This window comes from Rhinatrema bivittatum, chromosome 9 (assembly GCF_901001135.1).
Source record: "Rhinatrema bivittatum chromosome 9, aRhiBiv1.1, whole genome shotgun sequence".
NCBI classification, from domain to species: Eukaryota; Metazoa; Chordata; class Amphibia; order Gymnophiona; family Rhinatrematidae; genus Rhinatrema; species Rhinatrema bivittatum.
Window position 1 is genome coordinate 53,121,361 of NC_042623.1, and position 244,298 is coordinate 53,365,658.

Here is a 244,298-nt window from a genome sequence, read left to right on the forward strand (position 1 = left end):
GTTTCAGCACCGAATGAATCAGCCTCTAGCTCGCTAATCACCCATATGTGAGGACTAGCATCCTGCTTGTCCTGGGATAAAGCAAAATTGCTTACCTTGTAATAGGTGTTATCCCAGGACAGCAGGATGTAGTCCTCACGAAACCCACCCGCCACCCCGCGGAGTTGGGTCCGATACGTTTTATTGTTTTATTTTTGGCTAACGCTATTTGCTACAAACAAAGACTAAAGGGAGACCCCTGTGGCAGGGAATATCATGACATGCTGGGCATGCTCAGTAGGCACTCTGGTGCCAGTCAAAAGTTTCATAGAAACTTTTACAGAAGTTTTCCGTACATAGGGCTCCATTACCGATGTCACCCATATGTGAGGACTACATCCTGCTGTCCTGGGATAACACCTATTACAAGGTAAGCAATTTTGCTTTATCTGAACAAAAGGTCTGCAGAATTTTAATATATTGTGTGCAGAATTTGTAATATTTTTTGTACAGAATTCCCCCAGGAATATTAGCCAAAGGCTTTAGAAGTCTATGGTAGGGGGTCCATGATTTGCGCCCCCCCCCCCTCCCCCTAATTCTATTTAAGGATCTTTTGGTCTCCTAGCAGCCTCCTCTACGTAGGCCTCTCCAACTGCACCATGTCTCTTTATGATTTCATGCCTTGCTGAGGAAGGTAGTCTACTCAGGCTGTAGTCTATCCAGAACCTTTCTCCAATGTTATGTCCCAGGCAGGGTCTCTCTTGAGCTGTCTGTCTGTCCTGCCTTCACCCATCATATTTCCATAGGGGAAGGATATCTTTGGTTCTATTGCTTGATAGTACTGCGATATGGCAATAACGCGATAAAACCCATTTAACGCGCGGTACATACTGTTTAACTCACGATATACTTCACTGTATTGTTGCTTAGTAAATCCACCTATCAGATTTGGGTTGTAGGAGGGGGGGTTGGATTCTGTCTCTTTTGGCCTGAATGTTTAGTGGGGGAGAGGCAGAAGAAATGCTTAGATCACCATCTAACCCTTTTTGGGGAATTTTGCACCTGCTTTTTTGTGCAAGTAGAATTCTTATGGAAAATAATGCGCTTGCCTTTGAAAATACAATCTCTGCACTTTATTGTCTGAGCCTGCCCAAAACCTGCTCCTGGGAACACCTCTCCCAAATGCAGCTGAAAGCATGCATAGTGTGGTACCGTGTGTACTTTTAGCCAGTCCAAGGGAGGCAGCTTTCAGAGAGACATTTTTACCCAGATAAATTTGCTTGCATAAATGACTTTGAAAATTGCCCCCATCCCCATATCTCTAGGGCCCACTTCTTATGCAGAACATTTTGCTAACCCTCTGGATATCTCCTCTCAGAATGTTTATCTGTCTTATATGTCCTTACTTCTGTCTCCTTCCATTGTTTTTCTTCCATTATGTTAATGTGCTGAGAGGTTGTTAATACAATCCCTGGCACAGGGCTTTTTATTTCATATTGTTTCATTAAATCAATCTGTGCTAAGGACACTTCACTTAAGGTTTAACCATAGCAGCAGTGAATATATGATAAGAAAAGCGGTTTGCCAGAGTGGGAGAGAGAAAAGCAGTGCTGTGCTTTGTAGGATCTTGTCTATTATTTCAAGGGGACATTAAAAGGCACTCTGAAAATACAGCTGATGCCAGGCTGTGTCAGCCTATGTCCTGCCAAATATTCAGTTTGAAGTAATAAGACATGAATAGAAAATGTGTGCTGAGCTTCAGGGCACATCTTCCTTTCTTGTGTGCTGAAAAAAAAAAGGATTTTATTCCTGATGCAGTCAACTAATGGCATGAAAAATTACTATGGTGTTAAAAAAAAAAAAAAAAGTGTTACTATGGTGTTAAAACCTGCACAGTTTTTTGCATAGAGCTAGCATGCAGAAATTTTTTTTTTTAATTCTTTATTTTCAATCTCAATGTATACCTTCGAGATACTTCTTAAGAAAAATACAGTAATCTATAACATTGGGGATAGATTTTTAAAAAATGCGCGTTCGCGTACTTTTGTTGGCGCACCAGTCGCAAACAAAAGTACGCTGGATTTTAGTAGATATGCGCGTAGCTGCGCGTATCTGCTAAAATCCAGGATCGGCGCGCGCAAGGCTGCCGATTTTGGGCAGCCAGCGCGCGCCAAGCCGCGCAGCCTGCCTCCGTTCCCTCCGAGGCCGCTCCGAAATCGGAGCGGCCTCGGAGGGAACTCTCTTTCACCCTCCCCTCACCTTCCCCTCCCTTCCTCTACCTAACCCACCCCCCCTACCTTTGTCCACGGATTTACGCCTCCCGGAGGGAGACGTAAATCCACGCGCGCCAGCTGGCCGCTGGCGCGCCGAGACACAACCCGGGGGCGGTTCCAGAGGGCGTGGCCACGCCCCCGGACTGCCCCAGGCCAAAACCACGCCCCCAGGCCCGCCCCCAAAACGCTGCGTCCCGCCCCCAAAACGCCGCGTCAATCGGCCACGCCCCCTGACACGCCCCCGACAAAAAACCCCGGGACTTACGCGAGTCCCGGGGCTCTGCGCGCGCCGGCAGGCCTATGGAAAATAGGCGCGCTGGCGCGCAAGGCCCTGCTCGCATAAATCCGGGCGGATTTACGCGAGCAGGGCTTTTAAAATCCGCCCCTAATTGAATTAGGTAAAGTTAAGAAAGAAAGAGAAAAAACATTTGATTCTGATTTCTAGACCACATAGGGGGAAGACTTTAAGAAGAAAAATAAAAGGAAGAAGAAAAACAAGCCAATAATAATTAAGTCCAGTTTAGACTGCATTAACAAGATACAACAGATCTAGTCTGCAAAAAGCCTGCAAGTTGTATGGGATCATATATCCAGCCCTTGGAACTTAACAACATATTTACAGGGAAACTTCAACTGAAGTGGCCCCCCAAAACCCCCTCTTCTAAGTTATGATGGTAATTTTAATGAGTGCGCAAGTGAGCGAACAGACACTGGAATTTTAAATCATGCGCGCATTTGCGTGTATATTTTAGAATACACCAACAGCGCGTAAGAATTATAATTTTAAGAAGTTACTAGAGCACATCTAGGGCACGTGTGTCTTCCCTAAGACTTTGTAGGCTTTTATGTGTGTGTGTATATATAGGTGGATTTTAAAACCTGCTCACGCGAGGCACATTCCCAGTTTTCCAATTAGTCCATCAGTTTGTCCAATTAAGTCAAAATCTTTCAGACCGCTCTGGTTCTTCATCTGCACGGAACACAGTTGAAGCGGACTTCTCACCCTGTTCTATAAGCTTTAAAACTCGATCTACAGGCTTTCTCCTCATCAGGAGCAGCAGTAAAGTTACACAGATATCTAGCCTACATGTGCTGCAGTTTCAGTTTTAAAATATGGAGTTACGCACATAATTATTGGCCCTGCCCTGGAATGCCCATGCTATGCCCTTTTTCTGTCCCCTTATTTCTCACAACCGCACAGGTACATATGCGCGTAATTTACAGCTTTTAAAAATCTGTGTTGCTTGCACGTGGCTCACATATGCGCAAGCAACACTTTTTTAAAATTGATCTCTTTCAGGTTGATTTTAAAAGCGATGCTCATGCAAAAATGCCCAAATATACCGATATTCAGAGTTAGACGCATAAGTTTACATCTAAGTTTAGGCGCCTCATAGAACAAGTCTAAACTTAGCTGGGTAGACTTATCCAGCTAAATGCCCTCATATACGTGTATATTCAGCAGCTTTGCCTTGCTGCTAAATATATATCAAAACTTTGCTGGATTAGTCATATCTGGCAGTAACGAGGGGTGGGGGGTGAAGCGGGGGGGCAGGCCTGCGAAAGCCGGCAGCCAACGCACCACTACGGTGCGCTGGCTGCCGGCTTTTGCACTGAATAACTACATCATAAAAGGTGTAGTTATTCAGCGAGAAACTGGCAGCGATAAGGGTCCTTACTTTTCACCGCCAGCAATGTCTCCACAGAGTCGGCCCCGATGCCGTCCCGACTCCTCTTCTTCCGGGGCGACTCTGCCCCCATTTAGTGATTGCACGCGAAAAGGGACTTTTCGTGTACGATCGCTTTTGAAAATGACCCCCTAAGTTACTTAATTGGCCAGCACTGAATAGTGGACCCAATGTTTGCAGAACATTCAAACAAGCATTTCCGGACACAACCCAATGACACATTCCAATGACTCCTAAAACACCATTCCTCTTGTATATAACATTTATTTTGTATACTATATTTAAATTGTATATTGTTTAACCATCTCTTTTCTCTCCTCTCTTCTTCCTTCTCCTAGTTCGGCTACCCTTGTTAAATGTAACTGTACCTTCGGACCCCACAGTTCTAGTTTTTGTATATAATGCACTCCTGTTCGATGTAAACCAGCAAGATATGTTTTCATGATTGCCGGTATATAAAAACTCTAAATAAATAAATAAATAAATAAATAAATAAATAAATAAATATGTTTTACATGCACAAAATATGCTTTATACCCGAGTGCTGTGAAAAATGCAGTAAACATGAGAACTATATAAAAGGCAGCCTCAACAGAAGGGGTCATATTGGCTGTAGTGTGGGGAGCTAAGCACATAGGCCTTGTTACAGAGAGATGTTTGGTTTATTGTGCTTTTTTGTGATTGCGGATTGCTGCGTCGTTCTGTCTTGTATGTTTAACCTTGCTGTTTGTCATCTCTAGATTTTTTGTAGGTATTCTTGAGTGTATCAGTCGGGTGGCAGTGTTTGTTGGTGTTGCGCCCGTCGGTCGCAGGCGGCTGTGACCTCTATGCTCACCTCTTTTTCCCCTGCACCGTCAATCATTGGGAGAATTGCGGCCTCCGCTAACCAATGCTGACCTCGGCGTCCCCAAGACGGCGTGGCACTGCCGACCGCCATCTTACTTCCGGCATCACCTAGGCGCGCGTGTGCGCAGGGCCTCCTTTTGTATACATCACGGCGGGAACCTCAGGGGCACCCCTCCCGATGACATCAACCCGCTGGTGTAGTTAAGCTGAACGGCCCATTGCTAAGAAGAGTTAGCAAGGAGTTGTTAAATTCTGCTCCACTTGTGATCTTCTGTTCCAGAATCTCCTTGTGGCATTCGGACGCTCTGGGTACCCGCTCCACGGGGGCCCTTCCGTGTCTTGGCTATCCGCTCCTCGGAGGGCCTTCCTGACTTGGACTTCTCCTGACCCGATCCTTGGGTCTCTCTTATGAGACTTCCTTATGTGAGTACCTTCTTCAGTCTTCTACGATACCAACATTGCTGAACTCTCCACGGTGTACCCTGTGCCTCGGGCCACTACCGTTTTTCAGCATTATCGCTTTCACCTATCCTGAGCTAAAGGGTATTGCTGCAGCTACTCAAAGATCCTCTGCTTGGTTCCTATACCTCAAGACCTATCTGCCTCGTCTCCTACAGTACAGTCATCCTCGGCATACCCCGCACTGCAGGCCACTACCGGACCTTCTCTTCTACAGTATCACCCTGACTATATCCATTACTCAAGAACAGTGTTATTACATTTCCCGCTCCTCGGGTTATGTCTTCTCTCTCTAATAAAGTCGCTCTCACAGATGTGTCCTACGTCGCTGAGACCACGCCTACCGACTGTGAGGCTCATGGGGCTTCTCCCTGTGGGCGGAGACATCTCTTATCTCGGCCTGGGGTTCACAATTGCCTACAAAACTATAACAGTTGGTCTGTGTTTCAGTCTATGAATAAAAATTACACAAGGCAGGTGCCACCTTATAGACTAACTAATTTAATGAGGCATGAGCTGTCTGTGTATAGTTTAGGTTTCTCCAAGAGAGGAGTAGATGTGTGTAACTGGTGTCAATATGGAATGTGCCAGATGGGTTACGAGTCTGTGAGTGACCGACTCTCTAGGCCAGATGAATGATAAGGGACTAGGAGGTGAATGATGGTTGTCAATTGAAAGTAATCAGGGAAGACAGATGGTGCAGGAGGAGAAGGTATAGAGGAGAGAAGGAGGTAGATAGTGAAGAGAGTGTGTGGGCAAAGAGAAGCTGGAGCATGGGGGAGAAGTGGGTGGAGGAAGAATAGCAGAGGGAAGGGGGCAGGGAGTTGGGAGTGGGAGTAATCAATCCCCACTCCCACAGAGATGTCAAACATCTGGGATTCAGAAACCCAGGAATAATTGGATAACAGATGAAGACACACCCACTCTCCCCACTATTACCTCTATATAATGCCTTTCTGCATTGGAAAATGCAGAAACCATAGCACTATAATTTGAAGTGATGTCTGAAAGAAAAGACACCCAATGCATCCAGAAACCCTTCAATGGGATCAAATGTAATAAAAGAAAGCTTCTGCTGGGAAACTTGGATCAGAGGAACCAATATGAGAGCTCATTTTGATGGTGATAAAACAGTTAAATGCCTTCCAGAATCCTCAGCTAATAGAAATGCAAACTAGGTAGTCAAAGCCATTATAAAAGAAAGTAGGAACTTTGAAATGAATGTTATCATCCATCTGGGAACCAACAACTTCAATAGAAATGGTGTCCATTAAGTACAGAAAGATTTCCAAAATCTAGGGAAAAAGATAAGACACATGGCAAAGACTATTGCCTTTTTGGAAAGGGAAAGGAAAGTCTATGCTATATAAATAATTCCAGTTTAGACAAATGGACTCAGGACTAGTGAGTTGTGCTCCCCTGCCAGCAGATGGAGATGGAGCAAGCTGACGTCACATTATATATGCTCCTGCAGTGTCCCCAGCCTGCTGGTATACTCCGTCTCCAGGGATGTGCATCTCCTTATAGGATTGCTGTGAATTTTGAAAGAGTTTTATATTGAGAAATGAAAGCCCCGCTCTCCTGCAGTGATATCTAAAGGTCCCTCCCCTTTGAGAATTCCTGAGGTGATTTCCGTGGTCCCTCAGAAGTGTGCCTTGGTCTGGTAGCCGGTTCACAGTATGAACTTAGCTGCTTATACAACTGAAAGGCAGCAGGTGCAGAAGACCGAGCACAGCAGCGCCAGCAGATGCCCTCTCCTGCCGTGCTGGACACCATCTCTGTACTCAGCCGGTAAGCGCTTAGCTCCAGTAAGTTTAAACATTTTTTAAAAAACCTAGTACTTTTAGCTACAGAGAAGGGGTTTTAGGCCTTCCTTTCGTCTCCGTGCTTGGCACGCCATCCCAACATCATTCCCGCTCCCGTTGGGATTAGGGGAACTGGCGGGTTGAGCGGCCCAGGTGGGCTTTTCTCGGCGCACTGTGTGGTAGGCCGCAGCAGCTTTTTCATGCACACTTGTGCGTACTTTACTGCCCTCTATAGGATATCAGTGTATGCAGTGTGTCGGCTCTGCACATGTGTTGTGCGCTGTGCTAGGCGCGACCTTTGCGTGCATAACTTTTTGTGCATGGTGATATGCTTCAGTGGGGCGCACTAGTAGTGTGTGTGCCTTGCCATGCTTATTGCTGGGGTGCCTATAATTTGTGCGTGCAACTTTAAGTACAAGCTGTTTGAATGCACAGTTACCGCCACTCATGGCGCCAGTAAACAAGAAGTCTATGCACCTTTCTCTTTGTGTGGCCTATCATATTAGGGCTTCTTAGCCTGATCTGTCTTTCACTAGATTTTGCTAAGCTTGGATCCTCTCATTCCTAAGATGGTCTGATTACAGCTTTGGGTGGAAGTACACCAGATCTTGGTACTCCCTTGACTGGCTCCTCTGCAGGAGATGGCAGTTCAGTTGGGCCCGCTCCAGTACTAGCTGCTTTTTCTTGGGTGGAGTTTTTTCAAGGTTTATAAGCCTTTCTTCAGGCGCAATCCTCCATTTTGTCCACTCCGGTCAGGTCAGATCCTCAGCTGGTGGCCCCTTCCTCTTCCACTCCTACGGTTAAGTGCTGTGGCACACCTCGGTTCACCACTGGTTTCCCCGGGGGGGACACCCGGATGGCACGGGTTAGTGAATTTCAAGCGCTCATCCACTACCCTCCATATTTACAATTCTGTCACAACTAGTTGGTTCTCTGAACTTACCCAAAGTTTCTATCAAAAGTAGTCGCAGCTTTCCATATAAATCAATCAGTTGTACTTCCTACCTTTTTCCTAAGACCCTATTCACATGCAGATGAAAACGCTCTCCATACACCAGACTGCAATTGTGCCTTGGTGTACTCAGCCTCATCATCAATTAAACCAGCTCTTTGCCTCCTATGACCCTAACCACCTGAGACTTGCAGTTACAAAAATAAATTTATCCAATTGGATAACAGATTGCATTCATCACTGCTATACCTTGGCTGGACTTCAACTTACAGACTCTGTCACGGCTCATCAAATATGAGCCATGGCTTCCTCTATTGACTATTTCTGAGAGGTGTCCATTGAGGATATCTGCAAAGTTGCAACATGGTCCTCGATCCACACTTTCGTGTTCCATTACTGTCTAGTTAATACAACAAGAGCTGACAGTAGATTTGAACAAGCAGTTTTACGAAATCTTTTCTTGTTGCAGTCCACACTCAATCCAGGTTGCTTACTAAGTAATCATTCTGCTACAACCCTCAGCTTGAGCCTTCCCACATGTAATGGCTAATTCAGCCTGCTTATTGACAGAAAAAGCATATTTTCCATAGATAGCGGGATGGAATACCTGCTCATCTCCCTGGAGAGTTGACTACACAGATAGATTAGCTAAGTTACTAAGGAGTCTCACAAGGCAACGTCCATGCGGGAACTCCCACACATGTTCAGTAGAGCTCAGAGCTCTACAGCTTGGAGAAACAGGTCCGTTCGGTGCTGCCAAATGGCATCATCCACATGTAATGGCTAATTCATCCTGAATTACAAGTATAGACAAAAATGAGCACAGGAATGTTCAGTTCTTCAAGCAACCATTCCTTTCCAACTGCTGCACTCTTAGGGGGCGGGGGTGGAAGCAGTCACTGATAGTTGTCACACTGGAGAAAATCCCCCAAGTTGCTTGGAGACTATCCATAGCATAGTCCCATTCAAAGACACTGGGTATAATTTGTTATTAAAATAGCTGCATAACTTACATGAGAAGTAGTCCACTATGACCTTCTGACAGACCTCGTTCCCCCTCATAATATCATAGTCATCAGCTGCAGAAGGGCAAATGAGGGATCAGGCAGCAGGTTGGCATCAACTTCATCCAGCACGTGCAGTCTCAGAACAATGTTGTGAAGCATACAGCTACATCACATAATAATATCCAGCACTTTCTTTAATGCATATTTTATTTTTAAATCTTTTTTTATTGCTTTTTTTAATACAGATACAGACTCTTAATGATGGTGAGCTCTTATCCATCGCCAAGTTACTATAGAATAAAATAACAATGAATTAGATCTCCAACTTCCCAGCTCTCCCACCCTTCCTCCTTCCTTCCTTTACTCTCCTGTTATGAGACTCATTCTTCAAGGACTCTTAGATGGTAACTTTCATTCTGGTGCATGGACTCACATACACAAGTTTGCCGGCACACGCACATAGACTCGTCCATTTTATAACATTTGCACATAAATGCATGCATGTTATAAAATCGACAGAATGTGCATACATGTGTGTACATTTTTATATGGGTATACGCAAATGCCTCATCTATGTAAGTGGGGGGATTTTGTAAGATATGTGAGCCAACGGCAATGCCCATTTCCCCAGTCTATTCCCACCAGTTAAACGATAAGACTTCCTCCCCCCCCCCCCCCCCCCAGCTAACTAGCCTTTCTTTTATCCTACCTGCCTTGACCCTTGAAACCCTGCTGAGTAGCCTAGTTTTTTTGTTTTTCTACTTACACTTCCTCCATAACAGAAGTAAAGTTATACAGTAAGGAACCTCGGCAGACTGTCCATTTTTTGGTCTTTTGCATTTGTGTGCGTTCTGGGGGGTATGCGTGTACATGGCCACTTTTTTAAAATCCGCATGGCGTGCACTGGCCGGAGACACGTGTATCTCCTGGCTTTGGCGTGCATAGACCTTTTAAAATCTAATGGTATTTTTCTACCATTATTATAATATCAACATTAATGCATATTTTAATGCTCTGCCATTACAGTCTGAACAATGGAAACATTTTTTCACTACCCCCCCAAAAAAGAGATGACAATAAACAGCTGTACTATTTTAGGCTTGCTCTACAGGCAGCCCTTGCCATACGCCTATGAAATTACACCCAAGCTGCGACTGGGAGATGATATAAACATCATGGCATCACCCAGGAAACTTTGAAACAATGTCATCAAGCCAGCCCCATCATTCATCAAAATGCGTTATGGCGTTTCTGCCATAATGCATGTGAAAAGTATGGTAATGCATGGTGTGAATGCAAATTTTTGGGGTTGGGTGGGAATGGGGAGGAGTTTGGGCAGGATTTAGTTAAATTAGGGACAATATCACATCGTACGATAGTATAACACATGCTATCACATGGTTTTAATGCTGGAAATAACCACTTTTTTCCTGGTGCTAGGCTGTGCTATATGCTCTAAATGGCCATAATTCTATTCACGATACATTTTTGAAATTGCATTTTGGACATTTCTGGGGGGAGAGGGGGGGAGAGAGAGAGCCTCAGGGGAGGGCCTCACTGTGTGCACCTATTAATATCTCTATAGGAGGGCCACCTAATAGATCGAGGTGAGGTGTTGGTGGTGGTTTAGGGTTTAGGGGCCAGTTTCGCATGTAGATTTAGACTTAAGAACAGCACAGTACACCTTGGTGAAGATTTGACGTCATTTGGAGTGAGGAAAGTCTAATTAATTTTGAGACTTTCTTCACTCCAAATGACGTCAAATCTTCACCAAGGTGTACTGTGCTGTTCGTATGTCTCACTCTACATGCAAATCTGGCCCCTAAACCCTAAACTACAACCAACACCTCACCTTGCCCTATTAGATGGCCCTCCTATAGAGATATAAATACTTCCCTACCGTGAGGGCCTTGTAGATAGTCTCAGTCTCTGTCTCTCTAATGAACAGAATAGCACCCAATGATGAAAATTAATGCAGAATTTTAAAAAATCCCCCTTTCCATACCTGGGAATTTTTTAATTTACAGATGCCCTGAGATTATCATGGATTAGAAGGCAGAGAGGAAAGGGGGAGCGCATTGCCAAGCAGTCAGGACTAGCCAGAGTACAGACTCCAGGCTGGATTCTGGCAAAATCTTTATAAGCTATATTGGTGAGCAATAATAAAACAATTTAGCAGGTTTGTGTATTATATGGTGTGCTTGGCCGAGCACACCATATAATACAGTTTGGATGTGTGTTTTCGATGCGCTACTAGTATTACCCCTTATACTGTAAAAGGTAATAGTGCCTCGAAAACTAATAGCATTCGTCACATGCAAATGCATGTTGATGAGCCTATTAGTCAGTTACCTGGGATACTGAAAGTAAAATGTGCGGCCAAGCCACACATTTTACTCTCAGAAATGAACACCTGCCTCAAGTTTGAAACAACCGAGAAGTGTGCAGAAAAAATTGCCTCCATCTTGCCTCGTATAATGATATAAAATTATATCTTTGAAAAGAAATTTGAATTGATTAATCATTTTTTCTTATATTGATCACCTGAACCAAGGAGTTTTGGTGGGGATCCTTGATGTTATAAAAGCTATCCCAGGTGGGACAGGCACTTCTTTTCTTGGTGACATCATCAAAACAGTAATATTTCTTTAGTATTCCAGTCAGTGACAGTTTTGTCAGGTAATAATTCTGAGCTGGACAAATGAGAGGGAGAATCTGCGCTGCTAAACTCTATCATTTAAGACCTTATACAGTGAAAAACACCACAGAAATACTTAGCTAACATTAGCTAAGAGTGAATGGGAGTGAGTGTGAGATGTTAATATTTTTAGCACTGGCAAAGGTAAGACATTTTTTCTAGTCAGTTTAAAAGTAAGGAATAGCTGAATTGCAGTCATTTTTCAGCTTTTGTAGTTAGTTGAATGAAAGAAAATTTCTGAATGTGATAATCTTAATGTGACACTATAAAATATACACCCAAAATAAATTTTAGGTATACTTTAGCTGAAATTTCCAAAAACAAAAGTCATTTTAAAGCTGGAAATGTTACGCTTGGGCTCCGGACAGGAGTCGTGCACACCACCCAGCAGGGTGGCTCCAGGTGGAGAGAGACAGGAAGCTCGAACAGAGTCAGGTACCAGGCTGGGTCAGGGCAGGCAGCAAGAATCAGAGTCTGGGTTCAGGCTGGGTCAGGGCAGGCGGCAAGTGGCAGTGTCTAAGTACAGGCTGGGTCAGGGCAGGCGGCAAGTGGCAGTGTCAAGTACAGGCTGGGTCAGGGCAGGCGGCAGTCAGCAGTGTCTGGGTCCAGGCTGGGTCAGGGCACAGAAGCAGGGCAGGGCAGGTCAGAAGGCCCGTAGGCCACACACACACACACACGGAAGGCCCGTAGGCCACACACCAATAGCGGGGCAAGGCAGGACAGAAGGCCCGTAGGCCACACACACACACACGGAAGGCCCGTAGGCCACACACCAATAGCGGGGCAAGGCAGGTCAGAGGGCCCGTAGGCCACACACACACACATGGAAGGCCCGTAGGCCACACACCAATAGCAGGGCAAGGCAGGTCAGAAGGCCCGTAGGCCACACACACACACACGGAAGGCCCGTAGGCCAGGTATGGAAATCAAGGAAGAAGGCCCAAAGGCCACGCAAGGCAAGGATAGGCCCGAAGGCCGCACAAGGCAAGGATAGGATAGGCCCGAAGGCCGCGCAAGGCAAGGCAAGGCAAGGATAGGCCCGAAGGCCGCGCAAGGCAAGGCAAGGCAAGGCAAGGATAGGCCCGAAGGCCGCGCAAGGCAAGGTAAGGCAAGGATAGGCCCGAAGGCCACGCAAGGCAAGGCAAGGCAAGGATAGGCCCGAAGGCCACGCAAGGCAAGGCAAGGATAGGCCCGAAGGCCACGCAAGGCAAGGCAAGGCAAGGATGGGCCCGAAGGCCGCGCAAGGCAAGGCAAGGCAAGGCAAGGCAAGGATAGGCCCGAAGGCCACGCAAGGCAGGCTAGAGCAGGGAGCCCAGGTGAGCTCGATGCCGAAGCACCGAGGCAACTGTCAGGCAGGGTTAAGAGGGCACACCCAGAGCATAGAGTGGACATAGGAGATGGACTGGGCCTGTCAGGAAAGCCAGCCCTAGAGGGACCCCTGGTGGTGAGGCGGTAGCACAGCAGCCACCGCCGTAACAGTACCCCTCCCTCAAGGCTTCCCCCTCCTCCTGGATCCCATCTGTGCAGGAGGTAATCAAGAATACCGGGAGACCACTCCGGGGGTGATGCGGCAGGGTCAACTCCTTCCCGAGGAAATAAGGCAGTCCATAACCCCACCTGGGGTGATAAGGCAGACACAACCCCAACCTGGGGCAGAAAAATAGTCCATAACCCCTCCTGGGACAAGGCGGCAGGGTTAGACCCCTCCTGGGGTAGCAGAGGCGGTGCAGATTTCCATAACCCCTCCTGGGGTGACAAGGGGAACACAAACCCCACCTGGGGCAGAGAAATAGTCCGTAACCCTTCTTGAGGCGATAGTAGGACCGGTCCGGACCCTTCCAAGGTCGGCATTAAGACCGGTACAGGCCCCTCCAGGGGCGGCAGCTGGGCCAGTACAGCAGGCTCGGATCCTACTCGGGCAATTGTAGCAGGCTCGGACCCCTCTCGGGGCGTTGTAGCAGGCTCGGACCCCTCTCGGGGCGATGAAGCAGGCTCGGACCCCTCTCGGGGCATTGTAGCAGGCTCGGACCCCTCTCGGGGCGTTGTAGCAGGCTCGGACCCCTCTCGGGGCGATGAAGCAGGCTCGGACCCCTCTCGGGGCATTGTAGCAGGCTCGGACCCCTCTCGGGGCGATGGAGCAGGCTCGGACCCCTCTCGGGGCATTGTAGCAGGCTCGGACCCCTCTCGGGGCGTTGTAGCAGGCTCGGACCCCTCTCGGGGCGATGAAGCAGGCTCGGACCCCTCTCGGGGCGATGAAGCAGGCTCGGACCCCTCTCGGGGCATTGTAGCAGGCTCGGGCCCCTCTCGGGGCGTTGTAGCAGGCTCGGACCCCTCTCGGGGCGATGAAGCAGGCTCGGACCCCTCTCGGGGCATTGTAGCAGGCTCGGACCCCTCTCGGGGCGTTGTAGCAGGCTCGGACCCCTCTCGGGGCGTTGTAGCAGGCTCGGACCCCTCTCGAGGCATTGTAGCAGGCTCGGACCCCTCTCGGAGCGATGAAGCAGGCTCGGACCCCTCTCGGGGCATTGTAGCAGGCTCGGACCCCTCTCGGGGCATTGTAGCAGGCTCGGACCCCTCTCGGAGCGATGAAGCAGGCTCGAACCCCTCTCGGGGCGTTGTAGCAGGCTCGGACCCCTCTCGGGGCGATGAAGCAGGCTCGGACCCCTCTCGGGGCGATGAAGCAGGCTCGGACCCCTCTCGGGGCATTGTAGCAGGCTCGGACCCCTCTCGGGGCGTTGTAGCAGGCTCGGACCCCTCTCGGGGCGATGAAGCAGGCTCGGACCCCTCTCGGGGCGATGAAGCGGGCTCGGACCCCTCTCGGGGCGTCAGCAGGACCGGTATGGACCCCTCCAGGGGTGGCAGCAGGACCGGTATGGACCCCTCCCGGGGTGGCAGCAGGACCAGGTCAGCAGACTCCGATGGCTGACTCAGGAAGTCTGTCAGTAGGACTGGTTCGGACCCCTCTGAAGACGGCAGCAGGGCCGGTTCGGCAGGCTCAGATGGCAGAGTTAGAAAGTCTGTCAGCAGGGCTGGTGCGGACCCCTCCGAGGACGGCAGCAGGGCCGGTTCAGCAGACTCAGGCTCTTCTCGGGGTAGTGCAGCAGGTTCAGATGGCAGAGTAGCATGGTTAAAGGTAGTGTGCATGGAAGACACAGATTGTACTGCCGTGGGCTTGATACCTCGAGCCAAAGTCTGATGCTCCTGATTTTGTTTCTGGAGGAGCAGTTTAGAGAAGGCACAGGCAGTTCTAGGACGTCTAGGGAAGGTGCTCGTTAGTGTCCACTTGGCAGCTGTGGGAAGCTGAGCCCTGCTAGAGTTAATCAGCTCTCTCCGTTGTAGAGAAACCTGTTCCCGAGGCTCTAGCACTGGTCTCACAGAAGCCTTCTTGGCCAGGTAAGTCCTGGGTTTTTCTACCCACAAACTGCCAGCAAAAATGTCTGTTTTAATTGAGCCAGAAACAGAATACTGGTTAGGAGAGCTGATAGCTTTTTCTAATTGCACAGCTGGTCCTAGAGCAGAACAACAGGGGCAGGGTTTGCCTGGAGGTAACAAACACGGGAGACAGGAGCATTTCCACCACCCTGGTTTAGGAGCCAGACAGTTCAAACACTCCTGATAGACAGAGACATTTTTCTTGTTGCAGTTATTGCATGACCAGTGTTCCTGACCAACAAGTTCACAGGCTAGACAGTTCTGATAGCTTGGATAATTCAAAGTCTGACAGGAATGGCAGGTATAAAACTTTAAAGAAGGAGGCATCTTGAATTAGTGAAAAGTTGACTCACCGGCAGGACACAGACCTATCTCTTCCCCTGGAAAATGTGATGGCTTCGGCATACTGTTACGCTTGGGCTCCGGACAGGAGTCGTGCACACCACCCAGCAGGGTGGCTCCAGGTGGAGAGAGACAGGAAGCTCGAACAGAGTCAGGTACCAGGCTGGGTCAGGGCAGGCAGCAAGAATCAGAGTCTGGGTTCAGGCTGGGTCAGGGCAGGCGGCAAGTGGCAGTGTCTAAGTACAGGCTGGGTCAGGGCAGGCGGCAAGTGGCAGTGTCAAGTACAGGCTGGGTCAGGGCAGGCGGCAGTCAGCAGTGTCTGGGTCCAGGCTGGGTCAGGGCACAGTAAGCAGGGCAGGGCAGGTCAGAAGGCCCGTAGGCCACACACACACACACACGGAAGGCCCGTAGGCCACACACCAATAGCGGGGCAAGGCAGGACAGAAGGCCCGTAGGCCACACACACACACACGGAAGGCCCGTAGGCCACACACCAATAGCGGGGCAAGGCAGGTCAGAGGGCCCGTAGGCCACACACACACACATGGAAGGCCCGTAGGCCACACACCAATAGCGGGGCAAGGCAGGTCAGAAGGCCCGTAGGCCACACACACACACACGGAAGGCCCGTAGGCCAGGTATGGAAATCAAGGAAGAAGGCCCAAAGGCCACGCAAGGCAAGGATAGGCCCGAAGGCCGCACAAGGCAAGGATAGGATAGGCCCGAAGGCCGCGCAAGGCAAGGCAAGGCAAGGATAGGCCCGAAGGCCGCGCAAGGCAAGGCAAGGCAAGGCAAGGATAGGCCCGAAGGCCGCGCAAGGCAAGGTAAGGCAAGGATAGGCCCGAAGGCCACGCAAGGCAAGGCAAGGCAAGGATAGGCCCGAAGGCCACGCAAGGCAAGGCAAGGATAGGCCCGAAGGCCACGCAAGGCAAGGCAAGGCAAGGATGGGCCCGAAGGCCGCGCAAGGCAAGGCAAGGCAAGGCAAGGCAAGGATAGGCCCGAAGGCCACGCAAGGCAGGCTAGAGCAGGGAGCCCAGGTGAGCTCGATGCCGAAGCACCGAGGCAACTGTCAGGCAGGGTTAAGAGGGCACACCCAGAGCATAGAGTGGACATAGGAGATGGACTGGGCCTGTCAGGAAAGCCAGCCCTAGAGGGACCCCTGGTGGTGAGGCGGTAGCACAGCAGCCACCGCCGTAACAGGAAAAGGTTATTGCACGCCTGTAGATAAAGTTTGCTGCAAGATTGCTGTTTCATCCTTAGAATAAAGGTTAAAATAATTTCTGAAGGAATTAATTTATTTATTTATGTATTTAAAAACTTTTTTATACCGTCGTTTAGTAATGTACCATCACAACGGTTTACATTTAGGCACGAAATAGGTTTGGTTTATAAGTTATCCATAGTGTGCCAATATTTTACGGTTACATAGTTCAGTAATATACTCTAATTGAGAAGTGGGTTGGGGTTGCCATTTATATGATTGTTGGGATAATCATATATGTGTATACTGTTTTTAATTTAATATTTAATTATGAGTAAAATAATAAAATAATCAATTTTTATTTTTATATATATATGTGACTTTCAGCTGTGTTCATTTGTTGTTATTCAGTGCCTTCACTGTGAAATGCTTTTTTGAAAAGCCAAGTTTTTAGGCTTTTTTTGAAGAGTTTTAATTCTTTCATTAGTCTTAGTTCAAGTGGTAATGTGTTCAATAATAATGGTCCTGCCAAAGATAGTGCTCTCTCTCTAACTTGGGTCAACTTTGCTGTTTTGACTGAGAGTATGGTTAGCAGTGCTTTATTGGCCGACCTGAGATTCCTTTGAGGGACATGTAATCATAGTGCAGTGTTTAGCCAGTCAGCATTTTCATCATTTATTAGTTTATGAATTGTGCATAGTGTTTTGAATTGCACTCTTTGTTCTATTGGGAGCCAGTGTAAATCCGCAAGTGTTTGGGTGATATGATCTTTCCTGCCTTTTCCAGTAAGTATTCTGGCAGCTGAGTTCTGTAGTGTTTGCAGTGGCCTGATTGTGGCATATGGTAATCCTAATAAAAGTGTGTTACAGTAGTCTGTGCTAGCAAATATTAGTGCTTGTAGTACTGTACTAAAGTGTTCTTGAGTTAACAAGGGTTTTATTCTTCTAAGTACCATTAGTTTGGCATAACCTTCTCTTTTATTGATATGTGTTGCTTAAGGCTGAGTTCTGTGTCTATTATTACTCCTAGGTTTCTAGCTTTATCAGTTAACTCCACTGATTTATCATTTTCAAGTTTGATGGGATTTTGAATTTTTACTATGTTTTTCCGTTCAAGGTGTATGAATTCTGTTTTTTCTATGTTAACTGCTAGTTCCGTTTGGTTTAATAGTTGTTTTATTATGTCTAGATACAACATTGCAAAGTTCAGTGTTTTCTCAATAGATTCCTCGACTGGTAGAATTAGTTGAATGTCGTCAGCATATATGTAGTGTATGATACCTAGCCCTGCCAGTAGGTGGCAGAGGGGGAGCATGTAAATGTTAAATAGAGTCGCTGAGAGTGCTGAGCCCTGGGGGACTCCTATTTTTAGGTAGATCTTGTCTGATATTGTGTTTTTTATCTGTACCAGGTACGATCTATTTGAAAGATAGGATGTGAACCATTCAGTTGTTTTCTTTTGTAATCCAATTTCATCCAGTCTTTTTAATAGTATGTTATGGTTTACTGTGTCAAATGCTGCGGATAGATCTAGTAGTATCAAGATGTAGTGTTTTCCGTTATCAAATCCGCGTAGTACATTATCTGTTAAAGAGATTTAGCATATTTAAACTTGGTCTTCAAGACAATTTCATTAAATTAAATTTTATCTTAATCCATTATATATAATTTCCCTAAAACATGTCAAATGCTGTTAAAGTCCAATACAAATTTCTGAACTGTGCCAGTAAGAGTGAGAAAGTGAAGGAGTATATAAAATGTGTATGTTATCTGAGTTGCTATGCAGTAGATAAGGGAACTTAATTATCCTTTTATTTTGGAGTTAGAGAAAATATATAAGTATATTAAGGTAACAAAGACTCATATTTAGCAACATTTAGCAGAGCAGAAGCTTGGCATTCTCAGGGAGACAGTTTCCTTTGTTGAGTTAAAGATTAAAATAGTAAGGAATGCTACTATTTCAGAGACAACGTGGTCAAGAATAGGAAGGTCCAGAGTTCTATCCATGCTAACAAACAATGCTCATCAGTCTCGATAGCCAGCCACTAAAGCCTCTTGCCATCGTAGGGTACCAGTGCTACACCAGCTATCGTCATTCCCAAGCCCTGTCTGCAAGCAACTTCATTGCTGGAACCATAGTTAAGTGAACCAACATTTGAGAAATATTTGAAAACTGTTAAAGTACATTAAGACATAGGTAACTGCAAACACCGTTTGATTCATTAATACTGAATTAACACATTTAGTAAGAGTTAGTTATTACTGGACATATTATAAGCACATACACTCAATATACTTTCCTGAAAGCATTGATATCATTGAAACTTCTTGAATATTTACTATATCTATTTTTATTTATTTATTTATTTATTTATTTTGTATACCGACATTCGATCGAGATATCACATCGGTTTCCAGATAACAGGTTGAATAGGGCGAGAACTGCCCTATTTTTACATTGTAACAAGATAACAATTAAATTAATTTAAACAATAAAATAAAATACCATAAGAAACTTTGCAACAGTTGTATATATAAATGTGAGTATAGAGTTGTGGCATATAGCCTATTTACAAAATGTACAATATGTACAATATGTACAAAATGTACAATCTATGCTGTTTATGTTCAGATGCTTATGCCAGTAAAGGATAGGGATGTGAATCGTTTTCCATATCGTCTTAACGATAGAAATCGTGTGGCAGGGCAAGAAAATCGTCTTAGTCACGATTTTTTAGTTAAAAAATCGTTAAAAATCGTTTTTTCCGATTAGTGCGCACTAACTCGAGTTAGTGCGCACTAACTGAAAATGATACAATTTGACACTTTTCAGGTCAGTTAAGGTCAGTTTAGGAATGAATATGTATTCCTATTGGCTGCCCTCTTATTTATTCATGTTACCAAGTTTCCTACTGACAGTATATGGGGGATGGGAAATGGAAACAGTTGGTAGCTTGACAAAACAAGTAATGTGATCAGTCAATGTGACTAGAACTTGTGCCCTAACCCTGATACCAGGGGTATTGTGATCTTCCTGCACACAGTGCCCTATCCCTATTAATACCAGGAGTGTTGTGATCTTCCTGCACACAGTGCCCTATCCCTAATACCAGGGGTGTTGTGATCTTCCTGCACACAGTGCCCTATTCCTGATACTGGGGGTGTTGTGATCTTCCTGCACACAGTGCCCTATTCCTGATACCGGGGGTGTTGTGATCTTCTTGCACACATCCCGGTATCAGGGATAGGACACTGCATGCAGGAAGATCACAACACTCCTGGTATTAATAGGGATAGGGCACTGCATGCAGGAAGATCACAACACTCCTGGTATTAATAGGGATAGGGCACTGCATGCAGGAAGATCACAACACCCCTGGTATCAGGGATAGGGCACTGTGTGCAGGAAGATCACAATACCCCGGAGGAGTGAGGGTCAGGCAGCTCCCCCCTGTCTGTGAAGCCAGCCTCTCACTAGTAATGCAGGGAGGGAGCTGTCTCAGACTTCACCATCCTCCCCCCCCCCCCCTTACCCACACACCATTCACTAGCTGGGACATGGGGGAAGTCAGGAGTGAGGGTCAGGCAGCTCCCCCCTGTCTGTGAAGCCAGCGTCTCACTAGTAATGCAGGGAGGGAGCTGTCTCAGACTTCACCATTCACCCCCCACCCTCACCCACACACCATTCACTAGCTGGGACATGGGGGAAGTCAGGAGTGAGGGACAGGCAGCTCCCCCCTGTCTGTGAAGCCAGCCTCTCACTAGTAATGCAGGGAGGGAGCTGTCTCAGACTTCACCATCCTCCCCCCCCTCACCCACACACCATTCACTAGCTGGGACATGGGGGAAGTCAGGAGTGAGGGTCAGGCAGCTCCCCCCTGTCTGTGAAGCCAGCCTCTCACTAGTAATGCAGGGAGGGAGCTGTCTCAGACTTCACCATCCTCCCCCCCCCCCTCACCCACACACCATTCACTAGCTGGGACATGGGGGAAGTCAGGAGTGAGGGTCAGGCAGCTCCCCCCTGTCTGCGAAGCCAGCCTCTCACTAGTAATGCAGGGAGGGAGCTGTCTCAGACTTCACCATCCTCCCCCCCCCCCCTCACCCACACACCATTCACTAGCTGGGACATGGGGGAAGTCAGGAGTGAGGGTCAGGCAGCTCCCCCCTGTCTGTGAAGCCAGCCTCTCACTAGTAATGCAGGGAGGGAGCTGTCTCAGACTTCACCATCCTCCCCCCCCCCTCACCCACACACCATTCACTAGCTGGGACATGGGGGAAGTCAGGAGTGAGGGTCAGGCAGATCCCCCCTGTCTGTGAAGCCAGCCTCTCACTAGTAATGCAGGGAGGGAGCTGTCTCAGACTTCACCATCCTCCCCCCCCCCCCCCCACCTCACCCACACACCATTCACTAGCTGGGACATGGGGGAAGTCAGGAGTGAGGGTCAGGCAGCTCCCCCCTGTCTGTGAAGCCAGCCTCTCACTAGTAATGCAGGGAGGGAGCTGTCTCAGACTTCCCCAGCCCCCCCCCCCCCCCCCTCACCCACACACCATTCTCTAGCTGGGACATGGGGGAAGTCAGGAGTGAGGGTCAGGCAGCTCCCCCCTGTCTGTGAAGCCAGCCTCTCACTAGTAATGCAGGGAGGGAGCTGTCTCAGACTTCACCATCCTCCTCCCCCACCCCCCTCACCCACACACCATTCACTAGCTGGGACATGGGGGAAGTCAGGAGTGAGGGTCAGGCAGCTCCCCCCTGTCTGTGAAGCCAGCCTCTCACTAGTAATGCAGGGAGGGAGCTGTCTCAGACTTCACCATCCTCCCCCCCCCCCCTCACCCACACACCATTCACTAGCTGGGACATGGGGGAAGTCAGGAGTGAGGGTCAGGCAGCTCCCCCCTGTCTGTGAAGCCAGCCTCTCACTAGTAATGCAGGGAGGGAGCTGTCTCAGACTTCACCATCCTCCCCCCCCCCCTCACCCACACACCATTCACTAGCTGGGACATGGGGGAAGTCAGGAGTGAGGGTCAGGCAGCTCCCCCCTGTCTGTGAAGCCAGCCTCTCACTAGTAATGCAAGGAGGGAGCTGTCTCAGACTGGTATCAGGGTTAGGGCACTGTGTGCAGGAAGATCACAACACTCCTGGTATTAGGGATAGGGCACTGTAAGAGATGACTGTAGTAGATTGAATAAAGATCTGATGTTTCTGCTCTCCTCACACCATACAAAAACAACACACAAGCAGAGAAGCCCTTCTTACAAAGCTGAGCTAGTGAGTTAAGTAGGAGGAAAAGTAAACATACTTGTGCCAGTGTGGCTACTTAAAAAATACACTTACCAACAATCAATTACATATATTTGAACTGTGTACAGTTCCAGCCAGGACCACCTTTCTAAAATGCACAGTGATTGGCAAATTCAACATGCACTAGCATTTCAGGTGCCTGCTAACAAAAATAATAAACAAACAAGTTCTAGTCACGTGAGTGCTGATCATTACATTACTTTTTTTGTCAAGCTTCCAACTGTTTCCATTTCACATCCCCCCAACCATATTGGTAACATCAATAGATAAGAGCACAGCCAGCCAATAGGAATACATACATACATATTCATTCCTAAGTGACCTTTACTGACCTGGGAAGTGTGAACACTTTGTTTCATTTTCTGTTGGTGTTCGTTAGTTTCCAGTTCCATTTCCCATCCCCCCCAACCATCACCTCAGTGGTAACCTTGGTAACATCAATAGATAAGAGGGCAGCCAGCCAATAGGAACACATATTCATTCCTAACTGACCTTCAGTGACCTGGAAAGTGTTTATTTGTATCATTTTCAGTTAGTGCGCACTAAATCGAGTTAGTGCGCACTAACGGGGAGTTAGTGCGCACTAACTCGAGTTAGTGCGCACTAACACGATTTAACGATTTTTAACGATAAATCGTTAGAATTTCTATTGTATCGTGTTCTATAACGATTTAAGACGATATAAACATTATCGGACGATAATTTTAATCGTTGAAAAACGATTCACATCCCTAGTAAAGGATTCAATTGAACATTCTTTGAAATTATTAGAGATATATTTGTCTTCCATTCAATGCACATATGAAATTAGCACTTAGATATCAAAATGTTTTTTTCCCGTTGATAGCAGGGCTGAATTAGCCACGCTGTCATGGAATCTGTCAATCAGGTCCGGGAGGCGGAGCTTTACCAAAGCAAAGATTTAGATTTTAGCTCTCTGCGGCTGCGCGTGTGTTCCCGCGCAAGAAAGTAACAGATTCTCCTCAGTCTGTTTTTTCCGCGAGCGGGATCGCACGCAGTGCTGACTTCTCCTCAGCATTTCTTATTTTATTGAAATGTCAAAAAAGCAGGGGTTTAAACCTGTGCCTGTGGCAAGGTAATGTCGGTCACGGATGGCCATGACTGATGTTACCGATGCCTGGGACCAGAGCACAATTTACAAAATTGTGATTTTTGTGCTCGAATGTCCCCAAGAGCCCAAAAACAACGGGCCTACAAAATGTTTGAACTTTTTATGTTTTCCGAGCCATCGGAGGCTCATTCTTCACCGGGTCCCTCATTGACAGCTGCTCCATAACAGAAAAGAGCGTCATCGTGGGATCCTCAATCCTCCAGGCTTGGAGGTAAGGACTTACCGAGCCGACATAGGCCTTCGGATCCGAGAGGACCGAAAGAGCCTCAGCGATTGGCGCAGGAAACAACGGCGCCTAAATCTGCAGCGCTGACTTATGCGCCTAAAGTACCTTCTGTGCCCAAATCACCATTGGCGCATAATACTTCTGTGCCTGATTCATCATCGGCGCACAAGACACCGGCACGCACAACGCAGGAAGCGTATGCACATAACGCGCCAAAGATGACTGCGTGCACGGTGTCGAAGTAGTCTGCGCGCACGGCGCTGGAGCCATCAGAAGCAAGTTCAGCGCCGAACCCATCTGAGCGCATGGGTCGATGACTTCCGTGCACAACTTACAAAAAACATCGACGCACATGGCGCCGAAGGCATTAGCACATTCGACAACACACAGATCGACGCACAGTGGACTACAAAAGTCCAAACAAATACATCATTCAATACCACATGGGGTAAAACGAAGACATCAGTCCCCACATGTACCTCATTCCACCTCTTCAGACTCTAATTCTACAGAGGTGAAGTCAAAACGAATCAGACGATCACTGTCGGGAGATGGAACCCATAAGGATCATCGTCACACCATCAACATAGGCGATCACATCACTCACATCAAAAAGCTGCGAACACGAGAGATACATAGACAGTGAGCCCTTCCACTTCTAGGTCATCTTACCCATGAAGTGTAGATTCCCTATCTCATAGACAATTAATACACATCACTTCCTCTGCTGCATCTTCATCTTCAGATATTTCTGTTAAGACCACAGAGGGCAAGATGAGGAACAAGTATGACATAGCAGCTACATCCACTAAAATTCCTACAGTATCACCTAAAACAGGTCAACTACCAAAACAATCTGGTCGTACAGCAGTGCCTCCTCAGACAAAAGAGGCATTTCTTCAATTATCCCAATCATTGACCGGGTTTGATGAAACTCTTCAATCATCTTTTAAGATGTCTAATGAGCTATCTGTGAGTTCTCTGGAACACAATATACATACCTCTAGAGAACCGTCGGTGGAGCCTCCGGCATCCCCAATGATGAAACGACCAATTTCACCAATTCAACAGCAAGATACCCCTATAGATTCTCTATCTCCACAAACATCTCCATTGTCATCTACTGGATTCCCATCGGATCCACAGGAACAACCACAGGATCCATATTCTCCTCCAGAGGACCTGACATACTCAAAATTGTTAGAAAAATTGGGCACGATATTACATCTGGAGGTCCAAAAGGAGATAGACCCTATGTCAGAAACCTTTGGTCTCCTAAAGATTTTCGATGCTCTGAGAGAACCAACATCTCTCCCACCACACAAATTATTAAATTCTGTCTTGCAGAAGTCATGGGAAACGCCTTATTCTCTATCAGCGGTTTCCAAGAAAACGGATATAAAATTTCGTATGAGAAAAACATCGCCTTACTCTATACCACAATTACCACATGCTTCAATTGTGATAGAGTCAGCAATGCAAAGATTCAAAAAAGCAAAATCGCATGCCTCTTATCCACCGGGTAAAGACAACCAGTGCTTAGATGACTTTGGCAGGAAGATGTATCATAACTCAATGTTGAATGCCCGCATTATGCACCATCAATTCTATATGGTACAATACCTATATGAGTGCATACAAGCCACAAAAGGTATGCTTTCCTCGATGGCTGATCAGGTACCACCGCCTCTTGATGATATGGAGGAGTATTCTCGACACCACCTACGATCAATATATGAGGCATTTGAAACATCTTCTAGGGCGTCTGCGACAGCCATAGCAGCCCATAGGATGGCATGGTTACGTTCTAGTATGATAAGAGAAGATTTACAAGAGAAACTGACGAACCTCCCGTGTACAGGAGACAACCTGTTCGGAGAACGGTTTCAAGAAACAGTTAGGAAATTAAAGGAGGAAGCTCTAGCAAGTCCAATCCTTAACGTCTCAATCTCACTACTCAACCATGTGTCGTTATGTGGGATCTACACATAGGGGTAGATTTTCAGAGCCCTGCTCGCCTAAATCCGCCCAAAACCGGGCAGATTTAGGCGAGCAGGGCCCTGCGCGCCGGGAAGCCTATTTTACATAGGCCTCCCGGCGCGCGCAGAGCCCCGGGACTCGCGTAAGTCCCGGGGTTCTCGGCGGGGGGCGTGTCGGGGGCGTGTCGGGGGGGCGGGGCCCGGTCGTCGCGGCGTTCCGGGGGCGTGTCGGCAGCGTTTTGGGGGCGGGTACGGGGCGTGGCTACGGCCCGGGGGCGTGGCCGCGCCCTCCGTACCCGCCCCCAGGTCGCGGCCCGGCGCGCAGCAGGCCCGCTGGCGCGCGGGGATTTACGTCTCCCTCCGGGAGGCGTAAATCCCCCGACAAAGGTAAGGGGGGGGTGTAGACAGGGCCGGGCGGGTGGGTTAGGTAGGGGAAGGGAGGGGAAGGTGAGGGGAGGGCAAAGGAAAGTTCCCTCCAAGGCCGCTCCGATTTCGGAGCGGCCTTGGAGGGAACGGGGGGAGGCAGCGCGGCTCGGCGCGCGCAGGCTATACAAAATCAATAGCCTTGCGCGCGCCGATCCAGGGATTTTAGTGGATACGCGCGGCTCCGCGCGTATCTACTAAAATCCAGCGTACTTTTGCTTGAGTCTGATGCGCAAGCAAAGTAGGCTGATCGCGCTTCTTTTAAAATCTACCCCATAGACAATCCTATAATCGTAGGCCTTACAGATCTCATCAATCTTTTCGTACACAGACGTATCCATCTTACCAGCGTCCGCCGCCGCAACAAAACAACACGTCTCAACGTAGGGGTAAACCACGTACCAGAGACAGCAAACACAACAACAGGCTGCTGCAGTAAAATCAACACCGTCTTTTTAATAAATCAGCCACCACCACTACATCAAGCACCTTCTGGCAGAATTTATTCTTGCCTGGCAGCCTGGGAGAAAATAACAACCGATCAATGGATTTTAGAAATAGTACGACATGGCTATCAACTCCAATTTACCACAAAACCCATACTACCTCACTTTTCCACTCTGAAGAGCCAAAGCTTCCAACAACAACTGGGGGAGGAGATTGCTTTGCTTCGCAAACAGCAGGCCATTCGACGAATTTTCCCAAAAACCCAAAAAACAGGGTTCTATTCCCCATACTTCCTCATACCCAAATAGTTGGGTGGACTTCGCCCCATATTAGATCTATGGGAATTGAACAAATTCCTGACCAAAGAGAAATTCAAGATGGTATCGTTGAAATCGATCTTACCTCTGATTCAACCCATCGACTGGATGTGTTCCATTGATCTGAAGGATGCGTACACACATATTCCAATCCATCCATCCTCTTGGCGTTACCTATGCTTTCGCTACAGCCATCAACACTACCAGTACAAGGTTCTTCCCTTTGGACTATTGGCTGCACCCAGGGTTTTCACCAAATGCATGGTTGTGGTAGTGGCTCATCTCAGACAACAGGGTATGACCATCTTTCCCTATCTGGACAATTGGCTAATAATAGCCTCGACCCCGGAGATCTTACTCGATCACCTCCAACAGGTGATACAGTACTTACAGGAATTGGGGCTAGTGATCAATTTTCAGAAATCACATCTCCAACCAACACAATGACTACAGTTCATAGGAGCAGGCCTGGACACTTCGCAATCGGGCATATCTCCCAACAGAAAGAATAACACAACTACGTCAACTTCTCTACTCGTTGAACAATACTCAAAGGCTGTCGGCAAGACAAATTTTGGTAGTCCTTGGCCACATAGCGGCGGCTATCTTCACAGTACCCAACACTAGGCTACACATGAGACGCCTGCAATGGGGACTAAAACGTCAATGGAAACAGCACTCGCTATCGTTGACTTCCGAGATGAAACAGGACATAACTTGGTGGCTCCTACACTCCACCCTGTCAAAAGGAGCAGTATTCAGTCCTCCTCCTCACAACGCAGTCTTAACCACAGATGTGTCTCGCAAGGGATGGGGAGCACATCTCGAGATTTACAAAACCCAAGGGTTATGGACAATCTCTGAGCAGTCCCTACAGATAAATCTATTAGAGCTCCGAGCAATTCAGAATGCACTACAAGTGTTTCAAGATCACTTAAAGGGCCGCAGAGTCATGATCTACACAGACAATCAAGTGGCAATGTTTTATATCAACAAGCAAGGAGGGTCAGGTTCATGGCCCCTTTGCAAGGTGACCCTGACAATCTTCAAACATGCTCATCAACATTGCATACATCTGCAAGCAACTTATCTACCAGGAGTAGCAAATACAAGAGCGGACAGGCTAAGCCGCATCTTTCATCCTCACGAATGGACACTCAATTTGGAGGTAGCCCAAGACATTTTCATGCAATGGGGGATACCTGCGATAGATCTCTTTGCAACCAAGATCAACGCTCAGGTTTACAAATACTGCTTGATAAGATCAAGTCAGTTCAGGATCGCCCAAGATGCCTTCCTCATTCTGTGGACGACAGGCCTCCTGTATGCCTTTCCTCCCATACCACTCATAACAAGGACACTTCAGAAGTGCATAGCAGACAAGGCTCAACTGATACTCATAGCTCCAGCCTGGCCAAGGCAACCGTGGTACAGTTTCCTTCTCCGACTGTCCATCACGGACCCCATTCGATTACCGAATCACCCAGATCTTGTCTTCCAAGATCAAGGAACGCTTCTACACCCACTACACTTATCTCTTCATTTGACAGCATGGAGATTGAGAGGCTCCTTTCAACTGAACAGGGACTTTCCACTTCGGCACAATCCATTTTGTTAGAATCCAGGAAACTCTCAATGAGGAAAAACTGTAGCTATAAATGGAAACGCTATTCTACCTGGTGCACTTCTAACGGTGTACCACTTTTAGACTGTTCACCTGAGTTACTCATGGATTATCTACATACACTGTACACAGCTGGTCTGGCAACCTCATCCAACAGGATCCATCTCAGTGCCATAGCGGCATATCACAGACCACTTAACAATATTCCTATTTCCAATCACCCCTTACTATCTCGTTTCATCAAAGGGTTAACTCACCTTTGCCCTCCGATCTCTAAACCTCCAGTTCCATGGAACTTCAACATAGCTCTTGAACACCTCATGCTTTTCCCGTTTGAACCCATGGACTCGGCACACATTAAATACCTCACATGGAAGGTGGTATTCCTCGTGGCAGTAACATCAGCACAACGAGTCAGTGAATTACAGGCCTTGGTCCATTATTCTCCGTATTTACAATTTCATCACCAAAAAGTGATTCTCTGAACTCACCCATCCTTCCTACCAAAAGTGGTGTCTCAATTCCATCTCAATCAGACCATAGAACTACCCATCTTTTTCCCTAAACCTCATGTAAATGACAGGGAAAAATTACTGCATATGCTAGACTGCAAAAGAGCGTTAGCATATTACAAAGAAAGAACATACTCGGACTCCCATGTTTCTCAACTCTTTGTCTCTTTCGACCCAAAAGCACCTGGACTACCGGTGGCTAAACGCACCATCTCCAGCTGGATAGCACAGTGCATCAAGTTCTGCTACGACAAACAAAAACTAAAGCTACATTCTGTTCCCAAAGCTCACCAAGTTAGAGCAGTGGCAGCCTCCTTGGCATACCTTAAACATGAACAACCCATTGACATTTGTAAGGCAGCTACATGGTCATCACTCCAAACCTTCACATCGCATTACTGCCTTGATCAACAAGCAGCCACTGATGCAATCCTGCAATCTCTATCCTCTTGTACATGGTGAATGCCACACTTTCATGATCACGTACAAACATATATACCATAACCAACGTAATCGGGAGCTTGGGACTCCCATGATAGCATGGCTAATTCAGCCCTGCTATCGATGGGAAAAAGCAAGTTTGCTTACCGTAAACGGTGTTTCTGTAGAAATCAGGATGATTCAGCCATGCTGACCCACCCTCCTCCCTGTCAGTCACCGTCTTTCCAAACTACAGCTTAATCACAGACTGAGGAGAATCTGTTACTTTCCTGCGCGGGAACACACGCGCAGCCGCAGAGAGCTAAAATCTAAATCTCTGCTTTGGTAAAGTTCCGCCTCCGGACCTGATTGACAGATCCCATGACAGCATAGCTAATTCATCCTGCTATCTACGGAAACACCGTTTACGGTAAGCAAACTTGCTTTTATGTAATAAACTAGATCATAATATGATTAAGAATTATAGAATTAAGCAACATGATTTTGATATAGTCAACTATGTGAGGGATCTAGGGGTAGTTTTAGACAGTGAATTAAATATGAAGAAAGCCATTACTAATATGATCAGAGACGGTTTTAATAAATTACATATTTTAAAGAAATTAAAGCCCTTATTGCATTTTAATTATTTTAGGACAGTTTTACAAACTCCGATCTTTTCTAACGGCCGATACAGTAAGGACGCGTAAGAAACAGTGCGGCAGTGCTGGGTGCCCGCTCGTTTGCCGCGCGCATATTTTGGTTCACATACCGCTCGATTCAGTATTCAAATTAGACGCAAATCCAAGCGGCTTCCAAAGCGCGTCAATGAAGCGGTAGGCGCTCGCAATCCATCTTACTGTATAGAACGGTATGCAGCGCCTATACAGTATCCAGTGTGCGCTGGTACCTGTCCTTTGAAATGTCATTACAAATGTCATTTGAAATGTCATTCCACCAGGTAAGTGGATGGTTCTTTTCTACAGATCCCGCTGCCTTGAGCGCCCGGCCAGACATCCAAGCCACGACCTTGGACATCCGGCCGAGCGCTCAAGGCAGTGGTGCCTCCGATCATGGACGCCTGGATACAGGTGGGAAGGTCCATGAACGGATGCCGTGACCTTGGACGTCCGAGGTCGTGGCTTCCGTTCATGGACCTTCCCACCTGTAGACACAGCTGCCTTGAGCGCCCGGCCGGATGTCCAAGCAGTGACCTTGGACGTCCGGCCGGGCATTCAAGGCAGCGGTGCCTCCGATCATGGACGCCGCAACCTTGGACGTCTGAGGTCATGGCTTGGACGTCCGGCCGGGCGCTCAAGGCAGTGGTGCCTCCGATCATGGATGCCCGGATACAGGCAGGAAGGTCTATGAACGGACACTGCGACCTTGGACGTCCGAGGTCGCGGCTTCCATTCATGGACCTTCCCGCCTGTAGGCACTGCTGCCTTGAGCGCCCGGCCGGATGTCCAAGCCGTGACTTTGGACATCTGGCCGGGCGCTCAAGGCAGCGGTGCCTCTGATCATGGATGCCGTGACCTTGGATGTTCGAGGTCCAGCTTGGACGTCCGGCCAGGCGCTCAAGGCAGCGGTGCCTCCGATCATGGATGCCGCGACCTTGGACGTCCGAGGTCACAGCTTGGACATCCGGCCGGGCGCTCAAGGCAGCGGTGCCTCCGATCATGGATGCCACGACCTTGGATGTCCGAGGTCACAGCTTGGACATCTGGCCGGGCGCTCAAGGCAGTGGACGTCTGCTGTAGGCACCGCTGTAGGCAGCAGTAGGCACCGCTGCCTTGAGCGCCCAATCTCAGACGTCCAAGCCGAGGGCTGGCGAGCGAATCCGCTAGTCTCTCTATATTATAAAAGTATTAGGGATTCTGGGCAATCACATCAGCATGCTCACGCACCACTACACACAAAGGCGGGCCTCGCATTTCGAGCATTTCTCAACCGCAGTCCGGTACGAAGCTGACTGAACACCACACTAACCCCAGGGACAGGGTAGGCGGTAACTATTCAGGTTAAAGACGCGGTAAATGAGCTGATTAATAGGGAGATAATTTGGGCGCACGTTACTGTATAGGAGGGAATAGCTAATCCGATCATTAACGTCATATACATGTGGCGGGCGGAAAGGGATACGTGTCCTTTTCGGCAAGCGGTAAAGACGCATAAAAGCCGATACTGAATCGCGGGTACGCCTTACGCGTCCAAAACATGCGTCCAAAGCGGTTAAAAACCGGGTAACCATGGCCGCCCTTTACTGTATCGGCCTGTAAGTTAGGTTATTGCAATGCCCTCCTGCTGGGCCTTCCATCCAGTACCCTCAGACCCCTGCAAGTATTGCAGAATGCGATGACTAGAATTTTAACTGGAATAAAAAAGTATGATCCTATTAGTCCAGTGTTGATGAATCTGCATTGGCTGTCGATTTCCCACAAAATACAGAATAAATGACTATGTCTAATACATAAATCACTATATAATGATAAAATAGAATGGTTAAATGCTTCGCTACATATCCATACTCCACAGTGTAAACTACAGTCAGCAAATAAAGGCTTACTAACTATTCCATCCCGCAGATCAGCCGATTTGAATAGAGTGAGAGAGTGTTATCACTGGCCGGACCAAAATTGTGGAATTTGCTACCAATGCAACTAAGATTAGAATCTAATTTTCAAACTTTTAAGAAGGATTTTAAAACCTGGTTATTCAGAGTTTTGGAGAGTGAGCGTAATTAAAATTTATAAAATTTTAGGATAAGTTGAAAGCTGTAAATGTGAAAGTGAAGCCCTAATTTTTAGTTTGTGAATTTTATGTAACTTGATTTTATATAATTTTATTCTTAGTTTTATCTGTATCTGATGTTAGTTTTTAATTAAGTTATTCATATATGTTTTAAATTTCATATTTTATGATTTATTTATATATTGTTGTAAGCCGGTATGATTGTAATCAGAATATCGGTATGCAAAACAAAATAAATAAATAAATACTTACCTGAAACAAGAAGGATTCACAAAGTTCTTATAATTAAACTAAGACTTGCTTAGTATAATAATATACATTATAGAGAAAGAAAGAGGAACTAGAATTGTGCTATAAGTTAATTTGTTCCAAAGGTCATTTTGAGAATTGAATTCTAAAATAATACATTGTAAGCGAAAAAAGAACATAGTAGTATGAAAGCTGCTTAGGATTTAAGATCTGGTCCCAGAGTTTTAATATATTTGTAGTCTGAAAAACTGTGTATTAATTTTGAGATTGTTTCCTAGGAATGAGATTCTTGACTGCCAGTTTAATAAATTTAAACTTTTGATACAGAAGTGTTTAAAATTGTTTACAGTGAAATTTCTTCAAGGGAAAGTGTAAACGGTTTTAACTTGAAAGAAAGAAAATCCCTGAAGCCTGAACCACTTGGCTACCTATGTGACTGTGCATAGAGATAATTTACACCCCCAAGTCCTTTACATCATAATGTCTCTGTATGACTCAAGGGTTAGATCATACCTTGAATACTGTGTGCAGTTCTGGTTGTGGCATCTCAAAAAAGATATAATTGCACTGGAGAAAGTACAGAGAAGGTCAACCTAAATTATAAAGGGCATGGATTGGCTTCCCTATGAGGAAAGGCTAAAGTGGTTCGGGTTGTTCTGCTTGGAGAAGAGATGGCTGAGGTGGGGATATGATAGAGGTCTACAAAATCATGAAAGGACTTGAAAGGGTAAATGTGAAATGGTTATTTACTTTTTCGAATAATACAAGGAGTAGGGGGCATTTCATGAAGTTAACAAGTAGCACATTTAAAACAAACTGGATAAAATTCTAGTTCAGTCCCATATGGAATCTCTCTAATATGACTGCAGAAAAGCACACACTGCTACCCTGAGCACAATTAAGCTCTGGAATTTGTTGCCAGAGGATGTGATTAAGGCAGCTAGTGTAGCTGGGTTTAAAAAAGGTTTGAATAAGTTCCTGGAGGAGAAGTCCTTAAACTGCTATTAATCAATAGGGAATAGCCACTGCTTGTTGCCAGCATTAGTAGCATGGGCTCTATTTAATGTTTGGGTATTTGCAAGGTACTTATGATTTGGATTTGCCACTGTTGAAAACAGGATACTGTGCTTGATGGACCCTTGGTCTGACCCAGTATGACATATATTATGTTCTTATGTTATGTTCTAGGGATGTGAATCGTTTTTCAACGATTAAAATTATCGTCCGATAATGTTTATATCGTCTTAAATCGTTATAGAACACGATACAATAGAAATTCTAACGATTTATCGTTAAAAATCGTTAAATCGTGTTAGTGCGCACTAACTCGATTTAGTGCGCACTAACTGAAATGATACAAATAAACACTTTCCAGGTCACTGAAGGTCAGTTAGGAATGAATATGTGTTCCTATTGGCTGGCTGCCCTCTTATCTATTGATGTTACCAAGGTTACCACTGAGGTGATGGTTGGGGGGATGGGAAATGGAACTGGAAACTAACGAACACCAACAGAAAATGAAACAAAGTGTTCACACTTCCCAGGTCAGTAAAGGTCACTTAGGAATGAATATGTATGTATGTATTCCTATTGGCTGGCTGTGCTCTTATCTATTGATGTTACCAATATGGTTGGGGGGATGTGAAATGGAAACAGTTGGAAGCTTGACAAAAAAAGTAATGTAATGATCAGCACTCACCTGACTAGAACTTGTTTGTTTATTATTTTTGTTAGCAGGCACCTGAAATGCTAGTGCATGTTGAATTTGCCAATCACTGTGCATTTTAGAAAGGTGGTCCTGGCTGGAACTGTACACAGTTCAAATATATGTAATTGATTGTTGGTAAGTGTATTTTTTAAGTAGCCACACTGGCACCAGTATGTTTACTTTTCCTCCTACTTAACTCACTAGCTCAGCTTTGTAAGAAGGGCTTCTCTGCTTGTGTGTTGTTTTTGTTTGGTGTGAGGAGAGCAGAAACATCAGATCTTTATTCAATCTACTACAGTCATCTCTTACAGTGCCCTATCCCTATTAATACCAGGAGTGTTGTGATCTTCCTGCACACAGTGCCCTAACCCTGATACCAGTCTGAGACAGCTCCCTCCCTGCATTACTAGTGAGAGGCTGGCTTCACAGACAGGGGGGAGCTGCCTGACCCTCACTCCTGACTTCCCCCATGTCCCAGCTAGTGAATGGTGTGTGGGTGAGGGGGGGGGGGGAGGATGGTGAAGTCTGAGACAGCTCCCTCCCTGCATTACTAGTGAGAGGCTGGCTTCACAGACAGGGGGGGAGCTGCCTGACCCTCACTCCTGACTTCCCCCATGTCCCAGCTAGTGAATGGTGTGTGAGTGAGGGGGGGGGGGGGGAGGATGGGGAAGTCTGAGACAGCTCCCTCCCTGCATTACTAGTGAGAGGCTGGCTTCACAGACAGGGGGGAGCTGCCTGACCCTCACTCCTGACTTCCCCCATGTCCCAGCTAGTGAATGGTGTGTGGGTGAGGGGGGGGGGGGAGGATGGTGAAGTCTGAGACAGCTCCCTCCCTGCATTACTAGTGAGAGGCTGGCTTCACAGACAGGGGGGAGCTGCCTGACCCTCACTCCTGACTTCCCCCATGTCCCAGCTAGTGAATGGTGTGTGGGTGAGGGGGGGGGGGAGGATGGTGAAGTCTGAGACAGCTCCCTCCCTGCATTACTAGTGAGAGGCTGGCATCACAGACAGGGGGGAGCTGCCTGACCCTCACTCCTCCGGGGTATTGTGATCTTCCTGCACACAGTGCCCTATCCCTGATACCAGGGGTGTTGTGATCTTCCTGCATGCAGTGCCCTATCCCTATTAATACCAGGAGTGTTGTGATCTTCCTGCATGCAGTGCCCTATCCCTATTAATACCTGGAGTGTTGTGATCTTCCTGCATGCAGTGCCCTATCCCTGATACCGGGATGTGTGCAAGAAGATCACAACACCCCCGGTATCAGGAATAGGGCACTGCGTGCAGGAAGATCACAACACCCCCAGTATCAGGAATAGGGCACTGTGTGCAGGAAGATCACAACACCCCTGGTATTAGGGATAGGGCACTGTGTGCAGGAAGATCACAACACTCCTGGTATTAATAGGGATAGGGCACTGTGTGCAGGAAGATCACAATACCCCTGGTATCAGGGTTAGGGCACAAGTTCTAGTCACATTGACTGATCACATTACTTGTTTTGTCAAGCTACTAACTGTTTCCATTTCCCATCCCCCATATACTGTCAGTAGGAAACTTGGTAACATGAATAAATAAGAGGGCAGCCAATAGGAATACATATTCATTCCTAAACTGACCTTAACTGACCTGAAAAGTGTCAAATTGTATCATTTTCAGTTAGTGCGCACTAACTCCCAGTTAGTGCGCACTAACTCCCGTTAGTGCGCACTAACTCGAGTTAGTGCGCACTAATCGGAAAAAAAACGATTTTTTAACGATTTTTTAACTAAAAAATCGTGCCTAAGACGATTTTCTTGCCCTGCCACACGATTTCTATCGTTAAGACGATATGGAAAACGATTCACATCCCTATTATGTTCCTGTGACTCACTGCTTCACCATAGACTGCACAAGGGTGGTTAGCCCCCTTGGCCTGTTGTAGCTTCAGTTGAGTGAGTGCAACTGGGAGGCCCCAGGAGAAAAGAAAAAAAAACTCTGTAGGGTGTTTTTTTTTCTTCTCTGCTGCAGCTGTGGGCTTATGCTTGTGCTCCCTATATAGGCAAGAAACCCTACTTCTGCCACCAGATGTGAAGCTGAGCAATGAGGACTAGCCAGAGAACAGACTCCAGGCTGGACTCTGACAAAATCTTTATAAGCCTCTTTATTGGTGAACAATAATTATTAATAAAACAATTTAGTTGGATTATGCAGCTCAACAAAATAATGGTAACTTACAGTTTGTTTTCTCGAGGCTTCTAGCTCTCTTTGGGGCCTCTTATCCCCGCTTACAGGATTCCACCCTTGCCCAGAATCCCTTGCTAGGTTGGGAGTTAAAGAGGACCAGTACAGATAGCTGTAGCTGGTCCTTTAAAGTGTTCTGAGGGAGTTTCTTAAATGCTCCCTCACAGGGAGGTTGTTGCGCATAAAAGTTCTCTAATTCAAACATATGCATTGTCTCTCATACACACACACATGTTCTCTCTCCCACTCACACCTGCTCTCTCACACGCACACGCACATATGCTGTCTCTCACTTTTCTACCCTTTTGAAACAAAAGCAGCAGTTTCCTTCAGCCCATGTGGCTAAAGGAAGGACTTCTTGCTGCCATGGAGGCCAACCCAGCTCTGGCCTAGTGCTCCTTCCTGCAAAGCAGAGCATACCATTCTTTCTCATAAGGCCCTGCTGGAAATTCTAGCAAGGCTGCAGTGCTTCACTCAAACCCTGCTGGCCATGCTGCCATTTCTGATGGGGCTGCAGTGCTCCTCCATCTGCTTAGACCCCCACCGGCCACACTGCAGCTCTGATGAAGCTGCTGTGCTCTTCCTCTTGATCAAACCCCCACCAGTCGTGCCACGATTCTGGCTAGGTCGCAGCACTCTTGATGGCAATGTAGGCAACATCACTGGTTGGCATTATGGTGCCCTTGAGATAGGGGTGCCTATGGTCAAGGCCATATTAGCCATAGGTACGCTACAGCTCTGCAAATATATTTCATGCATATTCATTGCGGATATCTTGAAAATCTAACTGTCTAGGTGTGTCTCGAGGACAGGGTTGACAACCCATCTCATACCAGCTCTCATCCATTTAGTCCAGCTCTCATCCAGATCCTGATTTCATCCATCTTCCAGCACTCATCCAGCTCTCATCCAGATCCTGATTTCATCCATCTACTTCCAGCACTCATCCAGCTCTCACCCAGATCCTGATTTCATCCATCTACTTCCAGCACTCATCCAGCTCTCACCCACATCCTGATTTCATCCATCTACTTCCAGCATTCATCCAGCTCTCATCCATTTAGTCCAGCTCTCATCCAGATCCTGATTTCATCCATCTTCCAGCACTCATCCAGCTCTCATCCAGATTCTGATTTCATCCATCTACTTCCAGCACTCATCCAGCTCTCATCCAGATCCTGATTTCATCCATCTACTTCCAGCACTCATCCAGCTCTCACCCAGATCCTGATTTCATCCATCTACTTCCAGCTCTCATCCATTTAAGTCCAGCTCTCATCCAGATCCTGATTTCATCCATCTACTTCCAGCACTCATCCAGCTCTCACCCAGATCCTGATTTCATCCATCTACTTCCAGCACTCATCCAGCTCTCATCCATTTAAGTCAGCTCTCATCCAGATCCTGATTTCATCCATCTACTTCCAGCACTCATCCAGCTCTCACCCAGATCCTGATTTCATCCATCTACTTCCAGCACTCATCCAGCTCTCATCCATTTAGTCCAGCTCTCATCCAGATCCTGATTTCATCCATCTTCCAGCACTCATCCAGCTCTCACCCAGATCCTGATTTCATCCATCTACTTCCAGCACTCATCCAGCTCTCATCCATTTAGTCCAGCTCTCATCCAGATCCTGATTTCATCCATCTTCGAGCACTCATCCAGCTCTCACCCAGATCCTGATTTCATCCATCTTCCAGCACTCATACAGCTCTCACCCAGATCCTGATTTCATCCATCTACTTCCAGCACTCATCCAGCTCTCATCCATTTAGTCCAGCTCTCATCCAGATCCTGATTTCATCCATCTTCCAGCACTCATCCAGCTCTCATCCATTTAAGTCCAGCTCTCATCCAGATCCTGATTTCATCCATCTACTTCCAGCACTCATCCAGCTCTCACCCAGATCCTGATTTCATCCATCTACTTCCAGCTCTCATCCATCTACGTCCAGCACTCATCCATCCACATCCAGCCATCTAGCACTCAGCCAGCCTCTTCCATTCACGTCTAGCACTCATCCAGCATTCTTCCGACTGGCGGACCGCAGACCCCACGCCCACGCAACGACCTTTGTGTGCCCCTCATTACAACCCCTAAGGACTCCTTCACACTCAATCAATCACTTTTCCCGCTCAGTTAATTCTCAATTAAGTGCTCCATCCCTCTCAGTTAACACTTCCCACAGAGACTAGCCTCATCTAGCCATCAACGAGTCTCCTTCGTCTTCTTTATTCTTTGGGGCCTCAACTATGATCATGTTCCCTATCCCCATCATCAAAAATCTCTACAATAACCGAAAAAAACGTTCTGACTCTACACTCCCCCAACTTAAGCGTCTGATACCAATTATGACATCCCCTTTAACTCAATTCCTCAGGCTCTCCTTATTCTCACTAACACTCTTTAACGCCCAATCAATGTCGAAAAAAACACACTTAATCAACAACTATCTCCTGGATTCACAACCGGATATATGTACTATCACAGAAACCTGGTTGAAACCCACAGATCTAGCTCTTATAAATCAACTACCACTCCACCTCTATGATATCTATTCAATACCTAGACCTAAAACAAGAGGAGGGGGACTCTGCTTAGCTGCAAAAAAAGAGCTGAGACTATCCCTACAGATCACGATACATACCTCCCGTCTGGAGGTTGCCCTCTTTAGCTCAAAACAGCTCCAAATTTGTCTAATCTACGCTCCGCCCAGCATCCTAGATTTGGATCCATCTCCACTCATTAAGCTCATTGCCAAACACATCAAAAATGACACCCCAGCAGTCATCTTGGGAGACTTTAACCTTCACACTGATGCGATCCCCCTGTCCTCCAACTGCGAAATGCTACTATCCTCCTTCAAGGCTATGGGATTCTCACAAATCGTTAAAAGTCCCACACACAAAGCGGGGCACACACTGGACCTTATATTCATAAATTCCGGCCTTACACTATCTTCCCCGCCTCTTTGCTCCCCTATCCCATGGTCAGACCATCTAATGATCACAGCAGATTTCTGTATCAATGACAACCCTGTGTCACCAATCACCAAAACCACAATTCATTACAGGAACTCTTGCTCCATGATAGACCTTACCTCCCATCTTTCATCGGAACTCACTAATCTCGACTTTTCCGATGCAGAAACAGCCATCTCTACATGGCACAGCATAACAAACAAGGTGGCAGAAAAACTATGCCCCTTAAAAACTAAAGAGCTCGACCCATCCTATAAAAACAAAAAACCATGGTTCACTCAAGAACTAAAAAAACATCAAACTAGAACTGAGAAAAAAAGAACATGCATGGCGAAAGAGACCATCTAACATTACTCTTAATGAGTACAAAGCCCTCATGCACAGCTACAGAAACAACATCCTTCACACAAAGAGAGATTATTTTGCACACAAAATTCACAATTTTGCCTTCGATGCCAAAGCACTGTTCTCATATGTATCAGAGCTCACAAAACCCACTTCACCAGTTGTCCCTGACGACCAAGCTCAATCCAGATGCTCTGAACTTGCACAATTCTTCGAAAACAAAATCCTCAAGCTAATAGCACCTCTGGCTACGTGTAATATAGAACCGTCCCCTCTCTACTCTCCCCCCTTCAGCCAGAAAGCAAACCTAGAATCCTTCGAACTCACTTCCTCACTCGAAATTGAATCGATTCTCAAAAAGATGAAACCTTCCAGTCATCCGATAGATGCCATTCCATCTAAATTACTACTCACCATCCCAAACATCATTGCGAAGCCCTTAGCAGAGATCATCAACCGCTTGCTAACACAAGGACTTGTACCAGACTCGCTGAAACTAGCCACTCTCAAACCTCTCCTCAAGAAACCCAACCTGAACCCTGCAGACCTGACCAATTTCCGCCCCATCGCTAACCTACCGTTTGTCACCAAACTTATGGAGAGAATAGTTAACAAACAGTTGTCAGAATTCCTAGAAGACCACAAGATTCTCACAACAGCCCAATTCGTATTCCGCAAACCCCTCAGCACGGAATCCCTCTTAATCTCATTGACGGACAGAGTCCTCTCCGGCTTGGAGAAAAAGACCCCCTACCTTCTGGCACTTCTCAATATATCTGCAGCTTTCGACACTATAAAGCATTATATCCTCAACAACCGGCTCTCAGACATAGGCATCTCAGGATCAGCCCTTGAATGGTTCAGATCATTCCTTAACAATAGGACATACAAGGTCAGAATAAGCAACAAGGAATCACACCCGGTCAAGTCCACTCTTGGAGTCTCACAAGGATCCTCCCTCTCCCCAACCCTGTTTAACATTTATCTTCTCCCACTATGTCATCTGCTCTCAAGTCTAAAGATCACACATTTCATATACGCCGACGACGTCCAGATCCTGTTGCCTATCACTGAATCTATCTCCAACACCATCAATTTCTGGAACAATTGTTTACAGTCCATAAATTCCCTCCTCACTAGCCTTAACTTAGTTCTCAATACTGCAAAAACGGAACTTATGCTGATCACCCTGGATGACAACTGTCAGGCTGCCAACTATCTAATCACACCGCTAATGATCTCCCCCACTCATGTAAGAGACCTTGGCGTTACTATCGACAATAGGCTGAATCTCAAAAAATTTGTCACAAACACTACGAAAGAATGTTTTCATAAGCTACACATATTGAAAAAGCTAAAACCTCTCCTCCACTTTCAGGACTTTAGAACAGTCCTCCAAACTATTCTATTTTCAAAAATTGACTATTGCAACTCTCTGCTAATTGGCCTCCCAGCTATCACCATCAAACCATTACAAATGCTGCAGAACTCGGCTGCCAGGATCCTAACCAACTCTAGTAGAGGAGAACACATCACACCTATTCTAAAGAACCTACACTGGCTCCCTATTAAATTTAGAATCATATTCAAAGTACTAACCATAACCCACAAGACCATTCATTCCCAAACTTCGCTAAATCTAAGTGACCCACTTCGTCCCCACGCATCATCGAGACCAATCAGAACCAGCTACTTAGGCACCTTATATGCACCTCCAGCCAAGTCATCACTCAAGAAACGTGGTTTCTCGACCGTCAGCCCCTCTCACTGGAATGCCCTCCCCACAGATCTTCGGCTAGAAACTTGTAGTCGGACGTTCAAAAAGAAGCTCAAAACTTGGCTTTTCACAAAAGCCTTCACTTAAAGGTCTCTCCATCAGGGTCAGATTCACGCATTTCATAACCCAATATGCGAGATGTCCAATGCCGTAACCATTTAATCTTATAAATTAATCTCATTATTTCCCCGCTAGCTGTATGTTATTATTCATTCAAGCTTTTCAAGTCTGCTGTAAATCCAAGTTTGTTGATTGTTTATGTTTATTTATATTTTGTATATTTATACTTATATTTATAATAATTTTATTTTATTTTAAGTCGTTCGCTGCTTTATCTATAAGTTCATACGAAGTTAGCCCTGTTATCTGTACCCTCTTGTTTGATGTAATTTCCAACTTTGGTTCTATGTTAACCGACGTGATATGTACTAGTACAGGAACATCGGTATATAAAAGCCTTAAATAAATAAATAAATAGATAGATAGATAGATAGATAGATTAGCTGGCAGGAGGAAGCAGTGTAATTGGGCAAGAGTGTGCAAAGTTTTTCTCTCTCTTCTCACCTTCACAGGCCTCATTATATTTATTTACTTTTCATACCCAACCCCTACACTCTCCATGCCTTGCCCCATCACTCTCCACCCTCTCTATATATCTCCCCATCCACCTAGCCACTCATCCCCATTCCATAACTCCCCCAAACTTACCCATCCATGCTGTAACCCCCTAATGCCTTCACTCACCACTCAGCTAAGCACTCAACCCCTCTCCTTGCATCCTTCCATCCACCTACCCACTCCAGCAATCTCCACTCTCCATGCCTCCCTACACCCACCCAAGCACTTTCCCCATGCCTTCTCCACTCATCCAAGCATTCTCTTCTCTCCATGCCTCTACATCCCTTCACCCACCCACCCCAGCATTCTCCCCCCTCTCCATACCTCCTTCCATCCACCCTCCCCCCAGCACTGTCCCCCCCTTCACGTGCCTCTCCACTCACCCCAGCACACACTATCCCTTCATCTCCCACCCCAGCAGATTACTTCTGACCCACATTTCCACAGCTGCCTCCTTCTGTAGCCGCTGGGGCCTGAAGCTGACCACCTCCTCCTTCGGGTTCCAGAGTGAGGCAGACCACCTCTTTTGGTCCCCAGAGGAAAGGCATACCTCCTCCTTATTTTGGCCCTGGAGCCAAGGCAGACACCTTCTTCCTTTGGGCTGCAGGGCCTGAGGCAAATTGCCTTTTCCTTCCTTCCCCATGGCAGATTTATTCCAGACCGCGGGGCCTAAAGTAGACCATCTTCATGCTGTCTCACCATTAACATGGGACTGCCTCCTCCTTCATGCCCCCCCCCCCCCCCCCCCCCCGCAGCAGATTTCCTCCAGACCTAAGGCAGACTGCCTCCTCAATATCCCACTCTTAATGTGGGACCACCTCCTTCTTCCTGTCTTGCCTAACAGTGTCAACTTCCTGTGTGGTCTAGTCTCACCCTATGAGACATGCAGATCCCCCCAGATCTTTTGGCTCATACCGCAAGATTGGCCTTGTGCATAAGAAAATGACACTGTTATGCACCACTTGCTGCTCCTGCCAGTCAGGAAGAGGAAGTGAAGAGGAGAAGCCCATCCTGCCAGGTGAGGGAAGCAAAAGGAATACAGAATCCACCACCACCATAGTGATGACTTCTCCAGGGCTTAGCTATGCAATTTATTTATTTATTTAAAGTTTTTTATATACCGACATTTGTTAAGAAAACATCACATCGGTTTCCATAGAACAATAACTGGCCAACAGGGCTTTACAATGCAACTGATAAGAGAACTAGGGGGGAGGGGGGCGAGAGGGGGACAGGGTAGAGGGAAGAGGCTTTACAACGAAACTGAAAAGAAATTGAGGGAGGGGATGTGGAGGGGGGTAGAGGGGTAAGGGAGACTAATGTTAAACTGTACAAATATTTACACACAAAATACCATACTTAAATGGAAGAATATAATATGTACAATAGTATACTGGGAGGAGAGATGTCACCACCTGCCACCAAACACTGCCCTGTGCAAGAAAATGGCTTGCACAGTGGATCGCTTTGGCCTTGCTTCCATGGTGGCATGGCCTTGTTGGGCTAGGTAAACCAGCGAACCCACCAGGAATCATTGCTGACTCCCATCTGGAATCTCTCTAATATGACTGCAGAAAAGCACACACTCCCACCCTGCGCACAAGCTTATATTGAAACAGGACACATTCCCCTTAGAGGTCCACTCTCACACCTTTACTTAAAGAGGCAGCTAAAACCCAGGCCACACTGCTCTTGTGATAGGAAAATCACAGCCCAACCAAAAGTATAGATTAAGTGACAAACTGTGGATCAAATTAGATGGCACAGAATTGGTGGCATAGGGCCTGAGCCACACTTGCACAATGTTTATGTGCAAAACATCTTGTTAAATTGAGAGTAAAGTTGTGAGCTAAAAAATGTGCATGCAACCACACAGTAATAGGCGCACACAGTTTATCATACCTTTTTACTTCAGCCTGATAAAGATGGTGAGCTTGATAGATACTTTGGAAGCAAAATGCAGGAACGCTGCAGCTGTTTTAGTCTGGTTTGTGAGGAAATCTCAGTAGTGATGGGGGGCAGCATGGTTTTACTACACTCATTTTTTTTTTTTTTTTATTGAGAGGTGATCCTGGAGGGAGAAAAATAAATTTTTATTTTGTGCACCCATGTCCAGCAGATGTCACCACAAGACAGAGTCAGATACTGAATAGGGAAACAGAAACTGAAATGCAAAATGGACTGGGCATTAGCAGAAACCTAGAAAAACATCTTAATTCATTCTGGTTCTTTATAGCAAAGGTTCCCAACCCTGTCCTGGGGGCCCACCAGCCAGTCAGGTTTTCAGGATATCCACAATGAATATGCATGAGAGAAAATTAGCATGTACTGCCTCCATAACATGCAAATTTTCTCTCATGCATCTTCATTGTGGATATCCTGAAAACCCGACTGGTTGGTGGGCCCTCAGGACAGGGTTGGAGACCACTGCTTTATAGCATATGCGCAATGCACACGATGTCACAGAGTAACCAATCTATTATTTCTTAATAATCACACAGAAAAATACATGCCCATATACAAGATGCATGGTAACAGACCCAAAAATGAATTGAACCTAGAAAAATTTAAAACTCTTGAGCAACAGTCATCGAGCCTTCCACTTTTTGTGCATCTTTCATAACTGTTCATAATTCAATTAATTTAAAACATACAAAAACTATAGAAATACTTTACCACCGATTCCTGCCACGATCCTCATCCTCTTCCTCTTCCTATATACATGGCCAGATTTAGGATTTGGGTAGCCATAGGCAGGATTTGAGAGTGGCGGTTGGGAGATCCTGGAAATCAAATGAAGCTCCTCTACCGCCACATCCCTCCAGAGTCCTAAAATGCCATAGCAGTGCCCCTTTGAAGTGGATTGCTAAAATGGGTAATTGCCTATATTGATTATGCCTAAATCTGGGCCTGCCTAGATATACATTTAAACGCTTGCCTCAGTGGTGTACCTAAAGTATTTGGCACCCCCTGATAGTTCACTTCTCCATCCTGTTCTCAGTGATCTCCAGTTCCCCTTTCCCTCACACAGGCTTCCTCTCTCTTTTGCACACTCTCTCACACACCCCTGCACATAGGCGCCCTCCATTTGTCTCTCCCTCACATATATACACCCCTTCACACAGGCTCCCTCTCTCACACACAAACATGCCGCCTCACTCCCATACACACACACACACACACATGCTCCCAGTCTCTTACGTACATACACACACACACCCCTTCCACTCTCAGTCACATAGACTTACATACAGTCGTTCTGGCCCTCTCACACCTCAGCTGCCTGCAGCTTACCTGGCTGCTCTCTTCACTGTCTTCCTCCGCTCATGGCCCAACGGCCTCCCTCTTCTTCTGCCGCAAACGGTATGGGCTCTGCTCATGGCTCAACGGCCTTTCTCTTCTCCTGCCAAGAGCAGGATGGGCTCCAGTTGTGGCTGCTGACCTTTCTCTCAATGGCACCCCATCCTGGCTTGTACCCCCCTGTTGGTTGTCAGCCAGAGCAGGCCACACCCCCGCACCCCCTCTTAATATGCCATTGGCTTGTCAAATTCTATTTAGGCTCTCAGATGTCCAATTTAATTAAAAGCACATATTTGGCACTCTCATAGCCAAGTGACAATTTCAGCCGTTATAAAATGATGGTTGAGAAACAGTATTAAATGCATGCATTTTGTTCCAGGACAGCTTCAGCACAAGTACATGTGAGTCTAAAGACATTCAGGGTACAAACAGGGAAATAAGCAAGTCTAACTTTGCTTCTTCAGTTTTTACAGAGGGCCTGATCTATCAAAGTCTTTTCCCATAGGTACAGAAAGAAGAGCCTTAGGGACTGAGTCACGAAGAGGACTGCAAACACTTTTTAAGGTGCACACTAAAATCCCCATTAGTGTCCAATGTACTACCCTAATGAAATGCACACCATGTTCACCTTAAAGGAACCATGCTAAAAGGTGTATGGGCCTTTAAATGGATGCACATTCTGCATTCACCAATGGACCCAGCTAACTTCCGTCCAATAGCTAACCTGCCTCTGATTGCTAAACTTATGGAAAAGATAGTCAACAAACAACTATCTGATTACCTGGAAGAAAATACCATTCTCGCACCTTCTCAGTTTGGCTTTCGCAAGTCGCTAAGCACAGAATCCCTCCTTATATCTCTTACGGACACCATACTAACAAACCTGGAAAAAAAACCAACCCTATCTCCTGGTTCTTCTAGATCTCTCCGCGGCATTCGACACGGTAAACCATTCAACACTATTAGAGCATCTGGCAGACATTGGCATCAAGGGAACAGTCCTTAGCTGGTTCAAGTCCTTCCTGTCTAACAGACATTTCAAGGTAAAGATAAACAACAAAGAATCACATCCGGTCCTCTCCAACCAGGGAGTCCCCCAAGGTTCCTCCCTCTCACCGTCCCTTTTCAACATTTACCTTCTCCCGCTCTGCCACCTACTCACCAATCTAAAGCTAACTCATTACCTGAACACGGACGACGTACAAATTCTCATCCCGATCACAAAATCCATGTACAAAACTATGACACACTGGAACAATTGCCTGCATTCGATCAATCATCTGCTCTCCGGCCTCAACCTAGTCCTTAATAACAACAAGACAGAGATCCTAATCATCTCACAAGACAACAATAACGGGCTTCTCAACCCAACTGGCACCCTCCTATCAACCATACCAAAATTAAATCAATCTCCGTATGTGAGAGATCTAGGAGTCATTCTTGACAACCAGCTAAACTTAAAAAATTTTGTAAACACCACCACTAAGGATTACAAACTGCAAGTCCTTAAAAAGCTGAAACCACTACTTCACGTCAACGACTTCCATATGGTACTACAATCCATCATCCTAACCAAAATCGACTATTGCAACTCTCTCCTGCTTGGGCTCCCGGCCTGCACCATCAAACCTCTCCAGATGGTTCAGAACTCCGCAGCCAGAATTCTTACCAACACCAACAAAAGAGAACACATCACCCCCATCCTTAAGAACCTCCACTGGCTGCCCACTAAATACAGGATCCTCTTTAAAGTTCTCACAGCCATCCATAAAGCCACGCACGACATCTCTCTGCTCTACCTAACTTCCCAACTTTGTCTTCGTACATCAACCAGACCTGTCAGAGGAGCTTACAAAGGCACACTCTATGCCCCCCCAGCAAAATCTTCCCTTAGGAAACGCGCTTTATCTACAGCAGGCCCCACACAGTGGAACACGCTCCCTCCAGACATCTGACAAGAACCTTGCCACTCGATTTTCTGAAAGAATCTCAAAACTTGGCTTTTCTGTCAAGCTTTTCCAGGAACTTAAGCCCCTTGTTCACATCCAGCTTCTCGTTCCTCTGCTTAGTCTTACTTTCTGAACTAATTAAGCTCGTTCTAGGCACGATGTACCCTACTGATATTCTTTGCTGCATGTTTCTGATTGTTACTCACACAAGCTGTATTTTGCATCTACTCCCTATAATTCATAAGAACATAAGACCATAAGCCCTTGCCATGCTGGGTCAGACCAAAGGTCCATCAAGCCCAGCATCCTGTTTCCAACAGAGGCCAAACCAGGCCACAAGAACCTGGCAATTACCTAAACACTAAGAAGATCCCATGCTACTGATGCAATTAATAGCAGTGGCTATTCCCTAAGTAAACTTGATTAATAGCCGTTAATGGACTTCTCCTCCAAGAACTTATCCAAACCTTTTTTGAACCCAGCTACACTAACTGCACTAACCACATCCTCTGGCAACAAATTCCAGAGCTTTATTGTGCATTGCGGACAGCCCATAATGCTTCTTCTCTACCCCACATTCCTTGCAGTTCAGTTGCTTGGATATTGTTTTTGACAAAGCTACTCCTCCCCCTTTTTCTGTTCTCTGTCCTTCCTTAACAAGTTATAGTCTGGTATGGCCGCATCCCAATCATGAAAATCCGTGAACCATTTCTCTGTAATAGCAATGTCCTAGTCTGCCTTCACCATTAGGGCCTGCAGGTCTGGGATTTTATTGCCCAAACTACAAGCATTTGTAGTCATAGCTTTCCAATTTTTCTCCCTTGATTTGTTAGACCTCCTAGACAACGTTTCTGCTTTTTTGAGCTGATTTTGTTATTTTCTCCTCCCACTTCCTTTATGCGATTAAGCATTGCAAAAGGAGGAGAAAAGTTCTAAGAACCAGATCCCACTGGGGCACCGGAGCCTCAAGGGGAGGGCAAATACACTAGCATTGAACTCCCTGAATCATTGTACAGACTACTTTATACTGTTAACTGTTTGATTGTTGTTATGATCCATTCCATAACTTAGCTAAAATAGTTTCCCCTAACCAAGTTTTCTTTACCCCTTGTTCCATGTACCCGCCTCCGGGCGAATTTCTTTCAGAGATTCTCCATGTTAACAGGTCCAAACTGCAAGGGATCCCTCTTTCCCACCCCTGGTCATCCCAAACAGGCCATTTGCATGGGACTGTCAGGAAGTATTTCTTCACGGAGAGGGTGGTGGATGCCTGGAATGCCTTCCGGAGGATGTGGTGAAGACCAGAACTGTGAAGGACTTCAAAGGGGCGTGGGATAAACACTGTGGATCCATAAAGTCAAGAGGCTGCCAATGAAGAGTGGGGTGACTCGCCAGAATGATGGCTACTGCCTGGAGTCAATACCCTTATTAAATAAACATACACAGGCTTACGGTGACTCCAACATCGCTCTAAGCTTCAACAGCAAGAGGAAATGTGAAAAAAGGATTCACACTCACAAAGAGGGGAGTAGCTGGCTTGTTACGGCGGTTACTACCCCAAATCAAATAAGCCTGATACTTCACTTTCAATGCATATACAGCAAGTTCTCTGATTCAACGGCAGGGGAGAAGAAAAACTGATACTTCACACATCCAGCAGAGCTCTCTGCTTCAACGGCAGGGGAGAAGAAAAGAGGGTTCGCACTCACAAAGCAGGGAGTAGCTGGCTTGTTACGGCGGTTTCTACCCCAAACCAAATGTGCCTGATACTTCACTTTCGATGCACATCCAGCATGGCTCTCTGCTTCAACGGCATGGGAGAAGACTTATACGTCACACATATCCAGCATAGCTCCCTGCTTCAACGGCAGGGGAGAAGAAAAACAGCCAATAAGGGCTAATAACATAGTCTGGGTAAAACAAATAAGCATGGGTGCAGCTTGCTTATTGCGGCGGCTACTACCCCTAACGAATCAAGCTAGATATTTCACTTGGATGCAGCTCCATCACTGCTCTCTACATTAAAGGTGGGGGTGGAAGGGAAATAGAACCAAGAGCTAAGAGAAACAGATAAGTATGAGAGAAAATATGTGTGAAGCTTGCTGGGCAGACTAGATGGGCCATTTGGTCTTCTTCTGCCGTCATTTCTATGTTTCTATGTTTCTATGACTGTAAATGTTGCCACATCTTTTGTTAAAGCAAAAAAGAAAAGTCCTTGAGAATATCCACTGATGGAGCACTGTGTTATTGAAAAAGAGCCAGACTTAAAATCACAATGTTCTCCACCAATAGGTCCTTGAATTATTACTTTCCTCCCCCACCTAAGAGTAAGAATCTCCTCTGCCTATCTAAGGTCCAAAAGCAAGCTGAGGTACACATAGAAACAAAGCAAATCTTTCTCACTTTGAATACAGAAGGTACAGGTATCTAGAAATGATAAAAGTGATGTTAATTGAGGTTTATGTTCTGTGGCTGCCTTGGAGACCCTCTCCTTCTTCATCCTTTGTAACAGCATTAGTGCCACACAGTCATTTTTTTAAATGTTTTAAAAATATTCTCCTGGCAGGCTCCTCCTACTTCTTTGGGCCTTCAAAACTGACCTCTACAGGGGGGCTACTGCGTCATGAGCAGCCTTCTTTCACAAGTCTCTGGAGGGGGATGGCGGGTTTCCACCTATTTTTTTTTTTTAACTGTCCCTGTGCTATCATGCTCATTAAACCCAGTGACTTGGTCTATGGAGTCTGGTATGTATTTGCTGAGTTAAATGTTGCTGTTAAATGATAACTGAAGGCTGTGAATGCAGAGCTGCCAAGGAGAAGCCATTTTTAAGGAGATTTTTCAATGCATGCACAGCTCAGCACCCCCACCCTCCCCTGTCGTTCCAGAAAAATACATGATTTACACTGGTGAAAACAAGGATCCCCTTTCCTTAGACTAGCTACCCGGCACAGGGGGAGAGAGAGAAAGAGACAGCCTTTGAGGGAGAAATAACTCTAATTTAGATCTGAGAGACACAGTGTGAATATCTGCAGAATTTTAATGGAATGACTCTATGTAACATTTGCCAGAGAAAAGCACTTCTTTAAAATGACAGTATCTTATGAAGCAACATCTGAACACCAGATACAGCTACTGAACACTGTTTCTTTCTAACACCAGTTATCAGCAGTAATCATTCCTTTCCAAAGGAGGCTTCTTGTCCTGTGGTATAAGAAATAACAATTTAAAAAATGAAACATCTACAGCAGAAAGCAGAGCCAATGGCATACAATAATTGCAATTAACCACTTAATCAGTACATACATTGTGTCATACCTGGAGTACTTACTGTTGCATATGATGAAGAGGAGCTAGTGCAGAGTCATGCTTAGAGAACCCATCGATAAGCAGGCTGAATTAGCCATGCTGCATGGGACATCCCCTGGAGGTCCGAGGCAGAAATTCTCTCCATAGATACAGACTGTGCTCTGTGCACCTGCACTGCCGTTCCCACGTGATTACCCGACTCTTAGTTTTTATTCTTTCCATGCAGCTCACGGACGCCTTTTCATCTTTTTTTCTTCAATCATACACCTCAGTGTATCCCAAAAAAAGCACTTTTAAAGTGCTGCTCATGGTTCCCAAAGCCCTAGGTTTTAAATACTACCAATATTGCAAAGTTATGTCCTTCACAGGCATAACTATTGCTACCTGTGCCTGGGGCCGGATTATGAACAGACATCCTGTTGCAATTGCGGCAGGATGTCCCCGAGGGCCCAGCATCAATGGGCCAAAGAAAATCGCCAGGCTGAGGGAAAATGGGTCATCAGGCTCGTACGCCCCAATGCACTGCTCCACTTAGTCATCCCCAGCGCCAAAGCCGAAGAGGGCTACCCTGGCTAAACGAGTGGCGTCACTGAAGCCAGTTTTCAAAGGCCAAGGCCAGGTGGGAAAAGCCCCCACAGGGCCCAAAGATATGGGTTCAGGTGATAAACCCCCAAAAGAACCTATGGCGTTGTTAAAACCAAGAGCCATCCCGAAGGAATCGGTAGCTCTGAAAAAAACCAAAGCACGATGTGACTCGGTACATGGCACATGAAGCGGAGGGACACACCACGCACGACACACTACAGCACAAAGCACAAAAGCATTCAGCACATGATGATCAATGACATATTATGCAACATGATGTGACGCTGAAGCAAAGTTTATTGACGTATGCGTCAAAAGGGAAATATTAAAGATAGCCATTCAGCACAGGATCACCATTCATTGACGCTTTCAATGCACAAACATAAAGTGAAAGAACATCCAAAGGGAGCTTTTCAGACTCAATGGCATCTAGACCCACAGGTGGTTTTCACAGCAGAGGAGCTCTGGGGTCCCGACGACTCTGATATAGATATCATGAGGGTCTCGGATGAATCTTCGGCTTCCTCACCCCGGGGTAGTATATTTTCAGGCCTTTCCGAGGTATCCAAGCAAAAACAAGAACAGCTTCAACTCCAGGAACCCCTGGTTAAGAGACAGAGACCTCACCCGGAGGACCAGTTCCAGTCAAGCAGTAAGAGGCGACTGGATTCTTCAATTCTTTTGGCAGTGCTACCATCTTCCAAGTCCAGAAGTTCCACCCATTCTGACAGGAGGGAACCAGCAGTTTCCACTCAGCAGAGGAAAAACTTCCACTTATCCACTCCCAAATTGGGTGGTGCGGTCTCATAAACCATGTCTCAAATTTTGAACATTTTACAAACCTTTGCCACTATGCCAGTTGTCCAGCATACTAGGCTATCCTCTACTAACTCAGAAGGAAACTAAACTTGTCATCATGATTGCCTCCTTCTTCCCCTCCTAAGGAAGCAGGAGTAGAAGAGGACAACCACCAAGGCCTGAGTACAGCAGTCTCAGAACCAGTCAGGAGGATCCCAGACTCCCTGCCAACATCTCCTGGCACGTCCACAAGAATCTCGTCAGATCCCCCGAAGGAACCACCGGAATCCTCCTCACTTCCAGAGGACCTAACAATATCAAAGTTCATTGAAAAAGTGGGTTCCCTATTGAAAATTGAGACAATAAAGCTGCCTGATTCATGGACAGAAGGGCATGGGATTCTCAAGATCTTTGAAGCCCCATCAGATCCGACAACACTGCCATCTCATGCTGGCTCAGATGGCCTATTGGACAAATCTTGGGAATCTCCTATCTCAGGGCTCCCATTTCGCGGAAGACATATCTGAAGTTCAGAATGTGCAAATCTTCCCACTATGGGTCAGTACAGCTCCCTCACACATCAGAAGTGGTTGAGTCAGCCATGAAAAAAGCAAAGAAGACACGTCTATACTCCAATATGCCACCAGGGAGAGATAATAAATACCTGGAATACTTTGGTAAAAAGATTTTCCAAGCAGCAATGCTGAACTCCTGGAATCAGCAGCATCAGTTTTATATCACCCAATACCTGTGGGGCGGATTTTCAGAGCCCTGCTCGCGTAAATCCGCCCAAAACCGGGCGGATTTACGCGAGCAGGGCCCTGCGCGCCGGGAAGCCTATTTTACATAGGCCTCCCGGCGCGCGCAGAGCCCCGGGACTCGCGTACGTCCCGGGGTTCTCGGAGGGGGGCGTGTCGGGGGGCGGGGCCGGAGCGCGCGGCGTTGCGGGGGCGTGTCGGCAGCGTTTTGGGGGCGGGTACGGGGCGTGGCCACGGCCCGGGGGCGTGGCCGCGCCCTCCGTACCCGCCCCCAGGTCGCGGCCCGGCGCGCAGCAGGCCCGCTGGCGCGCGGGGATTTACGTCTCCCTCCGGGAGGCGTAAATCCCCCGACAAAGGTAAGGGGGGGGTGTAGACAGGGCCGGGTGGGTGGGTTAGGTAGGGGAAGGGAGGGTAAGGTGAGGGGAGGGCAAAGGAAAGTTCCCTCCGAGGCCGCTCCGATTTCGGAGCGGCCTTGGAGGGAACGGGGGGAGGCAGCGCGGCTCGGCGCGCGCAGGCTATACAAAATCGATAGCCTTGCGCGCGCCGATCCAGGATTTTAGTGGATACGCGCGCCTCCGCGCGTATCTACTAAAATCCAGCGTACTTTTGCTTGAGTCTGATGCGCAAGCAAAAGTAGGCTGTTCGCGCGCCTCTTAAAATCTACCCCTGTATGAATGTTTGCAGTTCCTAAAACCCAAGGAGAGCTCAAATACCAACACTCAGTTGCAGTTACAAACCATAGCAGACATGGAAGAAGGCTTACTCCACCTCCTTCACTGCTAGTGTTTGAGGTAGCTGTGGGTGGATCCTTGGGCTGGTGGCAGATGACCATGCCTCCGGGGGAAGATCCCAAGAGGGACCACCAGTCAGGCTCAGAGTATGGAGACAGATATGGAGACAGACACACACTAGTTCTTTTATTAAACAGTATATTCAACCACCAGAGGTGGCAGTAATGAGCTGGAAGCACCTGGCTGGGCTGTAGTCCCTCAGATACTGGAACAGTGATCCGAGGATGGTAGAGCTGAAGAGAAACTAAGTATAGTGAGTAGGCAAGATATGCAGAGTTCAGGAATAGAACCTTGATGGTAACACTCACACAATAGTCTCTTGAAGTAGCCCAGGAGCTGGAATGGATTAGGCCCTCGAGGAGCGAGTACCTGGTTCCAGGGAAAGCTCTGAGAGAAAGATGGTAACTCACTGGTGTTGTAGGCAGCGATGACTTCCTGGCAGAAGTGGCATTCAGAAGCAGGTCCGAGAACGTGGGCCCTTGAGGAGCAAGTACTGGTTCCAGACTGCGACCTGAAAGACAAAAGAGAAACGAGGCCCCCGAGGAGCAGGTACCCCTGGTAAGCCTGAGAAGGCAGAGTAGCTAGGAGCGTAACCTTTGCTAACTCTATTAGTTAGCGAATTCAGAGACCTTAAATATCCGGTGCGGATGACGTCACCTCAGGGGGACGCCCCTGAAGTTCGCGCCATTGTTGGTACTTGAGTTGGGGCCGCACCGCGCGCGCACCCTTAGGCTGCTGGGAAACATGGCGGAGTGCAGCGTCTAGCCGGTCCGGGGACGCCGGAGGGGAGTGGCAAGAAGACGCTGCGGCAGCCAAACTTCCAACAGGCAAAGAGGGAGTCGCGAAAGAGGTAAGGTGGGCATTGTGGAGATGTCGAGCAGCGATGGTCGCAACATTCACATAGTCTATGAGGGTTTTGATACATCGGCCAGGACATCTGCAGCTTCTATAGCAGCCTGCAGAATTGCTTGGTTTTGGGTAGCACCATCCACGAGGATGTACACGAAAAACTGGTTGATCTCCCTTGCAAGGGAGATCATTTAGTTGGAGATAGATTATGGGAGACTGTCACAGCTAAAAGAGGAAAGTATGACAGTCTCTTCTCTTACATCCCTGATGGAATAATATCCCTCAAAGCGCTTCTACCCATCTTATAAGAAGTCTTACTACCAGAGATGTCAGTATAGGCCCTTCACTCCCTACAGGGTACCCCCTACCAGGCTCCAAGGCAGCAGTCACAACAAACACAGCCCAGGAGACATGCAAGAACTCAACACCCCACCCCCCCCCAAAAAAAAAAACCAATAGCAGGGCAATAACCAAAAACCTCAGCAGAATTTTTGAGGAGACCTCAGCCACAGCCTTTGTCAGTAGTAGGGGGAAAGGTATCCTCCTTTTACAAGACCTGGTCCTCCATCACATTGGACTGTTAGGTTCTCAGTGTTGTTCATAATGATTACTGACCAAATTTCTGAGTGACCCCACAATTGCTCCATCTCACTCCATCTCCTTGAGACTTAAAGGGGCATGTTCTTCTACAACAGGAGGTTCAATCGCTTCTCAAACATTGTGCAATCTGACCATTACCTCAGCATCAACACAATCGAGGATTTTATTCCCAATACTTTCTCATCCTGAATGGAGGGGGGGCCTCTGACCCATCTTGGATCTTCGGGCCCTCAACAAGTTTATTCGGAAGGAGAAATTCAGGATAACATCTCTCAAAACCATTCTGCCATTCCTACAACATAATGACTGGATGTGCTCTTTGGACCTCAAGAATGCATATACCCATATTCCCATGCATCTGACTTCATGGCGTTATCTTTGCTTTCAAGTGAAGAAGAAACACTACCAATATAAAGTGCTTCTATTTGGTCTATCATCAGCACCCCAAGTGTTCACAAAATGCCTAGCTGTGGCTGTGGCCCGCCTACACAGGAAGGGGATCAAGATATTTCCCTTTCTGGACGGTTGGCTCCTAGTCTTCTCAAATTCTGAAACACTCCGCTCACACCTAACGCAGATCATAACATGCTTAGAGAAATTGGGATTTATAATCAACTACAACAAATCCAACCAAGTCTCAAACCAAGTACTTCAGTTCATAGAGGCGATGATAAACACCAAGCTCTGCAAAGCTTTCCTCCCAACTGAGAGAATCCAGACTTTTCACGAGCTGGCTCGCACCTTGAGAAGTCAGTCGCAAACCTCAGCACATCAAATTCTTGCCATTCTGGGTCATATGGCAGCAGCTATATATGTGCTGCACACTTGTCTTCTATGCGGCGCCTACAGTGGGGACTCAAGGAGCAATGATCTCAGCACAACCACCCGATGTTGCTGCGAGTTGTCATGACTCAGCCAATGTTCTCAGACAGACTGGTAGCTATCCCCTGGGGTTCTGCAGACAGAAGCATCATTTCAAACCTTACCGCACCAAATTGCTATGACAACAGATGCAGCCACAAAGGGGTGGGGAGCGCACGTACTGCACCTGAAGACACAAGGGATCTGGTCTCCATGAAAGAAAACCCTCTAGATCAACCTGTTGGAGCTAAGAGCTATAAAACATGCAGTCTGCACCTTCACTCGTCACCTCACAGGAAATTATTTACATGGGCAACCAAGTAGTCATATTTTATTTAAACAAGGAAGGAGGGTCCGGTTCCAAGATACTTTGCAAGGAAGCAGTGCCAATCCTGGAATGGACAATAAGCCACTCCATACAGTTGCAAGCAACATACCTTCTGGGAATCAAGAGCACTGAAGCCAACAGACTCAGCAGATATTTTACCCTCACAAGTGGGCATTGAACCAGGAGGTGGCGGACATGCTATTCCACAAGTGGGGAACACCCTGCATGACCTCTTTGTGACAAAAAAACACACAAAACTGCCAAACCTTTGCTCTCTCTACTCAAGCGCGCACAAGGTCGCCCAAGATGTGTTTCTGGTTCCCTGGATGGAAAGCCACCATGAAATATCTGACATGGAAGGTCTTGTTCCTTGTGGCCATCACTTCAGTGAGATAGATGAGCGAACTTCAGGCTTAAGTTCACTACCCTTCTTATTTGCGGTTCTACTATGACAAGGTCACCTTACAAACCCATCCGTCCTTTCTCCCCAAGGTGATCTCAGCCTTTCACTTAAATCAAACAATCACCTTGCCAACTTTCTTCCTGAAACCACATGCGATGGACAGAGAAAGAATCCTTCACACTTTAGACTGCAAAAAGCCCTGGCTTATTACATACAGAGGACTCAATCACCTAAACAACATTTTCAACTCTTCATCTCTTTCAACCCAAATGTGCCAGGCTTACCAGTCGCCAAAAGAACATTAGTGAACTGGTTATCCCAATGCATTCATTTCTGCTACTCAACTCTTCAGGATCAACTTCCTGATGGAGTAAAAGCACATCAGCTCAGAGCCACAGCAACCTCTATTTCTCACCTTCCAGAGGTACCAATTCTGGACATATGCAAAGCAGCCACTTGGTCTTCTCTTCATATCTTCACAGCCCATTACTGCCTCCGGCAACAGGCTAGATCAGATGCAGCGATGGGAAGGCAGTACTATACCATGCTACTCACATGTAGAGCTGTCCACCAATGCAGGGAGTTCCCGCACATCACATGAAGTCTCCTAATCCCTGACACTGACAGATGTCACCTCAAAGCTTAAAATAAAAGGTGTGCTTAAGAAACCATTAGCTGGGAACTCCCAGACAGCATGGCTAATTCAGCCTGCTTATCGATGGGATAAAAGCAAATTTGTTTACCGTAAATGGTGTTTTCCATAGATAGCAAGATGAATTAGCTACGCATCCTTGCCCTCCTCCCTGGACAGCCCTTTACTCATTTGTGCATTGAGTGAAAAAGAACTTTCTCCGATTAGTTTTAAATGTGCCATATGCTAACTTCATGGAGTGCCCCCTAGTCTTTCTAGTATCTGAAAGAGTAAAAAACCGATTCACATCTACCCATTCTAGACCTCTCATGATTTTAAACACCTCTATCATATTGCCCCTCAGCCATCTCTTCTCCAAGCTGAAAAGTCCTAACCTTTTTAGTCTTTCCTCATAGGGGAGCTATTCCATTCCACTAGGTTTCACCCTTGAATGATGACCATAATGCCCTCTTCCGCCGGGGGCTGTGAATGCTGCCTTCGCAGCATTGCTAGCCCCAGCCAACCCAAGAAGCTGAAGATCCAACTGAGGGACGAATTGGCAATCTGTACTACTGCCACTAAGCAACCCAAACCAGTTATCTGGCTAAGTAGCACCACCCCAATCTGCCTATTGCCTGCTCACAAATTGACCTGCTAAAAGATAACCAGATAAGTCACTTATCTGGCTATCTAGTGGCCGCTGAATATAACCAGATATTCAGCGGCTTGCTAGATAGCCGGATAAGGCCGACTTATCTGGCTCTCTGCTGGCTGAATATCAGAACATCGATGACAGTAAATCTCAAAATACACTTTTACAAATCAATTCAACTTTATAGGCAGCCTTACGCGGTAGGATCAAAATAGCATTCCACACTCATTTGATTTCATTTGAATAGCCAAGTTTTTTGTTCTTTTTTAAAACACCTTGAAGTATTCCATAATTTAGGGCCTGCAACTGAGATGGTCTGCTCACAAACTTTGCTGAAATGTGCATTACGATGGAAAATTCCAAAATACATTGTCATGTTGGTATTAAAAAGATCAAGAATACTGACTGCACATGGATCACCCAAGAATGTAACCTTCGCTACTTTTGCAAAAGTTACAATGTTTTCAAAGGTTATTTAATCTGTCTGCAAAATCATTTTTTCTTTCACTGTAGTGCCTTTGATAAGGTGCAAAAGTGACCAAAGTCTAAAAGCACTTGAAAAGACAGTTCCTATTTAAAAGCTGTCATGCAGGGTTAAGTCTTGCGCTATGTCAGGGTCTGTTGCACAATCTGCCATCCTGCTGTCTAATATTAGGATTGTTCTTTATCACGAGGAAGTCTGGTTTAGAGATTTTCGAGCAGAGAAAAAGAAGTTTGGAGGATGCTTCAGGCTTCCAAATTTAAATCCTGGACTACATGCTAATACAAGTGCTTCTTCAGAGCTAGGTAACCAAAACAATAATCTGCACTTTCACCTGCCAGAAAGCAGGTTTGGATTGTATGTTTCTGAAATGTATTTATTTTTTATTTATTTAAAAGCTTTTCTATACCGCCTATACAAATTTTTGTAGGTCTAAAAGGTATACAAATATAACATACATAAGCGAGTTTTAACAAATAAAAACCTTCATTAAATAAAAGTAAAGCAAGCAGATATTAAAATAACATTTAAAACAAACAAGTAAAGATACAGCGAAAAGAAAGTAAATCACAAGTTGGAAAAAAAGCCTTCATGTCTGTTGCTCAGTAAACACTAATGAACATAAAAAAGTTTTTACAGCCTTTTTGAATTCTCTTATGTTAGTAAGGAGCCAAATTGAATTTGGTAAAGAGTTCCACAATATGGGGCCTGCTACGGAGAAGGCACAATTTCTGGTTAGATCTAGCTTGGCTGTTTTGATATTTGGAACCTACAGATAATTTCTGTCGATCGATCACAAATGGCATGGAGGTTGATATAAACGTTAGGAGGAACGTAACCATACAGTCAATGTAATAATATGTATTAAATTATGAATGGTGGATAGTATCTTGTAATGAATATGTTGACGTATTGGTAACCAGTGAAGTTGTAAAACTGGGGTAATACATTCTCTTCAATTTGTATTGGTGAGTAGATGGGCTGCAGTGTTCTAGATTAATTGTAGCTTATGGTCAGGGATGCCTAAGTAGAGTGAGTTACAATAATCTAAACCAGTCAATATTAAAGCTTGAAGTACAAAGCAGAAATCTTTTGGATATAGATGGGATTTTAGTTTTTTTAACAGATGTATTTTATAGAAATAATTTTTTGTTACTGATGAAATATTGGTAGTCATGGATAAATTTGAGTCTAAAATTACACCTAGATTATGTGCCTATCTAGAAATGGGATAGTGATATTTTCAAAAGTAAATTCCGAAGGGGGGGGGGCACAAGTTGAATTGGGAATAGTCGATAAGTATATTATTTCTGTTTTTGCGGCATTAAGAGTAAGTCGATTGTGAGACAGCCATGTATTTATTGTTTTTAGGTATAGGTTTACTAATGATAATGTGTTACTCCAGGAAGTGTTATATAGCAAGAAGAATTGGATGTCATTTGCATATATTTTGAATTGTATATTGAGACCAGAGAGTAAATGGCAGAGAGATAACAGATAAATGTTAAATAAAATAGCAGTCAGGGCTGACCCTTGAGGACACCTGAGTAGGTATAATACCAGTTGGAATGGCAGTGTCCAAGGTTAACCTGTTGTGGTCTGTGAGATAAGAATGATTTAAACCATTGGAGAACCGTACCGTTGATACAAATATGTTGAAGATTGGCACAGAGGATGTTGTGGTTTAAAGTATCGAAAGATGTGAAATATCGAGAAATATTAGGATGTAATCTACATTGGAATCAAAACCTTGGATTATGGAGCCAAAAGATGAGAGTAGAAGTGATTCTGTGCTGTCCTTTACGGAATCCATGTTGATCTGGGTGTGTATATTATTTTCATCTATGTATTCATTTAGTTGATAGAGTACTACTGATTCAATTGTTTTAGCCAATGTGGTTAAAGTGTTACGAGCGCGACCTCCGGCAGCTGTAGGGACCGAGGGCTTGGGGTCTATGGATCCCGTTACGACCCGAGGGCTCGGTGGCCTTCGGGTCCTGTTACGAGTACGACCTCCGGCAGCTGTTACCCTCCAAAGCACGGAGGCGCGGTCATCTCTGAAGCTGGTGATGTGAGCCCTTGGGCCACGGCATGGCCCAGGGAGGAGCCCCAAGCCACACCGCAGGAGGTGAGCTGGTGCGAGCATGGGTACAAAAGCAGGACAAGACTGAAGCAAGGACTAAGATAAAAGGTCTGACCCTCAACTGGACTTGCACGCCCCAGGATTACCAACAACGCAGTGTTGATGGATTAACAGTCCTCCGACCGTTCCAAGCCCTTTCAGACCTGCCACTGGGTACAGCAATGGGCGGCAGGCCAGACAGAGGACGAGGGCAGACAGAGTCCTTAGGACACAGAAGACTTTGGATGAAGACTGAAGCGAGAACGTTGAAGACGAGGATGCTGTAGACAAGGACTGAGATGAGGATGCTGTAGACGAAGGCTGGAGTAAGACATCATGGATGAGGACTGAAGCAAGACATCGTAAATGAGGGCTGAAGCGAGACACTGTAGATGGGGGCTGAAGTGAGACATTGTAGATGAGGGCTGAAGCAGGATCAAGAGCTGGTGCGAGTCTGCGATGCAGCGCGCCCTACACAGTCCACCCGCAGGACTGGTTGTGGACCACGCTGGTCTGAGGCAGTACTCCAGGAGGAATAATGGAAGCTGATACCAGAACATGACAAAGCAACTGCAGAGACCTGCACTGGGGCACGTCCTACACAGCCCCCCGCGGGACTGGAGGCGGACCACGCTGGACTCAGGGCAAGTTCAGACAGACTTGACATGGACCTCACGCAGATTGCAATAGGCTCTGAAGACCGGGACAACTCTGAAGCAGGATTCGATTCTCAAGGATTAAAAACAACGGACTGAAGCAGGTGGTCTTCCAGAGGGTTGCACTGCGGAGATGAGGATGGCCTTGTACCGTTAGGCGCCCTACACAGTCCACCTGTGGACTGGTCACGGACCACGACAGCGGTACGCCAGGAAGGTAGACATCTGGGAACCAAGGCATGGAGGCAGAGACAAAGGCAAGGACATCAGGAACATCAAGACAACAGAAGACCTGGGCGAACAACATCTGGAACATGGAGACGACTGAAGACCTGGGCGAACAACATCTGGAACATGGAGACGACTGACGACCTGGACGAAGGACATCTGAAACATGGAGACGAAGCCATTAAAGTAGAAGGAGACTACAGGGGACCTGGACCGGTCAGAAGACACAGACAACTGTGAAACCCAATCCGAAGGCAACGAGAGACTGAAGAGGAATCCCTTTTATAGGGCTGAAGCAGGAAGTCATCATCAGAAGGAGCCAGCAGCACTTCCTGTGGCTGGCCCTTTAAATGGTGTGAAGAGGCACGCGCTGGCGCCTAAGGAAAGGCTGAAGAGAGAGGCAGCACCATGGACAGCGGTGCTCTCCTGCACCTCAGCGCGGAGACAGGCAGGCAGGCTTCGGGATGGCCTCCAGGCCGCACGATGACGTCGGAGCGGCAGCTGGCTATCCCCTGCCACTCGAAGAGGCTCCAGGGCGGCTCCCTGCCGCAAGAGCGCTGGTAGGTGGGGCCTCCAGGCCGCAGATCCTGGTGGCTGCAGTAGGCCACGAAGAAGGCAGGGAGAGGCAGGCATTAGCAGATGCAGCCTCCCTGCCCAGCAAGGACCCCGGGAGCGGCTCCCTGCTGCGAAGGAGGAGCGGCAGTGGCGGCATTAGCCCTGCCGCGCAGAGACGGAGACAGCCACGGCCTCTGGGCCGCGGTGAACGGAGTCGGCGGCATCCAGCCACGTCGGGGAAACCAGGTGGGTGGAGAGGCCTGCTCGCGGAGAGTAGCTCCGCGGCAGGAATCATAACATAAAGAGGCAATTGGACAACAGTTTGAAAGGTCCATGGGATCTATTAGTTTCTTTTTGGGAATTGGAAGAATAGAGGTTTGTTTCAAGGTATTTGGGAATGTGCCAGAGGTTAGGGATAAGTTGATTAATTGTGCCACTGATGAAGAGACTGATTTCTTTTAGTAATTGTCCAGAGCAGGGGTTGTAAGGGCTATTTAATATTTTCATTTTTTGTGAGAATGTGAGTTATTGTGGAGTCATCGATAGGAGAAAAATCAGACCAGGAACTGATAGCCAGGGGAAGATTACTTTTAGGAATGGGAAGATGGTTGAATTTCGAAGAAATATTGAAAATCTTATCTTTGACGTGGTCAGCAATGTTAATGCTGTAGGAGTCTGAAATACGGTCAAAGGATTCTTTTTTTACAATGATTAATGATTTCACATTATTGAATAGGGTGTTGCAATTACCATTTGCTGCTTGTATTTTAGCTGCATAAAATAATTTTTTGGCATGATCAATTTGTTTTTTATATTTATGTCAATACAAAAAATAAGCATTTTTTTCTTTCAGAGAGTCGTTTTTTTTCACCAGCGTCATTCCAAATTACATAATTTAAGTTTCATATTGTGTAAGAGTGGAGAATACATGGGGCACTTAGTCTGGAGGAAACAGTACAAAGTTTTCTCAGGGCAAGTTTGTCTAGGGAACTAGAGATTGAGTAATTCCATTTCTCATTTAAGGACTCAATATCTGCAGTAATGTCGGTGCTGAAAATTGTGGAGATTTGAGGAAGAAGAAAGTTACTAAACATTACTAGACCTGTAGGATTGAATATTTAATAGAACTTTTAACTTCAAAGTTATTTGCAAACTTTTAAGCTTGCACAAAATAAGGTGATTTTCAAACAGGCGGTTCCCATCTAAATTAAGAACATCAGTTTATGTGCCTGCGTATGTGTGTGCATATTATTTTAGGTGATGCAAAACAGAGGCACAAAGTTAGATGCCTTCGTGGCATGCCATCCATGCATTTTAGAAATGGGCAGTATGTGTGTGCATCATAAGCTGCATGCCATCCATCTGCATGCATTGTGGAAACGAGCAGTACACCTGTGCATCCTTAGTTGCATGCTATCCACCTGCATACATTTTGGAAATAGGAAGTATGCCTGTGCATCATTAGTATACAGTAGAAACCCGTAGTTGCAGCTGAAAAATCGAATCCAGTCACAATATAATTATTCAGCTGAGAAAGAAACTCTTATGAGATGTGTTATGCAACCTTCATAAATAGCCACAGTAATTTTTGGCTTATTGGATGAAGCCAGTATGATTCTGGGCTGTTATAATCATGGGTTGCTTAAACATTTAAATATGCGCTGACCAGCGCTATAGGTATGGCACAATCACTGGGTAATTGATATCGCTAGTGCGTGCACTTATCTTTCGCTCGGTTGAATGCAGGAAAAGGTGGTAGATAGTCCTGAAGCGTAGTCTCCTCGTGTAGGAGACTACGCTTCAGGACTATCTACCACCTTTTCCTGCATTCAACCGAGCGAAAGATAAGTGCACGCACTAGCGATATCAATTACCCAGTGATTGTGCCATACCTATAGCGCTGGTCAGCGCATATTTAAATGTTTAAGCAACCCATGATTATAACAGCCCAGAATCATACAGGCTTCATCCAATAAGCCAAAAATTACTGTGGCTATTTATGAAGGTTGCATAACACATCTCATAAGAGTTTCTTTCTCAGCTGAATAATTATATTGTGTGTGCATCATTAGTGGCATGCCATCCACCTGCATGTATTTTGGAAATGGGTAGTATGCATGTGCATCATTAATGGCTTGCTATCTACCTGCATGCATTTTGGAAATGGACAGTACTCCTGTGCATCATATGCACAGCCCTCAAGAAGGCCTTTTTTATGAGGCCATTACAAAAGTATGCACAGACAGGCAAATTTTAAAACGAGCACATGTGGGGATTACAGGATGAGGTGATCTCATGCAGATATGTCTGAGCGAGCTCTGGGTGCCATCCCCCACTCATATCTGCTAACCGCTGCCATACGTGCTTAAAATGCTGCAAATTTGAATTATCTGGACCAATATATATATATCCATAGACCAATACATGCATACATTTCCTGGTGGAATGCCAGAGAAGCCTGTCAGAAAAAACGAAACCTGCTGAGCAGAAAATGGCCGCCGGGAAGGAAAAAACTACACAAGGCTTCTTGGAGGAAGCAACCATGCAGGAGATCACAGCAACTGTTGTACTTTCGACATTGAAGCGTGGGCCCTTGGTCGCTGTAAGAGATGACACCTCCCACAGGGCGGACTTGCAGCAATAGGCTAGCTCAAGGCAGAGATGAACACAGAGATATTGCTTTATTGTATTGCAATGTAGATGGTAACCCGAAGAACGGGTGATGATTCCAGCTAGGAGAGGAGACACCAGATAGGTTGCAGGGTAGAAAAGGCAGTTCCACAGTCTCACCAGGCCCGCGGTGCGGGGTAGGCTGAAGATCTATGGAGAAAGAGATGAGACAAAGCAAGACAGAACTGAAGCAGCAGTACTCACTCTGATGCTGGTAGTTGTAGTAGGAGAGCCCCAAGGAGCGGAGGTCTCAGACGAACACGGCCCTCGAGGAGCGGGTACCATAGTCATCCTGGTAATAGATAGGCAACCCTGAAGGGAAGATAGGAGCAAGGCAAGGCCCCCGAGGAGCAGGTACCTTAGGCGTCCTTGTTGGTAGCAGATAACCCCCAGAGGGTAAAGAGGAGCGAGGCAAGGCCCCGAGGAGCGGATACCTTAGGCGTCCTTGCTGGTAGCAGATAACCCCAGAGGGTAAAGAGGAGCGAGGCAAGGCCCCCGTGGAGCGGGTACCTAAGACATCCTGGAGCGAGAGTACACAGAGCGGGAGCATCTGGTAACGTGGAGAGATCAGCATGGCGGATTCCTTGCTAACTCTTATTAGGAATCGTGGATGGAGTTCAAATACCCATGCTAGTGACGTCATGCGTTGGGAACGCCACCGAGTTTCCCGCCATGACGCACGTAAAGGACTGGGCTGTGCACGCACACATGCCCTAGGTGACTCCTGGAGAAAGATGGCGAACTCAAACACCCATGCTGGTCCGGGGATGCCGGAGTGTTTGGTGTGGAGAAGCGGATGCGGCCGTCTTACCAAAATCGACTGAGTCAGGCAGAAAAAAGGTGAGCAATAGAGGGCGCAGCTGTCTGCGACGATGGGCACAACAGTCTCCACAGGATTTGCAGATAAGCTCAATGCGATTTCAGCCCAAATTACTGATTTGAAATCCTATCTAGCTGAGTTTGGCCCCCGTTTAGGTGCCATTGAGGGAAGGGTGTCTGTGGTAGACGACAACCGTTAGCGGCCATGGGGAAACTACAGAAGCTAGAAAAGATTCTGCTGGAGCAAGAAGACAAACTAGATGATTTGGAAAATCATTCTCCTTACAATAACTTGCGTTTCATGGGTTTTGAGGAGGCAATCGAGGACTCTAAATTGGGGAATTTAATCACAATGTGGCTGCCCTAGGCACTTGACTTAAACAATTTGAAAGGCCCCATAGTAGCTGAAAGAGCGCACAGAATTGGGGCAAAAAAAGATGGCGACCAGCAGCCATGAGTTGTCACTTGTCCTAGCTCAGCTACTAAATTTTGCACAAAAACAAAAGATTCTGCAGGATTACTAGAAGAAGCCAAAATTGCACTACTAAAATCAGCTGATAAGGATCTTTCAAGCCTATTCTTTAAAGTACCAGCCAGGAGGAAGTCTTTTGTACTGGTCTATTCCATGCTAATTGAAAGACAAATTTGCTGTATACTATAGCTTCTTGCCCATTGGCGGCTGTGACATGGTGGTGAAATGCAAGTCTTTGACTCTGTGTTGTTGCAATACCATGTTGAGAATTGGCAGGGTACAAGATTTCTTTTGATAGCAGCTGGAGCTAGAGGAAGACTTCTGACAGTGGATACAGATAACAGGTTTGCGGTCTGCTATCTGAGCGATAAGGAACTATGCAAAAAACCAAGAGGAAGGAGTCGGCACTGTGACCAGAGGGAGGGGCGGAGTGTCAGCACAACCAGGGGGGCACGGCCAGGGGTGGGGGAGGGTGCTGGGACTGGCTGGACTTAGGCATGGGCTTCTGCGAAGGTGAAGATCCGAGGCATCCGAAGAGGTGCAGGTCAGGGATGGTGTCCAGGTGGCAGGCAGAGTTCAAACAGTGTTGGTATCCAGGCAGTGGTCAATGGCAGGTGGACTCAAGCAGTGTCAGAGTCCAAGCCAAAGTCAAAACCGAGAAGCTGTCTAGGGAAGGTGAAGGGTGGAGAGAGGCAGGGAGGCGAAAAACTGTACAAGGAAGACAAGAGAACTGACCACAAACAACAGGAACAGAGGGCTAACCATGAAGAAGACGAGACAGGAACTTCAGGAAAGGGAACCAGAACACAGGAACCACACTGAGGAAAAGCACTACTCCAAGGAGCCTATCTATTGCCAAGGCGCCAGCGTTTGCTCGCTGGCCTTTTGTAGACAGGGGGCCCTGATGTCATCTGGAGGTGCCGCAGGGATTTCCCACCATGAGCCCTTTAAATTAGGGCAGTTCGAATGTGCTTGCACCTAAGGGACTCCCCCTGCAGACATTGGCAGTGATTCCAGCGATGGCAACAGCCTAGTTCAGGTGTGGTGGGTGGCCACATTTTCGATGGGGAACACAGCCGCGGCATCGGGAGGCAACTGGAATGAACCCAGGCTGGAAGTAAGAGCAGTGATACACGGGCCTGACCTGTGGACCACCAAGCGCAACAGTGAGGAAATATATTTGGAGAGAAAAGAAGCCCCGTATCCCAACATCCCAAGGGGAAGTGAACCTGCCAAATTTGATGGCAGCTAATCTGCATGTAATAGGAGACTGACTTCAGGGGACCAATTTTTATACATCACCTGACTTTGATGTGGGGTTGACAGCTGCTTTTTCTTTATCATACATACTTAATGTTACCAGTGGACATTGGACTACACACTTGAAAAATCACTGTCTGCTTGTCCCCTTTGAAAAGACCTGGCTTAGGCTGACTCGTAAATTACATTTAAATTTGAAGTTCTCACCACTTTTACCTCTGGCAGGCAAAGCACATTTTCTGCTGGATGTGCAATCATGGATAATTTCTGATTTGAAATGCAGGGGATTGATCCTAGTGGGATCTCCATGATTCCTGTTGGGGAATCATGGAGAAATACGTCCATTTGCAGAGTTGCAGGAGTCTTTTGCTTTAACTGGATACTATTTTATCTACCTCCAATCTCATCATTATGTGGGGTCCCTAGAACGCTCTGAACTAATCAATGATAAATGGGAAACTTTTCAAGAATGGTTTGATATTGAAGATCTGGGAAGGTTTACATTGTCTTCCTTTTATAAAGCCTTGAATCACATAGAGGACACATGGGACCCCTCTGCATTATGGAACAAATGGTCAGAGAAGTTCCACACACAATTTCCCATAAACGTTTTTCTTACATGTTTTGCTTCTATTTCTAAGATTCGGATTAATGTATACTTACGAGAAATTCAGTTTAAGTTTTTAAATAGAGAATTTTTCATAAAAACAAGCTTTTTGGTGCAAATAACAGATTCAGATACATGAATTAAATGTGCTGTTGAAGTGGGTCATCTTGGACATTCTTTCTGGCTTTGTTGTATAATACAAGGTTTTTTTTTAATTTTTTATCATTTTAAATATAATACACAAGATTTAACTTGCAACAGTAATAGCAATTACATGGTAATTTTCACAAGAAGAAACGAAAAAAAAATCTAAACCCATATTTTTAGTCAATTGCTAACAGAACACCATAAAGAAAGAGAGACACAGAAAGGGAGTAAAAAAGCAAGAAACGAGTAGCTCCAGAGCTACTCGTTTCCTTGATACTTTTTTCCTATACATCATGGTTAAGAGACATAGACGGCTTCGAGGGGATCCCCCTACTCCTCTGCAAAGCTCTTTACCATGTCAATCAATGATCCTTGAGCTGCTCCTTGCTTCATCACCCTTGGGGACAGTCTTTGATGCCGCTGTCTCCGGGGGAGCGGAGCAAAAGCCTGAAGCATCTCTGGACATCTCATTGAGGCCCAATGATAGGACTCTGCCTTCCCTGATGTGGTTGCAGGAGATGTCGCAGTCTGTTGATGTGATTTCAGATCGGGAAAGCCCAGATATTGATCAGGGGGTGCTGGAGACTATCCAAGGCCTGGTTGAGCAGGGATCTAGCGTTGGATCTTTGGAGACTCAAACAGGCTCAGGGAAATCTCAGCCTCTCGTTGGAACCCCAGCTGCAGCCCTGGGGCTTGTTGATGGAGGAACTCTGGCTATACTACATCAAGGTGAACCTACTGCAATCTCCGTTTTGAGATTTTCCCCTTCCACCTCTTCTCCCATAACACTGGACAATGCTTGCTTCTGTGCAGCAATCCCTAACTTCTCTGGATGCCACCGTGAATACTTTTGTATCTCGAATACAAATTCAGGAGACTCTCGTCTCTGTTCATACTGAAAAAATATATGTACTGGAAATATCTCTTTATTAATACGTCTACCATTCATCGTAATAATCCTTCATATCCCCTCCCCCCCAATGTTGCCCATTGAGTATATTCTATCCATTGAATCTAACTATAAAATTTGTAAATACTACCCTAAATCAATCTGCATACTGTTAACATTTTTGTTACTCTTGTATGAATCTAAACCATGTTGTTGCTACTATTGCTTCGTACTATCCCTTGTTACCAGTTACTCATTTTTTCTTGCCTGTCGTTGCCATGCCGTTGCTACTACTTATAACCTAAATTAAATTGTTACAGATGATACAAAGTTTCAATGTAAAATAAGAACCCTAACTCTTATTGAATACTGTTATAATGTAAAACGTTGTGAAATGCCAGATCGAACAGCGGTATATAAAAACAAACAAATAAATAAATAAAGAGATTTGGTGAAAGTTTTGTCTGTTCATAATACTTTGACTCAATATAACTCTGTAATGCATAGAAGGTTGGAATCATTAGAGAATTTTGCAAGATCATCTAACCTCAAGATACTAAATTTTCCAGTGGTCTCAATGATATCCCCTTCAGAACTTTTTAAAACTTATAAGAATGATGTTCTTGGGCTTTATCTGTTCTTCCATTGATTTGTAAGGCCTACTATCTTTTTCCAGCTAAAAGGCCTGATGGAGCAGGTGTCGCTCAAGCTGCATTGAACTCTGGAGATGAATCTTTATGTATTTTTACTGTTATGCTCAGGTTTGTGAACCCTTGGGCCGACGGGAGGATGGTATACCTAGGAGGAGGATCCGTAGGTTCTCCCGTCGGGTGGCGAGGCAGAACAGAAGATGTGGCCAGCTGACCCTCGGCACTGAAGACTGAGGCGACTGTGAAGGCAGACGAAGAGTTGTGACATCGAGGAGAGGAACTGTGTCTTCGCCACTGGAAGCCCACGGTCCCCCCAGGAGGAGCCCGTAGGGATCCAGACTGCTGGGACTTAGGTGAACCTTTGAGAGATCAAGGAGACGAGTGTTCGGTGCAAGGGCTAACTGGAGCTTCACCCCTGGAAGCCCGCAGTCCCCCCGGGAGGAGCCCATAGGGACCCGGGCCGCTGGGACATAGGTGGGCCCTTGGAGGCGATGGTCAAGAAAGAAGTCCAAGGTCAAGAGTCAGAGGATCGTTGCATACCAGTCCGAGGTCAAGAATCAGGAATCACAGTAGCCAATCCAAAGTCAGGAACAAGGATTCAAAGCGCAAGAAGACTCACTGAAGCAAGCAGACTCAAACAACGCAGGAAGGACGTTGCCAAGTCAAGGATTGAGTGTGGGGAGCCTCCTTATATACTTCCCTGTGCCTGAGCTGTCAGGCACAGGTAAAGTCAATTTAGAGGATGAGGCCCCTTTAAATTCGTGAGGAGGCACGGCCTCACGCCTATGGTGGCCATCTTGGATCCTGGCCGCAGATGAAGGGCAGCCCAATGCCACGAGGAGAAAGCAGGGTGCATTCTCTGCCGGTCAGCCACCATGAAGACCCGCACCAGTGTAAGGGCGAGAGGGCCTGACTTCCCCAGCTTCCTCGATGCTGCCATGGTGGGCCTGCCACCACGGGCGAGGTAGGAGGTTGTGGCCACGGCCGTTTGTGGCCACGGGAAATAACAGTACCCCCCTCTTTAGGGCGCCCCCCAGTAGGCCTGGGTTTAGCCGCATGGTTTCTATGGACCTGGAATTCGTCCAAAGCTTCTGTAGGCTCGACCCTCTGTTCAAAAGAAACACCTGAGCAAGTAGCACAAGGGGCAGACAACCCTTGGAGACCAAGGAGAGCGGTGGAGCATTGAATAGGGACCATCGCTTGGAGACACTTGTCGTGGCAATTCGGCCCCCACTGGACCAACTGCAAAGTTTTCCAGTCGAATTGGGGGCAGTGTTCTTGGAGCCAGGGAAGCCCCAAGATGACGGGGTGTATAGCGTGTTCCAGGATGTGAAAAGACATCAGCTCGTGGTGAAGGGGCCCAACTCTCAGATGGACAAACTCAGTGAGGTGTGTCACTCGTTCCGGGAGGGGTTTACCTTGGATCGATGAGATGACCAATGGAGCTGGAACACGGACCTGTGGAATCTTCAAGTGCTCCACCAGGCTCTTTACAATGAAATTGCCGCCGGCACTAGAGTCTACCAGAGTTAACGTGTGGAACTCCCCATCCACAGACGTTAGCACCACTGGTAGGGTTAGTGGGGGCACGGGTGAGGTTAAGCCCAGGAAGAGACCTCCCTCAGGTCCTAGGCTCAAGAGTTTCCCCGGCCTCACTGGGCATGCGGCTATTTGATGGCCCGCCGCGCCGCAGAAGAAGCACAGTCCTTCGGTACTTCGCCATTGGTGTTCTTGCGTGGAGAGTCTCCCACGGCCCAATTGCATGGGTTCTTCTTCCAGTTTTCGGGGTTCTCCAGATTCCCTTTTGGGAGACAACAGGCGTTAAGGGCGGCTCGAAGGAATCAAGTTTTTTGTAGTCATCTGGACCTCTTGGCGGCGTTCTTGATGGTGCCTATCTATACGCCCTGCCAGGTCGATAAAAGCGTCCAAGGACCGAGGTAGTTCCCGGCCCGTGAGCTTGTCCTTGATTAAGGGACTAAGCCCTTGAAGGAAAATGGTCCGTAGGCAGTCGGGACCCCAACTCAGCTCCGAAGAAAGGGTCCGGAAATCAATGGCGAATTCAGCCAATGTCCTTGAACCTTGGAGTAACTGAAGCAACTTCGGCCCAGCGGAAACTTCTTGAGTAGGATCACCGAAGTTCATCCAAAAGAGTTCCCAAAAGTCTCTTAGATTACTGAGAACGGGATCGTCCTGTTCCCACAGGGGGGAGGCCCACTCTAAGGCCTTCCCTTCGAGAAGAGCGAGAATGAAGGTGGTTTTGGTCACATTGTTGGGAAAAAGAGCCGACTGCAGGCGGAAGTGCATGTTGCACTGGTTAATGAAACCCCTGCAGGCCCGGGGTTCCCCAGAGAAATGTGGCGGTGTGGGCAGGCGGATTACTGAGCGGCCTCTAGAGATCACAGATGGGGATGGTAAAGGGAAATTCCTGGACGCTAACGCCTCAACGTGCTGGTTCAGGCCCTCTATTGCAGAGACGATGTCATCTAGGGTCTTTTGCTGGTCCATCAGACGCTGGGCCATTCCCGGAATGGCCTGTCAGGCAGATACCTCCATGGACTTGGCAATCTGTTATGCTCAGGTTTGTGAACCCTTGGGCCGATGGGAGGATGGTATACCTAGGAGGAGGATCCGTAAGTTCTCCCGTCGGGTGGCGAGGCATAACAGAAGATGTGGACAGCTGACCCTCGGCACTGAAGACTGAGCGACTGTGAAGGCAGACGAAGAGTTGTGACGTCGAGGAGAGGAACTGTGTCTTCACCACTGGAAGCCCACGGTCCCCCCAGGAGGAGCCCATAGGGACCCAGACCGCTGGGACTTAGGTGGACCTTTGAGAGGTCAAGGAGACAAGCGTTCGGTGAAGGGCTGACTGGAGCTTCACCCCTGGAAGCCTGCGGTCCCCCCAGGAGGAGCCCGTAGAGACCCGGGCCGCTGGGACTTAGGTGGGCCCTTGGAGGTAATGATCAAGAAGAAATCCAAGGTTAAGAGCCAGAGGATCGTCACATACCAGTCCGAGGTCAAGAACCAGGAATCACCGTAGCCAATCCGAAGTCAGGAACCAGGAATCACCGTAGCCAAGCCGAAGTCAGGAACCAGGAATCACCGTAGCCAAGCTGAAGCCAGGAACAAGGATTCAAAGCGCAAGAAGACTCACCGAAGCAAGCAGACTCAAACAACGCAGGAAGGACGTTGCCAAGTCAAGGAATGAGTGTGGGGAGCCTCCTTATATACTTCCCTGTGCCTGAGCCATCAGGCACAGATGAAGTCAATTTAGAGGATGAGGCCCCTTTAAATTTCGTGAGGAGGCATGGCCTCACGCCTATGGTGGCCATCTTGGATCCTGGCCACAGAGGAAGGGCAGCCCGATGCTGCGAGGGGAAAGCAGGGTGCCTCCCCTGCCGGTCAGCCACCATGAAGACCCACGCCGGTGTAAGGGCGAGAGGGCCCGACTTCCCTGGCTTCCTTGACGCTGCCACGGCGGGCCCGCTGCCGCAGTTGAGGTAGGGGGTTGTGGCCGCGGCCGTCTGCGGCCGCGGGACATAACATTTACTATTCTTGAGACTGCAACTGTCACATAGATCTACCTTAATTGTGACATTTTCTTCAAATTTTGATCAGGATTTGATTCTTCAATTATATTTTCAAGCTATGAATATTTCTTTCAAGGGTGGCAGGCTTCAAATTTTCCCTGATTTTTCCAGGGCCACTCAGGCTTGCAGCCTTTCTAGATATGTGACAAGAGGTTATTGATTTAAGGACTCGTTTCTTTTTGCAATTTCCATGTAACTGTATCGTTAATTTTTCCTCAGAGAAATTTGTTTTTCTGGATCCTATTCAGCTTAGATCTTTCATTAGTTCTCAAGCTCCTGATTAAGATTATTATGGGATTTTCTATTCTGTAGGAGGGCATTAAGGTTGGGGTTGGCTCCTTCCTATCTTGTATTATGTTGGAAGAATACTTCGTTCTCACTGGAAGATACTTAAAATACAAGTTTTCTTTGATCGAGGGTCACCTCAAAATGTCTGGTTTTTGATGCCTCGTTGCACTGTTTTGTGCTGTCCATTCATCGTTATTGTCCTTTGCCACAAAGATTTTGGATACAAAAAGTCCTCTTGTTACCTAAACTTAATATATTATATTGCTGAAAACAACCAGATGTTCCTTCACTGAGTTTTTTTGAAGGAATAAAATGCACCATTTATTAATTAGGAAACAGATGTTTTGTCCATCAGAACATCCCAGGAAAAAGAAAATGACTATGGATATTTATTTATTTATTTATTTAAGGTTTTTCTATACCGGCATTCATGATAAGATCATATCATGCCGGTTTACATATAACAGGGGGTGCAAAAACTGTTCTTTTAACAAGTGCGACGGAAGCAAAAGTTACAATAAAACAAGGTTGTTGAACTGGGAGAGGAAGGAGATAAGGATAGTAGCGTAAAAATTTACAGAGGTAACTTATTTACATTGTGCAGTGATGTCTCTTTATGGATATTAACATTGTGCAGTGAGGTCTCTCAATGGATATTTGACTCCCATATATCGTAACGCTCCCACACAGAGCTCGGAGCCAGATTCTGAATGATTAAAAGATTAATAAGTACCTTGCCTTTAAGAGGTTGCATTCAACTAGCAGTCTCTCCTTACCCTACTGTATGTTTCTGGTATGGATAATTTACCAAGGAAAGGGAACGGGGGAAGGATTGGGGTGGAGAGGGATGGGACTAGGATACTAGGATGGATTCAGCTTTCTTAAATTGTTGTTACTGTTTATTATCAGGGGTACATTTGTAATACTGATATATGGCATATGTACTATTGGAAAGTTGTGAAAATTAATATAACATTTAAACTTAAAACGAGCATAAATGTGCCAATACTCATGCGTATCGGCGCATGAGCAATGATACGCTGGAATTTTAAATCATGCACAGAAGTGCACACACAAGTTTTAAAATACACCAACAGTGTGTAAGTATGCTCCTAATCTTTTTTTAACTATTTAATTAAATTTTAATATACATGTCAGAGAAACCATGGCAAACAAGAATCACTTCCACAAGAAAAAATAAAAAAAATAGAGCAAAACAATACAAGTAAAATCAATGGAAACTTTAGACCACAAATAAAGAAATTATACAGTTTATATACCTAAAGATAAATTCTATCAATTTATGCTGGCAGATCAAACTATCTTGGGTCCTAACTTACAGCTTGTGGAACCTCTCTATTGGATAGGAAACCTTCCAGCTGACAAGAATCATAGAAAACATATTTGTTACCATTCCATCTAATATAGCACTTACAAGGGAAACGTAAATCAAAAGTTGTGCCCAGAGATAGCAAAAAACAATTTATTTCTTTGCTGAGTGGATCTGGCAACATCAGGCAAAACTAATATTTTACCACCTAGAAAAGAACAGAATAGTATGAAAAAAACATTTTCAATGTCCACTCTTTATCAGACTCTAACACAAAAACCACTAACAAAGTTTGCACGAGATTTCATTTCTAGCTGGGAGTTTTGAAGGAAAGCAGTGTCAAGTCTGTTTAATAAGAGATAAAGAATAGTCTTGGCGTCAATTTGAAAACTTAGAAAACCATTCTCAAAGATTTAACTTAAGATTTCTCAATTTTTCTAAAAATTGGAAATACTTAAAATTCCTCTTGAAGCTTTTCCACCTATTTCAAAGGACTTTACCTTACGGATAAGGCTGAATCTGAAGAAGCAGCAGTTGGAGATTTGGGTTCTGTTTCTGGAGATAATGTAGATCTGTTATTTTTATTGCACTTAAATCACATGAACAATTTATAATAATTAACTTCTTTTCTTTGGTTTTTTTTTTTTTTTTTAGAACTGTTTATCAACTACTGCTGAGAAAACATCAGATAAGTACAATATTTTCTATTTATCTTTTTTTCAATAAGCCTTCTATTCTTTAAATACTACTAATATCTTATACTACAAAAGAAATTGAGTCTTTGTGCTTTCTTTATATTTTTTCAGGTAAACAGGACCTTTGGAGTTTATCTTGGTAAGTAGAGCACATGCGTTTCTTTCTTTACTTTATTTTCTTTCAGTCTTTTCCTATTATGTCCCTTTACTGTCTCTTTAATATCTATTTGTCTTTATTCTATTCTTTATAATTTTTTTTTCTTTCTGTAAAGTGATGGTGTGTGCACATACTTATCTGGTTGCTGTTTCTTCTTCTTTCCTATCTTCTTTTTCCTTTCAGTTGATGTCTCTTTTGTTGTCTTCTTCTTTAGCTACTACGCTACACTATAGATAACATGAAAAGAGAGACATAAAAAGAGTGACCATCTTCTGCAAGCTATGAATCAGTGGGTTCCCTAGGTGAATGTGTCCACGACATCTTATTGTTGACTGAGACTAGCTAAAGAAAGAAAGAAATGATAATTACAATTGCCCTATGGACAAAGGCAGGTCCCTAATTGTAGTTTCTTGCACTCACTCCACAAGCTTACCATATTCTACTGTCTCTGGTAAGTGTTTCTTTATTCAATTTGAAGTATTCTCTATTATAACATCTCAGTTCCACAATACTGAGTTTCTCTTGGGTTAACTTATAAATAAGCTTAACACCTTAGCAAGCTGTCATATGTTTGCAGTACATTTTTTTTCTTTAGGGCTACTAGGAAACAATGTGTCTTCTCCTTCTTAGAATATTCTTTTGCAAAGTCTCTACCTATCTCAGCTGACAAAAATTTCACGGGTCAGCCACTTATTATCTGTCTCAAATTTAATTTCTTACCTTGACTGGAACTTACATTAAAAATTATATTTCAAACATACATTCACTCATTCTCTTGTTTCCCCGCTGCCCTTGTCCATATAATTGTGTTTTTGCAACTTTTTAAGCCTTAGTGAAGAGACACAGAGATGTGCTCCTGCTCTCATGCAATCTCACAGGCTTCTTTCTTTCTAAATTCTAAACTGGCACAGCTTTGAAGAAAAATGACTGTGTCCCCTCTCTGATGATGTCACTGGGCTCATAGCGCCCAAGCCATCCTGGTTCCTTAGGCAACTGTTTCATCCTTTCATGTTCCATGCTGTTCGGCACACTGAGCAGTGCTGCTGAACTCTTACTGAAAATCACAGTTTAACTTGCAGTTGCTGCCAAAGGGTCCCACCACTGTCTGCCTCTCTCCTCCAGGTGCAGGAGGCCAGCGCAGCTCCCACTCCAAGCAACTGACAAGCTCAGGACTCAAGTAATTTTAAAATTTAATTATTATTATTTCTTTTTTTTTTTTTTTTAACACCCCTTTACACATATTGAGGGACATGTCGGCAGGGTTCCCAACCTCTGCTGGCAATTAAGGAAGAAGATGCCTTTTGCACCACTGGCAGAGCCCAACCCACCAGCAGCAGCAGAACAGAAGAGGGCTGACAGAAGAGCCCAACTTGCCAGCAGCTCAAGAAGAATGAGGTTAGAGGCTGCCAGCAGGCAAAAAAAAAAGGGAGAGGGAGCCTGATTAACAGCACATGTGAGTGAGGTAGAGTGAGTGTGTGTGTGTGTGTATGCTTGTGAGAGAACATATACATGGGTGTGTATGAGAGAAAGCATATGCATATGTGTGAGAGAGTATGTGTGGGTGAGAGCAATGGTTGTGTGTGTGAGAAAAAGCATGTATTAGAGCATCTGTGTATGTGAGAGAAAGAACATGCTGCATGTGTGAGGGAGAGCATGTATGAAATCAAAATTGTAGAGCATATAGAAAGACATGATTTAATGGAACACAGTCAACATGGATTTACCCAAGGGAAGTCTTGCCTAACAAATCTGCTTCATTTTTTTGAAGGGGGTTAATAAACATGTGGATAAAGGTGAACCGGTAGATGGAGTGTATTTGCATTTTCAGAAGGCGTTTGACAAAGCCCCTCATGAGAGGCTTCTACGAAAATTAAAAAGTCATGGGATAGGAGGCGATGTCCTTTTGTGGATTACAAACTGGTTAAAAGACAGGAAACAGAGAGTAGGATAAAATGGTCAATTTTCTCAGTGGAAAAGGGTAAACAGTGGAGTGCCTCAGGGATCTGTACTTGGACCGGTGCTTTTCAATATATATATAAATGATCTGGAAAGGAATATGACGAGTGAGGTTATCAAATTTGCGGATGATACAAAATTATTCAAAGTAGTTAAATCACAAGCAGACTGTGATACAGTACAGGAGGAACTTGCAAGACTGGAAGATTGGGCATCCAAATGGCAGATGAAATTTAATGTGGACAAGTGCAAGGTGTTGCATATAGGGAAAAATAACCCTTGCTGTAGTTACATGATGTTAGGTTCTATATTAGGAGCTACCACCCAGGAAAAAGATCTAGGCATCATAGGGGATAATACTTTAAAATCATCGGCTCAGTGTGCTGCAGCAGTCAAAAAAGCAAACAGAATGTTAGGAATTATTAGGAAGGGAATGGTTAATAAAATGGAAAAGGTCATAATGCCTCTATATTGCTCCATGGTGAGACCACACCTTGAATACTGTGTACAATTCTGGTCGCCGCATCTCAAAAAAGATATAGTTGCGATTGAGAAGGTACAGAGAAAGGCAACCAAAATGATAAAGGGATGGAACAGCTCCCCTATGAGGAAAGGCTGAAGAGGTTAGGGCTGTTCAGCTTGGAGAAGAGACGGCTGAGGGGGGATATGATAAAGGTCTTTAAGATCATGAGAGGACTTGAACGAGTAGATGTGATTCGGTTATTTACACTTTCGAATAATAGAAGGACTAGGGGGCATTGCATGAAGTTAGCAAGTAGCACATTTAAGACTAATCGGAGAAAATTCTTTTTCACTCAACACACAATAAAGCTCTGGAATTTGTTGCCAGAGGATGTGGTTAGTGCAGTTAGTGTAGCTGGGTTCAAAAAAGGTTTGGATAAGTTTTTGGAGGAGAAGTCCATTAATGGCTATTAATCAAGTTGACTGAGGGAATAGCCACTGCTATTATTTGCATCAGTAGCATGGGATCTTCTTAGTGTTTGGATAATTGCAGGTTCTTGTGGCCTGGTTTGGCCTCTGTTGGAAACAGGATGCTGGGCTTGATGGTCCCTTGGTCTGACCCAGCATAGCAATTTCTTATGTTCTTATGCATGTGTGTGCACATGTGTGAGAGCATCTGTGTGCATGTGTGTGAAAGAGCATCTGTTTGCGTGTAAGAGTATTTGTGAGTGTGTGTGCATATATGAGGAGAAAATTCACCATCCTGGCCCCCCTGCACTAATCCATGGCAATCACAGGATGACTGGAAATCAAATATCCCCAGGCATGGAAAGCAGGGATTTTTTTGTCCTTATTAGTTTTAATTATTGGGCGTTATTTGATATCTGCCATTTTGAAATATTATTGATGTTTGGAAATTGTATAATTTTTATATCAGTTTTTATTTATTGACTTATTCTATTCACAGCTGTTTTGAAATATTCTTTTTATTAGTATGTATTTATTATTATGATTGATGTTTTATATTCCTTGATTTTATTGTTTTGAGAAATAAAATATCTATTTTTTTCATTGTTGTTCCGCATATAGTATGGCTTGTTGAAGTTTCCGGTTCATTTTTTATCTACATACACGCACATACTCCCTCTACCTCACTCACATTTATGGTCTTTTTATTTTGTATTTGGGGGCCTTCTGCCTATGTTCTGCATGTGTGACTGAGGTGAGGTATTCTGTTAGTGTGTAGTTTCTGTGTAGAGATCTTTAGCAAACTGGTTTGTTCTCTTTTCCAAATAGGAGATGTTTAGGGCTTGATGTACTATTTGTAGAGTTGCCTTTTCATAGTTAGGGGTTTTTACTGTTTGAGAACTGGCAGTTGGTGCTCTTTTAGTATGGGAGGTTTACTATATTGTAATTATAATTCAGTTTTCTTTGGGCTTTCTGCATTACTATAGGCCTAATACTATATGTACTCCAAGTGTGTTTTTGCTTTTTTTTTTTTTTTTTGCAGGGTTGTGATATTTTGATCTTTGAAGACTATATTCTCATTGTCCTTTTTTATATAAAATTGATTATTATAAATGCAGAATTTTTAATTGTGTGTGGTGAGGGCAGAGAGGCGCAGGCACAAGGCTGTAAAGTTTGCCTAGGGTGCCATAAATGGATAAAATCCTTTCGGGGGATTCTAAGATGACCCCAGGAAGATTGCATGATTTTACCAGGGTTTCCTTGATGAAGTTACCCCTGGCTCTGGAGTCCAGGAAGGCTTCTGTGTGGATTTTCATATTATTGGCAAGGAGGCTAACAAGAACCAGTAACTGAGGAGAGGCTGGAACATGACCTTATGTTGCCTCTCCAATTAACCTTAGGCTCAGTAGTTTCCTGCCTTTTCAAGACAATGGTTAGCATAGTGCCCTTGTCTGGCGCAGTAGAGACATAAGTTGAGGCTTCGTCTCCTCTATTTCTCTTTGTTTGTTAGCCTGAATCTCCCAAGCTGCATGGGTTGTTCAGGGATTGTGCACTGGACCGTACCCTTAGATGGGACAATCAGAGGTTGCTGAAACCTGGGCGCCAGCCTCGGGTGCTACTGTTAGGCGTCTTTTTTCATAAGCGCATTCCTGAAAACAAACGTTTATCTTGGTAGACAAGGCGATAAGGTCTTCGAGACCAGTAGGTATGTTGTGTCCTGCAAGTTCGTTCTTGATGCACTCAGCTTGGCCTTGCCAAAAGATAGCTGTGAGGCTCTCCTCGTTCCACTGCAATTTGAATGCCAAAGTCCAAAATCGGATGGCGTAGTCACCAGTGGACATGGTCCCTTGCTGAAGACGCAGAAGTTTGGTAGCTGTGTATGAAGAGCAACCAGGTTTGTCAAAGACACATCTGAACTGGGTGAGGAATTCTTCTAAGTTCCTCATGAGCTGTACGTGATGTGGGATGAAAGACTGAGGTATCTTGGGGTGATAGTGCTGTGGATCTGAAGATGGCAAATCAATGTGACAAGGCAACATCTAAAGCCAGAAGAATGCTGGGCTGCATAGAGAGAGGAATAACCAGTAAGAAAAAGGAGGTGATAATGCCATTATACAGGTCCTTGGTGAGGCCTCGCCTGGAGTATTGTATTTAATTCTGGAACCCGTATCTCAAAAAGGATAGAGACAGGATGGAGGCGGTCCACAGAAAGATGATGAAAATGATGTGGGGTCTGTATCAGAAGACTTATGAAGAGAGGCTGAAGGATCTGAATATGAATAACCTGGAAGAGATGAGGTGTGGAGAGATATGATACAGACTTTCAGATACCTAAAAGGATTCAATGATGTATGGACTTCGAACCTTTTCGACTGGAAAGAAAACAATAGAATTAGGGGTCAAGAAATGAAACCCCAGGGGAGATGACTCAGAACCAACATCAGGAAATATTTCTTCTTAGAGAAGGTGGTGGAGGTCTGACATGCCCTTCCAGAGGAGATATTGGAGAAGAAAGCAGTCAAAGAATTCAAAGGGGCATGGGATAATGACTATGGATCTCTAAAGGCTAGAGGATGGAAATGAGATAAACAAACAGGGGGGGTAATTGCAGTTACTACCCTTAGCCAAAGGCAAGGAGATTACTACATTTAACCAATATGCTTTGATGTTTTTAATACAATTGCAACATTGCTCTCTGCTTCAAAAGAAAGGGGGTGGAGAGAAAGAGGAATTTGGATTCAGAGACAACCAACAATGAGCTATGACTTTTTTACAGTTTGGAGTACTGATGTACAGACATTAAGGAAAAAACACAGTACTGCTTCTATGGCCAAGTCCATAAGCAAAGCCTGTTAAGCAGCACTTAAACATAGAAATGACGGCAGAAAAGGACCGATGGACCATCCAGTCTGCCCAGCAAGCTTCCCATGCTAGTATCTGCTGTGTTGTGCAGGTTACCCCCATGGGTAGAAGCAGTCCTGCATTTTTTTCTTAATGTCTGAGCATCAGTACCCCAGATTGTAAAAAGGTCATGGTTCGGGTTGGTTTTCTCTGAATCCAAATTTCTCTTTCCTTTCAAACTCCTTGATGGGTGCTGTCTAAATCCAATTCCACTTTTCCCCTGCCTTTGAAGCAGAGAGCAATGTTGGAGTTTCATCAAAAGTATCAAGGTTTATTTGGTTAAGGGTAGTAACCGCCACACCAGCAAGTTACCCCCATGCACGCTTTCTTTGTTTCCTTTAGGAATTTGGCCATAGAAGCAGTCCTGTGTTTTTCCCTTATGTCCGTGTAAAAGTATCACAGACCATGGAAGTCGGGCCCTCTGTTGTCATCTGAATCAAATTCCTCTTATCCCCCGCCATTTAAGCAGAGAACAGTGTTGCAGTTTCATAAAAACATCCAGGCTTATTGATTAAGGGGCGGATTTTCAGAGCCCTGCTCGCCTAAATCCGCCCAAAACCGGGCGGATTTAGGCGAGCAGGGCCCTGCGCGCCGGTGAGCCTATTTTACATAGGCCTACCGGCGCGCGCAGAGCCCCGGGACTCGCGTAAGTCCCGGGGTTCTCCGAGGGGGGCGTGTCGGGGGCGTGTTGGGGGCGGGCCCGGTCGTCGCGGCGTTTCGGGGGCGTGTCGGCAGCGTTTGGGGGGCGGGTACGGGGGCGTGGCTACGGCCCGGGGCGGTCCGGGGGCGTGGCCGCGCCCTCCATACCCGCCCCCAGGTCGCGGCCCGGTGCACAGGAGGCCCGCTCGCGCGCAGGGATTTACTTCTCCCTCCAGGAGGCGTAAATCCCCGGAGAAAGGTAAGGGGGGGGGTGTAGACAGGGCCGGGCGGGTGGTTTAGGTAGAGGAAGGGAGGGGAAGGTGAGGGGAGGGCGTTAGAGGATTCCCTCCAAGGCTGCTCCGATTTCGGAGCGGCCTTGGAGGGAACGGGGGTAGGCTGCGCGGCTCGGCGCGCGCCGGCTATACAAAATCGATAGCCTTGCGCGCGCCGATCCAGGTTTTTAGCAGATACGTGCGGCTCCGCGCGTATCTACTAAAATCCAGCGTACTTTTGTTTGCGCCTGGAGCGCAAACAAAAGTAGGCCTATTCGTGGAGTCTGAAAATCCGCCCCTAAGGGTAGTAATCCCCATGCCTTCTGTTAAGGGTAGTAACCGTCATACCAGCAAGTAACCCCCATACATGCTTTTCTTCATTTCCATCTTCTAGCCTTTAGAGACCCACAGTGTTTATCCCATTGCACTTTGAATTTTTTGACTATTTTCTTCTTCACCACTTTCTCCGGAAGGGCATTCCAGGCCTCTACCACCCTCTCCGTGAAGAAATATTTCCTGACGTTGATTCTGAGTCATCCCCCTGGAGTTTCATTTTGTGATCCCCAGTTCTATTGTTTTCTTTCCAACAGAAAAGGTTCAAAGTCCATACATCATTTAAACCATTTAGATATCTATAGGTCTGTATCATATCTCGCCTGCATCTCCTCTCTTCCAGGGTATACATATTCAGATTCTCCAGCCTTTCCTCATAGGTCTTCTGATACAGATCCCACACCATTTTTTTACCCTTCTCTGGACTGCCTCCATCCTGTCTCTATTCTTATTGAGATACAGGCTCCAGAACTGAACATAATACTCCTGATGAGGCCTCACCAAGGGTCTGTGCAAGGGTATCACCTCCTCCTTTTTCTTAGTGGGCATTCCTCTCTCTATGCAGCCCAGCATTTTTCTGGCTTTAGCTATCGCCTTGTCATATTGCTTCGCTATCTTCAGATCTCCAGTCATTATCACCCCAAGATCACTCTCTTGGTGCATGCACACCAGTCTTTCACCTCCTATCATATACAGCTCTTTTGGATTACTGCATCCCAGATGCATTACTCTGCATTTCTTGGCATTAAATCCCATTTGCCAAGTCTTCAACCACTCGTCCAGCTTTCTTAAACCTCTTTTCATTCTCTCTACTCTTTTAGGCATGTCTGTTGCAAATCTTAGTATCATCCACAAATAGACATACGTTACCTTCTATCCCTTCCACAATGTTGCTCACAATGATATTAAACAAATCGGTCCCAACATGGAACCCTGTGGCACTCCACTTAACACGACTCTCTCTTCAGAGTAGGTTGCATTTACCATTACACACTGTCTCCTATCAGTCAACCAGTTTGTAATCCACACCACCACCTTGGCACTCACTCCCAAACTTCTCATTTTATTCACAAGCCTCCTAAGTGGAACTGTATCAAAAGCTTTGCTAAAATCCAAGTAGATCATATTGAGTGCTCTTCCTCGATCCAATTCTCTAGTCACTCAATAAAAAAAATCAATCAGATTTGTCTGATAGGACCTTTCCGTGGTGAATCCATGCTGCCTCAGGACCAGCAAGCCACCAGATTGTATATAGTTAATTATCCTTTCCTTCAGCAGTGTCTCCATTCATTTTCCCACCGGCCTGTAGTTTCCAGCCTCCTCTCTGCTACCACTCTTGTGAAGCAGGAGCACCATAGCTCTTCTCCAATCCCATGGTACCACTCCCATTTCCAGGGATCTATTGAAAAGGTCCTTCAGCGTACCCACCAGCACATCTCTGAGCTCCCTCAATATCCTGGGATATATCTCATCCAGCCCATGGCCTTGTTCACTTTCAGTCTGCCTAGCTCTTCTCATGCATTCTATTCCATAAACAAAATTTCATCTATCCCATTCCCATCTATGATCTGTCTATCGTAACGACTCACCGCCAGCGCTGCCATGGGTTGCCGCTCCTCTGCATCTCTATCAGGCCTTCCGCGAGTCCCTCCTCTCCCTGGCGTCAGTCAGCCACTCGTAACTCTCTGGGTCCTGGTCTCAGCAGACCCTGGCTCTGCTGGGCTTCAGGGTTCCCCTTATATGGAGTTGGGGGTGAAACCGCCCCCAATCCAAAGATAATCCAGAGAGACAGCTTTCTTCAAAACAGTTTATAAGACAATAAACAGGTTCTTTACATTTACTCCTTCACCTCCCCCACCTCCACCAGTTCTTGGGGGCTCAGTGCCTGAACAAATGGCCCTACACCCGAGCACTCCAGCTCCCCTACCACTGGTGCTTGACTAGAGTTACCTTTTAAGTCAAAAACCCTCTATCTAAACCCTAAACACAACATGCTCTTTAGTGCCCTTTCTCCCAGCTTCCTTTAATGTATAAGTTGTACCTCTCCCCTTCCTGGCTACTCTGTATCCATGGGAGAGCTGGAGGATTCCTCTTCCCCCAGAACCTACCTCCATCCCTTCCTCCTCTTGCTCTGAGGAGCTGGCCTTTTCTGGCCATTGCCACCTTGTCGGCACGCCCTCTTCCTCCAACTCCATCGATTCAGCTGTGTCTGACTCGTTATCCTCTAAGTCTGCCACCTGTTCCCCCTCATGCTCTGCCCACGGGTCAGGTGGTTGTTCTAAGAACCTGGGAGTTGTAGTTTTTCTTGTCCTCAGCGACGCCTTCTGCTGTCTGCCTCTGGTATTACCTGACGTCGTCCTATGGTGCCGTGGCTGTTCCCGACCCCAGCAGTGCTGCACTGCATCACACAATGAACAACACTCCTTCTCCAGGGTCTTCTTTAGTGAACACCAAATTGAAGAATTTTTGTTTAATATTTCTGCCACTTCTTCGCCTCTCTCCACACATTGTTCCTTGTCATCTTTCAATTTCACTATACCACTACGGACCTTCCTTCTTTCTCTGATGTATCTGAAAATTGTTTTGTCACCTTGCTTTACCTCTTTGGCAATCCTTTCTTCCGCTTGACCTTTTGCTTTCCTGATTTCTTTCTTTGTGTCCCTCAGTTTCACCAGGTATTCTTCCCTGTGTTTCTCTTTTTGGGATCCTTTATACTTCTTGAACGCTGTTCTTTTTGCCTTTATTTTTTCAGCCATTTTCTTTGAGAACCAGATCAGTTTCTTTTTCCTCTTACTTTTGTTTACTTTTCTAACATATAGATTTGTTGCTCTTGTAACAGCTCCTGTTGTTCCACCTCACCTATTTTCTCCCAGGTTTCCAGTTCTTCCTAAAGGAACATTCCCATTTTGACAAAGTCTATATTTGTGAAATTCAAAACTTGGGTCTTTGTGTGTCTTTCTGTATCCTGTATGTGATATCAAAACATACTATTGATGTTCACTGTTGCTTAGGTGGGCACCTACTCAGACATTTGAGACAATATCCCCATTTGAGAGCACCAGATCAAGTATCCCACCCTCCCTTGTGGGTTCCATTACCATTTGTTTGAACAGAGCCCCTTGAAAAGCATCCACTATCGCTCTACTTCTTGTAGATTCCACAGATGGGATGCTCCAATCCACATATAACAGATTAAAATCTCCAACTAGCAACATGTCTACCTTCTTTCCCACCTTTTGGATGTCTTTAACCAGATCTCTGCCAATTCTTCTGTTTGAGTTGGAGATCTGTAGACCACACTGATGTAAATGGAAGCACCATCTTCTTTTTTTAGGACAGCCCATAATGCTTTTTCCCTACCCCACATTTCAATTGTTTGGATATTGTTTCTGACATAAAAAGCTACTCCCCCACCTTTTCTGTACTCTCTGTCCTTCCTAAACAAGTTTTAGCTAGGGATAGCTGTATTCCAATCAGACTCAATGAACCATGGCTCTGTAACAGTAACAATATCCAAATCCACTTCCACCATTAGAGCCTGCAGGTCAGGGATTTTATTGTCCAGACTTTTTATTTATTTATTATGTTTTCTATGCCATCACTAGGACATACCATCGTAATGGTTTACAATACATAAAAGTGAGTAACAACAAATATAATCCAGACATTTTTTAATAAATAGCATTTTAAAATAGCTAAAATTTAAAACAAACACTAGGTCCTAAAATATCTCATTATAACCAAGTAAAATAGCTAAAAAAATATCAGTAACTTAAATACTAAAATAGACACTAATACTGCACATTAAAAGGCCTTAAAAAACATAAAATAGGCAATAAAAAGTCATAAAATAGGTAATGAAAAGGCGTCTTTTTCACTCCGTATATGCCATGCCACGGGCATTTGTGCTCAGTTTTCCAGCTTCTCTCCTTGGACATCTTTTTTGCCCTATTCAGCTGATTTTTGTTAATTTCTTCACCCACTTCTTCAAGATGTTGGGGGTGACATTTCAATTTCCTTTTGCCAACCCCATCCTCTAGTTTAAATGCTTTATGGTATATGATTTGAATTTTTCACTTAGGATCTTTTTTCCTGCTACAGTCAGATGTAAGCCTTCTTTGACATAGAGCTTCTTACTGTTCCATACACTGCCCCAGCCCCCAGTATATCCAAAACTTTGATCCTTACACCAGGTTTTGAGCCATCTGTTGAAATTATTTATTTATTTATTTATTTATTTAAAATATTTCTATACCGGCCTTCATGAATGGGATTCATATCAGGCCGGTTTACATGAAACAAGGGAAAAACCAAGTAACTATAAATAAGAAAGGTCGAAACAATCAAATCAATTTATATGGCTTAGCCTATCCTTCCCTTTTCCATGAATAGGTAACACTTCTGAAAAGGCACCATGTGCCTAATCTGCTTGCCCAGAATCTGGAAATCTCTCTGTACAGCTTGGATTTTGTTTCTAGCAAGGTCATTGGTTCTAAGATGGATGATAAGGTCAACTTCAGAGTCCTTCCTTTCTTCATTGATTGCATTGAGTATCTGTTTAGCATTTCTACCAGCTGAGGATCCTGGAAGGCATTTAACTGTAGTGTTCCCCTTGAGAAGCACTGACTGATACATGGGGGTAACCTGCATGGTGCAGCAGATACTACCATGGGAAGCTTGCAGGGCAGACTGGATGGACCATTGCTTCTTTTCTGCCATCATTTCTATCTTTGTATATTATGCTCCCATAACAGTGATGCCCAGGCTTAGGGCTGAACCCGACAGTAGGGTTAGAATGAATGTGATCTTTGTGTGATCCAAAGGAAATCTGACGAACTGCAGCTTGAAGTGCATGAGGCACCGATTTAGAAAACCCATGCAGGCTTTAGGATCACCATCATGTCGCAGTGGAGGAGCCAGGTGTGGCATAGGTCGTGGAGCGTGAGGAGGAGTTGATGTAGGTGTTGTGGGAGGGAACGGCACCGGAAGGCGGTCCTGTATCGGATCCACCCGACCAGCCATTTCTGAAGTAAGCCAGCAATTTGCCGAAGCTGTTCCTGCTGCTGCTGGACCCTGAGGCTGCAGTAGGCCTGTATGGCCTGGGCTGAGATAGGTCTGCTGAATTCACAGCAGACCAATCTGTAAGGGGAGTGGGCCCTTAGACTATGGCATGATTGATGCAACCTAGCAGACAAACCAACCAGGCCCACACTGTCAGCAGACAGACATACTCTGGGATTAGGACTGGTTTCACCTATACCCCTTCCCTCGCAGGTTGAGCCCTTGGGTTATGGGGCCTGCAGGACTTAGGTCCCTGAGAGCGAATGGACAGAATCAAGGAGCAGACCAGGGCTCAGGGCAAGCAGGTGTCAGACGATATGTGGGCAAAGTTGGGGCAAATGGAGAATAGGCAGCATCAATATGCAGGTAATATCAAGCACAACAGATCAATCCAGAGGAAGAAGTGGAGAGATAAGGTAGGGGAAGGCAGGATCAGAGGAAGACAAGGCAAGAGTCAGGAATCAGGGCAAGACGGAGACAAGAACAGGAGTGACAAACCAGGCAAAGTCAGGAGCTGGGGCTGGAAACGGAATAGGCAGAGATCGCAACCCAGGTAAATTACATTAAAAATTGTCCCTCATTACTTCCAGCCTGGCATTCTATAATAATAACTATTCCAGAGCATGAGTCTATACAAATGAAAAGCTGCTGTCAGATTTTTATGTCATCTTATAGATGCAAAAAAGGACTGTTACGAGCGTGCGCGGGCACGGTCGTCGTAAGCGGGTGGTGAGCCCTTGGGCCACGGCGAAAGCCAGGGAGGAGCCCCAGCCACACCGTGGGAGGTGAGCTGAGCAGCCATGGTGAGCCAGGCAGGCAGGAACAGAAGCAGGGAGTCCGACCCTCAGCCGGACCTGCATGCCCATGGTAGCCAACACGGGGAAGTTGACTAATGAACGGTCCTCCGACTGTTCCCGGCCCTTTCGGACCTGCCGCTGGGAACGGCAATGGGCAGCAGGCCGGACAGAGGCGAGGGCAGACAGAGTCCTTATACAGAAGACGTCAGACGGGGGCTGAAGCAGACATCCAAGACAGGCTGAAGCAAGACACTGAAGACATCAGGGCAAGGGCTGAAGCAAGAAGGAAAGGTCCAGGCGAGCAGGAACTCCGATGCTGGGATACTGACATCTGAAGCCCCTTCGGCTGGCAGAAGCTCAAGAGCCCGTGGGACGAATCCCTCCTGTTGGCCACTCCAGGGCCCAACAGGACAGAAGGCTCAGGAACCAGACGAGGAAGTAGGTCAAGGCAGAGACACGAAGACATCCGGGCAAGGGCTGAAGCAAGACACTGTAGACAAGGCTGGACGGAAACATGGCACTGTCCATCAGGGCGCCCTACTCAGCCAGCACAGCTAGACTGGTCACGGACCACCCCGTCCCAGACGCGCCCTACACAGCCCAGGAAGGCTGGTCGCGGACCACGCTGAGGAAAGGAGGGTGCGGGGAAGACCCAGGCGAACAGGAACTCCGATGCTGGGATACTGACATCCGAAGCCCTTACGGCTGGCAGGAACAGGAACAGACATCTAGGCAAGGTCAGAAACAGACATCGAGACAAGGTACCATCTAGGCAAGACAGACCACGGTAGACCTGGATCAGGCAAGGTTACAGACAACTGTAGAGCTTGATCCGCAGGCCAGTTGCAAGTGAACAGAAAGTCCTTAAATACTGGAGGTAGAAGGCAACTCCCTGGGAGGAGCTTGCCAGGACCGCCCACCGCTGGTCCTATAACTGGGGTAGAGAGCTGCGGGCCAGCCCCTAGGGAAATGGGCGTGGCTGGAAACCAGGAAGTCCAAACGCAGAGGCATGCAAGCCACAGGCACCGCTAGGCCTCTCAGGCCCTGGAGCAAGTCCCGGATGGAACACAGGCCCTGGAGCTGTGTCTGCTAGGCCTCCCAGGCCCTGGAGCTGTGTCTACTGGGCCTCCAGTCCTGTAGTGCTATCTCTCTAGGGCCTCCAGCCCTGTGGTGCTGTCTCTCTAGGACCTCCAGCCCTGTGGTGCTGTCTCTCTTGAGCCTCCAGCCCTGTGGCTTTGAGTCTCCTGGGCCTCCAGCCCTGCTGCTCCTCCTGTGCCCTGCTGCTGATGCTGCCTGCTGGTTCCAGCTACTGCTGCTTCCTGCTTCCAGCCTCCTGCTTGCTTTTTCGGCCACGTGTGTCCTAGTGGCCTCTAGTTTTTGTCGCCCCTCCTTCCTCCCCTCCCACAATTGCTGTCCCATGCTTGTACTCTCCAGCACCCTCGCAAGGGGGCGCTGGAGTTCTGTGTTTTTGTCCTTCCCTTCATTTGTTGTCCTTTTCTCCTTTTCCTTTAAGGGGGCGGAGCGGCCTTCGGCCGCCTCCGCCTCCCTCCCTCCCACAATAGAGCAGAGGCATGCAAGCCACAGGCACCGCTAGGCCTCTCAGGCCCTGGAGCAAGTCCCGGATGGAACACAGGCCCTGGAGCTGTGCCTGCTAGGCCTCCTAGGCCCCTGAAGCCCTTCCAGCCTGCTGCTGCTGCTGCCTGCTGGTTCCAGCTACTGCTGCTTCCTGCTTCCAGCCTCCTGCTTGCTTTTTCGGCCACGTGTGTCCTAGTGGCCTCTGGTTTTTGTCGCCCCTCCTTCCCTCCCTTTGTCCCATGCTTGTACTCTCCAGCACCCTCGCAAGGGGGCGCTGGAGTTCTGTGTTTTTGTCCTTCCCTTCTTTTGTTGTCCTTTTTCTCCTTTTCCTTTAAGGGGGCGAAGCGGCCTTCGGCCGCCTCCGCCTCCCTCCCTCCCACAATAGAGCAGAGGCATGCAAGCCACAGGCACCGCTAGGCCTCTCAGGCCCTGGAGCAAGTCCCGGATGGAACGTAGGCGAGGCCCTGGCTTCAGAGCGGCCTCTGGAGGAAGGTAAGAGACCTCCTGTAGCGCAGCAGCAGGGGGGATCGCAACAAGGACAGTGACAGGCTTCTCGTTCTGATGGGTGAATCTGTTTTATTCAATGGTGGAATTTGTGTCACTTTGTTTTGTTTCTTTTAAAATTTAAACAAACTTTATTACATCTCTAAAGGAATAACAGTAACAAAAATTCCAAATTTATATGAGTGTTTTCCACAGGCAGAATTCTAGCAGCTCTATTGACCCTGGAGAACACTGGATTCTTTACATTTTACACCTTATATTGAACCAAAATTAGAATTATACAACATGGCTGTTGCCAATGAGTTTCTAAAGACTGCATAGACATCTAAAGAAGGGAAGTTTGTGATCTGGAAACCTCATATGTTCAACCTTTTTGTGTGCAGTTCCACTGTTATTTCAGTAAAAAGTGTTATGGTCAGCAAAGAATCCTTTTTAGGTGATGGCATTATTTTTTTTAACAGAAAATCAACCAAGAAAGTATCAGCTACTTTGAGGTTCTTCATTTGCTACCACTCTCTCCCAGATACGGCCAATTGCTTAGTAGTTCATTGATCAGAATTTTTTGATTGGCCTGCAAGTGGATAAGAAAGCTCCTCGCCTATTCCTTTGAAGCAATGAGAACCAATCCTGTTTGCTTTCAATTTCCTATCTTGCTGGCCTACATATTGCTATTCTTTGTATATAGGCTTGGTGCCAGGGATAAGTGCCTTAGATGAATCTTCAGCCTTACACCTCCCCCCAAACTAACATTTCAAAGTTAATATTATGCATTAGTATGAATACAAATTCTGCATATATAATTACAGAATCTATTTTATATGAAAAAGGAAAACATGATACTGATTGTAACATAGTAGATGATGTCAGAAAAAGACTGACGCATCTAATCGACCTAGTTATCCTGGTCCACATTGCTAATATTAGGATTTCACCTGTTATACAGCTTTATCCTACCTTCATAATGCCTCCCTACCAGCAGAGGCCCTCAGTATGCCTCATCATTAGTCTTGTCCAGTTCCTTCTCTCTGCCCTTGCCATGCCCAAGTTCCAGTCCTATGTAAACCTGTCTTGCCAGAAGCTCCTTGTCTTCTCATGGTGTTACTCCGGACTCCGTGACCTGACCTTTGTTCTTGCCTTGCGGCCTATGGCTTTCTGCCTTGCCGTGGCCTACAGGCCTTCTAGCTTTGTTCTTGCCTTGTTTTTGAGGCCCTTGGGCCTATCCTGCCTTGAGGCCTCTAGCCTATTCTCTCTTGTATCCTGCCTTGGAGCCTTTGGGCTTATTCTGTCTGTTCCAAGTCTTGCTGCCTTCGGGCTTCTGTGTTCTTTGTCTGCCCTGTCTAAGTCCTGCCCTAGTCTGCCTTGTTGCTCTTGTCCTGTCTGTTCCAGTCTCCAGTCCTGCTTGTACCATAGTCCTGTCCTTGCCTTGTCTCACCCTTGTCTTGTCTAGTTCCAGGTCCTGCTTAGTATTCAGTCTTTCTTTGGCCTGTCAGCCAAGCCTGCCATTGTCCAAGCCTTGTCTCCAGCCTGCCTTGTCCAAGCCTTGTCTCCAGCCTGCCATTGTCCAAGCCTTGCCTGTGTGGACACACCACTATCAGGTACTGCCGCCACAGAGACCTACTGGCCCCAGAATCCAAGGGCTCAACCTGCAGGGGAAGGGCCTGGCTAGGTGGAAGACTGGCCCTTGTCTTACTCCGAGTCCTGACTTACAGTCCCGTGCCACTCCTCAGGTGGGTTTCCCGGATCCTGGGGCCTGTAACAGCTAAGTAGAAAATGTATAGAGAAAGGCGACAAAAATGATAAAGGGGATGGAAAAGCTCCCTTATGGAAAAAAGCTAAACAGATTAGGGCTCTTTAGTTTGGAAAAGTGACGACTGAGGGGGGATATGATTGAGATTTATAAAATCATGAGTGGGGGTGGATTGGGTAAATAGGGAACTAGGGAACACTAGGACTAAAAAGACACTCCATGAAACTAACAACCATCAGATTTAAAACAAATTGGAGGAAGTATTTTTTCATTCATCACATTATAAAGCTATGGAATCTGTTGCCAGAGGGTGTGGTCAAGGCAACTAACATATTGGGGTTCAAAAGAGGATTAGACAAGTTCTTGAAGGAAAAGTCTATAAACAGTTATTAGCTAGGTAGACAGGAAAACCAGCACTTATCCCTGGGACTGAGATTCAGGAAACAAGATCAACTATTGGGGATCTGCCGGGTACTTATGACCTGGATTGGTCACTCTCTGAGACAGGATGCTCGGCTCGATGGACCTTGGTCTGATCCAACATGGCACGCCTTATGTTCTTATGATATATCCCAAATTCCAGCCATATAAGCAGAGGTATTGCTAGATATTTAAAAGAGTTGGGATGGGCCTATAGGGTCCCCTTCCTGAGATTTTGATAATAAAGTTCAACCATTATGATAAGCCCCTCTTTCCTTCCCCTCCTCCAACCAACAGATGAATACCAAGTCTTAGGAATACATTCAGCTACAGGCCTGCTACTGTCAGGGGCGCTGGAATCTAGGTAACACACACCAGGAGGGGTGCAGAACTGCAAGCAAAGACTCTGGGTTGAACAAGGGTCAGTCTTCCGCAGGTTCAGTCCTTGGGTTCTGGGGGCCAATAGATGTTTGCAGTTGCAGAACATAATGATGAGTCCAGATAGTCTGGAGCAAGGCTGGACAAGCTGGAGCAAGGCTAGACAAGGCAAGGCTGGAACTGTGGACAGAGAAAGCCTGGAGCAGGGTTAGACTGAATAGTGGAGATGGACACAGAACAAGGGCTGGGGCTTAATACAGACAGAGACAGGTCAGGTGTAACCCTTAGCAGGGTTTTTTTAAGTCCCAGGGAACACAAATTATTAATCTTTGGGGCTGCTCCAGCTAGCATTCCTCCTAGATCCTGAGCTCTCTATCCCAGAGGGGGATTCTTTTTATGAGGGGAGACTCTCGTCTGTGGCCCTGACTGGTTGTGATTTATTTCTTGTGTGTGTTGGTAGCTGTGGCAACCCAAGTTGCTGTAACAAAACTGTCAGAACAAGGCACTGAGTGTTAAATAATAATTTACTGATTGGTTAAAGTCAAATTAAAGTCCGTCTTTAAATAAATGTGCAGTTAGTTGAATTTATCACAGTTAGGGTGTCTCATCTTGGGTAGGTGCCCTTTACTTCAGCAACCTGATAGAGCTTCCCATGGTGGTGGGAAATGTGCACTAAAATCTCTCCCAGCGGCTTACCTGGGTTTCCTATGTTAGGGGTTCCCTTCTAGCATAGCAAGAACCATCCTACCTCAGTCTCCAGTTCAAATCCAAACACCCAGCCCTGGGTCCTGGTCCCATGCATGTGGAGATCTGGATGGGGTCTCCATGTCCTTCCTTGATTCCTTTAGTTGTTCTGAAAAGGTGACCCCTCGGGTTGTTCAGGAACCTGCTAAACCTGCCTGGCTCCCAGTGAGAAAGAGTGGCTGAAAAAACCTCACAACAAAAGAGAAAAATACTTTCTTAATCAAAAATCTTTCCTGACTGGTGTTCTGCTGTCGCAGGTGCTTGCCGCATTCATGTGGTGAATGGGCTCACTGGTCTTCAGCCCCTAACCTCTGAGTCCAGCCAGTGAGGTTGACCTTCTTCAAAGGAGCAGAGTTAAATACAATCCCTTCCAAAAACAGGATTCTTCTAGCCTTCAATCGTCTCACTCAGCCATGCCTGTCACAGGTGCTTGCCACATCCAGGGAGTGAATGGGCTCACTGGTCTTCAGTCCTGGAGTGGGAGTCCCGCAGGGGTTCCTTACTGTAACTAAACTCCAAGAGACCCTTTGGCTGGATGTGCACAGAGGAGACTCCCCTCAAAAACAAAAACTTGATGAGGCAGGGAGGCCTCACCAGGGAGGGAAAAGCATACATCTTTACTGCTGAGTGTCTGACCTGATCTGATTCTAGCCAAATGGCCGGGTTATAAAACAAGGAGCAACCAATCCCAGCTCTCCTAGGTGGGAGGAGGGCGAGGGGGATGGAAAGCCCAAAAATGGTAACTAACTGGAATGGAATTAGAGGCAGTAAGTAGTGGAAGGTCCTGCCACATAGGTATACTGGGCATGAACTGGGACGGGGGTAAGATACGGCAGAAGCAAGGCAGGGATAGGATACTGGGCTGGGCTGGGCAAGGCAAGACAAGACCAAACAAAGAAAGGGCCAGTCACGGCAGACAGAACAAGACCAGTCAAGGACTAGGCAAGGCAACACAGAACAAAGAACCTAAAAGCTCAGGCAGCAAGGCTGGAGGCCTGAAAGCCCCTAGGTACAGAAAGTCCTGGAAGGCCACAAGACAAGATACAAGAATAGAGCAGGCCTGGAGGCCACAAGATAAAGCAAGACCTAAAGTAGGCCTTAGAACAAGAAGCAGGAAGTCCCAGAGGCCTCAAGGCAAGGTACAAGGAAACAGCAGCCAGGTCAGAGAGCCAAGAGTGACTCCATGAAGAGGCAACGTGATTCTGGCAATATCCACCACATACGGCTGAGACTTGGGTGTGGCATGAACAACAAGGCAGAGCTTAGCAAGGCTGGTGGTGAGGCTCTCTGAAGGCCTCTGCAGGTGAGGAAGAATCATAACAGGCAAGAACGGGGCATGGAGAGGCTGCAAGGCAGGCGAATCCATGATAATTACTATGTCCACACCAACCCCTCCTTTTCTGTTCCCAGGCAAAAGGCAGCACCTGTGATGGAGGGAAATTACATGAGGTGAGGGATTGGATTTGGGAGCAGAGTAGCTTTTCTTTGCTCTGTCTACTCCAGCCTTACTGCCTCTTCTCCTGTTCCTTGTAGCTGCCTGGAAGGGGTGGAGGGAAATAACAGGAAGACAGGCACTGGAATAGGGAGCAAAGTAGCTCTTCTCTGCTCCAGTCTCACCTCCTCCCTTCTTGTACTCTGCATGACTCTGGATTTGGGAGAAGAGTAGCTCTTCTCTGCTCTGTCTGCTCCAGCTTCAACCCCTACTCCTCTTGTTCCCTGCACCAAAGGCTAAGCCCTGGGAACAAAGCTGAAAGGTTTTCCCCCATAGATACAGAATGGAAAAAAAGCCTTAGTAACACAAGCCCTTAATCTCCAACTGTCCTCCAAAGTAACTGTTAAAAGAATGTGGCATAGTACTCCCCATTCTGCAGGTTGTTGTTATAACAACTTGACAGGGCTCCTTTCCATCACTAGGAAAACCCCTGGAGAGGATTCTGGATGGAGGAGACTATTTAGCCTCCCCTTGGGGGCAAATCTAAAATTATGGAATACAGGGGTGTGCATATACTTTAGGAAAGCAGAAGATGTCAGTTACTACTAAGTTACTATTGTGGGACAGTGTGGTATCCTGAATAGCCACCAGATGAATCAGGTCTAGTAAAATTGCACTTTTCATGTGTATGGAGTTAAATGTGGAAGAGTGGCTAAGGGACCGCTCATGGGCAATGTCTCCTGTAAGAAGGAAGGGGGGAGAGAGATCTTGTAGCCGGAGCTCTCCACCAGTATAAATTGCTGGGCTTAAGTTTTGGCAGGAGGAGTTGGAGGGAGCCCACCCATGGAGTGGGTTTGCTCGGGGTGGTTTCTCTTCTGACAGGACCTTACAGGAGCTTTGCCCTTCAAGGGGAAATGCCTGAGACAAAGAGGTGTTTCTCATCAAGGGGAAATAACCAGGGGACCCAACCTGAGCCCCAAAAGTAGAGGAGAGCTTGGAGGTCTCATAGTCAGCGGGGAGGAAATGAAGTGAAGGAGCCTCGGAAGGGTGAGAGCCAGGGACACTGGGGAAAATCCTTTGCTTTCATTTGGATGGGAGTTGGGAAGAAACTGTTGAATGCTTACCGAGTTTCCTGTTGGTACTGAAGAGAATTACTAAGTGGCCAGCGAGTGAGCACTGATGCATCTTAAGTGGCATAATTTATGCTAAGACTGTAAGAAGAGAGGAATTTTGTCTGAAGAGACAAGAAATTGCATTTACTGTGTGTGCTTTATTTAGCGGACTGGAGACTGGGAAAGTAATTGCAAATAGTTCTCCTAATCAAGGGGAAGGTGTATATAATTATTAAGGCTCTAGTACATTTAATCTCTATTGCATTCTTGAAAGTGCTGCAGCCTAGCAATGGGAAGCCTGTATACCCTTATCTAATCGGTGACTTTCAGCTCTATGTTATATACTCTGCTGGTTTTCACCAGAAAATAAAAGTTTGGTTTGTTGGAATATATCTACGGAGTGAGTCCCTATCTCATTGTTTGTGATAGTTGTTGGGGACGAGGTGGAGATAGCAGTCATAGGGGATCATAGAAGACATTCTCCTAAAGTGAGATCTCTCCCCAGTTCAGGGCATTACACCTCTTTTCTGCCCCTGGGCCAGGGTCCGCTACACCATCTACATAAACAACTTTTATGGGAGCTTTTAGGACAGCCCCTAAATGCCACATTATCAGTCTCGTGTCACTATTCATGAGCTTCATTATCCCTTATGCAATCTGCATGCTCACCTTCATGCCCTCATGTCCACATTTCAATCCTCAGAAATAACCTTTTTGAAAAACTTTTCAACCACTTACAGGCCCTCAGGCTTTAAGAATCAATGAATAAAAGGAAAATAAAAGCAAAAAGAGAAATTATGGCAAAAAGCTAGTTTTATATTTCTGCTGAAATCACAGAAGATAGCAGACATACATTTGAGACTGCTGATATAGCTACAGTAGTCCAAAATAAAAGAGAGAACAATTTTCAAAAGGTTTTACTTGGGCACTTAAACATTTGCCCAGGTAAAATTGAGAGCTGAAAAATTGCCCTGTCCCTTGGTGCGAAAAAGCACCCATGCTGTGCTTTTACCCAAACCAAAAAAGGGTGAGAGCAGGGGGCGGGCAGATCTAGCCGAGGAAACACTGGGATTTCATTTTGAAATCCCCGCATATCATTCATCCGCGCATATTTATTTAATTTATTTATTTAAGAGGTTTTTTTATACCGAAGTGTAGCTAGCTGCCTTCACTCCGGTTTACATATACAACAACATCGTACAATTAACAGTGACTTAACCAAAACTGATTAGTACATTGACATCAACTTTTTTAAACAGGGTATATCTGTGTTTAAACTACGTATATGGGGTGGTCAATCCTGGGTAAATGATCAAATAGTTATTCGAAAACAAACTAACATAAAACGATCTATGTAACAGTCTTAGGAGTGAGAATGCATATCCGACACAGGTTATGTATTAGATATGTTATGTGATATTAATCAATACCATCCTTGAAAGTTTGGCTAAATATCCATGTTTTGAGCTCTTTTTTGAATGATTTAATGTTACTTTGTGAGCTCAAATGTTCAGGTAGTGAGTTCCATAATTTCGGACCAGCGATGGAAATGGCTCTGTTTCTTGTGGTGGATAGCTTGGCTAATGGAAGTGATGGTATGACTAGATGTAATTCCATTCATTATTTGCATCCGAACATAAGAAATTGCCTTACTGGGTCAGACCAAGGGTCCATCAAGCCCAGCATCCTGCTTCCAACAGTGGCCAATCCAGGCTACAAGTACTGGCAAGTATTCAAACACTAAGTAGATCCCATGCTACTAATGATAGTAATAGCAGTGGCTATTCCCTAAGTCAACTTGATTATTAGCAATTAATGGACTTCTCCTCCAAGAACTTATCCAAACCTTTATTAAACCCAGCTACACTAACCACATCCTCTGGCAGCAAATTCCAGACCTTAATTATACACTTGGTGAAAAATAATTTTCTCTGATTAGTTTTAAATGTGTTACTTGCTAACTTCATGGAGTGGCCCCTAGCCTTTCTATTATCTGAAAGAGTAAATAACCGATTCACATTTACCCATTCTAGACGTCTCATGATTTTAAAGACCTCTATCATATCCCCCCCTCGGACGTCTCTTCTCCAAGCTGAAGAGCCCTAACCTCTTTAGACTTTCCTCATAGGGAACATAAGAACATGCCATACTGGGTCAGACCAAGGGCCCATCAAGCATCCTGTTTCCAACAGTGGCCAATCCAGGCCATAAGAACCTGTTCCATCCCCTTTATCATTTTGGTTGGGGACCCATAGGTCCTTACCTATCTTCTCTCTACCTTGTCCATCTATATCTTTGTTGAGATGCGGTGACCAGAATTGTACACAGTACTCAAGGTGCGGTCTCATCATCATTTTATTCACCATTCCCTTACTAATAATTTCTAACATTCTGTTTGGTTTTTTTGACTGCAGCAGCACACTGACCTGACGATTTCAATGTATTATCAATATGACGCCTGGATCTTTTTCCTGGATGCTAGCTTCTAATATGGACCTTAACATCATATAACTACAGCATGGGTTATTTTTCCCTATATGCATCACCTTGCACTTGTCCACATTAAATTTCATCTGCCATTTGGATGCCCAGTCTTCCAGTCTCACAAGGTCCTCCTGCAATTTATGACAATCTACTTGTGATTTAACTATTCTGAATAATTTTGCATCATCTGCAAATTTGATTACCTCACTTGTACTCCTTTCTAAATCATTTATAAATATATTGAAAAGCACTGGTCCAAGTACAGATCCCTGAGGCACTCCACTGTTTACCGTTTCCACTGAGAAAATTGACCATTTAATCCTGCTGTTTCCTGTCTTTTAACCAGTTTGCAATCCACGAAAAGACATCACCTCCTATCCTATGACTTTTTAGTTTTCTTAGAAGCCTCTCATGAAGGACTTAATCAAATACCTTCTGAAAATCCAAATACACTATATCAATTGGTTCACCTTTATCCACATGTTTATTAATCCCTTCAAATAAATGAAGCAGATTTGTGAGGCAAGACTCCCTTGGGTAAAACCATGCTGACTGTGTTCCATTAAACCATGTATTTCTATATGCTCTGTGATTTTGATCTTTAGAATAGTTTCCACTATTTTTCCCGGCACTGAAGTCAAGCTCACTGGTCTATAATTTCCTGGATCATCTCTGGAGCCCTTTTTAAATATTGGGGTTGTTGCATCGGAGGTGGACCCTTGGGCAGAGGTGGGGTTGACGCAACCTGTAGGTAAGGACCTATGGGTCCCCACCATCAGCAGGCAGAGTGGGCTGATAGGCAGAGGCTGCTGGAGCTTCACCTATACCAGCCCTCGTTCCCTGCGGGCTGAGCCTTTGGGCTCCAGGGTCGGCAGGACTTAGGTGGGCCTCTGTATGTAGTTGCAGTAGGAGTTGGTTCAGCTCAGAGACAGCAGGTGAGAGATGGTACATTCTTACTGTGGACTAGGTAATGTCCTGGAAACTCGGTACCAAGGGAACGAAGGCTCGAGCAAAAGCAGGCCGAACCCTGAAGAAACCACGTCCAGGGAGTAAGCTGAAGAGGCATCCAATAGTAGGCTTGAATCAGGGCTGATGGCAATCTGAAGGCAGTGGCAAACAAGGCTGAGGTCTGATCACGGAAATAGTCCAGAGCGTAGTCAAGCAAGACAGAGGTCTGATCACGGAGATGGTCTAAAGGGTAGTCAGGCAAAGCGGAGTTCTGGATCTGGAGATAGGCAATGTGTAGTCAGAACAAGGTCTGGGTCTGGAGATAAGCAATAGTGAAGTCAGGCGAAGCAGAGGTCAGGGTCTGGAGATAGACAGTAGCATAGTCGGACGAAGCAGAGGTCTGGATCTGGAGATAGGCAGTAGCGTAGTTAGGCGAAGCAGAGTCTGGGTCTGGAGATAAGTAGTAGCGTAGTCAGGTGAAGCAGAGTCAAAGTCTGTGTAGTCAATCCGAAGCATAAAGCAGGGTAGGAACAAAGAGCAGGAACCAGGAACAATGAGGAACAGGAACGCAGGGATGAAGCGAATCTCTAGGAAGCAACGAGTACTCAACCAGCGAGGAGACCTGTTGCAAAGGCAATGCTAGGGGCCATGGTTAGGTTCCTGCCGTGGTCCCTACTTAAGAATCAAGGATGCTCGCGCACCTAGTGAAGGGTGCGGTGCGAGTAGCAACGTCTCTCCGCGGGCCACGCGGAGAGGCCCAACGAGAATTGGAAGCAGGACCGGGAATGCCGGGGACTGTGGCAGAGCTGGAGGCACCGGGAGAGACCCAAGGACGAAGCTGACAGCCCACCGCCACCAGCGAGAAGGAACCAGAGGCTGTAGTCACTGTAGAAAGGTGAGGGGGCCGTGCTGTGGGTCTGCCGTGGATGGCACGCGTAACAGGGGTTACATTGGCCACCCTTTAGTCTTCAGATACAATGGATGATATTAATGGTAGGTTACAAATGTAATTAATAGATCTGAAATTTCATTTTTTAGTTCCTTCAGAACCCTGAGGTGCATACCATCCAGTCCAGTAGATCTGCTATTCTTTAGTTTGTCTATCTGGCCTACTACATCTTCCAGGTTCGCAATGATTTGGCTCAGTTCATCTGACTCATCACCCGTGAAAACCATCTCCGGAACTGGTATCTCCCCAACATCCTTATTAGTAAACACAGAAGCAAATAATTCATTTAGTCTTTCTGCAATGGCCTTATCTTCCCTAAGAGCCCCTTTAACCCCTCTGTCATCTAACGATCCAGCCGACTCCCTCACAGGTTTCTTACTTTGAATATATTTAGAAAAGATTTTATTATGAGTTTTTGCCTCTAGGGCCAACTTCATTTCAAATTCTCTCTTAGCCTGCCTTATCAATGTTTCACACTTAACTTGACAATGCTTATGCTTTTTCCTCTTTTCTTCAGATGGATCCTTCTTCCAATTTATGAAGGATGTTTTTTTGTCTAAAATAGCTTCTTTCACCTCATCTTTTAACCATGCCGGTAATTGTTTTGCCTTCCTTTTACCTTTTTTAATGTATGGAATACATCTGGACTGCGCTTCTAAGATTGTATTTTTAAACAATGTCCATGCCTGTTGTACAATTTTAACCTACCGCTGATGCAAAGTTCATAATGTACTCATGGTGCTGGTGCCAGCCAACCCCTAATTTTAAAAGAAAATAATTGCAGTAAATTTTCCCTTGAAAAACACTCCATGTGGTTTAAAAATGACTTTGGTAGTGCTTTATCCCCATTGGCATAATTATATCTGAGGAATATGGTTTCTGAGTGTGCAAGGTTTTTGTGTTCATTTTGTTTCATTATGGCAGGAGTTTTCATTTTCTTTTCTTGTTTTGTTTCACTTATTATTTTAGTGGAGGATATTTTCCAAAACCGTGCACTCAAAATTGACCGCCAGCCCCATCCCCCCCCACACACCAAAAAAATGTGCACCAACTTTTAAACCTCTTCTTGGTCCTGTTCTTACTTTATTCATAGGTCCAAATGGGGTAGAAATGATCCCCGGTTAATGCCATTTTGAAATACAGGGCAAGAGTGACTGGGGATCACTTCTGACCCATGGATGAGGTAAAAAAAATGGGTGGGGGGCTAGAATGGGGGCAGGCCTAGGAGGGTCATTTTTTTAAGTTATTGGTGTGGGGTGTGAGGTTTGGGTTTTTTTGGTAATTGAATCAGGCTGCTTTAATTGTAAAACAAGATGAAAAATAAACTAAATTACATTAATTCTTCTTGCATTTTGTTTTAAAAATGAAATTAAATAGGAAATTTCATTGAGATTTCCTATTTCATTTTAAATGAAAGCATATCCTGGCTGAGAACAGCATATCACTAGCTATAGGAATGCTACAGACAGTATCTGCATTCCACTTATCTGAAGCTTCCTTCTCCACTACACCCCTCCTAAGATAGGATGCCTTAATTTTAATATTTCAAAACTGTACAATACAAAGCTGTATAGTCCTGGAAGTGGAGGGGAATAGGAAAAGAAATGCTTATCTTTTTTGCAAAGCAGATGAAACCTTAGCATCAAATAGCATATGCACAGCACTACATCTGATTTTCAAACGCTTTAAATTAATGAGAACAAACTAAGTAGAAGGCGGTTTCAGAGAGCTTTTTAGAAATGAAATAAAAAGCAGAAGGGAGGGATCTTCATGATTTTTTGTTTGTTTTAACGGTGACTGGAACTATACAGCAGTTTATAGCGCTGCTTTAAGCAGATATCGGCACTTCTCCCTCCTTTTTGCCACCTAGGAGTGGGCTGTTCGATACTTTCCATGCAAAGGAGAGTCCGCTGCCTGCGCGTGAGCACTGTGGCTGGCAAAGGGGGGATTGCAGGTAGGAGCTGGCTCTGAAGGAGAAGCAGCAGCAGCAGGGGTCGGAAGTCGGCGGAGGCCAGACCTCCGTCGCGCCAGCTGCGTGCAGCGCTCGGCGCGTGCTGCTCCCAGCGTTGCACCGGCGGCTTTCGCGCCTCCTCCTGCGTAGGAAAGGAGCGTCCCGCCCTGCCTTCCCCACAACTTCTGGCGCCGGACCGGTGGGTCATTTTGTTGGTTCCTTTTATCTTTAATCTCGGTAATTGCAGTAGGCCACCACTCTGAAGCAAAAAAAAAAAAGTCAACGTTTGAAAGAGTACATGCTAGAAAGAGACACCAGCAACTTTGAGTAGCACAGTTCATGAAATGTTATTTTTCCGATTTTGTAATTTCATATCCCTTTCTTTATATAATGCTTCAGCCGCGGGAGGTGGTGTTTCCTGGAGAGAAATCGGTTAATAATTATTTGCGTTATTAGCAATGCCCCAGTTCTTTGTTTCTTTGCTGTTCGAGAACTAAGAAACTAGCTTGTTTGGGTATCGTGAAGTAGTTCTGAACCGTGCAGTGCTTTATGGTAAAATAAAACCCCAGTGTAAGAAGTTTAAGAGACGTGCTTTTCTATGACGGGGAAGAGAATCCTAACCCAAGGTTGATACCTGCAGGCTGATTAGGGGCCCACGTGTGTGGGCTACCTCATGCCTCTGAACCCGAGGACTGGCACTGACTTTGGCCGGATGAGAAGCAGTTAAAATGGAGGGGTGGGGTCACAGGTCGCTATGAGCCAAGACTCTTGGCATCACATAGCCGCAGTATTGACTGGTAGGCCAAAAAGGAGCAGGAGGAAAGTACCAGACCACTCTTCTGTACCCCTCCCCGAAAAACAGGTTATGGGTCAAGTACTTTATGCTTTAAGACAATGCATGTATAACACCGTGTCAGGGGTGACCAACTCCAGGCCTCAAGAGTCACAATCAGGCCAGGTTTTCTGAATATCCACAATGAATATGCATGAGATAGTTACATGCACTGCCTCTATTGTATGCAAATCTGTCTCATGCATATTCATTGTGGGTATCCTGAAAACAGGCCTATTTGTGGCTCATGAGGACACCCCTGCATTAAACCAACATTTTTTTAGTCTAGGTGTGCGGAAAGTTTACAGGACCAAGGTATTTAATGTGCTTAATAGAAAATAGAATAGCTGGGGTTTAGTGCTTTTTCATGGACATGATTGTAATCCTTCTAAAGAAATTGCAAAGCTCAGCAATGTGCATTAAGCACTAGCACCTTTTCCTGCTGTGAGTCAGCCACCAGAGCCGGATTAAGGCGACATGCACCCATAGGCAGGGGTGTTAGCCTCTTCCTTTCCTTGCGGTGATGAGGATGATCCCTCCTGCCAAAATCCCCTGCCCCCCCCATGCTTCACTTCCAAGTCGGTCCCTAAAGAAGAAGAAAAAGCAGTATGGGGCCTTCAGCAGCCCTTGCACACTGAAGGATCCTGTGATGCTCCGCCCATTGCATGGCCTTTCATGGTAACTAGAAGCTCATGTAGGACTGGTGAGGCACAGCAGGATCCATCAGCGCTTGAGGGCTATGGAAGGCCCTGCATTGCATTTTCATCATCTTTTGGTGCCACTGGAGGAGAAAAGCGGCTACAGGCTCCATTTAGGCATGGCAGCAGCAGCATCAGCAACACTTGGTGCCGGAGGCAGTTGCCTATCCCTAAATCCAGGCCTGAGCCAGACCATACCTGAGATTTCAATATTTCCCTCCACTCCCTGGCTAAATTTTGTCCAGAGAGCTCACTGCACACAAAATTTACCAGGGTGAAAAAAAAATAAGGCAGTGCTAGGGTTGTTCTCAGGGCATTATTTCACTTTGGGCAGCGCAGAATATCAGTGCTGCCCAGGCAAAGTTAGTTGGCTAGTTGGGTAAACCTGGATGGATAAATACCTATCCTAAAGTTATCTGAATATCTTTACACAGATAACTTTATCTATATAACTTTGTGGGCATATTCAGTGAAATACTTAATCTGGTTAAAGATATCTGGGAAACTTTACCCGGATAACTTTCCTGTTTGTTGGCTTGCTCAGTGCTTATGGACTGCTTTACAGTTAGTGGACATCAGTAAGAATGGATTGCTAATGCCAGTTGGTGATGCATTGTTATTTGTTTATCTTTTAAAGGAACTCCATTAATTATGAGATGCATTAGGGTCCTTAAGGTGCTGCCATTGACTGAGAAAATATTGACCAAAAAACCTAGTTGTCCATATTCAGTGCATTAGTCCAGCTAAGTTTGTATTACGCTCTCCTCCTCCAGAGGGGAGGAGTTAGCAATCTGTTATCGCTCACCCCGCCAGGAGGGCAGAGTTGGCAATCTATTCTGCTTTTCTCCTGAAAGGGGGAGGAGTTAGCAATCTGCCATAATCTGCTCCTCCAGAGGGGAGGAGTTAGCTATCTGTAGTACTTACCCCGCCAGGAGGGCAGAATTAGTAATCTGGTAGCGAACTGCTGTTAGATGCTCCTGTAAGGAAGGAGATAGTAATCTGTTATGGATCAACTCCCCAGAAAAAGGAGTTGGCAATCTTTTCAATGATACTCTTCCGAGGCGAGAAGCTAACAATAGGTATATTGTACTTCGCTACTGAGATAGCAATCTATCATGCCTCTGCTACGGAGTAGTAATCTGTTATATATAGGCTGCTGGCAAGTCCCATAGAAAGAGAAGGTAGCTATCTATATAATACTTCCGTTAGCGGTGTTAGTGGTCGGTAGTGGTTGGCTCCCACAGAGTGATAATAATGTAAGGAATGACCACTTGGAGGAAATGGTGAATCCCTGGGCCAATGGCAGATGACAGCGCTCCCAGGAGGAGATCCTGAGAGGAACCACCAGCTAGGCTAGAATATGAAATAAACACAAATAGTTCTTTATTAGACTGGAAGCAGGACCACCAGAGGTGGCAGTAGTGAGTCGATGTGTTCGGCAGGGCTGAAGTCCCTCTTTTACTGGAATATAATCTCTGGGTCGCTGAGCTGTAGAGAGAGACTAGAAGTAGTGAGTAGACAGGGTATACTGGATACAAGATGGTACACTCATAATAGTAGATATCTGCAATGGTCTCTGTGCAACAGAGAGTCTTCAATATATTTAGGAACAGGAGCCGTAGGCGAGCACTGGTTCCCACAAACAGTCTGTAATAAGAACTCACAATAGCTGTTTCCCTGTATGTACCAGGATCATTCCAGACTGTGGGTTATGTTCCCTGTCCAGCAGATGGAGTTAGAACCAAAAATTCCCAGGGGAGGACCTATATAGCCATGCCTCCCTCGCCTCAATCCTCAGTATAGTTCTAACTCCAGCAGATTGAGCAGGGGACACGGTGGTCCCCAGCACTTTTCTAGTTTTATTTTCTCTTTGAGGAATCAATTAAATAATATTAGATAAAGGTTTTCTTCTAAGGGATAGGTTCTGTAGTGTTCTGACAGGACCACTCCGTTCAAAGAGAGACACTGTTTTCCAGTCAGGAACTTGCTGACAGGCTGTGTTTTTTTGCCTGTCACTTTATTTCTCTCTTCCTATCTCTTTGTTTTTTCCTCTTCCTTGCCTGGCTAGAGTGTGGTAAGTGTTATTTTTATTTCATTTACAGTCGTTGGTAGGAACAGGAATTTGTGAGGGGTGAAAGTCTGTAGTGCAGACCGCTCCCCCTAGCCCCGGAGTTTTCCTTTTCCCCTCCTCCCTTTCAGGGAGTGATTGGAGTTCCCGCCCTGCAGCTCTGCGACGACCCATTCCCCAGAGCTGCTCACAGTCGGGACGGCGTTTTTCCCCGACGGTCTCTTGGGGACGGTGAGGGATCCGGAGGCCGAAGAGTTTTATTAATTCGCCGCTTCAGTTGTTGCCGCGCGCCGCAGCCGCCCCTCCCTCCCGCCGCGATGCAGAAATCGCCGAACGGCTCCGGAGCTCGGCACGGGCTTCAGCAGACCTCAGAGGGATTTTCTTCAGCTTTTCCTGAGGGGGAGTATGGCTTACCTGATAGGCAGCTTGGAGGAGAGTCGGACCGCGCTGGCAGGAAGCGGCATGCCCCGTTTCCCCTCAGCGCGGGAACGGCGGCCATTTTCTCAGCTGACTCGGAGGCAGCTCTCTCTGAGGAGGACGTCGACGCTCCTCTCCAGGTTTCCTCTAACAGTATGGAGTTTCGGAGCGCAACGGACCAGGGCAGGCAAGGGGACGACGTCTCGGGGGGCCCCCTCATCAGCACTTCCCGCTTTTTCGCCAGAATTCATTGTTTTAATGCACAAGGCATTTTTACAGAGCAGGGATCCGAATCTTGGAATTTGGGGTCCCCCTCCCCCCAAACTGGCCTGCTTGACACAGCTTTCGACGGCAGACCCTCCCTTAGGGAGGGTTTCTTTGCCCACAGGGGGTGCGGGGTCCACTCAGCCCCCCCCCCCCCCGTGGTTCCTATACTGCTGCAACAACCGTCGGGGGATCCATGGCAAGATCCAGATGCGGATGATCCCTCCCTGGCGGCCCAGGTAGAAGGTGACGACCTGAGGGTCCTCCGTATTTTTCAAGCAGCGGAATTGGATGATCTCATCCCCCACATCCTCCAGGAAATGGACATTGACCCTCCTCCGGATCCTGTGGCTCAGGATCCGAAGATTAAGAAAGGGGATCCTCTCCTAGCGGACTTACGACCTCTAGCGAAAGCTTTTCCCATGCATCACAACATCTTGCAATTGATTTCAAGGGAGTGGGATACTCCTGAGGCCAATCTTCGAGTCGGTCGAGCCATGGAAAAGTTATACCCTCTCCCCACTGATTTCTTGGAGATTCTTAAGGTCCCTGCTGTTGATTCAGCGGTATCCGCGGTCACGAAACATACTACCATCCCGGTCACGGGCGGGACGGCGTTGAAGGATGTCCAGGATCGCAAACTCGAGGTTTACCTCAAGCGTATCTTCGAAGTCTCAGCGTTGGGGATGAGGGCTGCTATCTGCAGTTCCCTAGCACAGCGAGCAGCTCTGCATTGGGTACAACAGCTTCTCACTTCCCAATCTTTGCCACAGGCAGAGACTATTCAGGCTGATAGACTTGAAGCGGTGGTTGCCTATGGAGCTGATGCTTTTTATGATCTGTTGAGGGTCCTCGCTTGTTCCATGGTGGCGGCGGTGTCCGCTCGTCGTCTTTTGTGGCTACGCAGCTGGGCGGCAGATGCTTCGTCTAAGACGCGCCTGAGTTCCCTTCCTTTCAAGGGTAGGTGCCTCTTTGGGGAAGATTTGGATCAGATCATCAAATCTCTTAATGAGAATGCGGTGCACAAGCTACCAGAAGATCGTACACGTTCTTCTAGATCTTTTTATTCCTCCAGAAATAGGTACCGGAATCAACGGAGGTCGCATCCTACTAGACAGCAGACACCTCGGGCTCCTTCTACACGATCACACACCTGGAACTGGTCCTTTCGAGGGCGCCGCCACGGTAAGGATACTCAAGGGGCAGGTCCTTCCTCGAAGGCTTCACAATGATGCCAGAAGGACCCAAGAGGGGATCCCCCACCTGGGGGGTCGCCTTACTCTCTTTTACAAGGAGTGGGCCCAAATTACGTCGGATCAATGGGTGCTGGACATCTTAAGACAAGGCTACGTATTAGACTTTGTACACGAACCCCGAGATCGTTTTCTGTTTTCTCCTTGTGGTTCCCGTCTCAAACAATTAGCAGTCCGACAGACTCTCGATCGTCTGCTACAGCTGGGGGCGATAGTACCGGTAGCGGCCTCCGAACTGGGAAAAAGTCATTATTCAATCTACTTCGTGGTTCCCAAGAAAGAGGGCACTTTTCGACCTATCCTGGATCTCAAGACGGTCAACAAGTGTCTCAGAGTTCCTCGTTTCCGTATGGAAACGCTCCGTTCAGTGTTAGCAGCCGTGCATCCGGGAGAATTCTTGGCCTCTTTGGACCTTACAGAGGCATCCCTTCACATCCCGATCCATCACCATCATCAGTGCTTCTTATGCTTCAAGATCTTGGGACAGCATTTTCAGTTTCGTGCTCTCCCTTTTGGTCTGGCGACGGCTCCGCGTGTCTTCACCAAGATCATGGTAGTGGTGGCGGCGGCACTCCGCAAGGAGGGTATCCTTGTACATCCCTATCTAGACGACTGGCTCATTCGGGCGAAGTCGAGGACGCAGGGTTACCGTGCTGTAGACAGGGTAGTACAGCTTCTTCAGTCTCTGGGATGGATCGTCAATTTCTCAAAGAGCAAACTGATACCGTCCCAATCGCTGGATTTTCTGGGAGCACACTTCGACACCAGCCAAGCCAAGGTATTTCTGCACCCGGACAGAGCTCGGGCTCTGCGTGCTCAGGTAACACGGTTCATGGCACTAGTTGCTCCCACGGCGTGGGATTATCTCCAGGTACTGGGAACCATGGCCTCAACAATCGATTTGGTTCCGAGGGCCTACGCTTATCTCAGGCCTCTCCAGAGGTCTCTGCTTTCACGATGGAACCCAGTGTCGAGAGATTTTCAAGCAGTACTGCCCATCCCGGATGTTGTCTTGCTCAGCTTACAGTGGTGGCTGGACCCTCAACAATTAGCTCAGGGAGTGTCTCTACAGAACCCGGATTGGGTGGTCGTCACCACGGATGCCAGTCTCACCGGCTGGGGGGCGGTCGGTCAGGACAGGTCTCTCCAAGGCCGATGGACGATGGAACAGTCCACTTGGCCCATCAGTCGGCTGGAGACCAGAGCAGTCTGTCTAGCGCTGCAGGGGTTCTACCCACTGGTACGCAGTCGAGCGGTTCGGATTCTTTCGGACAATGCAACCACAGTGGCGTACATCAATCGCCAGGGGGGCACCAGAAGCCATCTAGTCTCGTTGGAGACCGACGAGTTGATGACATGGGCGGAGCTACACTTACAGCGGCTAGCGGCTTCGCACATAGCGGGCGTGGACAACGTACAGGCAGATTTTCTCAGTCGACAACACCTGGATCCCGGAGAGTGGGAACTCTCGGAGGACGCAATGCAAAGGATAGTACAGCGTTGGGGGAGACCCCATGTGGATCTAATGGCAACCGCGACAAATGCAAAGGCCGCCCGGTTCTTCAGCCGCAGGCGAGAGCGCGGCGCGGAAGGAGTCGACGCGCTGGTTCTTCCCTGGCCTCGACAGTGTCTCCTGTATGTCTTTCCTCCTTGGCCTCTAGTGGGCAAGGTTATCCGACGGATAGAGACGCATCAAGGTCCGGTGATCCTAGTTGCACCAGAGTGGCCTCGTTGACCATGGTTTGCAGATCTTCTCAATCTGGCAGTAGACGGCCCTCTTCGGCTCAGTCATCTGCCACGTCTTCTTCGCCAAGGACCAATATTTTTCAAGGAGGCAGATCGCTTCTGTCTTGCGGCTTGGCTTTTGAGAGGCGTCAATTGAGACGGCGCGGATATCCAGAATCTGTCATCTCCACGCTCCTGAAAGCTAGGAAGACATCCACGTCGGTTACTTATGTCAGAGTATGGAAGGTTTTTGAGGAATGGTGCGAGTCAAAATCGATTCTACCAACGCAGGCCTTGGTGACACATGTGCTTTCCTTCCTACAGGCTGGTCTGGATTTGGGCCTTGCCTATAATTCTCTTCGTGTGCAGGTGGCGGCGTTGGGAGCCTTCCTACGTACTAATGACAGGGAGCTCCTGGCCTCACATCCAGATATCCTACGTTTTCTAAAGGGGGTAAAACACTTGAAGCCTCCAATTAGACCACCTTGTCCTTCTTGAAATCTCAATTTGGTACTCCGGGCTCCATGTGCACCGCCTTTTGAGCCTCTGACTTCGGCCACACTCAAGGATGTCACCCTTAAGACCATCTTTCCTGGTGGCGATCAGCTCAGCACGTCGGATCTCTAAACTACAAGCTCTATCATGTAGGGAGCCATACCTTCGTTTCATGCCAGGGGGAGTATCCCTGCGGACAGTTCCATCTTTTCTGCCGAAGGTGGTCTCGACTTTCCATCTCAACCAATCGATAGAGCTTCCGTCATTTTTATCCTCTGATTCTTCTGACCTGCGTCGGTTGGATGTCCGACGTTCTTTGATACATTATTTGGAGGTCACTAATGAATTTCGACTCTCTGATCATTTGTTTGTCCTTTGGTCGGGACCCAGGAAGGGTTGCATGGCATCCAAACAATCAATCGCTCGCTGGCTGAAAGGAGCGATTATAGCCGCATACATCGGAGTGGGTAAGTCTCCACCTTTAGCTGTTAAGGCGCATTCTCTCCGCGCTCAAGCGACGTCGTGGGCGGAAAGTTCTGCAGTTTCTTCTCAGGAAATCTGTAGGGCGGCCACATGGAAGTCTCTCCACACTTTCGCAAGACATTATCGTCTAGACATTCGCGCGCCGTCTCACGGTCAGCTTGGAGACAGGGTCATACGGGCAGGGCTGTCCGCGACACACCCATGATGGGGAAGCTTTGGTACATCCCACAGTCTGGAATGATCCTGGTACGTACAGGGAAAAGAAAATTATTCCTTACCTGCTAATTTTCGTTCCTGTAGTACCATGGATCATTCCAGACCCCTCCCTGGTTTTGGGGGTTCTTTGTGGGCCATCCCTGCTTTCCTGTCTTCACAATATTTTCACTCTGTATCTCTAGTTATTGCGAGCTGTGTCTTTGAACACAGTGCTGTTTGCAAGTTCTCAGTTACAGTTTTTTGAGTACAAGTTAGTTGCTGTCACTTACAGCTGTTATTTTTTCTCTATATTTTTGAGATTAATTGATTCCTCTGGTTCTGACTCTTCTCGTCTTGGCTTTGCTAGTCCAGTTACTGAGGATTGAGGCGAGGGAGGCGTGGCTATATAGGTCCTCCCCTGGGAATTTTTGGTTCTAACTCCATTTGCTGGACAGGGAACATAACCCACAGTCTGGAATGATCCATGGTAATACAGGAACGAAAATTAGCAGGTAAGGAATAATTTTCTTATATGGAATGGCTTCTAGAGTAGAAGAGAGTCTGTAAAGGATTCTAGGAACATGGGCCCTCATGGAGCGAGTACTGGTTCCTATCTGCAATCTTGCCAATAGAACTCTCGATCTCCGTACCTGCGATAACGTCTTGGACGGAAGGGAGTCTTCAGAGCTATAGGAATGTAGGCCCTCGTGGAGCGAGTACAGATTCCTATCTACAATAGAATTCACTGTGTTCACGTCTGCGATCGCTTCCAGGCAATGAGGAGTCTTCTGAGTATTCAGGGACATAGGCCCTCGAGGAGCGAGTACCGGATCCCGTCTTGGCAATCTGAAATCAAGAAGAGAGAGCAGAGCCCCCATGGAGCGGGTACTCCTGGTAAGTTTGAAAAGGCCGAGCAGTAGAGAAGGATTCCCCTAGCTGACGCGGATCGTTATTGCAAGTATCGTGGACTGCCGAAGCAAGTCCTGTTGGAGTTCCTTGCTAACTCGTTAGAGGTTAGCAAACAAAGACCTTTTAAAGTGGAAATGGATCACGTCACTACGCCCCCGAGGTACGCACCCTTGCTGGTACAAAGTCTGGAGCACACGCCCTTACGTCATCAGGAACATGGCGGAACCGTAGCGTCTAGTCAGCCCGGGGACACCGGGACCAAGAGGCAGGGAGAAGCCGCGGCTGCATCTGTCAGAGCCGAAGAGTCACTCCCAAGGTAGAGAGGGTGGAGCGAGGGGCAAGAAAAGGCACGAACGCAACAGTTTGGCACTTAGCTGAACAAATGCCAGAATTTAAAAATCGTGCCAGTCTGTCTGCCCCTGACATAGCCAGATAAATCACTGAGGTTTTGGAATAATGCAATTACCCCATCCATTATTTGTGGGAAAATCAGCTCTTTTAAAGAACAAAAAAACAATGATATATTTGAATACTCTGCCAGGGAAGGACCCTCGGTTACTGGATAATTTCAGTAAAGAAATGTTTCAAAGCTCCATGCTTAATGCATGGATCTCTGCACACTAATTCTACATGGTTCAATAGTAACATGATTATATACTGAAACTCATACCATTTCTTCCACCCAGTGACAGTGGAATTGCATACCCTCAGCTATTCTTAGATGCGGAAGAGCATATATGCCATCTTCTTCGATCCATCTATGAGGCGTTTGGTACCAAGGCAAGCACCTTGACAGCATCCATTGGGGCATGCGGAATGATTTGGTTTAGAGCCGGTAGCTTATGCGATGATGTCCACAACAAGTTAGCAGAGGTGATCATCTTTTCAGAGAAAAGCTCAGGAAAACAGTTGCTCAAATTAAGGAACAGCATGTGGTAGTCCAGTCTCTACTTATGGGACAGCAGTCTTCTGTAAAGCGCACTTACTACTCTTTTAGAAGACTGTATTTCCAGAGATGCCCCTTCTAGGAATTCCAACGATACCATATGTCTTCTCTACTTATGCCACAGTAACAACATCTGACTCGCGCTCAACATCGTGAGCACCGTCAACCAAAAACAATGCAACAAATCCAGCAAAAGTCTGGATCAAATTCTTGACCATCTTTCAAACCCAGCAATGCTCCTCTCTGGTAGGGGGTAGAATCCAGCAATACCTGGAAGAGTGCTGCTAAAGATCATTGAGCTGTCAAAATTGTGGCGTTTGGATACCACTTGCATGTCTCTTGGTTTCCCATGTATCTTGCTCAGTCTTCAGTCCAGATCCGTCTCACTGATTGCAACTCTGCCTGAAACTGGAGCCTCTCCTCGAACAGTAGGCAATAGAACCTGTTCCTCCTGATCACCATGGCCAGGGGTTCTACTCCTGCTACTTCCTTATCCCCAAGAAATCTGGGAGATTAAGATCCATCCAAGATTTAAGACATCTGAGCAAGCATATACTCTGGAAGAAATTAAAAATGAATTCCCTCCTTAAATTCAACTCTTCATCCAGAAGGGGGAGTAGATCTTGGATCTAAGGGATGTTTACGCTCCTATATCCATCCATCACTAGCATTACCTGTGTTTTAAGGTGGATTCTCACTGTCCATATAGAGTACTCTCTTTTGGCTTCTCAGTAACAGCAAGAGTCTTCACCAAGTGCCTGGTTGTAATAGCAGTGCATCTGTGGCATCAGGACATTAGATTTTTCCCTTACATGGACGACCTGCTTGTGATGGCAAACTCTGAGGAAGGTGTGCTAACCTCCCTGCAAAAGTCAGAACAACTGGTACAAATACTAGGATTCCTAGTGAATGTCAAGAAATCAACTCTGATTCCCTTCCAGAAAATCAAATTCATTGGAGTGTAGATAGATTCTCCACAGGAGAGAGCTTTTCTCCTGTCAGATCAGGCTCGTACCCTCAGAAAACTTGTGTACAAACTGCTGACTATGAATCTGTCAACAGCAGAGACGTTCTAGTTGATCTGGGCCAGATGGTGGCAGTGATTCATGTGGTTTCATTAATCACCTTCACATATGGCTCCTGCAGTGGGGTCTCCACCCTCAATGGGACTAGCTCTGTCAATCCTTGCAACCAAAGTGAGAATTTCATAGCAAATTAAATTATCTGCGCTGGTGGCTAGATCCCTACATCCTTCGAGAGCACTTCCCCACCAATTAACGTTGTTGATGATGCCTACACAATAGGTTGGGGTGCCCACACGGGATTCTCTTAAATGTGGTGATTCATAGAAAGGCATTTTAAATCAACCTTCTAGAATTGAGATATGCTCCAACAACATTCACTCGCTTTCTTCAGGGGAAGAGCATTCTCGTTCAAATTGACAACCAAGTAGCCATGGTGTGTGTGAACAAGGAAGGTGGCACAGGGTCATGGACTCTTTGCTGCTAAGTGATAAAGATATTTGAATGGGCATACAAATCTTAAGCTGTCTTGCAAGTAGGGATGTGAATCGTTTATCTGACGATTGAAAATATCGGACGATATTTTCAATCTCGTCAGATATCGGGGGGGGTCCCCAATAGCGATAGAAACCCCACGATTAATTTCATGGGTTCTCTTATCGTTATGGGGGCAGGAAGAAAGGGCACTTACAAAAACACAGCCTGACCCTTTAAAATTAGTTCTTTAGTATCCCCCCCAAAAATATTTGAAGTACCTGGTGGTCCAGTGCGGGTCCCGGGAGCATTCTCCTGCTCTCGGGCCGTCGGCTGCCAGTAAACAAAATGGCGCCGATGGCCCTTTGCCCTTAGCATGACAGGTATCCGTGCCATTGGCCGGCCCCTGTCACATGGTGGGAGCACTGGATGGCCCGGGACCCCCAATAGACCACCAGGTACTTAAAAATTGGGGGGGGGGGGGTTGGAGGGGTCCGGAGGGTGGGGGGATACTTACTAATTTTAAAGGGTCGGGCTGTGTTTTTGGGTTATCGGCTCAGCACAGCCGATTTAAAAAAAAAAAAAAAAAAAAAAAGATTGGACTGCGGGAAAAATAATTTCCCGATAGTCCATGAATCCGAAACCGGAAACGATTACGGTTCCGATTCACATCTCTACTTGCAAGTGATCTACCTTTCAGGGATCTCCAATACATTAGTGGATCGCTCAGCACAATATTTTGACCACACAAATGGTCTCTACAGCAGCCAACTGCTGACAAACTATTCAGTCTATTCCAGCAATCAATGTATTTGCATACGAACTTAACATAAGATAATCCATACTGGGTCAGACCAAGAGTCCATCAAGCCCAGTATCTTGTTTCCAACAGTGGCCAATCTAAGTTACAAGTACCTGGCAAGTACCCAAATATTAAATAGATCCCATGCTACTAATGCCAGCAACAAATAGTGGCTAATCCCTATTGATTAATAACAGTTTATGGAGTTCTCCTCTAGGAACTTATCCAAACCTTTTTTAAACCTAGCTACACTAGCTGCCTTAACCACATCCTCTGGCAACAAATTCAAGAGCTTAATTGTGCGTTGACTGAAAGATTTTTCTCCAATTTGTTTTAAATATGTTACTTGCAAATGTCATGGTGTGCCCCATAGTCCTTGTATTATCTGAAAGAGTAAATAACCATTTCATATATACCCATTCAGGTCCTTTCATGATTTTGTAGACCTCTATCATATCCCCCCTCAGCCATCTCTTCCCCAAGCTAAACAGCCCTAACCTCTTTAGTCTTTCCTCATAGGGGAGCCATTCCATGCCCTTTATTATTTTGGTCACCCTTCTCTGTACTTTCTCCAGTGCAACTTTATCTTTTTTGTGATGCGACGACCAGAGTTGTATATTTATTTATTTATTTATTTGCAGTTTTTATATACCGACATTTGTTTAGTAACCTCACATCGGTTTACAGTTAACAGAAATATTGCAACTGTGCTAAATAAAACGAACATTTGCAACAGTGCTTTACAATAAACTTATTAACCGGGGGTGGGGGGGGGGGGGGGGAGGGAACAGTGGAATAACAAAAGAGAAAACGTAAAATAAATAATGGTACATTGATATATTGCTGAACTTACAGGTCTATAAATAAATGGGATGAAGTTTTAATATAAAGTTGGGAGAAGGAAAAATTAGGTAGGTGAGAAAGGAGTAGGGTAAAGATTTTAATTACAAACGATAGGATTGGATGTCAAAACGAACTAGGAGTAGAGAAATAGAACTCAGGTTATATTCTTCAATAAATTAGCGTGCAAGGTTGTATATAGTATTCAAGATGTGGTTTAACTATTGAGCAATAGAGGCATTATGACATCCTCTGTTTTATTTGCTACTCCCTTCCTTATAATTCCTAACATTCTGTTTGCTTTTTTGACCACCACAACATATTGAGCTGATGATTTCAATGTTATACCAACTATGACTCCCAGATCTTTTTCCTGTGTGGTAACTTCTAAAATGGAACCTAATATCGTATAGCTACAGCATGGGTTATTTTTCCCTATGTGCATCACCTTGCACTTGTCCATATTATTTTTCATCTGCCATATGGATGTCCAATCTTCCAGTGTCACAATCCGCTTGTGATTTAACCACTCTGAATAATTTTGTGTCATCTACAAATTTGATCACATCACTTGTCGGACTTCTTCCCAGATCATATATAAATATATTAAAAAGCACCAGTCTACTGTTTTTCCACTGTGAATATAGACCATTTAATCCTACTCTCTGTTTCCTGTCTTTTAGCCAGTTTGCAATCCACAAAAGGATATCTTCTTCTATCCCATGACTTTTTAGTTTTCTTGGAAGCCTCTCATGAGGACTTTGTAAAACGCTTTTGAAAATCCAAATACACCTTATCTACCGGTTCATCTTTATCCACATGCTTATTCACACCTCCAAAAAAATGTAGTAGATCTGTGAGGCCAGACTTCCCCCATTTATTACAAAATATTAACATTAATATTTAAAATTATTCACTCAAGTGACACTGGGATGATTGGTATGACTTTACATCAACATACACCTCAGCGTATATTAAGATCACAAAATAAAGGTCTACTATCTGTTCCTACAATAAGTAATGCACACGTGACCTACAATAAGGAATGCACACTTGACCCAAATAAGAGATTGTGTCTTTTCCATAGAAGGACCTAAACTCTGGAAGTCTGTGCCTGAGAGACTACATCTGACACTAGATAGAAAAAGATTCAAATGTGAACTAAAAACATGGCTGTTGAGAAATGCTTATAATCTTACTTAAAACCATGGGAGTAATGAACCACAGTCTTAAGAATGATGAGAAATTTTAACTTGAATCATGAGAAATTAACTGTAACGAATGAGTGAGAGAATACAAGACTAAGAATGACAAGAGTTCTTTGGAGTGGAAACATGAAGAAAAATATAATGAAACACGATTATTTAGAATACACTAATTATCATGTATTAGTCTAAAATGTACTGATTTTGTACTAGATGTTAGATATCATTTCTGTAACACGTACATAATATATTAATAAGTGGTCTTGATCTTTAATAGAATAATGCATCTGATATGTGCCAAATTTTGTTTTCTAATATTATGAATCTTATTTTGAAAACCGTTGTGATCTTGATTTAGGATGACGGTATATAACATTTTTTAAATAAATAAATAAAATTGATGCTGGCTGTGTCCCATTAAATCATGTCTGTCTATATATTCTGTGTTTTTATTCTTTATAATAATTTCCATGATTTTTCCTGGCACTGAAGTCAGGCTCACTGGTCTATAGTTTCCCAGATCACCACTGGAGCCTTTTTTATATATTGGAGTTACGTTGGCCACCTTCCAGTCTTCAGGTACAACAGATGATTTTAATGATAGTTTACTTGTAATAGGTCTGAAATGTCATTTTTTAGTTCTTTCAGAACCCTGGGATGTATACCATCTGGGCCAGGTGATTTACTACTATTCAGTTTGTCAGTCTGGCCTACTGCATCTTTCAGGTTTACATTTGGGTCAGTTCACCTGAATCGTCACCCTTGAAAACTATCTCCAGAATGGGTATCTCCCCATAGCAAAACAGAAAACTGGAAAATTTTTTCTCCATTCTTCCCAGTGAGCTCAGATAAGCTCAGGATGCTTTTCTGCTTGATTGTAATGCAGATTTTGTGTATGCTTTTCCACCAATTCCACTAATAGCCAAAACGGTGCCTGTCTGATCCTCATAGCTCCAGCATAGCCCAGATAAGTTATGTTCTTGTATCTAGTACAGCTGTCCAGTAGATCTCCCATCCCTTTTGGGTCAGATCTATCTTTGTTAACCTGAGAAGAGAGATGTCTGTTTTATATGGACCCGTCCTTCCTCAACTTGATGACTTCGATATTGAGCGCTCAATGATTGCTGCATTATCCTTTCCTAAACAAGCTGAAGATATAATAGTGTCTATAAGAAAACCATCAATTAGAGGAGTCTACAGGTTTAAGTGGAAAAGATTCTGCACATGATATCAACGCAGTACCTTGGATCCAGTCACATGATCCCAAAAAATTACTGAATTATTTGCTCTCTTTCTCTGCTTAAGGAATTAGCACCTCGTTCCAGAGAACATCTCGGTACCATAGCAGCTTACCATACTCAAACTGATGGTAAACCTATCTCCACTCATCTGTTAGATTCCAAGTTCATGAAAGCCTTATGGCATACTAAACCTTCAGTTGTGAAGCCACCTTTTCCATGGGACCTAAACGGGGTCCTGGCACAACTGATGAAGACACTATTTGAACCACTGGAGTTGGCTTCTCTCAAGTTTCTAACAATGGAAAGTAATATTCCTTGTGGCAGTAACATTAGCCAGAACAGTCACTGAACTTCAAGCTTTAGTTAATTATCTTCCTTATATGTATTTGATGTATTTCCTTGTTTTATATCTTTGATGTAACTTGTCATTGTAAACTGTTGTGTGGTAAATACGAACGACGGTATATAAAGTTTTTAAATAAATAAAATCTTACACAACAGGATGGTGCTCTGCACCCACCCAAAGTTTCTACCAAAAGTAGTTTCAGCATCCCATATTAATCAAGCCATTGTGTTGCCTATTTATTTATTTATTTATTTATTTATTTATTTTGTATACCGACATTCGATCGAGATATCACATCGGTTTCCAGAAAACAGGTTGAATAGAGCCGGAACTGCCCTATTTTACATTGTAACAAGAGAACAGTTGATTAAACAATAAATATAAGGAACATTGTAACATATGAATAAAATTAATATTAAATATTAGATGTGTGTATATAGAAATGGCAAATATGGCATATAGCCTATATACAATATGTACAATATGACTTGGTTATGAGTAGGGTGGGGGACAGGGAAAAGGGAGGTTACGAGTAGGGTGGGGGACAGGGAAAAGGGAGGGTAGAGAAGGGGAGGAGGGGTTATGCGTTCATGCAGAGTAGAAGTTATGCGGTAAGGCTTTCAAGAGCGTTTATTATAGGATGTTGGGGTTCAGGAGGGAATGCTTTCAAGAACAGCCATGTTTTGAGCTGTTTTTTAAAGACTTGCGGTGAGGGTTCGTTTCTGAGCTGTGGGGGGAGGGAGTTCCAGAGGGTAGGGCCAGCTATTGTAATGGCTCGTTTGCGTGTTGTATTGAGGTGAGCATTTTTAAGAGTTGGGATGGAGAGGAGACCTGAGTTGGTGGATCTGAGATTTCTTTGTGTGAAATATGGTTGGATGTTGTTGTTTAGCCAGACCATTCTGTAGTTGTTTATTTTTTTGTGAAGAAGGGTGAGGGTTTTATACTGGATTCTTTGTGTGATGGGCAGCCAGTGGAGGTCTTTGAGAGTGGGTGTGATGTGGGAGGATTTTCTGTGATTGGTGATAATTCTGGCGGCGGCGTTTTGTAGAACTTGGAGGGGCTTGATGTGGATTTCCGGAAGTCCAAGGAGGAGGGTGTTGCAGTAGTCGAGTTTTGAGAAAATAATTGATTGCAGTACTGTTCGGAAATCATGCGGTTGGAGGAGAGGTTTGAGTTTTTTAAGTGTTTGAAGTTTGAAAAATCCATCTTTGATTATATTGGAGATGTGTCGTTTAAAGTTGAGTTGGCTGTCGATGGTTACTCCTAGGTTTTTTGTGGATGGTGTGAGTGAGGTTCTTGATAAGTTTGGCATCCCAGTGTTGTTTGCGCTTCCTGTGTTGTTTGAGGGGGTGCTCTCGAGGGGGGAAGCGGGACGGTCGTCCTGGATGTGAATGATTTCTGTTTTGGCTTGGTTGAGGCAGAGAGATAGTTGTGATAGCAGTTGAGATAAATTTGAACTGAGTTTGTTCCATCTTTCCATGGTGAGTTCAATGGATTTGGTGATGGGGAGGAGAATTTGAATGTCGTCTGCATAAACTAAGTAGGTGAGGTTGGCATCAGAGAGGTATTTGCATAGTGGGAGGAGGTAGATGTTGAAGAGGGTCGAGGATAGTGAAGAACCTTGAGGGACGCCATGGGTGAGGGGCACTTGGGAGGATTCAGAAGAGTTTGTCTTGACAATGAAGGATCTGTTAGAGAGGTATGATTTGAACCAGTTGAGTGTAGTGTCTTGCAGACCGATCTCTTTAAGTCTGGTGAGGAGAGTTCTGTGGTTGATGGTGTCAAATGCGGCTGATATATCGAGGAGGATCAGTAGAAATGTCTTGCCACTGTCTCGGCCTCTGAGGATGGTGTCGGTGAGGGAGAGGAGGAGAGTTTCTGTGCTGTAGAGTTTTCTGAAGCCGTGCTGTGTTGGATGGAGAAGATTGTGGGCGTCGAGGTGGTCTGTGAGTTGATTGTTGACAGTTTTCTCGATGATTTTTGCTAGGAATGGGAGGTTGGAGACTGGTCTGTAGTTTGCAGGATCAGATTTGTCGAGTTGCGGTTTTTTTATGATTGGTTTGATTATGGCGTTTTTGAGTTTGTCTGGGAAGATTCCTTGTTCGAGGGATAGGTTGATGATTTGGGTTATAGGTTTGGCAATAATCTCTCTGATGAGTTTTAGGGTTTTGATGGGGATGGAGTCTACGGGGTGGGATGCTGGTTTGGTTTTTTTGATGAAGGGTTCAATTTCTGTAGATGCAACAGGAGTGAATTGGGTCCAAATGTGGATGGGTGGAGGGATATTTGTTGAGTCGTTGTGGGAAAGGGGAATCTTGGCAATGATGTTGTCGACTTTGTCCTTGAAGAATTGAGCTAGTTTGTCACTGGAGATGTTGTTGGAGTTTGGCGTTGTGTCATTCTGGATTGGGTTGGTGAGTTCTTTGACGTATGAGAAGAGGGTCCTCGGGTTGAATTGGTATTCATGAATTCTGGATGTGTAGAAATTGCGTTTTGCTGTGTTGAGGTCAGCTGTATATTTGTGTAGAAGTGTTCTATATTTGTCTTTCAGGTTTGGTGTAGGTGTTCGTCTCCATTGTTTTTCGGTTTGTCTGAGCGTTCGTTTGGATGTTTTCAGTTCGGGGGTGTACCAAGGAGCATTTTGTTTAGTAGATGATCTGATTTCCTTTTTTATTGTGGGGCATAATGTGTTGGCTATGTCAGCGTTGATGGAGATCCAGGAGTCTGTAGCTGAGTTGGCATCATGTAGGTTGATTGTTTTTAGTGCTTCCGGGAGTAGCTCTGCTAGGTCTTCACTGGAGCAGGGTTTGGTGTATTCAATGAAGCAGGAGTCTGTTTTTGCTGTGTTCGATTGATGTTGGAGCTTGGCTTGAATGAGGTAGTGGTCGGACCATGGAGTTGGAGTAGTAGTGGGTGATTCAGTTGCAGATATTTTATTGTTAATGAAAATTAAATCAAGGGTGTGCCCAGATTTCTGAGTGGGGGTGGTAATGATTTGGGAGAATCCGAGAGCTGTCATGGAAGATAGGAGGAGTTCGCAGGTGGGAGTTGTTGGTTGGGTGTCAATATGGAGATTGAAGTCTCCTAGTATGATGGCTGGTTCTTGTAGGTTGATGTGTGATGTGATGGCTTCGATCAGGGGGGAGAGGTTGTGTTGTAGGCAGCCGGGAGGAGCATAGAGGAGGAGTATTTGTAGATGTTTTGATTTAAATAGGTTAGTCTCGAAAGGAGGGGGTAGGTTTAGGGGGAAAGAGGAGAATTTAAGTTTTTTGTGGGCTAGGAATAGTAGTCCACCTCCCTTTCTTTTGCTCCTAGGTATGGAGAATATGTTGTATGTGTTTCTGGGCAGTTGATTGAGTAGGACTGTGTCAGTGTGTTTGAGCCATGATTCAGTTATGCAGAATATGTCTGGGTGGTAGTCTGAGAGCAGGTCATGAATGATTGGGATTTTTTTGGTGATAGACTGTGCATTGATGAGTAGTAGAGTGATGAGTGTGAGGGTATTAAAGTATATTTTAGGGTTAGTTTGGATTTTGGTGAGACGTCTAGTGGATGGAGTGAATTTGGGAGGGTGGTATTGGTTGTAGTGGTGAGGAAGTTTGGGAATGCATTGTGTTAGATCCATAGCGTGTGTTTTTGTTGTGCGAGAGAGCCTGTTTGGTTGCTGCGTGACTGTATAATGTTGTGTGGAGAGTTTTGTTAGTATAGCGATGCATAGAAGATTTCAATAGATAGGGTGAAGGGTGGGTGGAGGAGGGTGGGTCGGGAGTTTAGGGTGGTGGGGGGTTTCAGGGGAGGTCAAAGAGGATTGAGTCACTTAATGAGGTTGTAGTCACTTAATGAGGTTGTAGAACATAAAGGGAGTGCACAACGGGAGTGCACGAAGGAGCGCACAAAGGAGCAGGCTCCTTTGTCGTGCTCCTTCGGCGCGCGACGCTAGGCGCGCAGCGCTTGGGTGTCTCACAATTTAAATTTAATGTCTAATCAGGGCGTTCCCCTGATTGGCTGTGCGTGCTCAGCGTTCCCCTCGGAGGCGGAGGAAGGGCCGGAGGATGTCGGCGTCTGCGGCTCAGGGAAGACGGCAGGGGCTGCCTCGTGGTCGGGGTCGGAGGCGGCCGTGGGTAGGTGAAATAAGTTGGGCCTTACCCCCGGCGGGTCTCCGGCGCCGATCGCGCAGGCCCAGCACCGATTTTCCCCCTCTGCTCGGCAGGGTTGCGTCCGGATGAAGAGGGCTCGGTCGGCGGGAATTTCAGATTTAAAGGCCAATCAGGGCGGTCCCCTGATTGGCTGTGCGTGCTCAGCGTTCCCCTCGGAGGCGGAGGAAGGGCCGGAGGATGTCGTCGGCGTCTGCGGCTCAGGGAAGACGGCAGGGGCTGCCTCGTGGTCGGGGTCGGAGGCGGCCGTGGGTAGGTGAAATAAGTTGGGCCTTACCCCGGCGGGTCTCCGGCGCCGATTGCGCAGGCCCAGCACCGATTTTCCCCCTCTGCTCGGCCACATTCTCATTGTGTATGAAACTTTCACTCCTTGGCTTACTACAAAAGAAGGACTTAGCCACATCGTCAGGCTTCACAACTATTCATCTCTTATGATCTTAAGAGACTGGACATAGCAGTAGCCAAATGTACATTATCCAACTGGCTAGCAGACTGCATTGCACATTGTTATACGCTAGCAGACCTACAAATTACAGATACCATTAAGGCTTATCAGGTTAGAGCGATGGCTAAATCAGTGGCTCATCTGCAAGCTGTTCCGCTCAAAGGTATGTGCAAACCTGCAACATGGTCATCAATGCACACCTTTTTATCCCATTACTGCCTGGACAATCTATCAAAGAGTGACAGTAAATTCGGACAAGCAGTTGTGTGTAGCCTGTTCACCAAGTAGTCTACTTTCCATGGTAGGGGTCCAGGTTGCTTATTTAGTAAAAACTCTACTGCAACTCTCACCTTGGGTCTCCGGAGAAAGAAAGTTTGCTTACCATAAACGTTGTTCTCCATAGGCAGCAGGATGAAATAGCCATGCTGAATAGCAAACCTGGAGAGTCGACTACCTAGCTAGATTTAGCTCTGAAATCAACTGAAGGGGCTCATGAGGTAACACCTGTGTGGGAACTCCCACACATGCTCAGTAGAGCAAAAGCTCTACTAGCTAAGACAGGTCCATTTGGTGCTGCCAGATGATGTGACTCACATGTCATAGCTAATTTATCCTGCTGTCTATGGAGAATACCATTTACAGTAAGCAGACTTGTTTTTCCCTTAACTCCTGAAAAGCTTCTGCCCTTTTTTTTTTTTTTACTTAGAAAATGTAGTTTCCTGTTCAGCCTTCCATCTTTTTCTGTCTGTCCAATGTACCTGCAATGTCCCTAATGCCCCTGCCTCCTTGCTGTTTATGCAGGAGAAGGAGATATAGTTACAAACTGGGAGAATCTAAGATGTGCATTAACAATCTCTCTTATAATCTATCCCCAAGTATTTAAAAAAGAAAAAAAAGTCTACAAATTCTGAGAAAGATGAAAGTGAAAGAACTGACTGTATTTCAGTAGTCAGTTGGTTAGTAGTTAGACGAATACTACATACTTCAACCCAGATTTGACCAAAAGTAATCAAGTATATTGTTCTGTTGCTTTATTTGTTCAGCAGCATGCTTGAACAGTTCATGTGAGTGCTTTCTAATGTCTGACTGATATCAAAGAAACTGATATTCAGTAGAGATTAGGCCAATGGAGCATTGTTCATGAAATGCAAATTACTGTGTGTGATCTAGAGGGCGTAACTTTCCAGCCTCCTCATAAATAAATAAGTTGTGCTTTCTGTTCTAACCCTGTAAATTTTTTTTTTTTTTAATTTTTTTTTTTGCTGTAGCAACAGGATGTGCATTCTGAATTTCTAAATGAGCTACCGAATGTATAATCAACTTGGTTAAAACTTCCTTCCTGGTAAAAGCAGCACTTCCTCTGCATCTGGATAGTGAAGGAGAGCAAGAAAGCAGAACGGCGTGGATGCGGGGACTGATCACCCCAGGACTCCTGAGTTTTTAAAGCAAGAGGCTTCAGATACCAAACAAATGAGTCTTCAGCACCATAGCGTCTCCTGTTTAAACAACAGGTAGCAGTATCGTTGCATTCCTAAAAAGGAACTGCTGCTTTTCACATGCTGCTTCTGAACACTTTAGTTGAGCAATGAGCCAAAATCATAAGCACTAAAAGCAGTACTTTTTCAGCGAGTTCATTTTCTTTTTTTTTATGGTTTGGTACCTCCTTGTTTTTTAATGTTTATGGCAAAGGGACTGAGTGAGCTAGCTCTTTTGGCACTGGGTTAAGGTAGGTCATTCAAAAGTTGAAAACGTCCTGTAAAGGAAAGCTGAAAACAGAGGATGCCATCATTAACTGAGGGAAGATTGGTGAAGAGGGAATGAATGCTCTGTGCAAGCAATTTTTATTTTTACTATTTCTATTTCGTCATTTATACAGGTTCCAAAGCCCCAGGGCACCTTAAAAGAAATTTCATACAGGTACAACTTCTGCTTAGACATAATACAGATTAACAGATTGCATGGGGGTAACCTGCACAGAGCAACAGTTACTACCCTTAACGGAATGCATGGGGGTAACCTGCACAGAGCAACAAGTTACTACCCTTAACGGAATGCATGGGGGTAACCTGCATGGGGCAGCATTTACTACCATAAGCATATTGCTCTGTGTTACTATATTACTATGTATGTTACTATGCTACTATATATGTTGTTATGTTTGCAACTATGTTACTATGTAAACTCAGCCAAATTAATTCTGTTTAGTGTTCTGCTTTTTTTTTTTTATCTGATAAAGTAGAAATTATTTGGAAAAATATAGTAAATGTCATGGGGGTAAATTAATCTTCAGTAGTTCTGACTTGTAGGAGGCAAACAGCAACCAAATATCGGGTTTTCCTGAATAACTATTGCTGTAAAAGGGGATATTAGATTGCTGTTTGGTATGTTTTCAAATTTTCAAAAAGTTATTCGGAGTACACAAGAGATGGATCTCACCTGTACTCTTCTATTATGGAGCTCCGCCTCTGACCCTGCCCATAAATGATTCTTAACTCTCTTAGATATAGGTCATTTGTTCATCTTCTCAGGGCCTCTACTCCAAATAGATGTGATCCAGCTCAGAGCAGGCGTAAGTTGCGTCGGTCTCCCTTTTACCTGTGTAGCTCTACTTGTTTCCTCTGTATTTTATATTTTCTCTTTCTCCCATGGAAAATGGTGGGAGGCAGCCCACATCACACTGTTGTGTTTTATTCTATCCTTTGGAATGAGATTGGATAAAAGGCCCAGGATAAAGTTGCAAAAAAAAAATAAATTGTACAGTTTCGAGTTGTTTCCTGTTGCTTTTAAAGACACAGCACCACAATCGCTGCAGTATCTATGCTTACAGCTGAAACATATCATTTGCTTATTTGTCAAAGTTATCAGCAACTTGTATAAAAGGGGTTGTAATGGCTGGTGCAGTCCTTTTGGTCATACTTAGATGGACATTTGCCAGGCCTCAGTGACTTTAAGCGTGCATTTACTCTCTTTTATTCATATTGCAGGTGATGTCCAGGCTCCTGCAGCAGAATATTTCACCCTAGTGCAGATTTAGTGGAGCTCTCAAAGAGAAGAGTGTTCAAGTAGATACAGGCTGACCAGAGCTCATCTCCAAGCTTTCTTGAGAACGTGCATTGAATGCATGAGCTTCTCTACATGCCAACCTTCTGGCTTGTCTGTTGAAGTGAAAATGGTGATCCTGTTGCACTTTTTGACTACTGGCTCCTGCCAGGGAGTGCCAGAAGATATTATTTATTTATTATTTATTTAGCATTCGTTTATATACCGAGGTATAGCAGACATTGCCTTCACTCCGGTTTACATTATAACAAACCAGATACATATATGACTTGGATCAGTCATTTCTCTTGTCTCCAGATGTATTAACTCTCTGTTCTGGAGGCCATGTTGTCCTAAATGCCTGACTATATCCAGTATGTTTGTACAAAATGGAAGAGGAAGACAGAAGGGGGGGGGGGGCTCAGTTCCCTAATGTTACTGGAGCTATCAGTTGCACTTGTGGGTTTGGTTGATCCAAGGAGCAAAGAAGTAATCTACTAGAACTGTAAGCATTTCCACAGGTCTGCAGTGCCCATCGCTTATTGGTGATGTATGTTGTGGCCGAGTTGCTAGGTCTGCACAGAGACCATATATTAAGGCAGAGCCCCTTCTATGACTATGTGTATGCTCTTCTTCCAGGAGGTGGAGTTCTACCAGGCAAGTGCTGGAACCGTTCTAGTCTTCTGTGGTGCTAGTGATGTCCTTATAGCTTGTAGCATTTTATGGTTTGGTACTTAAATTCTGTGCTTGTAAGTGTTAATGTTGAGCTCTTCCCCTTCCCCCGCCCCTTGGTAAAGCTAGCAAGGTGTTCATTTTTGCTACCAAACTTTGATGTCTGCCGCTGTCTTCCCTCGCTGGAGGAGGTAGCTGTTTAGTCAGAAAAGAGGGATGCAGAAGAGGAAGCTGAAGGTGGAGAAATGGCTGCTGCATGTGCAGCACCTTGAAGAGCTTGTATGGTGTCCCATTACTTCAGCTAAGTGCTCCCTGGAAGGCCTGTGATGTGCAATTGCCGTTATGACACACACAATGAGATATTTAGATAGTTTGTATTGTTTGCTTGCTGGGACAGTGCCTCTTTTGTTTCAGGAAGCTTCTTTTCTATGATATTTTATATGCTATGTAGGGGCAAATAGGTCGCTCTTTTATCTTGCGTCAATATTATGGTAAACTTATGTAGGTATGTCCTATATGCACATAAGTTTACCCAGTCTGAGTGGAGGTGTTCCTGATGGCAGAGTTGGGGAGAGGTTTGGACTTATTGGCATAATTTCGGTGGGATAATTTTCAAAACGAACATATATGCATGTAAGTTCACTTTGATAATCGGTGTAACTTTCATGTATGTATTTACCAATTCTCTTATGTCGGCTGTTACAAATGGGCGGGATGGATCCTTTAACTTGAACCCAGGAGTACATAGAAGAAAAAAAGGAATAAGAGACAGACCCTTTCTGCATTAAACCCGCCTTCACTCTCTCCATCTCGCCTTCACCCCACCAGATAGCTTTGCTTTCTGAGTCCCAGGATTCCAGAGCAGCCCTTTCTCTGTCCTCTGCACACAGCACTGATAGCCAACACTGTCTCTGCACCCAGTAAACACACATGAGAAGAATGGTGGTTTCCAACTTCTTTACTGATAGTTGATTAGGTGACTAAATGGTCTTTACGGCTTCAGTTCGTTTCTTGGTTAAAGTCAAATAATAGGTCAGCAGAAAGATTTAATAAACTTGTGACTCCACTTCTTTTGCAAAATCTCTACTTTTACTGGAAGCACTTTATTTACACTGAATTCTTTCTTCTTCCCAATTTACTCCAAATTCTCCTTAGTTTTTCAGATTGAAATTTGTTCAATCCTCCTTCAGTCCCAAACTGTATCTTTAACTCTTCCCACTGAAGGTGGTTAGAATACCATCCCAGTATTTTATCAGAATTTAGTCCCAGATTTTTTTCTCGTCCTCTTTAAACCTTTAACTCAGGAATGGCCAACCGTTCATGCACCAAGAGCCAAAAAATCAGGATGCATAGTACCAGAGAGACTAACAAAAAAAAAAAAGAGGAATTCTGGGAGAGGGGGAAAGCCCCAATTCCAAAGGTATCTTTCCCTCGCTCAATCCACGCACCCTGTCCCCAAGGTCTCTCTCCTTCAATTACATCCTTTTCCTAGTGGTCTCTCTTTCTCAATCCCCAACCCTGTCCCACCAGTCAATCTCATTCTGTTCTGATCAGCTTATCTCTTAAACCCTCCCACAAGTCTCTCACAATCCTTCCAGTTTCGCCCTGTCCCCTGAGTCTTTCAATCCTCTCATCCTGTTTCCACCAGTCTCTCTCTCAGTTCCTCATCCTGTCCTCACTAGTCTCTCAATTCTCCCACAGTCTCTCAGTTACCCCACCCATCACAGTCCCATCCTGACCCCAACCTCTGTCCTCCCATCAGTCTCTCTCTCTCAATCTCTGCACTCTCTCTTCACCAGTCTCTCTTAATCCTCTCTCCTTGCCCCCCACCAGTAGCTCTCTCAATACTCCCACCTTGTCCCCATCTGTCTTTTACCAGTGTTTTTCTTTCTCTCCCTCTTTGCTCTGCCTAATGTCTGTTTTTCTCCCTTGTCCCCATCACTCTCTCAATTACCACAGATTAATATTCCCCAAACCTCACAAGAACAATAATGGGCTCAGCAGCTCCAGCATTAACACCTTTTCCCCATCCCATATACTGCTCTGTCCACCTCTTCTCACCCTATGTCTACCACCAATTACTTCCCTGCTCCCACCACCTCTTACCCTCTCGCTCCTTCTGATCCCTCCTCTCCAGTACCCTCTCTCATTCATCCCCCACCATTACCCCCAAATGGTTCTCACACCCACCACTTCTCCCCAAAATGCACCTCTTTCCAAGTTACTCTCTCCAGAAGCATTCACCACCTCTTGCACGTGTCTCTCTCAAATCTTTTCTCCAATCACCATCCATGGCTCTCTCATTCCTCCACCCAATTGCACCTCTAGCTTCCATGTCCCCCTTCACCCTCCCTAGCTCGCTCTCTTTCTCACTCTCCCTTCTTTTCACTACCTATGATTGTCACCAATCCTCACCCTATCTTCCCTTTCAACCCCTCTGGACCTCACACATACACACGTCCTCTGCCTCACCCTGATGCTATTTCTGGTTTTCACCCTCCGACCAATCACCACCACTGACTTTCTTGCATATATACCCACCCCTGGTTTTCTCACATCCTTCCACTGCATTTCCCCTTTCTTTTGAACCCCTTTTATCCCCATCCCTGGCTCTCTCATGCCACATCCACTCTCCCCACATGGCTCTCATACCACACCTTAACCCAGCTCTTTCTCTCTCTCTCTCCCTCTCTTTCCTCCACTCAAGTTCTGGTCCCCTCACACCTTTTACAGAATATGTGGCAGCATGGATCTTAGAGAGGAATAAGGTGTCAGTCAGTACAATTTCATTGCTGACGTCAGGGAAATAGGGAGGGGAAACAATATTCACCTCTCATTTTCTCCACAGCATAAGCTCCTCCTTGTACTATTCTCACCAACTTTTGCAACATTCACCTCTTTTCATGTCACTGCCCTTAGAAGCATTTTCCCTTCTTGTACCAATTCTCCTTCAAGTATTCACTTTATTCACTACTCCCCTAAGTATTCATAGACTATGTTCATTTCCTTCTCTCATCCCCTTTCAGCATTCACCCCATTTCTCTTGCCACAAATTTATTCTGGCCTGACTGGAGCTTTAGATGACCCCCCTCCTCCTCCTCTCTACGGTCAGCTGAATCCTAAGTCGTATGGGCATATTGAGTTGCTGGGCCTGGGACTATGTACACTCCAGTCCTTCCCCCTCCAGATAAAAGACCAGAGAAGAGCCCTGTATTCCAGGTAGCAGATGAGGTGGGGATTTTGGACAGGATGGTAAGGATTGAAACAGGGAGTTGACTGGTTCTTTTTTGCTGTCCTGTCAGCTTCAACTTCACCCGCTCGTGTCCTCTACTATTGTTGACTGCAGTTAGGGGTGGGGGTGGAGAAGTAGGGTGAGTAGTAAAGCAGGGATAAGCAGATAAAATTGTTCTGATCCTTTCTCCGGCCCCTCCCTCATGTCTCTGTAGCAACCAGCAGTACTATCAGAGAGGGGGAGGAGGAGGGTAGACAAGACTGGAGCAGAATGGCTCTTTCCTGCTCTTTTCTATTGTGGCACTTCCTGCTCCAGTCCTTCCCCTCTGTCCTCTGCAGTACTGTTTAGTTGTCATGTGGCCAGGAAGGCAAGAGCCACATCTCAAGCCACAAGTTGGCCACCCCAGCTTTAACTCCTTAGGCAGCGCCTGATGGGCACTTTACTATTTCCTTTTGTAATATGTTATACAGCAGCATCAAAGTTCTTGTTACCTTTACTTTGTATCTTCTAGTTTTCTTCCCTCTTATGCCATTGGCAGGGATTCTCTCCTCCAAATGAATACCTTCAAGCTCCTTAGGTCCTTTCTTAATGAAAGACACTTCTCTCTCAATTGTTTGGTTACTGCGGCCCGGGTACCAAGGGCTATTTGCTTCCAGTGGAGCAAAAATAGTCTTTGAACCCAAGAGAAAAATCAAGTAAGAAGCAGGAAAGGTAGAATGACTTCCTAGCCACAAACAAAGGAGATAGTCCAAAAAAGACAGTTAATTTAAAGTTCAAACTCTCCTGTATCTGGTCACTTTAGGTCTATCCTCTGAAGGAGAGATAGCACACTGCAGGTCTTCCTTACCTCAAATCCAGCCTTGAACACAGGGACGGCCCCAGTCCACTGCAACAAGGGGGACTGGCCCTCACAGGGAATTCTCCAAAAATTGGCTTAAAAGAGTAAAAGCAAGCAGAATTTGGTCAATGGGAGGCCAACCACCAACAGGGAAAAATTTCAGTCCTTTCTGTAAACTTAAGGAAAAATTACACGGCAGGAAACTTCAGGCTCCTGTCTACTTGAAAATGCAACTAAAAATCCACAAGGATAGATGGTGCTTTGGGTTAATAAACTGCTAGGACACACCATCTGCTGTTTCCACATGGGGGAGCAAAACCCAAACCTCTCTCACTAATTTCTACACAGAGCCTCACCAATAAATTGGTAAACTCCTGTTAGGGAAACCAAAGGTTCCCTATACAAAGTTACCTTTAGTTTGCGTTAACACAATTTAACACACACTAAATCACTTTAGCGCATTAAAAAAATTGTTCCTTAAATGAAACATATGCCAGTGTGTTCCTAATTTCCCCAATCAACTAACAGCTTTGATGTGCAAACATTTATTCACCAGTCTACCTGAAGCAACTATTCGCCACTGCCTCCTTTATGGCATAAAAATGGCTGAATTGACCTTGTGGTGTTGCTAGTATAAGACCAATATTTGCATGAGTGGATGCTGGATAGCAGGTGGTTTCACCTGCGAGAGGGGTTGTTTTTTTTAACATGGGCTTTTTTTTTTTTTTTTTTTTTTTTAAAGGAATCTTCAAAATTACAATGCAAAATGGCTATCTCATAATAATACTTGAACATTTGCTTCTCAGTTTTCTCTCACCTTATGACAAAGAATAGTCTCATTCCAGAGTGATAAAATATTATCACAAGTTGCATGGTGACATTCCCCTCTCTTACTCTAGCTCTAACATATTTATTCTGCATAAGAGAATTACTTGTGCAACAGTATTCTATTTTGACATTGGAAATAGTGGTTCCCCTGATGTCTTAAGTAGATAGCAGTATCTTTCTTTAGTGATTTTTAAGCTTAATGAAAAAAGTTAATAGATAAATGAATTATCAGTTAACATCATTATAAGTCTTCATTATTCATTTGACCTTTTGTTTTTTGTTGAGAAATGTATGTTTTTAAAGTTTGTGAAAGCTTCTCTTAGCCAGTCCTATTGGTATGAATCTTCTCATCTTCAGAGTATCTACTGCCATCAACACAATGATAATGTGGAGTATAAATACAGATGGCAAGAGCAACTGATGAGTGGACTGTGAAGGAAAGTGTAAATACAGAAAAAATAACCCATGAGTTAGTCCATGGAACTACAGCACAGGAGATGTTGTACCAACTTTCTTGTTCAGTAAGGCTGGCAGGGGCTGAGTGTACTGCAGAGATGATGTCCTTTATTCTGGGGAAGGTGTGAAGCTAAGAGCATGTAATGAAATCATATTCATTTTTGCGTTTTTTGCTTCAGAATTTTTTCCATTTTTCATTTCATTTTGTCTATTCAAAACGAAATGGAAGGATGTTGGAGTCTTTGTGGACAATACATTAAAATCATTGACTCAGTGAATGGCAGTGAACAAAAAGCAAATAGAATGTTAGGATAGAAATGGAGAATATTATAATGTCTCTGTATTGATCCATGGTGCAACCGCATCTTAGGTATTGTGTGCAGTTTTGGCCATTCCATCTCAATAAAGATAGAGTGGAACTAGAAAAAGTTCAGAGAAGGACAATAAAAATGATAAAGGGGATGGAACAGCTTGGCTCCCTTATGAAGAGAGGTTAAACAGGTTAGGGTTCTTCAGCTTGGCGAAGAGGCAACTGAAAAGGGGATGTGATAGAATTTAATAAAATCATTGTTGGAATGGAATGGGTAAATAAGGGATGTTTATTTACCCTTTCACATTGTACTAAGACTAGGGGACATTCCATGAAACGGACAGGTAGCAGATTTAAAACAAATCAGGGAAAGTATTTTTTCACTCAACACACAATCAAGTTGTGGAATTTGTTGCTGGAGAACATGGTTAAGGCATCTAGCATAGCTGGGTTTAAAAGGAGTTTGGACAGCTTCCTGGAGGAAAAATCCATAAACAATTATTAGCCAGGTAGATTGGAAAAGCCACCATTTATTCTTGGGAGTCGGCAATAAGGAATGAATCTACTGTTTGAGTTCTGCTAGGTGCTTGTGGTCTGACTGGCCACTGTTAGAAACAGGATACTGGGCTCGATGGACCTTTAGTTTGACTCGGCATGTCATCTTATCCTATTTTTAATCTGAGAAAAAGATTTTGATATCAACATGTATGGGTAAAATCATTTTTGTGCCTGAAATTGTTTATCTTTCCTATATAAAACAATAATTGCATACATTGTTGATCATTTGCTTGGCATAAATATAATTCATTTCAATTTGAGTATCCTCAATATTCAGTTGACTTTGTTGACAACATTGGAAATGTACATTTGTGAATCTTTAGTGTATTCATTTTTAATGACCCTTTTTGTCCATTTGCTAGCTTTCGTCTGGGATGGAGCTGGAGAATTATGAACAGCCTGTTGTTTTGAGAGAGGAAAACAAACGCAGAAGAAGAAGAATGAAGCCCCATTCTGCAGCTAGCAATCTCTCTTCTATGGAACTCATTTCCATAGAGTTTTTCCTACCTACTGCTAACAAGCTTACTAAAATACAGGACACTTTGGTTCTAGAAATAGCTGGAAACTGTACTGTTGAACAAATGAAAGCCCAGGTTTGGATGCATGCAATAGAGACAAACTTGAATTCTGATTTTTACCATAAACTTACTCCTGACCACTTTCTCCTTCATTATCAGAAGAAAGGACAATGGTACGAAATTTACGACAAGCATCAGGTAATACAAACTTTAGACTGCATACTCTACTGGAAAGTGTTACAAAAGAGCGTGGGCAAAATCCACATTGTTGAGAAGCAAAAAATAACAGAGGAGGTCCTAGAATTTCAGAAGCAGCTTAATTACTTGATTGGCTATGATGTTACAGATGTAAGTAATGTGCATGATGATGAGCTGGAATTTACCCGTCGACGATTAGCAACGCCTCGTGTGATTGAACTAGCCAGTAGAGACCCAAAATTGTATTCAATGGATCCATGGATAACATCCATACCACTTCCGGAATACTTATTTAAAAGGATAACTAGTAATAATATTTTTATAGTTATACACCGAGGTACAACTAGTCAGACAATCAAAGTATCAATTGACGATACGCCAGACCTTATCCTTCAAAGCTTTTTTATGAAAATGGCAAAGAAAAAATCATTGTTGGATATTCCTGAAGATCATAGTGAACTCAATTTTGTGCTCAGAGTTTGTGGCAGGGATGAATACATCATAGGAGACACGCCAATTAGAGACTTCCACTGGATAAGGGAATGTCATAAAAATGGGGAAGAAATCCATCTTGTACTAGATACTCCACCTGATCCAGCTCTAGATGAAGTTCAGAAAGAAGAGTGGCCCCTGGTGGATGACTGCACAGGAGTTACCGGGTATCATGAACAGCTAACAATAGAAGGAAAAAATCATGAGAAAGTATTCACGATCTCTTTGTGGGATTGTAACAGAAAATTTAGAGTAAAAGTCATTGGCATCGATATCCCAGTGCTACCAAGAAACACTGAACTCATGGTTTTTGTTGAGGCCAATATTCAGCATGGACAACAGCTTCTTGCTCAGAAGAGGACTACTTGCAAGCCTTTTACTGAAGAGGTTCTGTGGAATATGTGGCTTGAATTTGATATTAAAATTAAAGACTTGCCAAAAGGAGCTTTGTTAAATCTTCAAATATATTGTGGAAAATCGCCATCATTAACCACAAAGACAAATGTGCAGCCACATGAAGCCTTGTCCTCAGATTCTAAATGCAAAAACCAGCTTCTTTATTATGTAAATCTTTTATTAATAGATCATCGTTCCCTGCTGAGGCAAGGGGACTTTGTGCTTCATATGTGGAAAATTCCAGGTAAAGGAGAAGAGCAAGGAAGTATCAATGCTGACAAGCTCACATCTGCAACTAATCCTGACAAGGAAATGTCAATGGCTATCTCCATTGTTCTAGACAGATACTGCCATCCAATAGCTTTGCCTAAGCATAGGACAGTGTCTGACCTGGAAGGGGACAGGATAAGAACTGAAATGCCCAACCAGCTTCGCAAGCAGCTTGAGGAGATCATACGCACAGATCCACTTAATCCACTTACACCAGAGGACAAAGAATTATTGTGGCATTTCAGATATGAGAGCATAAAGCATCCAAAAGCATATCCTAAGCTACTTGGCTCGGTGAAATGGGGACATCAGGAAACTGTGGCCAAAACATACCAGTTATTGGCTAAAAAAGAAGCATGGGATCGTAGCTCACTGGATGTTGGACTAACCATGCAACTACTAGACTGTAACTTTTCTGATGAAAATGTACGTGCCATGGCAGTTCAAAAACTGGAGAGCTTACAAGATGACGATGTTCTGCATTATCTCTTACAGCTTGTACAGGTAGGACAAATTTGCATTCACTAACCTGCAATCCCTCTTGCTACGTGTATTTGCATGAACACAAAAAGCTCATTCTCATGGTAAAACTAACCCTTGTTTGAGCTCCAGTGTCAAACAAAATAATGCTATTAAAACAAGCAAATGTCCTTGTAGTTCTCTTGTCTTTTTACTTTGAGAACTCTGAAATTATCTGTTGCTATATATCTAGTTTACTTTTTATGTGCTTATAGTAGGGTACATGCACGTATGCATTTCGCTTCTAGCTAAATGTTGTTACTTTTCTCAGATTTTTTTAAGATTGTTATTTGAATTATGCTGGTACTGTGCTTCTTTCATTTTAAGAGAATGTCTCTAATGTATCTCCCTGCTTCTCAGAACACACACATTCAACATTTATATTAAAGGTACACCAAGATACTGAAGTTTGCAGTAGCAAAACCCACCCCTGTCTGGGAATTTGTCCATTGGCTGGGTTTCTTGGATTTCCTATCTGAATTTAATCTGTAAAAGAGAATAAATGCCATGCTTAATTTTTAACATATGGGAATGGAATAAAAAGAAAATGTATTATGTCCCCTTTATGCATTTTTCAGTATTTTTTTTTAGTATTAAATAATATATCGGTTTGTGTACCTTATTGATGCAAAATGGAGAATTATATGTTTTTTGACTTTCCAGAAGTAACACATTAGTTAACTATAATCATCAAATATGCCTGGAATGGTTATTTGCAAAGCCTTGTCTGTGTGAAAGCCTTTCTGGAAAATTCTAGAAGTACGTTAACTTTTTCCAGAGCATGAATTGTGTCAGTCTGTCAAACACTACAGGTTTTTAAAGGTATAAGGCTAAGGTATGTGGAAAACCAATAATATACTCATTGCTGTTTACTACTCAGATACCACCACACATTTAATAACTGTTTACAAATATGTCTAACGGAATGTTCTGTTTTTTTGTATTTGCTCTCTAGGCTGTAAAATTTGAACCATATCATGACAGTGCATTAGCCAGGTTTCTACTGAAACGAGCTCTGAGAGTGAGTAGACTTTTCTTTTTTTTCTTTTTTTTTTAACATGGAAGTTTCTTCCTGCCTGTTTTGGGCTTCTAGCTCGACCAGGATCAGGCACTGTGTGTCTTCATTTGCCATTGCCTGGAAAGTTTTTCTCCCTCCCTGTTGTATAATCCCTCACAAATTGCTGCAGTGACTGGACTAAAGTGACAATCTTACAGCTGCAGCCATTCACCTGGGCTCCTTCCAGAATGATGGAATCGTAGATCTTAAATTTGACCATTAGATGTCATCATTGCACAATGACTATTGTTGTCTCCACAGCATTCCCAGCCCCAATCCTTATACCACTGACCTAGGGAGCAAAGGCCCCGAGCCAGGAATCAAACCCTGGTCCCTTTTGCACACTGTCACTGAGCCATTGGGTAGCCAAAAGAGGTCTTAGTTTTTATCATTCAAACAGTTTGGGGGGGGGGGTTCTCAGAAAAAATGAAGGCTAATTAGGCTCTTCTTTCATTTATAAGGGGCAATCTAACTCCTTGTACTTTATGCTCTCTTAGGCGCTGTCTTATTAAAAATGTTCCAAAATGATTTGTACACTTTTTGCCCTCCCATCAAACAGTAGTACACAAGCATTTCACTCTCATCTCCATTTTAACCATGGTGGTCTGTCTCCTGAACATTCCACCCAAATTCTCATCTTTTGGCTGTTCAGATCAGGCTTTGGATGCTATGCTTCCTTTAAGTTCCTTCATGTTTACATGTATAATCTGTAATTATCCACTTAAGAATGTAGGAAATGCCACGCCATCAAGCATAGCATCTATTCTAGATCTCCTGGAAGTACCCAGCAAATCCCAATACAAAAATCATCTGTTTCATATTGTTGTCCCCAAGAATTAAGAGTTTGAGAGAATTTGGTTTATCTGCCTAATTATTTATGACCTGTCCTCCAGAAACTTGTCAAACATTTTTAAAACTTTGCTCTGCTGCAAGCCTTAACCACATTTTCTGGCAATAAATTCCATAGCTTAATTGTGCATTAATTTAAAAAAGTATTTTTCCATTCTGTTTTAACTCTGCTACCTGTTAGTTTCAGGGACTGTCCCCTAGTCCCAGTACGATTTTTGATACGGTAAATAACTCTTCCCTATTAACCTGTTCCATACCACACATAATTTTATAAATCTGTGTCAGATCCCCTCAAAGTCATATCTTCTCCAATATGAAGAACCTTAATCTGACTAGCCTTTCTTCATAAGGGAACCTATCCATCCCCATAATCATTTTTTCTTGTCTTAAAAAAAGAGTTTGAGGCACATATTAGAATGTAATCGAAGGGTTGGGGGAGGAGTGGAGCTGGGCACAGATTATCTGTAGAAGGATAAAGCAACTAAAATGGGTTGCTGAGGTTACATGTGATGCTGGCTGAACCTGTGTGGCATGACGAAGCATCTAATAGAAACATAGAAATGATGGCAGAAAAGGACCAAATGATCCACTCAGTCTGCCCAGCAAGCTTATTCCAGTATCTGCTGCATTGCGCAGGTTACCCCCATGCTTATCAGTTTCCCAGACTGTAAAAATCAGGGCCTTCGAATCCAATTTCCCTTAACCATTGCCGTGGAAGCAGAGAACAATGTTGGAGTTGCCTCAAAACTATCAGGCTTAGGGCTGGACTCACTAATGCCGCAGGGCATGGTGAATCCCGCGGTAAAGGGGGGCAAAATGGGGGGGGGGGGGCAGTCCTGCGATCGCTTTCGGCGCAAAAATGACAGCGAAAAGCATGCATACCTTTCGCTGTCTGAGAAATCTTCACAGAGTCGACCCCGGTACCGCCCCAACTCCTCTTCCGGGGCCGACTCCACTCCGAGCTAACTATCGCACACGTGCGATAGCTTTAGAAAATGACCCTCTTAGTGATTAAGGGTAGTAAGCTTTGCATCTGCAAATTACCCCCATGTTTATTTGTTCCCCAAACTGTAAAAGTCGGGGCTTTTGTTAGTTGCTGTCTGAATCCAATTCCCCTTTTCCTTCTGCCATTGAAACAGAGTAATCATGGAGTTGCATTAACAGTATCATTTGTTGAGGGTAGCAACTGCCACATCAGCAAGTTACCCCCATGCACTTTTCTTCAATTCCATCCTCTAGCCTTTAGGATCCCAGTGTTTATCCCATGCCCCTTTGAATTCCTTCACTGTTTTTGTCTTCACCACTTCTTCCAGAAGGGCATTCCAGGCATTCACTACCCTCTCCATGAAGAAATATTTCCTGACATTGGTTCTGAGTCATCCTCCTTGGAGTTTCATTTCATGACCCCTAGTTCTATTGATTTCTTTCCAAAGGAAAAGGTTTGGCGATTGTGCATCATTATAACCTTTCAGGTATCTGAAGGTCTGTATCATATCTCCCCTGCACCTCCTCTCTTCCAGGATGTACATATTCAGATCCTTCAGCCTCTCCTCATAAGTTTTCCAATGCTGACCCCTCATCATTTTGATCGCTCATCTTTGGACTGCCTCTATCCTGTCTTTATCCTTTTTGAGATATGGGCACCACTATTGAATGCAGTACTCCAGGTGAGGCCTCACCAAGGACCTGAACAAGGGCATTATCACCTCTTTTTTTTCTTACTGGTTGTTCCTCTCTCTGTGCAGCCCATCATTCTTCTGGCTTTAGCTATTGTTTTGTCACATTGCTTCACTGCCTTCATATCATCAGACACTATCACTCCAAGGTCCCTCTCGCAGTCTGTCCACATCAGTCTTTCACCGCTCATCACATAAAGCTCTTTTAGATTGCCACATCCCGCATGCATGACTCTGCACTTCTCGGCATTGAATCCCAGCTACCAAATCTTCAACCACTCTTCAAGCTTGCTTAAATCACTTTTCATTCTCTCTCCTCCTTCAGACATGTCTACTCTGTTGCAGACCTTAGTATCATCTGCAAATAGACAAATTTTACCTTCTATCCCTTCCAGATCGCTCACAAAGATATTGATCAGAACCAATCTCAAAATCAATCCCTATGGCACTCCACTTAACACCATTCTTTCTTCAGAGTAGGTTCCATTTACTATTACACACTGTCTCCTGTCAGTCAACTTTTTTGCAATCCACACTACTACCTTGGTGTTGCGACCGTCACTGCCCGACGTCTCCACTCCACCCACCTTACCTCTTTGGCGACTCCCTCTTTGGTTGATGAAAGTTTGGCTGCCGCGGCGTCATCTTGCCAACCTCCTCCGGCGTTCCCGGACCGGCTAGACACTGCCTTCCACCATGTTCTCGTGAGGCCTAAGGGCGCGTGCACAGCGCGGCCCCGACTCAAGTACCAGCTGTGGCGCGAACCTCAGGGGTGTCCCCCTGAGATGACGTCATCATCTCCAGATATTTAAGGTCTTTTGTTTTGCTAGCTAATCGAGTTAGCAAAAGGTTTCCTACCTAGCTGCCGCCAGGTATTGCTGCGGATGGGATTCGCTCTCCGCTTACCTTGCTACTCTGCCTCATCGGACTTTACCAGGGGTACCCGCTCCTCAGGGGCCTCGCTCTCTCTCTTGCTTTTCAGGTCACAGTCTGGAACCGGTACTCGCTCCTCGAGGGCCCACGTTCCCGGACCTGCTACCGAATATAACTTCTGCCAGGAAGTCACCGCTGCCCACAACACCAATGAGTTCCCATCTCTCTCTCAAAGCTTTCCCTGGAACCAGGTACTCGCTCCTCGAGGGCCTACTTCATTCCAGCTCCTGGGCTGTTCCAAGAGACTATTTTGTGAGTGTTACCATCAAGGTTCTGTTCCTGAACTCTGCATTCTCTGCCTACTCACTGTCTCAGTTTCTCTACAGCTCAGCCATCCTGGGATCGCTGTTCCAGTGCCTGAGGAACTACAGCCCAGCCGGACTCTTCCAGCTCACTACTGCCACCTCTGGTGGTTCTCTAAAACAGTTTAATAAAAGAACTAGTGTGTGTCTGTCTCCCAACTCTGAACCTGACCAGTGGTCCATCTCAGGATCTTCCCCCTGGGCGTGGTCATCTGCCACCGGCCCAAGGATCCACCCACAATTATCACAAATAATAACACTTGGCACCCACTCCCAACCTTCTCATTTTGTTCATGAGTCTGCTATGTGGGGCCATATCAAAAGCTTTACTAAAATCCAAATAAATTACATCAAGCACTCTTCCCTGATCGAATTCTCTAGTCACCCAATCAAAAAAAATCAATCAGATTTGTCTGACAGGACCTTTCCCTGGTGAATCCATGCTGCCTCAGGTCGAGCAATCCACCAGATTGTAGATAGTTCACTGTCTTTACCTTCAGCAGAGTCTCTATTAATTTTCCTCCCATCAAGGTGAGGCTAACCAGCCTGTAGTTTCCAGCTTCCTGTCTGCTCCCACTCTTGTGACGTGAGACCACCACCGCTCTTCAATCTTGCAGCACCACTCCCGTTTCCAGGGATCTATTGAACAGGACTTTCAGCTCCCTTAGTATCCTGGGATGTACCTCATCCGGCCCCATGGTTTGTCCACTTTCAGTTTTCCTAGCTCTTCCCATACATTCTCTTCTGTAAATGGAGTTTCGTCTACTCCACCCCCATCCACAGTCTTGTCAACTAGTGATGGTCCTTCTCCAGGATCTTCTTTAGTGAACACTGCCAGGGTAATAATCTATGGTAGTAAATTTGATCATATTACTTCAACTTTGATGGCTTTACATTGGCTACCTGTAAAATTTTGGATTCATTTTGAAATTTTATGTTTATTACATAAAGCCATCAATAATGATAAAACTGAATGGCTAAATGCCTCTCTCCATCTTTACATCCTGCAACAAAATCCAAGATCAGCAAACAAAGGTCTGTTAAACATTCATTCAGTAAGATCTGCGCACTTGAGCGAGGTTTGGGAAAGAGCTATAACCATTGCAGGACCAAAACTATGGAACTCCTTGCCGTCTGTATTAAGATTGTAGAGTCTTTGTGGCTTTTAAAAAAGATTTGAAAACTTGGTTATTTAAACAGGCATATGAGAGTTCGATTGTAACATAATTGGTTCGTCACATTTCCCGAAGGAAATTTTAATACATCTTGAGACATGCAACTCTTAGAAGCCTGTTTGCTTTCTTCCTATTCTGTTTATTGTTTATTATTTTATTATGTATTTCTATTCCTTTTATATTGTAAACTGTTTTTATTATATTAATTGTTTTATTTTAATTTAATGTTTTATTACTAATTTTATTTTAAACCGTTGCGATTGATTAACAGAATAACGGTATATAAACCTAATAAATAAATATTTGTTTAATATTTTTGCCATTTCTTCATCTCTCATCACACATTGATCTTTGTCACCTTTCAATTTCACTATACCACTTTGGACCTTTCTCCGATATATCTGAAAAATATTTTGTCACCTCACTTTACCTCTTTCGCAATCCTTTCTTCCACTTGACTTTTTGCTTTCTTGATTTCTTTCTTTATCTCCCTCAATTTCACCAGATATTCTTCCCTGTGTTCCTCTTTTTGAGATCTTTTATATTTCTTGAATGCTGCTGTTTTTGCTTTTATTTTATCAGCCACTTCCTTGAGAACCAGATTGATTTCTTATTTCTCTTACTTTTGTTTACTTTTCTAACATAGATTTGTTGCCTTTATAATTGCTCCTTTTAATTTGGCCCACTGTTGTTCCACCTCTCTCATTTTCTCCCAGTCTTCTAGTTCTACATCCAGGTATGTCCCCATTTTGACAGAGTCCGTATCTTTGAAATTAAAAACTCGGGTCTTCATGCAACCTTTCTGTATGCTATTTGCGATATCAAACCATACCGTTTGATGATCACTGGTGCTGAGGTGGGCACCCACCCGGACATTAGAGACATTATCCCTGTTAGTGAGCACTAGGTCGAGTATAACATCCTCCCTCGTGGGTTCCATTACCATTTGTTTGAGCAGAGCCCCTTCCAGGGCATCCACTATCTCTACTTCTGATAGATTCCGCAGAAGGGATTCTCCAGTTTATGTCCGCGGCAGATTAAAATCTCCAGCAATCAACACTTCTCACTTCTTTCCCACCTTTTGAATGTCTTTGACTAGATCTCTATCTAGTTCTTCTGTTTGAGTCGGAGGCCTCCAGTAAAAATGGATACACCATCATTTTTTTATTTTAGGATGGTCCATAATGCTTCTTTTCTACTCCACATTCCTTGCAGTTCAGTTGCTTGGATGTTGTTTTTGGCATAAAGAGCTACTCCTCCCTTTATTCTGTCCTCCTCTGTCCTTCCTTAATAAGTTATAGTCTGGTATGGCCGTATCCCAATCATGAGAATCCATGAACCATGTCTCTGTAACAGCAACAATGTCCAAGTCTGCCTCTACCATTAGGACCTTCAGGTCTGGGGTTTTATTGCCCAAACTACAAGCATTTGAGGTCATAGCTTTCCACAGGCAACAAAGCAATAAATGGACTCTGATACTAAAGGTTGCAGTGCACATTTTTTTTCACCTTTTTTAAATTTCTATTTTCAGAGCAAAAGAATTGGTCACTTCTTATTTTGGTTCCTGAGGAGTGAGATTGCTCAGTCCATGCACTATCAGCAGAGGTTTGCAGTACTTCTGGAAGCCTATTTGAGAGGCTGTGGGAAAGCCATGCTGCAAGATTTTATGAAGCAGGTGCGAGTTACTGAGATGCTGCATAAAGTTACTATGGAGATAAAATCTGTTTCTGCAGAAAAGTACGATGTCACATCTCAAGGTATGTTTACCCTATCGCGCACACTTTAAAATTATGAAGCATTCTGTGCACTCGTTTTTCATTTTGTTTCCTTCATTGGATATTTTCGTTACCACTCTTGACATTTTAATGTGCATCTTCATGATCAGGGATAATGATGTTTGTGACATGATAGTAACAGAGGAACCAAAATCTCTATATTGAATTTTTTATTGATGATTGTCTTCATCAATATTCATATTTAGGCATATGCAACCTAGACAACTGCCTCTGGCATCAAAATTTCATAGATGCCAATGTGTTGCCACTGTCATGCCTCTGTGTGTGCTTGCTTCCACCATGTTGATGGTGTGCAGAAAACATTCAGAGATCCAAGATGGTGCTGGGAAGCAGCTAGTGGGTGCCACGGAGTTTTTATTTTCCTGATTCGGATTACCTCAACTTATCAATGCCGCATATGGCCCGAAAGCGTCAGGCGAAGGAGAGGACTGACCCCGCAGTCCCTTCGGGAACCCCATCTTGGGCCCTATGGATGCCCACATACAGAGGGTGAGATCGGAGGCAAAGTCAATGGAGGAGGAGACAGGAGAGAAAATGTCCTGCTCCCCTCCAAACTTTTCAACATCGTTATCCCTGATCTTTAGGGTTCCACTAGCCAACCCGGCAGCCTCCAGAGTCCAGGGTGATTCGACGGCAGAGGCCATAGATATAGACGCCTTTGGAAACCGGGCGGGGACGGATCACACGGCAGAAGCTGGAGGAAACTGCGGTGAAGGTCCCAGTGGGGGTATGGCTGGTGTTATGATAACGTGTGTTTTGTGGATCTTTGGGTGCTGTGGAGATGACCTTGCCCACTGGGAGGAGCCCTGTGAGGAGCCACAGCACTTGGCTAGACTCGTACACACAAAACACAGGATAGTTCTTTATTAAACAGTTTGAGGATATCCACCAGAGGTGGTGGTAGTGAGGCAGTCTGTAGTTGTAGTCTCAGGGAACTCAGCAGAGAGAGCCCTTCTCTCCTTGATGACGTCAGGAGGTTCTGCAGCAGGTCTCCCAGCGAGGAGATACTGTGGATGAGATAGACTGAGAGTTAGAGTACTCACTAGGTGTTAGCTGTTAGTATGCGATTCCACCAGGTATGTTGTAGAAGGTACAGGCACTGAGGCAGGGAGGGCAGGCCCTCAAGGAGCGAGTACCTGTTCCCTGTAAGGCACCTGAAATAAAGCAGAGGGCCCCCGAGGAGCGGGTACCCAGGTTAGCAGTTACCCCAAAGGGCAGAGAGAAAGCTTCCTGCGGCAGCATGGAAGCGGCAGAGTAGCGTAGACAGGAACAGATTCGAGTCCTTGCTAACTCTCAATGAGTTAGCAAATCAGTGAATGTAATATACCGGATGGCGTGACGTCAGCATGATGCCCTCGAGGTTCGTGCCAAGGGTGGTACAAAGATGTGGGTTGCGCGCGCACCCTAGTAGGTACCTGGGAGGAGCAATGGCAGGAGGCTGCACCATAGCCGTTCTGGGGACTCCAGAGAGGTTGGCTTGTAGTCGTGGTGGTAGCCATCTTTCCGAGGTAAGCGGGAGGAGCCGTGAATAAGGTGAGGTAAACAGGGCGAAGCCGTTGAGGACCGACGGACGCAACAACTGGCTCACTGGCTGAAGGAGGATCTCAGGAACAACGCGGGCAAAGACTTACGATATCGAGCCCATTATCAAAAATTCAAGTTCCCAATATGGTAAGACCAGCTTTGATTACATTAGACTCAATTTGGGAAGCTATAGTTAGCCTAGGGAATGCTATGGCAATACAGTTTAATCCAATTGTGGAAAAAATTAATAACATTGAAGATAGAGTTCTCAAGATGGAGAATATACAACATTCTAGTTTAAAATGAACTGAAGAAATGAAACTAGAAATAACTAAATGGAAACCTACCCATGAGGCAATTATAAAAGAAAATCATCAGCTACAAATAAAAGTTGAAAATCTTGAGAATGTAATAAAAGGAAAAAATCTACGTCTTATCAACTTTCCTAAGCTATCTCACATATTGCCAAAGGATATATTTAAAAGGTATTTAATTGAGATTCTTAAAATACCAGAGGAGGCTATTCCACCTTTATTTAAAGCGTATTATGTGCCTCAATTTAAGAAACAGGAAACACAGGCTAAACAGATTGGAGTTCAAGAAATGGATCAACTAATCCCGAATCTGGATATATCTCAGCTATTAGAACAATCGGATAGTGAAATAGTACAAGCTGCCACAATGTTGGTATCTTTTTTACATTTGAATCAGACCGGGACTGGGTCTTGAGACTATTCTTTAAAAACTGAAATGAAGATTTTTTGAAATTAAAAGTTAGAATTTATCCTGATGTCACCAGACATACGCAGAAGAGGAGACAACAGTTTCTGTTATTGAGACCCAGAGTTTTCTAGATAGGGGCATCATTTTGCTGAAGTTTCCTTGTAAATGTATTATCAATTATCCCAGGACAAGCAGGATGATAGTCCTCACATATGGGTGACATCACTGGACGGAGCCCTATCACGGAAAACTTTTTGTCAAAGTTTCTAGAAACGTTTTAATGGCACACTGAGCCCACTGAGCATGCCCAGCATGCCATGATCCCTCGAGCCACAGGGGTCTCCCTTCAGTCTTCTTTTTTCCGCGCTGCAGTTAGCCTCGTGGTGAAGGAACCCTGTGTGATTGTTTCACAAATTTTCCTCAGGGAAAAAAGTTTAAAAATTTTCAAATTTCATCCCTTTCATAGAGGTCTCCCTTTCTCCACTGATCGGTAAGTACTCATTTTTTCTCTGGTCGATACAGTCTCACACTTTTTTCTAGTCAGAAGGCCGTCAATGGCTATCTGGCCTTCAAAATGGCAATGGGTTTTAAAAAATGTCCGAATTGCCCTCGCACCATGTCTATCACCGACCCGCATGTCGAGTGTGTTCTTTGTTTGGGCGAGAAACATAATGTATCTACATGTCCACAATGTACCAAAATGACAGCAAAAGGCAGACGGGCCCGGCTGGAGAAGATGGAACATCTCTTCCAAATTCTATTAATTACATCGATGTTGACAACAACACAGTTGTCGCTGGCTGGAGCGGCCAAAAAGTTAGTTATCAAAACAAAACGTCGTCCTGATGGAAACGGTGACCGACCATCTCCGACTCCATCTTGGTCATCGATAAAATCAACATCGGTGCTTGAGAAAAAAAGCACCGAACATCGTGAAAAACATCGCCACTACCATCAACCGATTTTGACCTCTGATGTCGGATCGATTTCTGAATCACCCTCGATACCCGTCAAGCCATCACCGAAAAGGTCTCGTGTTGGAAGAGCCATCGATACCCTCGATGCCTCTCACTCCAAGGCAATCCCCACCGTTATTGGTGCTGGGTACCGTGCCACCACAGGGATCTGTGCAAGGGCCGGTTCTGCCTTCTCTGCCACCCCCTATAGCTGCTCTGACCTCACCAGCTATACGAGAGGAACTGGATGGGTTCATCTGCCAGGCAGTAAAAGACGCTCTGCAAGACCTGCAACCATCGATGCTGATGCCTGCACCGATACCGACGTCGGACCTCTCATTATTCGCACTGATACTCACTAAGCTCGATGCCCTCATCAGTGCCATCCCGATGCAACCATTGCCATCGGGAATGAAGACTCCGATTCCCATTCCCAGGGAAGACGATGCCTCGGGGACCTCACTGATGCCTGAGCCAATATCAGGGCCATCAGGGATTTCGCATCCGAGGTTCCCAATTTCTCCATCGGTTCCATCACTTCCACCATCGATGCCTTTGATGCCACTTTTTATTCCTCACTCCACTCCTCCACAGCGTTTTTTATCAGACACCTGGGATGAGGGAGACACCGATTCTTCATCGGAGGATATATTATCGAACCCATCCCCATTGGAGGAGAGAAGGAAATCACCACCAGAGGACCTCTCATTTTCAAATTTTGTAAAAAGAGATGGCAGATACAGTTCCTTTCCAGCTGGTGGCAGAAGAGGACACAAGGCAGAAAACCCTAGACATTTTACAATTTGTAGATCCTTCTAAGGAAGTTCTTACAATACTCTTGCTGGAAGTTCTCGTGGATCTTCAGCATAGGCAATGGGAGCACCCTTGTTCAATACCACCGGTGAACAAGCGGACTGATGGCACATACCCGGTTCAACACATACCAGGCTTTCAAAACCTCAACTCCCTCACCAGTCTGTAGTAGTGGAGTCTGCCCAAAAGAAATTGAAAAGAATACGCCCACACTTGTCTATGCCTCCTGGCAAGGAACAAAAATTCCTAGATGTTCTAGGCCGGAAAATGATTCAAGGTTCCATGCTTGTCTCCAGAATGGCGTCCTATCAACTATATATGACTCAATATCAGTGCAGTTTTTGGAAACAGATACAAGAATTGACTGAGTCACTTCCTCAGCAACACCAGGACTCCTTTAATAACATTATTTTTAAGGGTCTAGAGGCAGGCAAACACGAAGTACGTGCAGCTTATGACAGCTTTGAAACATCTTCCAGGATGGCTGCAATTGGGATTAGTGCCCGCAGATGGGCCTGGCTAAAGGCTTCTGATCTCAGGCCTGAGATTCAAAAAAAGTTGGCAGATCTGCCTTGTACTGGTGAAACCTTTTTGGGGAGAAGGTTCAAGATGCTGTGGCGCAACTAAAGGAGCATTCTAAAACTCTGCGCCAACTATCCGCTGTGCCAACAGAGACACCCTTTTCTGCACGTCGAACAGCCAGGAAAGACACCAGGAAACCCTATTACAGATCACGGAGATACTATCCTTCAGCACCCCGTGGAAGGACATCAAGACCATCCCAGAGAGGTCAACCCAGACAACCAAGGGCACATAGGCCTCAGCCTCTTCCTCAGACAGGCCCAGCATCGGGATTTTGAAAACCTGCCAGAGGACAGCAGCCACTCCACCAACCCGATCCCGGATCTACCAGTGGGGGGTGGGATCTCCTTCTTTCTACCAAATTGGTCAAACATTACAACAGATAAATGGGTACTATCCATAATAACACAAGGTTACCATCTGGATTTTCTCACAGTGCCCAAGGACTTCCCACCAAAGTCTCTTTAGGTACAAAAAGATCATACCACACTTCTGCAAACAGAATTATCCATCCTCCTGAGAGCCAGGGCCGTGGAACCAGTTCCCGACATCAGCAGGGCAAAGGATTCTACTCCCGCTATTTTCTCATTCCAAGAAAACAGGAGGGCTACGTCCCATCTTAGACCTCCGAAATCTCAACAAATTTCTAAGAAAAGAAAAATTCAGGATGATCTCCTTAGGCACCATGCTTCCACTTCTTCAAGCAGGAGATTGGCTCTGTTCTCTGGATCTTCAAGACGCTTACATGCACATTCCAATATTCCCTCCTCATTGCAAGTTCCTGCGCTTCCTGGTGGGTCATCAACACTTTCAATACCGGGTTCTGCCATTTGGACTTGCCTTGGCACCCCGAGTATTCACAAAGTGCCTAGCAGTGGTAGCGGCCCATCTTCGCAAGGACAGCATTCACGTTTTTCCTTATCTGGACGACTGGCTCTTCAAAAACCAATCAAAACAAGGAGCTCTCAACTTCTCTCAAGCTCACAATCAATCTGCTTCACTCGCTGGGATTTCTAATCAACTACCAAAAACCCCACCTGACATCATCTCGCCTCCTACAGTTCATCAGAGCAGAATTGAACATCACTGTATCAAAAGCCTTCCTCCAGAAAGACCACGCAGACATGCTCTCAAAATTGGCGAAGTCTCTGCGCGAAAGGAAAATGGCGACAGCCCATCAGTTCCTACCTCTGCTAGGCCACATGGCTTCCACAGTCCATGTCACTCCTATGGCCAGATTAGCCATGAGAATAATGCAATGGACATTGAGAGCGCAGTGGCTCCAAGCCATTCAACCACTGTCATCTCCAAGTCAAATAACTCACTAGTTGCGTTTCTCTCTCCTCTAGTGGATGGTCACAAACAACTTGCTCACAGGTCAACCTTTCCAGCAACCAGTTCCACAAGGGACCTTAACTACAGATGCATCCACCTTAAGTTGGGGAGCGCATGTAGACGATCTTCAGACTCAAGGTACTTGGACAAGACTCGAAGCAACTTTTCAAATCAACTTCCTGGAGCTTCGAGCTATACGTTATGCGCTTTATGCATTCAAGGACTGCCTTTCACACAAGACTGTTCTAATACAAACCGACAACACAGTTGCCATGTGGTACCTGAACAAACAAGGGGGTACAGGCTCTTATCTCCTTTGCCAAGAAGCCGCACAAATTTGCACTGGGCCCTGACACATTCCATGTTTCTCCGGGCCACTTATCTAGCAGGCATACACAACATAGTTGCAGATCGCCTCAGTCGTCAGGTCCAACCCCACGAGTGGTCGTGGATCCTTTAGTAGCGACCAGGATATTTCAACGTTGGGGTCAGCCAACAATGAACCTCTTTGCATCCGAGCTGAATCACAAAGTGGACAGATTCTGCTCCCTGCACAAACAAAGAAACCAGTTTGCCAAGGACGCCTTTGCTCGCCCCTGGAACTCAGGCCTTCTATACGTGTATCCCCCAATACCGCTAATAACCAAACCTCTAGTGAAGCTAAAACAGGGCAAAGGGTTAATGATACTCATAGCCCCGTATTGGCCTCGGCAAGTATGGTTTCTCATACTTCTCGATCTCTCGATCAGGGAACCAATTCGCCTGGGCACAGCACCCATTCTCATAACTCAGGACCAGGGCAGGTTGCGCCATCCCAACCTTCAGACTCTATCCCTCACAGCCTGGATGTTGAAAGCTTGATCCTGCAACCACTCAGTTTTTCAACTAATGTTTCTCAAGTGCTTGTAGCTTCACGAAAGCCTTCCACACGAAAATCTTGTCGTTGTAATTGGAAAAGATTTACCACATGGTGCACACAGAAAAGTATTGATCCATTTTCCTGCCCCACATCATCTTTATTAGACTATCTCTGGCAACTATCAGATTCTGGTCTACAAACTTCGTCAATAAGGGTGCACTTGAGTGCTGTCTCAGCTTACCATAAAGGAGTAGGGGATGCCCCGATATCAGCGCAACCCCTTGTCAGTAGGTTTATGAGAGGTTTAATTCAACTTAAACCCCCTTTGCGGCCACCAGTCACAGAATGGGACCTTAATGTAGTACTAGCAAGGCTCATGTGCTCTCCTTTTGAGCCCATAGATTCATGTGATGTTAAATTTCTTACATGGAAAGTTCTCTTCCTAGTAGCTATTACACATGCTAGGAGAGTTAGTGAGTTACAAGCACTTGTAACATACTCACCCTATACCAGGGTCCTACCTGACCGAGTGGTACTCCGTACTCACCCTAAATTCCTTCCTAAGGTGGTTACTGACTTCCACTTGATTCAGTCTATAAATTTGCCCACATTCTTTCCCAGACCTCACTCGCACCAAGGCGAAATAGTTTTACACACCTTAGACTGTAAATGCACGCTAGCATATTATTTAGAACGCTCTAAAGACTATAGAAACTTCACCCAGCTCTTTGTTTCTTTTGATAAAAGCAAACCGGGTAAAGCAGTGGGCAAACAAACACTCTCTAACTGGCTAACAGACTGTATAGACTTCTGCTATGAAAAACATGCCTTTCTCTCCAGGGACGAGTAAAGGCACACTCAGTTAGGGCAATGGCAACCTCAGTAGCACACTATCGTTCAGTACTGATTGCTGACATCTGCAAGGTGCAACATGGTGCTCTCTTCACACATTTGCAGCTCATTACTGCCTGGACAAGGAAGGACGACAGGATTCAGCCTTCAGACAATCTGTCTTAAAGAATTTCTTTCCAGTATAATTCCAACTCCTTCCGCATCCAATCTGCTGTGATTTCAGGCTGCCTCATTTCTCCAACAGTACACCAGTTGTTGTGCCCATTGCACAGGTTGTTCGTTGTTGGTCCAACACAAAGATGACTCAGCCTGTAGCTTGATAATCACCCATATGTGAGGACTGTCATCCTGCTTGTCCTGGGATAAAGCAAAATTGCTTACCTGAAATAGGTGTTATCCCAGTACAGCAGGATGTGGTCCTCACGAAACCCACCCTCCACCCGTGGAGTTGGGTCCAAAACATTTTATTTTATTTTTGCTAATGCTTATTGCTTCAAACGAGACTGAAGGGAGACCCCTGTGGCTCGAGGGATCATGGCAAGCTGGGCATGCTCAGTGTGCCAGCAAAAGTTTCTAGAAAGTTTGACAGAAAGTTTTCCGTGATAGGGCTCTGTCCAGTGACGTCACCCATATGTGAGGACTACATCCTGCTGTTCTGGGATAACACCTATTACAGGTAAGCAATTTTGCTGTATAAAAGACAGGAAACAGAGATAGGATTAAATGGTCAATTTTCTCAGTGGAAAAGGGTAAACAGTGGAGTGCCTCAGGGATCTGTACTTGGACCAATGCTTTTCAATATATATATAAATGATCTGGAAAGGAATAAGACAAGTGAGGTTATCAAATTTGCGGATGATACAAAATTATTCAGAGTAGTTAAATCACAAGCGGATTGTGATACATTACAGGAGGACCTTGCAAGACTAGAAGATTGGGCATCCAAATGGCAAATGAAATTTAATGTGGACAAGTGCAAGGTGTTGCATATAGGGAAAAATAACCCTTGCTGTAGTTACACGATGCTAGGTTCCATATTAGGAGCTACCATCCAGGAAAAGGATCTATGCATCATAGTGGATAATACTTTAAAATTGTCGGCTCAGGGTGCTGCAGCAGTCAAAAAAGCAAACAGAATGTTAGGAATTCTTAGGAAGGAAATGGTTAATAAAATGGAAAATGTCATAATGCCTCTATATCACTCCATGGTGAGACTGCACCTTGAATTCTGTGTACAATTCTGGTCGCCGCATCTCAAAAAAGATATAGTTGCAATGAAGAAGGTACAGAGAAGGGCAACCAAAATGATAAAGGGGATGGAACAGCTCCCCTATGAGGACAGGCTGAAGAGGTTAGGGCTGTTCTGCTTGGAGAAGAGACGGCTGAGGGGGGATATGATAGAGGTCTTTAAGATCATGAGAGGTCTTGAACGTATAGATGTGAATCGGTTATTTACACTTTCGAATAATAGAAGGACTAGGGGGCATTCCATGAAGTTAGCAAGTAGCACATGTAAGACTAATCAGAGAAAATTCTTTTTCACTCAACGCACAATAAAGCTCTGGAATTTGTTGCCAGAGGATGTGGTTAGTGCAGTTAGTGTAGCTAGGTTCAAAAAAGGTTTGGATAAGTTCTTGGAGGAGAAGTCCATTAACTGCTATTAGTCAAGTTTACTTGGGGAATAGCCACTGATATTAATTGCAACAGTAGCATGGGATCTTCTTAGTGTTTGGATAATTGCCAGGTTCTTGTGGCCTGGTTTTGGCCTCTGTTGGAAACAGGATGCTGGGCTTGATGGATCTTTGGTCTGACCCAGCATGGCAATTTCTTATGTTCTTATATGTATGTTTTCTTTTCACCCCCTCAGCTGACATTTTTTCTATGTGATAAAGGAACTGAGTAATATAATGGGGCTTGAACTCTTAGCTCTTTGCTCTCCTCTAGGGCAGTGAGTGCCCTATTAAGTATGATATACTCTCTGTTAGGCTGCTTTTCCTTAAGAATATGAAGATAAAATATTTTCATTAATGGTTACGTAATTGGATCCCACGTATTGTGGACTAGTAGAATTGAAGATAAATGTAATTCCTATTTAAGAGAAAGATGTATTTCTCTCTTTTCTTTTTCCTCATTATCTTCTTTTCTTTTTCTGTTCAAGAAATACTGTCTTGGAAATTTGTAATGAAAATGTATAAATAAAGAATTTAGCACGGGGTGGGAGCCCTTGCACATTGACAGGCCCAGCAGCATCCTGCCTCTCGCATAGGTTTCCTTGGTACATACGAACATAAGAGGTGCCATGGTGGATCAGACCAAGGTCCATTGAGCCCAGCATCCCGTCTCCATTAGTGACCAATCCAAGTCGCAAGTGCCTGGCAGATCCCATAAAGTAGATCTATTTTCTGTTACTCCCAGGGATAGCAATAGATTTCCATAGTTTACTTGGCTAATAATGTGTTATGGACCTTTCCTCTAGGAAACGTGTGCAGGAGGGGGTGGGGCACTGTTGGGCCAGTCAGCGCATGAGGCCTCCAAATTTTTTTTCAAGTAGTTGCTGCTGTGGGTTGGTGCCAGGACTCTGAGGTAAGGAAAGGTTCTGGGCGGGAGAGCTCCAGATCCAGCTCCAGGTCTCCCACATCTCTGACCCAGGAGGGAGGGGAAACATCCCCTGTACCCAACGAATATTTCTGAGGGGGTCCCCTCCCCCCAATGCCTATGAGTGCTGCCTTATTAAATGTGGTCCTAAACAAGAGAGCATTTCTTTGGGCACAGATGTTCAATCTTTATATTGATATTCATAACAATATAACAGTACAAAAGAGGTTTAATTTCCATGATGGTCATCATGCTGATTATTCTGACTCTTCGTGCATTTTTATTTTTTATTTTATTTACAATTCTTTTATTCCACCTATACGAATGAACATTCTAAGTGGTGTACAATAAACATACACATAATATTAAAGCACATTACAGCTTAAAAAACATGCAACTTATTCAAAAGCATCATAAAATAAGCCTTCAAATTTTTTACGAAACTGCTTGTAATCCATGATTACACCATAATATTAATGAAAATTTTTAAATAATAAAAAAAAAAGACATGCAGCAAGCCCTCATTATACAGCAGCAACTGGCTTAACAAAATCTACTTTTTGGGACCTAAAATGAATTTATAGAATTGACTTGCTGTAGTGAATTTTTGTTAGAAGAATTAAGCAGGGAAAGCAATGCAAATGCATGGCTTTGGGAATGCTTTTCAACATAGACTTGTAGAGGGCATGTGCAGTGTTGTGGGTTGGGTGGGATTGTGTGTGTAGGAATGTCTGTGGGTGTTTAGGGATATGGAGGTGTGTACGTGGAGGGTATAGGGCTGTACTGTCTGTGTGTGTGCATGGAGGGGGATATCTGGGGAGTATATATGTGTTTGTGGATAGATAGGGGATTATGTGGATGGAGGGGGTTTCTGGAGAGTTTGTATGTGTATGGGAGTTGTGGTTTATATTTTTGGGGGATATGGTTGTGTGTTTGTAAGGAGTAGATGTGGTTGTGAGGGAGTGATATTTGTGGGTGGGGGTTGTGTGTAAGTTGGATGTGTGTGGAGGGGTTGTGTGTGGGAGTGTCTGTGGGTATGAGTTTGTTGGGAAGGATGGATGTGTGTGTGTGTGGGGGGGGGTACTATGTGGCAGGGTTGTGTATATAAAAGCAGTAGTGGGTGTGCAGTTTTTAAGGGAATGGTTTGTGTGCACAAGGGTGTGTGTAGGAGGGCAGAATTGAGAAGCAGCGTGTTATTTATTTTCTCTCTACGGGAGAGGGGATGTGGGTTTGGGTGCCCTGGGAGCAGATGTGGGAGGGTTGCATGCATGAGGGGAGGTGGTGGGGGAAGTAAGGATGGGTTATGTGGGGTGGAGTATTCTTGTGTGTATAGTGGAGGTGAGGGGTGTGTGTGTATGTGGTAGGCGGGTGTGTGGGATGATCTATTAGTAAAAATTTGTAACCTATCATTAAAATCATCCATTGTACCTGAAGACTGAAGGTTGGCCAATGTAACCCCAATATTTAAAAAAGGCTCCAGGGGCGATCCAGGTAACTATAGACCAGTGAGCCTGACTTCAGTGCCGGGAAAAATAGTGGAAACTATTCTCAAGAACAAAATTGTAAAGCATATAGAAAGACATGATTTAATGGGACACAGTCAACATGGATTTACCCAAGGGAAGTCTTGCCTAACAAATCTGCTTCATTTTTTTGAAGGGGTTAATAAACATGTGGATAAAGGTGAACCGGTAGATGTAGTGTATTTGGATTTTCAGAAGGCGTTTGACAAAGTCCCTCATGAGAGGCTTCTACGTAAACTAAAAAGTCATGGGATAGGAGGCGATGTCCTTTCGTGGATTACAAGCTGGTTAAAAGACAGGAAACAGAGAGTAGGATTAAATGGTCAATTTTCTCAGTGGAAAAGGGTAAACAGTGGAGTGCCTCAGGGATCTGTACTTGGACTGGTGCTTTTCAATATATATATAAATGATCTGGAAAGGAATACGACGAGTGAGGTTATCAAATTTGCAGATGATACAAAATTATTTAGAGTAGTTAAATCACAAGCAGACTGTGATACATTGCAGAAGGACCTTGCAAGACTTGAAGATTGGGCATCCAAATGGCAGATGAAATTTAATGTGGACAAGTGCAAGGTGTTGCATATAGGGAAAAATAACCATTGCTGTAGTTACATGATGTTAGGTTCCATATTAGGAGCTACCACCCAGGAAAAAGATCTAGGCATCATAGTGGATAAAACTTTAAAATCGTCAGCTCAGTGTGCTGCAGCAGTCAAAAAAGCAAATAGAATGTTAGGAATTATTAGGAAGGGAATGGTTAATAGAACGAAAAATGTCATAATGCCTCTATATCGCTCCATGGTGAGACCACACCTTGAATACTGTGTACAATTCTGGTCGCCACATCTCAAAAAAGATATAGTTGCGATGGAGAAGGTACAGAGAAGGGCAACCAAAATGATAAAGGGGATGGAACAGCTTCCCTATGAGGATAGGCTGAAGAGATTAGGGCTGTTCTGCTTGGAGAAGAGACGGCTGAGGGGGGATATGATAGAGGTCTTTAAGATCATGAGAGGTCTTGAACGAGTAGATGTGACGCGGTTATTTTCACTTTCGAATAATAGAAGGACTAGGGGGCATTCCATGAAGTTAGCAAGTAGCACATGTAAGACTAATCGGAGAAAATTCTTTTTCACTCAACGCACAATAAAGCTCTGGAATTTGTTGCCAGAGGATGTGGTTAGTGCAGTTAGTGTAGCTGGGTTCAAAAAAGGTTTGGATAAGTTCTTGGAGGAGAAGTCCATTAATGGCTATTAATCAATTTTACTTAGGGAATAGCCACTGCTATTAATTGCATCAGTAGCATGGGATCTTCTTAGTGTTTGGGTAATTGCCAGGTTCTTGTGGCCTGGTTTTGGCCTTTGTTGGAAACAGGATGCTGGGCTTGATGGACCCTTGGTCTGACCCAGCATGGCAATTTCTTATGTTTTTATGGGTGTGTGGTGGTCTGAATATGGGGGGGGGGGGGGGCAAAGGTGTGTAATGTGTCTGAATTTGGAAGTGCCTTTTTGCGTCATCTCTTGCCATTTGCTTCAGTTATTTTCCCTATCTGGGTATCTCCCTCTGCCTGTATTGATCTGTGACAAAATGCTGGTTGTCTGTGAGTGGGGGTTGGGGAGAGAGGGAGGGAGGGAGGGAGGGGGTGTTTGGAATGGAGTCCTGGTCAGGATTTTAAGTTCTCCATAGAAAGCAATGGGGGTTTTCTGGTGTTTCTGATTTTCAAATTCTTCTAAGATAATTCACATTTCCTTCCCGCATGCCAAATTCCTGCATTCCCTTCTTGAGAGGGAAAGAAATAGATTAAAACCAAGCATGCAACTCCCAATTCTAGGGGAGGGATATTTGTTAATGGTGAGATTGTCCGGAAACCAAAGTGAGATATGCACCATTGGATATGGAGATAAAATGGAAGGACATGTGCAGCAGTGTTGAAGATTAAATCAAAGAAAAAATGATCTGCTTGATAGGCAGTGCTTTTGGTTGGTTTCACCTGCAGTAGAATGGAACAAAGGAGGCTTAAGGCACACTTTGAAATTTTGATGTAATGATTAGATTGTTTGTTTATTTTTCAGTCTATCCAGAATATACAAAAGAACTATAAAATAAATACTTTGCAGGCTCTGGGCATTTAGGACAAAATACACCCCCCTCCCCCTCCAAGGTAAGACAATAGCTAAGTGCCTTGTTGGTTTTTCCTTTTTCATCCCCTTTTTGGAGGATTATTGTACCTATAAAGAGACATCAATCCCCTCTTAATAATTCTTTCCCACATTCCATACGTTGGAATGCATAAAATATGAGCAAAGAACATGGAAAGTAGCCAAAAGAGTCACATTAATTTATCCTATGGGGAGGTTCTTTTTGTTGTACAGGAGCGTAATAGAGGCACCTCCCTTATGTACATAAGAACGTATCATCTGGTTTTTAATGGACATCAACAGGGAAAATAAGTTTCTATATACAGAATGTTGATGTACAGAACAAATTGCAGGAATATATCTCTTCTGTATACCACTGGATTGCTATTTGCAGCATGAGGTCCATATTCAAAGGCATTTTTTTTTGTTCCCTTTTTTTTTTAGTTATCATGCTGCTGAGACAAAAACTCGACAAACTGCAGAGTTCAAATTTTCCTGAAAGCTTTAGAGTTCCATATGACCCTGGGATGCGAGCTGGGATACTGGTGGTAAGTATTTGATTATAATCTTTACATTTTCACTTGCAGGAAATGTCTATTTAAGTGCAACATAAGTGCTGATGACTCATTTATTTGTGGAAAGTAACGGAGGTAGTCATCACCTGAAGTACTTACAGGCTGCACGTCATAGTAGCGTAAAGGGTTTATTGTGCACTTTTATATTCCCCTCCCTCAAAAAGAAAGTGTTTTCAGAGCTTGAATGTTAGTGTAGCAACTCACTTGAGAGACTAATTTCTTGTATAGCATGAGAGACAGATCACTGGAACAGAGTAATACCAAGTTTGGAGGGGAAGGTTTAGGGAGTCATTGATTGAATTTGCATTCAGTGAATCTTAGGAAGGCAAGAAATGGATTAAAACCAAGCATGCAACTTAAAATTCTTGCAGAGGAATATTTGTTAATGGCGAGATTATCCAGAAACCAAAGTGAGATATGCACCCCTGGATATGGAGATAAAATGGAAGGATATGTGCAGCAGTGTTGAAGATTAAATAAAAAATGATCTGCTTGATAGGCAGTGCCTTTGGTTGGTTTCACCTGCAGTAGACTGCAACAAAGGAGGCTTAAGGCACATTGTGAGGTTTTGGTATAATGATTAGCCCTTTTTTATTTTTCAGTCTATACAGCATATATACAAGAATTATAAAATAAGTACCATATTTTTTGCTCCATAAGACGCACCTAACCATAAGACGCACCTAGGATTCAGAGGGGAGAAATTTAAAAAAAAAAAAAAAAGTGTGCTAAACCGGCTCTGTTCCCGGGTGTCAGTGCATCTTATGGAGCAAATTAAGGGAGTGCATAACATTTTTTTTTCCCCATTTCATTTTCAGGTCTGGGGAGGGCCATTTCGGTCCACTCCCCAGATCAGAAAACTTTTATCGTTCTCTTTCTGTGGGAAAACCCCCATCCTAACCCTTTAAATTTAATTAACTACAACCCTCCACAACCCCCATCCTAACCCTTTAAATTTAATTAACTTCAACCCCCCACAACCGGTAGCCCCCACAGGGGCCCCTGTGACATAGTAAGGGCAAAGGGCCGTCGGCGCCATTTGATTTACTGGCAGCCGATGGCCCAAGTGCAGGAGATCGCTCCCGCTGGACCACCAGGGACTTTTGGCAGGTCTTCGGGGGAGGGGGGGAGCCAGGAGGTTTGGGGGTTGTAGTTAGTTGTTTTTTTTTATATTTGCTCCATAAGACGCACAGAAATTTTCCCCCCACTTTTGGGGGAAAAAAGTGCGTCTTATGGAGCGAAAAATACAGTACTTTGCAGGCACTAGACATTTAGGACAAAACATTCCCCTCGCCCTTCTTTTGGACTCTGTAGCTTTCTTTAGGCATAATGCCTAAATGTAAGAGAGGCTTTCACTCTTTTCCATCTGAGGATGCCATCAAAGAGCCCTGAGGACAGCTTTGGCTTTCTGTTGGTGCTGGTGGGTGAGTCTGACGATGTATCTGCCAGTGCAGCAAGAGAGACCTGCAGAGAGTGTCTGTGCAGAGGCAGTGGAAGGGAAGGATGGAACAACAATATTGACTTCTGCGAGTGCAGTGAAGAACACGAGACCTGAAGCTGCCACGGCACTGTTTTGTCCGGGACAGATTAGTCCCCAGCCTAAGGCCTCTGTGTGGGGTCCCCTTTCTGCCTGCACTTTGGTTGCCAATGAGTGAGTATGTCTGATCTGTTATATCAGATTCTCCAGTCAAGCTGTGGAATTTGTTGTCAGAGGATGTGGTCAAGAAATATAACTTAGCTGGGTTTAAAAGCAGTTTGGACAGCTTCCTAGAGGAAAAGCCCATAAACGGTAATTAGGCAGGTGGACTTGAGGAAGCCACTGCATTATCCCTGGGAGTGAGCAACAAGGAATAGATCTGCTCTTCAGGATCTGCCAGGTGCTTCCTAATGACTAGGACTGGCCACTTTTGGAGGCAGGTTGCTGGGCTTAATGGACCTTTGAGCTGATCCAATATGGCACATCTTATGTTCTTACGCATATTTGAGAACTGAGGAGCTCACGGTAAAAGGGTGTATGACATCTGCAGACATAACCCTGATAATGTTATAAATCAGCGATTCTCAACCCTTTTTGTGTCGTGGCACACCACCTTCATAATCAGCCAGCAACCAGTGACGACCCTGACTTTTACAGTCTATGAAACTGAAAATCATGGGGGCAACCTGCACGGCAGATACTACCATAAGCTTGCTGGTCAAACTGGATGGACCATTTGGTCCTTTTCTGCTATCATTTCTATGTTTCTATCACCTTCTTCTCTTCCCTGTCACTCCAGCTTTGGCATCATTACCTTCCCTCTCCCTCTATTCCTTGCTGTCATCACTCTCCCTTTCTTTTCCCCCCACCACCTGGTACCATCACCTTCTCTTCTCTTTCTTCAAAGCCCTAGCATCATCATCATCACCTTATCCTCCTTTCTCATAGGACAAGCAGGATGGTAGTCCTCACATATGGGTGACATCATCAGGATGGAGCCCAATCACGGAACACTTTTGTCAAAGTTTCTAGCATGGCACCAACCCTGCATCCAGCAGGGTTCTCCCTTCAGTCTTTTTTCCACGCAGCAGTAGCCACGCGGGTTAAGGAGCTCTCTAGAGATTCCTGACAGGAATTTTCCTAACGGAACTTCTTTCAAAATTTTCAAAACAATTCTACCCCATAGGGGTCTCCCTATTGATTCCATACTCCACAGTCGAAAGGTAAGGCTTTACCCTCATTTGCGGTCGATTCCCGTCGAGTTTTCCCTTCAGGGCCTACTGGCCATCAACTGCACTGCGGCTAAATTATTGTCAAAGCCATGGCATCAGGTTTTCGTTGGTGCCCCGACTGTCCTCGGACAATGTCCATCACAGACCCGCATAGGGTTTGTGTATTGTGTTTCGGGTACGACCATGACTTCCTAACTTGCACCAAATGTGCCCAAATGACACCGAAGGGCTGTAAGACCCGGTCAGAGATGATGGAGTTTCTTTTTCAGTCAAAACCCCCGATTCCATTGACTGCTTTGACATCATCTGAGCCGGTGCCATCGACCTTTTGCCAGCAGCGGGACACCAGTGCTACCTGACCTGCACCGACTACTCTGAAGGTGTCGACTTCTTCCTCATCGCCTCAGGAGAAGGACCAAGGAGAACATTGTGAAAAGCGTCGACACCGTCATCGGAAGGCTCAATCCGCTGATTCGGGCAAGCCCTCGGCATCGGCGTCGACAGAACCACCGACAAAGAAATCCCATCCAGAGAAGGCCCCACCCTCCTCTGCGACTGGGTCACCGAAGCCTTCTCCACCTACATTGGTGCCGGTTGCCGCGACTGCACTTTCACCGGTGGACCCTCCAGCTACGCCAGTATTGCCTCCTACTCCGGAGCTGGGGTTGCATGCCCCAGGCTTCCGCGAGGAATTGGATCGGATGATCCAAGAGGCCATCGGTAAGGCACTGCAGAGTTTCCAATCTCCATAGACGCCGACACCGATGCCAGCCCCAGTCACCGACCCGATACCCATGGTGCTCGCACCGCTGCTAGGCAGACTGGATGTGCTGATCGATGCTCTTCCACCGGTGGAACCGAGGATACTGGTATGTCCACTGCCTTCCACGCTGATACCTTTGTCATGAGAAGACGAAGAAACACCGATACCCATACCGCCATCTGGGATCTTGCCACCAACTCACCCATCGATGTCACCGGTTCCATCGGTGCCTATACTGCCATCGGTACCCCATCGTCCTCAATTGGTGCCAACATCGATGCCGTCAGTGCCACCTCTGATGCTGTCGATGCCTAGGCCTGGTCCTTCAGGAATAGCACCATTACTCCCCTCTGGAGATCCTATGGGAGCCGGTGATCAACCTTATGATCCGTGGACTGATGATTCTTCCCAGGATTCTGATGATCTACCTTCAGAGCCGTCTTCCCCCTGAGGAGAGAAGACGTTCTCCTCCAGAGGACCTGTCCTTTATTAATTTTATAAAGGAAATGTCTGAAGCCATACCATTCCAACTTCAGACGGAAGAGGATTCCAGACATAAAATGCTGGAAGTACTCCAGTTCGTAGATGCACCCAAGGAGATCATGTCCATACCTGTTCATGAAGTTCTCCAGGACCTACTGAAGAGAAATTGGGAGCATCCAGGCTCTGTACCACCGGTGAATCAGAAAATGGATGCCACCTACCTGGTACAGACAGCCCCTGGCTTCCAAAAACCACAGCTGGATCACCATTCTGTGGTTGTGGAGTCAGCCCAGAAAAAAGCACGACGTTCTAAACCTCATTCTTCCATTGCTCCAGGAAAAGAAAAGAGGTCCCTAGACACATTTGACCGTCATGTTTTCCATGGATCTATGCTTATTTCTCGCATTGCTTCCTACCAGTTATACATGACCCAGTATAAAAGAGACCTGTACAAGAAAATCCAAGATTTCTCTGAATCTTTACCAGACCAGCTTCAGGACCAACTGAATGCCCTGGCTCAAAAGGGTATAGATGCTGGCAAGCACAAGGTTTGTGCTGCCTATGATATTTTTGACACTGCCTCTAGGGTGTCTGCAGCGGGAATTAGTGCATGAAGGTGGGCCGGGCTAAAGTCCTCTGACTTGAGACCAGAGGTACAGGACCGATTGGCTGACCTGCCCTGTGCTGGTGATAATCTCTTCGGGGACAAAATTCAGGAGACTGTAACATAGCTCAAAGATCACCTCAAGATGTTACGCCAGCTTTCGTCCGTGCCTACTGATTTCCCGTCCACATCTAAAAGGACATTCCGAAGAAACTCTAAGCGGCCGTCCTTCAAGCCACAGATACATTATCCTCCTCCTATTCGAGGTTGCCCCTCCCGACCTTACCAAAAAGGTCAAGCCAGACAATCCCGACCTCAGATGATTCAGCCAGCCCCTCCACTGGGCCTAGCTGCTGGATTTTGACTCCTCGCTGGAGAGCATAAGCCAACCTCCTCTGCCATCTGTACCCATCGGCGGTTGGTTGTGCCACTTCACCACTATAGGGCACACAATCACTTCTGATCAGTGGGTGCTTGCTGTACTGACCCAAGGCTACCACCTCAACTTCCTGTCAGTACCAGCAGACTCCCCACCTCGGCCAACGTGGGGATCATCCGACCACTCCTCTCTTCTGGAAGAGGAGGTATCAACCCTCCTGAAATCCCGGGCAATAGAACCAGTGCACCTCTCCCAGCAAGGGCAGGGGTTCTATTCCAGGTATTTCCTCATCCCAAAAAAGTCAGGGGGCATTTGTCCAATACTGGACCTGCGTGCCTTGAACAAATATCTACAGAGGGAAAAGTTCAGGATGGTGACCTTGGGTTTTCTACTGCCTCTTCTACAAAGAGGAGATTGGCTTTGCTCTCTAGATCTTCAGGACGTATACACACATCCCAATCACTCCATCCCACCGCAAATTCCTTTGTTTCCTGGTTGTCCCCCGGCATTTTCAGTACCGGGTACTGCCATTCAGCCTAGCATCCGCTCCTCGAGTCTTCAGGTGCCTCAAAGTGGTCGCGGCCTACCTGAGATGTCAAGGCGTCCATGTCTAACCTTATCTCGACAATTGGCTGTTAAGGGCTCCGACTCAGAGGGATGCAGTAGCCTCCTTAAGTCTAACTATCCATACATTGCTGTCTCTCGGGTTTTTGATCAACTACCCCAAGTCCAGCTTAGTTCAATCTCAAACCCTAACCTTCATAGGAGCCGACCTGAACACCATGCAGGCAAAAGCATTCCTCCCTCAGGATCGAGCTTGTACTCTCATATCCCTCGCACTATGCCTCCAGAATCGGCGTTATTCGACAGCTCGTCATTTTCTCATTTTGCTGGGTCACATGGCGTCCTCTGTACATGTCACTCCAATGACACACCTTGCCATGAGAGTCATGCAGTGGACTCTAAAGTCCCAGTGAACTCAGGCTTACCATCCAATGTCCAGCATTGTCCACATTACCAAACAGCTCTGCCTGTCGCTAGCCTGGTGGATGCAGCTCTCCAATCTCCTTCAAGGCCTTCCCTTTCAGTTTCCAGAGCTTCAAATTATCCTAACGACAGATGCCTCCAATCTAGGTTGGGGTGCTCATGTCAACAGCCTACAGACTCAGGGTCCCTGGTCTCCAAAGGAAGCCAAACATCCAGATAAATTTCCTGGAACTTCGAGTGATCAGATATGCCCTCAGAGCCTTTCAGGATTGCCTCTCAAACAAGACCATCTTGATTCAAACTGACGACCAGGTAGCGATGTGGTACATCAGCAAGCAAGGGGGATGGGGCTCCTACCTTCGGTGTCAGGAAGCTGCACAGATATGGGCGTGGGCTCTTTCCCACTCGATGTACCTCAGAGCGACCTACTTGGCGGGCGTGGATAATGTTCTAGCAGACCAATTGAGTCGAACCTTCCATCTGCACAAATGGTCCCTCAACCCTACGGTAGCAGACACAATCTTCCAACGTTGGGGGTACCCACACATAGACCTCTTTGCGTCCATCCATAACCGCAAAGTAGAGAACTTCTGCTCGCTCACTCGCAGCCGCCACTCACAGCCGAGGGACACGACGCTTTCGCCCTCTCGTGGTCCAGCGGTGGTCTCTACGTGTACCCTCCACTTCCACTCATATCGAAGACTCTCGTGAAGTTACAAAGGGACTTAATGATTCTGATAGCCCTTCACTGGCCATGCCAAGTCTGGTTCCCCATCCTCAAGGACCTATCAGTTCGCCGGCGCATCCCTCTAGGGAAGGATCCGCTTCTGATAACTCAGAATGGGTGCCTGCGCCACCCCAATCTCCAGGCCCCGTCGCTGATTGCCTGAATGTTTAAAGGTTAATACTTCAACCCCTTAACCTTTCAGAGTCGCTATCCCGAGTCCTGGTAGCTTCATGAAAGACTTCCACGAGACGCTCTTATCATTCCAAGTGGAAAAGGTTTACGGTCTGGTGCACATGCACATCCATGTCTATAGACCCCTTCACTTGTTCCACTGCGAAGTTTCTGGACTATTTCTCGCATCTGTCAGAATCAGGTCTGAAAGCTTCCTCTATAAGAGTGCATGTTAGTGCGGTAGCCGTTTTCCACAATGGAGTAGGAGATGTCTCTATTTCGACACAGCCCTTAGTCACATGCTTCATGAGAGATTTGCTCCACCTGAAACCTCCATTGCGCCCTCCGGCCCCACTTGGGACCTTAACGTAGTCTTAGGGCAGCTCATGAAACCTCCGTTTGAGCCTCTCCACTCCTGTGATCTCCGCTATCTCACCTGGAAAGTAATTTTTCTTCTCGCTCTCACATCCGCTCGCAGAGTTAGTGAGTTACAGGCATTAGTCACCTACCCGCCTTACACTAAAATTCTACATGACAGAGTGGTCCTTCATACACACCCTAAGTTTTTACAAAAGGTAGTGTCGGAATTTAATCTTAATCTCTATCTATCATCTTACCTACTTTCTTTCCAAGCCCCATTCAAACCCAGGAGAAAAGGCTCTACATTCCCTGGACTGGAGCGCACGTCAGCCCACAGGAAATCCACTCAATTATTTGTTTCTTTCAATAACATCAAATTGGGAAATCCAGTGGGAAAATAGACCCTTTCCTCCTGGTTGGCGGACTGTATCTCCTTTTGCTACTAGCAAGCAGGCATTCCGCTACAAGACCGTGTGAAAGCACACTCTGTTAGGGCCGTGGCAACCTCTGTGGCACACCTTCGTTTGGTGCCACTTATTGATATATATGTAAGGCTGCGACCTGGAGCTCTCTCCATACCTTCGCAGCCCATTATTGCTTGGATAAGGCTGGCCGACAAGATTCCATGTTTTGGCCAGTCTATCCTACAACATTATTCTCGGCTTAACTACCCAACATCCTACCATGGTTTTCAGAATGCCCTCCTACCCAAATCCACCCCTGTTGTTGTGCCTGTTGCCCGTCTTTGGGTGCATTTGGTGCATTGCTCGGGCATCCTCAGCTCGCTACTCATCCATGTGTGAGGACTACCATCCTGTTTGTCCTGTGAGAAAGCAGAGTTGCTTACCTGTAACAGGTGTTCTCATAGGACAGCAGGATGTTAGTCCTCACAAAACCCGCCCGCCACCCCACGGAGTTGGGTTCGCTTGTGATTTATTTTATTTTTCACACGTACTTCTTCCTATACACGAGACTGAAGGGGGACCCCTGCTGGATGCAGGGTTGGTGCCATGCTGGGCATGCCCAGTAGGTGCCGCTCAAAAAGTTCTAGAAACTTTAACAAAAGTGTTCCGTGATTGGGCTCCATCCTGATGATGATGTCACCCATATGTGAGGACTAACATCCTGCTGTCCTGTGACAACACCTGTTACAGGTAAGCAACTCTGCTTTCCTTCTTCACCACCATCCTGGTATCATCACCTTCCTTTTCCTCTCCCTCCATTCCCCCTGGCATCATCACTTTTTTTTTCCTTTCCTCTGGCATCATCACTTTCTCGTCCCTTCTTTCTCCCCCACACCCTGGCATCACCACCTTCCCTCTCCCTCCACCCTTTTGGCATCACCACCACATCCTTTTCCCTTTCTCCTGATTTCACCTTGTTTCCTTCCCCTCTCTCCCAACCCCTCTCCCTCCACCCACTGGCATTATCACCGCTTTTTCTTTTTTCTCCCTCCACCCCTGGTAATATCACGACCTTCTCTTCCCTCTCCCCAGACATCATTACCACCGTCCCTCTCCCCCAGCCCCTCTCCCTCCATCCCCTAGCATCATCACCACCTTCTCCCTCCATCCATCTGACATCATCACCACTTTCTCTTCCCTTCTCTCTCTCTCTCTCTCTCTCTCTACCCTTCTGGCATCACCACCACCACCATCACCACCACCATCTCTTCCATCTCCCCTGGCATCACTTTTTACCCTTCTCTCTCTCCCTCACCCATGGCAGCATCACCTTCTCTCTCCACCCCCTCTTTCTCTTCCTTTCCCTCCACCACTCTGGCACCATCATCATCTTAATATTCCTTCTCCCTGGTATTATCATCTTCTTCCCTTCCCTCTCTTTCTACCCCTCTGATATATCATCATCTTCCTTGCCCAGCCACCCAGCTCCTCTAGCCTTTGTCATTATCCTCCCTCTTTCCCACCCCCTGCCAAAATTACCTTCCCTCCCCTTACCGCCTTGACATCATCACCTTCCTTTCCCTCTCCCTCACACCCTATGACACATTCATTTTTCCGTTCCCCACACCTCATGGAACATTTAGCTGTTTCCCTCCCCTCCCCCCCCCCCACCCGGAGCCAGTAGAACTCTGAGCAGCACTTACCTGCTGCTCCTGCTCCCTCCTGTGCTGGCTTGCGTATGCAGTAGTAACAAGTAACAGCACGAGGTCAGCGAGTCTTGCAAGGAAGGTCCAGCAGAGAGGGAAGCAGCAGCAGATAGGTGCTGTTCTCCAAAGCCCTCTACTGGCAGGAGGACATCCTGCAGGCCAGGAATGGAGGAAAACGGAAGACTTGCCTGCGCCTCGTCTTTTCATACCTGGTTCTTCTCACGGCACTCCTGCCGCCGTTCAGTCGTGGCACCCCGGTTGGGAAACACTGTTATAGATTGCTATTCAGGATCTCGGGGTTTGCTCCCCAACAAACAGGCCCTCAGAGCTGATCACACAAAGGGCAAAGTGGTGATGGCAGAGAGTTCTATTTAGTCCCTGACTTTGACTGTGGCAAATTTTGATCAAAAAAGAGAGAGAAAAACTTGAGACCTTCAGGGCTTTGTCTACAAAGGACAGTTTAATTACTTCTAGATGGATTGAATACTCCTGCTGTTCATTTCCCAAGCATTGGTACACAGCTTATCAGGGACTGAGTCATTCCAGAGTGGTAGTTTTTGCCTCCTGTATCTCTATATTATTCCACTTTCTGTTTCTTCGTTACCAGCTTTGCCCACTATAACCCAAGAATTGGAAGACTTCATCAGTTACTGCTTCAAGTACCAGGACTCTGTTGGTTGCTCTTGTCCTCAGTCCAGACAAAAATCTCATTATGCATTTGTTCTTTTATAATAGGGCTAAGTTGTTTATGGTTTCTAGCGTTAGATGTCTATAGACTGGCTCAGTTTGAGTGTTTTTGTTGCTATATATTGCGTTATCAGTTTAAAAGGAAAAACAGTTGTTTACTTTGTAGACTAAAGCTGTTAAACTGGGAGCCACTTTGCTCTCAAATATCCTGCTAGATGTTTTATTTCTTGCAAAGGGGCTGAGTATATATTTTGGGAGCCAAATCAGCTTTCTGATGTGTTTTTTGGGTGGGAGTAAATCAACCAGTGATTTCAATGATTTATGTAAAATTTATCTTCTTGTGGAGGATGATCTGGGGTAATTTGCCTTATTTCTGTGAGTTAGATAATGATTTTTTTTATTTTGCTTCCTAACAGATTTTTGAACTCATAGCTGGCATATCCTGACTTTTTATTTTTAGGTTTTCTCTTGTTATGTTTTGTTTCCTTGGCTCTTGCCGCTTTCCTTTTTTTTTTTTTTTTTTTGGTGGAGCTCTTGATGTTGGCTCTACTAGATAATTTTGTCTTTTTTTCAATGCAAATAATTCACTCTTTTGTTTAGCTGTTTGAAATACATTTGTTTCAAGCTTGTATATTTGAAAATCTAGCAACACAGAAAGTTAAAAAATATAATAAAGTTAAGTCCTTTGCAAAGTGTGAGCATTAATTAGTAATCATTGAATCACTGGGCCCTGAGTTGCTAAAGTTACATCTCTGCAAAGCTCTAGGGTCAGACAGTTTCCAGTTGTGGTGTGTACTGGTTTTAGTTCCTTTATTGCATCATTAGCAAGCCCAAGTGCACTTCTTCCGTAAGAACAAAAAGTCATTATATACTTGTTACATTTATGAAAAACCATGCTGGTTACTTATTACAGGTTGAAAAATGCAAAGTAATGGCATCAAAGAAAAAGCCTCTTTGGCTGGAGTTTAAATGTGCAGATCCCACTGCCTTATCAAATGAAACAATTGGAATTATCTTCAAGCATGGAGATGATCTAAGACAAGACATGCTTATCTTACAGGTATTTTTTTCACTGTTGTCTCGTAAACGTATATGTCTTTAAGAATCCATGTTTCTCATTCATACTTATGTTCATCGCTGGGGACAGTGGTCATTTTAATTAAAAAAATAAAATAAAATAAGGTGCCGGACTGGGGCCAGCGGCAGCCTCCGCCTTCCACTTTTTCCCAATGGGGAAAAATGAAGCAAATTTAAAAAAAGGTTTCAGATCAGTGACCTGACATGCACCAGCAGAAATTCACTACTGGCTGTGGATCATAAGTGTTTGTTAAAGATTGTTCAAACACTGCTCCCACAGGGCTACAGCCTTCTTATCAGAAAACCACAAAAACATCACACTAATGCATATAAAGCAGAAATAAAGCACAATCCTTTGAAAAGCAGCCTCCAGGAAGAATATTTCTTAAAAAGAAGTGTTGTGCTTGTAATAAAGATGCATATGTTGTTAAGTATAAAAATACAGCAGACTAGAAAATTCAATTAGCAAGTTCCTTAGCAAGTGCGTTACCCAAGCCATGCAAAGGATCACCCAGATATATTTATTTATTTATTTATTATTTTTATATACTGACATTCAATCTGAGATATCACATTGGTTTACATTCAGGTATTGTAGGTATTTCCCTATCCCCAGAGGGCTTACAATCTGAGTTTTGTACCTGAGGCAATGGAGGGTAAAGTGACTTGCCCAAGGTCACAAGGAGCGACAGCATGCACTATGACCAAAATTAAAATGTTATTTCAACTTGATAAATTGTATTTCAGTAACTTACTGTTGTGCTGGAGGTGGACCCTTGGCTTGGTGCAGGATTGGTACAGCCCTCTGGTCGGACCCAGATAGTGCCTGCCACCAGGAGGCGGAGCACACAAGGAGACAGAGGCTAGCTGGAGCTTCACCAATAACAGTCCGGGGTTTCCGCAGGTTGAGCCCAGACCACCTGGACTTAGGTGGGCCTCTGGTGGCCTCCCAGAGAGGTGTACTCACCACGAGCAAGGGTGCGCGGCTGATAATTGGATGAGCTAGACCTGAACTGGAAGCTCTGGAGACCTCAGGAAGGTAACATAAGAACATAAGAAAATGCCATACTGGGTCAGACCAAGGGTCCATCAAGCCCAGCATCCTGTTTCCAACAGTGGCCAATCCAGGCCATAAGAACCTGGCAAGTACCCAAAAACTAAGTCTATTCCATGTAACCATTGCTAATGGCAGTGGCTATTCTCTAAGTGAACTTAATAGCAGGTAATGGACTTCTCCTCCAAGAACTTATCCAATCCTTTTTTAAACACAGCTATACTAACTGCACGAACCACATTCTCTGGCAACAAATTCCAGAGTTTAATTGTGCGTTGAGTAAAAAAGAACTTTCTCCGATTAGTTTTAAATGTGCCCCATGCTAACTTCATGGAGTGTCCCCTAGTCTTTCTACTATCCGAAAGAGTAAATAACCGATTCACATCTACCCGTTCTAGACCTCTCATGATTTTAAACACCTCTATCATATCCCCCCTCAGTCGTCTCTTCTCCAAGCTGAAAAGTCCTAACCTCTTTAGTCTTTCCTCATAGGGGAATTGTTCCATTCCCCTTATCATTTTGGTAGCCCTTCTCTGTACCTTCTCCATCGCAATTATATCTTTTTTGAGATGCGGCGACCAGAATTGTACACAGTATTCAAGGTGCGGTCTCACCATGGAGCGATACAGAGGCATTATGACATTTTCCGTTTTATTCACCATTCCCTTTCTAATAATTCCCAACATTCTGTTTGCTTTTTTGACTGCCGCAGCACACTGAACCGATGATTTCAATGTGTTATCCACTATGACACCTAGATCTCTTTCTTGGGTTGTAGCACCTAATATGGAACCCAACATCGTGTAATTATAGCATGGGTTATTTTTCCCTATATGCATCACCTTGCACTTATCCACATTAAATTTCATCTGCCATTTGGATGCCCAATTTTCCAGTCTCACAAGGTCTTCCTGCAATTTATCACAATCTGCTTGTGATTTAACTACTCTGAACAATTTTGTGTCATCTGCAAATTTGATTATCTCACTCGTCGTATTTCTTTCCAGATCATTTATAAATATATTGAACAGTAAGGGTCCCAATACAGATCCCTGAGGCACTCCACTGTCCACTCCCTTCCACTGAGAAAATTGCCCATTTAATCCTACTCTCTGTTTCCTGTCTTTTAGCCAGTTTGCAATCCACGAAAGGACATCGCCACCTATCCCATGACTTTTTACTTTTCCTAGAAGCCTCTCATGAGGAACTTTGTCAAACGCCTTCTGAAAATCCAAGTATACTATATCTACCGGTTCACCTTTATCCACATGTTTATTAACTCCTTCAAAAAAGTGAAGCAGATTTGTGAGGCAAGACTTGCCCTGGGTAAAGCCATGCTGACTTTGTTCCATTAAACCATGTCTTTCTATATGTTCTGTGATTTTGATGTTTAGAACACTTTCCACTATTTTTCCTGGCACTGAAGTCAGGCTAACCGGTCTGTAGTTTCCCGGATCGCCCCTGGAGCCCTTTTTAAATATTGGGGTTACATTTGCTATCCTCCAGTCTTCAGGTACAATGGATGATTTTAATGATAAGTTACAAATTTTTACTAATAGGTCTGAAATTTCATTTTTTAGTTCCTTCAGAACTCTGGGGTGTATACCATCCGGTCCAGGTGATTTACTACTCTTCAGTTTGTCAATCAGGCCTACCACATCTTCTAGGTTCACCGTGATTTGATTCAGTCCATCTGAATCATTACCCATGAAAACCTTCTCCATTACGGGTACCTCCCCAACATCCTCTTCAGTAAACACCGAAGCAAAGAAATCATTTAATCTTTCCGCGATGGCCTTATCTTCTCTAAGTGCCCCTTTAACCCCTCGATCATCTAACGGTCCAACTGACTCCCTCACAGGCTTTCTGCTTCGGATATATTTAAAAAAGTTTTTACTGTGAGTTTTTGCCTCTACAGCCAACTTCTTTTCAAATTCTTTCTTAGCCTGTCTTATCAATGTCTTACATTTAACTTGCCAATGTTTATGCTTTATCCTATTTTCTTCTGTTGGATCCTTCTTCCAATTTTTGAATGAAGATCTTTTGGCTAAAATAGCTTCTTTCACCTCCCCTTTTAACCATGCCGGTAATCGTTTTGCCTTCTTTCCACCTTTCTTAATGTGTGGAATACATCTGGACTGTGCTTCTAGAATGGTATTTTTTAACAATGACCACGCCTCTTGGACATTTTTTACTTTTGTAGCTGCTCCTTTCAGTTTTTTTCTAACAATTTTTCTCATTTTATCAAAGTTTCCCTTTTGAAAGTTTAGCACGAGAGCCTTGGATTTGCACACTGTTCCTTTTCCAGTCATTAAATCAAATTTGATCATATTATGATCACTATTGCCAAGCGGCCCCACCACCGTTACCTCTCTCACCAAGTCCTGTGCTCCACTGAGAATTAGATCTAAAATTGCTCCCTCTCTCGTCGGTTCCTGGGAGGTCTCCGAGCGAGGCAGGCAGCGCCTGTAGGTCTAGCCAAGTGAGAGCCGCGGTTAGTTTCCAAGTAGGTAGGCCAAATGGTAACAGGAGGCAAGGAGAGTGTCTGAGTGAAGCGCAAGGGTCAGAGCCAGAGTATCAGTCCAGGAGAGGTCAGACAAAGCAGGGGTCAAAACCAGAATCAGTCCGGGCATAGTCAAGGCAAGCGAGGTCAGTTCCAGGCAGCAGACAGTAGAATGGTCAGACAGGCAGAGGTCAGTTCCAGGCGGCAGACAGAGAATGGTCAGGCAGGCAGTAGTCAGTTCCAGGTGGCAGGCAAGAGAATGGTCAGGCAGGCAGAGGTCAGTACCAAAGGTCAGTCCAGAGAGGTAGTACCTGGGAAGGATACAAGAACACACGGAGCCACTGGGAACGGAGGACACAGGAACACGGAGACGCTGGAACAAGAGACGTTGGAACAGGAGACACTGGAACACGAAGGCAAACTCACTACACCAACGGTGTCGACCCAGTTGCCAAGGTGAGGTCCTGGGGAAAGGGCCTCGCCTTAAATAGTGCATCTATGTGATGTCATCGGGAGGCGACCCCGCAGGTTTTCCCGCCCTGGGCCCTTTAAAGGGCTGTACGTTGGCTAGGGGTGTGGCCGAGGTCGCCGACGCCGTGGAGCCCCAACGGGAGCTCCTCTGTGAGGCCTGTGAGTACGATGGCAAACTGGGAGCCCGAGGACGCCCTGAACTGTTGCGGTTGTGAGAGAGGGGTGCCCTGAGCTGGTTGATGGAAGTGCGAGTTGAGCAGGGCCGGGCCGTGGTGCCAACGCGGCCGGGACGTGCAACACTTACATCTTGCAGAGGAGGAAATCCCCCCAATATATCTCTTGCTTCTGCTTCTCGGTATACAAATGTCACAGCTCATCACCAGTTTAAATATACCATTTCTGTAAAACACAAACAAATTGCATATTGTCTGTCAGTTTAACAGTATCATAATGTAACCTATAAATAGTGCACTGCACCATTCATGAAAAGTATAAGGATCAAACGCTCATTGGAGGGCTAGAACAATGGCATACTTTGTGCAAGAGACCCAAATTTGATTTGTTAGACCATCTCCTAAAGGGCTGGGAGAGTTATTGGGGCAGGATTCGCAGCCCCTGGGAGGGAGGAAGGTAGTCTCAGTAGGTCCTTTGAGAGCAAAAACTGCTGGCTCTTGAAGGCGCTAGTTCTGGGGGAACCCGGGTTTTGCTTCTCAGTCACCGAAATGGCTCAATAAGATGAAAGAGGGATTAAAAACTGGGGGGCAGGGGGGAGAGGAGGAAACTTGGTTTCGAAGGTTTATGGTTACTGCAGACCTAGTTGGGAAAGCACAAAAGGAGAAGGAGGAAGCTGCCAGGCCAAAAATACCACATTCATGCAAATAAATGGGAAGAAAATCAATCTCTTAGTGGTTTATTCCAAACAGATGCAAAGTAATTCATTTACATATCCATTCTGTTTCCTTTTTTAAGCAAAATTGTCTCCTCTCACTTCCGCTTTTTTGGTTGGGTTTAGATATCTTGTCAGTTACCCAAAATACTTTACAAGTTCTTCAGATATTTATGTTGATAGATATTGAAATGCTTAGCAGTATCTGCTGCCAAGTCTCATCTGTTAATGGCCCTGTATTCTTATATGCAGATTTTAAGTGGTCTGCTAGAACATCCTACCACATGCATGGCTTTCCTCAGCTGAAAGATAAAAAGCACAACTCTCTAAACTTGAAAAACATGGGACGTGGTAAATCGGTAGATTTGCAACGGGAATCCAGAATTTAAGTTTTAGTTGCCCTTTTAACCAAGGCATATACACATTAGTCGGTTCAGTGTGCTGCGACAGTCAAAAAAGCAAACAGAATGTTAGAAATTCTTAGGAAGGGAATGGTGAATAAAATGGAAAAAGTCATAATGCTTCTGTTTCACTCCATGGTGAGACTGCACCTTGAATACTGTGTACAGTTCTGGTCGCTGCATCTCAAAAAAGATATCGTTGCGATAGAGAAGGTACAGAGAAGGTACAGAGAAGGGCGACCAAAATGATAAAGGGAATGGAACAGCTCCCCTATGAGGAAAGACTAAAGAGGTTAGGACTGTTCAGCTTGGAGAAGAGGTGGCTGAGGGGGATGTGATAGAGGTGTTTAAAATCATGAGAGGTCTAGAACGAGTAAATGTAAATGGGTTATTTCTCTTTCGGATAATAGAAAGACTAGGGGGCACCCCATGAAGTTGGCATGTAGCACATTTAAAACGAATCGGAGAAAGTTCTTTTTCACTCAGTGCACAATTAAACTCTGGAATTTGTTGCCAGGGGATGTAGTTAGTGCAGTTAGTGTAGCTGGGTTTAAAAAAGGTTTGAATAAGTTCTTGAAGGAGAAGTCCATTACCTGATATTAATCAAGTTGACTTGGAAAATAGCCACTGCTTTTACTAGCATCAGTAGCGTGGGATAGACTTAGATTTTGGGTACTTGTCAGGTACTTGTAGCCTGGATTGGTCACTGTTGGAAACAGGATGCTGGGCTTGATGGACCCTTGGTCTGACCCAGTATGGCATGTTCTTATGTTCTTTCAGATTCATTGTGTGCAAACCTTTGATCATTTCAATTAATAAAATAAATAAATAACTATTACCTGCCTCGTTGAATACAAAATTCACTCAAAACAGTTTACAGCCCATTAGAATAGCAGCATAACAGACAAGAGGTCTATTGCAACTTTACAATACAAATGTTAGATATATAGGTATCTTGTGACAAGACAATCTGAACCAAGCATCTCCTGAACTTGATTTTTTCATAAAAAAACACAGTTTTCTAATTTATTTGCCATACTATTAATTAACATTTGTTGTCCCAAAAATGTTATTTAATAAAGTTTTATACAGGGCAGTCCTGAGAAGGGTATGTTAGCTCTTTGGCTCCACATGTACACACATCCCAGAAAGTAAGCTCCATTAGTTCACTGTGGAACGTCTTGTTTACATATTCAGTATGACTGTAACTTTCAGATGGGCACGCAGGCTCATATGTACACGTATGCATCATTGCGTGACCAGAGATGCAGCAGTTTTATAATATGCATGCACATAAACGTGCATGTTATAACATAGTCTAGGCACGCTTATCCGTGCTTCAAATTTTAAGCTTGTGTGCACCCACCAGCATAAGTTGACTTTCGGACACGCAACTACCTGTATTGTATAACAGACGCGCATCTAGCCGAGGACCAGTTTCACCAGTTCACCGACCAGTTTGCCCAGTGTTCTGCTAGGTCCTCCCAACTCCCCTGGTTCTTTAGCCTACACGTTCCCCAGTCACCCCAGGCCCCTCAAATCCCTTACAGATTGCTGTCAATTTTTTTTTTTAACTTACACCTCCTCCTCATAGCAGTAGTAAAGTTAGAATGCACTGATCCTCGGTGCGCACTCAAGCGTGTAGGTACTTGTGCGCACATCTCTTGCCCTGCCCCGGAATGCCCCCACCCCCACCTTGCCCATATTTTGGACGATGTAAGATATTCGCGCTTCAGCACCTGTGCGCACACATGGCCGCCTTATAAAATCGGGTGGGCGTGTGCAAGAGCCAGATACGTGCCCATCCCCCAATATTTGGCATGTTTCCAGCTTTTAAAATTCACCTTTTTGGCATTTGCATCTTCTAATGCATTTTTTAAGTGGTGTGATGTACAGTCTTGCCTGCCTCTTCCACTTCACACACTTTTATTACTGAGCATAACACCAAGCAGTAGGCTCAGGCTCGACAAGGATACCAGAAGGACAGGAACTTTAAGTGTGAACTAAGTCCCAAGAACAAAACTTTTTTTTGTTATGGAGAACAGAGAGATGTATAATATTAGTGTAAAAGGCACTATTGAAAAATAGCAAGTAAAACATTTTTAATACAGTTGATGGTGAAAGATGAAAATGTTTGATCAAGCCCCTAGCTTTTTGCAGCAGGTAAGTGTAGATTCTGCGACAAAACATCTGGAATTCTGCAGTCAAAATTTTAAAATACTGAATTAGTTCTAGTGCTTGTTACCTATATAAAAGCAGAACCTTCATATGGAAATTAAATGTTGAAAAACATATTAATACAGCAACTTCATTGGGTCTTCTATAAATTTCATCCTGTTAGTGTTGGTATTTGGGAAGGTTTATGTATCATCAGAATTTAAATATAAAACACCGCTTTTTTATTGTTTTGAGTCTGGTATTCAGATTGGTAAGATATAGGGAGAGGAAGTGGTCTACTGGTTAATGCAGTGGGCTGGGACCCAGGAGATCAGTGTTCAAATTCTGCTTCTCACGCTGGCACTTCTTATGTGACTGTGGACAAGCTACTTCCCCTTCCATTGCCCCAAGTTCACACTTAGATTGTAAGCTTCTTGGGAAGGGACATATACCTGTATGTAATTGATTGTAAAGTGTTCTGGTGTGACATACAGTATAAGTGCAGAAATAAAAACAAAAACATGAATTGATGCTTCATTTTGTTCACGCTTTTACCCCCAACTTACACTGTGGGTTATGTACGGCTCCTCCTTTAGTTCTGCTTTGCACAGCATGTTTTGCCTGCGGGTGATGTTGCCATGGTTGTCTCTTCCTGTCTCAGTTTTGTGCTTTGGTTTCAGTAGATCCAGGACCATGTGAGTGCCATACTGTTTTTCACAGTCTCTAATTCTGTTTGCCTTTTTTTAAAGTACATTTACAGCATGTCGTGAGGGCCATGGTCGTAATTTCGATGTGGGAGCAGGGTGGCCGTCGGCAATCCGGCACATCTTAACTCTGTTTATTTCAAACATTTACATTCTGCTTTCATTCACTAAGGGGTGAATTTTAAAAGTCTGACGCATGCCCAAACTGGGAGATATAAGAGTATGTCTGGCTGGCACGCAAGGAGCGGATTTTAAAAGCTGCCTGTGTACGCACATATCTCCTAGTATGCGCACAAGTGAGAGAGCCCAGAAAAAGGGGTGGGGCATGAGAATGGTCTGGGCGGGACATGGGCGTTCCGGGATTTGAACATGAAATATGCGCGTAACTATTTATGTGCATAACTGCGTGTCAGGGTCCTCCCTCCCCCCCCCCAATGTATCTTTACTACTGCTATGGATGGCGTGTAAGTAATAAAAATTTTAAAAAAATGTAGGATATTCAGCAGTATTTTAAGGTACAGGGCTAATGGGGGGGGGGGGGACTATAAAACTGGGGGTTTGGGAAGTCCTAGCCCTTAACTGGGTGAACTGGGAACAAACTGGGAAAATTCCCTATGGCATTGGCACGCGTCCCTTATAAAATTCCCCCACTTACGAGTAGAGGCGGCATTTGCATGCGCATGCATGCAACCATATAAATTTCTGCGCACTTCTACATCCATACAGCCAGTTTTTTAACCATGCGTGCATATAAGCGTGTATGTTATAAAATGGCCGCGTCCTTTGGTGCGAGCCGGCCTACACGCATACATGTGCGGCTGTTTCAAAGTTACTTTCTAAAATTGCATGGGGCAGATTACATCCTACTCTGCGAAACTTTTGTAGTGAACAAGGTTCCTGCCTGTACTGGGAACAGGATCTGACACAAAAGTTGCCTACACTGAGACATGCGCACCACACTTTGGCTGATAAAGAGATGTCTGCCTTCCACGGCAGGAAATGCAAGGTCTGAATTTCCCGTTTTTAGGCATCAGACGCAGTTCTTTCGCCTTTTGTCAGGAGGGAAGCCTACAAAACTATGCCACTGATAGAGAAGGTCTCAAAGCCGGGAAAGGGCTGAGGAGCATATGTGTTTGGTTGGACCCTCTAATCAACTAAATGGACATTAGCCTCTGCTATTTCTTGACCCAGATGTCATTGCCTAGTTACAAAAATATTTTGTTGACAGTCCTCTATTTTTTTTCCTTGCTATTTCTGTTCAACCACATGTTAGACCACAAAAAAAGACTAAGAAGAGCTAGCATTTCCTCCGAAAAACCTGTTTTATTCCCACAGCAATATGTCAAGGTTCCTCCCCTGAAAATTCAGGTTTTTCTGACTCAGAAAGTGTGCATCACATTGCCGATAGATTAATACTGTTTGACTCATACAAGTTTCTTCATTAAACAAACGGCATTGAATTTTAAATTAAAAAACTGACAATTGTTAAAAAGATGCCTCTTTATATCATTTATTAGGTACGTGACAAAAGGAATTTAAACTGCTTTCTTTTCATGTAGCAATAGAGGAAATGATATGAAAAGACTGCAAAGAATAAATATGTTCCAAAGACTTTTTCAAAGAGAATTAGATTACAAAAATATTTAGTTAAAAATTGGTCTAATTCTCATCAGATTCATTCCCAAAAAAAAGAAGGGTACTCCCAGGTGAAGTATGGCACATGGTGGAGGAGGGACAGGCATTAGTAGAAAGCTGTCGCTGGTAGTCCAGTGAATGGCAAGGGTGTGTAGTGGCTAGTGGAAGAGCAGAAACCCAGATGCATAGTTATGGCTGGCTAAGGTCCAGGAGCTGGTGATCGCATATTTTATTTATTTATTTATTTATTTATTTATTTAAATTCTTTTAACATACCGATGCTCAAGACGAAGGTCTTATCGTACCGGTTTACAGCGTAACCAGGGGTAACCAATAAAATAGAAGAAAAGTTACAATGAACAGGGATTTACAATACAGGAGAATTAAGAGCGAAAGAAATTAGTTTAAATAACTCTAACAAGTGTAAAGTAAGTAACAATCAACGTATGATACTAGCTTAGACGATGGCCCGATATGTAAAATCGAACTGTGGCAGGAATGATCCAGGAGAAGGGGGGGGGGGGGGACTGTGAAAATAAGGGGTGAGTATCTTCGCTAGTTGTGGGGTGACCCATCAAGGGAAGGCTTGAGTGAACAGCCAAGTTTTCAGTTTCTTTCTGAAGGAGAAAGGGCATTGTTCCTGGCGAAGTTCTGGGGGAAGTAGATTCCATTGATAAGGTCCAGCAGTGGACAAGGCTCGTTTCTGAATGGTGGTGTAACTAGTGGATTTATTAGGGGGAGTCTGGAGAGATCCTTTGTATGCCGATCTGATCGGTCTTGTGGAAGCGTGGAGTTCGAGTGGTATTTTGAGTTGGAGTGTGGATTGATGATAGATGGTTTTGTGGATGATGGACAGGGTCTTGAACAGTATTCTATAGTTGATGGGTAACCAGTGTAAGTTTTTAAGGATTGGTGTGATGTGGTCCTTACGACGAGAGTTTGTAAGGATCCTGGCTGCGGCATTTTGAAGCATCTGTAGTGGTTTGGTTGAGGAGGACGGAAGGCCAAAGAGAAGCACGTTGCAATAGTCAATCTTTGAAAACAGTATGGCTTGTAGGACTGAACGTTAATCCTGAAAGTGTAGGAGAGGTCTTAGCTATTTTAGAACATGTAGTTTATGGAAGCATTCCTTAGTGGTGGTGTTAATGAACTTTTTGAAGTTCATTCTGTTGTCAAGAGTAGTTCCTAGGTCTCTCACCTGGTTTACTAATGGTGAGAATGGGTTGCTGATGAGGGGGTTGTTGTCATTAGGAGAGATGACTAGCACTACTGTTTTGGAAGTGTTAAGAACCAGATTGAGACTTGAGAGTAGACTATTGATGGAGAGAAAGCAGTTGTTCCAGAAGTTCAGGGTGCTGGAGGTGGGATCAGTGATAGGGATTAAGATCTGCACATCATCAGCGTATATAAAGTAAATTAGGTTGAGACTTTCTAGGAGCTGGCATAGGGGTAGCAGATAAATATTAAACTGTGTGGGGGATAGTGAAGAACCCTGGGGTATGCCTTGATTGGAAGGGATGGGCTGGGATTCTTTATCGTTTATTCTCACCTTGTAGTTCCTATTATTGAGGAAAGATTTGAACCATTTGAGTGCCGAGCCTGTGATGCCGATTTCCGCCAGACGGTTGATGAGGATTGCATGGTTTACTGTGTCGAACGCTGCGGAGATGTCGAGAAAGGCCAGTAGGTAGGATTGGCCTTTGTCTAGGCCCATCAGGATGTTGTCTGTTAACGAGAGTAAAAGTGATTCCATGTTTAAGCATTTCCGGAAACCGAATTGGGAAGGATAGAGAATGTTGTGAGAGTCTAAGTAATCTGTGAGTTGGTTGTTGACTAATTTTTCCATTAGTTTAGCGAAATATGGTAACTTTGCGGGGTTGGCTGGATCCAGGTTGGGTTTCTTTAGTAGGGGTTTTAGAGAAGCGGTTTTCAAAGAGTCCGGGACAGATTCTTGAGCGAGGGAACAATTTATGATGTCTGCCAGTGGTTTGGCTATAGTGTTTGGAATGGTAAGTAAGAGTTTAGTAGGTATTTGGTCAGTTGGATGTGACGATGGCTTCATTTTCTTGATTAAGGATTCAATTTCCAGGGAAGATGTGAGTTCAAATGATTCTAGTAGCGGTTTGTGTGTGGATGGGGATGGCTTGTAGATGGGTGGAGGCTGGGTGTTTGAAGTTGTCAGAGGTGCGAGTAAGTTGTTGATTTTCTTATCGAAGAATAATGCCAATTCAGTGGATTTGTTTTGGGCTTCTTCTTCTGGGATGACGGTGGAACAGGTGTAGTGGGCTGCTTCTTCTGGGATGACTGTGGAACAGGTGTAGTGAGGACTGATACATATGAAAATAGTGTTTTTGGGTCATACAGAAAGCATAGTAGCACAATTAGGGTCTTGCACTGGTAGCAACAATAACAGAATTCAGAGTTAACTGGCCAGGATACTACAGGTCATAATTCAGGAAAGTAAGGTCAAGCTGGAGCAAGAGCTAGGTATAGACATAGCCAAGAATATACAGGCCTTGCTGGAACAAGAACTAGGTTCATGGCCTAGCTTGTAAGGTTTGCTTAAACAAGAGAACTGGGCAGCCTTTTGGTTGCTGGGAGCAACTTCCTGATTCCCAGTAACCCCTGTTAGCTGGATTCCCAGCCAAGCCATATAGCTGGAGGGGTGACTGCAGCATTCCATTCAGCCCATTATTTTGCTTGATCCCATGTACTTCTATGTGATGGTTTGCTTAGTAACTGCTTCCTCAGAGCTGCCCTTGGTTTGAGCCCTGCCAGCTTCTTCCACTGGCAGTTCTCCTTCAGTAAAAGCTTCTATTGCAAACTTGTCCAAATGCACTACCATTCCTGTTGAAACATCATCTAATGTAAAGGAGTGTATGAACCATAAAATGGAGCGTAGGAAATGGCTGATTTAGTAGAACACATTTACTTTATCATCACTTGCATCTAGAGGTATGAGTTGTTGGGTACAAAAACTAAAGCAGAAGAGTGAGACATTGCCTTCCAAAAGCCAGAGGGATAGATATTCAAAACATAGCCGGCTATCTAAGGGGGTCATTATCGCATGCGAAAAGGGCCTTTTCGCATGTGATATCGTGCAAATTAGGGGGAGGGGAGGGGGGGGGCAGAGTTGGTGGTGTATTTGCTGCCGGCGATAATGTTACTAACATTATCGTCGGCAGTAGCATGCCGAATAGCAGCACCTTTCATGGTGGCGCTATTCGATGCGAAAGCCGGCAGCCAGCACACCGCCGTGGTGTGAAGGCTATGGGTTGTCGCAAGCCTCCCCCCCCCCCCTTCGCCCCAAGTTTTTGCAGAATTCATCATTCTGCGAATGAGAGCATTTTAACAAAAATATTTATCTGTATATTTTTCCTTCAAAGCACATTTATTGGGTACACTGTGTGAAGGAGAAAATCTGTTTGGTTCTCAGCATGAAAATACTATAAAAGACTTATTGAAAGGTAGGAAAGCATTCCTTCTTCAAGACAAACTATAAGAACATAAGAACATGCCATACTGGGTCAGACCAAGGGTCCATCAAGCCCAGCATCCTGTTTCCAACTGTGGCCAATCCAGGCCATAAGAACCTGGCAAGTACCCAAAAACTAAGTCTATTCCACATTACCGTTGCTAGTAATAGCAGTGGCTATTTTCTAAGTCAACTTAATTAATAGCAGGTAATGGACTTCTCCTCCAAGAACTTATCCAATCCTTTTTTAAACACAGCTATACTAACTGAACTAACCACGTCCTCTGGCAACAAATTCCAGAGTTTAATTGTGCGTTGCGTGAAGAACAAATGGGTATGAAACAAATGGGCATGGGTAAATGGGTAAAAACAAATGGGCATGGGTGTAGCTTGCTTATTGCGGCGGTTACTACCCCTACTACCTCTAACTAATCAAGCTAGATATTTCACTTGGATGCAGCTCCATCACCGCTCTCTGCATTAATGGTGGGGGTGCAAGGGAAATAGAACCAAGAGCTAAGAGAAACAGATAAGTATGAGAGAAAAAAATGTGTGAAGCTTGCTGGGCAGACTGGATGGGCCATTTGGTCTTCTTCTGCCGTCATTTCTATGTTTCTATAAGAACTTTCTCCAATTAGTTTTAAATGTGCCACATGCTAACTTCATGGAGTGCCCCCTAGTCTTTCTATTGTGAGAAAGACTAAATAACCGATTCACATCTACCCGTTCTAGATCTCTCATGATTTTAAACACCTCTATCATATCCCCCCTCAGCCGTCTCTTCTCCAAGCTGAAAAGTCCTAACCTCTTTAGTCTTTCCTCATAGAAGAGCTGTTCCATTCCACTTATCATTTTGGTCGCCCTTTTCTGTACCTTCTCCATCGCAATTATATCTTTTTTGAGATGCGGTGACTAGAATTGTACACAGTATTCAAGGTGCGGTCTCACCATGGAGCGATACAGAGGCATTATGACATTTTCTGTTTTATTCACCATTCCCTTCCTAATAATTCCCAACATTCTGTTTGCTTTTTTGACTGCCGCAGCACACTGAACCGACTATTTCAATGTGTTATCCACTATGACGCCTAGATCTCTTTCTTGGGCAGTAGCACCTATTACGGAACCTAACATTGTGTAACTATAGCATGGGTTATTTTTCCCTATATACATCACCTTGCACTTATCCACATCAAATTTCATCTGCCATTTCGATGCCCAATTTTCCAGTCTCACAAGGTCTTCCTGCAATTTATCACAATCTGCTTGTGATTTAACTACTCTGAACAATTTTGTATCATCTGCAAATTTGATTACTTCACTCGTCGCATTTCTTTCCAGAGAGATTTAAAAAACAGACAGAATTTTTGTCAATTCAGAAATCAACACTGGAAGATTTCCTCCTCGAATGCCAAAAACAGTTTTAATAACCAAAAAACTAGCCTAAGCAACAGCTATGAAAATCTTTCTTTTTCTCAGGTGTTTTGTCTTGAAGGGAGACTACAAAAATTTCAAGATATCCGAACATATTCACTGTCAGATTCTTGAGTAATAGACATTGTATAAAACAAGTATCAACTTGAATTTTTCCAATCCAGAGTAACAAAACACAAAGCAAGATCTATAGAAAGTCTGAACTCAATTTGACATCTCTTGAAAGTTCAGGCAGTAATTTATATACCATAAAAAAGAACTTTCTAGGTACTTTCAAGCTTTTTCATTGTTTCAAAGAAATCTAGAGAATTCTGACCTGTATTTGTTTTAAAAGTATTGGATAAGTTTGTGCTGAAGAAACATTTTCTGCATAGAATCCCTCAGAGCCATAATTCAGGCTGTCTGACCAGGATGTTACCTGCATTCAATAGACCTTCAAGAGATACAATTTTGTAACTTCCAGGCATTCTCTGAACCGGTCAGCAGCTGTTTGACTGAGCTCCTGCCAATTCTTTAATATTTTTTGCTTTGTTTTGCTATTTTTCACAGCTCTTCAGTAAACAGTATCACAATCTAAAGAGATAAATGATTGATCCCCTCGATGTGGGCTGATCATGAAAACAAATTCAAAACTAACAAGACAAGCAGTAAGGCCCATGAGGAAAATATGCGGCCTGCAGGAGACGCTCTCTCTGAGGATGAGGTGCTGATGAAAATGTGAGATGCAGGGGTAAGCAAGAAGTACTTGCGCGATTTAATGGACAGTTTTACTGAAAAAATATCTAGCAAACTAGATAGTCACCTGCATAATTGTCGAAAAAGTGGCTAACCTAGTTCAGACTGTTCATGATCAGTCAGAAAGAATTGATGAACAAGACTAATGTGGAAATGACGGTCACGTCCACCAGCACAAAATTGGATAAGCTGGATAAGAACTATACTGGCCTTTTGGAGAAAATTGATAATCTTAAGAATCGCTCTTGCTGGTGTATTATTCAGATACTTGGCATTCCGGAGTAGGCTGAAGGAAATGATGCGGATAACTACTTCTCCTTGTGGCTACCTGAGATCATGAAACTCGAGAATGGCGGAGGTTCCATTAAGCTTGATTAGGCACATCGTGCACTGGGTCTGGCTCAGGAACTTGGTGGCAGGCTGAGAGCTACAATTATAAAACTACATAATTATACTGATAAGCATTTAATTTTGAATGCTGCCGGCAAACGTCAGAACATATGTTGTCAGGGGAGTCTGATCTTCATATTTCAGGATTTTTCTCCTGATCTCCAAAGAAAAAGGCAAGCTTTTGCTGTGGTCAGAAAAGATCTACAAAAACTTAATCTTCGTTACACTTTATTATACCCTGCCAAACTGAAAATATTTCATGGTAATACCTCTACTACCGTTGACACTGTTAAGGCTGCAGAAAAATGGATAAGAGATCACTGGAGAGACCATGTGGATGAAGCCTGAATGACGCCTGTGATTATTTTTCTTGTGTTGACACCAGTTTCCTTGGCAGGAGAGGTAGTCGAGTTGATATCCAGCATAACTTCAACGGCAGGGGAGAAGAAAAAAGGATTCACACTCACAAAGCGGGGAGTAGCTGGCTTGTTACGGCGGTTACTACCCCAAACCAAATGTGCCTGATACTTCACTTTCGATGCATATCCAGCATAGCTCTCTGCTTCAACGGCAGGGGAAAAGAAAAACTGATACTTCACGCATATCCAGCATAACTTCAGCGGCAGGGGAGAAGAAAAAAGGATTCACACTCACAAAGCGGGGAGTAGCTGGCTTGTTACGGCGGTTACTACCCCAAACCAAATGTGCCTGATACTTCACTTTCGATGCATATCCAGCATAGCTCTCTGCTTCAACGGCAGGGGAGAAGATAAACAACCAATAAGGGCTGTATAACATAATCTGGGTAAAAACAAATAAGCATGGGTGTAGCTTGCTTATTGCGGCGGTTACTACCCCTACTACCTCTAACTAATCAAGCTAGATATTTCACTTGGATGCAGCTCCATCACCGCTCTCTACATTAATGGCGGGGGTGGAAGGGAATTAGAACCAAGAGCTAAGAGAAACAGATAAGTATGAGAGAAAAAATGAGGGAAGCTTGCTGGGCAGACTGGATGGGCCATTTGGTCTTCTTCTGCCGTCATTTCTATGTTTCTATATGTTTCTATGATTGGACTGAGTTATCTGCCCACGAGGAAGTCCATCTAGCCGATACCTAACACGAGTGATTTTTCTTTGTATATTTTTGAATTTAGCGTTTCTGGATTGCATTTTAAATGTACATGGCCTGTTTACTCTTAGTGCTTTCCAGATTTCTGCTTATCACTGACGGATTATAGCCTGGTCATTTTTTTTGCCTGGTGTAGCCCACACATGTATCCTGCTTTGGTTGTTCATTTTATTTTCTTTTTTATTTGACTTGCTGTATGTTGATTCAGTCATGGCTGAAAGGATCCCCCTGGAGCTTAATTTGAGGAGTTCGTGAATTAGAGGTTGGCAAAATTGGGCTGCTCTTAAATATACTCGAGCTAAATTTTATGAACATGGTGACAAACCTGGGGCTTTTCTCACTAGGACTGTTAAAAAGAGGGTGGGCAAGTCTCATACATTGTGCCTACGAAACTCTACAGGAATTCAGTCATCTTTCCCTAAGGAGATTGAGAACTCCTTTGTTAGGTTCTTTACAGACTTGTACCAACATTCTGCATAAGCAACTACAGCTGATATCCACGACTTTCTAAGTTGATTGGATTTGCTGCACTTGACTCAGGTGCAGGCTGAACAGTTGTCGACCCCTTTTACATTATTGGAGATTCAAAGGGCAGTTAAGGTTCTGCCATCCAGAAAGTGCCTTGGGCCGGATAGTTACCCCATTGATTTTTTCCAAAAAGCATCTTAATGATGTAGCTCCATTTCGTTTTTCAATTTATTTATTTATTCTTTATTTATTGCTTTTCAAATAGTTACAACAAATAAACAATACAGTTGAAATATCATAGTGACTGAATCTTATCATAATCTATTAACCAAAAATTCAAATTATAACCATATCCTTCCTTATTCTTTTCAGCCATTATTAATACATAAAAGGAAATTCAAGTAAAATCTCTCTATTTGAACGGAACACAAAAAATAAATCATGAGGAAATATGCATTATCTAAGAACCACTTCTACTTTAAATGACAGTCATTTTACTGCTAGAAGACCCCTAAGTCCTTCTGGATCTGTAAAAGAATAGCTCTTTCCATCTAATTTAACAATGCACCTATATGGGTACTTTATGTATTTATTTATTGATAGCTTTTTTATACCGACTTTCTTGATACGAATCAAATCAACTCGGTTTACAGAGAACAAAGATCTTAGCAATAATAATAGTAATAACAACAACAACAACAATTAACAGAGATTAGAAGTATAACGTTACAATAAAACAAGGGGATACAACTAGGCGCTAATTTCTCCGGGCACCGGGAAAGTGCACAGAAAAGCAGTAAAAACTGCTTTTCTGTGCACCCTCCAACTTAATATCATGGCGATATTAAGTTGGAGGTCCCGAAAGTTTAAAAAAGTAAAAAAAAAAAATTTTGAAATAGGCCTGTGGCTCACTGGTTGAAAATCGGACGCTCAATTTTGCCGGCATCCGGTTTCCGAACCCGTGGCTGTCAGCGAGCTCGAGAACCGATGCCGGCAAAATTGAGCATCGGCTGCCAAACCCGCTAGGGACGCGCTAGTGTCCCTAGCGCCTCTTTTTACCGCCGGGCCTAATTTAAATAAATTTATTTACTGTATTGCGTGCACAGGAGAGTGGCCTGTGCGCGCGCCGGGAGAGCAGGCACTCGCCCGCTCTCCCGTGTTTTTTACTGTATCGGCCCGTATGACTGGTAAACATTTATCCGGAATTTTCAATATTTGTATTGAATAATTTCTGAATAATTCTAGTGGGTCCATCTTTTTTATAATAGGAAAGTTATTAACCTTTAAATTTAAAGATCTTATAGAATTCTCAAGATTTTCTATTCTCCTATTAACCTCTCCTTCAGCATTAATTTGATTACTTTGAATTTTTTCTATCTGCAAAACACGCTTATCTAACACATTCACTTCTTTCCTTTGCTTTTCCAGTTCTACAGTGTTTTGTATTGAAGAGTTTGTAGTTTTCATAACAACTTCTGTTAATTTATTGATTGACATATCCAGTTTAACCATATAATTCCACAAACTTTCTAAGGTTATATTAGCTGGTTTCATTAACTGAATATCAGATTTTATTACCACTTCAATATTATCTTGTTTTTCTTTAAAAGGGTTAATTAACTTCAGAGTACTAGTCTCTTTTGGAATTACAATAGAACTTTCCACAGTGCTTAATGGCATCATTTGCTCAGAATGTTCCAGAGCTTTAACAGACTGTTCAAAGCCATCTCTCAGATCAAGAAGTCTCAGGATTTCCTCCTGCAGTTTTCCTGGACTCTCTAGGGTAGAACCCTCTCCTCTTCCAGGTGGAGGTGGTGTAGCCGGTGCCCATGCGATCAATGATGTTTCCACGACCTAGGGTGAGGCATTCCGCTCTAAAGCCTCTCCCATAATGGTCAGCCCCACAGGGGTATTTTTTTTTTAATTTATACTTTATTAATTTTTTAATTTCAGTTACAAGAAAATATTTCAATGTGTTATCCATATTCCAGAATAAAAGAAACAATGTAAATGTAAATATATTTCACTTTACAAAAACAGGAAATATTATATCCTGGTCTGGTACACATTGTAATATATTTAGGAAATCGAGGGAGACCAAGATTATATTAAAGCAGATCATAGGTAATCTAAATAATTTGAAATAAAATACTGAAACTAGAGGTTAGCCAATACCCACAAGAATTCTATTTTATTTTCCACCATTTTTTCAGATTTTATAAGATTCAATTGAACCTCTTCAATTTTCTTAACTTTCCCTTCTAAGGTATTTATTTTTTCTTCAGCTGAAGCCAGCGAATCCTCTACTTTCTGTGTCTTAAGCATTGCTTCTTGCACAGTTGAAGTTAAAGTAATTATAGATTTCTGCATAGTAATTAAAATGTTTTTAATCTCCTCCAACGAGGGGACCAAAGCTGAGGTAGTTAGCGGGGTTAGATTATCCATCTTGTTTCCTACCTCCAGGAGTCCTTCGCCTATTTTCTGCTGTTCCGGGCATTGTTGTGCCAGCTCCGAGTGGTTCCTGGAACCTGCCGAATTCAGGTCCTCCGAGGGGGTTCTTTCCACCCCTCTCTGGTTCCCACTCGCCATTAACGGAAACTGCCCGAGTGCCTCAGCACTCACTGAACGTTTCCTCGGTGGCTCCGGCAGCGTTGGAAGTCCCGGGCTAAGCGAGATCTCTGAGGTCAAGGTGCTCGGCAGCTGCTCTCTGTCTGACCCAGCGACCAATACTTCCGGGTTTGGTATCGGCGTCCTCGTAAAGGCTTCATCTATCCTCGGTTGAAAGGAATGCTCTGGTGTAGAGGTAATTTTGCGAATACGAGCTTTCCTTTTAGAATGAGGCATTATGCTTCCAAAAAGAAAAATTAATGTGGAAATCACTCGTTTAAGCTCTCTTTCTCCCGAGAGCGATGCCCTCACGACCTCACAGCTCAGCGGCTATCTTGGTCTCCCCCACAGGGGTATTTTGTATTGAGTCTATCCATTCTAATACAGTCCTTTGTCCAGTTTCTGCTAGAAACTGGCCTTCCTTTTGGTGTGTGGCATATTTACTTGGAAAAAAAATTATTTATTTATTTATTTATTTTAAAATCTAGGCAATGAACTAGTATAGGATGGAACAATGCATTGATTTTAAACAAATTTCACTTAGGAGGCTTTATGGTAGAATAGGCAATTTGTAAAAAATGAGTCCTACCTGGAGTGGAGCCCGAATTACCGGAATCAAAGGTATATATACCACTAAGAAGGCAGATCAGGCAGAATCCCGGTGAAGCCCGGCAAAGCCCAGCTTAGCTGTGCGCCCCTTAAGCATGCGCAGCTATAGCGGTGCGCCGGTGTCTGCTGCATGCCGCAGACAGTTTGATTTTATTGTCCGCTTCCGAGTCCCACCTTCGGTACATGCCCCTCGAGCGTCGAAATCAGCTGGTCAAAGGTATTTACCGTCGGGGCAAAGCAGCGTTCACCCCCAGCTTCCTCAGCTGAAACAACAGGTAATTAAATGCCTTCTCCTCTCTGCCTCGGTGAACTAAGGCAGGCAGTTCGATTTTATTGTCCGCTTCCGGGTCCCGCCTTCGGTACACGCCCCTCGAGCGTCGAAATCAGCTGGTCAAAGGTATTCACCGTCTGGGCAAAGCAGCGTTCACCCCCGGCTTCCTCAGCTGAAACAACAGGTAATTAAATGCCTTCTCCTTTCTGTCTCAGTGAACTAAGGCAGGCAGTTAGATTTTATTGTCCGCTTCCGGGTCCTGCCTTCGGTACACGCCCCTTGAGCGTCGAAATCAGCTGAAATGCTGAACGCTGCTTTGCTCCAACGGTGAATACCTTTGACCAGCTGATTTCGACACTCGAGGGGCGTGTACCGAAGGCGGGACCCGGAAGCAGTCAATAAAATCGAACTGCCTGCCTTAGTTCACTGAGGCAGAGAGGAGAAGTCATTTTTCAATTTATAACTCGCTGGGTTGGCTGATCAGTCCGTGCAAGATATGTCTGATGCTAATATTATCCTCCTACATAAGGCTGGAAAAGACCCCTTGGAGTATCCTATCAACCCTTGGAGTATCCTATCAACCCATTTCGCTCTTTAATTCTGACATAAAGATCATGGCCAAGGTTCTTCAGTTGAGGTTGGAACTTTTCCTACCACAGTTAATACATGGAGACCAGACCGAGTAGGCTCTCAACTTCAAATACCAGAAGGTTGTTTAATATCATGCACCTGGCAAAGCGAAAAGGGATATCCGGGGTCTTGCCTTTCATAGACTGTCTTGGCCATTTTTGTTTGAGGTCCTAAACCATGCGGGGATCCTTGCTATATTTATAGCTTGGGTTAAGGCTTTGTATGAAATCCCAAAAGCGAGACTGTTAATTAATGGCAACCTGATCCCTTTTTTTCCTATTGCTCGAAGGACTCTTCAAGGTTGACCTCTTTCTCCCTTACTATTTGATTTAGCTATTGAGCCTTTGGCTCAAGCCATATGTCAACATCCTATTATTCAGGATATTCAATTTGGGGGAAGGGAACACAAAATCTCCCTTTATGCAGATGATGTTTTAATTTATTTAATTGCACTGCATACATCAAGACTGGCACTTCTACAGTTGTTGCAGCACTTTGGAGATCTTTCTGGCAATAAAATAAATTATGATAAAGCGGAGCTATTTCCTCTTCACGAGAGGGAGGTAGTTCCTAGATCTGTTTTTCGCAGGGTGGTTGTTAGTTTCATCTACCTGGGTGTGTGTTTTACAAAGACATTATAAAGATCTTTATGCCAGAAATCAACTCCTGTTAATTGGTAAAATTAGCATAGCCTAGGTGTCTGGGAGAATTTGATGATATCCTGGGTGGGCCAGATTAGTATATTAAAGATTAATGTTTTGCCTGTTACCAACATCTTCTCTGTAATATCCCTTCACGGGGTTTTTCAGAGCTACATAGTTCTATGAGTAAGTTTATTTGGAAGTATCGATGGCCCAGGATACCACTTGTGCCATTGTGGAGGGCGAAGCAACAGGGTGGCCTAGTTCTCCCTAATCTACAGATTTATAACTGGGCTGCTAGAATTCTATGTCTGCATGAATGGGTAGTGAGGTATCCTGGCGGGCTTTGGAAGGGGAGCAAGCAGATATGGTGAGCTTGGCTGTGCTCCCTTTTTTACCCCTAGGTTCCCCTCAGAGTCATCGGATTTATAGAAATAACCCAATTTTAGCTCATACTGTTTGGGTGTGGAAACAAGCGGTTCGTTATTTGGGTAAGGATGGGGAATCTTTGTCTCCTATAACACTACATTACCAAAATGTGTTTATTTCTGGCCATATGTTTTCACCAATGCAGTGGGAATGGAGGAACAAGGGACTAGTGTTTCTTTATCAACTATGGGTTGATGGGATTTTCTCTCTTAGGGGTCTTTTCCAGGAGTATGATTTGGGCCCTGGGGCACAATCGCATTATCTTTTATTGGAAAATTGTTGTGACGTGATGAAGCCTTTGAGGCCACTCAACTCTATGGAGGGTTTCTTCTGTGATCCTGATGCTAAAAAAAAAAGGATATTATGATTACTTATAGGAGTATTCTCACTGAAAAATTAGGCGTAGACACGTGATCCATGTTCATAAATGCTTGGAACGAGGATCTCAATATAAATCTAGATGTGAAAGCCTGGAATGGTATCTGGAATTCTGCTCACCATCTTACTATCTGTGATAGGAGGACAGAGCTTATGGTAAAGCTTCTACATAGAACATATAGTATGCTAGTCTTTTACTCCAGGTTTGCTCCTGTGATGCGTTCCTTTTGTTGGCGGGGATGTGAAGAGATTGGTTCCTGTATACACATGTGGTGGCACTGCCCAAGTGTACATCAGTTTTGTTCAAAGGTTTCACAGGAAATTTCTGATATTTAGGAATTGCTGTACATGTCCTGCCTGTGTTGGGTCTCTTGGGCACGTGGGTGGGCTCTATGATACCACAAAAACATCGTGAGTTGGAGGGTCAGTTTTTGCTGGCTGCTAGATTTACCATAGCAACCTTCTGGAGAAGTGATCCTCCTTTCGATTACTAGAAGGATCAGGTGCGGGAAATTGCGGCTATAGAAAATATTCGTCATGATTGGAAAAATGAACATTATAAGTATAAATGAGTATGGGATATCTATTGTCAGTATTATAATCTCCCTATGCCTCTGGTCACATAATACTGTTATAGTTAGTAGAGATTATCTGACTGCTCTATTGCGATGTTTATAAATTGTCATTGGTCTCTTGTATGCCTATTGTATTTATATTTTGCATTTTGAGGTATACCAAAAACTTGTTTAAATTAAGAGTTATAAAAAAAAAGAAATACAATTTCATATCCCAAAAGCTCAGTGTCATGCTGCTACCCTTAACCGGAGCTTGAGAATAGCCTGCACAGAGCGGCAGCTGATACTACCCAAAAAAACTTGTTGAGCAGACTAGATGGACCATATTGGTCTTTATCTAGTGTCTTTCTTTCAGAATATATTTGAGATTCACAATAAAGGATCACCGTTAATAATAAACTTCAATTCCTACTGGGTTTTCTTCAGCTCCAAGAGGTTTTTTTTTTCAAAAGTTCTTGTGACTCAAAGCAAAATTAAGGGAACTACAGATATTTGTTTTTCCATACCTCAGTGATATTTTCATCAAAACAGATTAATTTCAAGAGGCTATTCAGCCAGAAACATGGTAATCTCTTTTCTGAGGGAAGACAGCTGAATGTACAACAGTTTAAGCATCCTGATCAAATTATATTTTTCAATGAATCTCTAAGTAAACAGAAGCTGACCCAACCTCTGCGTGGTACAAAGTTAAAATGCTACGTCTTTCTACAAATTTTAATGCATAATTACTATTTATTTGCAGTTTTTTTACAGATTCAGAATGAGAAAACAGTGAATATGGCATATGAAAAAGTTTGCACACTCTTTCAGTCTGTAACACCACCTTTGGCAGAAATATGTTGGTGAAGTGGACCCTTGGGTCAAGTGGGGAGGATTGCCACAGATCCCCACCATCAGCAGGCGGAGTTAACTGTAGCAGAGGCCCAGCTGGAGCTTAGCAAATACCAACCCATGTTCCCCTTTCGGTTGAGCCCTCGGGTGCTGGGGCCGGCTGGTCTTAGGTGCAGGCCTCTGTGATGAGTGGTAGCAATTGTTATAGGTGCAGGCCAGGTCTGAAAGAGAAATCAAGTAAAGATTAGGTCCAAGAAGCAAGATCTAGACAGTATTCCGTGGCAGGTGGCCCCGGAGTGAGGCATTATCCAGCTGAGGGATGAGGTCCAAGTAAGTGAACAGAGGATCATGATCCAGGCTGAGGTCTGTGGCAGGTGGCCCTGCTTTGAGATGAGGTCCAAGTGAGTAGGCAGAGGATTATGATCCAGACTGAAGTCTGTAGCAGGTGGTCCTGCTGAGAGATGGGGTCCAAGCGAGTGGATGGAGGATCGCAAACCAGACTGAAGTCTGTTGCAGGTGATCCTGCTGAGAGATGAGGTCCAAGCGAGTGGATGGAGAATTGTAATCCAGACTGAGGTCTGTGGCAGGTAGTCCTGCAGAGACATGAGGTCCAAACTAGTGGTCAGAGGATTGTGATCCAGACTGAGGTCTGTGGCTGGCAGCTATGGTCAGAGTCAGTATCCAGGCAGTAGTTGAGGCAGGCGGCTATGGTCAGAGTCTGTATCCAGGCAATGGTCAGAGACAGGTGGATGTTAGCAGCATCAGGTCCAGAGCCAAGGGTCAAATCAGGAATCCAAGAAGAAACACTGAAGGTAACGGAGGACCACAGGGGGGATGCTGAAGGAAGATACCAGGGAGACAACACAGGAGAAGACTGAACACAGAGAAGACAAGACCTGGAAGCTAGCAAAGGAACACAGGAACATGATGACAAGGCACAAGAACCATGAACTGGAATGCAGGAACGTGGAGTAGAAACTAGCACTACGAAGCGGTAGTTGACCTATTGCTAAGGCACTGGAGTGAAGACTGGAGCTGGTTTATATAGGCTGTATGGATGATGTCATCAGAGAGCACCATTCCCAGAATCCTGTCACTGGCCCTTTAAGAGAAAGAAATGGGCATACCCACACCTAGGGAACGGCTGGAGAAGGAGGCGTCGGAAGCAGGCTTGAAGTGCCATCTGGGTAGAGACCAGAGTCATCCCCACAGGAAGAGAGGCAGCTGGAAGAACACAACAGTCGGCATGGCTTGAGAGTCGGGCGACGTTGGGCGCTGGGCAAGGTAGTAGGGGAGTGCGGTGGCTGGCAGAGGAATGCTGCTACCTGGTAAGCACAACAAAATAACAGCTTCCAAATGTTTCCTGAAGACAAAGTCTTTCTATTCTTGCTTTTGGAATGTTTGCCACTCTTCTTGCAGAAATCTTCTAGCTTGGAAATATTCATGTCTCGTTTCATGCACTGCATGTTTGAGATCTCCCCACGGATTTTCAATATATTCAAGTCTGGGGAATCTGAAGGCCATTCAAAAACCTTCATTTTTCTTTCCTGTAAATACTTCATGGTTGATTTTGAGGTGTTTCAGATCATTATCTTGCTGAAATATCCAACCTCTTTTCAGCTTCAGTTTTTTCATGTGGGTCATTTATTTTCTAGGATATATTGATAAACCCTTTGTTCCAAAATGATTCAGCTTATCAAGGTTTTGTTTTGCATACTTTAGACCAGTGGTTCTCAACCTTTCTAATGCCGTGACCCCGCAATACAGTTCCTCATGTTGCGGTGACCCCTCGCCCCGCCCTCGCCCCGTGAGGGTGGGGTGAGGGCGGGGCTTTGGTCATATGGGGGCGGGGTTATGGATGGGGTTGGATTTTAGTGCACACTTATCATTTAATTATGACATTTATAATGTGAATGTAACTCAACTCACCATAGGTTCTCACATGCATGGCACACTGACCCATGATCGTCACGGGGCTAGATGTAAAAGTACAGTTTGTATCCACAGGACCCCCCCGACCCACAATAATGGATGTAAAGCAGAATTATGACATTCCCCATACAACTCACCCTACAAAAAAGATATTCTGGTTCTAGTGACATCTCAGTAACAGCAACTCAAACTCCTTCTATTTCCAGGCTCAATAGCCCTACTTATGAAAAGACAGCAGTTTACCACCAATGCATGTCCTCTGAGAAAACACAACAAATAAGACCGATACAAACGCTTACATGCTAGCAAAATATCTCATCTCGGTAACAGACACAGAACCGACCTAACATACTCCCAGGATCTGTAGTAATGCACATAAACTAATCCGCACACAGTTACACCTGTATTATGGAATACACTCAAACAGGAGCAACCCTATCTATGAAAAGGCAACACTACAAATATTAAATCAGGTCCTAAAAACCAATACACCTCTTATTAGGAAAACAGAACTAGCAAGCAGCTATAGATCCCCACACAGAAATAATTGTAAAACTATACTATACTAATAAGCAGAATAAATGTTTCAAAACAGCTATGAACATCCAACAATTAAAAACGCATAAAAACTATTAAACATTCTCCAAACACCAATAAAATATTTCAAAAAAGCAGACATCACACAATTAAAATGGCAGTCAAGAAAAATAAACTTAAAAAGCCACCTTTACTTACCCCCTCCAGCAGCTCTCCTACTCCCCTTCCCTGCAGGCCGTGGCACTCACCAGAAGCAGCAGTAGAAGCTAAGCTCTATACTTATGGTCCTCTTCCTTAGTGCCCATGTCTCTCACACACACACACCATACCAGTCATGCCCCCATGACCAGTTTCTGTCTCTCACACACCAATCATCTCCCAAACAGTCTTTGGCACACACACACCAGTCACCTTCCTGAACAGTTTCTCTCATGCCATACACACACACACACACACACACACAGGCTTCCCACTCCCGTGTTCTACTTACATATACGGGCTTCTCACTCTCATAATCACTTTCTCACACACACACACACACCAGTCACCTTCCTGAACAGTTTCTCTCATGCCATACACACACACACACACACAGGCTTCCCACTCCCGTGTTCTACTTACATATATGGGCTTCTCACTCTCATAATCACTTTCTCTGTCTCTCTCTCTCTCTCTCACACACACACACTCACTCACTCACCAGTCTCTCACTCCCATGCTTGTTCTCTCCACATGCACAGGCTTCTCATTCCCATAATCACTTTCTCTCTGTTACACACACACCAGTCTCTCTCATTTCCATGCTCACTCTCCACGTGCACAGGCTTCTCATTCCCTGAATCACATTCTCTCACATTCACACACACACACCAGTCTCTTTCTCTCACACACACCATCACCTTACCAAGCAGTCTCTCTCTCTCATGCATGCACACTCACCCTGGTTTCTCACTCCCATGCTTTCTTTCACCCCCACAACACCAGGCTTCTTACGCCCATGCTTTCTCACATACCCAGACTTCTCCCTTCCATGCTTTTTCTCTCTCTCACACACACACATCAGTCACCTCCCTGACTAATGTCTCACACTCTCACACACACATCAGTCACCTCCCTGACTAATGTCTCACACTCTCACATATACATCAGTCATCTCCCTGAGCAATCACTTTCATTGTCTCTCACATACACACACACACATCAGCTCTCTGACCAGTCAATCACACACAGGCTGGCTGGCTGCTTCTCTCTCTTTCTCTCACTCACTTCCTCTTCTCCCCCGAGCACAAATGGGAGCTGCAGCAGCCTCGCTGGCCAAGAAAGAAGAATCCCATCGGCCGCGGGAGGCTCGTGCTGCTCTCTCCTTTCTCCATTACCGGCTGCTTCAACTGCTCGGGGGCCGATGCTGCAGCCGCCGCTGCTACTTTTTCGCGCGGCGCGGCTCTCTCTCCTTCCCGCGCACCACGATTCACTTCCTGTTCCGGGTCACGGGAGGGGGGGGGGCAGGCGCAGGAAGAAGAAAAGGCCCAGCCGCGGGTGCAGAGCTTCTTCTAGCGCCGCTGCCGTTCCCGCTGGGCTTGAACGTGCTGACAGCCCGGCGGCAACGGCAGCGGGAGAGACCGGGAGCGCGCGACCCCTGCGTTTTGGGCGTTCGACCCCCGCTGGGGTCGCGACCCATAGGTTGAGAACCGCTGCTTTAGACAATGACTTTTCTGTTGATGTTGTAGAAAAGGTTTCCTTTTGACAACTCTCTCATGCAGATCTATATTGTATAAGCAATGCTGTACTGAGGACAACTACTCTAGTGTCAGCTCAGCTTTTCAGCAGGTTGTTTGCAGTGATCTGTGTGTTTTATTTTACAGATATGACCAGTTTACAGGCAGTCTTTTTGAATGGACCGCTCACCTATCAGCCTTGCCAGAGACCAGCTGGACAACTTACTTGGCTAATTTGCTCACTGGCAGGAGTCAGGTGGTTTTCCAGGCAGCCAATCCAAATAGGAGGGCTTCCTATGAGGATGTCAAGGCTGCTATACACAGAGAGCTGGGTATTCCCCAGAATATTACTGGCAGCAGTTCTGGTGAGAGACCCTACAGTCCGGGAAGAGCCCCAGAAACCTCTGTCACCAATTGAAAGATTCCGGTTGGCAGTGGCTCCAGCCGGAGGCAAGATTGGGACTAGATGTAGCCCATCAGATACTCCTAGAGCAGTTACTAGATGGTTTTGACTGACCCCTATGGAACTGGGTCTGCCGGCACACCAGGCTCACCTTGGAGAGAACCCTGGAGATGACTGTAGCCTTCCACCAGGCACAGTCAATGCCCACCGGCATAAGGGGCTTAGAGCGACATCCCGAAACAATTCCCTGGCATGGTATAAAGGATAGAGGACCTCAGCAATGAGCCTCCAAGGCAAACGAACGCACATCCCTACAACATAATGCATGAGCTTTTGAGATCATCTGTGCTCCTTCAGATTTCAATCATATTTGAGGATGGCACCTACATCGTTTTTTTGTTGATCCAATAAAAATAATCGTAACTTCCAAAGATTTCATTTTTCTTTAAGACCAATGAGGTTATTAAAACTCTACATTTTTGCGGAAAGGACCAGCTATACTAAATTAGTAGGTATTAGAAAAATGGGGGGCTTACAATCGCAAATTACCTGATTGGCAATTGTATAGTGTGACCTGCCTGCTACGTTTAGTCCATGAGTGGGAAATGCAAAGCAGCAAATCTGATTGTGACCAAATGATAAAGGGGATGGAACAGTTCCACTATGAAGAAAGGCTGAAGAGGTTAGGGTTGTTCAGCTTGGAGAAGAGACGGCTGAGGGGGGGATATGATAGAGGTGTTTAAAATCATGAGAGGTCTAGAATGGGTAAATGTGAATTAGTTATTTACTCTTTTGGATAATAGAAGGACTAGGGGGCACTCCATGAAGTTAGCATGTAGCATATTTAAAACTAATCTGAGAAAATTCTTTTTTACTCCATGCACAATTAAACTCTGGAATTTGTTGCCAGGGGATGTGGTTAGTGCAGTTAATGTAACTGGGTTTAAAAAAGGTTTGGATAAGTTCTTGGAAGAGAAGTACATTATCTGCTATTAATCAAGTTGACTTAGAAAATAGCCACTGCTATTGCTAGCATCAGTAGCATGGGATATACTTAGTTTTTGAGTACTTGCCAGGTACTTGTAGCCTGGATTGGTCACTGTTGGAAACAGGATGCTGGGCTTGATGGACCCTTGGTCTGACCCAATATGGCAATTTCTTATGTTCTTATGATGGAAGAGTGGTCTTACCCTTATTGGCCAATCAATCTTTTCTACTTGCCATGGTGTAAATTGCCCTTTTGTTCTCAGGTTAATTTTTGGTTTCTTTCAGTAAGGAAGGCGTAGAATTGGTGGAGGGCACACATTGGAAGGAAACCCAATTTTCCTCTTTTTTTACTTTTGTGGGTAATGCTGATTTTCCTGCAGGGCTTGGGAAATCCATTGTTTTTTGGATTGGGATGTTACAGTATTGATGAATGTGAACAATATTATTCATAAAGACCTGGACTTTCTCCTCTCTTTTCAGGAAATTTGTGAGTGTTGGAGTATTCTTAACACTTAATTTTTTGCTTATGTGCAAACCCGAAATCTCAGAGCCAGGTGCATCAAGGCTGAAGAATCTTTTTCAGATGTCAGTGCAATCTAACAAAATCACCATTTGGTATCTGATGTTACAAGATGTGCATGCTTTCTGTTTACTAAGGCTAGCTGATATATGATCTTCTGATCTTAAAGTTATGATAACTGAAGCAGATATGAGCACTGCCTTTGCTTCCGTATATAAATACTATACTACAGTTCAAATTTTATTTTTATTTATTTATTTTGAGTTTTTCTATACCGGCATTCGCGATGGGAATCGCATCATGCCGATTTACAATTAACAAGGGGTGAAAGAAGATAACACATAATAAGAAACTTTAACAGGTGCTCAAAACAAAAGATTGCAGTTACAATAAAACAAGGGAAATACAAAAACTTGGGGTAGAGAAAAGGAGATAGGAATATAACAAAGAGAATAAATTTACCAATAAATGGTGTGAACCAAGAAATGGAGTTTGCAGAGTTATTGAATTACCATGTTGAGGAACAGTTGTTAATTACCCTCTTAAGAAAAATTCTGAGCGTCAGTTAGTGGCGAATTAATGTTCAAATGGGATCTAGAAAGGCTTTCATAAATAACCACGTTTTGAGTCTTTTCCTGAATGTAGGGAGGCAGGGTTCTTATCGCAGATCTGGAGGGATGGAGTTCCATAATGGGGGTCCTGCGGTGGAGAAAGCCCTGTCTCTGGAGGTTATAAGTCTAGTGGTTTTGGAGTGTGGTACCTGTAGGGATTCTCTGTAGGATTCTCTGATGGGTCTGGAGGAGGTATAATTTCTGAATTATATCTCCTCCAGACCCATCAGACCCACCAGACCCTCCAGACCCAAATGAGGGAAATACATTTTAAGTTACAGGTTTTATTTAACTAGAGAGCAGGGGGCTAGGCTAAAGTTATGGGAGTCTGATTTGTGTTTAAAATATAACATCAAAAAGGTTATTTTTGCTATATGCTTACAGATTGTCATTAAACTGCAATTTTTTGGAAAAAACCTTTTTCATTTGTTGAAAAAAATTTAAATTGCACGGTAAGTTGGAATGGTAAGCTGATTTATTTAGTTCTTTTAGATAGACTGTTCTGCTCAAGGGAGGTTTGTTTTGTTGTCATTTCACTTTTGTGGGCAAAAAAAGTTATTCTATCTACTTGGAACAGTGAAGAATTTCTATCCTTTGCGCAATGGCTTGTTTTACGGAAGAAGTGTCCTCACATGGAAAAAACTTGAGAATTCAATTGTTGACTAATCCAAGGAATTTAGCTACAAATAAGGCTTAAATACATTTGTGGAGACGATTTGATGCTATTCATGTCACTTATTAAGAAATACATTTGAACTGGATGTTTATATATTAAGTTTTCTTAGCTTTTTGCTGGGGGGGGCATTTAAAGAGAAATGGAAAATTAATAATTTGGATTACACTGATTTGGTTATTGTAGATGCTACTTATTCTGTCTTAGTCATATTTTAAATGTGTTCTATGGACTATGTGCTAAATTGTTGTTTATATTATACCAATTCTTTGATGATTCAATAAACAGATTATAAAAAAAAAAAAGTTACACCCCCATCCTGCCCACCACTTAGCTGGCCAACAACTTAGCCGGTGATATGTGTGCCTGAGCTTGAGACCAACATGGAGACAGCAACTGATCCAGAATCCTCTGCTATCTTAGCCTTCCTGGCTATCGGGCCAATACAGTAAAGTCCGCGGGAGAACGGGCAAACGCCCACTCTCCTGTGTGCGCAATTCTGTATGCAAATTAGGCCTGGCGGTAAAAACAGGTAAAAGGAGGCGCTAGGGACACTAGCGCATCCCTAGCGCCTCCTTTTGGACCGGAGCATCGACTGTCAGCGGGTTTGACAGCTGACGCTCAATTTTGCCGGCGTCGGTTCTCGAGCCTGCTGACAGCCACGGGTTCGGAAACTGGACGCCGGCAAAATTGAGCGTCCGGTTTTCGAGCCGCGGGCTGACTTCAAATTTTTATTTTTTTTTTACACTTTTGGTAACTTTCGGGACCTCCGACTTAATATCACCATGATATTAAGTCAGAGGGTGCACAGAAAAGCAGTTTTTACTGCTTTTCTATGCACTTTCCAGATGCCCGAAGAAATTAGCGCCTACTTTTGGGTAGGCGCTAATTTCTGAAAGTAAAATGTGCGGCTTGGCTGCACATTTTGCTTTGTGAATCGCGCGAGAATACCTAATAAGGCCATCAACATGCATTTGCATGTTGCGGGTGCTATTAGGTTCGGGGGGGTTGGACGCGTGTTTTCGGCCCCTTACTGAATAAGGGGTAATGCTAGCGCGTCGAAAACGCACATCCAATGGAGGGTTAACAGTGCGCTCCATTGGAGCGCACTGTACTGTATCGGCCCATATGTGAACTTTAAATGCCTTACTGAGCCTGACTTGCAGGAATTCCAAGGACACCTGGACAGCACTTGAAGCTGGCGACACTTTGTGATGCCTAATTATAGGTTCACAAAAGCGGAAGGCAATGGTTGGAACTTCAGGCTAGACTGTCACTACAGGGGCACCATTAACAGGGGCATCTGTAAACACAGCCTAAGATGTGATAATTACCCTGACCAGCAAGATTCTAACAACAAAGAGTGATGGAAAATGGGCTCCACCTTGGAGAAATAATCAGGGTAGTTTAGGGATAATCTATCATGCTGTTGACATGACAATCTATGTAAATGATTCTCTAGGTCATCACGCAGGTACAGAATTTCTGACCTAGTACTGTATTGTATTTTACCTATAAAAGAAGGATCAGTTCATGTATACAACGAGATGCTGGTGGTCAGTTTGTCAGAGAAACGGCATCCAGCATCTCCCAAGAATACTTATATTGCTCAATAAAAAAATTATACTTTCTACAAAATCTAAGTGTTCTTGTATCCCTGGATAAGCGTCATAAAGCATGGCTTGGCTCTTAACACTGGATAACTGGTTATCTGCTAAGTAGCGTCCACTCAGCACGGCTGACTTTCATCTGCTACCATATAACCAGATAAATCCTAACAGATCTAGCTAAGTGGCACAGAATATCGGGCCCAGCATATTTATCAATGCTAAACCTGCCGAGATAGTCTTTGTCTGCTGAGATTGTTCTGTAGAGAAAAAACCATTTATTTTTTTAACTTAGTTTTATTGCGGTTACATTTATCAGAAATAGGTCAAATTATAAAACTTATTGATTTTGAATCCCTTTCAGTAATGTCTCTCTTTTCACTTCATTATTAATGTATAAAATATATTTTGATATGAAAATGATAAAAAGGAGAAATTCTGTAGCAGTGAGCAAATTTTGTGCAACCACAGAACCCTCTAAAACTAGGAAGCTTGATTATTATCCCTGAATCTTGGGATATCTTTTGTGTAAATGTTTACATTTTGTGAAGGTTTTTTTTTTTAAACAAAATGATTGTTTTATTACAGATTCTTCGCATTATGGAATCAATTTGGGAAGCAGAATCCCTGGACCTTTGTCTGTTGCCTTATGGCTGCATTTCTACAGGAAACAAAATAGGTACACTTTTTTTTTTTTTAACACAATTCACTTAGAGGAGGAATAGCCTAGTGGATAGAGCAGTGGGCTATAGAACCAGGAGACCAGGGTTCAAGTTCCACTGTTGCTCCTTGTGGCCTTGGGCAAGTCATTTTACTCTCCATTACCTCAGGTAGAAACTTAGGGGGTTCTTTTTCAAGCTGCGATAGCCCATTATCGCGTGCATTAGGGTGTTATCACGTGTGGTAAAATTAAAATTAGGGGAAGGAGTGGAGTTTGGGAGGAGTTGGGGCAGAGTTTAGGGAAATGGGGTGGCGGCACCGCTGCCGGCCATAATGTTTTAGACATTATCGCTGGCAGCAGCACAGGAAATAGCACCACCTTTTAGCGTGGAGCTATGGGGGCAATAGTGTGCAGCATAGCCTCACAGCCACAGGCGAAACTGCACTGCTATGATGTGGCCGGCTGCACACTAATGCACTCCTGCCCCCTTTTTCTCACCACCCACCCCCTTTATCGCGGCAGATCATCATTCTGCACGGAATGATGAATCTAGCCCTTAGATTGTAGGGAAATATCTACAGTACCTGAATGTAATCCGCTTTGAAGTACTGAAAAAAAGAAAAGTGGAACATTTAAAAAATCTAAATTATATTCGTAAGCTTTATCGTTGAAATTCAGATCCAAGGTGTTCATGGAAAATATACTTCGTTGTGAACGAGGTTCACGGAAAAAGTACTTCGTTGTGAATAAAGTTCCACATCTGGTAGGTGGGTGTGTCCCAGTTCCACCTTATTTCTCTGCAATAACGTATTATACTTGGGGATATTTTTCTTCTTTTAGCCCAGTTCATGCTAGAACTGGAACTATACTTTAGTTATCCCACTTTCACTGGTGAGTATATTTCCAATCAGGAGCCTTCTTGTTCCTGAACATACCAGATCAGTCCAGAAAAGTGGGTTGTGTATCCCTACCAGCAGGTGGAGTCAGAGAACATAAGAAAATAAGAAAATGCCATACTGGGTCAGACCAAGGGTCCATCAAGCCCAGCATCCTGTTTCCAATAGTGGCCAATCCAGGCCATAAGAACCTGGCAAGTACCCAAAAACTAAGTCTATTCCATGTTACCATTGCTAATGGCAATGGCTATTCTCTAAGTGAACTTAATAGCAGGTAATGGACTTCTCCTCCAAGAACTTATCCAATCCTTTTTTAAACACAGCTATACTAACTGCACTAACCACATCCTCTGGCAACAAATTCCAGAGTTTAATTGTGCGTGAGTAAAAAAGAACTTTCTCCAATTAGAACTTTGGGCACTGATACATAATGAGAGTGCCACCTGCAGTCACTCAGTATTTCTTTGACTCCAGCGGGTGGTACAGATGCACACCTGCAGTCTTTAGTTATATTTTTTATTTAGTTAGTTTGAATTTAATTTTTTGGTTTACAGTCGCTTCCTGAGGTGTTAGGCGCTTTCGTGGGCCATCCCTCAGTAGAAGCCAGGCGTCTGGGGAATTGGATATTCCTGTCAGGGTTTCGCCCGCCACATTTCGGTGTCTGACGACCAGGGGCTCCTGCCTACTCACCACCTTCTCTGCTACAGCTGCTCCCTTGTCTCCTGCAACAGCTTTTCTCTGTGTCTTGGTAAAGTTTAATTAAAAAAAAAAGAGCTGTTTTCACTGCGGCTGACTGACAGTCTTCAGTGCTGAGGTAAGGAGAGGTGCAGGAGGGACCGGGTTCGCTCCAAAGAAGGTACTTGAAGCAGGGCCGCGCGGCGCGCGCCCCCTAAGGCAACTGGACAGCATGGCGGGAGGCAGCACCCAAGCCGGACCGGGGACGCCGGAGAGGATGGCAGGCAGACGCCGTGACAGCCAAACGTCCGTCAACCGCAGGTAGAGTCGCCAGAGAGGTAAGGAGGGCGGAGTGGAGACGTCGGGAAGCGACAGTCGTAACATCTGGATTGGAGTTTGAATTTAGTCCTGCGAGTTCTATGTGGCGCTCCTTTCGAGCCTCTTCGTGCAGTTTCCCTGAAAGATCTGACTTTGAAAACAGTGTTTTTGCTGGCCATTTGCTCGGCCCGTCTGATCTCAGAGTTGCAGGCGCTGTCTTGTCGGGATCCTTTTCTTTGGATTTACGACGATCAGGTATCATTACGTATGGTTCCGTCCTTTGTCCCTAAGGTGGCTTCAGCCTTTCACGTCAATCAAACTGTGGAGCTTCCGGAGTTCCCTAACTGGTCCCGGGAGTCTTCTCAGAATAGAGACCTTCATCTTTTGGATGTGCGGCGTGCCTTATTGCATTATCTGGAGGTTACCAATGACTTCAGAGTTCTGAACATTTGGGAGAAAGCGTCAAAGGCGACCATATCTCGGTGGATTAAGGAAGCCATTTGCGCAGCATATATAACCCGAGGGCGTCAGGTGCCTTTGGGTCTCAGAGCTCATTCCACTAGGTCTCAGGCTACCTCCTGGGAAGAGTGTCGGTTACTGTTACCTCAGGAGATCTGTAGGGCGGCAGTGTGGTCGTCTAGTCACACTTTTACGAAACATTACCGATTGGGCGTTAAGGCTTCTGATGAACCGTCCTTCAGGGAGAGTGTGCTTTGTGCGGGTCTTTCGGGTTCCCGCCCAGTGTAGAGTGGCTTGGGTACATCCCACTTTTCTGGACTGATCTGGGTATGTTCAGGAAATGAAAATTGGTTCTTACCTGCTAATTTTCGTTCCTGTAATACCACAGATCAGTCCAGAGGCCCACCCCTTTCTTCAGATACCGAAAGACTGTCTTGGTCAGAACCTGCTTAAGTTTTTTATTGTTGAAGCTCCTTTTTTGCAGACGTGATTCATGGAGCAGTTTTTAGCAGTTGTTCGGTCTGGTTTTTTGCCAGCGACGAAATGATTGTCCGGAAATTTGGTTGGGTGCTACCTTTCGTTATTTAGTTCTGTTAGCATGGGCTTGGGTACAGGTCAATACTGAGTGACTGCAGGTGGCACTTGTTATGTAGCAGTGCCCAAAGTTTTATTGTTCTCTGACTCCACCTACTGGTAGGGATGCACAACCCACTTTTCTGGACTGATCTATGGTATTACAGGAATGAAAAGTAGCAGGTAGGAACCAATTTTCATATAATTCAGATAATGCTGCTTGATGTGCTTTGCTTTGGGACTTGATCATACAAGCCACCCTGTGCTTTTTCCCTTATATCTGTGAGTCAGTACCCCAGACTGTAAAAGGGCCCATGTTAATTGTTGTCTGTATCCACTTCCCCCCATCAAAGCAGGGAACGATGTTGCAGTTGCATCAGAAATGTCAAGGCTATTGATTGAGGGTAGTAATCCCCATGCCTTCTGTTAAGGGTAGTAACTGCCGCCCCATGCACCCTCTTCTTCATTTCCATTCTCTGGACTTTAGGGATCCACAGTGTTTATCTCATGTCCCTTTGAATTCAATAACTTTTTTCTTCTTCACCATCTCCTCTGTAAGGGCATGCCAAGCATCCACCACCCTCTCTGTGAAGAAATATTTCCTGACGGTTCTGAGTCATCCCCCCTACTGTTTCCAACGGAAAAGGTTCAAAGTTTGTGCATTATTAAATCCTTTCAGGTATCTGAAGGTCTGTATCATATCTCTACTGCACCTCTTCTCTTCCAGGGCATACATATTTAGATCCTTCAGCCTCTCCTCATATATCTTCTGATACAGACCCCACACCATTTTGGTCGCCCTTCTTTGTACCGTCTCCATCTTGTCACTATCCTTTTTGAGATACGGTCTTCAGAACTGAACACAGTACTTCAGGTGAGGCCTCACTAAGGACCCGTACAAGGACATTATTGTCCTTGTACGGTCTTAGCTAATCTTTGTGCTAATCTTGAGATACGGTCTTCAGAACTGAACACAGTACTTCAGGTGAGGCCTCACTAAGGACCCGTACAAGGACATTATTGTCCTTGTACGGTCTTAGCTAATCTTTGTGCTAATCTTGAGATACGGTCTTCAGAACTGAACACAGTACTTCAGGTGAGGCCTCACTAAGGACCCGTACAAGGACATTATTGTCCTTGTACGGTCTTAGCTAATCTTTGTGCTAATCTTAGCGGTCTTCCCGACCGCTAAGATTAGCACAAAGAGGAACTCTACACGCACCTCCCATGAAAACATCTTTAAGTAAAAGAGCTCTATCCACAGCAGGCCCCAAACAGTGGAATTTGCTTCCTCCAGAGCTAAGGCTGATACATTGCCCCAACACGTTCAAAAAAAGACTCAAGACATGGCTGTTCGGTCAAGCATTCCCTTAACTTACTAAGTCCTCCACAGCTCCCACAGACTGTTCATACTATTGACACCCAGAACCTATGTTCATGTTTTTTACTCATCAATAATAAATTACTCCCTCCTCCCCCCTCCCCCAAACAATCTCCCTCCCCATGGCCTCGTTTCGCTCTAATAGTGCGTACTGTTACTGATCCTAGTTATATTATGTTATGTTATCCAAGTTGTTCACTCCCTTGTTCATTGTAAGACATATGTTGTCATTGTTTACTACCTGTTGTAATGTAAACCGGAGTGATAAGTAATTCTGTTACCTGAACTTCGGTATAAAAAAAGTTATAAATAAATAAATAAATTATTACCTCCTTTTTCCTGCTGGTTATTCCTCTCTCTGTGCAGAAGAGCATTCTTTTGGCTTTAGCTATTGCCTTGTCACATTGCTTCACCGTCTTCAGATCGCCAAATACTATTACCCAAGGTCTCTCCCCATCATATACAGCTCTTTCAGATTACCACACCCCAGATGCATGACTTTGCACTTTTTGGCATTGAATCCCAGCTGCCAAATCTTTGACCATCCTACAAGCTTTCTTAAATAATTTTTTCATTCTCTTTACTCCTTCAAGCATGTCCACTCTGTTGCAGATCATCAGTATCATCTGCAAGTAGACAAACTTTACCATCTATCTTTTCTGCAATGTCACTCACAAAGATATTGAATAGAACCAATCCCTGTGGCACTCTGCTTAACATGGTTCTCTCTTCAAAGTGCAGAGTACAGTTCTAGTTCTGGCACGAGAAGAAAAATATACCCAAGCAAAAGTATCCAGACTGGGTTCAAAAAAAGTCTAACTTTTCAACTGTATTCCAACTATCAAAAACACAAGTCTCTTGAATTAGTGGCTCAAAAGTCCATCCTTTTCTTCACCCAATCTGTTAACTGGTCAAATGGGCAAACAGATCTCTGTCCCAGTCCTTTGGGATACCGGGGGTTTGCCCTTCCCTCAGGCACTGGTCAGTCAAAATCCAAACATCTTCTCAAAACTTCTTCCTCAGTACCTCTTTGCCAAATGCTTGACTTGCCTTCTGTGAGATCCAGGGGGAATCTCCAGCTCTCCAACCACCTTGCTTTGAGATCTAGGGGAAATCTCCTCTTTTCAGTCCTCTTTCTCTTGGATCTGCTTCTTTAGATAAACGACTATCTTTTATTGAACACCAACTACGGACTTGTGTTTTCTTTTGAGTATTCCCCTTGTGGACTTAATAGGGAACGGATGGACCCTTTTGTGATTCCTGGTTTCTCCCTATTTTGCTAATTTTGTCTTCCCTGCTGTTATTTTTCACAATCTGACGACACCTGGAGATTTTTGATAAAGAGTGTGAAGTGGTCACTGAGATAGTGATTGACAGCGCTAGGGGCCCCGGAAGAGAAGTCTTCCACCCCATCTGGACCTGAACCCGCATCCATAGTACCCCTAGTCTAGGATAATAAAGCACCAAAACGGAGAATTGGCTACATGAGTATGAATCATTTTCTTGGAATGTAACTCATAAATGTCACCAAATTTACCCTGATGTAAGTGATGAATGTTGGGAAATGTGTGCCTCAGCTGGCACTGTTTTCCAGATTTGATGGAAATGTCTTGAAGTTAAATAATATTGGGGGAAAAAGTAATCCACTTAATAAATAAAATAACATTTAAACCAGTTAGCAACACCTAATTGTTCCTTCTGAATTTTTTGATTCCTGAAATTAGACCTAAACTTTAAAAAATTAATCATGCATTGTATTGTGGCAGCTTACTTTGAAATAGTGTAGCTTAGGAAAAGAAATATCTTGTTTCTGTCTTTGGATTTTGAATAATTCGAAAGTAGGCTTGATAGATCTTTGGTCTGACCCAGTATGGCATTTCTTATATTCTTATCTTCATTCCACTGAGTCACTGATTCAGCATATTTGGAAAGTATATCTAATGGAAAAAGTGACAGCTTTGCATAGGGTAAAATCCAACAATTTAAGTCTATCGGGGAACATTTTAAAGAATAATATAGTGTAACAGCACAGCCTATCAATCAGGACGCGTGTTTTCCCTTACCCCTTATTCAGTAAGGGGAGGAAAACGCGCGTCCAACCCGCGGCACCTAATAGGGCCCTCAACATGCAAATGCATGTTGAGGGCCCTATTAGGTATGCGCGCGGGATACATTTTACTTTCAGAAATTAGCGCCGGGAAAGTGCACAGAAAAGCAATAAAAACTGCTTTTCTGTGCACCCTCCGACTTAATATCATAGCGATATTAAGTCGGAGGTCCTGAAAAGTAAAAAAAGTAAAAAAAAAAAAAAATTTGAATTCGGCCCGCGGCTGTCGGGCCGAAAACCGGACGCTCAATTTTGCTGGCGTCTGGTTTCCGAGCCCGTGGCTGTCAGCGGGCTCAAGAACCGACGCCAGCAAAATTGAGCGTCGGCTGTCAAACCCGCTGACAGCCGCCACTCCTGTCAAAAAGGAGGCGCTAGGGACGTGCTAGGGTCCCTAGCGCCTCCTTTTACCCGGATCTACCGCATCACCTAATTTAAATAGAGAATCATGCGCACCGGCGAAGGGCCAGTCCGCTCTCCCGCGGACTTTACTGTATCGGCCCGAATGTGACTTAGACTTCTCTAGGCTCCATTTCCAAAATTAAGTTAAAGTCGTTGGGTGAGAAGAGAGCATTGGGGTGGTTATTGAAAAAAAATTGTTTTGGGTTTCTTGTATTGCATGTTATCACATCTGTGGTCTTTGTATTTTGCTGTAAAGCACTGCTTTACCCATGGAAATGCTTTCTAAAATTGCCCTAGTTATGGATTTTGTTTAGCAATGCATGGAGATCTGAATTCCCTCTAAAGTGGGCAAATGGTTCTTTAAAGTATTTGGGAATCATGCCACCCAAAGATCTTAAATGGTTGTTAGATAGTTAGATACACAAGAAATCTATTGCAACATTGTCCATTTCTCCCGGTCTCTATAGTTGGTAGAATTTACTTTTTTTAAATGATAGTTTTTCCAAGTAGATATATGCATTCCAGTTGGAACCTTTTTGCATTATTATAAAAAGATCTTGATTAATGTGATGCTAAAAAAAAGTAACTGGATGAGGAAGAAAGCACATCTAACATTAAAAATGTTAATGCAGGGACTAGAGCAGGGCGGCTTGAGGCTTTCAGACAGATTTATGTAATATGGTGTCTAACCTAAGATATTTAGAAGAATGAATGTTTAATACATCTTTCTATAAGCTATTAAATTTGGAAAAGTTTTTAATAAGTTCCCTTGAGCTAAGATATGTAGTGAATGTAAAACCTCATAACTTGCCTTTAACCCTAAGAACTAGCCCTTTGGTTTTTCTATTGAAAAAAGCATGGAGGGATGTATGCTTGAAATTATGCTACGGTTTCTCAGTAATACCACTTTTCCCCATTATAACTCATCTACATTTCATACCAGGGAGCCATTTACAATTTTTGAACTTTGAGCCAGTAAAGGGCTGAGTTTTGTCTCTCAAATGGTGAAAGGGGATGAATCTGTTAAAATGATTTAGGCAGTGAAACAAGAATATGAATTTAGTCGCAAAGAATTCCATGATTACCTTCAGTTTGGACACTATGGGGGTAATTTTACATCATCGCTCGTAAGTTAGTCATCAGATATGGGCATATTTGAGGGTAAATTTCAAAGGGATTTCTGCAGATAAAGTACTATATACTATACATAGTGCTTTACCTGAAGAAATGGCACTTTAGAAAATTGTGCAACCGATAATCATGTAAAGTTATGTACATAAACACCGTGAGGTCCATATTCAGTAGGCTGGTTAGTGGACAAGTTATCCGGCTAAAGTTAGCCGGATAACATGTCCCACATATTCAGTGGGAGAAACATCTGGCTTACATATATAGCTGGATAACAAAAAAAAATAAAAAACTGATCGGCTGTGTTTGAAAATAGCCAGGTTGCTCTGTCATCTACTAAAGAAAAATTGTTGCCCCATCCCCTCCCTCCTTCCCCCCCCCCCCAAAAAACATGTCAATTCATACATTGTATCCTAACCCCCTCCCCTGTCCCTAAACCTTTTTAAATCATAGAGATTTGCCCCGTTTTGGAAGCCGGGCCTCCATCCCAATGTTCCCTTTAAAAGGAGCTCAGCCTCCCTCCCCCCTCCTACCTATCCACTGAGAAAAATCGTGGCTCCTGCCCCCCCCCCCCCCCCCCCATCTTCCTCTCTGGGAGCAAGGGACCCCCGCTCCTGGCGCGCCAGCATCGCTCTGACAGAGGTTAGCCAGATATCTCAGCCCCTCCCTGGAACATCCCTGAAACACCCCTTTTTTTATCCGGCTAAATTCTAGCCAGGTAACTATTACATTATCCATCTAAATGGCCTTTGAATATGGACCTTTGTGTGTATGTATTTTTACATGCATAGGAGAGAAGCATTCCAGGATGTGGGGCCTGGGTGAGACTGGGACTTAAGGCGCATACTTTTTCAATTTGAAAAAGTATGCACGTAAATTCTCTTGGCAAAATTGTGTGCACTAAATAGGTGTAATTGTGTATGTGTAGTTTTGCTGGGATAATTTTCAAAGTGGACTTATATCCATCCGCAAGTCTGCTTTGAAAATTGGTGCAACTTATGCGCAAACATGTATGTAAGTTACACCAGTTTTCAAAGCAAACTTACAGATATAAATCCACTTTGAAAATTATCTCAGCAAAACTGTCCGCACACAGTTATACCTGCCTTTATATGTGCTGAAATGTTTTGAAAAAATGTACGTGCATATTTTTAATAAATTTATTTTTTTATTTTTTATTTATGAATTTTACAATGTAATATCAAGCATTAAACTTGAAAGGCAATACATGTAATACACCATTGTCAAAAAACAGAAAAAGGTAAAGATTTTACACATTTCTAATGCCACATATCTTACAAGCCCACAATAAGTGATCCAAGATATACACAATCCAAAAGAAAATCAAGATATAATAACAAGAGGTATTAGCTATAATGGGTCAGTATATTGTTTGAGGTCAGGTTACTACTATAAGGAGCTCATTGACCAGAAGCAGGAGAAGAGCTAAACTGAACTCCAGCTTTATTAGTGAGAAAGGTTATTAGTTGAGACGGATGCAAAAACAAATAGGAAGCACCCTGGTGCTTAATCAAGCATTTGCAAGAAAATTTTAACACAAAAAACAATCCTATCTCAAGAACTTTAGGTTTTAGTAACAAAAGCTGGCATCTTCTCCTGGGTTTGTCTTGAAAGATCAGGAAACATTTGAACTTTACAGTTCAAAAAGAGCTCAGTTTGATGTGCAAAGTATTTTTTGAATATCCATTCCCTATCAGAGTCAAGCAAGAATGTAACAATAAATGTTGAAGGCGTAGCCAAATTTTGATCTGACTATTCCAAAACTGCCGAAATATCCTTCTTAGGTGACTCAGTAGATAGTAAAGCTTGCATGTCGCTGTTCTGCAATGTCCTCTTCTTTAACTGGGGGTATAATAAATCTTGGAAGTTATTGGAAGCGCAGCTTCTGGAATTTTTTAATATTTCTAGTAAATACCTCCTCCAGATATCTTTGGGTGAGGTGAGAGGAACTTTCGGAAAATTAATAGAACGCAAATTTTTTGCACGTATTTGATTCTCAATATTCTCCAGTTTAAACTGAAGGGATTGTTTTCCTTAATTAGCACTTGCTGAGTAACAAAAGAACTCACAAGATTAGTATTAAGAGATTCCCACACCTCTTTATGTTCACCAACTTCTTTCTCAACAGTTTTTAGCCGTTTGTCTAAATCTTGAACTGTGTTAGAGATCACATTTATTTGTATTGAAATATTTGAATTCAGAACATGAATAGTGTCCCAGATCAATTCCAGACTAAATGACTGAGGCCTTACCAGCTCTGTTAGCCGAATAGGTAGATAATCAGCAGAGCTCTCACCGGTCTGCTGGGAAGCAGCTCCAGCAGAAACCACTCCCGCTGCCCCTAAGCTCTGGCATAGGGCTGAGGCTTCTCCCTCCACAAATGCGGGCTCCGGCAGCACTCACTACGGGTGCTCCTCTCCGACACCTCCGAGTCCCGCCTCAGTGGGTAGGATCGAACTTCAGCGGGGTTAGCGGGTGGGGACCTCTCCTCCGGGGATAAAGTTGTTGACAGCTCTGGGGCGGGTTTGGTCTCTTCTTCCTCCCGAACAACGACCAGCGAGCTAGGTCCCGGAATTGCTGAAACCCAGCGGACGAGGGCGTCCATTGGTCCCGCCATTGGAAGGGGAGAGAGAGTTTCCGGAGCAAAACGCTCCCTTGCCCTTCGCTTGCGGGCCAAATGCGGCATTTGCTCAGAAAATGAACAAGCGGAAGAAAAAGGTGCCCGTGTTCACCTCACTAAGGTGCCATCTTGGATCCTCTCCCGAGTGCTATGTGCATATTTTTAAAAATGTAAATATATGTATGTGTAAGCACAAATTGCTTCCCAGCTTTGTGCCCATGAATGACTCTGCTTAGTCCAGACAAATTTACAATCGAATGGACCGGGTACATTGTTGTAACCGTGGAAATGGTTTTTTACAAAATTGTCTGCCTAATATGCAGCTAAACTTGTGTGCATTCTACCTGTTTGGCCATAAATTTATCCAGGTTGAGTAGAGGTGTTCCTGGAGAGGGGCGGGGCTGAGGTGGGGAGGAGTTTGCACTTAACATGATTATTTTTTACATTTTTCAAAAATATGCTCATAGATTTTTCTGGAATTCTTCCCACACGTGCAATAGCAGATGTAATTACGTGTGGACAAATTTGCCAGAAAAATTTTCAAGCATACTTATGCATGTAAATTCGCTTTGAAAATTGGTGCAACTTGCATGCGTTTTTGCCACCTAATTTAAGTGAGTTGTTACAAAATTCCCCCCCCATGGAGGTAATATTCAAAGGCATTTCTGAAGTTAAATTAGTGTTTTACCCACAGAAATTTCCTTTTACAAAATTGCTCACACGATATGCAGGTAAACATATATGAATGTGGCCTGCATGCACTCAAGTGTATCCGGACTGAGAGGAGGCATTCCCAGGAGTGGGAATGGGGAGAGGTTTATACTTCTACTTTTGCACTTTCCTGTACAAAATCCGTGCACATAAGAGCAGGTGTAATTGTGTGCAAGTAGTTTTAGTAGGATAAAATTGGTGTAATGTGCATTTTTGATAGAAAATTTATGTGAACTGTTAATAACATACATATTTTTAAATTGCTTCTGAAAGTTCTTTTCCTTTAGGACAATTCTTAGAGCCCAATAGTTGAAGGTTTTGGAAGACAGACCGGGTAAGATCAAGAAATCAAAATACCTGTATGTATTATTAAAGCATTTATTACAAAATCAGTCTAAAACATGTCTTATTACATAAATTGTTCAATACAAATATGTCCTAAACCTATTACATATGCTGAGGTAGATTTTAAAAACATACGCGCGCCCTCGGAGGAAACTTTTTTTCTACCCCCCCCCCACACCTTCCCTTTCCTTCCCCTACCTAACCCACCCCCCGGCCCTATCTAGAACCCCCACCCCCCACCTTTATCGGAGAAGTTACTACTACTGCCTCCGGGCAGTAGTAACTTACGCGCACCGGCGCGGCAGGCCCCGACACAGGCCGCTGTGTCAGGGCACTCGGCCACGCCCCCGATCCCTGGCCACGCCCCCTGGCCACGCCCCCGACCGCCCCTTTTTGCAAGCCCCGGGACTTACACGCGCCGCCGAGCCTATGCAAAATAGGCTCAGCACGCGCAGGGGGGGTTTGGGGTAGGTTTTCGGGGGGTATGCACATATCTTACACGCGTACCCTCTTTGAAAATCTACCCCTTAGATAATAACAATACATAAACCACATTAAAACATTGTACTACATATGAAAACACATATATACATGCAGTACAACAATAACAATCCCCTGATGAAGCCATTGGTGAAACAAGGGCCTTCTGTTGGGTATACAGAAGGATTGAAATAGGGGTATGTGTAGAAATTCATTAATGGAATTTGAGTTCTTATTAACATTTTTGTACTTATGTACTGTATTTATTGTTGTACTGCATGTATGTATGTGTTTTCCGATGTAATACAATGTTTTAATGTGGTTTATGCATTGTTATCTAAATATGTGATTGGTTTAGGACATATTTGTATTGAACAATTTGTGTAATAAGACATGTTTTAGATTGATTTTGTAATAAATGCTTTAATACTCCATACAGGTATTTTGATTTGTTGATCATACATGTAATACCTGTTTTACCTTCTTTTTTGTATATAGACTGACTGGGTATGTCAGCCCTGTGTAGTATTGCACTAACCAGTATTTGCTCCATCGAATTACAAATCACACAATACATTGAATATTTTTGTCACCCCAAAAATGATCTACTTCTGTTTTAGCTTTCATTTCATACCAATATCTTTTATACTTCAAAATAGAATTAGGACTGTATATGAGGATTTGTCATTCTTATCCTGTTTTACAGTACCAAGTGGCTCTGTGTTCCTCAACAGGGCCTGTCCCTTTCGGACATTCTCCAGAATGTCCATAGAGCCAGTCTACCACATCTGTAATTTCAGAGCTTCCTACCAAGAAGCTGTCACAAGGTTACATAATTCCTTTGTGTTGACACGTCAAGAGATCTGAACACCATCAGAGAGGAAACTTAGCATTCTTTGTGTGCATCAGTTTTTGAATGATGGAAAACATTTTTTATTATTAAAATATTTTCTTCCTCTGATGGTGCACAGTGCTATATTTTTAATGCTATTTCTCTCCCCCTCCACCCCTCCCCAGGACTGTCGGCGGACTAAGTGGTGGATGAGGGAAAATAGCCCTCCAATTTTGTAGCTGACCTGGGCAGGGCAGGCAGATGACATGATCAGCCAGCCAGTCCCCTTCCAATAATGTGTTTGCATAGGAGCTTACTGTGGTGTTGTGGCCCCCTTCTTACTAGTGCCCATCTTGCCCATACCTTCTGATGACTGAGCTCCACCCCGCTTGGCAAACATTTCATCTTAAGCAATTTTGAGTAAGTTAAGCTGAATTTCCTCTTTAGAAGTCGGTGATAATAGGATTGTGTGAAGTGACTGTTTTCTTGTCCTTGTGCAGGAATGATTGAAATAGTGAAGGATGCTACGACCATTGCTAAAATTCAGCAAAGCACAGTTGGCAACACTGGAGCATTTAAGGATGAAGTGCTGATTCAGTGGCTGAAAGACAAGTGTCCAGTTGAAGAAAAGGTAGCCTTATTTTTTTATATACTTCGTTTCTTTTTTACTGATAGAAACATTTCTTAAGATTGCATCCAGTCATTATAGAGGTTTTCATGGCTTTTCAGGAATCGCTTGCTTGCCAGAATGTCAACAAATGGTAATCCTTGACTTGTATCGTGACTTAGGCCATAGTGTGGTGCAGGAGATCCATGTTCAGATCCCTTTCCCATTGAGGCCGGTCTGGCCTGGATGCACCATGGAAGTTTAGCACTCAAGCCCAGCGAGGGCAAGAAGACAGCTGATGTGGTGGACACCCCCAACTAGCCAATATGCAGCTCTGAGGATGCGTTTTGCATAAGATACTCCTTCAGGCCGATGAGGGTTTCCTGAACCACCTTAGCATAGCTGCCTAGGGACCATAGAGCAAAGATGGTAGGGATCAAAAAGGAGAAAAATGTAAAATAAATAAAGCACAATCCATTGCTTTGCACAGGAGACCAGCATTTCCAAAGCCAAACCTCGTCTATATCCCATCTATGCTACAGGGAGCTGGTGAAGAAGTGTTTAATCTAAATATTTGTCTGAAAAAAATTGGTAATAGGTGGAAAAAACCTCAGTTAATCTCCGTTTGGGAGGGAATGTTTTATTTTGTAACCCCGCCAGAAATAATATGAAAGCAGTTTCTCCTAGCAGGATGGTAGTCCTCACAAGTGGGTGACATCATCCGATGGAGCTTGGCACAGAAATCTTTTGTCAAAGTTTCTAGAAACTTCGACTAGCACATTGAGCATGCCCAGCATGCCACTGTCCCCTCGAGGGCCCCCTTCAATCTCTTCTTTTCTGCAGTGCAGTTGCCTCACGATTTGTGGAGCTCCATTCTTTTCTTGGGTTTTCTGCTGAAAAGTGCTGTTTTCCCATTTCCATTGTTGGGTCCCCCTTTACGGTCGGTGCCTTCTCAGTGTGGTAGGTTTAAATTGCCGTTTTTTTCGCTTCTTTGCGGTCGATTCCCAACATCTTGTCTATCAGTAACTGTCAATCATTGACCCACACCCCAGGTAGTTTTAATGGCGTCGGATGGTTTTCGCCGGTGCCCCCAGCGCCCGAGGACCATGTCCATCTCGGATCCGCATGAGATTTGTATCCTCTTCCTGGGGGCCTCGCATGATGTCCGGGTGTTGCCTGTGTGATCAGATGACCCCCAAAGGCCATTGTGCACGTCTTGATAAGATGGAGAAGCTTTTTGGTTCGTCCAATTCTTCTCCATCCACACCTGTGTCGGAGTCATCGACGCCAAGAGGTCGTGGGGACAGTGACCGATCCTCCATGATCTCACCGATATCCCGAACATCAGGGTCCTCCGCAAGCATCGACACCGGTTGCCTGAGGGGCCTTCGATCCCCCAACAGCCACTGATGCCCCCCACAGGAGTGATCCCAATTCTCGGGTCCTCTTCCGAGGAAGACGTGACTGGTGCCGCATTCCCAAGGCCTTGGTTCCCCGAGCCTTTACTGGATCCTTCCAGCCTTCCGTGGCCCCTGGTCCCCTCGATGCCAGGGGAACTGTCAATTCCTGTGGTGCCTTCGAGGCTTCTGAAGCTGTTGGTACCTAGGGCTGATGTACCCCACAGGCCTTGCCTGCATCGCAGTGGCCCTAGTGCGGAGGAAGGGCCTTACAACCCATGGGGGGATGATTCCACAGAGTCTTCCTCCGATTACTCGGACAGCCCCCTCTCAGAGCTTTCCCCTCCAGAGGAAAGGTAGCTGTCTACCCCCAAAGACCTGTCCTTCACGGGGTTTGTGAGGGCCTTGGCTGAAGCTATCCCCTTCCAACTGCTCATGAAGGAGAATGTGCAACACAAGATGCTGGAAGTACTCCAGTTTGTCGATGCTCCTATAGAGATCGTAGCGGTTCCCATTCATGACATCTTCAAGGACCTCCTCCTTTGGATGTGGGAACACCTGATCGCTATCTCTCCAGTCAATAGGAAGGCAGATGCCACCTATTTGGTGCAGCAAGCCATGGGGTTCAACAAGTGGAACCTCCCCCACCAGTTGGTGGTTGTAGAGTCCACCCTCAAGAAAGCCAGGTGCTCCCATACTCACACCTCTGCTTCTCCGGGGAGAGAGCATAAGGAGCTTGATGCCTTAGGCTGCAAAGTCTTCCAGGGTGCCATGCTTATTGCCCGGATTCCCGCTACCAGTTGTACATGAAACTCTGGAAGCGAGTCCATGACCTCGCAGAGGGTCTGCCTCAGCAGCAACAGGAAGCGCTATCGGCTATTTTCCTGCTGGGATTAGAAGCTGGCAAGCATGAGGTGCGATACACCTACAATGTCTTTGAAATGGCTGCCCGCGTAGCCGTGGTGGGCATTGGTGCCCATAGGATGGCCTGGCTCAGAGCTTCTGACCTCCCCTGCACAGATGACAACCTCTTTGGGGATAAGGTCTGAGATGCCCCCTTCCCCAGCTGTTGGATTACTTGTGGCACCTTTCCTAATGTGGACTTCAAACCAGCTCAGTCAGGGTCCATCTCAGCGCTGTCAGTGCAGCTTTTAGTAGGTCGCTTCATGAGGGGCCTGCTCCAAATGAAGCCCCCTCTTCAGCCTCCTGTGGCATCCTGGGACCTCAACATTATCCTGGCATGGCTCATGCATCCTCCCTTTGAGCCGTTATGTTGCTGCGACATGAAGTTCCTCACCGGGAAAGTTATATTCCTGGTGGCGATTACTTCAGCTTGTAGGGTCAGTGAGCTTCAGGCTTTGGTTATGTACCCGCCATATATGAGGTTTTTTCATGATTGTGTGGTCTTGCTTACGCACCCTAAGTTTCTGCCTAAGGTTGTGACCAATTTCCACCTTAATCAGTCCATCGTTTTACCCACCTTCTTTCCTAGGCCTCATTCCCACCCAGGGGAATGGGCTCTTCATACTCGGGACTGCAAGAGGGCCCTGGCTTTCTATTTAGAACACACGGCCAGTCACAGGCAGACCACTCAGCTCTTTCTATCATTCGATACAAACAGGCTGGGAGTGGCAGTGGATAAACAGGCATTATCCATTCAACTGGCTGGTGGTTGGTATTGCCTTCTGCTATGCACAAACTGGCCTTCTGCTGGCCAGCAGAGTTAAAGCTCACTCTGTACAGACCATGGCAATGTTGGTGGCTCATCTGCAAGCAGTCCCTGTTGTTGAACTTTGCCGGGCCGCAACATGGAGTTCTCTTCACACATTTGTGGCTCACTATTGCATGGACAAGGATGAGTGCCAGGACAGTGCCTTTGGTCAATCCGTCCTGTGCAATTTCTTCCAGACCTGAATCCAACTCTTCCTGCCTAGTACCCCTGGTGGGAGCCAGGCCGTCCCCTGCTGATCAACAGCACCGTAGTTGTGCCCGTTGGCCCCTTGTTCGTTACCTGTTGGTCTCTTCTGCTAATGAGGACAGCCGGAGCTTGGCACACATCCGTTTGTGAGGATTACCATCCTGCTTGTCCTAGGAGAAACCACAGTTGCTTACCTGTTACAGATGTTCTCCTAGGACAGCAGGATGTTAGTCCTCAGGAATCCTGCCCGCCTCCCTGTGGAGTTAGGTTCTTCTTCCAGTTTGTTGTTTTATTTTTTCGCTCATATTTTTTCTATATATTACAAGACTGAAGGGAGACCTCATGTGGATGCACGGATAGTGGCATGCTGGGCATGCCCAGTGTGCTAGTCAAAGCTTCTAGAAACTTTGACAAAAGTTTTCCGTGCTGGGCTCCATCAGATGATGTCACCCACTTGTGAAGACTAACATCCTGCTGTTCTAGGAAAACACCTGTTACAGGTAAGCAATTGCGCTTTACACATTCAGGTAAAATTGGGAAGACTGGATGGGCCAAGTAGTCCTGTTGGCCAGCATCATCTATGTAAGCATGTACTTTCTATCCAGAAATTGCTGGGTATTTGTTATTGATTTGGACTACAATAATTTTGACTGCCAAAAATACATGAAGTACTGTTTTTAAAGGTATTCTCCTGTTTGAAGTCTATGCCAAAACTCTTTAAAACAGGCCCCAAGAATGCTTCCAAACCTGGGTCTGTGAATTTCTTGTTTTTTTACAGTTAAAATTAAGTGGACATCTGAGTGCATTTTGAGGTCCTATTCAGCCGCTGGCCAGATTGCAAAGTTAACAGGATAAAAGTATCCAACCATCTTTGTTCGGATATTCAGTGGTGCAGCTACATCCAGCTAACTTTAGGACTGCTTTCATACAATGCTAAGGTTATGCAACTGACTTAGCTTGATAATGCTGAATATCTGTATTTATCCAGCTAACAGGCCGATACAGTAAAGTGCGCGCCGATGGAGCGCACTGTTAGCCCACGTTTGGCCGCGCGTTTTCGACACGCTATTTTTACCCCTTATACAGTAAGGGGTAATAGTGCGTCGAAACGCGCGGCCAAGCCCCCCCGAAACTAATAGAGCCAGCAACATGCAAATGCATGTTGATGGGCCTATTAGTTATTCCAGCGCGATTCAGAAAGTAAAATGTGCAGCGAAGCCGCACATTTTACTTTCAGAAATTAACGCCTGCCAATGGCAGGCGTTAATTTCGGCCGGCACCGGGGAAGTGTACAGAAAAGCAGAAAAAACTGCTTTTCTGTACACCCTTCGACTTAATATTATAGCGACATTAAGTCGGAGGCCCCCAAAAAAAAAAAAAAATTAAAACTCTGCCCGCGGCTTGGAAGACGGATGCTCAATTTTGCCGGTGTCCATTTTCCGAACCCGTGGCTATCAGCGGGTTCGAGAACCGACGCCAGTAAAATTGAGCGTCTGCTGTCAAACCCGCTGACAGCCGCCGCTTCTGTAAAAAAGGAGGCACTAGGGATGCCCTAGGGTCCCTAGCACCTCCTTTTACCACGGGCCCTCATTTAAATATTTTTTTTTCTGTATCGCGCGCCCAGGAGAGTGGCCTGGGCGCGCGCCGGGAGAGCGGGCGCTCGCCGGCTCTCCCATGAATTTTTCTGTATCGGCCCGTAAGTTAGCTGGATAGCTGACTCCGCCCCAGAACACCCTCTCCCCTCCCCCGACTTATCCAGTTAACATTTTGGCGGAATAAAAGTTAGCCGGCTAAGTGCCAGGCAGTGAAAGGGTGCCATTTATGCAGGTAGGTCCCAAATTAGCCAGACTAAATGGCACTGCATGTAGGCCTCTTTTTTTTTTTGCTTTGAGGGTCCACTAACCACTTTCCTTGTACAGAAAGGCTTCTCCACAAATGTTAATGATGCACTGTGGGCATGGCATTTAATAGCATCTTCTGAAACCTACCACTGGTTTTACTTTTAATTAGCACTTATCACCATGTGTATTTGTCTTTGAAGTCAACTGTCACAGTCTTGCTAACCATCACACAGCTGGATTATACATGTTCTTCAGTGATGTTTAGTAGGGAACCATTGTGATCTAACTGAAGGGAACAACACGAGGTAGGGTTTCTTTTTTTTTTTTTTCAGTTTCACCTCAGTTCAATCTGGGGCACCAACAACATGGGCTGCTTATGGCCGATGGACACAGAAGATCCTAAAATGGTGTTCAGACTATACTAATTCCATGAGTCCTATTTGGAAAATATTTTCTCCCCTTTCTGTGTCTGTGACACGGCTGTATAAAGCTTGTCCAATAAAAGGTATCACACCCGCAACCTATTTGTGTGTCCACGGCTAAAGCAGTTTGGTTGCCGTGTTAGTCCATGGGGATATGTAGAAATGAAGATCAACAAATTGGTTGCAGGGTGATATCTACACGTACCTGAACGTAATCATCTTTGAAGTGGGCTGAAAGGCGGAATATAAAATATAAAATCAATATGGATAACTTAATATATTGTGACTACCTTCACCCCCTTCCTTACATTCTTTTTGGTATAGATTTGCCTCTTTTTGAAAAAGTTTAGCATTGTTATACATTAACACATTCAGAGCCATAAAGGGTTTATGTTTTGCAGGTTCCTAAACCAGACAAGGTATTAAGATGGCAGTGTCCCAAATTCTGAATACCTAAAGCATCTAATTTATTATTTATTTATTTATTATTTTTTATTCCAGATGATTTTCTTATTTTGTTTTTCTTTTTGTTCTTTAGTTCTGTGCATCAGTGGAAAGATTTGTTTATTCTTGTGCTGGCTACTGTGTGGCAACATTTGTACTAGGAATAGGAGACAGACACAATGACAACATTATGATAACAGAGTCCGGTAAGTTACACAAATTTTGGAATCTAATTTGTTACAGGTTTTCCCATTGATGCAGAATAAAAGAAAATGCTATCTTAATAAATTAGGCCCTTTTAAAATAAAGTTGGGTGTGCTATGTTCTTTCAGAGCTGTAACTGTTCTATCTAAGGTTCTATTTAGTGGAAAATTGAAAATGACATCCACTGTAAATTTTCTTTTCCTATGTTATATCAAATAAATATTTCATTACAAATTAAAAATGTAAGCCTTCATAATGGCTCATTGGCATGGAAACCGTGCACTAATCTGGTTAGCCTGGAAAATGCTTTATTTCTTAGTGCACATTGAGAAGGTGCTCTTATTGGTTCTTATGCTTCCTTCAGCCTCGCAGTCACATCTGAAGAAAGGACCTAAATGCCCTCAAAAGCTCATGTTCTATGACAACTTACTTTTTAATTGAACCAACAGGAAAAAACATATCACAACCCATAAAGATTTATAATGATCAGAAATTATAGGCACTCCCTCCAGCTGCCTTGGCTCTGCATATCTATCCCCAAAATGCTGAAATGCTTAACAAAACTGGGTCAGGCTCCCCACTAGATCTGCTGCTCCTTTTGTGCAGATGCCGAACTCATTTTAGTTAAGTTGGTATTGGAAACTGTTCCTGGAAATGATTGGTTAGCATGCATAGGGTCACACAGAAGTCGAGAACTGCAGAAGCTGTCATGGTAGCTCAGGCCCCTTTAAGGCTACACATGATTTCTGGCATTAATTCATTTTTCTCACATGGTAAATATTGATGAGTTCTGCAAATTTCTGATGTCCCTATAGCAGACACTGAACACTACATCGGATCCGCCTGCTAGAGTAGTGGTTCTCAGCCTGGGGGGTCAGGGAGGGGGGGTTATGGATACATTGCAGGTAGAGGAAAGGGTGGCATGGGACAGCCAGCGTTGCCCTGGTTCTGCCATTGCAGGAAGCAGCCTGCCATTTGCTGCCTCCTCCTCACCCAATGAAAAAGGGATAAGCTGGACTGTGTCCAAGCAGGAAAAAGTGGAGCCATCTGCATCTGCCCTCTACCCTAGAAGTAGAGAGGGACCATGGAGAAAGAGGTGCTACCTGCCCTGCTGCTGCCAGAGGAAAGAGGAGCCAGAGGGGTAAAGCCACCCTACCCTACTGCCATTAAAGAGGAGCCAGAGAGGTAAACAACCTGCTCCACTGCTACTGAAGGGAAGGGAAGCCACCTGTCCCACTGCTGCAGAAGGAGAGAGGAGCCAGAGAAGCTGCTTTCTTGCATATATGCTGTATTCCTTTTAGTAGATAAGATTAATTAGGGTGGTTGAAATCTATTAACATTTTCAAAAAAATACGGGGGGTGAGGGAATAAAAGTTGAGAATTCTTGTGCTAAAGTCAGGGGTCCTTGATGGCTGCAGATCAGTTTGATTTGCAGGATATCCACAATGGATATTTTTGCATATATTTGGTTCAGCAGTCAGCTTAATTTATGTATTATGCTGAATACCAGATCTGTTTTCAGCCCTCAAGGATTGGATTTTGTATACCCAGCTATGAGATTGTTAAAATGTGTTGCAATAACCGGAAGGTGGAAAGAAAGAGTCACTCTTGTTGTTTTGTCATTTTCTTGGCTGTAATTTAACCTTGAATTCTTCTTTTAAGGAAATCTCTTTCATATTGACTTTGGTCACATTCTTGGCAATTACAAGAGCTTTCTTGGCATCAATAAAGAAAGGGTTCCTTTTGTATTAACACCTGATTTCCTTTATGTGATGGGAACTTCTGGAAAGAAGACAAGTCAGCATTTCCATAAGTTTCAGGTAAAGAATAATTTATAATCTATAAATCCATTGATCACATAATCGACTAATATTTTTTTTTTCAATTGTTAAAAGTTCATTGGTCCATGTGTAGTACAACTAGGGCAGGAATTTCAAAGCCATTTAGGCACATAAAACATAGTTTCATGTGCCTAAATGGCTGTTATGAAATAGCCTGAGGTTCACTGCATATAAAAGTATGTGCATAACCTGATTTCAGGCACACTTTTATGTGAAAAGGCAAGAGGCATTCGATATGGGGGGGAGGGGGGAGGGAGGAAGGACCCTTGATAGTGCAGGATAAGTGATGTGGACCCCTGTTGCTGTGGTGAGGTTGACACAGCCTATGGGGCAACCCCGTAGGCCCCCACCAACAGCTGGCAAAAGACAGGTCTAGGGCTTCACTTTTACCAGGCCCTTTTCCCACGGGTTGAGCGCTTGGGTTCTGAGGGTCAGCAGGACTCAGGCAAGAGTCTCTTTGAGGGCTACGAAGGCAGAGGTCCAGGGCCAGGCAAGAGTCAGGGGCAAGCAGGAAGGTCAATGTCCAGAAAATGGGTCAGAGGCAGGCGGCAATCAAGAATAGTCAGGGTTCAGTCAAAGGCAGGCAGCAGTCTGGCAAAGTCGGTGTCCAGGTAAGAGGTTAATCCAGGTGGTCAGTCTGAAGAGGGTACAAGGACAAGGCAGAAAGGTCTGACAGTAGGACAGGCAGAAAGGCAAGAAGAGCTGAGGCAAGGGTGGAGAGTCGAGGCAAGGCTGGGCTGAACGAGGCAAGGCAGGCTGGAGAGACATGGCAAGCCTGGGCTGGAAGAGGCTACGCAGGGAGCAAGAACACAGGAGACAGAAATGCAGGAAAGCAACATACAATGCACACTGAAAGTAAGATACCCTTGACTGAGGCAAGGTAAGGATGTCTGAAGAGCCCTTTATAGGGCTAAGATGGATGATTTCAACAATGAGTGCATTGGCCTTTCCCGCTGTGGGCCCTTTAAATGTAGTTATAAATGTAGTGTCATCAGACGCGTACATGCCTATGGAGAGAAGTGGAAGATGGCAGTCCTGGCAGCGTCCTGCCACATGAAGGAAGCTCGGTGGCATCTGCTACAGGAGTGGGGTCTGGTTGTTTGTGAGTATGTCGGCTTGCGGGAACATCCCACAACTGCCAAATGTAGTAGGTACCCCCCTCTTCAGGGTCTGGGCTTTGGCTTCTGGTGAAAGTGACAATGGAACTACTTTATCAACAAAGGGGCTTGAAGGTTGGCCACTGGTGTTACACTCACCGCCTGCGGCAACCCCGTGTTGCGCCCCTCGTACCTTGCTGCGCAGCCCGCGGGACCCAGTTCTGCTTCCATGGCGGTGGTAGGCCGCCGGCTTCGACCACGGACCTCTGTGAATGCCTCTGACTCTGCACCTCATCCCGGGCCCTCCAGCCGGGACGCCTCCATCAGCCGAGCCAGCAGCGTGGCGCTTCCCTCTAGGCGCATGCGTGCGCCACACTGAGACCTTTAAAGGGCCAGCGGCGGGAACCAGGCCGCGGACCCCAGATGTTGACGTCATGTCCTCACAGTAAAAATTCCCTGGTTTTCTCTGAAGACTTGCCTTTGCAGCAGGTCTCCTTGGTTTACCTGTCCTTGGTTCCAAGCGTTGGGATAGGTGGCGATGTCCTTTCGTGAATTGCAAATTGGCTAAAAGACAGGAAACAGAGAGTAGGATTAAATGGACAATGTTCTCAGTGGAAGGGAGTGGGCAGTGCAGTGCCTCAGGGATCTGTATTGGGATCCTTACTTTTCAATATATTTATAAATGATCTGGAAAGAAATATGACGAGTGAGGTAATCAAATTTGCAGATGATACAAAATTGTTCAGAGTAGTTAAATCACAAGCAGATTGTGATAAATTGCAGGGAGACCTTGTGAGACTGGAAAATTGGGCATCAAAATGGCAGATGAAATTTAATGTGGATAAGTGCAAGGTGATGCATATAGGGAAAATAACCCATGCTATAGTTACACAATGTTGGGTTCCATATTAGGTGCTACAACCCAAGAAAGAGATCTAGGCGTCATAGTAGATAACACATTGAAATCATCAGTTCAGTGTGCTGCAGTAGTCAAAAAAGCAAACAGAATGTTGGGAATTATTAGAAAGGGAATGGTGAATAAAACGGAAAATGTCATAATGCCTCTGTATCACTCCATGGTGAGACCGCACCTTGAATACTGTGTACAATTTTGGTCGCCGCATCTCAAAAAAGATATAATTAAAAGAGCAGGTAGCAAAACACTGCACGGAGCGGCAGTAGCCACAGAGGCATTCACGGAGCGGGATGCCAGTGGCCAGTGGTAGGTGTTCCACCTTCACGGAGCGATGGAGGGCTGTCATCTCCCAATTAAATAAAAAAAAACAAAAAACAAAACAGGGATGGATCCATCAGGTCTAGAGGACGCATATAAAGAGCAGGTAGTAAAATACTGCACGGAGCGGCAGTAGCCACAGAGGCATTCACGGAGCGGGATGCCAGTGGCCAGTGATAGGTGTCCACCTTCACGGAGCGGAAGGATGGAGGGCTGTCATCTCCCAATTAAATAAATAATAATAAAAAAAAAACAGGGATGGGATCCATCAGTTCTAGAGGACGCATATAAAGAGCAGGTAGTAAAACACTGCATGGAGCGGCAGTAGCCACAGAGGCATTAACGGAGCGGGATGCCAGTGGCCAGTGGAGTAGAAGGATGAAGGGCATCCATCTCCCAATTAAAAAAAAAAGAAAAAAAGAAAAAAAACAGGGATGGGTTCATGGGCTATAGGTATTACCAATTATTAGGCTTTTCAATATTTGATGATAGTTAATGTGACTTTCAAGGCATGCTTCACTTTCGGTGCATGTCCGGCATGACTCCCTGCTTCAAGGACAGGGGAAAAGAAAAACTGATACTTCACACATTTCCAGCATTGCCCTCTGCTTCATGGCAGAGAGCTATGCTGCCGCTTACCCAACTAATCAAACTTAATATTTCACTTGGAAGCAGCTCCATCACTGCTCTCTACATTAATAGTGGGGGTGAAAAGGGAATTAGAACATAAGGTTACTAAGAGCCAAGAGAAACAGTTAAGTATGAGAAAAAATAAGTGTAAGGCTTGCTGGGCAGACTGGATGGACCGGTTGGTCTTCTTCTGCCGTCATTTCATTTCTATCTACGATGGAGAAGGTACAGAGAAGGGCTACCAAAATGAAAGGAGAAGCATGGAAACAGCTCCCCCTATGAGGAAAGACTAAAGAGGTTAGGACTTTTCAGCTTGGAGAAGAGACGGCTGAGGGGGGATATGATAGAGGTGTTTAAAATCATGAGAAGTCTAGAACGGGTAAATGTGAATCGGTTATTTACTCTATTGGATAATAGAAAGACTAGGGGGCACTCCATGAAGTTAGCATATGCACATTTAAAACTAATCAGAGAAAGTCTTTTTTACTCAACGCCACAATTAAACTCTGGAATTTGTTGCCAGAGGATGTGGTTAGTGCAGTTAGTATAGCTGTGTTTAAAAAGGATTGGATAAGTTCTTGGAGGATAAGTCCATAACCTGCTATTAATTAAGTTGGACTTAGAAAATAGCCACTGCTATTACTAGCAATGGTAACAGGAATAGGCTTAGTTTTTGGGTACTAGCCAGGTTCTTTATGGCCTGGATTGGCCACTGTTGGAAACAGGATGCTGGGCTTGATGGACCCTTGGTCTGACCCAGTATGGCAAGTTCTTATGTTCTTATGTTGCCTTGTCGTGTCTTTTTTCCTGTTCCAGTGTCTCCGGTTCCCAGTTCCTGTGTTCATGTGTCTCCTTGTATTGACTGACTTATGGTGCCAACTTCTGCTTTGCTTTGACTACGTTGCCTCTCTCCAAGCCTGACCTCTGCCTGCCTGACCATATTGCCTCTCTCCAAGCCTGACCTCTGCCTGCCTGACCATATTGCCTCTCTCCAAGCCTGACCTTCGCCCGCCTGACTACGCCTGCTTTCTCCATGCCTTGACCATTGCTACACCCAACCACGCCTGCCTTCTCCACGCCCAGACCAACGCTACGTACAACCTTGCTATAGACTCTTGATACATTCCAAGTTCCACGTTGCCTGCTACAGCTTCCTTTGATTGCCAGCCTCAGCTCAAGTTCTTCAGTGATTCTTTGGACTCTACCCTTGGGATGTGGACTCCTAGGGCTTCGGACCCTCTGTGCTCAAGAACCCTCAGTCTGTTCCAGTTCCTCGGTGCTTGAGTTTCCGTTCTGCAACCCATACTGGATAGAGCTACGCTATCTGCTGGCTGCTGTCTCTGGGCTGAACTACCTACTAACATTGTTCTATCTTGAGACCCACCTAGGTCCTGCCAGCCCCGGCACCCAAAGGCTCAACCGAGGAGCTGGTACAGGTGAAGCTCCAGTGGCCTCTAGCTTCAGACCACTCCGCCTGCTGATGGTGGGGACCCGTGGGCCCTTGCCTACGGGTTGCGCTAACTCCGCCTCAGCCCAAGAATCCACCTCCAACGCAACAATTGGCTTCCAAGAGTTCTCTTCTGGATCGTAGATCTTCCAAACAATGAGATATTCCAACTTATTGCATAGTCTGCGAGAGTACAAAATCTCTTGTATCTCAAAGTTGTAGTCTGTTTCAGAGATAATCTCTGTGGGTTTATGTGGCTGTTGCGAAGGCCAGGAGAGGATCAGGGATTTCAGTAATGAGACATGTTATGTAGCCTCAAAATAGCTGGGAGCTGGACCTGGTTTGTCACAGGCCCATCTATCACAAGACAGTGAAAGGACCAATAAATCTGGGCACCAATCAAAGAGAAGGGACTCAGAAGCTCAGGGTCTTCATGCTTAGCCTCACAAGGTCTCCAGGCTTAATTTGCTGAGACGGTCTATGCTTCTTTTTGGCATGCTTCTTGTCTTGAGCTGCTGCCTTGGTTATTAGCTGATTGGTTCATAGCCAAAGATCCTGAAGCTCTTGGGCTGTGTGGCAGGCTGCCAGATAGGCCACTGAGAGTGGAAGAGGTAGAAGAACCTGCGGGTGCTTGCTGTAGAAACATGGAAGGGTGAAGACCCAGTGGAACTTCTGACATGGTTGTTATGTGAGAATTCAGCCCAGGGTAAAAGAATGGCCCAATCATCTTGCCTTTCATTAACATATAGACAGATGAAGTCTTGAGGACCTGATCAATTTGTTTCCGTTTTGCCTTTCCCTTGCAGATGGAAAGCTGTAATGAGATCTAGTGTAATGCCAAATTTTTTTACATAGGCCCTTCTAGTTCCAGGCCTTAAACTGGACACCTCGATCAGACAGGATGTGGGAAGGTAACCCATACAGTCGGAACGGACATGCGAATAAAGAGACAGGCTAACTCGGTAGCAGATGGTAAGCCTGAGAGAGGAAAGAAGTGTGCAGTCTTGGAGAAATACGTCCACCACGATCCATATCATATAGCCATGAGGGAGAGAGGAAGCCCGTGATAAAATCAGTGGACAAGTGGGTCCAGGATTCTCAGGGGCTGGCAAAGCCCTAAAGGTCGGGCACCAGCAGATTTATGCTGCTCACAGAAAGAGCAGGATTCCATGTAGTTCTTTATATCAGTCTTTACCTGTGGCCACCAGAAGTGGTGCTGCAGGAGTTCAAGGATACGGGCTATTCCAGGATACCCTGCCAGGTGTGAGTCATAAGCCGATTTTAACACTTTTTCACCAAGATGCTTGGATACTACCATCCTCCCAGGGGGTACCAGCATAGCAGTGGCAACGATGATCTTCGCAGGATCGATGATATGTTGAGAAATATCTGTGATGTCTTCCATCTGGAAGGAGCGGGGAGAGGACAATTGACTCTCTGATTCTTAGTTGATGGTCGATAACGAAGCTCGAAGAGGGACAACCATGCCTGCCTTGGATTAAGCAGTTGCACTTGTTGTCAGTAATACTCCATGTTTTAGAGGTTTGGTGAAGATCATGATCTGGTGTTTGGCTGTTCTAGGAGCTGCTGCCATTCTTTTAGCACCAATTTTACTGTGAGGAGTTTGCAATCCCCAATTGTATAATACCTCTCTGGCAGAGAGAACTTTCTGGAAAAGAAGGAACACAGCAGGAGGGTCCTTTGGTCACTGTGTTAACTGAGGATTGCCCCCTACCTCAAGGGTAGAGGCATCTACCTCTAGGACGAAGGGACAGTCAGGATTTGGGTGGCATAGGCACAGTCCTTGAGAGAAGGCTTGCTTGAGGTCCTGTAAGGTGTCAGTGGTTTCTGTGGACTAACACTTAATATCCACTCCTTTCCTGGTTAGGATGGTAAGTGGTGCTGTGAAGGTTGAATATCCTGGTATGAATTGGCGGTAGTAGTTAGCGAATCCTAGAAAATGCTGTAGCGCCTGAAAGCCTACCAGCTGAGGCCAGGCTAGGATGGCTTTTTGCTTTGCAGGATCCATGTGGAAGCGGTTCAGAAGATGATGTACCCCAGGAAGGGAAGTTGTTCTTGCTCAAAGAGATTTCTCTAACTTTGCATGGAGATGGTGGTCTCATAGCCTCTGCAGCACCTGTTGAATGTGCTTCTGGTGCTGACTCAGAGATCGAGAGTAGATGAGGATGTCATCAAGATACACACTACATGAGAATACAGGAGATCCTCGAATATTTTATTCACCATGTTTTGGAATACTGTGAGGGTGTTGCAGAGGCTGAATGGCATAACTAACTATTCATAATGCCCATCTTGGTTGTTGAACATGGTTTTCCATTTGTCTTCCTCTCAGACGTGTATAAAGTTGTATGCTCCCTGTAGATCTAACTTGGTAAAAAGGTTTGCCCCTTGTAGGCGGTTGAAAAGCTCAGAGGTGAGAGGTAGTGGATAAAAGTTCTTTTTTGTGATGGCATTGAGGCATCTGTAGTCAATACAGGGCTTTAGAGAACCATACTTCTTGCCCATGAAGAAGAAGCCTGCTCCAGCTGAAGAAGAAAATGGCCAGATAAAGCCCCTTGCCAAGTTCTCTTTGATATATTGACTCATGACCTTCGTCTTGGGAACTGATAGAGGGTAGACCCTTCCCTGCGGGTTACTTTCTCGAGCACAAGGTCTATAGCAAAGTCATAGGAATGATGCGAAGGCAGGATTTCAGCCTGCAGTTTGGATAATACATCAGAAAAGTCTGCATAATGTGGCAGCTGCCCTGCTATGGCGGTGGCCACTGTCAAGACAGGCAATGGATGGACAGAAGTGAAGCAGGTAGGATCCCAATGTGCCAGCTCAAAGGAGTTCAACTCAATGACTGGCTGGTGTTGTTGCAACCAAGCCAGGCCCAAAATAACAGGATTCACTGCTCTGGAGGTGACCGGTCTGGAAAGTGAGTGGGGTAATCATCTGCATGAGGTGGCCTGGGAGAGGGTCCCTATACACAGAAGAGATGGTTACTGGATGCTCCAGAAGTATGTAGGAATCCAGTGCTAATGAATATGGGCTTCTTCAATGAAGTTCCTGCCTGCTCCTGAGTCAAGGAAAGCCACTGTAGAAAGCTGACAGTGTTTAGTGGTGAGGGAGACAGGAACCAATAGTTGCAGAGAGGAGAGTGTTTGGCCTAAGGTTGCTTCTATGATCAACCCTAGGTGCAAGAGTTTTTTGATTTCTCAGAGCACTGCAATGCCAGGTGTCTCGCTCAGCACAGTATAAACACAGGCTTAACTGTTTTCTCTGGAGTTTCTCCTCAGGAGACATAAGAACATAAGAAAATGCCATACTGGGTCAGACCAAGGGTCCATCAAGCCCAGCATCCTGTTTCCAACAGTGGCCAATCCAGGCCATAAGAACCTGGCAAGTACCCAAAAACTAAGTCTATTCCATGTAACCATTGCTAATGGCAGTGGCTATTCTCTAAGTGAACTTAATAGCAGGTAATGGACTTCTCCTCCAAGAACTTATCCAATCCTTTTTAAACACAGCTATACTAACTGCACGAACCACATTCTCTGGCAACAAATTCCAGAGTTTAATTGTGCGTTGAGTAAAAAAGAACTTTCTCCGATTAGTTTTAAATGTGCCCCATGCTAACTTCATGGAGTGTCCCCTAGTCTTTCTACTATCCGAAAGAGTAAATAACCGATTCACATCTACCCGTTCTAGACCTCTCATGATTTTAAACACCTCTATCATATCCCCCCTCAGTCGTCTCTTCTCCAAGCTGAAAAGTCCTAACCTCTTTAGTCTTTCCTCATAGGGGAGTTGTTCCATTCCCCTTATCATTTTGGTAGCCCTTCTCTGTACCTTCTCCATCGCAATTATATCTTTTTTGAGATGCGGCGACCAGAATTGTACACAGTATTCAAGGTGCGGTCTCACCATGGAGCGATACAGAGGCATTATGACATTTTCCGTTTTATTCATCATTCCTTTTCTAATAATTCCCAACATTCTGTTTGCTTTTTTGACTGCCGCAGCACACTGAACCGACGATTTCAATGTGTTATCCACTATGACACCTAGATCTCTTTCTTGGGTTGTAGCACCTAATATGGAACCCAACATCGTGTAATTATAGCATGGGTTATTTTTCCCTATATGCATCACCTTGCACTTATCCACATTAAATTTCATCTGCCATTTGGATGCCCAATTTTCCAGTCTCACAAGGTCTTCCTGCAATTTATCACAATCTGCTTGTGATTTAACTACTCTGCACAATTTTGTGTCATCTGCAAATTTGATTATCTCACTCGTCGTATTTCTTTCCAGATCATTTATAAATATATTGAACAGTAAGGGTCCCAATACAGATCCCTGAGGCACTCCACTGTCCACTCCCTTCCACTGAGAAAATTGCCCATTTAATCCTACTCTCTGTTTCCTGTCTTTTAGCCAGTTTGCAATCCACGAAAGGACATCGCCACCTATCCCATGACTTTTTACTTTTCCTAGAAGCCTCTCATGAGGAACTTTGTCAAACGCCTTCTGAAAATCCAAGTATACTATATCTACCGGTTCACCTTTATCCACATGTTTATTAACTCCTTCAAAAAAGTGAAGCAGATTTGTGAGGCAAGACTTGCCCTGGGTAAAGCCATGCTGACTTTGTTCCATTAAACCATGTCTTTCTATATGTTCTGTGATTTTGATGTTTAGAACACTTTCCACTATTTTTCCTGGCACTGAAGTCAGGCTAACCGGTCTGTAGTTTCCCGGATCGCCCCTGGAGCCCTTTTTAAATATTGGGGTTACATTTGCTATCCTCCAGTCTTCAGGTACAATGGATGATTTTAATGATAAGTTACAAATTTTTACTAATAGGTCTGAAATTTCATTTTTTAGTTCCTTCAGAACTCTGGGGTGTATACCATCCGGTCCAGGTGATTTACTACTCTTCAGTTTGTCAATCAGGCCTACCACATCTTCTAGGTTCACCGTGATTTGATTCAGTCCATCTGAATCATTACCCATGAAAACCTTCTCCATTACGGGTACCTCCCCAACATCCTCTTCAGTAAACACCGAAGCAAAGAAATCATTTAATCTTTCCGCGATGGCCTTATCTTCTCTAAGTGCCCCTTTAACCCCTCGATCATCTAACGGTCCAACTGACTCCCTCACAGGCTTTCTGCTTCGGATATATTTAAAAAAGTTTTTACTGTGAGTTTTTGCCTCTACAGCCAACTTCTTTTCAAATTCTTTCTTAGCCTGTCTTATCAATGTCTTACATTTAACTTGCCAATGTTTATGCTTTATCCTATTTTCTTCTGTTGGATCCTTCTTCCAATTTTTGAATGAAGATCTTTTGGCTAAAATAGCTTCTTTCACCTCCCCTTTTAACCATGCCGGTAATCGTTTTGCCTTCTTTCCACCTTTCTTAATGTGTGGAATACATCTGGACTGTGCTTCTAGAATGGTATTTTTTAACAATGACCACGCCTCTTGGACATTTTGTACTTTTGTAGCTGCTCCTTTCAGTTTTTTTCTAACAATTTTTCTCATTTTATCAAAGTTTCCCTTTTGAAAGTTTAGCACGAGAGCCTTGGATTTGCACACTGTTCCTTTTCCAGTCATTAAATCAAATTTGATCATATTATGATCACTATTGCCAAGGGGCCCCACCACCGTTACCTCTCTCACCAAGTCCTGTGCTCCACTGAGAATTAGATCTAACATTGCTCCCTCTCTCGTCTGTTCCTGAACCAATTGCTCCATAAAGCTATCATTTATTCCATCCAGGAACGTTATCTCTCTAGCGTGACCCGATGATACATTTACCCAGTCTATATTGGGGTAATTGAAGTCTCCCATTATTACTGCACTACCAGTTTGGTTAGCTTCCCTAATTTCTCTTAGCATTTCACTGTCCATCTCACCATCTTGACCAGGTGGACGGTAGTATACCCCTATCACTGTAGTCTTCCCTGATACACAAGGGATTTCTACCCATAAAGATTCAATTTTGTATTTAGTCTCATGCAGGATGTTTATCCTGTTGGACTCTATGCCATCCCGGACATAAAGCGCCACACCTCCTCCCGACTGCTCCTCTCTGTCATTGCGATATAATTTGTACCCCGGTATAGCACTGTCCCATTGGTTATCCTCTTTCCACCATGTCTCTGAGATGCCAATTAAGTCTATGTCATCATTTACTGCTATACATTCTAATTCTCCCATCTTACTTCTTAGACTTCTGGCATTAGCATACAAACATTTCAAAGTTTGTTTTTTGATTGTATTTTTATTCTGCTTTTTAATTGATAGGGATAAGTTAGAATTTTTTAGCTCAGGTGAGTTTTTAGTTACAGGCACTTGGACTACTTTTCTAATTATTGGAACCTCACTGTCGGGATGCCCTAATTCTAATGCATCATTAGTATCCTTTAAAGATACATGTCTCCGAACCATGCGCTGCTGAGCGACTGTCGGCTTTCCCCTTTGTTCTAGTTTAAAAGCTGCTCTATCTCCTTTTTAAAGGTTAGCCCATCCCTTCGGAAGAGACTCCCCCTTCCCCAAAAGGTTCCCCAGTTCCTAACAAAACTGAATCCCTCTTCCTTGCACCATCGTCTCATCCACGCATTGAGACTCCGGAGCTCTGCCTGCCTCTGGTGACCTGCGCGTGGAACAGGGAGCATTTCAGAGAATGCTACCCTGGAGGTTCTGGATTTAATCTTTCTACCTAAGAGCCTAAATTTGGCTTCCAGAACCTCCCTCCCACATTTTCCTATGTCGTTGGTGCCCACGTGTACCACGACAGCCGGCTCCTCCCCAGCACTGTCTAAAATCCTATCTAGGTGACGCGTGAGGTCCGCCACCTTCGCACCAGGTAGGCATGTTACCAGACGATCCTCACGCCCACCCGCCACCCAGCTATCTACATTCCTAATAATCGAATCACCAACTATGACGGCCGACCTAACCCTTCCCTCCTGGGCAGTAGGCCTTGGGGAGATATCCTCAGTGCGAAAGGACAATGCATCACCTAGAGAGCAGGTCCTTGCTACAGGATCCTTTCCTGCTACATCTGGTTGGTGCTCTCCCATTATGAGACCTTCTTCCTCCAAGGCAGCACCAGGGCTGCCAGACTGAAGTTGGGACTGGACTACTATGTCCCTGAAGGTCTCATCTATATACCTCTCTGTCTCCCTCAGCTCCTCCAGGTCTGCCACTCTAGCCTCCAGAGATCGGACTCGTTCTCTGAGAGCCAGGAGCTCTTTGCATCGCATGCACATGTACAACTTCTCACCGGTGGGTAAAAAATCATACATGTGACACTCGATGCAAAAGACTGGGAAGCCCCCCTCTTGCTGCTGGACTGCTGCCTTCATCTCAATTTTGATCAGTTCCTAGTTAAGTTTTAGGTTGCTATGGGAGTAGGAATGTGTCTAAGTTACTTTAAATGTATTAGTGAATTCACTATATGTCTGGTAGTGGCCTACTGGGGTCTGATCGAATTCTCAATAAAGTTTTTGTTGATGGGGTTTTTTTTTTTTGGTTTTTTTTTGTGCAAGTGGCACCTGCCTATAAATTAAGGGATGAGCTTGGGGTGGGTGGGTTGGGAATTACAAACAGTCTAACTTTAGTTAGTCAGCCTGAGTGACTCACAGCTCCCTTGATTAACAAATGTTGTTCCCTATTCAAACCTAATCACACTACCTCAACACCTTTCCAAGGTGAGTAACTGAGCTGAACTATTCAACTTTTTTACTTTGGTATATACTGCTCCTAGCTTATTTCTAGCTTCTGGCTACTTTTTTGTGGGGTTTTTTTTTTTGTGTGTTTTTTTTGTTTTTCAATACAATGCACTCAGTTATTTATTAAATAAAACACTTAGCTCTTTAAAAGTCTGGAGGACACTTTAATAGTCAGGCAGACTTTTAAAAAATAAACACACTACCTACTGCTACCTTATTGACTGACTAAAAATACAAACAGTCTAACTTGTGTATTCACTGCCTACCTACTGCTACCTTATTGACTGACTATTTAAAAATGCAAACAGTCTAACTTGTTTTATTCACTGACTGACTATTAAAGGCACAAACACACAAACACACTAAATAATATTCCCAAATAGTTAACTTTGCCCCAATACTTTTAAAAAAGTCAATGTCAATGTCCCAAGCAAAAACTTACTGATTCCTTTCAGCCACCAGCAAGGTGATCCTCTCCTCTCCATGGCCCAGTTTCACACACTTGCAGAAATGGGACAAATTTCAAGGATCAATCTTCCAAAGTCAGAAATCCAGCTAAATGGGCAAAATAGACATTGTACACTTTTCCTGACAAAAAGGATTGTAAAATTAATTTATAAAAGAATACATACATGTAATTCTGCATATAAAAATAGTTGTTTGAAGCTTTGAAAACTGCCCTCAAAATGTTTATGTGGGAGACCAGTGAGGGTAATTTTCAAAGCTTTTTCCAGGGTGATCATTCTGAGGCAATTTTCAAAAGCCAAATTCCCTTTCAGAAGTGCTGTAAAATCCATCAGTAAAAGCACCTGCTGACTGTGCAACTCAGCAAGCCATTTTGGAAATTGTCTCCTTTAGGCACCAATTTCAAAATTGCTGATATGCACCCATTTGATTACAAAAATGTTAAAAAGCATGCACACAAATAAAAAACAGATTCTGCTAAACTCTTATTTTATCTCCTCTGCAGGTAAAAGTGCCTGCACTGGTGAGTAGCACAGGTACTTTCGCCTGTGTTGAAAAACAAGCAGAGTCAGGGTAGAGAGAAACTGGAGGAGGGAAAGGACACTGGGGGTTGCATTTTAAAAGCCCTATACATACTTTCTGTGCATCCATATGCACTTTTTTGAAAACAGGTGCAAATGTACATCAGACCCTTTTAATGCCGCTGGTCATAGTTTGAAAGGAAAAACCCCACATGGCAGCTTGCCTTTGAAAATGAGTTTGTAATCCCTTTGTTACAACATTTTAAGCAGGGTTTAAACATTTTCCTCTTAGAGTGTGTTAATCTTGGAATTGGCCTGTTATAAAATTGCCTGCCCATTATATGGGTAAACTTAAGTGCCTGTATGTTTGTAAGTTTACCCCCAGTGAGCAGAGGCAATCCTGGGGAGAGGTTTGTACTTGCATGCATACTTCTGCATTTTAAAAAGTATGAATGTAAATTTTCTCAGAAAATCTTTGTGTACATGTGCTTGAGTAGTTTTGTTGGGGAAATTTTCAAAGGGAAGGTATGTGCCTGCTTTTCCTTTTGAAAACTGGTGTAACTTATGCAAAAATTTGATTTTAAATGTATGCAGGTTATTAGAAAATCACCCCTTAATTCTTAGGCTGAAAATATAATGCTGTTTTCCAGCAATAGCTTAATATACTGTGGTGCTTTCAGTTTATAGATCTATAAGAAAAATTATTTAATTCCCATTTCACAGTGCTTGCACAGAGTTTTAAGTACAGGGCGAAAATATCATTTGAGAGAAGGTCTCTGAACATATATCTTCAGATTTTACAGCCACCTGCTGTATTTCAGTAGTTTGGCACGGGGGTAGATATTTAAACGCAAGCCGGCTAAGTTACAAGGATATTCAGCGGCCTGGCTTGCTACTTAGCAAGATAAGTGTTAACCAGCTAAGACTAAGAGCTCAATAGCAAATATAGACTTAGCTGGTTAATTTATCCTGCAAAATCGCTACTTAGCCAGATAAGTTATCTGGCTAAATAGCACCGCCCCAATCTTTCCACTGTCCGCCCCCAAGTTAGCCGGCTAGCCAGATAGCCTGATAAATGACTTATCTGGTTAACTAGTGGCCGCTGAACATAACTGGGTATTCAGCAACTGCTAGATAGCCGGATATGTCCTGGGGCATTTCCCATTTTTTGGTTGACTGTCATGTCATGTCCCACACCCTCCGCACATGTAGGGGAAACAACTGGACTATGCCATCTTTCTGCTTAAAAAAAAATACCATATTTATTTTTTAAACAATTACAAATGCGTAATTTGTAGATGCCTTAAAGTAAGTTAATATGCTTTGTGTAGGGACCTTTTTACTGAACATGAATATTAGTGCTGCAAGCTTGGCATAAAGTGCTAACAGTAATCTTAATGTTATAGCAGTACTGAATGTGCACCCAGTGGTACATTGATAATAAATAGTCAGGATAGTAGGTCCCTTCCACAAAGAGTGGTTTCTGTCTACATGGGCACCTGAGGCAACAGGAGTGACTTTGCCCAAGATCACAAAAATTGTCAATGGGAGAAGTGGAATTTGAACCCCACTCTAACCACTAGGCCAGTCACCCTAACAGAAATGTGCAAATAGTAACTCATAGTAAGATGCAGCTCCCCTCTCTCCCCCACTCCCCACCACCCCTTACTAAGTATATTATTTCAATGCTACCTGGAATTCTGCATGTTAACAAAGAAACTCCTTTCCCTCCCATAGGACGTGTGTGTGAAGGCCTACCTGGCTTTGCGACACCACACAAACCTTCTCATCATCCTGTTCTCCATGATGCTTATGACGGGCATGCCACAGCTAACCAGCAAAGAAGATATTGAATACATCCGGGATGCATTGACAGTTGGGAGGAGTGAGGAGGAGGCCAAGAGGCATTTTCTCGATCAGATTGAGATTTGCAGAGATAAAGGCTGGACTGTGCAGTTTAACTGGTTTCTGCATCTCGTGCTTGGAATCAAACAGGGAGTAGAAAAGCACTCTGCTTAAAAAAAACCCCAAAACTTAACCCTCTTCTCTAAAGCACAGAGGGTGACGAGTATGACTGGTCAGGTATCACTTGCAGTGCAATGCTTTTCATTCGCTGTCTTGATTTGCTTCTGAATTTTCTGAAAACTAATTTGTGCCACAAAAAAAAATAATTTGCAATCAATTTTGGTCAAAACTACTGAAAACTTGTCCATTCTGTTTCAGGTAGAACAATTCAGAAGTGGGCGATGACTAAGGAAGGGAAATTAAATTCCACCAAAAGCTTTAAACATTTGTCAGTCTCTCCTTGTCCAACTACTTTGTTGGGTTTCTTTTAACTAATTTTATGTTTTTATGGTCTAATATGATTCTCCCCGCCTACAACATAGAACACTTTTTCTGTATTTGCAAACTCTGCTTCTGAAATCCAGAACATATTCTCTTTTATACGTTATTCAGGATAATTTAATGCATGGTTTTTCTATTTGCCCAAGTAAAAAGCTATTCGCTGAAATTAGAGTAATTACCACTTCTGAGACAAAAGACATGTCTTCTCATTTGATTCTGTTTTACAAAAATGTATGCAGATAAGCTATGCACTGAATAAATCTCTGTATGAAATAGAGAGGAATATTCCCTGAGTTGACCCAAATATGTTTTGCAATATGAGAAGCAAAATGTTGTAAGTCAGATATCCAGAATACCACTGCTGGAGCTTGTGCTGCACCCAGCAATATAAGTGTAAACACAACAAGTGCAGAAAATTTCTGGTTGGTCAAAATAGTAATTTTATTGTCTCATTCATATACGGCAACTCCACTTGTATATAAATCAGTCTTTTAGAGGGTCCCCCGACACGGACCCCCGTGTTTCGCCAGACGGGCTGCGTCGCGAGGGACAAAATTTAATGGCACCAATTGGTGTTCCAGACGGTATCACTTCACAGGGATTTTGTCCCTCCCGACGCAGCCTGTCTGGCGAAACACGGGGGTCCGTGTTCAGCGGCGGAACCCCCGCTGAACGACCTCCTGCAGTCGATCTCCTGCCGGCGCCATTTTCCGTACGGAAAACGATTCGCGGCAAGAAATCGCTTCCTGAACCCCGCTGGACTCCCAGGAACTTTTGGCCAGCTTGGGGGGGCCTCCTGACCCCCACAAGACTTGCCAAAAGTCCAGCGGGGGTCCGGAACGACCTCCTGCGTCGAATCGTTTTTGTCTATGGCCGCCGCCAGTTTGCGGCGGCCATTTTGCAAAATGGCGCCGGCTGAAGACAACAGGATTCAATTGAGGGGGCCGTTCCGGACCGCCGCCGTTCTGGACCACCGCTGGATCCCCAGGTAATTTAAAGCATTTGGGGGGGTTCGGGAGGGTGGGGGATTTAATTTAAAGGGTCGGGGGTGGGTTTTAGGGGGTTTTAGTGTGCCGGTTTTCCTGCCCTCCCCCTTCCCCCGATTTACGATTTTTAACGATAAATCGGGGGAATTGGTATTGTATCGTGGCCCTAACGATTTTTGACGATTTAAAATATATCGGACGATATTTTAAATCGTCAAAAAACGATTCACATCCCTAGAAACTACTCTGAAGAGATAACCATGTTAAGTAGAGTGCCACAGGAATAGGTTTTAGGACTGATTCTGTTCAATATCTTTATGAGTGACATTGCGGAAGGAATAGAAGGTAAAATTTGTCTACTTGCAGATGTTACTGATGATCTGCAATAGAGTGAACATGTCTGAAGGAGTAGAGAGAATGAAAAGTGATTTAAGAAGGCTTGTAGGATGGTCGAAGATTTGACGGGTGGGATTCAGTGCCATGAAGTGCAGAGTAAAGCATCTAGGATGTGGTATTCCAAAAGAGCTGTATGTGATGAGAGGTGATAGACTGATGTGCATGGACCAAGAGAGGGACCTTGGGGTAATAGTGGCTGGAGAACTGAAAAAGGCAACGCAATGTGACAAGGCAATAGCTAAAGCCAGAAGGATGCTGGGCTACACAGAGAGAGAAATATTCAGAAAGTAAAAGGAGGTAATGGACTGCATCACCTAGAATACTATATTCATTTCTGGAGCCCGTATTTCAAAAAGGTTAGGGACAGGATGGAGATGGTCCAGAGAAGGGTGACCAAAATGGTGTGGGATCTCTACATGGAAGGCTTATGAGGAGAGGCTGAAGGATCTAAATATGTATACCCTGGAAGAGAGGAGGTGCAGGGGCGATATGATACGGATGAGCAGAGACCTGAAAGCTTTTAATGATGCCCGAACTTTGAACCTTTTCCATTGGAAATGAAACAGTAGAACTAGGGGTTATGAAATGAAACTCCAGGGGGAATAACTCAGAACCAACATCAGGAAATATTTCTTCACAAGAGGGTGGTGGATCTCTGGAATGCCCTTCCAGAGGAAGTGGTGAGCACAAAAACAGTCAAAGAATTCAAAGGGGCATGGGCAGGGGTGGATTCCCGATGACGATCGGCCCAGGAGATACCACAAGATCTGCCGAGCGCAGCTCTGTCACGGCCACGCTCAGCAGACCATGTGACTAGAGCAACCGGCCCACCGGGGGATGCCTGATCCCCCGATAGGCCAATCCGCCCCTGGGCATGGGAAAAACAGTGGATCCCTAAAGGCTAGATGACAGAAATGAAGAAAAGGGTATAAGGGAGTAACCTGCTCGGTGTGGCAGTTATTACTTTTAGCAGAAGGCATGGGGCTTACTACCCTTAACCAATCAGCCTTGATGCTTCTGACGCAACTGCAACATTGTTCTCTACTTTGACAGTGGGAAGGGGGGAGGGGAATTGGATTCAGACAACCATTACAGTCTGGATGACTGATAAGCATGGCTAACCTGTACGGAGCGCCGGTTACTACCTTTAACGACCCTTAACCAATAAGCCTTGATGCTTTTTACGTTAACTGCAATATTACTCTCCGCTTCGGCAGCAGAAGGAAAAAAAAGGGAAATTGGATTCAGATGACAACCAACATGGGTCCTGATTTTTACAGTCTGGAATACTAATAAGCAGACACAAGGGGAAGAAACACAGGACTGCTTCTACAGCCAAGTCCAAAAGCAAAGCCCATCAAGCAGCATTGTCTGAATTTTCAAGAAGGCTCCTCACCTAGTGAAAATGTTACTAGCAGTCGTTTTTTATGTGTTTGACAGTTGCTTGGATTTCATTGTAAATATGACTATCCTTATCATAAGGCTTGGGGGTAACTCCTCAGAGTGGCAGATACTACCTTAAGAAGATTGCTGGGCAGACTGGATGTACCATTTGGTCCTCCTTCTACTGTCATTACTATGTTACAGTATACCCCCGACGAAGAAATAATTTGAAACACAGCCCATTTTGGGTGGTTGGTTAGCTCAGCATTGGACCTGTGCTACCAGTCCAGATAAGTTGTTACAAACTAAAGCATCTTATTTGCATTAAAAAAAAGTTTTAAAAAAGCACACAAAAAGTGATGGTTTTAAGATGATAACGTAGTTGTGATATAACAATGAGATTATAGCACCATAAGAAACATCGGTGGCCGTGTCTGAGTACAACCCTCTACCCTTAATAATTTTTTTGACTGTCGTGATCATATGTCGAGTGATTGCGAATTTGTGTATAAATTATGTGGTTCCATGATTGACCTCATTAGCCATCTGTGAACTCGCAAGTCTTGACTTTCATATTTACTGATGGAGGAAAATCAGAGTCAGCTTCCAGGGACTACAGAAGACAATGGCACGTTCCCTCTGTGAGGCAGGCCTGGCTGGTGGACACTAAGCCTTTTCAGTTGCTGCTCCTGTCATTTGGAACACACTTCCAGAACCTTTAAGTCAATGTTAGACATTTTTGTTTAAACAGGCGTTTGGCTGAGCACACAGGCCTTTGTCTGTTTATTTTTTTATTTTTGTTTTCCTTTTAAGTTCTTGCTTGTATTTTATAATGGGTGTGCTTTTGTAAATTGCTAACAAGTACATTTTCAAAGTCCCGCACGCGCAAATACCGGTGGTTATGCGTGTGGCTGGGCCCTGCGCGTGCTGCGCGCATTTTCTAAAGGGCCCGACCTTGAGCGGAACCACCGATAGGCACACAAGGGCCGGACCTCTCAGAAGGGGTGGGTCAGGGGGTGGGGTCTGGGTGGAGACTAGTGGAGGCGGGGGGCGAGCTGGGACAGTGCCATTCGATGCTGTCCCGGGGAAACGCGCGCCGGCATCCAACTGGCGCATGGAATCTACTGCTGCTCCAGAGGAGCAGCAAGGTAAAAAATTAAAAAAAAATTTAAGAGATAGGGGGTAGGGGTCGGGGAGGAGGGGGAAGAGGTAGGAAGGGTAGGGTTAGACAATTGGAGCAGGTTAGGGTTAATTGGAGTAGAATGGGAGGGAACCGGGGGAGGCCCCATTGCGTCACGCCATGTGGGCTTTTAAAATCCCCCCCCCCCCCCGCTTCGTGGAGGAGGCCATCCGCCCACATATGTGTGCGCAGATGTTATAATCCTCCGCACATGTGCGCATGGATATATTTTATAACTTGCACGCACTGGCACGCACATGTTATAAAATAGCCGCGACCATGTGTGCGCGCCAGGAACCGCACGCCTATAAATGGGCGGGCGCTCCTTTGAAAATGGACCCCTTAGGTTTTAAGCAATAAATAAATAATAATAAATGTTAATTTGCTAAATATATACATTATTCCGTTGTTTCGCAAATAGTTCCTACAGAACTGTGCCTTCAAACA

The 244,298-nt window shown here is 44.8% G+C and overlaps 1 protein-coding gene across 5 annotated transcripts; it reads left to right on the plus strand.

Annotated features, from left to right (window-relative positions):
* The first annotated feature begins 102,140 nt into the window (after positions 1–102,140).
* Positions 102,141–240,191, plus strand: PIK3CG (phosphatidylinositol-4,5-bisphosphate 3-kinase catalytic subunit gamma). Of its 5 annotated transcripts, XM_029616447.1 has the most exons (12): positions 124,413–124,596; positions 124,962–125,002; positions 133,381–135,396; positions 136,367–136,432; positions 142,935–143,160; positions 157,547–157,650; positions 168,571–168,717; positions 202,724–202,814; positions 216,242–216,372; positions 222,465–222,576; positions 224,237–224,394; positions 239,298–240,191. In XM_029616447.1, exons 3-12 carry the CDS (start codon positions 133,393–133,395, stop codon positions 239,577–239,579), a joined length of 3,321 nt encoding a protein of 1,106 aa, XP_029472307.1. In that variant the 5' UTR covers positions 124,413–124,596; positions 124,962–125,002; positions 133,381–133,392; the 3' UTR covers positions 239,580–240,191. The 5 variants fall into 5 exon arrangements, with proteins under 5 accessions (XP_029472305.1, XP_029472308.1, XP_029472307.1 ...); XM_029616445.1 differs by lacking the exons at positions 124,413–124,596; positions 124,962–125,002 and adding an exon at positions 102,141–102,470; XM_029616448.1 differs by lacking the exons at positions 124,413–124,596; positions 124,962–125,002 and adding an exon at positions 102,149–102,274.
* Positions 240,192–244,298: the final 4,107 nt, after the last annotated feature.

What these genes read in the sequence shown, in the direction of transcription:
- PIK3CG (XM_029616445.1), top strand. Translation starts at nt 133,393, where the DNA reads ATGGAGCTGGAGAATTATGAACAGCCTGTTGTTTTGAGAGAGGAAAAC. An exon ending in ATCTCTTACAGCTTGTACAG is followed by an intron (nt 135,397 to 136,366) that starts GTAGGACAAATT and finishes TTTGCTCTCTAG; the next exon opens with GCTGTAAAATTTGAACCATA. An exon ending in AAGACATGCTTATCTTACAG is followed by an intron (nt 168,718 to 202,723) that starts GTATTTTTTTCA and finishes GTTTTATTACAG; the next exon opens with ATTCTTCGCATTATGGAATC.